The following is a 286,099-nucleotide window of genomic DNA, read 5'->3' as shown; positions in this document are numbered from 1 at the left end:
ATGAGAATCTTTGTAAGACAAGAAGAGGCTGTTTTCAGGCCTCCAAGGCCCTCTGAATCAGTTACATACAAAGCTATGCATAAAGTAAAACACATAGCACACTGTTTCTGCACCCGGAACACACTATTAGACATGTAATACCTCCAAATATCTTCTTCTGGATCAGTATTAAGGATCTGAGTGTACTTCAGGGTTGAGTAATAACAAACACATGCTGCTTCTCTAAGCTTTAAAATGAAATGACTCAGGGTTGGGAGTAATCAGTTATATAGTAAGTGGACTCAGTGCTGTAGTTAAGGTTCCTGCAGTCAGTGATTGCCTTCACTTAAGCAGAAAATATGAGCCATTCATGGGTTTTCTATGTAAAATCAAAAAGGGTCAGGGTAACCGAGCAACGTTGCCATGGTTAACTAAAACCAAACTAGAAAAAATAAAATAAAATTATGAGTGGAAAAATCTTTGTTAACAGAAATAAAATCAAAAAAAAAAAAAGACAAAACCTTTGCTGCAAGGAATAAAAAACTGAAACAATAACTAAAATAAAATAAAAGTAAACAGACTGCTGTAGTTTCAGTCTGATGAGGCTTTGTTTACTGAGACTTGAGATGTCTGCATGACTGTGAGTGAGCTGCCAAACAAAGTATTGTGCTTGTGTTTTTGATAAAAAGAAATCTTATTATAACAGCAAAACCAGTGAAAACTAAACAAAAGCAAGAAAACAATCTCTGAAATGTAGCCTAATTTGGAAATAGTCAAATAGATTACATTCATTTTACAGCAGTTATCTCAAGGCACTTTATTTAAGTAAAGACTTGGCCATGGTGGGAATGAAGAAGTCCCTCTTAACAGGAAGAGAGAGCAGCACCACTTTACAGGTGAGGGAAAAGACAGAGAAAAGAGACACATGGGAAGACTTTCATGGAAGCTTGTTTCTGCTGCTTACAAAAGAAAAAAGATAAATATGTCCATATGTCAAAATTCTAGTTTAGTTATCTTAACATTTTTGACTTGCTTAGAAGTTTCAGTCAGTAAGTCAAAATCTTGAGGTAATAACTCAAAATTTCAACTTAGGTCTGGCTTTCAAAAATAATTAAAGATATTTTAACTTGTGGAAACAAGCTTCCATAGCTCTGGGCCTCAGTTTATTTCCTGTTCATTATTTAAAACTCAGCCATCGACCTGATACAAGGTTTGTTTCAAACAACACCTAAGCACACATCCTGTTTGTGGGCGTGTGATTTACTTTGGCAGAAAAACTCCTTCAAATATTGAGATCACTGAAATATCTGAAAGTTGTAACAATCAAAAAGTTATGACAACAAATGTTTAAAAAAACACATACATACATACAACTTTCTATCATTTCTCAACACACCAATTTGCCAGTTCTTATAAAAGTTATGTAAAAGTAGAAGTAGAATTCATGACATGAAACATTTTTTTCCAATTGTACAACTTAGTCATTTGAAGGTTAAATAGCTTTGCGTAGTTATATTAAAACTACTGGGTGGAGGTGAAAGACTGCAGTGTCATACAACTGTTTATCGCTCACGTCTGTAACAGTTAAGTGCTCTCAAGTTAAACAGGGGCCTTTGTGGGTGGATGAGGTGTATTTGTTTCCTGATATTTGTCACTACAGCTCGGGGGAGAAGATTCAACGGTTCCTCAAGCACAGCCCCGGGACATGAGGCACTTACCCAGACCGGTGGATGCAGCACCACCTGCCTGAAACCTGACAACCTGTCAGGATTTGATTTGACACTGCAACTGTTATTGTTGTAATACATATTCACAAGAACGACATGATTTTGTGACACAATATTTTGTAACACAGGAAGCCATTGATCCTCTCCAGGCAGTACTGTCTGGTTTTCACCAGTAGTACCTGGAGTAACACAGGCATGCATCATCAGTGATGACTTATAAATGATTAGACATTTATAAGTCATTTGTACAAGTCAGCAGTGGAAGTAGTTTTCCAGATGTATCACGATGGTATCTTACAGCTGTCATTCTGCATTTTAGGACAGGCTGAGCCTGTAGCATCTCGGAAAAGAACATTCAGTTGTGGTCAGTATTTGCATACGCTCATCATGAGCATGATGTCATGGTAATTTTGAGGTTTTAATTATTTCTTTGAACTATTCTTTTTCCAGGTTATAATGATTATACAGCATGCATATTTAATGCCTTTAAAAACCCCAATTTAGTTAACAAGGTTGAAATTATTTTGGATTTTTTAATCTACACAGCATCAAATACAAGCTCAAATATATACATATACTGATTTAAATATTTTAATAAGGTGCTGAAGCTTCTATTTACTTCCTACTAGTGATCACGACTGACTATAACAGTCAGTTTCCTCTTTGGTAGCATAAAAGTTATTTATTTTTCAACACTCACTGGAACACCAGTGTCAGTGTCCACAGTGAAACGGCCATATACTACCATGCACTGAGAGGGTGCTGACCAATAAAGAAGCTCCTGTTCCAAAATTGACATGCGTGAGTGAAATTTCAGCTGCCTACTTGGACAAGCCAAATGGCTTCTGGACAAAAGTTTTATGGCCAGACACAAAGATTGAGCTATTTGGCCACAGTGTTTGGAAGATTACATTTTTTTTAACTTCAGGTCAAATCAGCAGCTTAGATGGTTCAAATGTCAAACACAATTGTGTTCCAACAGGACAATGATCCCAAACACATATCAAAAGTGGTTTGGAATTGGATGAAGCAAGCTAATAGTATGCTTCTGGTAGGGATTTTGCAAAGCCCTGATCCTCAACCCTATTGAAAATTTATGCTTAAGCCGGGTTTGTACCAGGAAGCCAACCAATTCCACCAACTCTGCAAAGAACAGCGGTCAAATATCCAACTGGAATTATGCCTGAAGGTTGTTGACCCTGAACTGGATAAGCGGAAGAGAGTCGATTCAAACTTATAAACCCAATTTTTGCTTTTAGAATCATTAAAGTTGTATGCCGTACAGTCATTCCATTCTGTAAAAAGAGCAGTTCAAAGAAATCACTCAACGCCTAAAATTACCATGACATTCATGAGTGCATAAAAATTTCTTACCACAACTGTAGATATTTTGAAAACACAAGCACATGTTTTTTTCCATGTCATAGGTTGAACTACTGTAGCTTTATCATTCATTAGGTCACAGGCAGAGCTCTATGTGGGTGAGGGTGCATTTTAGCTGCATGCTAAACAAGCATGGTTTCTAAAACTAGAAGGTGTTAGCTTTCAGATCAGTTCCTTTACACATGCATCTTAGCTCTTGAGTACATCAGTTATAACATTTCCACTTGTATGTGCTGTGTGCACTAGGTGAAACGTGCACATAAAGGAGTTAAAAAATAAACCTAAACCTTACCCCTAATTTTAAACAGGTTAAGATTTTATTTCAAGAAACAAGAAGTTAAATTTACCTTTATTCATTTTTTTTTAGCTGTAATCATAATTACAGACAAGTTCACTGATTTTCAAACAGGTTGGTGGATGTGTCAAATCTTTAATGTTATATTATCCTTCACACTTTGACCTTGTACACCTATGCAAGTGCAACATTTATGATTTTATGTTAATGATTACATCAATGTTTCACATTGCATTCATCTCTAATTCCTATTTAACAGAAAACAACTTTAAGTTTAAGTTTGATGTTTTTCAAGTTGGGCCTTCCAAATTGCTTTTCTACTGCACATCGGCTGTTATATATTAAGCAAAGAGTTTGAAAATACCTTCAGGAGACCTCTGAGTTTTTAGTTAATAATATGGAATTTCAAGAAAATCTAGAAGGAATATTTCATTAAACATCATTTAAAGCTCACCTATTCAACATTAACATGGTTTTAATTGTTTGAATAAATAGAATTTCAGATTTTGGATTTAATTCATGCAAAATTGGACTATATTAGAAACAAATCGTGGCTAGAACATGATCCCAGTATTAAAATATAGATAGAAATCAGACCTTTATAATATGCTAAACCTTGTTTTAGCCGTCACTGACCACACATGCTGATATAACCCCTGCAAGTTTACCCAATATATACTTTTTGAACTTTTCCAGTGAATTAACAGAAAACAGAGAAAACATCCTGGGTGCCAGAGCTTGTTTCTATTACTCTACATCCCAGACATTAAAGTGGTCCAGTTTTGATACTGAAGCTGTCATATATCCCATGATACTGATGCTCAAGTTTCCCCATAGAACAAAAATGAACAAAAATGAGATCGTGACACATGGGGAACGTGTAAAACTGGTTTGGTTGCTGTTTTTCAGTAAATGTGTCTTTCAGCCCTGGAAATTTCATGTGGATATCTTTTGTATTTAAAAAATTAGGACAGCTCAAATATGCTAGAAGACATAAGGCAACTCGAAAAGCAGAACACTTATAGCAATGCCTATATAATTCAAGGGCTGGTAGTTCAGAAGGAAATCCCAGAAGAAAGGTAAAACTTTGCATGGGTCATTAAATGTACTAAACTTACTTAACAATCAGCTCATCCTGAAAGGTTCTGTAGGCATTTTTACAGATTTGTTTGATTTTATATTGTCATGACTCTCAACACAAACACTAAATGAAGGCAGTTGACTCACACTCATGCACACTGTCTCAGTGAACACTTTCCCCCCCCATAAAAGTCTAGTTATTTCTATTTTGGTTAACTAAAATCTTTGCTTTTTCCACACCTATTATCTCACTGTATAATAATCTTGTGTGACGCAGGCTTATACCAGCACACAAGAGGGACAAATGTGTGCTGCAGTTCCATACAAGTAGGGTATCGTACTGCTAGATCAAATCCACAATTTGATAGTGAAAACAATGCTCTGCGCCCCACCCATCAGCTCCCACAGCGGCCTCTCCACAGAGGGTGGTTGTTGTCATTAAGCACACGACTCCACCTGCTTATGTGACCAAGTCTTCAGTATCCAAGTATGTTACTGCATGCAGAAACTAAATAAATGTAAGACTTGTGAAACATTTTTCTCGTGTTTTTATTCACATACAGTATCTTCAGCTCTGAACAGATTACATTCAAGAATATCAAAAGGAGCGAATTACCTGCACATAGAAATGCACTGGGACATACAGTACCTATTCCTCTGTTCCAGATCTGCTAGCATACATTAGATATGCAAACATTATAGACTACAGCAGGGTAACAAATACTCTATAACATGTGCATAACGTAACATATGAACACAGAGCTGAGCTATTTACAGTTGATCGAAAAATGTCCTTAACCATTTAATTTCGGCCTCCTTTTTACATATTAACATGTAGAGTATTATTTTATCTGTAGTGGGGAGAGTTGGACTGTTTCTCAAACATCCTTGAAACCACACGCACACACACACACACACACACACACACGCACACACGTGCGCACACACGCACACACTCCGCATGAGCTGTTGTTTAAAAGCGCTCTACACTCTACTTCACCATAAATAAGACAATTACAAAAATATACGTCACTTCGAACAGAGCCATAGCAGGAAAAGCGCGTTACAGCCTTTTGTGGAATGAAGAAGAACCAAAAGCAACAAAAACTGTCACGACATAGGGGTGAGATGGAGGGAGGAGGGGTGGTTTCCAGGACAGCGTGTGAAAGAGCTTAAAGAACATGTTGGAATTCCAGTGAAAGACAGCAGTTTAATGGGAATGTTTGAGGCTGTGACAGGCTGCGCATGGGTGGCTGAGGTTGGACAGAGATGGTGACGTGGGTGGACGGCGGAGGGGTGGAAGGGGTCGATATGCTGGTCTGGGTTCCCTTTTGAAGGCAAACGCCCCTCCTCGTTGTAGAGGCCAGCACAGAAAGCTGTGCTGAGATTAGTAAACATCAGCGATGCGGGAATGCAGAGGGGTTAAAAACTCCAAGTCCATGTTGGATTAGTAGTGTGTGTACATTCACAGGTATATCCCTTGTACTAAGGCTCAGGAGGGTGCAATGTGTGTCAGTGTATGCGTGTGTGCTGCTGCTGTTGCTGCTGCTGCTGGTCCTCCTGATTAGCAGAAGACTACAAGCAAAGCTATTTTTTCTTAGAGTTGACGCTCTTGCAGACCCAGTTCATGCCCTCCTGTATTAAATTTAGGGGAAGCAGTGGGGTGAGAAGGAAAATATAGATATATGTATATTTTTTAAATGCAACAAAGGTGAAGCACAGTTCATCTGCTCACCTGAATCCCCTCGCCAGTGAGGGCGGAGCAGGACTGGATCTGCCACATGCGATCCCGGATGGTGTGCAGATTGAGACCCTCTGCGATCTCGGAGGCTGGGGCGGCCGTCAGGAGGTCCTGTTTGTTTGCAAAGATCAGCACAGGAACACCGCTCAGCTTCTCCTCATCCAGCAGCTCAGCCAGCTCCTGCAGCACACACACATCTGTCAGCTACACATCATGACAGACACACACTTACACAACCAGAAGGGACTTCAACTATACTGTAATGTAAAACAGCTCTAGGGTTCAGATCCTTAAGAAGAAGAAGACCTTTAAGCTGCTACTTTATTTCCCAGGAGTTTGCCACATGGATATATTTGATATTTGATTTGGGTCAGATTTTATGATTTTATGCCTTATGGCCTTCCTGACACAACCTTTCAATTTATCCGGGTTTGGGGCTTGCACTAGCTTGTACATCCTGAGGCTGGTTTGGGTCTCCTCCCGGAATCAAACCAGTATGTTTCGTGTGTAAGGTGAACGCATTAGCCACATTTAAAGTCAGAAGCAAAACATGGAATTATCCATGTTTTCTCTATTTCTAACATAAAATATATATTATATAGCCTAACACCTTAAACACTATATCCTCAGCTTCTGTAATTATTAAAAAACTATAAATAAAATGTATTTCTTGCTTATTAATTTAAAAGTTTTAGGATTGGTTTGGTATCATTTACAAATGATTTGGGGGAAATAATCAGCTGTTTAATAAAAAATAAATAAAATAATTGGCTTTCTTGCCATAAAATGAACCAGTATGTATAATCTGGGACAGATACATTAAAAAAATGTCTGAGTACTGGGTAATTAAAATATTAAAAACAAAATTCAAATAGTCGTGTAAAGTCCCATATTTGAACACACACCAGTAAAAAAAAATGGGAAAGAAAACTAGTGACATTTACTATAGAATTGAGTTTCACAATACTGTAAAATAAAGCATGTAGAATCCTTTTTGACATTTTTAACATTGTTTTTTAACACCTCTTAGTACATTAAAAATTAAAGTTGATTTATAAGACTCCTCCAGGGCAGTACTTCTCAAAATGGTAGGTAAAGGAAGGTTCAAAAATTTTAAATATGCATATATTTAACTATTTTTTTCAGTCATAATTAGAGAACCATCTGGAATCTCCAAAACTTGGTTTTATTTTTCATTTCTGTTACAAAGAATGGTACTAGGTTGAGCAGAAGACCTACAAAGATCTGAAATGGAATAACCCTAATTACTTATAATTCATTTATAACTATATATAGTCCAATTCTTTTTCTTTCTTTTTTTTTTATCACCGTTCATTTGGTAGGAAACTGAAACTTTTTTGGTGAGGAGCCAAAACCCTTATACACAGTTACATACCTGACCTGTTTCCTCAAACCTCTTTCTGTCAGCGCTGTCAATGACATAAATCTGAAACAAAAAGTTTTCTTTGTTAGTGTGTGAAAGAGTTGCATGTTACTGAAATTAAGGTCATATTGCTTCATTTGCTGCATCATCTCCTCACCAGAACATCTGTGTTTTCAAAGTAGTTCCTCCAGTACGGCCTGATCTTCCTCTGGCCTCCAATGTCCCAGACATTTAGTTTAAACCCCTGAGACTGCACGCTCTTAATGTTGAATCCCTGCAGGAAGAAGATAAAATAAGTAAGAGGAGGTGAAACGCATGAAAGTTCCTCGACCACGCTTTGTATACAAACATCCTTTGTGTCTTACCTGCGTGGGCGTGATGTGGCTGATGTCCTCAGATGCCAACTGTTTAAGGAGTGTGGTCTTCCCACCGTTGTCCAGACCCAGCAGCAGTATCCTCACCTCCTGGTCTGGTGTGCTCTTTAGCTTGCGCAGGATGGACAGCAATCCCTACAACAAGCAGTTAAAAACAACAGCGTGGTGTTACTGTTCCGGGGGGACAGGGGGAGCACTGCTGCAGCTAACCACCATTGCAAAAACACATCTCTTCTTTCCATCCACCAACAGGCCATTTCTAGCACCCTCTATGGATTTTGATGATGTACAAACACTCGTCTAACGGTAACAGATCCTCTGAGCAGCAAGTCAGATCTTGTGCTTTGACTTTCTTGATCCTTACGGCTAATTTGTTTCCCAGGCAGGGCTAGATAACGGCACGCAAATGGGAGCTAAACACAGCTAACGTGCTAAGCTAATCTCCCCTGATAACTGAACGAAGCAACAAGGCAGTCGATTTTTTTCTTTGTCAACCTGGTGGTGACGGAATTTATTACAATTGATATAACTAAAAATGGACGATAAGGTGTAGAAGTATGAGCACTCGAGGAAGTTTGTGTTAGGTTATGAGCTAAATGTTTGCAATAAATTAAAACTCACCATCTTGTTACCTTCTCTCCTGGAGACGCCGCCGAGGGTTACTAAGGGGAGTGACGTCAGACGTAGAGATACGCACGGATTCTGCGTCGTGTTGCATTCACGAAACAGTTTTTTAAATGGGTAAAGTAAAATAATGCCGACTCTGATACTGTTTTGAGGGGATATGCTTTTCTTTTGTAATCGAAGTGTATACATTTTGTTCATTAACATTTATTTCCCTGTGTTATTCGTTCTTGTAGCGGCTCGTTACTAAGTGGTCATTATCGCAGCAGACCAGGGTAAACAGGTGTTCCTTATTTACATTTTGTTTTAAACAAAGTACCATGAAGGCATCGCTAAACCCAAAACTAAGGTGGACGAGTTTAGTTAGCTACCTGCTAAACGTTTAATTGTCTTTAGGCAGTACACTTTGAAATCTCATTTTGTGCACTCTTCTTGTCCATAATGTTAGTCAACGGACATACATTTCTACTACTTTTTACCATAACAAACCGGATATAATGTCACCAAAGTAATTAGCTAGCTACTAACAGTAGCTGTAAACTGGAGGGGGGTTGATTCAACATCTGGAACCGCTCCCACAGTTTCTGATTTAATTTTAGTCTTCAGTCAAATATCAGGTTCGGTTTCCACCGGTTTAAACGCAAGGATCTGCCCCATCTGCTCCAGCCTTTGATTGGAAGACAACGTGCCACGTGTGCATTTTTCTTTTCTTTTACTATGCCTTCACGGGAGTTGAGCTGACCACCTGGCAAGTTCGTGCTCTGCTGGTCCGTTGGAGGTGTATACACAGGTATATTTTCGGTTTCAAAGGGCGGTGTTAGCAGCCGGTGTGTCGATGTTTTGGCTCGTGTTTTGCTGGGGGTCCCCCCCCCCCAGTCAGACCCAGCTGGTAACGCGAGGACTGAGTTGCATCAGTCCCCCAACTGACATGTTTTCACTCTTTTCACAGCACTCTGGTCGGTTGTCTTCACACAGGTCTCCACACATTTCTCTTCTCCACAAACTGCATGTAAGTAATTTAACATTTCAACCATTAGCAGCCACGTGCTACTACTTATCCAGATGTTACTAGGGCTCTGGCCTACAGATCCAGTTTGGCAACCTTCTGCTAGTCAGCAGTAGTAACTACCTGTACTGCAGTACTCTGCACGTGACATCTCTTATTTCGTTTACTCCACCATATGGATGAAGAAATAGTAATCATTGGTTGATCGATCAGTTGACTCTACTACTTCACTAATAATCACTGATTTTTTATTCAAAATATACAAACAAAACAACAACAACAACAAAAAACCCCACACAGTTCCAGGCCCTTAAATGTGAATATTTCGCAATTTGCTCTTCATTTGTTTCAATAGTTGGTCCACTTTAACCAAGCCTCATCTTAGCCAACTAAAGCAGTGAAATGTTGTTTTACATCAAAACATTGCTTATTATCATTTTATTACATAATCATATCTGTCAGGGATTATTTAGCTTCGTTTAGTACTTTTAGTGATTTATCTATGGGAGTTGAACTTGTAATTGAGCATTACTAAAGTGCAATACTTGCAGTTTTACCCAAGTAACTGCTCCTCCTATCAATAATTTATGGGATCTGTGCTGTGCTGTTGCCCTGCAGCAAACATTTAGGTCTTCTTGCAATGTTGTGTCTTATTCGTGGCTCAAAGAGTTGGCAGTTCGTCTTGTAACCGGAAGGTTGCCGGTTCGAGCCCCGGCTCGGACAGTCTCGGTCGTTGTGTCTTTGGGCAAGACACTTCACCTGGCCAGAGGGGCCGATGGCGCAATATGGCAGCCCCGCTCCTGTCAGTCTGCCTCAGGGCAGCTGTGGCTACAACTGTAGCTTGCCTCCACCAGTGTGTGAATGTGAGAGTGAATGAATAGTGGAATTGTAAAAAAAGCGCTATATAAATGCAATCCATTATTATTATTCACATTATAATCAATCAGCCTCCCTATTGATTTATCAATAAACAAATCAATCATGTTCTTCGTGACCGTGGCCAAATTGATTAGCACCCTGCTGACCTTCACTACAGGTGACAGTTTCATTATTTGATAAAGGCTTGATAAGTTGTTTAAAAATGTAGTTAAATCAGTGAGTGTGAATGGTTGTCTGTCCCTGCATTTTTGTGAACAAAACACTACATTAAGAGTTTCGGGATACGTGCTCTGCTGCTAAGGCTTTTTGTCCTCATCACCTTTTTTTTAAGTGTTTAATAATTTGTCATAAAAAAAAGTTCAGTCTTTTCTAGTTTTAGCTTTTAAATGTGAAGGCAGCACGGTGGCACGGAGTTAGCACTGTTGCCGCACAGCAAGAAGGTCCTGAGTTCAATTCCACCATCAGGCTGGGGGTCTTTCTGTGTGGAGTTTACATGTTCTCCCCGTGTTTGCGTGGGTTCCCTCCGGGTACTCCGGCTTCCTCCCACCGTCCAAAGACATGCAGCTTGTGGGGATAGGTTAATTGGATAATCCAAATTGCCACTAGGTGTGAATGTGCAAATGAATGTGAGTGTGAATGGTTGTCTGTCCCTATGTGTTAGCCCTGCGACAGACTGGCGACCTGTCCAGGGTGTACCCCGCCTCTCGCCCTATGACAGCTGGGATAGGCTCCAGCGCCCCCCGCGACCCTGAAAAGGATAAGCGGAAGTGAATGGATGTATGGATTTGTTGTTCTCTCTGTTTTAAATTAACTGTAAACTGAAGCTTTAATCAAACGAAGTAAAGAGTTACGAAGGTGTAATAATTTTTTTCAGATGCAGTCCTACATATCTTTATATCTTTAATATTATTATTTATATGTCCTGGTAATAGGATCTATGTTGACTTATTCACGACCATGTTCCACAGACCTTTGACCTATTTTGTAAACAAACAGCTTCAGAAATAATCCCGTTCCAACCAGGCTGAACCTTCAGAGACCGCCGATATCCTCTTCCCCTCGCCCTTACATTTCACCTGTTTCAAAACTTACCTAAAACTTACAGTAAGTGCCTAATGGAGATGAACTGTGGGACATTTGGATAGGCTGAGCTGTAGTCAGCACGTTTTGGATCCCCCAGTTGCTTCAAAGCAAGCACAATGGTGCAGTTGCAAAAAACTCAAAATCACTACCCGAGGACACATTAACAGGAGGTGGTTGATGATTTCTAGTAGAGGTTTGGGCTTTGAGGGTTTTTAGGCAGTTTGTGTTTGGTTTAAACCCAAGAGCAGATGTTTCCAACAGCCTAACTTTAGAGAGCCTGATCTGCAAAGCTACAGGATAGTCAGAGCAACGATATCGCAGCAGGGGTTGGAGGAATGATGCTGAACAGACGAAAGTTAGTATGTTTACCAGTGTTTAATGCCAACATGGGCACCGTTTCCTCTAGGAGATGTGGAGCAAAGTATTTAAATATGTTACTTTTGTGGCTATAACCACCATAATTTTATGAGGAAGGCAAGTTGCTGAGCTCCCTTTGTACAATACAAGCCACATTTATATCACAGGTTTTATTCTTTGCACTTAAAGCATTTTATACTGTCAGTTCAGTAATTTGTTGGATAAAGATACAATTTTCGTAGTTTAGCTCTGACTGAAGTGCAGACTTTCAGCTTGAATTCAAGGATCTTTTCTGGGTCTTTGTACCTTTCTGGTTTAATAAATGAAAAGCCTGCTCTGGTAAAGCTGTTAAAGAATATCTCATTTCTTTGCTTTGAGAAACTCAAGGCAAAGGAATGTTGTTGCAGTTCTTTGGGTGATTATCTATTTGCAAGCCCGTTCCAATAGTTTGGCTGAATCCGAGCAGAGAGTAAATACCCTTGCATGCTTCAGAGTTCATCCTGCTACTTTTATCAGCAGTCACTTCATCAATAAACACCAGTGACCCGGTTGCACTGGCAGCCATGCCATAACATGGCTTCCACCATTTACACTTCAGATCATGAGCCGTTTCTCTTCTTCTTCATACTTTTCTCTTCCCATCATTCTTGTCTATCTTGATTAATATTTTCAGTTTTTTAATTTTTTTTTTCATAACTATGCAGGCTCTTTTAGATGCTTTCTGGCACAGTCTATTCTGGACTTCTAGACCAGTGTAACCAGTGGCTTGCACCTTCAAGGTGATCTAGGTAGACTTTGACGTCTTTAGGCCTTTTGGTGTTGGTGAGCTGGCCGTCTCATTCCTTCTTATAAATATACCAGATTCTTGATTTGGCCACTCCTGAAGTTTTTGCTGTCTCTCGGATGGGTTTATTATTATTATTTTTTTTAGTTTAATGAAGTCTCTCTCACTTGCACTTGCATTCCTTTGGACCTTATATTTAAAATTACAGTTAAAAGCTATAAAATACAAACTCAAGGCTTTGAATTAACTCCAGATGTGTGATCTGCTTCATTTGTTGTAAGAAATGATGGCTTGTAAGACTTATCAATGAATCAATCAATGATATTAAAATAGCTGTTTTTGTATCCTGCACATTTGCTCAGTTTTCTCCTCTTAAACATCACCGTCATGAGCATCAAATTCAGCATGTACGCTGATATAACAAACAGCTGTCTGGGTTCACTCTGCTGTTGTAGGTTTGGTGCTCTAGACACTGACATCACTGTCAAAGCTCTCGCAAATTTAATTAAGTGACCCCATGAGTCCAGTCAATCCTTCATTATGGAAGCAGAAAGGCTAAAAGGGTGATTACGTGTTCGCATGGACTCCTTACATCCAGAACCACAATGGAATGAAGCGTTGGACTGGTAATAGAAACTAAACTAACGCTCACAGCTTTTCAGATTTGTTATGGATACATGTATTTTCAAACCCAAGGGAGTGTTATGAAATTCTTAGATTAGGGAAACCGAAGAGACTGTTTGGATGTTAATTATCCAAATAAGTTTTGTGTTGTGTCTCAGCTTTATAAACATTCACCTCTGCATGTGGGACGTTGAGTCCAAAGTTAGAGAAAACTAGTGTCTCTGAGCCGCTGAGCTAAAAAACCAAAAATTTGTTAATGTTACATCAGCTCAAAGGAGGACAAGAGCATGCATTAACTATTCAACAACTCTTTGGTTGTCCTGTAATAATGTCTTTCTTCCTCTTTTCCTCAGGATCTGACTGCAGCTGCTGAGTGACGTCCCGCAGAGCGAACACAGGCTGCGAGGCTTTTTGATGCATTATTCTGCACTTGGATTTTAACAGACGCAATGGCTCTGAGCTCGTTTGACATCGACGCACCACGATGGGATCAGTCTACGTTCATGGGGAGACTAAAACATTTCTTCAACATCACCGACTGCCGAACAGCGCTTCTGCCTGACTCGCGATTAGATGAGGCCAAAGCTTTAGTAGAAAGCTGCAGGTGAGAAAATGAATGCACAAGCTCTAAAATGTCTCGTGTCATGTGACCGTCCTCAAGTTTCCTTTGATAAAAGACATTCAGGGCACAGTGGCTCATTGGCTTGCTCTACCCTGGGTTCAAACCTGGAAATGGAAAGCTTGTTTGCAGTTTGCATGTTCTCCCAGTGGGTTTCCTTTTAGGAGCTCTGGTTTCCCCCTCTATTGGAAACCATCCTGGGTTAATGCTGCCTATGATGGCCCAGGACACCCTCACAAAAAGAGTTTCACTCCATTGTTAAAGAAACAAAACTCTGGAGAAAGAAAATATAACCTTAAACTTGATATTCTTGTGTTATACTGTTGAACTTGTGTGCAGACTGCTTTAGACAGTTTTAGCTACTCTGTATGATAAGTACAAGTAAGAGTGGTCATCTCAGGCACACAGCTCTGGCTGCAACCACAGAAACCCTGAACCCCCCCGCAGACAGCCACAGTAGGACAGTCCTAATACTCACCCTGAAAAAAAGAGCATTCTGCAATCAAATAAGAGCTGCATTTCACATGCAGAACACAAAACTAACGGCAGAAGAGTAGTTTAAGTAAAGAAGGAAACCACCTGTCATGTCTTTGGCAAAATCGTAGAAATTCCCATTTTACCTTCAACGTTTTGCTTCATACCCTGTTCTCTGTGATGTAACCGTGCTTCTGCAGATTTTATTATGAATCTGTGTTGTAGTTACGAAAGGCTCCGCCAGCACCATTCAGTGTGTTTTTGGTTTTTTGCTGCTTTGCAGAGCGGGATCCATCCCTCCCGGCACCACAGCAGAGCAGCTCTATTACGCTAAGAAGCTCTACGACTCAGCTTTTCACCCAGACACAGGAGACCGCATGAACCTCATCGGCCGCATGTCATTCCAGGTACCCGGAGGCATGGCCATCACCGGCTTCATGCTGCAGTTCTACAGGTAGAGAAGAGCGAACAGGCAGAGCTGCATTTTACCACATCCTACTTTCTTGCAGAGGAAGTTCTACAGGTTTCATAATTCATGTCTGTTTCTAGGACAGTTCCTGCTGTGGTGTTCTGGCAGTGGGTAAATCAGTCCTTCAACGCTTTAGTCAACTACACCAACCGCAACGCTGCCTCCCCCATCACTCCCAAGTAAGCGCTCTTAAGACTTTAAGTTTGTCATTTCACATCCTCCAGATAAGAATGCAGTGAACTCTCACAGCATCAGCGAGCAACTAGAAATTTTTGAGGGCATCAGTAGAGGTAAAAAGAGCAGTAGCAAGTTTCACTGCCACTTTCCATTCCCCCATGGTAACTAGGTCACCACGGGGAAAGACTTCTCGTCAGATACTTTTACCTTATCGCTAATAATTGTTTCAAACTTCCTTCCAAAGTGGTCTGCACAACAAACTGATTTGATCCTGTCTTCTTGGATTGATTTACAGGTAGCTTTCTTCATATCCAGCCATCAGGTGCATGGTGTGTACTGGTGGATATCATGCCATGCACCTGTAAAGCAGTTTTCACACATGAACTTTGGACAATTATGGGAAATATTTTCTAGAGTTATCCTTTCTCACCTGTAGCACAAAGCAGGAAATGATCCCTTTCACAGTGTATCATAAAAATGGCATGTAGTAGAAGCTTAACCAAATGCACACTTGCAGTATTTGGATAAATGTAAACATGGGTGCATTTAAACACACCTTAATTTTATCTGGATGCAAAACAAAACGTGTGAGAGCTCCACATACTGAATGCTGGCTATTTTATATGCCTATTTATGTAAACATTAAAAAAAAAAAACAGTTTTCTAATAGCAGCTGCTGTTCGATGCCTTTGTTGTGTCTCTCAGACAGATTGGAGTAGCCTACGTTACAGCGACCAGCACAGCTTTAGCAACAGCGGTCGGACTGAACCTCTACACAAAGGTACAAATGCTGCACGCAGGAACTCATACAGCGCTGACTGTTTTTAAGAAGTGTTTTGTCGTCAAACTTATCTGGATGCGATCACCTTTATGCCCTATGTTTAAAATTATGGCCAAACCAACTTATAAATAATAGTTTGGGTCACATCTGTTATGCTTTTTCTTGGTTTCTGTCATATATATCCTGTTGCTGTTGGTGAAGAAAAACCAACAGGAACAAAAGCTGAAAATGTCCCTTTAACCCACTCACAGCTGCACAGATCTTTACAGGTATTACACTGATATTCATGATGACTTTTCTCTGCTTTTTCCCCACAGAAAGCTCCTCCTCTCGTGGCTCGCTGGGTCCCTTTTGTAGCTGTGGCAGCTGCCAACTGTGTTAACATTCCCATGATGAGGCAGCAGTGAGTCCTCCTGCATTTTTCTTTGAACTGCAGGGTTTTTTTGCCCATGTCTGCTGAAACCACAGCAACTCTGTAAGGGCAGGCTTCCTGAGGATACTCAACCACAGAGCAGTGTTTGCTGTGTTAGATCCTGAGAGAAGGTGTTCTGGAGAATTACTGATCTTAAAATAGTGGCGTGATGTGTAAATCTCTTTTAGCTATGGCTCAGGGGATGGTAATGTAGGTCAGTTGGTACATGCTGAAATATTTCAACAGCTATTGGATGATTTGCCGTGAAATTTTGCACAGATGTTCATGGTTTCCAGATGATGAAGCCTTCGGTCTTTGCATGTTTTCCTTTAGCTCCACCAGCATGGTTTTCAAATAAACTTCTACTTTATATTTCAACATCTTCTCGATGGAAGGTTAAGTGCACCAATACTCAACCAGAATCCTAATTATCTCAGGGATCTCAACAACTATTGCACTGAATCTCATTAAATTTGGTTCACATGTCCATGCTTCCAGCCAGTTTGGTAGACCTTTTTATCTACCAAGGGTCCCTGGGAAGTCAGAAATTTAGCTGTCTCCACCCTTTTGTTTTATATCACAGCATATTTGGGCCATTGAAGTTAAAATAAGAAGGAAAGAACAGATTTAGTAGAAAGCCTTGGCACTAATGACACAGATTTAAAAAAAAGTAGAAGAAAAATAGGGTTTAAAGTAACAAATAGTAAATGGTAAATGGCCTGTATTTTTACAGCGCTTTTACTAGTCCCGCCTAGGGACCCCAAAGCGCTTTACACATCCAGTCATCCACCCATTCACACACACATTCACACACTGGTGGAGGCAAGCTACAGTTGTAGCCACAGCTGCCCTGGGGCAGACTGACAGAAGCGAGGCTGCCATATCGCGCCATCGGTCCTTCTGGCCATCACCAGTAGGCGGTAGGTGAAGTATCTTGCCCAAGGACACAACGACCGAGACTGTCCGAGCCGGGGCTCGAACCGGAAACCTTCTGATTACAAGGCGAACTCCCAACTCTTGAGCCACGGTCGCCCTTACAACAACTAGCAGATCTTATAGCCATTGTGTAATTAAATAATTATTTGTGCCGGAACTAAAGCAATAAGGAAATACTTGTTATTTGAGTTTTGAATCACCAGATTATCAGAAGAAAGGTTTTCCAGCGTACCGATGGTGTCATTTACTGTCGCACCTTCTTACTAATGTGTGCTGTCATTGTTTACCGTCTGCCTGCAGTCGTTATGCAGGCAGACAAAGTGATATGACTTCACTTTGTGATCCACCCTCACAAAGTGAAGTCATATCATTTGTTGAATTAAATTTAAAGCAGATTTGGCTTTTTCTCCATAAATTTGTGGTTTAAATTTCAGAGATTTTGAGTTTTTAGGATTAATTAAGGCTCGTAAACGCAAAGAAAATTCCAGCTTTAACTTCAGTAAATGTGTTTGTTTCTTGGAACATCACACCTCCTTAAAGCTTATTTTTAACTTTTACTTTGAATGGCCATTATGCAATAATTAAATACCTACCAAACCAGTTGCACTAATTATTTAAAGTTGGCATATTTACTTGCTAAACTGGGATGGTTAGGACTTCTGTATGTGTTTGTGTAGAGTTGGTACAACAGACGCAGCAGTCGTAGTTCAAGATATTAGCATTTTGCTGAAATATCATAAAGTTAACATCTTTAACTAGCTTGCCTTGATTTCTGTGTGCATCTGTGTAATCTCTGAGCTGCTTATAAGTTTCTGTGTTTGCAAAAACAAGAAATCTATACTTTTAATGTTACTCTACACACTCTTAATGTTTTTTGTTTAGTTTTTTTTCTGGAAATCTCAGCAGAGATCGTTGCTTTCCACGGGTAGGAAAACAGGAGCTGGCTCATTTTCACAATTTTGTTCTCCAGTTTGATGCTTGTGACATTTGTGATTTGGAGAGAGCACTTTTCATCCTTTTAAAGCTTAATTTTGGTGCTTTGGGGCATTTATTAAGAAAGTGGGGAGAGACTGAAGGTGAATGAGACACAGGGAAGGGTCTGGGGCCTTTAGTACAGATCCTCTCTCGTTACAGATTATTACACTTCTTTTTGGGTTTTTTTGTTTTCAGTATTGAAGGTTTAAGATGAAGTGAAGTCAGAATAGCGACCCAATAAAAGAGTGTTTACTGTGAACTGTGCAGTACTTGATACTGTATATTGTTAAAGTACAGAGCAAGACATAAAACGATAAAGCTATAAAATAAATCCAAAATAAATGAGTAAAACAACACAATAAACACATTCCCCTCTTAGAGAAACACTTATTCATGTTCAGTTTCCTTTTTCTTTGTTTTTAGTCTTTTCATCTTCATTTTCTCTGTTTTTTAGGGAAATTCTGAATGGCATCGCCGTCACAGATGAAAATGGCAACAAACTGGGCCACTCTACGGTCCGGACACACTTTAAGGCACTTTAAGGCACTTTGTAATGTGTTCATTTTTTCTTAAATTGTCTCCATTTTTTCTGTTTGCAGAAAGCAGCAGTAAAAGGCATCGCTCAGGTGGTCATTTCTCGAGTTACCATGGCCGCACCAGGAATGAGTACGCAACAAAGTGTTTAAGAGAAAGTTATGTCATGAAGTTATGATAAATCCTCTCTCTCTTCTTCACTTAATGTTCTTGTTCTTCTCCTTTTGTCAGTTATCCTCCCCATCATCATGCAAAGGCTGGAAAAATACAAGTTCATGCAGGTAAGATGTTCGTCTTCATTACCGTCCTCCTGCTAAATGTGTGCATTTGTCCTCATTGTGCTTTTCTCGCTTTTTACAGAGAATCACGTTTCTCCATGGACCAATTCAAGTGATGCTGGTGGGAGGGTTGTAAGTACAGAGCGTTTACAGGGTCAGGTGTACTATAATGTCCTCTGGAGTATTTCAGTGGTAACTTTTGTCCTTTTCTCCCAAAGTTTGATCTTCATGGTGCCGGCTGCCTGCTCCCTGTTCCCTCAGAGATGGTAATGAAACTGTTTCTTTACTTTCACACAAGTTTGTGGACTTTAAGGAGCATCAAGAAATAATTAGCTTTAGTCAGCCTGGTTTCTTGACATGCGTATTTATGTACATTTTCTCTGTGCTTTGTTGGTCTCTCACATCATTGTGGAGGAATTTTGACACACCCTTCTTTACAGTTTGTTGAAGTTTGCGAGCATTCATTTATTCTCTTAAATGAGGTTGAGGTCTGGACTTTGGGCCATGGCAACACCTCAATTCTTTTCTTTATCCGCCTGTTGCGCTTAAGTTGTCCTGTGACGTGACAGAGCACGACAAGCTTTAGCCTCAGACCTCACATTTGACTTGAGGATACTTCGGTATACAGAGGCATTCACAGTTAACTTAATGACTACAAGATGTAGAGCTCATGTGGCTCCAAAATAAACCCACATCATCAGCCTTCCACCGCCGTGCTCACAGTAAGCTGTGCTGTCACGTTCCTTTTGGAGAGAAAGGACTTTCTCCTGGCAACCTTTAGAAACAAGCCCTTCATGTTCAGTCTTTTTCTTTGTACTGAGGCCTGCAGAGTCAGTGATGTAGCTCTTGGGTTTTTTGCAGATTGTTTGAGCACAAACTGACTTTGGGATGAATTTGCTGGGACTGTGGCAAATGTTCCAGAACAGCAAACTGCCAAAACCTCTGTTTTTATAGAGGTTCCCACACCTGCTGACGATTAGCAGCTCCTGGCCGTTACGTACTCTCTTAATTTCTGTGGAAACAGTAAGGGTGTATTTAGTTTTCATAGGACTGCACACAATTACATTAATAGGGAAAAAGAAAGTCCTTTGTTTAAATAAACATCGACTGTATATAAAAGATGGAGGATTACAGCGCAGTTGCTCATTGGTTGGTTCTGTTTTTGAAGCTCAACTCAAATTTTTGATCTTCAACTCATCAGAAAAGTGTTCAGAGAAGTTCTAGATGAAGGGAGGAGTGGAGTTGGTTTCCGTACTATAGAAATATAGTATTTGTAATCAAAAGAGTTCATTAAAGTTGCCTCAGAATAGCCCTTAAAACACTTTAAGACACGTTGTCTTCGGCTTCAGATGGTATGCTCTCTCTCACATATGTTTGAATTGACAAAAATCAAAGTAATACAGTGTACTGTTTGACAAAACTTAGGAATAAATCATAAATATAAGAGTTTTTGTAGAACCTTCTCTATAGGAGAAGGTTCTGTGTCTAAGTTAAGTTGTAGCTGTTTCACACAATCATCTTCTGCTACAGAAACTAGTCCACACTAATTGACTAGATTTTAAAAATCCAAAGCAGAAAGCTCAGGTTTTCAAGTCTTGTGGCTTTGGTCCGAAAAAAGACGTGTTAGTGCAGCTGGTGGATTAATTTGCGATGCTGGAATTCCTGGAGTTACAATAAATCCTGCTGCAGTGTCTTGGCCTCTAATCAGCTTTCAAACGTGTTGTTCGCTCAAGCTCGCTCAGACATATTTCGTCATCTCAGTCTTCAGATCCAGTTTAAAACTCACAGAGAAAATTAACTTTTGGGGAACAATTTCAACTGAAGTTAGATTTTCAAATAAGGATGCAGCTTATCTGTATGTTAGTTTGTTTTGAAAGACTAAGATAAAATGTGGCAAATCATATTTTAAGTTTATTTCCATCTTACCAGCAAATTATAAATATAAATTATAATGTAAGCCTGCTTGGGAACTTATGGTCGTTGATTTAAATGTTGGTTTAGTCTGATTGTGCAGCCCAGGCCTGGACTAACCGCCTTAAATTTTAGGTTTGGGAGTGACCTGATAGTAAAATGGTGAGGATGCATACCACATGCCGTTCCCTTTGTTTAATTCTCATCTCTCTCCGCTGCTCTTGTTTCATAAAAATATAAAATGCTTATAAAAGAAAAAAATGATTGATGAGTGTGCGGTTAACAGGTGCTTCTAATGGTCTGCAATCAGATCAGTAGTCCATAACTCATTGTTCTCTGAAGGCAAAGCTAAAAAATGAAATGTCAGTGAGGTGAGTGGAATTAAAACGCAGCACCAGCGAGCGTGGAATGAAGACGCTGAACAACTGCTTTCCAGATGTTCACTGTGACTTATGGTTTAGCTGGTGTTTAGGGTAAAAACACAAAACTTTCTCATGGATTTTCAGTTTGGAGATGCTTTTTTTTCCCCATTGGAAGTATTTCAACTTTAAAGAGTATCTATTCTCTACTCAATTCTATATTTTCTACTGGAGCAGCTGTGCATGGTTCACAGTCATGTTAAACTGGGCCTTAGCTCATAAACTGGCTTCCACCTTTACGTTCACTCTCTTTTTAAGCTTTTGCACGAGTAAAAGCACGCACACTGCTATTTATATGAAATGTTGTCCATGTTTAATGTAAGTTTACACTAAAGAAAATAAAGTAAAATGCAGTTGTTATTTTAAAAATTTTGGGGGGATAAGACTCACTTTTCTTTATTTAAGCCAGAACTTGAACGATTCAGCGAGAGAATAAACCTAAAATCGCCTGTTCTTTCGTCCTTAAGGTTCAGGAAGTAAAGTGTTCACACACGGTGCTAAAGACCGGCACATGTCTAGTTATCTTTAATAAAACCTGCCAAGATTTTATAAACTTACAGTAGAATAGTGCAACTTTTTAACCTCAATATGTTGCTCATTTTAAAATGTGATTTTATTTACTTATATTTTCCATCCTGTGTTGTAAAACTCATTTATAACTCTTTACCTTGAAGAGCTGTAATAACAATGTTATAACAATGAGTATTAAGTACATGTCAAATAATAATTTGCTTTCCTAATTACCCGAGTAGATTTTATTATTTTTTTGCTGACAAAAATGTGTTTTGTCCTCTACACTTGAGCATTGACTACACCACTTTGTTTGCCTTGATATGCAAACAAACCTTTGACTGTGCTCCTCTTTTCCTTTCTGTCCTCTCTTCCTCCTCCTGCAGCTCTATGGCTGTTTCGAAGCTGGAGCCCGAGCTGAGAGACTCCATCAGGTCTCAATATGGGGACAGCATACGACACGTCTACTTCAACAAAGGCCTCTGAGGTCAAGAGGGTTGATTAGAGTTTTCTATTCGACGCACAAGACTCAATTCATGTGTTTCGATATCGTGACCTAAGTCTGTGATTATTAGTCACAATGAAATGCTTCTTTGTTCCTTTTTTTTTCATTACATTTTCAAACTGGTGCTTGTCTTTGGATGTTTGCTGTGGGACTTTTGATCAATGCTGTCACTTAATTCTTACTCTAATCACAACAGTCTGGATTCCTGCTGAGAAACCAAATGATCTACTCTTAGGAACAGCACGTCAGAATAAATCTGTTCGCTTTTTTTTCGTAGTGTGGCTCTCCTGTAGCTGCTTCCATTGTTTCTGTCTCAATGTTGGAAAATGGGGTCTCCCAAACCTTCTTACAGTCTGTGCCTTTTTACAAAGTGGTAGGAGAGAAGCAACACTGAAGGCATTAATGGCTTAACTGTGAAACCTTAAAAAAAGAGAAAAGGTTCCTCTATGCATGAGTCAAGTCTAGTGAGGTTGTTCAGTGGAGGCTGCTGCCCTCTTCTGCCAGAAAAGAGGTAAATGTGTGATCTGTCTCTGTGATTTATCTGAGATGTTTGACAGCTGGATCCTTTCGCCGTGTCAACTCTGACCTCTGTAAGCTGGAATAAAACCACACACAATTGAAGCACATCTCCTCACAGTGGTGTTTATTTAATCCAGTGATCATTCATCGTATGGAAGATGCTCAAACTTTAACAAACTTTATGGAGAAAGACTTCAGCTGAGCACGAGGAAAAACAGCAAACTCAATGGCTTCTGTGACACATTTATGGGAGTCATGTGAATGCCAGAACTCACTGCATGTCTCAGCAGTATCAGTGCTGCTTTAATAAAAAATGTTCTTCTGCAGCTACATGATAGAAAAGAAGTCCTGCAGTGGGCTGAACCCACAGAACTCCCATCCTGGGAGTTTGTGCCATAGTAGAAAAGCCTGATAGCTGAAGGCTCTGCCTCCCATTCTGCTTTTAGCCTGCAGTCTGACAGTGAAGTGCTTTGTTAGAATAATAAGGTACTATGGGGTCTTTAACATATGACTGGCCCAAATTTAAGATTTTATATGTGAGAGTAATGTAAAGTAATTCTGAATTTAACATGGAAAAAGTGTGAGACCTCTGACAGAGCCAATCCCAGTCAGGCCTTTACACAGTCTACAAGCTCTCTTAATTAACCATTTATCACCCAAGTTTCTACAGCTCTAAAGGACCCCTTTTATTATATAATTTTGGCTCTAAAATGACAAAATAATCTCATCTTTCAGGAATCATTTGCATTTTCTCTCAAACACAAATTTCAATGGAGCGCTGATAAATAAAGAGTTAGGCAACTGAATAGAAAAGCACCAATCCTCACCCTTCAGCATCTGCAGTGACTGATACTGCTGCCACATAGAGCTAAGGCCATGTCCATCCCTTTTTTGAATATCTACCTGTTTTACTTCATTTTCATTCAGGCACTTATAGTAAAACTTCCAAAATGCTCCCACATCTCAAAATCGTTTTTTGCTCTCTTGCTCTGTAACATTAAAAATTAAACATTAACAGCTCCATTGTGACAGTCCTGAAATAATCACTTGGGACTTCTTTCTGTGAGCCTGCAGCTTTTCCTCCATATCAGACGAAAAACAGATTCTGCACCTTTACGTGTTTTATTTAAGGAAGGCTTAATAATCCACTTTCACTTAAGACTAGCTTGTTTAAAACAGCTGGTTTAAAGCACTTAATGTGGCAGGCAGATTGAAAGTGGGGAGGAAGAGGGTGTAGATTTGGGCCTCAGGGAAGGGAGCCGATTGAGTTGGTGGGAAAGCAACGAGAGGATCAAGGAGTGCAAAGATAAACAGACTTCTTCTTGCGGCTGCTCCCTTTAGGTGTCGCTGCAGTGGATTGTAAGCCTCCATCTCACCCTGTCACTCGTCTGTAACACTGTGCACGTCCTTCTTCACTACATCCATAAATCTTCTCTGTGGTTTTCCCCTTTTCTCCTGCCTGACTCCTCCATAGCTCCTTAGTTTACAGAATCAGTGTATTTGTTTCAGTTTAGTTTGTGTTTGAAAATCACAAAGACTAAAATTATCTTTGTGACTAAAGAGTAAAATTATTACAAAAATTATTATTACAAAAATTTAGGATGCTCAGTAAAATGTAAATAAAAACAAAATACCGTTTGTAAAAACTCATAAGTCCATATTTTATTCACAACAGAACAAAGAAAACATATCACACGTTTAAAATGAGACAGTAAAGTTCAGCTCTCTGACTCTTCTACTATGAAGTTGTGCTGTTGTTATGGCTGAAGTATGAATTTTAGCGTTGTCACACTGAAAGATGGAAAGCTTTCCCTGGAACAGACATCTGGATATGTTACTCTTAAATCTGTATAAGCCTTTCAGCACTGATGATGCCTTTCCAGATGTGTAATATGCCAGTTCCATGGGCACTAATGCACCCCATACCATCAGAGATGCAGGTTTTTGATCTGAGCATTATTAACAAACCAGAAATAATATTAACAGTTTTCTACTTCACTTTAGTCCATTTAAAATGAGCTTTGTGAGGACTCCAACCTGCATCTGTTCCCGAGCCCATCAGGAGATATTTAAAGTCTTCACAATTTTGCACTGAGGAGCATTATTCTGAACGTGCTCCACATTTTGTTTTTTGAAGAACAGTGAACATCTGTCCACCTCTAATTCTGAGAAACTCTCTGTAAAGCTTTTTTTTTTTAATACCCAGTCATGTTATAGACCTGTTGCCAACAACCCTAATTAGTTGCAAAGCATTCCTCCAACAGTTTCCTCTTAATCCCACTTAGTTTTTAAGCCTTTTATTGGCAACTGCCAACGGAATCAAAATGAGCTACTACTTTCCATGAGACATTTGATATGTTTTCTGTAATCCTATGTGCATAAAATATGAGTTTGTGAGATTAGATTAGATGAAACTTTATTAATCCCTCGGGTGGGTTCCAGTAGCATAGCACCGATTATACATATTTTCCACAGCACGCAAACTTTGTTTTTATTTTATCTTTTTGGAATTGATAAGCTTTTTTTCCATGTCACTTTTAGATTTTTAGATTAGTTTGTGTGAACTATCACAACCTTGTATCCAGTAATTTTTTTTATATATTTTTCTTTCTGTCTAAATACTTGTTGCAACAAATTTTCAGCTTTACACTCGAGTGCAGGCCCACTTTTAAACCAATACCGTGTATTATGAGGGCGCAGGGGCAATATTTTTCAAATTTCCTTTGGGACCCTCTTTAAGAAAAAAATCCAAATGTCCGGTGGGTCCGACTGAGCACTCAGCGCCCTCTGCAGGACCACCATGCACTGGGGGAGGAGTCGCACGGCCAGCTTTATAAAACGCCTTGAAACAAAAACAGTCCAGACAGACAGACAGCTGCAGAAAACGGAAAGTCGGGGGAAATCCGGAGGGCTCCAAACGCACCGTGTAACTTCACCTTTTTACCTGGAGCTGAGCGCGCGCCCGTGCGTTGTCGTTGACGTGTGTGTCGTTAGGAAAACGACGGAGAGGGGACGCTGCCGCTGGAGCCACACTGCAACGCATCTGCGCAGAGCACAACATCCACGCAGGAGCTGAAAAACATCGCCATCAGTGTTTACCACGATGCCGTTTTCCGTTAACGGCATCCTTTGCACGCTCGCGCTGCTGGTCCTGTGGCGGGCGGAGGAGCTCGCGGAAGCGTGCAGCTGCGCTCCGGTACATCCGCAACAGGCGTTCTGCAACGCCGACGTAGGTGAGTCCAGCCGCGGGGTCTGCTGCTGCTGCTGCTGCTGTTGTTGTTGTTGTTTATGTTGTTGTTGTTTATGTTTACCCGGCCTCTCGTGCAGTGAGCCAAGCTCCTGCACAGCTAACTAGCCCATCCTCTGGCTACGGCTGAATGGACTCAACTAAGCTGCTGGAAACCCTGGAAAGCCTGAAGGTGCTGCTGCTGGTGGTGGTAGGGGTGTTGCTCCTCAAGGCCATGGCCCAGACAGTTTGCACTACATTCGGCTCTACACTTACAGATCACATTGTCATATTTTTTGCCATGCCATGTTGATAATGTTAGACCTCCAAAATGTCTTCTTTCAGAATTATTATTTTTAAAAATAGAAACACACTCAGGTCAGATCCCCATAATGTTCTGCTCTGCAACACTGTGAGGAGTTAGGAGTGCATTTGTGACACTTATTGATAAGTTAATGATGACCTTAATGAACTTTGTGGTTTAAATCTCCCCCAAAATCCACTTTATACAAACTCAAAGGGTGTACCTCCACTCTGTTAGCGTGAGAGCTAAGAGACTGGAAGCAGTTTGAGATCATCTGTGTGAACCCAAAGCCTCGGCTCTGGGAGTGTTTGCTTACCGAGCTTCACCCTCAGCAGCCTCGGGACGAAGCGGCGTCGCCTGCATTTTGCAGGGCAACGTGGCACCAGAGAGGGAAAAGAGACAAGGAGGGAGCGAGCTGAAGAGAGGACAAGGGATGGGGAAAGTGAGGGAGAAATTTAACGGGTTTGTGTGTGTGTGTGTGTGTGGGGGGATTGAATCTCAACCGCAGAATATGTCACACCACGAGCTTTCCTCCCTCACTTTTTTTTTTTTTTCCTTTTAAAATTTCCATTCCTGTCCAGTTTCTTCCTGCATGGGGTGGTGCTGAGAGGAATTACAGGAATGTTTCTGGGGTTTTCCCAACTTTGCTCCGATGCAGTGTACGGACACACACTTGTACACACTCTTTCACACCCCAGATAGACACCGTGCAAGGCCTGCCGCCATGCACGGTAGACTGACACACACAGACACACTGGCTCGGATGACATCTGGCTGTCAGTTCAGGGTGTGTTTAGAGGGGAAAAACAATAAAAGTCACAGTGCAAGTTAAAATATGCATGGTATGAATGAGAACGAGAAAGCTGAAGATGTTTTGTTTTTTTTCATCCTGCATTTTACTTTTGAGTCTGTGCTGGTAAGATGTGCATCCTTGTAATTCCTTATTGCAAAATGACAGCTCTATTTTGAGGTGTGACTCAATCTCTTGCTGAGTTGGCAGGTCTTGCAGACAGGATGTCTCAGAGGCAAGGTGTTCCAATTGTTTGTCTTTTTTAAAGCATCTGTGAGTCAGGAAAGCTTTTGTCGCAGCTGGGGGAGGATGCACGCAAACGGCAACAATGGTCGATGTCACTGTCCAGCCCAGAAACATCTAGATGAAACACTGCAGAGGAAGAGGTGAAGAAGGGGGTGGAATGGGTTTTGAGGGCTTGTGAAGGGCGGGGAGTGTCGGATGAGAGTTGGCTGAAATGTGCATGTAGGCAGTCACAAAGTGACATTGTCAAAAGTTGCGCGGTCTGACAATTGGGATTTGTTTTGGTGGAATGGGATCCCACTCCTTGCTTGTTGATACACAAACCACATAGGCGGGAACCAGCTGTGTGTTTGTGTGTGTCATCTTCTGTTTTCCAGTCAAAGTGATACTCTAGGTCAGACCACAAGCCATAAAAATCGTGCAGTGTCATGCACCCACGGTACAATCACACACACACAAACGCGACAAACATCCTCTTTTCATATAAATCCGTTGCCCATAAAGGGGAACTTCCCTCACCCTTTCCCAGTTTAGCTCACTCTGGTCAGCGGTCTGAGAGATCAGAGTCACCGATCTCAGCAGTGGACATGGCGTGGATGACAGCACGTGTACACGTCCTTTCATGGAAATACAGAAACGTCCCCAACACATGTCACTAAAAAAAATATAATGGCACTCCTTTGGAGGATAGTTAATAAGAAACTTGGGCTAAAAAATTAAATGACAAAAGTCCTATAATATGGTTGTTTATACAGCCTTGATAACAATTATTAACACTCCAAAAATGTAAAAGACAAAAAAAATGCATAAAGTATAGCATAAAAACTTTACAGTTAAACTATCAATACAGACGTAATAATGTCAAAAATTTCAAATGAAATAAAAATGGGCACCGATTGTGGAAAACAAGTGATGTGTAAAATAAAGCTGGTACAGATGGTTTGTTTTTCCTGACGTCTTTTGCCTGTAGCGACAGGGAAACAAAGAAATATTTGCTGTAAAGTGACTAAGTTGGTTTATCTTCACCACACCTATTCTAAATATGTAGCTAATGTGACATCGATGTGCACGAAAGATGAACTCCAGCCAGAGCCTTTCATAAATATCTTCTGATTTACTGATTAGCTGATAATCGCTAAAACAAGGCAGATGTCAGCCTGAACCACATTTTGCTGCTATGATTGCAAACCTAATAAAAAAAAAAAAGTCAAATGTCTCATTTTTGGAGTGTTCACAGTACCTGATTGAACTGTTTCTGTATTAGGTGCTTTTGCTGGACAAAAAGGTGTAATTGTTCTAACTGTATTTCTTCATTTTTCACGATAGCAACGGAGCTGTCTGAGCTGTGCAAGATGCTTTTACCAAACACATCAGTTGCCAAAGAAAAATGGAAAGCTCATGACCCAAAAACTGAATAAAACATCCAAATCCAGGTACTGGAGATCAGCTCGGAAAAGTAAAGGCCTTTTATGAGTTTTCCAAACCAACCTTAAGTACCTGGATTTGGATGGTTTATACTGTTTTTTCCCATAAGCTTTCCATTCTTCTTTGTCCCTTTCATGAACAAAAAGTGTTCTGAGGGACAACAGTAGTATTTCTGTTATTTACTTTTTCTTCTAAAAGCATGTTTGGATTATCTTTAAAACCCTGTTTCAACAGTGTGATGTTAAGCAGAGGCTTCATCGTCACAAAACTATAGAGCTAAGAAGAAAATCAAGAGGAGGATTTTGCAAAGGCTTCTGCAGCCTGTGGGGGAGGAAACACTAATAAATAGCTTAAGGCTCACCTGGAGAGGTGTACAGTGTTGGTTCAGCACATATATCATATGTTGCATGCTGAAACAATTAGGATTTAATGGCAAAAGAGCTGAGGAGTTCACCACGTTTCAATGTGTTTGCAAATTGTTACTTCAGGCAGGTCAAGTCAAGCTTGGCTCTCTGATTTCATCTTCAGCTGATCCACTTCTATGCATTTTAATGGCAAATCCAATATAAGGTGGGGTGTTTGGACGAACAATTACTTCTTTCCCTGCAAGCTGCTTTGCAACCCACCTCCACCCCAGCTCATCCTTTTCTTGCTGACTCGATCACCGTCATGTCAGCTCCGGTAACTGTGTCAGGGTAAACCAGAGCCTTCAGGTCATCATGCAGGTGTAACCAGAGGTGCCGGCTGAATTGTGTTTGAGGGCGGTTTGTCTCTGTTCAAATGACAGGTTAAACAGAAGGCTCACATACGCCTGGAGCTGAACAAACCACACCAAGAGAGTCAGGGATGATTTGGTGGTCACTGGCTTATGAAAAAAGAAATGGACAGTCATGCAGTGGAACGAATCGGGGGGCACTTAGGATGTGGTGTGTGCGTTCATATGGGGGTTTGCATGGAAAACATTGCGTAGTGCAACTAATATGTATGTAGAAGTCATTATGTGTCGTCCCGCTCTGACGGTAGGGGACCGCTTGAAATGTGGGTCAGTTGGTGGTTTATGGCTGCTGATTGAGTGCTGCTGATCGGATGACTTTTGGATCAACCTGCGGTGAAACTACTGCCTGCAGGCTCGTGGTAGTCATGCTGTTTTAGCATCGTGCTGAGTAGTCTGCCGCCTCTGCAACACACTGTTTAGACTGCACAGGATGATCCGCTCTGGCTTTATTGAAGGGGAGAAACTAACTGAGAAGTAAACATGTCTGCAACACTGAGGGAGACAGATAAGCTCCCATAACAGCAATCTGTTGTGAATAACAGGGTAATTTCCTCTCAGTATTGTGTCCTGCTGCTGATTCTTTGCTCATTAGTTTGTGGCTCAGAATGAGGTCAGGAAATGAGAGCGGAAAAACTGGGAGGAATGCAGGAGCGAGTGCCAAACAGGTATACTGCTGTGTGTGTGTGTGTGTGTGTGTGTGTGTGTGTGTGTTTATGTGTGCTCTGGCTGCTGCAGCTGAACATTTGCATAACCATCAAAGTGCAACCAAAATGTGGGGGTTTGATTCTGGGGAACTTGGTTTCTCTACAAAAAAAAAAAAAAAAAAAAGAAACCTTAAAAAGCAGAATGTTTGTGCTCATGGTGCTGATTAAAAAACCAGATTCATTCTTCTGAAGAAGATTTGTTCTTAAACCTTTCATCTTCTTCTTTGTTAATCCTGGTAAATTAAAACCTGTTCTGTAATTTAGCCTTTAGGTTTTTCTTTTTACTTTGTTACTAAAACCTTTTATTGCCACATAGAGACAATATAAAAACATGTAAACACAACAATAGCCGTAATAATAACAGCAATTAGTTTATATCACCCTTTAAATCTAATATTCAGATCAAATCTGGTCCTCATTAAGAGGGGTAATATGAAGATAACAGCCTACATTTTCAGGCTATATACCAAGCAAGGTGATCATATTATCTTCATATCAATCTAAGTGTGCTTTAAGAACAGCCTCACATTGCGAAGTAATACACTGCTTTCATGTAAACATGGTGTCAGTTCAAAATTAGCAGTCAGGTCCAATTAAAGTGTTGTTGAGATTAAGAAAATGGTCCAAATGTGCATCTGTAAGCTGAGGAGGCTGTTTTGCAACGATTTCTTCATCATCTTCTTCAGGATTTTTACCAATGTACTGCAAGCCCAACGGCCATCTGAGCCTAAATCGACTCGCTCTGAGGACTAAATATGGATGAATGTTGGACATTTGAGATCTTAACTACATCTTAACTATGATGGTTAAATTGGCAGATGTATTTTGTCAGCCTAGTGTTACATTTACACATTAACAAACAGCCTGAAATAGTTAGTCAAACGGTACAGTGCAGCCTTAACCATACAGACACACTGCATGATCTGAATGATATGTAGTAGGTGAGGAAAAAAAGCTGCATTACGTGCAGGCAGTTCTCATGGTGTGAGGACTAAATGTATTTAAATCCAATCCAATTTTAAAACAGTGTAATACTTTTTTATTAGTAGAGGTATAGATCAAATATTTTAAAATTTTATAATGATTCACAGACACCCAAAAAACAAACAGCCCACATGTGTTGTTGCCACGACTTTTTCATACGAGAAACCATTGTAAAGGCTCCTTAACTCTACTTTTAGTCTCTGTCTTTACCAGTGAACCTTTTATATATGTAGTTTTTTTCAGTATGAATTATTTCAACACCAGTCACAAAAGGCTAAAGATTGGTTGACAACCACCGGTTGCTATGGGGAGAAGTGTTTATAGGAAACGCAGTATTATTTTGGACATGTGTACATGTTTATTTAAAGAGGGCAGGTATTATTTTGGCTGGCCGCTGAATTACTAACTGAATTAATAATGAGATGGATTTAACAATAATTTACATCACGTGTTATCATTGTATCATTTTCACTTTCTGGACATTTTTTAGACTAAATGATCTGTACAGAGTTTAGTAGCATGTTTAGTAAGACTAAAAAAGAAGGAGAAAGAAAGAGAGACACTATTAACTCTGGGAGCTGTGAACCTCCATATTTGTATCTGCTCTAAGCCATAAACTGAACCTGAGGGTGTAAGAGCAGCAGCAGTCGACTGTATGTGTGTTTATAGATGTGTGTGTGTGTGTCCTATGTTCCTGCTTACTTTATGTTTTTTTCCCCTGTATTGCTCATATTTTCCATTCTGAATAAATGCCCTAAGCATAGTTGAAGCTTGAAGTCAGTCAGGCCGTTAAAATACACACACGCGCGCACAAACACACACGCATGGTGAGAAACAAACCTCTGGCCAAGTCCTTCTCAGTATATCAGCTTTCAAGTTGTATTCTTAATCCTCAGCTCTTGTTCTGTGATGGTTTCCCTGGTCATGTTTTGAAGCAGGAAGGTTTGTGCTGCACGCCAAGTCATGTGTCTGGCCCTCCTCTAATGTTGGCTGATGGCGACTTCTGGTTGGGGTTTCATTGACTGGACCACTTTAGATGCTAAAATTCATTTTGTTGTGGTATTTGGATGAGACTTTAAGGCAGCTCGATGGGTGGTTTGGGCTTTTTTTAAGCCTGTGATGTGGAGTCATAAGCAGTGTTTTCCACACATAGACCCTACTTAGGCGGGTAACAGAGGTATAATAATGACCACCAATGTACCAGAGTTATTTCAATTCTTTTTTTTTTTTTTCTGTCTGAGAGAACACCATCCAAAAATGATTTGCTAGCAACTGTTATTTTGAAAGTCTAGTCGCTCCTAACCTACCTAACAGTATTTTATCACCAGCAAGCTGACAAGGTCATCGATGTCTTCACTCTGAATGCTTTTTTCTTCAACTGCATCATTTGTCACTGCAGTAGGTGGAAAAGTAAGATTCCCTGCTGCAGAGCAAAACAGTGAAGTTCATCCACAGGATGAGACACTCTCTGGAGAGACAGCTGATTGTGTTGCTCAGTTATTTATTAGTCAAAGTCCTTGGCAGGTACAAACAAAAGTACCTGCCCAAAGTACCTGCCCTTTATTTTCTGTATCCAGAAAGTAAAGGGCAAAAAAATAAATAAAATACATTTAAAAAATACGATGAAATACTGCATACTGCAGTATGTTCAGGAATGCTTTTAACTCGTTAATTTCTCCGAATATAGTGGCTACCCATTACTAAACGTCAGTCATCATCGTCAATGATGATGGTGGGGTGATCGTGGCTTAAGAGTTGGCAGTTCGTCTTGTAATCGGAAGGTTGCCGGTTCGAGCCCCGGCTCGGACAGTCTCTGTCGTTGTGTCCTTGGGCAAGACACTTCACCCGTTGCCTATTGGCAGTGGTCAGAGGCCATCACCAGTGTGTGAATGGGTGGATGACTGAACGTGTAAAGCACTTTGGAGTCCTTAGGGACTAAGTAAAGAGCTATACAAATACAGGCCATTTACTGTTTACCATTATCAGAGCTGTGCAATGCTGATTTTGGCCTCTAATTTTGTAAGCGGTAAACATTTCCAGCTGCTTTGTTTTGTTTTGTTTTTGAGACCAGTGACTAATTTTTATGACTCAAGTAAAATGACTGTCATGTATCTGGACTTATTTATTATAAATGTAGTGCATTTTATAATAAATAGGGCCAGATTTTGAACATAGCCATTATGCAGTGTTACATTGTATGGGAGTTAACGTAATTATGGGTTTCACTTTTGTTCATTTTTAATAACAAGCAGAAAAATCGGATGAAATGCTGCGGAAAAAAACAAAAGACTAGGGCTGTTCGATATAACGATATATATCGGATTATGATATAAAAACGTCTATCGTTTCATTTTATGTTATCGTTTGTTTCGTGGTGTCGCAAAATAAACTGTTTACGGCAATACTTTTTCATCGTTTTGATGGTCACTGTAGTGGCTATATTAATTTCTTAAAGTTCTCTCTTTCGCTTATATTTAATATAACCACACTACAGACGGACAAGCGGCTGTTTTTATGCGTTGTGGTTAGCAACAACGACGGTAACACCATCTCGTGTCCGCTTGTTTATGTTCCACATAAACCTTTCACAATAAAGCTCAAGATCCTGTTGAGACTTTTCAAAATAAACTGAATCATGTGAAAGAGCAGATTATTTACGGATGATATTAAAAAAGAGCCGCCAGGTGCTAAAAAATAAACCTTAGACTCAAACGTTAGAACAGGCTTTTCCCCGCAGCACGCCGTGTAACAAATACTCACAAAGAAAACGGCGGCTGTTACAACTTATGTCTGTTAAAACACTCGACTCCAGCTACATGACGCGCAGCAGGAAACACTTCCCGCAAGTCGAGCTGCCGAGATTCATAGAATTGACAGAAAATGTTACATTTTTGTGACTTATATCGTTATCGGGATGATAGAATTCTTATATCGGGATATGAGATTTTGGTCATATCGCACAGCCCTACAAAAGACATAATAAATTTATGATGGATTAGCCAATTTATAATGTGTACTGTACTATTAAGGTTGAGATATCAGTATTCATAAGCCTCACATTTATAACTCTGGAAACAAATGTATTTATTATAGGGTTCATTATTTCCTGTGTACTGGGTACACTCTCACTCTCACCAGCTGCACACTGATAAGGTGTTGGGATTGTTGGCGTTTTCTCTGTATTACTGTAGTCTTTACCTTACAGCATAAAGTACTATGAGGAAACCGTTGTTGCGATTTGACGCTGTATATACTACAACTGAATTTAATCGTGTCCTTTAGGGTCACCCCTTTACGCCTCCCTTTAAGCCTCTTTGTCCAGGCGGCTATTCCTCACAAGTAGAAGATTTGATCAACACACCTCAGCACATCAGCATATTAGGGATGTCTGCTCTCAGTGACATCACACAGAACTACAAGTAGAAAAAACTATGCTAAACTGTGTGTTTAGAGCAGGCTGACGTGTGAACATTGATCACAGACATTATTTGTAATGAACTGTTCTCGTTATTCGAAACTTTGGCCATGTTTAACGCCATGTAACAGTGTATGTAAAACTGAAAATAAGTAGAAGCATAGTAGGTCCCTTTTAAGTTACAGATGGTTTACAGTTGCTAAATCAGTGATGGGGTGATTCCTGTCGAAATGCATTTGTTTGTATACAAACTCGTAAATTTCAGCTTTGATTAAAGGAAACTGATATTTTGTAACATAGTTGTTAACCTTTTGTTTAACCTTTTGCTTCATTTGTGAGTTACTTTAACTTAATTAGGGGGGTGTTAGTTTCATTCATTTACTTTTTGACCTAATTGGTGGACATGCAGACCAACACCAATTACAGTATGGGGCTTATGGGGCCTGCATCCAAAGTTTTAGCCGTTACCCAACAAACATTAGCAGGTTTCCCTTTTTATCCTTTTTAGTGGGAATCATTTTGACTTTTTTTGTTTCTACTCTTTTGTTCATTGGTATGAAAGACAATAATGAAAGCTTCAGTGAGTAAATACGATGAATTCCTGCAGCCTCTGACGCCGTGTTTCTGTGTTTTCCAACCAGTGATTCGAGCAAAGGTGGTGGGAGAGAGAGAAGTGGATTCTGGGAACGACATCTATGGGAACCCCATCAAGAGGATCCAGTATGAGGTCAAACAGATCAAGGTAAGAATATCCTCACTGTTTTAGCCAAAAAGGTTTGACATTGAGTCCGCTATTAATACCCTGTGCATTGTGTTTAATTTTCAGATGTTCAAGGGACCTACCCAGGACATCGAATCTGTCTTCACTGCTCCTGTGTCCGCCGTTTGCGGCGTCACCCTTGATGCCACCGGCAAGAAGGAGTATCTGATCTCAGGTTTGTGTGAATATCCCCTGTCTCCCGGAAATAATACTGCAAATGAAATTTGATAATCTCAACTAACTTGTGGAAAAGAAGCTGCTGTTGTCGGAGGGATAGGTATAATGATGTATGCAAACTATACGTCATTATATAAAACAAAAAGTGAAAGAATGCACAGAGAGAAGCACAGCACAGAACATGCAAACAGATAATCAGATATGGTCCTGCAGGTGCAAACAGCCGGGCAGACAAACCTGAGATCGGATAAAGAGTAGTGGGCAATTTTGCATGTTGGTGGAGCAGCTGTTTATGTTATTATAGGTAATGATACTCTGCTGGCTAAATCCCGTGGAGACTGGGAGGGACCTTGTCTGTTGTGGTACAGCTTAAGCTCCTGAGGTATTTTATGCCTTAGTGACTGTTTACATCTGCATAACATCTGCGTCATTTTTCAAAATTTGTAAACTGAAACCAGCTGTAGTCATTATTTAACACTAACAGCACATCACGTGACTGCCCTAAAGTCAACAGAGTAACTTGAAGTGGTGAACAAACCTTCTAAACTCAGAGCAACAAATTTCAGCCAATTGTTTACCTTTCTGACCACAGCTTTACAGTTTGGCTTTGGCGTCAGTGTCTCAATAGCACCGTTGTCAGCCACAGCAGGCAGCTGCTTGTCTTTAGAGGAAAAGCTGTGAAACCCACTGCCCAAACAACAGACAAACAGTGTTAGCGACAAGTTGATAAACTGCTTATTCTGCTGCTAAAGGGTCAGAAGTTAGAGGCTTCTGACCTCTAACTTCTGTAAAGATAGTAGAAATCCAAAACATAGCTGGGCATTAGATGACAATATTTAGCGTTAACCCATCCACAGTGGGGCCACAAGCCAGTGTACTCCCAGTTCCAGATAAAAATTGGTTTCCATACCTAGTCTCCTCCTGCTCCAGCAAGAGGGTGCTCCACCACAACGACCCTTGTGATTGCTTTTGTTGCTGGGAGATTAGTACAGTTGTTCCCAGTTTGCATGGAATAAAATCTGCCTAAATATTTTACCCAACACATTTCAAAAGGTGCAACTTTTACTTTAAAGAGTCACAGTTTCTGGTTTGTAACCACTCAGAAACTGGTTGGGAAATGCATACTTTTCCCTAGTGGATCAATGACCAGTCTCTAGGCCTGTCTGACAGAGGCCTTAGTTGGTTTAGCTTAGTATGATTCTCACTTTGGGACTGGCCAACCCCTTGCTTAGATATAGAGTGAGAAGTTCAGTCATTCGGGAGGGGCTCAGAGTTGAACCGCTACTCCTCCACATCGAAAGGAGTCAGCTGAGGTGGGTCTGGATGACAAGGATCCCTCCTGGGTGAAGTGTATACCGGGGACGTCCCAACAAAGGAAGAGCCCAGGTTAGACCCCAGCCCTGGATAAGCAGAATAAAATTGGAAATATTTAAAGAGTTAATATTTAAATAGTTAATGATACTGGACAAAAAAGGACGCATATGGGAATATGAGCTGCTGATTTCCAGTTTTGATTAGATTAGCTCATTACCCGCGTTATCTACGAAGTTGTCTGTTAGTTACTAGTAGATCTTTGGTCCGTTGCAGTACTCAGAACACAGAAGCAAAAAAAATCTTAGTAGATGAGTCACGAAGATTATCTTATTTCTTTTTTTTTAATTTTTCATTTCTTTGTATATTTCTTATGACACATGAGAGTATCCTTTATAATGTGCTGTTTTTCATAAAGCACTTAACATCTTTTTGACCTGTTTGGGTTTTATGTTTTTACGGTTGGTGCCCTCTGTGGGTTATATACCATGCGGCCACCCACAGCTCCACCGACAGCCTTTCCTCAGCTCCTCACCTCTTTGGTACGCTGTGGACAGGTCACCAGTCTGTCATAAGGCAGTGACAGCCAATCATTCACATCTACAGCCGCTTTAATATCACCAGTACCCTGATGTGCATGTCTCTGGACTGTGGAAGGAAATGAGGAGAACATGCAACCCTCAACAGAAAAGGCCCAGCCAGCTGCAGACCTTCTTGTTGTGAGGCACACCAATGTGTTGCCCATCAAATATAATTATACCTGGACACAGCTTCCTTCCTGTGGTGGTTGTTTCGATTTTTAAAGCAAGATAGGCGGTCGCAGCGTCAGAATGAGACTCAGTTTGCTGAGTAGCGGAGACACAGAGGATCGTGATGTCATTCGTGCTCTGGTTTCTCCATCACAGTCAGAGATGCGCCCGCAAACACTGGCCCGTAATTACAGAGAGTTGTAAGAGGAGGAACTGCTGAAGCCAGCATTTTCTTCCCGACTCTCTTTTCTCAAGATGTAGGGACTTTGTGCAGTGGGAAAGAAAGTTTGATTTCTGCTGACCGGGGCATCTTTCAGAATGATTCATCGTTTCTTTAGTGCGAAGGGTTAACGAGTAGAGGAGTTGCATTGAAATGAGAGTCAGTCCCGTCTGCGAGGACATACGTGTTGAGAGCTGCTATGCAGACAGATAGTGGCAAAGTGGAGGGGGTGCAGCCTTCATAGATTTGTAATCTCATCTCGAAATATCAGCTTGTTTTGACTGGTGCCCCTTTATGCACGAAACATAAACACAAGCTCTTGACAAGGACAGGTGGCCTGTGTTGATGCCTGCAGGCACCAGTCTGGAAAGTAACAGATTTCATCAGTGGTTTTCCACGAATCTGTCATCTGATGTTTACAAGTTCAGATTTTTTTCCAGAACATTTATACTGATGCACCCTGGCCTTGGTGATGGTGGTGTTTACCATGCATATTGTTATGTCTGAAGTTTGTCTGTCACACGTGTACTTTTTCTTTTTTTTTTATATACAGGCAAGGCCGAGGCCAGCGGCAGCATGCATGTGACTTTGTGTGATTACATCATGCCCTGGGACTCCTTGAGCACCACCCAGAAGAAGAGCCTCAGCCAGCGCTACCAGATGGGCTGTGACTGCAAGGTAAGGCAGCAGAGGGCCGCCTTTGCATGTACAGTTTATCTCGTGGCGTGGAGAAAAAAAAAGACAGCTATTCACTTCCTCCACTACACATCCAGACATAGCAGAGCAAACAAGACGAGGCACGATTCAGGGGAACAAACAAAAGAGCAGTAAATGTAACTTGAATACTCTTGTTTTCTTTATTAATTGTTCTAGAGATTAAAAGGAACGTCTTACACGTTTTCAACCTCGTATTTTTTTATACTGATTGTATTCTTTCAAAATAATCGGTGATCTTATAGCTCATCCACAAGCCATTGTAAGCCCTCTTCCTTCTTTTTGGCTGCCTCGCAAACATAAGGTTTGAAGCTCGGGTGGGCAGGATTTCTGTGCTTCTGCGCTGAGATGACCATATTATGATTATCTCTTCTCTATGAAGTCATACACCGGCAAGAGTATAAAGAACTGAAGCGTGAGCTTTCACCTCACAGGGATTGCTTGTACACACTCTGATCTCTGATTTTTGGATGTTTAATAGGAACAAAGTAATATATTGATTAACGACCCTTAAAGGTGCTTTTGGGCAGATTTACAGTCTTTATGGTGCACATGGGCAAAACCTAGCTTAACCAGTACCTCAAAAACCAACAGAAGGCAATCTTATGCTAATAAATCTCATAGCAAATGATTTTTATAGGTGTGCATTTTCATTTTACTAAATTCCTACAGAGGGCGCTCTACTTTTACGACAGGCAAACTTTTTCTGCGAACTACAAAATGTTACAGGACACAGACACAGAAAACTTTGAGGGTCTCAAATGATTCATTATTGATGTAATGATGATTTAGGCAATTATCTATTAGATCTATTTTATTAAAAGTTAAAAATGGCAATAATCTGTTCTAAATGTTTTTGGGTGTTTCACAATAAAAGCCCCTCTAGGTTTCACAAGTTGAACACTTTGAATTTGAAGCACAAATAGTGGCTTGTTCTGTTTGCTTAAGTTCTCTAAATGGAGAGATAAATCCGTAAACTCTGGCTATGGTCATATAGGTACAATTTAAGTACACTCTTACTTCGGTCATAGGAATTTTGGCAGTTTGTTGGTCTGGAGCATTCAGGTGTGTTTTAACACAATGCCACATACTTCACAGGAGTGGCTGTATCATGTTGAAGTAACTTTGGACACATACACTTGTGCTTTTTCCAAAAATAGCAGCTTCCAAGCTCAGCTGACCCTGGGCAGAGAGTTTGTTTGTATTAAAACTCTAAAGAGTTAAAACCGTCATAATGGAGACACTGAGCAGGTGATGGCTATCCATCTTCAGGGACATGCCAAAAAGAAAGCATATCTACTGATACATGGCTGCCTAAACACCAAACGGCGTGACGGTCAAATCTTATGTAAACAGTTGCCCTGATATCTTAAATCTACGTGAGTTCAGTCAAGAGGAAAAAATGTGTGCGTGTAACCACAGCTACTCAGGCTGATAAAATGACTCCAGATTTGCATGCTGTAACATTTCCAGTAAATTCCTGGTAGATGTTGGGTAATATGAGCACGCTGGCACTGAAAGTTATCCATCAGAAGCAATACTGAGGCTTGATTTAATGAAAATCTGGAGGATTAGACCTTAAGGCATATTTGATATGGTCTTCTAACAGCAGTGGTATTTCAGGTGACACCCATCTCTGATAGTTTGATGTCATAAAGAGCGGATTGTGCTGTGTTTCTGCAGATTGTGCGCTGTCCCTCTCTGCCCTGTGAAATCTCGGCTCCTGAGGAGTGCCTGTGGACAGACCTGATGATCGAGAAGCAGGTGCACGGCCGCCAAGCCAACCATTACGCCTGCGTCAAGAGGGCAGACGGCTCCTGCTCCTGGTACCGCGGCGTCGCACCACCCAAAAAGGAGTTCCTGGATGCCGAGGACCCCTAAGCACATGCGACTGCACGCCGCAGAGCCTGACGGAGATAAATGTACACAATTCCAATGAAATAAAGTAATTTTTTTTTTTATAATTAAGAAAAAGGCAAAGCTAATGTGACAGAAATGACCTGCTGGTCTGAAAACAACCCTTTGTCACTCTTTATGTTTGGAGAGGCTCAGGGGTTGTTCTCAGACACAGCAGCTCTGTAAAAACAACAAAACAGCATCATGAGACATAGACTGGTCAAGTGATGTAACTTCCTCCTGAGGCTGGCGTCAGGAGGATAAAAATTCTCAGTGAGACAGAGCACTTCCTGCCCCTTCAAAGCAATTTTTAACAGCTCTGATCTCCACCAATCAATTCCCAGTATTCAGACAGCCATTGGTTATCCATCATCTTCCTGCTTTTATTACCTCATCCTCTAGTTTTCTTTATTCCAAAGCCAAATTCCAAGTTGCCTTTATTATTATTTTTTTCATTTCATTTTGTTTAAAATGATTGTCTCCCCCTCTCCCTCTCTCTCCGAGCACTCTTAATTCACAGTTTTCTCATCGTCTCCGCCGGGAACTTTTTTTCACGCCCACACGACGACACGCTTTCTTTAAAAAGATCGTGAATCATCTTGCAATCTTCTCTGGTTTCTTTGGGTGGGGATTTTTGCGTCCGTCACCGGCCTCACTGGACCAGTCTATGCTGCGTGAAGATGAGCGCTCTAAATTTAAACACCACCTCTCCACTGCCCCAGAGTCCAATCAGAAATATCTCAAATTTCTCACACTTCCTCCTCCTTTCTTCCTCTTCACGTCCTCCCCTTTTCTTTGTTATGTAGCTGTAGGGAACCTATGCATATACTTTTGTTGTTACTTGATAATAATAATAATTATTATTTACTGCTTTAGAACTAGATTTGCACTTTTTGAGGATGAGTTCCAGTAAAGACAAGAGCCTGAACACTCTGATGTGACAGATATTATCGTTCGCCCCGACCGACCGACAGATCCACCTCAGGTGCAGAATTTTTCGCCCATTTTGAGTGCTTTGGTGATTCATATTCAGAAAAAAGCGCGAGCATATCCCTTGCTATCTTTGTCATAACATATAAAGTAGTACTTGCAGTGAACAAAAAAGTGGATGTGTGAAAGGTTTGGATAAAAGGGATCTTTTTGCAGATTTTATGTGTGAAAGAGAAACAAAAAAAGCGCTCCGGGGATGTTATTTCAGTGTCTTTGTATTATCTGTTGATTGTAAATGCAAACAGCAGTTTTCATGATATATTCTTGCAGACGGTTCATTTCACGAGTAATAAAAAAATAAGGTCTTTATACGCTTAATATTAGCTTTGACTTTCTTGCTCCTTCCAGTTATTAATGAAAGCTTTATCGCTGTCCTAGAAAGCAGTTACTTAATGTTTACAGTGCTGTTTTATAAACCTCAAGCTACATTAACAAAAAATATATATATGATGGAGTATTAGAGGCATAATTTAAAAGTAAACTCTTTCCAGTTTCCATTACTTTGTATTTTTTTCAGTGTTATTATTATACCTGTCTTTTTTTTGTTTGGTTGGGTTTTTTTTTGTGAGTGTGTGTGCGCGTGTTTTCGCTGTCTTTGTCTACGATGTCTTTAGCTGTAGTGTCGAAGGTCCTCTTGCGCTGGAGTAACGTGAGAGTGAGAGCGATTAACCAGAGAAAGGTACAGAGAAATGGGAAATGGGTTCCTTGTGTGAATAGAGGACTGTGCATGTGTTTGATGCTTTGTGTAAGTCCGGGCGAAGGACAAAGTATTCAGTATTATCAAATAAAAAAAACCACAAGTTTCAAAGAGTACACGCTGCCTGTGTGTTGTCATTTCTTCTCAAGTGGGAGATCAAGTCATTGTCACCTTAACCACATCCTGCTTGTGTCTGTGTGGGTTTCTTTCGACCTCTTCCCACAGTCCAATGACATACATGTTAACTCAGCTGGTGATTATAAATGGCCGTGGATGTGAGGCCGATAAACTTTAGAGAATCAAGCGCCGTATGAAAGGCTTATATATACACTCACGGCCACTTTATTATTTACACTTTGCTAGTGCTGGGTCGGCCCTTTTGCTTTCAGAATTGCTATAATTCTTCATGCCATAGATTTAACAAGATGCTGGAAACATTTCTCAGAATTTCGCACAGCGGCTGCAGATTTGTACATCCCAAAGGTGCTCTATTGGATAGAGAGCTGGTGGCTGTTTGAGTACAGTTAACTCATACTTATGTTCAAGAAGCCAGTTTGATATGATTTCTGTTTTGTGACATGGTGTGTTATCCTGCTGGAAGCAGCCATTGGAAGACAGGTATGCTGTGGTCATAGGAGGATGGACATGGTCAGTGTTTAGTGTTTAAATCATGCTCAGTTGATACTAAGGGGTCCTAAGTGTGTCAAGAAAATTACGTCTACACCATTACACCACCAGCAGAAGCTTGAACCACTGATACAGTTCCATCTTTGCTGATGGAGTCAGTTTCTGACCCTTTTTGTTGCCTTCCTATCAGCTCACAGCAGTCTGTCCTCTACCCTCTGCCTGCTGGCATCAAATGGGGATTTTCACTGAAGGCCTGCTACAGACATCCTGTCCGGGATTTGCCTCAACTGTCAACCTTTGACAGCTGAAACAGACTTCCGTCCCCAGAAACACTGAAGACGGACGAATGGACTGACCTGCTGCTTACTGGATATTTTCTCTTTATCAGAATATTCTCTGTAAACTCCCAAACTTGTCCCAGCTTGGGAAACTGGTTGTGTGCGAAAAACCTAGTAGATTAGCAGTTTCTGAAATACTCAAATGAGTCTGACGTTTAAAGTTACTTAGATTACCTTTTTTCATGGATAGGCCCAAATGCCTGAATGCATTAAGTTGCTGCCACATGATATTTGTGTGAATGAGCAGGTATAGCTAACAGAGGGTCAGTGAGTGTAAATGGCAGTGTTAGAATGCCCCAAAGCGGCTGGATTACCAATGAACCAGAGGTTTCTTCACTAAATCTAAAGATACACAAAGCATAACCAAAAAAGAAAAGACCACAGCTGGCACTTGGTTTCAGCAGCTGCCTCTGAAATTAACTAGAAGCTACAAGCTTGTACCTCAGAATGGGCTAACCTTGTCAACTAAACTTGGACTTAAGTCAAAAGGCAAAAAGACACAATAGACTTTTTTGACATAAGATTAATACTATAAAAACAAATAACTATTTAAAATGTTTAACCTCCTGACATGCAAACTATAATCTAAAATAAAGGTTCAGCCTCCTCTCAATCATATTTGGTGCCACCTGAAACCTTCAGAAGGTCCTCAGGATGCCTGGGGACGTTTGGGGGTCAAAACAAAGGTAAACAATGCACTTCTCACATTCTTACAAATTCCTTCAGATATAAATTAAAATGGTTGCTTTGTTGCCGCACCTAATGTATATTTTAATTCTAGTACTGGTGATATCCAAAGATTTTTAAAACTGGTGTTAAGGAGTCAGTCTCTGCCTTCATTTGGCTTCTGCTGATTTCCCACCGAGGTACTCTGTGTGTGAGGGACGTCGTCCAAATGTGAGAGTGGAGTGAGTAGCGAGGCTGGACAGAGAAGGGCGAGTAGATGCGGTGGTCGACTCAGCTAGGAAACTATTTGAGAAATGTGCAGGCAGAGCCCAGATTGGGCGGTTTTGTCATCTCTGTTCATTCTCTTCTTGGTAATTTCAACAGGATTGTATAAATCATCCCGTGCCAGAGAGGATTTCACTTCTTCCTACTCTGAGCTTTCTCTCTAAGGTCAACTTGGTATATATTTAAGGGAATGTTTATGTATATGAACGTTCATGTCATTTCTCTTCAATACATTTGCTGTTCCTCTTTGTGTCGGAACCTGTTGAGTAAGTCTGGAGTGTGTGAGGTTGGCGTGTTATTGCGGCACCCTCTGCTTTGCAATCTTGGTCAACTCGGTGAAGATACAAGGAAGAACTAAACCATTCGAAGTGTACACATGAAATATCAAATCAAAGATTAAACCTTCTGTTACATGTTGCTTTCTTCAGAGATAAAATACGTTTTCATCCTCAAATGCAAAATAAAATTATTATTTTACATATTATAATCTTTTTTTTTTTCCTGATGGATCAAATGAGGAGACAAGGTGGCAATGAAGTTGCGTCACCGAGTGTTGACATCTTTTCATGAAGCAAATCCAGAGCTTACAGGAAAACAACAAGAAGTTTGACTGTGTAACATTTTTAGAGCAACAACAGCTCACAAGTAAAGTTTCATAAGTGCAACTTTGTGGTGATTTCAAATCAGTGTTGCGAAAGCAGCGTGTTTGATGAAAAATGGAGATGTGTTATTATGTGATTTTGCTAATATACTCAGTGACAATAAAGATGATGATAGAAGATCCCGCCTTTAACCGCGTGAAGGCTCATCAGTGTGATGATCCCAGTTGTAGTCCAGATGCATCTCAGGGTTTAGCATCTTCCTCGAGGATACATGAACATGCAGACTGGAGCCGGGGATCAACTGTCTGGCCTTTCACTTCTTAGGAGGTAGACAACCTGCTCTACCTTCTGAGCCACAACCTCTGCAGTCACATGATGTCACACTCTCGTAGCAAACTCTTACAGCTGATGTCTTTTTGCCCAGTGAAATAAAAGTCGTATCAGTTTGGTCCATCATCATTAAATTTTTGATCACATAGGTGCACTGCACGTTTGTGTTTCCACACAGGCTGCTGTAATTGTGTAGTTATAATGCCACCCAGTGGCCATCAGGAGACATAGCATCTGTGTAGGTTCTCATCCATCCAGGTCATGATGGTGTTTAAGTGCTCGAGCTGAAGGCAAGAAGATGAAACAAACCTTAAAAATAAATCCAGGTGCCTTCAGTTCAAGCACAGCTGCCTCTTCAAAACATATAGGACTGAGAATATCTATGAGATTTAATACCAGGATTTTATACTAAGATGTACACAGTAGAGTGTAGGTCATTCAGAGGAAGACAACAGAAAATGGAACTAGTTCTTACCTCCTTTCTTTGGCACCAGGTCCCTACATACATACATCAGACTGCCAGCAGTTATCTGTTATCTTTAACTGTTCCCTGTTCTTATTTTAAATCTGAAGGTAACCACACTTTTGAGGTTGTAACACGTTCCCAATTTGATCAGGTTCATTTTTAAAATGTACAAGCCGGCATTTTCTTTCAGCATTTCTCATTTTCGTTTCCCCGAGGCCTATGTGAATAATGCTACGCTATACGTTTTCTTGAGATTTCATCATAAACAAAAGTGTTGGAGAAAGTCTGGGAAAAAAGGTTTTACAAGTCATCCTCTGGAGACCACGAGCCAAATATCACAGTAATGTATCACAGTAAAGTTCAGTGAGATATTCCAGTTAAAAAACAAAAAAACAAAACAAAACAAATAAAAAAGTGAGAGGACTATCAAAGTGTTACACCAAGCAGGAAAGAGAAAGCTTTATTCATCCCAAAGGAAATTCTCTCGTTGCAACAGAAACTGCGAGTTTTACTCTACGTGTTGACAAATTTGAGAAATCTCTGGAGGCTCTTGGGGAAAAGTGAGGCAGACTAAAGTCATTACAAGATAAATTGTAATCAGAACCATGACTGTCTGTTCTAATTTCACAGTGACTGTCTAACAGCTGTTGACATACTTTAATTTAGCTGTGTGACAGTACAAATGTGAATGATAACAGCAGCTGACAAAGGAGGAGGGAAAAAAAAGGCTTCACATAGTTCATCATTTCCAGATAACTGTTGAGCTCACTGAAACTTGTTTCTGTGCAACTGTCGTTCGGTGTTGCATCAGTGCACTTCTGCTCAGAGCATCGTCTATGCTTCAGCAAACCAGCGTTTCCATGATAACAACTCGCAAATGAAATAAATTCATCTCCGTCTCTGCACTACAACAACAATCAACCCGAGAGTGTCTTAAAAGGTCTAGAAGCTAGCCTGATGTGTCATCTTCTTAGTGCTGAGGCGTACAGCCTTTTTAACCTTTCTGAATACAACTGCCTGCTCCATTCAGAAGCAACATGACGACAGTGATAGAAGTTGGGGAAAAACACAAAACAGAAGTCAGACTTTAATAATAGTTGAAATAGAGGGAACATAGAAAGCACTACAACATAAACAAGGCAGAAAGAAACTAGAAAGCAAAAAAATACAACAGGAACCAAAAACTCAATAAATAGATCAACAATAACGAATCCAGTCTTTCCTACTTTCCGTGAGAAGGATGGTGCTTGAATCACTATGTTACTATCCTTGATGTAAATATGTAAAAATTGTGTATGTTTCTGTTCTGTGTCTTGTGTACTGTTTGTTTGTATATGTCTCTTTCTTGCTGCTGTTACACCCAAATTTCCCCTCGAGGGACAATTAAAGGATTATTCTATTCTATTCTATTCTATTCTTCTATCAAAGCTGGAGATCCAGAGGCTACAACGCCATGGGAGCAGTAGAGACCAGTACGGACATACTAAGCCGACCCTTGTAGGAAAGAGCAGTTTAAGCCAACCAGATGATGCCCAGTCCCTTTTCAGTGATCTACTGAGCTGAGGATGAAGGCTGTGGCCAAACTCGACTCAGACACCCAATCAAGGGTACGACTCCCCCGGCTCACTGATGAAGTTGTTGTGTTTGAGATGCCCTGAAAAGGTGAAGATGAGAGATGCATTCACAGTAACAAAGTCATCATGTCTCCATTTGAGACATAAAAGAAGCCAGTAAGAGTCTGACCTATTGGCCTGAAGGATATGGTGGATAATTTGCACATAGTATCCATTGTTACTTCTAATTAAATATAACTTTTACTTCTCACTACTTCTTTGATTTTGCTTTAATGAACTTTAATGTCATGTCTGTCACGTGAACAATGTTGTTTTAATATTTTTGCATAAACTCGTGTGTGCAAAGCAAAGAAACGGGGGAAAGATGTGCAGTGAGCCCCGATGCATCACCCACCTATCAGACTCTGTTTATTGTTTTTATATTTGAAATAGTTTGAATGATGAGCAGAAGAAGTTTTAACAGAATAGGATTTATCATCTGAAATGCTGATTAATATGCAGACTGTGGTTCACTGACCAACAAAGCCTGATGCTGTGTTGTATTTTTTAATTTGATATGCAAATCACCTAAAGGTTCACTGCAGCTGCTTACATTACACCGCCCACTCTTTTTCTGCTTTAAGTGCCACCTCTGGTGCCTGGTTTCTAAGAGTTAGTTGCATATATATATATGTATGTATATGCATATACATGCATTCATAAGTATGGTTAACAATGTTGAACAGAGAAACTAATTCCGGTTGTTCATCTGCACAGAGAGGACAGAAGCTCTGGGAGAGAAAAAGAGGCACACATCGTGGAGCGATAAGTGGCACAAAAAGTTCAAGAGTGGATGAGGTCAAGTGCAACACAAAGAGGTCGGCTCTACAGGGAGACAAACGGGAGAGAACAGGATCGAACAAATTTAATGAGTGAAGGGGGTGAAAGAAAGAAATAGAGGTATAGGAAATGGTGTGAGAGAAAATCAAAGAAAGAGCAGAGATGCTGTGAATTAAAAGACTCGCCAGCTCAGCCATTGTTTGTCTAAGTGGTGGCACTGGGCCTCTATGGCAGATGCAGTTTATATTTAGCTTTAAGTATTTGGTCTATACAGGAACCTCATGCAAGGAGTGCTACAACAACTGCTGACATTTTTCACACGTCTTGCACAATGTTGTTTTGTCTGGCTTTTTCACTCTGCTAGGAAGTGGTTTTGATTCAGCCTGGTGCTTCTATTACTGCCGACACTGCTATTCAAATGCTGCTGACGTTAATGCTGTGAATTTCAGTGTCACTACCTTTCTACTGATACTACACTTATTAAAACTTATCCTTCAGACCTTCATTGACAAAAACAAAACATTCTTTTTTTGTCCATTAGTCATTCTTTTCTAAAGGGCTCTATTATGTGATACAAAATAAAACATCTCTGACCCTTAATCCAGAGGATTAATGGTGTAATAAACACTCCACAATATCCCATAACCAAAAGCTTACTCATTTGACAGTTACCAGCTTCAGACACCACCCTTAGAGCTGAATAATTTGCTGCTAAAAAAAACCCTCATACACTGAAGCTATGGCTGAATGAATCTGATAGGGGGCCCAAGGGCAAAAATGATTAGTACACAGTAATAAGCATTATTCTGCACAAATGACTTTGTGATAATTTTTTCCACCATAAGTCAATGAGAACTATGTCACGAGACCTCCAAATGGGTTAGTCAAGGTTATCTAAATGAGACTCAAATACTTTTTGGATGCTCACATACCCCCCACCCCCCACTGCTAGACACATAGGACTTCATACAATAGTGCAATCTTTCTTGCAGCTCTATCTTTATATGTGTACGTTCACTCAGCTCTGACGAAACTAAACTGGGCTCTGATGTGTGTGTGGGGGAGTAACGCAGGATGATATGAGGCTGTTTGCATGTGTGTGTACATTTGTCATCAGCTCCAAGAATACTTCAACAACTGTTTATAGGGACACCGCCTGCTTCAGTTTTCATAATCAGTATAGGTATCCTTTTGTACTTCTTCAAAACCCTAAAGTGCGAGATTCCTTTGTGTGTGTGCAGTGGTAGACGTGGATGGGTTTTGATACACGAGCGAGGTCAAGTGTGTGATCAAAAGCGAGGAGAGAGCGTGAGAGAGGGAGAGAGAGAGGGGGAGAGCGAGTGGAGAGTATTTTTCTGAGAGTTCGTCAGAGTCTGGTAGCCATCAGGAGCGAAAACCGCCTTTTTTTTTTCCCAAGGAGTCCAGAGTTGCTTTTAGTAAAACATGACGCAGGCTTAAGGACGAGTAAAAAGAAGATGCTGCAAAGAGGATACTGAAACACTGAAACTCCTGACTGGTGTGATGGGGACAGTAAGTGAGCTGTGTGCGTCCAGTTTCCAGGCATTTCTCTGCCCTACAGTCCGCCCGGGGCCACCTGCTGCAGGTGAGAGCTTTTAAGGAACCCCGTCTTCTTGGTTTGGATAGAAAATTTGTTGTCGGGTATTTGTGAGCAGATTTCAAGGATTACAAGGTGTTCATGAGTTTGAAAAAAAGTGCTTAAAAATGAAACATTATTGTTGTTATCGCAGCTTTTTGTTGGTTTTATGTTGCTCAGAGCGACGTGGAGCGCAAGACTGGCACAAAGTGCTATCAGTGTTCAGTTGCCTTGGTGATTTTCAGTTAGGCTATCAAGACACAGAGCACTCTGTAGTGTGCGCGCGTGTGTGTGTGACATTTCTGTGTACATACGTGAGTCAGTGTGTATGTGTTTGTGTGAGATGGTGGGCTTGATTCGAGAACATGACGCACACCCATCACGGTCTGGTCCAGGATCCTCCTCTCCAGTGGGTGCTGCACAGAGTGACATAATCTCCATCGCTGCCCACTGCTCTCCCTCTGTGCAGGTGCTTTCGTGTTGTGTCAGGGTGCTCATTCAGAAGCCGTTATAACGCCATGAAAGCAGCACACAGATTACATCCATTTACCTTGAGCTTTTATGACTTTCCAGCAGCTTCTTATAGCTTCTCTTTCTTTCTTTTGTTCCTAAACCCTTTAGTCGATCAGGTTAACTGTAGCCTGCTTTGACATTACGATTTTAGCGCCCTCCTCTTTAAATGTTTTCATGTTTTCTAGTTTGCTGTTACATTAAGAGAGCTGTTCTTCGTTTAAAGTTACTTGATGTGCAGAAAAAAGAGGAATGAGGCTGATAAAGACAAACATTGTAACAGCACAAATCTATAATATTAACAGAAACTGATGTGATTTTGCTGACAAACTTCACAAACCTGTTGATATTTATGATTTATGAAGTTCAAATGAGAAGTGGACTTTTTTTAAGGCCTGCTTTGTCAGCCCTGATTGAAGACTTACTGGTTCAGTTACCTCAACTTGTGCAGACAGTTTAGTTCAGTGCATCCAAGCTTTTAAATATGCTAGCCCTCTATCTCAGTGTGAAAATCAGCAGCAGCTTCTCTAAAAGTCCTTTTTTTCACTCTTGATAATGGACTGACCTCACTGTGAGCTGTTTGTATCATAACCAGAAAAAGTCCCCCTTAAAGCAAACTGTTTTTAATGTTTTCCGAGCTGACCCTTTAAGCTGTTGAACAGCGGCAGCTCTTCCTTACCCCACCCCAACATATCCTGTTTTGACGTGTCCGAACTCTGAATAAAGCACCGATTCAGGCGCACAGCTGCAATCCTTTTCCCTCCTTTCCTCCGTCCTTCACTACACCCTCTCCTCTCCCTTCCTTTTTCACACAGGCAGGCTATCTCTGATATCAAACCCAGCTTCCTCTGGCTTCACACCCTCGTTGTTAAATATGTTTCTCTTTTCCAGTGGGTGGGTACTATTATTCTAACATTAAATGTAGAGACAATTATGTCACTTTGTCAAAATCCCCAGCCCAAAAGCCATTAAAGGTGATTTTAGCTCACACATTAATCAGTATAGACATAAATACATAGAAATCTGAAGTTGCAAACATATAATGTTGCTGTAATTTTCAGTTTTTTACTACACAAAATTAACTATCTATCTCTCTGTACATAGTTGGAGTGAGATATGCTGGTCTGCATAATTCAGAAACATTTCATCTGCTGGGATTTTCTTTTTATCCTGTGAACCACAGTTCTCTGGAGAAAAAATGGGCAAAAATTTTGCTGAGGTCTGAGGTTTGGGGGGGAAACCTTAAACCATTGCTCTGATAGGAGGGCAACGGTATAACTTACTTAAAAAGTTGTTACAACCAAGGTATACACAAGACCATCTCTGAACACACAGCACCGGAAACCTTGAAGCAGATGGGCTACGTCAGTAGAAGATACCACCATTTGCCAGTGCTGTCAGCTAATAACAGGAAACTGAGGCTACAATTCACACAGAATCACCACATTTTGACAGCAGAAGATTGCAAAAATGTTGCCTGGTCTAATGAGTAATGATTTCTGCTCGGACATTTGGATGGCAGGGTCAAAATGTCCCTTAAGCAAAATGTAATGATGTGAGAGATATTTTCTTTGCACACTTTGGGCCCCTTAGTACCAACTCACAATCAATGAAACACAACAATCTATCCGAGTACCTTTATGACCACAATGACCAATCTTCTGATGGCTGCTTCCAACGGGATAACGTAACTCATCAAAAAAGCTTAGTTAGGTTTTTTGAACGTGACAATGTGGTCACTGTACCCAAATGACCTCCACATTCACCAGATCTCAGTCGAATAGAGCACATTTAGGATGTTATGGAACTGGAGTCACATGATGGACATAGAACCAACAAATCTGATGCTATCATGTCACTATGGACCAAAGTCTCTGGCCAACATTCCCAGTACTAGCAAGGTGTACCTAATAAAGTTCATAAGTGTGTATATACTATGCATATAGTATATGCATATGCATATATACTATGCAGTACACACACAAACATATATATATCCTATTCTATACACTGTATACTATAGTTGAGGCCTCTATAGTTGTATACCTAAATGAAATAAAGAAATTGTCTGCTTGTGAATTTATATTTTCACAGTATAGTATAGTGTGGTGGTTTATACATTTACCTGATAACCAGCAGCTCCACGAAGTGATCCCGGAGGAGACACAGATCCTTTGAGTTTGCGTAAGAAAAGACATCCGGTGTAAAAACTCCCTTGGCGACCCCTTCTGCGTAAGTGAGCACCAGAAAGTAAAGGATATGAAGTATAAAGGATGTGAATACCATAACCCATACCTATTTTTATTTTTAATTTCTGAAGACAGACAGACAGATAGACACATAGATAGGTCTTTGATTGGCTGTTGCCGCTTAAGCCACGCCCCCATCATCCTGCCAGACACCGGCTGTCTCTTCGCAGTCAGTTGTCATCAACTGCCAGTCTAACGGTAACTGACTGAAAAACTAGACACACTATAGCCACTCATTTGGGCTTTAAAGTTACTTAAAAAGTGTCACCTTTAGCGTGGTTTCCTGGGGACAGCGCTGACCAACAGTAGGAACATGGTTCTGGAAATGGAAGACGAAGTTGGTAAGTTACCTGACGCGGTTTAGTTAAACAGCGTTAACCTAGAGGCTAACACGGATAGCTAGCGAACTAGCATAACTTTGTGCATAGTTACGGATAGGTAAACGAGGCGAGCTCGCTCCAGTAGCAGGTACTTTTTTAATATGTGTTTTGGCATTTAATATCCTGTACTCAGAGCGAAAGCAACAAGTCCTCATGTGTCTGACTTATTAATGCTCTTTGGGAGTCTTTATTAACTGGCACAAGAGATCTATTATTATTAATCTGGGTCGGTGCCAGACCTCCTGGGGGGCTGTACGTATTGTGCAGCACCAGATGAGTCTATAAATACAATCAATGCAACCATTTATTGGTTCGGAAGTGAATGAACTGCACTCAAAACAGCAAAGAGTTGTCAACAACACAGGAGGCTGTAAACACACACACACACACACGTATAGTTATGAATTTGGATTATAAGTCAGCGTCTTCGCAGCACCGCTGCTGTTTCCTGTGAAAATGACATACAGGATACATACAGAATCTCATACAGGATGGTGCCCCACCTTATTCTGAAAAATAGATGGCTTAATGTTCATAAGAGCAAGGGAAAGCTATCAAAATGAACTTCCGGTAATATGAACTGCATTAAAACTTTATTTCACCTTACTTTGGAGCATCATTTTAGTAGTGTGTTTCTTCCACTTTCTGTGCACTGCAGCTGACATGTTATAATGCCCGCACTTTATTTCTCTGTAATTTAAGTATTTCTTCTCCGGGGCACATCGTGTTCCCCCTCATGTTCTTTTCTCATTTTATCGGTTTTAGCCTCATTGATTATTGGACTTAGCCTTAAGGCTGTACAAATGCAACCAGGGCGGATTATATCCTTACTGTTGAGCCAGTTATCCTTGAAATGGACAATTATGGGCTTGTGAACACTGAAACAGACAATTACTGACTTGTGCGTTAGGAGATGCTGAGATCTCAAAATACAGATATTTTTCTTGTTGTAACCAAACTGCTTTGCCTTAGGTCCTGGGTCATGGTACTTTCTAGTTGCAAACACATGTGATGAGCAGAGAAAGAAGAATAAACTGTTGTTTTTGATATTGGCTGCATTTTCCATCCCCAGGAGAAGTGAGTCAGCTTTCTCATTGCTTTACCATATATTTTGGTATGGCTTTGTTTTGGAGACGCACAAGAGTTATTTCCAGCTCTGAACAGGCCTTTGGTTCATGGCTACACGTGGTATTAACTGCATGGAGCCTGAGTTGCATCACTTAACAAAGATCTATGCATTTCCGTGTTAACCATTAAAACACAGTATATTTATAGATTCTGTCATCCTCTTTGCCTCCCACACTTTTTTAGACATTTTTGACAGAGTGAAACAAGAAGTCTTTCTCTCTCGGGTTTATTTCAGGAGGGGTCTTTGTTTCGAAGGTGCCTTTGTAACATTAGCTAACATCTCCCAACAGATTATGCTGTCCAGGTTCCCTTTGCAGTGGTACCTTTTGACATTTTCTCTTATTTTCTTTAAGCAGTGGAGCCGTGGTTAGTTGTGATTAGATTTTGTCTAGTCTTCCTGCTTGTCAAGCTGTCATGAGCCCCACCATCCAGCAACCTTTTCCTTTTTTTAAGGAATATATTAGGGATTTTAATTTGCCTCTGTATGGGAATCACTCATTCATCACTTTTGTGCAAGTTAAAGCAAGAATGTTGCAGCTCAGTCAGCCAATTCAGTGGCTGTGGATGAAAGGAAAACTGCTTTCTGGAGGTCAAAGACACTAAATAAACAGCAAATAAACTTAATACAGTCTTTGAAAGAGAGTTTGAATTGCTTGCTTGTTTGTTTTTAACTGTCTAAAACTGCTTCATTGGGCTGGAAGGAAAACAATGTCCTTGCTCATGTGAAGCTGTACCCCCCCATCCTTTTTTAAAAATTTCCTCCTGGTCCCCAGTCTCCACATGGGGGAGTCCGTTCATTGATGGAGTAAATGAGCAAGGGAGGAGTCAAGATGGACAGAAGGAGGAGGAGGGGGAGAGAGATGAGAGTTCAAGGGTTTCCCCCCCTCTTAAACACACATTTGTCCTTATCCTCATTTGCTGCCCTCCCTCCTTTGCTGGAATGAGGTTATAAGGACTACAGAGGTTAGACTGGAGGACCGCAGGATTTGGGTTAGGGATTGGAAAGTTTGGTCAAAGCTGGTTTATTTGAAAGAAACACGCTTTTTCTTTTACTGGAAGTGATGATAAACCTAAAGCTGTGTGGACTTCAGAGCTATAAACTGGGCTGAGCTGGTTGTACTGGGACCATTCTTGCTGCCGGTGGCGTCTCTCGGCAGACAGAAGCTTTCTTGGGTATGAGTATTAGAATTATGACGCAAATGTGTAGGTGTTCAGTTATCCTGAATGAGTGCATGTCCTCTTGTGAAACTTTTTGAGAACGGAAACCAGAACAGATGCTAACTGTAGCTTGACTGATGCGTTTTTTTTGTCTCTCTGCTTCAGGAGGATGTGATGTGGTGCAGACAGTGGAAGCAGGTTATAGAGCAAACTTTAGGCCTAGGTTTGATGGTTGGATATGCCAAGCAGCTGGTCCTAGCAGAGACACTAATACATACTCAGTGCCCTTGAGACTATGCAGAGCAGCTGGTTTGCAGAGTGAGATGAGGTGTCTTGGTATTTATGCCAGAATGTGTGTGTGTGTGTGTGTGCCAGTTTGAGAAAAGGACGATATTTTCTTTCACAAGCTGTTATAAATCGTTTGTTTTATTTCCTCTCTTAGCATAGAGGGGAAGTCAGTGTGTATGCCAGTTTCACTGACTCGATACTCACATAGTTTGTTGTTTATGCCCTCAGGTTTATAATAAGAGCTGCTGCAGCCTACTTAAACCTCCTTTTGTGGGTCAGGGGTGTGCGTGACTAGCCAGTTCATCACTGTTTATAAGTCTGACAAATACAAATTATATTAAATCCTTCGGTGCCATTTTTGGATTTTGACAGTCACAGATGTCTGGAGGTCCCAAGTCTTTTAAATGGTTTGACAAAAACGTACTGTAATTACAAGTTTGCTTAGATTGTCATACTTTTGTTTTCTATGAGAACTTTTGGTGGGAATTTACTTACATTTCATAGTCCAGTCTGGTATTAACTGATAATATAGAAATGATCTGTAAGATTTGTCCTCAGCTAGATTACATCTTGTATAAAGTTGTTAAGCTTTACTCATTAAGATAGTCAAAGGAGCGTCTGGACTTCTTTAAAGAAGTCCAGACGCTTTTCTTTGCAAGCTCCTTTGACTAAGATGACCTGGATGACTGAGAACCTTCACAGATACTCATTAAGATGTTAAGCGAAAAAAATATTTTCCCTTAATTTACCAGTGTCTGTTAGTAATGTGCATCTACCACCTGAAAGAGGCAGTGCACCTACAAGCTGTTTATCAACCGCTAAAAAATAATACAGTGTGCTACTGACTAGCAGGTTTGAGACCAGCAAACTATGTGTGCCACTGTGAAGTTGAACGATACTGTAAAAGAAGCGAAGAAACCCAAAGTAAACATTACTCCAGTACAGCCATCACAAAGCCATGTAAAACACCCCCCCCCCCCCCCACTCTCTAAGCCATCTCACTGCAGATTGGCTGCCCCTCACAAATAGAAGGGTTGAATACAGGATGGGTCTATGCTTTGAGTCAAAACTGTGTGTCTGATGTTATGTCATGATGTCCTACGCACAGCCTACCGTATATAAAACAGCTACATGTTGTAGCTATGTAAAACATACCAACACGAGCCTAGAGTACCTTATGTGTTAAACATTTGATAAATGTTTCTGCAGAGGTTGACACTCAGTAACATGGTCACAATGGCAAAGTGAAGTGAACAGTTGACTTGAATCTCTCAGCAGGACTTCTCTAATGAGGCCGACAGACAGCAGCAGCACAGCGTGATTTGTCCTCTCTGGCTGCTTGTTATTCAACGTCAATTGTGACCTTTCTTCCACTTTTTCTTAGGTTAGAGCATTTCATACAGTAGTTTTATTGTGAAGCACAGACAAGAGGAAGATTCACTGTTGACAATGCAGAGGTGAGCTGTGTGCAAATATGTATGTGTGAAACAAGAAATATTCCACATCAGCACAATGGTGCTGTGGTCCCTGAGCCTGAGTCCCAGAGGAAAATCATGAACATTTTCAACCAGGTTTCTTATCTGGGGATTCATTTGTTCAATCAAAATGGAAGTTTTTGTTTAAACAATGCTCAAAATTAACAGGAAATTGAGATTTCTGTCAAAAAAAGATAACATTATAATCATAGCGAACCTACAAAATCCTGTTCTGAGCCAACCCAATGTGTTGTTTTTACATTTTTTTGTCTTTCCTTTTCTTCCCACTCAAGCTTTCTTAAGAAAAACCACAAGTATGTGTATCAGCAGCTCTCGTCTGTTCCTGTGTTATCGTTGTTCTGCAGATATATTGGGTGTCTGTGGGTACATGAACCTCCCTTCTATCAGCGTACACATTCGTTCATGTACGGTTGGGGTGTTTCTCATAAGGAGCAACACCATTCAACTTTGATAGGTACACTAATATATCAAGTCTAATGTGCCAACTGTTAGTCATCAGATGTTTTCTTTGAGGTTTCTATGTGAGGTCTGACTGTTATTTTTTTTCCTTTTCTTTATAGACCAAAAACAAACATCCTGTTTCAGTAACAAAACCTTCAGCTCATGTTATAAAGTTCATGATAGTACATGAAATCTGATCTGATAGATCTATTGTTTTACTTTATTTTGTCTTCTATTAGTTTCAGTTTTTATTATTATGATATGGATTGTATGTGTCAGATTATAAAATTTAGGAAGTACACATACATCATACAGACTCATCACAGTGTCATAAAGGCTCCTTGGGAAAGGTGTGATCACAGAATTAATCAAACTAGACCAACATTAAAATTATTTCCTCTAGTTGTGTATAATTGTGTTTTCATAATTACATTATTAATCCACACTTGGTTTTTGTTTTGTTTTGGGTTTTTTTTTCTGTTTTAATTTGCTGTTATACCTGTCAGTGCAGAGTTTTCTCTTAAGTTCACCAAGGCCTTCCTTAAAAGCAAGAATCATCAAAGTTATTAAGATTAATTATCCAGGAGCTGTGAGTGTTTTTGTAATTTAAATACATGCTGAGATTTAAGTACTGAGCTCATGTGGATAGATTATTCACACTATAGTCTCTTATTATTTTGTAGTAAATAGCAAATAGTATTGTTGTTTTTTATTTTTTTGTCTTTACTTGTGTGGAGGACCAGAGGAAGAATATGGTTTGGGACAAAGTTACTACCGATGTTATCATGTTGATCTTAATTTCACTTTTTATTCCCTTTTCCTGGTAACAACTATGGTGCTTGGGCTTTTTTGACCTCTGAAAGGGACATGCCAGAAAAAGTTTGTCAACCACTGCAGTAATATAACCTCACCAAGAGAGTGTGTGTGTGTGTGTGAGTGCATGTGTATACATGTGAGGACAGAAGATTGGCATGCTACTATACTTATGGTGACAAATTGCCTGTCCCATGAGTCTGAAGGCATTTTTGAGGCTCAAAATGCGGTTTTAGTGTCAAAGTTAAAGTTAGGTTATGGTTAAGTTTTGCGTTAGAGTTAGGCATTCATTTTTGATGGTTAGGGTCAGCAGCTAGGTAAAGCATTATGGCACTGAGATGTCGTCACTAAGATATGAAAATGATTGTGTGTGTGTGTGTTTGTGTTTGTGTGTTTATATAAGACCGAGAGGTTTGCTTTCTTCCTCTAGTTCAGGACTGAATTTTGGGTGGTGGTGGGGTGGGGTGGTGGGTATATGATGGATCAAAGTTTGTATTGCCATAGTGACCCTGAGCAGTGGGAATTTCAGATCTCTGTTCTTCATTTGTGTGTATGGTTTTCTTGTAGTTTTTGTTTAATTTCAGTTTGATTCCAGAGGGGATTTTCACATTTGTATTTCTTCTCTATCTGAGGGAGAGTATTTGATCTCTTATTTAGTGCTGCGTATACTTCTATCCTCAGTGCCTGATGACCTGAGTCCAGAGGAGCGTCAGGAGCTGGAGAGCATCCGGCGCAGAAAACAAGAGCTGCTGCAGGACATACAGGTAAGAGTACACTCACATTCTTTGTCCGAGCCAGTTGATGTCCTTTCCAAGCTGAGCTCATCTGGGGTTTAAAGCATGAAAGTCTGAAATATGTCTTGTTTTATAATTATCTAATCTAATTTATTGTGGAACGGATGTAAATAAAGTCACTTGTTTGTGCATCAGAAACTCAACCACTCTTTGTCCCAATACAATTTCATTTACTAAGCATCCATCCATAATATTTCAATCATTATTATTAAAGTTGGAAGAGTAATCTTCCAGCAGAACCAGATCTTTTGTTGGCACCTGTCCACCTCCACTGGTTGGGCCAATTCTGGTGCAAAAAGATGTGATCAAAAGGTTTCAGGAATTGGCCCATGGAACCCCCTCCGCCCCTGAAAAACACTTAACCCAGATTTAAATTTGACTGACCTTTAAAGTCATCTCCTTGTGTTCTGATAGCTTGACAGTTATCTTTCAGCTTGCTTTGTATTTAATCAGAGTCGAGAAACTCTTAACTCTCATGATGAGTAGAGCAGGCGGTGCTAGTGTGACTTTAAAATTCAGTCAACCTGATAAAAGTCCCTGCCTGACCTCCTCCGAATCAGCTGCTTTCTTTCTCTAATAACTTTAAAAAGTTGTGCAAAATTCTACCTTCACATAATGAAAACCGACTGAATTACTGACCCTTGAAGTACATAGGGTTGGTTTGAAATTAAGTTCTCTTATTTCTTTCAGCATTTCAGCATCCCTTAAAGATCTGATCCCTTGAGGTCTGCTAAAAAACAAATCTATTTTGCACCACTTTAAATGTCATGGTCTAAAGTCAAACATTTGTTTTTGTTTGGCACAGTTTCTCCTTGTAGACCTGGTCTACCAGGAGAGTTTGCTCTTGGTTCTATATGATGTTAGTGATCTTAAGTCTGTTGTTCAAACGATCTGTTTCCCACATTTACCTGTTGGGAAATCTAGATTTAATGTAATGATAATTTCCTTAATTATGGATATATATGTGTTTTTCCCAACACAGTATTTTGGAAAACTGGTTAAGTTTTAATAGTAATGTGAACCAGTTATCAGTCATGTTACACTGCATTAAGAGTATTTCTTTTAGCTCTCTACCATTCATTGCTCTGGCAGCTATCACTGAATTAATTAACAGTCTTTTAAAAATCATGATGAAAGTTAGTTTGGTAAAGTGTTTGAGTTCCTGCCCCACTAGTCCCTGTACGTCATTTCATAATTATAGGGGTTATCACATTCCCATTCTTCTGTGAAAGTACTAGTGGATGTTTACTCTTTTATCCTGTCTCTGTTTTCTGTCTTAATTACTGCCTGGATAAAATGCTTTCTTAACTGAGCAGCAGTGAAACAGGATTTTGTTTTTGTCCTTGCTCTGCACCCTGTGGTTGTCTGGAACATTTTATTTTTTTAAATTTTTTTTCCAGAGTAGAGACACACAGGAATTACAAACCCTGCTTTGTGTTGTTTTGTCTTTGTCTTTAATTATTTTCTCTCTGTGTGTCCTTGAGAAGATTTTTCACCTCCAAGTCTAGACCACTGTGTCTGGGGAGGTGTGTGTGTGTTTGGAGGGTAGGGTGTATACGGGTATGACCACCAGAGCGTTACTGTATACACTGAAGACAGATGATCGTCTTTGTCTGAGGGGGATGTACCTCTAATATGCATGTGTCCTCTGGCTCTCTCAGCCTGGAGAGACACATTAACCCCCTGCTTTAGTTCCCTCTACAAGCTTAAATAAATTAGCAGGACTGCCTGTGTCAGCTCTTAATGTGGAGAAATTTGTTATGTGAGATAGAGGATAAAGCTGGCCTTGTGACTTTAATGTAAATTCAACCTACTTGAAGGATAAAATTCAATCAGAAAATTACACAACACACAACAAGGACTCACCGTCCATTTCCATATGTCAGATTGTTTGTTAAAACAGTGTTTTTATAAAGTTTTATATGCTTGTTTGCATAAAGTTGGACATGCAAATGTCATTGCAACTCATTTAGAACTGAAACAAATTAATCTCCAATGAATTTTAACTTGTTGGTTTCAGTTTGTGTCTCTTGTAAGGTTTAGATTATCGTGCGTTGTTGGGGAAATGACATAAAGATCAGCTTTATTGGCAAGAAGTCACTATCGTCGACCACCGACATCAGAATCCATCACCATAACCCTAATGGACTGTATATAAAAGATGGACATAGCCAGTGCAATGTAATGTACTTTATTGGTTTGTGTAGTTCCATTTGGAAGTCTGAGCATTTTGACGATCACCATCTTTTCAAACCAGACATATAGAGTTTTGATTGGACTGAGAAACCATGCCCTGCTTTATTGTCTGTTTACTCATTTATAAAAATTAGCAACATATTTTTTAACAAAGACTTTGAGGGATGAGAGACAAGGACAAAACACAAACTGTATACAGAGTTCTGAAATATATAAACACGTGGGATGTGAAAAGAAGTCAAGAAATTCCCAGTACATCATGGGATGTCCCCTCTAGAGCCTGCGCCTCCAGCAGCCCAACCAAAAGATGGTTCAGGGTCAGCTGATCCAACCCTAACCTCTTTGCATATCTCATGTCTTTATCAAAAGGCCAAATCTGAAAACAAACCCTTAAAGTAGCAAGTGTGTCTCTGTTCTTAACCCAAACTGGGACCTGGTTGCTGAGGGCTCAGCCCTCCCATTCTACTTTTGAGAGGGAAGTGATCCGCTGGAAGAATTTGATACTTTAAGGTTTTTGATGAGGCCTGCTCAAGCACACAGAATAATGAGAAATGTATCTGCTGGTAGTTGCTGAATGATATCAGCAGCAAGAGATGACTCAAACAAAAGTGACATTAGGCACTTTTTTTTTTTTAACTGAGATTTAATAAGGTAAGCCAAAATATATTTTGAGCCTGATCTATAGCAGAGAGCTGTCAGTGTGGTGGGCATCCACAACACACACAAAGAAACACTCAAACACACAGCCTCCAGGCAACAGCGCTGTGTAAACTGATGGATGGAGTTTATTATTATCATTAAATTTGAATAAATCTAAACTTATGTTATTTGGAAATAGTAGTTTAAATACAAATGCAAAGATTCAAATAAATGGTGTTGATATTGAAAGAGTCAGTGAAAATAAATTTCTGGGGGTAATAATAGATGAAAAACTTAACTGGAGAGCTCACTTAAGATATATTCATTCCAAAGTATCACGTAGCATTGCAATACTAAACAAGGCAAAACAGGTATTCGACAGAACATCACTTCATATTCTCTACTGTTCACTGGTTTCACCATACTTAAGCTATTGTGCAGAGGTCTGGGGCAATAACTATAAAACCACATTAAACTCACTTTTTACTCTTCAAAAAAAAGCAATTCGATTCATCCACAATGCAGGTTATAGGGAACATACAAACTCACTATTTTTGCAGTCTGAAATATTGAAAATTGACGATCTAGTGAAATTCCAAACAGCACAAATTCTATTCAAAGCAAAAAATAAAGAACTGCCAGGTAATATTCAGAGTATGTTTTTTTTGAAAGAAGGAAGTTATAATTTAAGGGGTTTTTGTAACTTCAAAACAATGAAGGTACGTACCACAAGAAAAGGCTTTTGTGTTTCTGTTCATGGAGTGAAACTATGGAACAGTCTGAATATAGAATTAAAGCAATGTCCAAACATAAAACTGTTCAAAAAGAGTTATAAAAATATGATCTTCTCAAACTATAAAGAAAAGGAAAATATTGAAATTAAGTGAATGTCTCTATTTAAAAAAACCAAAAAAAAACCCCCAAAACAACTCATGATGTGATATTATAGTATATAGTATATCAGAAATCTGTTCACTGTTTTTATTACAAATTATATCAGTAAGGAAGCTGACTAAATATTAACTGATAATTTATGGCAAAGGGGTGGGATTAAATAAGTGTTTACTTCTTCCCACTCCCTTTCAACATGTAAATTAATAATTTTATTGTATGTAATTTGTACAGTATTTTTTTTTCTTATTTTCTTTTCTAAATGTACTTGTATATTGTTCACATGTTGAAATAAATTTAAAAAAAAAAAAAAAAAAAAAAAAAAAAAAAAATTATCAAGGTCAACTCGCTTAGCGTCTCTCTTCACTAAGCCCCGCCCTGTCTTTCCCTCAGGGCCTGATGGGTAATGAGCCATGAAATATTCCAGTAGTGGAGACAGAGGACACAGTCCTTATTTACCTTAGCTGATGGTGATGTAGCATTGTTTTCACACCCTCATATGTCTAAGAACCGATTCATCTGCTTCTGTCCATTTTCTGTAATTATCTTAGCCTTTTATTGTTATTATTGTGTCTTTATTTCTTTCTCTTCTCAGGACCCTTGGCAATCAAAAGTCTTTGATCCTGCATATTCCTGTCTCCCAATGTTGACATTGGGTGTGGGGGTATAGTCTAGTAAATTTGGGTCAGCAGCAGGGAGGGGAGTGGTATGAAGGGGGAAAGAGGGGACAGGAGGGGTTGTAGGCTCTGACCCCAGAACAGGTGTTACAGATCCCAGAGAGGTTTCTTTTAAAGGGTGGCTGTTGCATGTAACCCAGCAGAGAAAAAGAATGAGTCTGTCTGCGAGTGTGTGAGTCATATCTGCATTTTTAGGGGTTTAGTGGGTCATCGCTTTAGTGGGAAGTGCTTGTATGGATGTTGGTCAGTGAGATGTAGGTGGAACAGACCACCATGTGTAATTCATTGTGACAGCAAGATCAAAGCATCTCCAGAGGGCTCCTCTGAAGGGTTAGATATCACACAAATGGCACATGTAGATATGTGCTGTTTCCCTTCAGCTTCTGTACTCAAAAAACAATCAAAATAATGATCCCTTCTCCTTCCCCCTTCTGTTTCATCACTTCTTTCCCTCCTCTTTCTGTCTGCACTCAGAGGCTGAAGGATGAGATAGCAGAGGTGACCAGCGAGATTGAAAACCTGGGCCTGACTGAAGAGAGGTAAAGTATCTCTCAACTACCATTTGTGTGCTTGTGCGTAGGCAGCAGCACTCTTCTCAGCCTTTGTTTTGGAGGATTTCTAGTCAGAGAAAAGACCAGAAAAATCTGTCCAACCATTAGAGCACTGCCTTATGGGATTATTGATTAATCCATCAGATAATTAGCAGAATATAAACCCAATTAAGGTTGCCAGTGGGACATGAAAAGTGTTCAGACTGCTTATTTTGACATTCAAGGCAGATATTCACTGAGGATATGAATCACAAACTGGTTTCAGTCGACTGTTGTCAAAATAGTTTGACATGTTTATTGAGAGATGCATATTGCATAATAATGGCATAAAGACCATAAGACCACTAGAAACTTAGAAGATAAAGAAATCATGGTGAAAGAACATCCCGAAGTTTGGCTTTATTTCACAAAGAAACATGACAACACTGGCAGTTATGTTATGTCTTTCTTTTCTATATTTATCATATAATTCCCCTCTCATCCTTTATCCTTCAAGCTTGTCAGGTCCTCAACCAGAGGTCTGGGAGCTTGAGGCTCCTGCGCAGTATCTTAGCTGTTCCTAGGACTGCACTCTTCTGGACAGAGATCTTGGATATTGTTCCTGGGATCTGCCGGAGCCACTCGCCTAGCTTGGGAGCCACTGCACCTAGTGCTCCGAGTACTACTTGGACCACTGTTACCCTCACCCTCTACATCTTCTCCAGCTCTTCTTTGAGCCCTGGATACTTCTCCAACTTCTCGTGTTCCTTCTTCCTGATGTTGCTGTCATTCAGTATCGCTACATCTATCACTACGGCCGTCTTCTTCTGTTTGTCTACCACCACTATGCCGCCTGTATCTGGAAGTCCCACAGGATCTATGCCAGCTACTTGGTTATGGTGTTCCATGTATGCCCTGCCTGCTAGCATCTTCCACCCTGCTGTTATGTGCTGGATTGTCTCAGGGGCGTCTTTACACAGCCTGCACCTGGGGTCTTGCCTGGTGTGATAAGCCCCAGCCTTCATGGATCTTGTGCTCAGAGCTTGTTCCTGTACTGCCATGATTAGTGCCGCAGGGTCATGGGCAGGGCATCACCTGATCTTACCATTCAGCTGACTCCTCAGGACCTTCTACAAGTAGTTGCAGCTTTCCTAGCAGCCTCTTCGTGGTTCCCATTTGCCTGGGATCCCCAGGTACTTGTAGCTGTCCTCGATGTCTGCAATGTTCATTTTGTTCTTTTCTACTGCCAGACGCAGACCACAAGGCTGTGAGTTTTTGCTTGGCAGTTTCCAAGAGCAAGGCTTAGGCACCTCCCTTGATCTTGTATCTGAGAGTACTTCATGTACTCTCATGGAGGATCCGGGTTTTAAGCTTCACCATGATCCTGTCTTTCAGGCCAGTTCCTCTCACACTCAATTTCTATCACACTTGGGGCCAATCTCAGATGGAGATGATGATATCTCCCCCCTGACCTGTCGTCCTGGCTCCCCCTTGCTGTAGCATGTATGTTGTACCTCGTCAGTCTCTAGCTATGAGAGCAGTCCCTTCTTCCGAATGTTGGAACTCTGAACTACTAGTTGTTTCGCCATCAATATCGAAGATATTCGATATCGAAGATCCCATAGGTCCCTAGCATGGGGAGTCTAGCCTACGACCGTTACTGAATGCAGACGCCCCCAGGCGGGAAGTGAACTTGCATATATGCTGAAATAACTTTCTGCACAACATGGGCAGCATGACTGTTACTCAGGTTGTTATTAGAACATCGGTGCTACGCAGGCAGGTCTAACAGACATTTCCTTTGACTAAAAATAAACAAAAAAAAAATCCATCCAATATTTTCCATTCTAGGTGATAAAAGCCAGGCTGTTGTAACAGAGAGCTGGGCTGGCATTGAAAATTAAAATTCACAGGTGATGAATAAATATGATTTACACACTAATGGTTTATGTTTTTTAAAATGTTATTTTAGGAAAAACATGCAAAGGAATAGACAGATGGCCATGGGCCGAAAAAAGTTCAACATGGATCCTGCGAAGGTAAATACATTTATGCAGCAGTGCTTTCTTCTTTCATGTGAGTTCAGCTACTGATTATCAGTCTGTTTTAGTTTAGTTTAGGAAAAGTGTCCTCTTTCGGCTGACAATGATATAAAATACACAAAACCTTGTTTTTTGCATTTGTATCATGTATTAAAATTTAACTCCAGCCTTTTCCTGAAACACCATTAGTGTGCTTGGTCTTTGAATTTGACACCCTGACTCTGTTTTTTTTTTGTTTTTATTAAAGCCATGTACTCTGTGTACTTTTTTTTACTTCTGGTTGTTCGCACCCACAGTTTGACGCTACCCATGAACAACCAGGTGATAATGTAACAGGTGTTTTTCTAAAAGGAGATATTTTATGGATTATTGGTCTTGAATGGGTAGAAAGAAGAAAAAAACAACCAAAACTCCCCCATACAAAATTACTAAAATGAACTACAAACTTCTCTGAACTGCTTGTTTTCATTCAGTGTGTGATGTTCATTCTGGGGTGTGTGTTTTGATTTTCTTCCTCAGGGCATTCGCTTCTTGATCGACTGTTCGCTGCTGAAAAACACCAGTGAAGACATTGCCCAGTTTCTGTATAAGGGGGAGGGGCTTAACAAAACCGCCATCGGTGACTATCTGGGCGAGAGGTAAGCAGTATTAATGATGCCCTTTCCAGTAGACAGTTTTGACATGTCCTATCAAAAAAAAGGACAAAGTCTTGAGCCTATATGGACAATAGCAGGAGTTCAGACCATCTCACATTTTATTCTTCACTCCTCTTTAAAAAGTTTATTCCTTATAAGTAATAAAAGGCCAGTTAAAAAAAAAACCACATCTTCTGTGTGTTACAGGAGAAATTGTGCTGTATACTGGATATAGATTTTGGTGCATAAGCAGTTCAACAAGAGCATCCTTTAATTTGATTCTCTTGAGTTGAACAGAGCTGACACAGTTTCTCTTCTGTTTACTCCTGTGTGCGTGCACACGTGGGTGTGTGTTTGTGTGTGGGATTTCGTGCGTCGTGCAGAGATGAATTCAACATCAAGGTCCTGCACGCCTTCCTGGAGCTGCACGAGTTCACAGACTTGAACCTGGTTCAGGCTCTCAGGCAGTTTCTGTGGAGCTTTAGGCTGCCCGGCGAGGCCCAGAAAATCGACCGCATGATGGAGGCGTTTGCTCGGCGATACTGTCACTGCAACCCCGGAGTGTTTCAGAGCATCGGTACGTGAGGAAGAAACGGTTTATGGTCACAGTTTTTACATATTACAGAGTGAAAATAAAGAAGTTGTTCAATAATAAAACCATTTTTCTTCCATCTTTTTTTTCATTTTTACAGCATTTATTCCATTCACACACTGTATGTAGGGCTCTGCAATTTGCCACTGAGCAGGAAAACACACCAGTAATGATTTATATTTAGTTTAATGCACATTTCCGTTTTTCGTTTAAATCAAGTCACCTTTATTTATTCAGCACATTTTAAACGACGGAGTTGATCCAAATGTATTATCTAATACTCACAGAAACATAACTAAAATATGAAGCAAAGCAAAAGTTAATAATAATTAATAACAATAATTTTAATGTCATTGTTTTAGGCCAGGACCTGCATATTAAACTAACTTTAATATAAAGATTTACCTGTTTTTTGTTGTGTTGGTAACGTATGTTTGCTTCTCTTTAGCTCAGGAACTTCTAGAGTTCTTGCTTTCTTACTCTTAGTGAGCACTCAGCCACATTCACCTACTCACCACACAGTTTTTACACATCACACACAAAGTCTCATACTGATGCACTGGGGGAAATTTGTAATTCACCATCTTGTTCAAAGATATTTTGACTTGCAGACACGAGGATCTTCCCTTCTGCTTCCTGACATGGGTAATATGAGGAATGTGCAAATAGGTGAAGGTTGTGCTGCTTACTGGACAGAGCACACAGGTTTATGGAAAAGTATAGCATGCGGTTTGTACGTAAGGTGTTATTTGATAATTAGCACACTGTTCTATGTCTGCACTGGATGGACCTGATAGTGAACAAATACAACCAACTATGACTGTAGTTGTCTGGGAATGTAATTTCTTTTAACTAACACTCTACACAAAGGTATAGCAGCACCTCAGTGGTTTTCAGTTAATCGTTTAAACTCACTGTGGTCTTTCTAACAGCCTGACTCTGAAAACGTACAAACACACACTGTGTCTGTTTGCAGATACCTGTTACGTGTTGTCGTTCGCCGTGATCATGTTGAACACCAGTCTACACAACCCCAACGTGAAGGACAAACCCTCTGTTCAGAAATTCACAGCAATGAACAGAGGAATCAATGATGGAGGAGACCTACCGGAGGACCTGCTCAGGGTGAGTGAAGTTTAGGAAGTTCACAGTGCCCTGTGTGATATACTCACCATGTGTTCAGGCCCTGTGAATTCAGACAGAACAGCACATCTGATGGTCCATTTGTGGGGAAATATGAATGCGCTGTGGAGTTTCTGGTGGACATTTAAACAACTTGGAAAGCACCGGCTGTCTGATGACTGTAGCTGTGATTGTTATGATTATAGCTGTGAGACATTATACGATAATAGGTACACTGCAGCTGTTGTTTGTGACCTTGTGGTTTTGCAAGCCAAGCGTCATATTGAAGTTACATTCCTGATCAGTGTAACATTAGCACCTTACATTCAACCACAAATGGAGCCAAAAGTCTGAGCAGAAACCACAAACGAGGAATGAGCTAGAGATGCATCATTTTTCTGTCCTGTGGTCGAGACGAGAAGAGGCTTTCTCAAAGATGTCAGTGTATTCAAACTGAACGGTCCAGACAGCACGTAAAAGTCCCTCATTACAACACATTCCACCAAATAATGCAGAAAAGCTAAATTCCAATTATTTTTTAAAAACATCTCAGGCTGTTAATCATAAATGGGTGTCTCAATGACTTAAAATTATTTACCAAGAAACTGCTTTTTTAAAGGAGTAAAGTGGGGGTTCAGCTTGTGGTTTCAGCTTTTTGAAATTCCTGGCAAAGGCTCAAGTGAACATGTCTAAAATGTATAAATGATACACTTTGAAAATGTTCCTGTGTTTGAGTTTTTTTAATAAGTTATTATGCAACCCGTGTAAACACCATTTCTATTTATTTCATAGCTGGCTGAAGTAGCCAACACATTATTCTGTTGTATTCTCTGAGTGTATTTGTTGTTTTTACTTAAGTTTATTTTGATAAATCATAACCCCAGAGTTGAAATTTGCTGATAAATGTTTGTGTTGTAAATAAGTAGAAGTTAAGATAAAGGTAAGGATAAATAGTAGCTACCCGCATGATCTAAATGATGTCACCATCTATGCAGAACCTGTACGACAGCATCAAGAACGAACCTTTTAAGATCCCAGAGGATGATGGGAATGACCTCACACACACCTTCTTCAACCCCGACAGAGAAGGGTGGCTGCTCAAACTCGGTATGTGAACTCTGATTTGTTCAGTTTCTACAAACAGGTCGTCCCTCTAGTGGACCAGATGTGTAACAGCGGCTTTAACGAGACGACGAGAGATCTTTTTATTGAAACATTAATCAAAGTTGAGTGAAATGTTGGACATGTTTTACTCTCCTGTTGACGCTCTTCTTGTCTGTTTGTGTTTCATGGTTTTGACTTCAGGAGGTATGTATCCTCACACTCGCCAGCTTTAATGCACCGCTTTGCTTTCTGAGCTGCCCCTGCCCACCACCCCGTCATTTTTGTCCTGCCACTGCCTGTGTGCATTCACCTACCCATCACAGTTTTACTGTGATAATTAGTTTTCACATCCGGTTCACCTGCTGCTTTTCGCTATCATGTCCTGATGTGAAGGTATTAGCGCTTCACATCTGCCTCTAACTGCTGGACTCCTTGAACTGCCCACTGACTCACGTTTTAACCTCAGCTGTTGCAGTCAGTAGGCTTTACTTAACCTGCTGAATTGTGTCGTCAGTGTGCTTCAGAGTGTCGCCGTCAACATCAGCATTCAGTTTACTGATGTCATAACTCACCTTTAATCCATCCTCAGGTGGAAGAGTGAAGACCTGGAAGCGGCGCTGGTTTATTCTCACTGATAACTGTCTCTACTACTTTGAATACACCACTGTGAGTACTTCTTGTTTCACTGTGAAAATAAATGATTACTGGATGTAACTGTGGACAGCCTTATTAATAAATAAACTAATTTTTTTCCTTTCTGCTGTTTAAAAGGACAAAGAACCCAGAGGGATTATTCCACTGGAAAATCTAAGCATCAGAGAAGTCGAGGACTCAAAGAAGCCGGTAAACCGCTGCTCTCTTTGTTTTTGTCCTGTGATTGAAGAGATCAAAGTCTCAGAGTTCAGAAAAAGATGGCAAAAACAGGAGGGGACACAAATCTCTTTGGGTTTGCATCAGGAACAGCATCCCACATAAATCTGCCAAATCAAACATGCAGAGCTAACCGCTGTGGCGACCCTCTGTTAATAAGGGAGCTGCTGAAAGCAGCTTACAAAGGATTTCAAAAAGCAAAGCAAAAATAAACCGTGTAACCATGTCTCCAAAGTAATGATGACTTTGATTTTCTTGTGATACTAGTCCTTATTTTGCATGTTTTCCTTAGTTACTCCCATGATTATTATGGACACATAATTAAAAACTAAAGGTAATAATCTTCAGCATGGACAGCCAAGTTTGTGAATGTGACAACCTGAGAACGAGGCAACATAGGATTTTGAAATTCATACCGTGCAGCTAATAAAAAGTTAGGACGAGCTTCAATCTGAGTGACCTCGACCTCAAGGTCAGACGCTAAGTTCTATAAAAATCTTGTGAACACAGTAAATCAAGAACGATGTCACATAGGAGTTTCAAAATGGTAACATACGTGCATCTGCTCACAAGCTGTGGGGTAGCTCTTGTGGTCGTCAAGTATTTTTAATTTTGGAGGAAGCCTAAAGTCGTACCTGGAGGAGCCAGAGATTTAGCCACTTTTTCCACTGGCTTCAAATATTTGATGACTTTATCCAAAAATAGGGTTTTAAAAAAAGTACATATACTACACAGGTGCAAGCCTGAAAAAGCATTAAAAAAACCACAATGTACCCAGCGATAACTCCAGCAAATGAACAATGAACACGTGACCGTCCACCTAGAATCAGTGCACCCTCAACCTGCTGATGGATCAACAGTTTATATAAAGTTTATATAAGTTTTTATTACAGCGTTGAACACGTTCAGTACAGAGTGAAAACAACCGATCACACATGTAACTTGTTTATTCGCCTTCCTGCCTCAACCATGATCTCTCTCAGAACTGCTTCGAGCTGTTCATCCCCAACCACAAAGATCAGGTGATCAAGGCCTGCAAGACAGAGGCAGACGGCCGCGTCGTCGAGGGAAACCACACTTTCTACAGAATCTCCGCCCCAACTGCGGAGGAGAAGGACGAATGGATCAAAAGCATCAAGTGAGTTTCAGTTTTGTTTTCTCTCCCTGCAGAGGGTCAAACTAATGATGACGATGAAGAAAAAGTGGAACTGCTGTCCTTCTCTCTGCAGGGCTGCAATCAGCAAAGACCCGTTCTATGAGATGTTAGCTGCTCGGAAGAAGAAGGTCTCCTCCCTGAAGGGGCTGTAGAGCTGCTGAGGATAAAACAACCGCAAGCCTGTTTCAGGTGGACCTGACATTCCCGCTGCAGACCTGAACCTGGCGGAGGATTCACCTCTTAAAGCGGCTTGTCTTTTGTCCCCTTTTCAACAGACACACCTTCAGAACCAGCGCTCCCTTCTTTACAGGTCTGACCTCCTGCCGACACTTTATTTCCCATCTGCAGATAATGTTATTCAGACAGAGACTCTTTTGTTTGCTGAAACGTCACCTTTTTAAAGACCTGCTGCTGCGGTGCCCTCCGGTTAGCTCTCCCGCTCATCGTGAAACCTGCTGTAAGGACTGTTGACAAGCATTTGAATGACCTCTGAGCCTTTTCGCACAATCAGTGTTTGGTCTGCTTGAGTACAGCAAGTCCCTACAGCTGCTGAAAACAGAGAGAGCGCTGGAAATGTTGTCAGTTCACGTCTCCAGAGGAGTGAACTACGAAGCGAGGTTAATGAGTTAGCTAGGTAGCGAGCCTGAAGTTGTTTTGTTGTTGTTGTTGTTCAGAGTTTTGGTTTAAAATCAACAGCAAAAAGCAGCCCAGTGACAAACTAACAACACATAAGGCGGTACACGAAAACCTGCTCAAAAAAAGCTGTGTGTTTACAGTGACTTAAATCAAATTCAATTCAATTCAATTTTATTTACATAGCGGCAAATCACAACAACAGTCGCTTCAAGGCGCTCAAATCAACGATGCCGACAATACGTTTCAGTGCTCCTGCTTGTCTCTGCAGATCTTAATTCTCCATCGGATTAAGGTCTGCAGTTTTCCTAGCTGCAAATCCAAAACGTAAATCTGATCTGGAAACCAGCAAGAAGTTATCACTTCTGTCCTGTGGTGTGGTCCACCATCAAGCTGGAAATGGACTGTCACCAGATTGCTCCTAAATCATTGTAAGGAGTTGTTTGTTTGTTTTTTAGTATTAGTATATTTTTTAGTATTTAGTATTGTTAATACAGTACCTATTGACCCTTGGTAAGTATATTAAAATTATGCCAATAAAAATAACAGAAATAGAAAACTTGCGATTGTTCTTCACCATCAAAGAAAAATACACATCACCATTCTAATTACACTCACAGTCACACCTACAGACACCTGTTAACCTAACACGCACACCTGGAGAAAACCCAAGACATTCATGCTGCAAGACAGCAGTCCTGACCCTCATAAAATAAGAATTCATATGATGAAGTGGCAAAGGAAATAAACAGTGAGTAATACTATTAATATAAATAAGTAAAGTTAATCACAGCTGTAGCAGACTGGAGTTTGGGTTATGTTGAAATGTGCCTGCTTCATAGTGCACTCCTCTGGACGGAAAAGTTTGAGATAAAATAAACGACTCCTCGTGAAAGCTGCACAGCAGCAGAATCTGAGATTCGGACTTTTCTGAAGCTGACGAAGATTCAGTTCAGGACTCAGTCGAGACTCTGAGCAGCATTTAGTTGCCATACATTTCCCCCCCCCCTGCCCCGTTTTGTTACTGCTGTTGATCTTCTGTCCATGAAAAGGAAAGTAAAACAGAAATAGTCAAATATTTATTTATCCACATTTCTTGTAATTTATTGTTTTTGTCTCAATAAAAGTTTGCAAAGAATCTTCTGCTCCTGTTTGAGTTCATTATTTTACTGAAGTTGTTTTATTGTACATTTGTAATGAATAAGTGATTTAAAATGAAGTGAGACTGGTTCCGATTAGTTTACTCTAAGCACCTTCTTAGAGTAAACTAATCTGAGGTTGTTCGACCGCATTTCCTCTGTAGTGTAAACACTAACGTGTCCTCATGCAACCTAAACAGTCATTAATGCAGGACATGGTGGCCTCTGCAGTCACCTGGAACCTCATCCTGCCAAACAGCTGCAATAAACTATATCTTGTATAACCTTTTTTTTTTTAAAAGAACTTTTTTATGGGTTTAATTCCAGCGTTCCCCTGTCCCACTTGACCTCAATCTAAAGCATGCCGCCAGCTACCGAACACAGGTTTCAATACTCTGTTCTCATTCATTTAAGCACTTATCTCACCTTTATCTAATGTAACTCATGAAGCAGCCAGTCATTCTAGCAGAGCTGTCAGTAAACTACGTTATCTGCTGTAAAAAGTTTCCCCACATCCTGCTAATGTTTATGTGACCTGATTACTCTGGAAAACCACAGCGCATATCAAGGAGATGAAAGCACGAGCACTGAAGCAGACCTGGGAAATTCCCCTTCCAGCGAAAGGTACGGCTGAAGTAGTACGTGTTAGAGCTGTGACAGAAGGCAGACTAATCAGACATCGGCTTATATGTCGCACTCCGCAAAATATTAGTACAAGTCGATCTCGCTGTGTTCTTCTCAACTGGCAAGAGTGGCACACGCAGTGTTCACTAGTCACTATTAGTCAACATTTGAATCACACTTGATGGCCGATTTGTGGTCAAACACCCACATAATTCCAAAATTCATGATAGGTTTTTTTCAGGGCTCCAAGTGGTTACAAACAAATTTTTATGACAGCTGTTAGAGCTTTACAGTCCACTGTGTGAGCTGTCGTCAAAGCAAAACAAAGGGACATCATAAAAAGGAAGGAAACTCGAGACTGTAGAAAGTGATTGATCTGAATGCAGTGGAAAACACAACACAGGGTTCAGGTACCTGAAGCTGCAAGAGGCTGAAATGGTTCCAAACTGAAGCCAGATCTTAGTGGAGGCACCAGGAAAGATGGAGGCTTATTGCTTAAACCTTTTTAACTTTATTGGGATTATTTTACGAAAATAGCTTCATGTTGTGTAATGACTTGAAACTAAGATCAAAAACACATCAAGGAAAGTATTCAAGTGAGAATTTGAATTAAGCATATTTGTTTTTGCAACCAGAGAAGTCTGCCCCTGGTGGCCATTAGAAAGAATGCACTTGTAAGGCATTTCTGCATTGGCATCACTGAAGCTGTCAAGGTCTGTCATTCCCAAAATAATTTGACTTTAAAGTCAAATAGATTTCTATTTTCTATTCAGTTTTTCTTTTAGAATCACAAAGGTTGGTTTTGTTTTTTGTTATTTAGACTAAAATCTTTACATTTAAAAAGAAACTGAACTAATTAAACGAGGCTGAATTGTTAATTTAATAAAGTGATGAATAGGATTCAACAAATAAAACAAAAGATTAAAAAAAAGAATGAAAACACACAAAGAATAAGAAACACAACAAAAGCAAACAGAGCAACTTCAGAAAACATTTTCTTTTATATTTAACATGTAAAAAACCAGCAGGAGTGGTCGTCAAGCAGAAAAACCAAAACAAAGAGCTAAAAGACACCAAACCTCAGGAAACCTTTCACATCTTCTATCTGATCCGTGGTTCGTAACAGCTTTGTTTCATCTCTCGTTTAAAGCTTTTCCACATGAATCGCTGAACTCAGAAAAATCAAACACTTGAGGACACTTTAAAAACTCACCACACATTCACTCTTTAATTTACAACAATAACACAGACTGTACAGTCATCTTTACTGCAGGCAGAGCTGTAAACACAGCGTCAAAGGCTCATTGAGGGGTCGTCACCAAACAACCTTCATCTGATCAGAGACGTTCACACATGAAGTGTCTGCTTTTTTTTCTCCATGCATGCAACACATACCTGTGGACGTGTATGTATGTTAACAGAAGTAGTTTTTTTTTAATGCTTGTAGTTAATAACACTACAAAACCAGAGTCCCACAGTGCTATGACGTCATGTGTTGATACATAAAGAGTGTAACGGTGTAAAGGTGGATCCAGAGCTTTAACAAAGAAGATTTACCTCCCGAGTCCGCCACATACATGTGCTGCTGTGTGCGTGCATGTGTTTCAGTCACTTCCTATGACACACAGAGGACGCCGGCTCCCAGCGTGCTGAAGATCATCCAGAGTGTGCTTCTTCCACAGGAGCTGGCCGACCTCCACCTTCAATTCATGTCCAGAATGGACTGTCTGCCACCTGCGAAAAAAAAAGAAGAAGCTCAATCTGCTGTTTCCTGAGTGATTTTTAGTTGTGGTTTGTGGTTATCATAAAGGACATGATGTGAAGGCTGAGAGTCTGGCAGCACTGCCGAGGTCTTCCTCATTATCACCCTTTTTGTTTGTTTTCTAAATGATTTCTGTCCTTGAAGACAACCTGAAGGTTTTTCTAAAATCCTAAAAGACTCTTATTAAACTGGAATAAAACATTAGAAAATATGGAGCATTAATACCACCTGCTAGCTAGTATCAATACATGTTAACAGCAGCATTAACATAGGCTAAATGAGCCTGTGTTAATTTACTCCTTACGGTTTAAGCCCAAACTCACGCTGACAGTTTTCTACGCCAGCATTTCTTTATCGTGTAGAAAAGCCGAGACAAACTGGTTAAATTGCGCTTCTTTATCTTATATTAAGATATCTCAGAGATTAAATGTGTAGTTAAACTTGTACACAGTAACAGAAACTGGAGTCCAGCCCACATAAGCTCAGAGTGGGCTGTTTGTGGCCTGTGATGTAAAATTAGTTTGACATCCCCGCGATGAACTGTTTTATCACAGGGACGTCAAACTTTTACTCTGAAGGCTCAGTTTCTGCTTTGAAACACACTTTTTTCAGTTTCTCTCTTTCATGCAGGAAGTGAGGATTTGTAAACAAGTTGGCATCTTGAAAGCAAACTAGGGGCAACCTGCCAGCATGCAAAGCAACCACAAGAAGGTTTTTGGTGCAGCATCCTCTGCACTTGATTTCACGCAGCAACTACTCACAAACCAAGTGCATGTTTCCAGGGGACTGCTGACTGGTCTTTAGTAATGATCTACTGTTAGACATTTTTTTTATATTGACTGTTTTATATTTTTAAGCGCTTTGACTTACAAAAGCAGCATTACGGTACTAAAATGATAATTATTATTATTAGTATCTGTTTGACTGCATGAGGACTGAGTAACCAAATGGCTCACAGGTACATTACTTATCTATATCATATGGTATTATGTGGCCACGCTGCCTGGCAACCAACTATCAAAGGGTTAATATGACCCATGTTTAGCATTTCAGAACCTATATTACCTTTAAAAAAATGACATTGTTTTAATTCCATGATAATAAAACCTGATCCGCAGAAAGAGCAGAGCCTCCACTTTTATCCATCTTAAACTCACCTTTGTTTTAATATTTACATCATTTACAACAAAACAACAAGACCTTTGGCATTTTCAGCATTTTAGTAACAGGAATATGAGGTTTGGTTACATAACCTCACATTTATAAACTGTTATAATAAATTAGATTTATATATTTGATTTGCATTCATCAGCTGCTTAAAAAAAACATGTTTTTTGCTTTTCCTTTAAGGCACAAAGAGACCTGTTGCTTCTACTTTTATGTCTGATAATTATGGTGAAATTAATTCACGTATGCATCTTCTCAGTGCTTACATGAGTCGGTTAATGTCCATCACAAAGCACAAACTTTGGAGCCCTTGTGCAGCGTTACATTTCATATGTTCAGGGTGGAAGCTTTGCTGTGTCCTTCCCTGGACTCTTCCATAGATTTTTTTCCATATAATTTTGTCAGTGCAATTTCAAATGTTAAATTTAATAGAATCTGATCACTATACATTTATATGTTGTTTGGTTTTTTTAATCTTAACAAGCTGGTGTGATTACATGAATTTAAGACGATTACCTGGCAGAAGTTCAGGTTCAAACTGATTTTGATGGTTTACATTTCCTTAGCTTTAAAGTTCATATTTCTGGTTGTTTTTCTGTCATATTTCTCTGACTAAATAAAATTAACTTGGAAAATGTCTTGTAGTGTCTTGGCTGTAAAAACGGTCTGGGACTACTTTATATAAAAAGGTCACGGTGGGGCAAGTTCACTGCATTGGGGAAATCTCAGTTTCACCACTAGAGGGCAGAGGAGACCTTCTCAATCCACCACGGCTGGGTTAGAGTGGGTGATGCTGTGTGGACATCAGCTGCGTTTTAACCCCATGTGGTTTGGAGAGGCTCCAGCCTGTTGTCACTAGTTTCCAACAATAGACAGCCTGCACTGCTGATAAGAACTTTTTAACCGGCACAGCCATTGTTGGAGGCTGCGTTTTGTTTTTTCCTCTGTCAGGAAAAAAAGGAGGCGATAAGCAGTACAAGTACACAGATCACAATGCCAGATGGATACAAAACAGGAGCGAGCACAAACAAACTGATCTAAACAGGTTATTTATTGTCTGCCTGAAAGTCAAAGAAAAAAAAAATTAAAAACCCAAAATTTATTTTTAAAGAAAACATTTTAAAAAACAGCACTTTTATATTTCAAATAAGTAAATATGATGAATCTGGTTTTCTGGACCTGAAGGTGAATGTGTAGCTGGGGTCACTGAGGCTGCTTTGCTTCGGGAACAGAGCCGTGTGATGAAAAAAGGTTCTGACACAGGAGCTTCACATATGCCAGCTGCCCGTATGCTCAGCACGTGCTTCACCTTTAATAATCATGATATAGAGCACTCGTGCGTAAATATATTTCTCAAATATGACTCACACATGCTTTCTTAGAAATGTAAACATAAAATAAATCATCACAGCCTTCCTGTTGATTGAAGTCGCATATCATGGCCTATAAATGATGAGGTAGAGAAACAGCTTTCAACAAATGCCTGACAGCACACAGTTTTCACCACATGCAGAGTCGCCCTGAGCTTCCTGAGCTCAGGGACCTACACGTCATAGGTGCACACAAGGACAGGACGCGGTCTTTAACCCGTCGGCGGCCTAATCTGTGAAAACTAAGCGTTTTCAGCTGTGTGAACAGATCTGATCCTTCTTCGTGCAACTTGTTTAGAAAAGGAAGAGTGTGGAAAACAGCCTGCCTGATTCTCCTGAATCTGGAGGAGTAAATAGTGAACATGTTGGAGACTATTTCCAGCAGCAGTTTAATAAACATTTGTAGCTGTGATGATTTCTAACAAAGAAGTTGTACACATGTTATCACGAAGAATGCAGTGGGGTTGTGTAGAGTGTCTTCCAAACGCCTGACTTTCTGCTTTTATTTCAGCCACATGTTAATTCTGTAATAATTACAGATACACGATCACAAGGTCAAACATTACCAGACTTCCAGATCCAGCCCCCCCAGCTATGCTTTCAAATTGTGAAACAAAGGTTTGACAAAAGGTGGGCCTGCTGGAATATTTCACATATGTATTCCCTTCATGTAGGGTTAGTTAACCTATTAACCCTGTTACACACTTTTTTCCTCAACATCATCAGTGGGATTGGTTTTGTTTTTTTCCAGAAAAATCTGATGTATGTAAAATAATACACAAACTGATATTTAAGCTTTTTTATTTTGTTTACTTATTATTAATTTAACATCCCAGTTTTTAAAAATGAGCAATTAATTTAAAAATTTACAGGATTAAAAACATGCAAGGCGGTGTATTTTCATGGTATTTATGTTTAACAGATTTTTTTAAAATTTATTTCTATTTTAATATTTTTACATAATGGTCACTCTGCAATGCCATCTATTGTTTTTAATACTTAAATGTTTTTAATACTGGTTGTTTGAGGTCTAAATGCAGCATTACTGCACTTAAATAATAATTATTACTAATATCTTACTAGAAAGCATGAATCTCTGATGGCAGCCTTAGCACACAGTTACATCTTAGGCTCCTGAAGGTTCTTATCTATATCAAACATTATTGTGTAATCACGTTGCCAGGCAACACCTGTCGAATGGCTAATACTGTATGAGCCATTTTTAGCATTTATGAACCTATATGACCATATAAACCATTAAATCGTTGCAATTTCACAACAATAAAACCTGATTTAGATCCAGAAAAAGAAAACTGTGATATAAATGACGGCGTATGACGCCATCACGTTGCCTGCCAACTACCTTTCGAAACCACTGCAATGGCACTGACCCGTACCAGCTTGTATAAATGTATAGATTAAATGATTAATCTCAAATTTAAACACCTAAAAAAAAGCAACTACGTTAAATTTGACTCCATTATTTTACTTTCAGGGTCTGCTGTGTATATTTTAGTCAGAAATCCTGTAATTTTCTGGTTTAAGTGCTTTACTTTTTCTCTTTTTTTTTGCAACTACAGAGGAATGAGATTCACGGGACACAGGCTGAAACGCAAAACTACTAATATCAGGATCCATTCATTGCTTACTTTTACTGACAAATAAAAGTAAAGAGTACGACCAGCCTCACTGTTTGATTTTTGGTGACGCTCAATCAGAACTCATTCTTAGATGTTTATTTTGTTTTAAAGGAAGTTTCTTCAAGGCGGCATTCACAGTGTTGGGCCTTCACAGGAAAAGAGGCTGATGTTTGAAACAGCTGACATATAGCAGATGTCAAATCTGTAAAAAGTGTGAGTTTTAATGTGCGTGTGAGAGCTTTTTCTTTCTTGAAGTGGGTCAGACTTATTCACAGAGATTAGGATCAAATCGCACAGCTGTTTGCATTTTTAGCTCACAGACACCAGTGAGTCTTTTCTCTTATCTAAATATGATGTAAGAGTTGAGGCCAACTTTGAGCCTGGAGTCATTGATGAGTCTCGCAGACCTGAGCGTGCGTCACGGAGTCGGTAACTCGAGGACTTACAACTTTTTTTTCTATTTTTTTCCCTCTCCACTGTTTCTCCAACAATAGGCCTGAATACATTCTCACACACATCATTGTTTGAGAATGAAAGACGACCTATTTTAGTCCATTTCCCTCTGGCGGCACATCAATCAGCATTTTTTTTTTTCACCACTCTATTCAGGTAGTGATAAGACACCACCCATTTACCGTCAGTATCCAGTCTGCAACACTTCCTGTTCTCAGAAAAGAGAAAAGAAAAAAATGCTGACCGTCTTTCCATCAATCTTTAGCTGCAATCTTGACAGGCTTCCCTCCTGGCTGATCTTCAGTTTATGATGCGACCACAACTTGAACCGTCCCCCTGAATGTTTCTGCTAAGCAGAAGCAGCCTGTTCACTCAGGGATTTTTGAGCTGCTGAACCTTAAGCGAGTTCACCTCTCGCCAAGTCCTGACAGGATTCACGGTTACCCAGACCTCAGTATCAAATCATCACCATAACACCACGATGACTCACTCAGCGGTGAATCAGCCGACACGCTGTCCCTGCTCTCACTTTGGTGATTTGGGCTGCTGGGAAGGCGAGGACGGGACCTGCGATTTGGGAGTCACCGCAATGACTGCAGGCATTTCGAAGAAGCCGCAGCCTGTTTTACTCTGTGCGTGTGTGTCTGTAAATAATGTTTGGGGCTATATTTTGTCTACTCTTTATTTGCAGACAAACTAAATAAAAATACTGGAGATGGTGTAGAAAGTAAATCAGCTACGAGGAAATATTCTGTTGTCTTTAATAACCCGATAAAACTGATGTTGAATTTTTACACATGTTCCAAAAGTTGGTATATTTTAGTACTTAACTGTCATTTTTCCAGGCAAACAAAGTCAACCTTTCTGCTTCCCCATTCCTCAAATGCAAACACCTCCTTTGTTCTGTTAGAAAAGACGGTGAGCTAAATACCTTTGAGTTTGTCACTTAAAACAATTACTGTGGGCAAAAAAAGTAAAAACGTTTTATGAAACTAGATGCATCGCCCAAAAACATCATCATATTTAATACTTGCATTTGCCAGTGTGCAAATGTATTATAACTGACGCCATATGGATTATGTAAGACTGTTTAGTCTGCGTGCAGAAAAATATATGAGGCTCAAAATGAGCTTTGGTAATCGCTGTTATTGCAGATGACAGCATGAAGTCAAACCAAGGTGCGCTGCTAGTTAACGAGGCACACAGATCTAATAACCTCTGTTAACTCATCAAAACAACAACAAAAAGCAGTTAGCCAACCAGACAGGTTGTAAGCATGACCGTTTAGATAACACTCAACTTGTTTTGCCTGAGGACTTTTTTTGAAAATGAAAGTTTGCGGAGGTTTTTTTCCCAGCGAGTCTTCAAGAAGAATGCGTTTGAAGTCGTTCAGGAACAGGAAGTTACATTAGAGCCCGTCTCAGCTGCTGCAGCTTTCCTCTGCAGGCTCAGTGAGAGGTCTCAGGCCTGACATTACAGGTCTGTGGTCAGGGATCAGGAAGCAACCTGTGACATTAACCTGTGACAGGGTTAATTTGTCACGCAGGCCAGAAGTGGAGCATCACGCATCAAGTGATCAGCTTGAAGCTCTAACATTTACAGAGGTTTATTTCCAAGTCTTCGACATCATCTTCCTTCCTTCTGTGTATCCATGTCACAGAGGAATCAATCCAAGCAGAGACATGCAGACCTCCTTCTCCCTGGTTACCTTGGGGGACACAACGGCGTTCCCAAGCCAGGAGAGATATACTCTCTCCAGCATGTTGTGGGTCTGCCCCGGGGCCTCCTCATGGTAGGACATGCTGTAAGCACATCATCTAGGAGGCTCCCTAAAGCCATCTTAGTCTTTGCTCTTCAACCTCTAAGGCTCACCAACCCTTCAGAGCAGTTTCACTCTTTCAGTCACTGCCCAGAGCTCGGGGCCACAGGCGAGGGGCAGGAGCGTAGATCACCCAGTAAATCGACAGCTTTGCTTACCTTTTTCACCACTACAGATTGTGGTTTCGATCAATATACTAGATTGCCCACTTTAATGTTTAAGGTTTGTATAAAATTATCAGCTTCTACAAGCTTTTATTTGACAATCTGAACTTTCAGATGAGTCATTCGGAGCCAACTTCCTCTATAAATGCTGAATTTAAGTCCAGTATTCCTTCTCTTTTAGCTCCCTTTTCGGCCTCCACCAGCAAAAAACAGCAAACAAGTTTATAGAGAGTAGTGAGAAACCCCAAAATAATTAGCCGTATGACTCTAATAAAGCAGATTTTTGTGACATATTACATAAACCTTTTGGAGAGGCCTAAAAATAGTCAATCCTAAAAGAGTGTTTTGGAGCACAATAGCCCCTTTTCTTACTTTCTTTTGGCCCACAAAGGGCTTCAAGGACAGCAACATGTGTTTTCATCAGTACTCTCCTTGATATTGACTAACACCCACAATAAATTTTTATTATTTATATTTTACTCTACCCTGTTTTCTCACAGCCACATTGGACTCTTTTTTTGTCTCCCACAAAAATGAAAATTAAGCTGCAATAAAGTGAAATCATCCTTTTAATGAACTCAAAACTAAATTTTAATGAGTTTTCATGTGTAGTGAGTTGTGCACGTGTGTGGCTGCACCTCAGAAGAAGTTCTTGATGAGTGGCGTGACCAGTTTCACCCACAGTTTAACGTGGCGGTCGGGCCGCTCGAACGTAGAGGTGGACACTTCGGTGGAGCGCCGGTACAACATCTCCTGCTCCTGGGAGTTTAAAACGCAGGTGTTCGTTCAGTTACGCAGACTTACACATTCATTCATCATCATGTCTGGCTGTGGTTTGCGGAAAATAAAGAGCCGACCTCCTGCAGCTGGCTCTGCAGCTCCTCATTCTCCGTTACTATGGCAATCTGGGCCTCCAGGTCACGGTGAACCGAGCGGTAACCGAAATTAGGGGAGCCAATTAGAGTGAGGCAAGGCCGATCCTGCCCCTGGAGGTAATACCACAGACCTGTGAGAGAGGAGAAAAGGAGTGAGCCAGCGAGGAGGTAATGCTTCAGAGAGCCGTTTCCAGCAGAGATTTCTGCCGGCCTAAACCACAACTAAAAGGAAGCACATGCAGAAATCCCCAGAGCAGATCCAAAACCCCAAAATATGAGAGAGAGTGAGTGTGCATCCTCGTCCCGAGGCTACAACACAGTGACTGTACAAGCCCTCGTCTCTCACGCTACATACCGCTGCGACCACAAGAAGAACAGCAGAGGAGGCAGAACAGCGAGAGTAATGTGTTTTATTATTTTCACTGAGACAAATACAGCTCATCTACACGTCCAGTCCTGGCTTAACTCGCAAAATCTCAAAATCTCATCAGATGTTGATTCGCGGGTATTTTTTTGCATGTGAGAGGGAGAGAGAGGGGGAGAGGGGGGGGGGGGGGGGGGAATTGCAATCATACTGAACAGTTCTTTCCATTTGTCAAAGGATAAATACATTTATTTTGGACATATTAGTGGAAAATAAAATGAGAAAAACAGGCTGAATGTAGTCCAAACTCTGGCATGTTCTCATAATGCAATCAAACATTTGAGATGCACTTGATCTGTCCTTTTATAACAATGAAAAAAAGTGGAAGGATCTCTTCAGGATGTTAAGTTTGCTCCTTTTTCGGGACTAATAAAAGTCTGCACTTCCTTCAATGAACACTTGAACAAGGAGTCTGTCCAATTTCAGCACCGGAGTGAACCAGGTTTCATGGATTTAACAGATAAATAGGGCCTGCATTGACGTACAGCCCATCTAAAAAAAATAATAATAATTTGAAATTCTAATATTGCGTCACTCAAGCACTAATTAGCAGATGTGTGTGTGTGAATGGCTGGATCATCAACAAATGGCACAGCTGAGTTTGGGGGAAGCTACATTACTGTCCACAAATCTCGATCCACCCTCATTTCTTGAAATGTTTCTTCCAAGACTTCCAGACTTTCTTGGGATTTTTAAAGTGCTCTTGAGCAACAGTTCTCCAGGCTTCTGAAAGCCTTTTGTTATCCCAGGAATTAAGTTAAGTCACTTAATACTGACTTATGAATCATTCAAACATAAAAAGGCAACCAAGAACAAACTATTTGGCAAGGAACCAATTAGGTTCTTTGGCTTAAGACTTTCGCACATTACTGCATAAAGTATATGTAGTTTAGTGTCGCTCACCTTTAGCGTGGAAGGTCCACTCTGGTCGGTGGTACTCATGCAGGTGTACCCTCTCCTGCTGGCCCCCCTGGCACACCCGTTTGTAAAACTGCCTGGCGATGTGAGTGTACGCTGCAGGGATTGCTCCAGCGATGCCCTTGGCCCCAAAGAACCCGTTGACCTCGGGGGAGGCGGTGAGGATACGGTAACTGGCTCCAGCCTTGAGCACCAGCCGCATGTACGCCCGGGTCAGATTGAAGTAACCCGATGTGAGAAACACAGTAGACTCGGGTCCGGCATCGGTCAGCAGACGCTGGAGGGATGACGAGAGAAAGGAAGTGAAGAAAAACCCCAATTTTCCATTATTTTATTCAGCTGACTACATAGACAGTCTGTTAATGAGACGAAAACCTGGTTATCATTTCATTTCCTTTGTTTACTCTACAAACAATAATAATACAATAGTTAACTAACAGATTCAATTCTTCAGGGAAGGCTTTCCACAAAGTTTAGGAGTTTAAGAGGTCTGACACTGACGTTGCCTCGCAGTCCCTGAAAGGAGTTCTGCCAGGGTGAGATCAGGACTCTGGTGTGGAAGAAGTTGACTGGCCTGCACAAACTCACTGATCCATTTCTTTAATGACCTTTGGTTGGTGCACTGGTGCGCAGTCATGTGATTTGATTTGGATGGATGAGTGAATATTTCTGGCAATATAGATATCACGACATGAGGAGTGGCTCGAGACTTTTGCACAGTAGTGCATATTTTATTTTATAACCTACCATAAAAACTTTGTACTGAAAATATGCAAACCGCTCATCCAAACAACCTCAAATTCAACACTGCACTTTCTCAGCTTTCCATCAATACACCCATTACGCCTGAAGTGTATCGGGCTGACAGACAATGATTTCTCTAATTATTCGTAGAATGAAATTCATTTTTATTGCTGGTAATGGATTCATAATGTCAGGAACCTGATAAGAGTTTCCTTATTGTTCAGCTCTGACTTTATTATTACTTACATTTATTGGTGGCTGAATTACAGTATATTGCGCTAGCAATCATTTTATTATATTTATTCCCAGAATATGTGACTATGAAACAAATAATTATCCTTGATTTATGGTTTAGTAGTCATGTATCATTTTATTAGTCATCTGCACAAAACATGTAATGAGTGGAGGGTTCATCCACGCTCACAATGGCCCTTTGGGTGGTGTCTAAATATATCACCGTTTACAGAAACAAGCAATGAGTCGGGTAATTACAATGACAGAAATCTGCATTTATTTCTTTTATTTCAGACCACGCGATAACCAAAAATGGCTTCAATCCCTGAAGAATTGAAACCGTAAAAAGCAAAAAGTTCATTTTAACTACAGATGTACAGATCAGATGAGGTGTTGAGGCTCACCTGTGTGACCTGCTCGTCCACTCTGATGCCAAGAGGTTTCATCTGCACCAGGGGGAACACCCAGGTGTCCTCCTCCACCTCGCTCATCCCCTCATCCTCAGAGTCCTCCGACTGGTTCAGAAGCCGCTGCCTAATATGGGCCGAGTTTACAACCTCCATAATCCGCTTCCTCGCCACTGCCGAGAACTCTTGCCGGTTGCCTAGTTGCCATAGAGATACAGTAGGAGTGAGTGTGGAGCTAGAGGACTGCAAGTGGGAGACGGGTCAGCCTGATCTCTGGGTCACAGTGTTCTCGGTCGTGTGGTCGTGGTACTCATGTTGTAGGGGAATAGAGTCAGTTATACAGTCACACTGTGATACACCAACAACCTTTCTGAATGACAATTTTTCACGAATAACATTTAAAAAATGCTTAAGGTGTGATCGGGGATGTCAAACTCACTTTACATCATGGGTCACATACAGCTTTGTCTTAAAGTGGGCCAGAAAGGTGAAAATCCCTTTTCTGTCAATGTAAAGTAGTTTAACTGCACATTTAATCCCTGCAAATCCTCAATGCAAGAAAAAGAAGTGCGATATCATGAGTAAGTCTGTGTAGGATCTCAGTTATCCAGGTCATGGCAGTCTAAGAAGCTTAGAAAGAAAGCGAATGGACTTTTTAAAAGTTTTGTGAAGATGTTTCACCTCACATCCGAGAAGCTTCTTTGTATTTAAGCCCGAGTGGGAGTTGTCCCGTAAGATTACAGATGGATTAAAGAAAGGAGTAAAAGAAGCCATCTATGTCCACTGTGAACGACCATCTTTGAACAGATGAGGTTGCTTACGACAACAACTCTCTGCCACATACTTTTAAGATCCCTTCCCAGACGCCTCAACCCCCACTCACGTCAGGTGATCTCAATAGGTCACTTGATAGGGTGAAGCAAGGCCTCACAATGGTTTCAGCTGAAACCTCTGCTCATAACGGCCCACGCCTTTTGTCACACCTTGGCTCATGTCGTGAGGCACATGATTAATAGAGGGTCAACAACTCCCTTAAGGGACAACTCCCACTAGGGATTAAATACCTGGGATTCTCCCGCATTTGGTTTTAGAACTGAAGAAGCTTCTCAAAGGATAGGTGAAATGTCCAGTCACTTTCTTTCCAAGCTCCTTAAATTTCAGGAGTGCATCTCAGTTTTTCTGCACGATAAAGAAGTGCTGCTGTAATTAATGAAAGAAATCTGTCAGCACGACTCTTTAGGCTTAAATTGTAAATAATAAATATTTAAAATTACAGAAAAGGTTCTGTCAGCTCATTGCCCAGACTGAATTATAAATTTAGAAACTTTTTGTTAACTCAGAGAAAAGCTGCTATTTTATTTATTTATATATTTTACTGTGGACACTAGGGCTGTGCGATATGACCAAAATCTCATATCCCGATATAAGAATTCTATCATCCCGATAACGATATAAATCACAAAAATGTAACATTTTCTGTAAATTCTGTGAATTTCGGGCAGCTCAACTTGCGGGAAGTTTTTCCAGCTGCGCAGCTGTAGCTGAAGTCGAGTGTTTTAACCGATGCATGAAACAATACATTTTTAGGCATAAGTTGTAAAGGCCGTCGTTTTCTTTGTGAGTATTTATTACATGGCGTGCTGCGGGGAAAAGCCTGTTCTAATGTTTGAGTCTAAGGTTTATTTTTTAGCACCTGGCGGCTCTTTTTTAATTCTCATCCGTAAATAATCTGCTATTTCACGTGATTCAGTTTATTTTGAAAAGTCTCAACAGGATCTTGAGCTTTATTGTGAAAGGTTTATGTGGAACATAAACAAGCGGACACGGGATGCTATTACCGTTGTTGTTGCTAACCACAACACATAAAAACAGGCGCTTGTCCGTCAGTAGTGTGGTTATATTAAATATAAGAGAAAGAGAGAACTTTAAGAAATTAATATAGCCACTACAGTGACCATCAGAACGATGAAAAAATATTGCCGTAAACAGTTTATTTTGCGACACCACGAAAAAAACGATAGCATAAAATGAAACGATAGACGTTTTTATATCGTCATCCGATATATATCGTTATATTGAACAACCCTAGTGGACACAATCTAAAAAACACATCTGTTGTTTTTGCCAGGCCAATTCTGGCCCCTGGTTTAAATAAACAGCGCGGAAGGAGTTAAAAATGATGGCTATATTCATGCTAAGTATTCAAAATTGAGTAGACAGAGCTTTCAGCTACGCCACATTATCAGCAATCCCAGCCTTTTAAAATGGATTCACAGTCATGAACGGCACAAAACATTGGAGACATCACCCATCGGTTTGTGACGATCTCTGTTTGCCAAGACCGGGGCTGAGGGTTGTTTTCCTGTAAAACCTTTCTGCAACCAAAATGATCGCCACCCAGTGATCATTTAAAAAAAAATTCAAATTTAAGTCACTTCACTTTTCGCACTCGAAAGTCCATCTTTTATACCATTTAGGTTTCCTGCATTAAACTTACAGCACAGGCATGGAGCTCCAAACCGACTTCCACCTAAAAGAACATTTAAACTCGCCTACATCTTTCCAGCTCTCCGATATGAGACACTGAAATAGATTTCATTAAAACTGAGTTAAATCACAGCACTCATTTCAGTCTCTTGCCTACGGAGTCGTTAGCTTAACGCTGACACTTTTTTAATTTTGAGGGCTGCATTCCATTTTAGGACATCAAGGGACGACTGAGATCGTGGGCCAGTTCACAGAGCAAAATGACACAACGTGTCCAAACACTGAAGCTTTGCACTTCCTCTCTAAAAGCTTGCACTGCAACCATAACACTGCAAAACCTGAGCTTTTTTAATTATCCATTTAGACCATGTTCACATTGTTCTTACGGTTTTATACTATTTTTTTTTTATTGTACTATTTGTATGATCATTTTTATTATTTTACAGGGAGATTGTTTATATCAGAGAATTTGCAGATTTAATTTAGTTTATAAATTTATTTATTTATTTATGTATATATTTGGGAGGTAAAAGGAGTAAAGGAGCCATTTAAGGAGGCTTGAGGATCTGACTGAGATGCCTCTTGGACAAGGTGTCCTAAGCATGTCCCCGGAAGGCCCCAGGTAGACCTGGGACATATTGGAGAGGTTATGCCTGTCGGCTGGCCTGGGAACTCCTCTGAGTCCCCTGGATGAGCTGGAGGAGGTCTCAAGGTCTTTGCTTAGGCTGCTACTCCCCTGACGCGGGTAGAAAAAGGATGGATGTATGGCTGCACCTCGCAGAAAAAGTAGCTAAAAGTCACAGGCACACAGCTGGCACTGAAGAAGAGCCTGCTATTTAAAACCATTTATGCACAGCCAATCAGAAGAGAGCTGGCTTAAAGTGAGGAGAACTTGTTTCAGATAGAGGATGAACTGAGGGGCAGCACTCAGTGTGAGTATTTTGAACTGTGAATCATGCAAAGTTACTCTAGTACAAGGATAAAATTATGGAGCAGGAAATTAATGTAATAAAAGCTCCTTTTTGGAGTTCCTTATATCAACAACCACACTCGTGTGAACACATTAGCTGGAAAGCTCCTGCAGTCTGTTTGTGCCATTCCTCTGATAACACCAAATGCATGTTGCTCATCCTTGTGTTAGGACAGATGACCCTACAGGTGAGCAACCTGCATGACGTGAGCCTTTAAACAGTCTTTAAATCATCAGTTATCACCTTCTGCCTGCAGACAAACGCACTTTTTCTTTTAACGCCATTCTTACAATCAATAACAAATCTCATCAGTCATCTTCACAAATGTCTTTCACTAGAATTTCTCCAGTGTCTGTGTGTGTGCGAGCGCGCCCACGTGCGTGTTTGTGAATTAATTATGTGTGTGTATCAGTTCCCATTTCATATCTTCTTCCAGCAACACTGTGACATCACAACTCTATTCCTGGTGTTCGTTTCCATGGCGGTCCAGTCCTGCAGACATGATGTCATTCATCCCTCAAACGAACATCCTGGCAGCCTGCACTCCAGTTACGGACACACTGTACAAATATGTGTGCGTGTGCATGTGCGTGTGGACAAAACCCTGACAGTTTCACATCCGGCTCCATGGCTAGCCAACCGCAAGAGCTCGCTCTACATCTTCCTCGCTGTACTCTCACAGAGCTCTCCTCCCTGGCCTGCATCTGGCTTGTCTAAGCTTTCAAGCTCCATTAGCAAACTCCTGGAGTTGAAAACTGGCTGCAAGTGAGCATGGAGTGTCACATGCTGTCAAAACATGCTGAGGGTAAACATCTGTCTTTGTGCACAGGCCAGGGATAGAGGAGTGTTCGGTTTCTACCTTTGTACGGGTGCACCATGCCCTCGAGCATGGTGACCGAGTCGTCGGGCTGGAGCTGCAGGGAGACGTCTCCCACGGCCTCCACCAGGTCGGAGAAGAAGTCGGCGACCTCCCTGCAGTTCTCCAGCAGCACGTACCGGTCCTGTCTGTTGGTGAAATACGAGTCGCTCAGGTTGGCCCTGAAACACAAGATCCGGGAAAAGTAAGAGTAGAGAAGGAGGAATAAGGAAGCTAGTGCAGGGGTGGGGGATCTTATCTTATTGAAATTTGGTCATATGAATATTTTTCTGAAACTGTATTTATTCAAGAGGAAGGGTGGTGCCATTCAAGTGAAATCAACACATCAATTATCATGTACTCACGAAAGGAAACTGAGACAAAAGCCTCTAAAGCTGCGTATTCTTTTTAGCTTTAGCTTTTTTAAAAAGAGGTGGCAGACACAGCCTTAACGGGGGGATCCAATTCATTTCATATGATACCCAGTTCAAAATAATCCTCGATTATTCTGTACCAGGCTTTGGAGCAGCCAATCACAAAGCCATTTTAGCATTCTCCACCCATGCTTTTAGCCAACGGTTTGTAAGTTGAGCTGAGTCACACAGCTGCTTATTCACAACATCTCCCAGTTCTGATTAAAGGATGCAACATTACCGGTGCGGCTTTATGAGTTATTAACACAGGATTAATTGTGACAGCCCAACATGTCGTTAATCGTCAGTAAAAGTTTTTCGTGGGCCCAACTTAACCTACAGGAGCGTCTTGTGAAACGTGCTTTGCTGCCAAGGAGGAAATGAACCGATCGCTTGTTAGAATGAACACAAAGAATGTCACGACTTCTTTAATGCACCGACACTGGCACAGTGCCAACGTCCTCCATACTTTTATTGGAAATTTTCTGCATATTTATTGTGAAATGGGAAACGCATCTTCCTATTTCCAGTAAAACTTTAGGGACTCTGAACAAGATCACACACGACAGACAGGAGATAGGAGAAGGGCGGGTTCAAATATATGAAACTGCCAAAACATCTTATATCACATCAATATGAGGTGCCTAGAAAGAGTCAGGCCCTCGGGGTCAAGACTCGTCAACAGAGACTAATACTTGGAAACATTCCTCAGGATTTAAGTGGAAATATCTTCAAAGGGGCAAGGATTCTTGTTTTAAAGAAGTGAGAAACTTCTATCAAATAAATGCCAAACACCTCGAAATGTGTCTGAAATCAACAGGTTATAACGACTTAAATTATTTTAAAAAAGACCTGCATTAATTAACATGAAACACAAGATTCACCTGCGTGGTAACAAAACGCAACAGTCGCAGCTGTAAATATGTTTTAGTCGGTTTACATGGTGGAAGTAAAGAACGGCGCTTCACGTATCCTTTGTTTGTTTTAATGTTATGTTTCCAAAATCCCAGCGATGTTGATTCTCCATTTCACAGCCGTAAGTTGAATCTGCATGTACTGAAATATGACTACATTACAAACTTATCCTGACAGAGTGCATCCCAGACAAAAGATGAGCCTTGGTAACAAAACGTAGCTATAAAGGAGCCCTGTCATATGCGGCTACTTGTCTTGTTTACCCAACGTTAAACTGGTGCAGCAGATTATAAAGCTAAGACATCTGTGTTAACCCACACACATGATTCATTTTTGTACTTAACAACAACAAAAAATGAGTGCACTGTACATATAGCACTGTGCAAAGGCTTTAGGCCACCACCCATTTCTTTATATTTTAATAGGAAAACAGCAGAGTGATCTAGTAGAACATACATGGAGGTATAATATATAAGGCAACAATTCAGTTTGTACCATTGTAACGAGCTTAAAAGTCAGTACCTGTCACCCTCTGTTTATCTTTGGCTTTTTCCTTGATTCAGCTTAAAAAATAAAAAATAAAAATTGAGCAATTATGGGTTTTTTGAGGGGTTTTTTGCAAACAGGCTGGTAGTAACCAAGTGCTTAAATATACAATTTAAAATTTGTTCTTTGCTGTGGTTATGTTTATACAAAACTGGTTCCTCTCTGTTGAGCTAGGGCCCTGTTTATCCTTGAAAGACTAACAGGATCGGTGTGAGATGTCTTAACAAACAAAAACAAAGTTCGGTTATTGTTATTCTATCTGTCTAAAGTATGTAACTGACTTCATTTTCCTGGAATGACCTAAGTGAAGGTAGTAAGGCACTGACAGGCAGTGCACCAAACCAACATGTCTTGCTTTCCAGTCATAATTGGCACACAGCCACGGTTGCTGTTAAACTGGTAAACTAAAAATTAAACTGGGGTTAAAAAAATGACTCAGCTGAAACAAAAACATGTTTTTTTAAATTAAATTGTCTGCTTTTAACATATGCTCGTAATTACACGTTTAGTGTGAGGAGGCTTTGGCGCAGACACTGGGAGGTCATGACTGTGAGTCACCTCCCAGCAAGTATGTTCTCTAGCACTGATTCTGATATTATTATTATTGACCTCACCAAATGCATATTAAAACCCCGACTTTAGTTTTTTAATCTAGTTTTTACTTACTAAGAAAAACTAAACTAAAGGAAAGAAAAATAATAGTGAAAAAAATTCCAAAGTATTGCAACCCTGCATATTAATACATTAGTTAACATTATACGGCGGTGTTTACAATGATGCACAAAGGAGGACGACATTGGATGGGCATCAGGACCCCTTGCTCTCCCTGTTCCTCCTGCACACTAATGCATTACAGTTTTGAGGGTACCATCAAAGTACTGAATAACTGTAATACTTTCACCAATTTGGCAGAATATGTCTATGCTAAACTCCTTTCCTTACTTTCCCCTTAAGCCACAGACTAAGGTCAGCGTGCCATTTTATGTTCTGAAGAGAAATGGACTGGAAACCACAGCACTGTGCCCACTGGCCATGGAGCAGCTCCCACTGAGCTCCGTTTTCCCCGAATACTGCACGTCAAAACAAGCACTGAAAACATTTTTAAGCTAATCCAGTAAGCACCTGCAGCTTGTGAAAACAGGCAGTTGCCTGGAGGTGGGACAACTTTATTTTAAACTTCACTCTGAATTCAAACAAACACACAGGGAGTGTGGAAAAAGGTCATACTGACACCAACATACCCACTGATGATGATGCTATCATCAAACAGGTAGACTTTGATGTGCTGGACTCCGATGGTCTCGTTGAAGCGCTGGGGGACTAGCAAGCGCAGCAGCCCCCTCAAATCTGGAGTGTGGTACAGAGATACCCTCATCTGAGATGTGAAGCGCTGCAGCAGAGGTAGCAGCATGGTCCTTGAGTTAATCTTTCCTGCACGTGAAACACAAGTCACACAAATACAATCAGGATGATGAGTGGGGAGTTCTGTGCTAACCAAATGCAGGAAACCGCTAACAACCTCGTGATCCGCGTGTGTAGTCAAGCAATACGGAGACTTTCAGGTTTGGAGACTGGCTGTTGTCCTGGGAACGTTGGAGGGCTTCCTCCATACAGTCCACCTTTAAAAAAAACAAAACACACACACACCACAGTTAAAAGAATTCTGCATCAACTTAGCATGTAATTCCTTTAAGAAAGAGTTTAACATGTGATCAAGGGCTGCACAAAAAAACAGACTTCCCTAGGGACTGCCATCTGTCAGTTGCATGCTGTAGTTGATTCTGATTACTGTTATTTTTAGTGGTGGTTCACAGTTTCTAATCTTTAGTGAGTGTGCATTTCTCAACACTTGCTACATTTGTCTGTGTCAGGAAAGTTTTGACTACAACAGAAGCGTTGTGCTGTGACCCACACTTTTAGAACAGATGCTGTAAGGCACAGAAAATAGTTCTCCAGGGTGACTTGGTTATTGTGGCAGACACTTCAGTCAGAGACTTGAGTAATGTGTGTTTCAGTAATTCGCTGACGAAGCCTCGAGCTACTACCCTTAAAGTGTGGGATTAAGAGAGATAAGCTCATTTCCATCTAACTCAACACCTACAGAATTTTGCAAGCTTCCCATCTGCCGCTGTATTCACACAAATTACGGGAATTGTGGGAAAGTCCTCCCTGAGAAGATGTGATGATAATAAACGGGTTCACCACAGTGTGTCTTTTGTCCCGTTTCCCTCCCCTCACCCCCAACCATCACAGCAGATGGTTGTTCCTCCCTGAGCCTGGTCTTGCTGCAGACTTCTTCCTGTTCAAAGGGAGTTTTTCCTTCCCACTGTTGCCAAGTGCTTGCTCATAGGGGGCTGTTCGATTCTTGGGGTTTACTCTGTATTATTGTAGTGTCTTTACCGTACAATATAAATAAAACTGAATCCCATTTTGATTGTAAATGGATTATCTTTTGATTTGCAGCTGTTTGACAGATGAAATAAGGTATTTAAGGTGTGCCTTCTTACCCAGATCTCCCATGAAAAAGATTTTAATTTAACCTCCTAGGACCTGGCGTCGACATATGTGGACATCACATTTTGGGTTGTCTTGACCACAATATAAAATTTTGCTCTACAAGGGCCTGATATCCTCTTCGCAGAAACTACATCAGGTAAAAAGATAATCCTTTGTTTTTACATTCATCAGGTCCCAATCAACCCAAATAGCAAAGAGAAATTAAAAATGCATGCCATGAAAGCGTTTGGGTCTCAGGAGGTTAAGGAAATTTTCTGGTTACATATATAAAACAGCCATTTTATGCAGTTCTCGAAACATCAGAGAATATTTTAACCTACTGTAAAGTCACAGAAAAAAAAGGCATTCGTTATGTGCCATTTACAACATTATTTTTTCCCTGGTTCAAGTTAACACTACAGGACAGGGACTAATCGAAAGTTTGACTTTTATCTAAACAATGTTAAGAAATGAGGGAAGCTTTAATGTGGCTCAAAACAGCGTAACCTCTCATCATCTCTCTCATGCTGAGAGTATTTGATATGGGAAAAACCAGCTACCACAAAGAAAGGGAAATACAGCCACAATACCGACAGATTACTTACAGAGTGAGGACATTGGAAGGTGATTCTAAACACCTTTGCTGTGCAAAAAAGAAAAAAAACAACAACAAAAAAACCACTATGAGCAAGCACTTAGTGAGAGTGGGAAGGAAAAACTCCCTGTTAACAGGAAGTAACCTCCGGCACAACCAGGCTCAGAGAGGGGCGGACATCTGGCATGATAGGTTAGAGTGAGTGTAAGAAAACTGCACAGAAAAGCGTTTAATCATTAGTAAAGATTAAAGTTTATTTCTCTATATTTTTTTCTAGGATAACGGGAAAAGTGCAAAATGAAAATGAAATGTCCAAATATACATGGAAGCATATAAGCCAAAAATAAATAAAGGTTTGTACAATATTTGGTATGACCACCTTTATTCTTCAAAACAATCTGAACTCTATTAGTTAAGCTTTCCTTTAATTTCTTTAAGTATTCTTCTGGAATATTTTTCTAGTCTTCTTGAAGGGCATTTAAAGCTCTTATTTTTTCTCCTCCCTGTGTTCTCATCCTTTTTTTAATGTCATTTCCAGTGAAAGTTCCAAGATGGAGACATAATACAAGGAAACGGGTTAATGGCAATTGATTAATTCTCAGTATTTATCAAACATCAGCTCCATTTATTGTCCGCTTACTGAGCGTGGGAAAAAATGACTCACCCCTGCACACAAAGAGGAAACGGCTGCTCGACAGAGGACGCCACTGGTGGCAAGCGAAGTCTTTTTTGTGGCCTGCTTGGTATTTGGATCCCTACTGATATGAAACAAGCGCTGTTTTACTTCTGCTAAATTGTGCATCTGGTGCCCAAATACATTCACAATGCGTCACCCCGCAGTGTCTGTTTACATGCCAGTAAAACATTTCGCCTTTCCAGTAGAGAGCTCTTTAGGGACCACCAACACTTCCAGCTCTGGAAGTTCCTTGAGGCGTAAATCTGACAATGAGTGGGAGCTCTGAGGAAAAAACGGTTTATTTCTGTGAAGCTGAGAACCAGCATTTTGTTATCATTCTCTGCAAGACTGCTTCAAACGCCTAATACTATTAAATGTAGATTTTTTTTTTAAAAACGGAGTCCTCTATTGCGGTCAATCTTAAGCAGACACACTTAGCCCACACTTGGAGATGTTGCTTTTATGTTTTTTAAGTTAATCTTAAGTTTTGTGCATGTTTCGCACAGTAAACAACTCCACCTGACAGATAAAGGAGGAGCAGCAGAAAGATTGGGGGGGGGCTAATGAGGAAATTAAAAACATAGAAGCTTTACTGCATTTAATGACACCTGGAAAAATTTAATCTTTATGATTTGAAAACGTTTAAGAGCTAGAGGCCCTCAAGGTTCCTTAAGCCTAATCCAAAATGTGCATTTTTAACATCGACTTCTGTCACAGAGGAAACCATGGCCAGGAAATAAAATAAAAAAGGAGAGTTTTTATATGTTAACAGTTGTGTTGACCAACCAGCTATCCCTTATAGTGTTATTCAGTGACCCAAAATGCACTTTTTCAAGTTTTCTCTTGTGAAAACAGATAAAATATTCAGGGCAGTAAAGCTTGCTTCTGTTACTCTACTTCATAGACATTAAATTGCTCTATTTCTGCTGTTTAAACCTTGATATATGCCATGAAACTGATGCTTAAAGTTGGCTGCAAAAAACGTAAAAACCTGTGTTGAACAGAAACTTCTGGCTTTAGGTTGCGACACCTGGATTTGCTGTCCTTTGACGGGCTTATAACTCGCATTGCTTCATTAAACATAATAAAATTACTGCATATTACATAAATCTGCAGATTCTGATGGGCGTCAGGTGGGGCACGCATTGATTTTTGATGGAGTAATCTATCTGTAGGCTACCGTAGCTCTATATTCGGACAAATAACCAAGATTCGTCTTTATCGATTTGTTTGCTGTCGGTTTCCAAACCACTAGATGCGATTTTCTGCATTAAAACTGTACTAATTCATATTCTATGGGATCTGGGGGATACTGGGCTAATTTTACTAGTAGGTTAAAGCTACTTGAGCACAACCAAACCACTGGGAAACAAGTTCTCTGTAGTGATGAATCATGCTTCTCCATGTGGGAGTTCTGGCAGCTTGGCCAATGGTACTTGTCTGACTGCTTTGTGCACAATGTAACGTTTGGTGGAGCGGGGATCATACTGAAGACCAGCACTGGTCTGGCTTTTAGCATTGTCGCCTCACTGTAAGAGGGTTCTGGATTCAAACCTGCCTGTGTGGCACTATGTTCTTTGCTTGTGTGTGTGTGTGTGTGTGTGTGGTTGTCGTCTGCCTAAGTCGTGCCCCGTTTTTTCCCCTATGACAGCTGGGATCGGCTATAGCGCCTAGCATGCAACGATAGATAAGTCGTCAGGAAGATGAACACTTGACAGCCATGTACTCAAAACTACAAACCATAGCTAATTAGTTTTTATTGTAACCTTGTACAGGTACAGATTCCCTCTCTCTCCACCTCCACCTGAATGACTGTGTTCTACCTCATTTTTATTACTCTTTATTTTTGACACTGCACTTAATTTCGTTGTACTTGTTCCATTGACAATAAAGATTCTGATTCCAAGCAAGTGATTTTAAAAATGTTGCCAAAAAAATAACCCTACACAAAAGCCAAAATTATAGAATTATTTGCCCGGTAGCATTGTTGCACGTTCTTTAGCTCTCTTGTAGATATCTAAATAATATCATTATCACTTTTTTTAACCCTTAAGCAAATATGTGACATTGTGACCACATTTATTATATTTTTTATTTCATTTTTAATGTTTTTCCTTTTCAGTTCCTTTAGTTTCCAGGGTTTATCCTTTATTTCCGGAAAAGATTTTGTTTATTTTTCATTTTTTGAACTGGGACCCTGTATTATGTATATCTATGTTTACTAGTTTGCCATCCTCTTGTCCAATGCTTGACTCTTTAATGCCTCCTATAAACCAAAGGAATAACGGAAAAGCTTATCTGCAAGTGCAAATGCAGGAAACAAAATACTCTAGCCTAAAATCTACAACTATAAGCACGCTGCATAACTTTTTCAAGATAAACATGCCTTGCCCTCAAATATCAGATTGTTCCCATTGGCTGCACCACAACTTAAGTAAATATGCTCTCCAGGCGTGACCGAATACCATCTAGTCTGTGCCGAGCCTGGGATCAGGGTTGCGTTGGTGTATCCAGGCTTTACGTTGAAACTGCACCTGATATTTGCATTCCTTTGTCTAAACCAAAGAACAGACTCATATTTTTGCACTGCATGCACTTCAGTTCATCGAGTCCAATTTCAAGCAAACCCAGGCTTGAAAATAAAAACGTATTGACTCACATTTCTAGTAATCCATCATCCTGTGAGGTTACAGAGTTTGGCAGCACTCACAGCTGATCCCAATGCTTTTAACTGTAATTAAGCATGCTGGCTTGTCTGTGCCTTTTTGCTGTATTTCACCCTCTCCACTGCTGCTTGTACCAGTTTGAAAAAACATGAAGCATGAGCATCATTCCAGACTGTGGTTTGTTTTGGGTTAATGTTGTTATGCTAGGCTTTTCAAGCATAAAGCACAGCAGGCTGTCACATGCCAATGCTGGTCTCCTTATACCCATAAACCCTTGCATTTTGGGGTCATTCCTTGTAGTTGATCTGGAGTACATTTTCATTCTGAACAAACCACGCAGTGGGCGTCCTGGAAGAGAAGTCTGACTCATACTTTCTGGCATCTCTGGCCAGTAATGGTATTGTTCTCACCTGCCTAGAACTAAATTCTCTAGTGTTGTGAAAACATAGAGACACACACGCACATGCTTGTGTAAATGCCACTTTTCTCACCAGCTCCTGCTCCAGCTGACCGGTTCCCAGATAGAGGGAGGCCATCACCACCCGCCTCTGTGCAGTCTTGATGCGAGCCTACGGTAAAAGGAGAGGAAAAAAATACAAATAAGGAATCCCAACAGTGAATGTGAGTGCAAGTCTATGTGGGCGGGAGCTGATACTAGGAAATGATAACGTATTCACAGGAGTTACATTTCCCGTAGCCACATGCAGGCACCTGGCCTAGGGCACAAGGAAAGAAAGCAGTTGTAGTGCAATCATGGGACTGACAAATAAGGAAAGGAAACAGTGTTTATGGTGAAAAAAAATAATCTCCCAACTCTCAGTAATTTTAAAAAACAAGAAAAGAAAGAAAAAAAAACAAAATATAAGGAATTTCATGTTTTACATTTTAGTGACATTATGAAATCATTTATAGTGCTGATGGATTGGTGTGTATATATATATATATATATATATATATATATACATATATACACACACACACACACACACACACACATAGATATACAGACAGACAGATCTATCTATCTATATATCTCTCTCTATATATATATATATATATATATATATATATATAGATATATATCTATATCTCTATCTATCTATCTATATATATATATATATATATATATATATATATATATATATATATATATATATATATATCTATATCTATATATTTATATATATATAAATATATATATATATATATATCTATATCTATATATTTATATATCTATCTATATCTATATCTATATATATCTATATATATATATATATATATATATATATATATATATATATATATATATATATATATATATCTATATCTATATATATCTATCTATCTATCTATCTATCTATCTATATATCTATATATATCTCTATATATCGATCGATAGATCGATAGATAGATAGAGATAGATAGATAGAGATATATAGATATATAGATATACACACACACACACACACACACAGATATGGAAGAATATCTAATGTCTTTGCTTTTTTGAGCACAGAATTTAGTCCAATACACCTCATTCATCCTGGTAAGTGGCCTGGTTCTACTGGAAGTCACTGGAAACATGACTATGGCAAAGTATGAATACCTTTTCCTTTCGTACTTTACTCTTCTCATCTTTCTACTATAAGTTTATCTGGGCCTCATCTGTCCAAAGGATGTCTTTCCCAGAACAGGGCAGGCTCCTTCTGATGATTTCTGGTAAAGCCTAATCTGGGCTTCCTGTTCTTGAATGCAATCAGTGGTGCGCATCTTTTTTGTAAGCCCTTTGTATTTACATTCACAAAACATCTCTTGACTCTGGCCACCTCCACAACTTGACTGACTTGAGAAGATGTTGTGAGGGAAAAACTACTTTCATTTCTTAACAATAAAAACAACCCTTGAGGTAAAGCTAAAAGCCTGTGCTTGAATCTCATCTTGACTGTCTCTTTTAAAATCAGCTGTGGTGGTGTACGGAGGCAAAAACTACAAAAACTGTATCATTGTTCAAAAACCAAAGGAGCCATCTGTGTATAAACTACCTGTTCATCACTAAATGGCAGACTCACACACTTAGTGACTACCTGCTGAACGCAGTGAGCCACTAGACAGCTACAGGATCAACTTTTTCCCCCTCAGAGGCTGTTAATAGACCAAAACCAGTGAGAATATTGGGAATCTAAACATCAGCTGTCCAGAAAAACCAACCCAAAATGGAAATGCAGTAGCATTTATACAGCAGTCTTCTAGTCTTACTGACCACTCAGAGCACTTTAACTTAACCATACAGTCATACAGTGCTATACCCCTTATCCTTTACCACCATTTTTCTAACTCCAAGCACCAAATAACCTAATATTCATCTCTCTGCACTGAAGGAGGAAGCCAGAAAACCCCTGAGAACCCAAGAAGGCAGAACATACAGACTCCACACAGACTCCTACCTGCCATGAGGCAACAGGGCTAACTGGGCTGCACCAACACGCTGCCTGAAATGGGTAATTATGCTGCTCTATAACTCCTGGTTAAGTAAACAAATAATATCACATAAGATAAGGAGTCACAAATCATTTATCCTTTCCCTGAATGGGAATAACGTTTTTAGGGCATTCAAAGAACTCCTTCAAGTTATCATCTAGTTAGATTCCCATATAAAAGGGTTATGAGAAGATTTTTTTAAAAAACAATGATAAATGCTTAGTGTGATTTTCTCAAACCCAGAATGATACCCTAAAATTCAAAAATTCTAATGAATCATTTAAATTTTTGTAAGACACAAAAATTGTAAAACTAACATTTATTTGGTTTTGCTTAAAAAAATATTTTTTTTAAATGTCAGATTTTAAAACAGGTATGATTTCTTTAAAAGGTAGACTAAACCGTAATTAAAAACAAAATTCCTTTTACCGTCAGTGGAGATCATTAATAACACTCAGGGCAGAAGAAATACAATGATGTTTTACAATTTGTGGGAAGTGTGCCTTTAAAGCACGCACATCTTAGTGAATAACAAAAAAAATCCTTAAATATTTCTGCACCTTAATGCAGCAAGATCTTCTTGCTTGTTTAAATACCAGTTAGACAACCACAAAAGTTCCTCTTTCTTTTGGCTTCTCATGCCACAAATGTTGCGACTTGATCATTCAACTACAAGTGATGAAAACAGTCTTCTGACCGTAAGTGACGAAACCGGAAAGAGTAGATTTTGTGCCAGAGGTGATCTAAAAATACTTTCAGGTGAAACCTTCCCAGCAATGAGGAAAAGTCAACACAATCACACCCATTCAACACATTCCGGTAACATCCTTTTAACATCAATAGTTTTTCTTATGCAAATATGACACGTTTGAAAATGCTTTATATTTCATGCACCGTTTTCAAACCTTCTAATATACATTTATATTTATAGAAGCACTGTGATTGCATCTGAGCTCCAAGTGATAATAAAATGAAGCAAAAATTCTTCCTAAGTAGAATTAAGAGCCAATTTCTTGCATATAACAAATCCCTTATTGTTCAAGTCTAACTGTGGATTTGCATGAAGGAGGATCCTGCCTGAAAGTCACATGGGTGACGTGTAACTTGGAAGAAAATCATGTGTCTTTGTTCTTTGAAGCTTTAAATGCCCCCTTGTTGTAAGAAATATGAAAAGACTTCAATGTGGTGACGTAGTTATTTCATTAAAAAAAAACATCTTTTTAGTAGTTGAGCTTTATTTTGATGTTTACTCACTGTGACTCTGCACACAGTGTTTCAGTTTTGGTTTATCTATTTACTACACTGTAAAAGTCAGACTTTCTTTCAGGATTATCTTATCAGAAATTTCAGCATTTTAAAAGGTGTTTCAGTTATTTTATTTCATCATTTAAGAGACTGAGGCATTTAAATTTATCATTCCTCATCCACCATCGGGTAAATAATAGTCTGCAACTATCATCGAAATCTCTGCACATTTTCTTCAAAGCAGTTCCCCCTCTAAACTGTCTCAACTAAGAGCAAAGTAAACTATGCTTAGTGGGATGTTACCAAATACTATATAGTACAGACTGTAGCCACTGTGATGTCACCCATCGATTTGTAAAATCCTGTTTTGAAACTACAACTTCGCCATTATGGTTGTCGCCGACTTTGATTTTACAAGATGGAACTGAACATCTGGAACACGAGTACCAAGTTATCAGTTAACGTGCAAGAACCGCCACCAATGCTGTTTGCTTAAGCAAACGGGATCCATAAACTGAATAGTTACACATAACAAATACATAAACCTGATAATCAGTGCTAAGTAACAAGAACAAAAACAGAATCTGACTCACTAAAACTGAAGTACAGACTTTGAAAGTGCTGTTAGTAAACTTCTCTGCACAGTAATCTATATTTCTTAGGAGTGCAACGATACTCGTATCGATATTGAACCGTTCGATACAGTGCTTTTGGTTCGGTATGCATATGTACCGAACAATACAAAATTTTAAATTTATTTTATCAACTTTTCTTCTGACGATGCTGTCTGTGTTGACAGCTCAGTGGATCTGCGTTCGACTACTCCGCCTAGGCTGCACTGTTGAGCGCAGATCCACTGAGCGCAGCGCAAGCTAGCAAGACAGAAGCTAAACTCGTTGCAACATGGCAAATTGAACCTCCCCCACCCTCATTCAGATCTGGCGTTTGGAACTATTTTGGTCTTCATGTGAAGTATGACCCTGAAGGTAAGCGTGTCATGGACAAAAGTAAAACAGTATGTCAGATGTGCCACACAATGCTCAGCTACATGGGTGGGAACTAGTGCGTTAGCGCAGTTTGCTCGTTAACGTGTTGACGCCCCACGCACAGGGCGATCTGCGGTAGCTCGTTAACGAAGATTTGCCGTGTTGTGGCGTTAACGTCATTTCAGATTAACGCTGACAGCACTAGTGGAAACAACGAATATGACTGCACATTTACTCTGACATCATCCTAGTGCAAAGACAAGTGGAAGCAGACAAAAACAACAAGCACGCATGCTACAAACTTTACCCGAGTCATTTAGACAGCTGTTAGCACATGATTCTCCTTATGGGGACCTGATATGCTGCTGAGAGTATACCCCAGAAGAAGCGTATAGTATAGCTTTTATTTTGGAAAGAGCCATTTCTCTGTAATAAACTCTCTTTTCCAAAGATGAGTGATTTCTCGATCAGATAGATTTATTTTTTTATTACTTTGTTGTTTCAGCAACATTAAATTTAAAAACTGTACGTTTGAGTTAAAATATATATTTATAATTTTAATAAATGACAAATTAAAAGAGCATGAACATTTTTTTGTATCGAAAAAATATCGAACCGTGACACCAAAGTATCAAACCGAACCGAACCGTGAATTTTGTGTATCGTTGCACCCCTAATATTTCTATCTTCAATTATGTTAAAATGCTTCAAAAAGGCACCAACACCACAAACACAGTGGAGAGTTCCTAATTAAGCTGACAATTCACTCGCAATACAAACTTTAATCTTAACAAAATGTAAAGTGACAACAAGTTATTTAAAATAAAGTAATCAAGTGTTTATGGACGGGTAAATTAGTTATAAAAGATAGAACATTTTTGTACCAGATTGTAAACCGTTTGTTTTAGTTACAGCTGTATTCGGGATATTCTAAGATGAGAATCGGTGGGGATCGGTTTGCTTTTGGAAACCAATTCCAGAAACCGCTTTTTGGCAATTCTATGTTAGCTTCATTTTTCAGCCCCAAAGCCTGCAACTGTGGATTTTATGTGTGAAATATATTTCCTGGACGAGTCTCAACTTCCCAGAAGGAAATAAAGTTTGGGCACAGAGCCTACTTACAGCCGTAAATAAAAAAACTCAACTCACATATCTCGTCTTTCTCACACTATAACTGAATGGCACCATTTTCTCCAGCATGTAATCCTTCATTTAACACTGAAAAAACAACCTGGTTCAGTATACAGTGGTCCTTGGTTTGTCGCAGGAGTTACATTCTAAAAACAACCCGCGACAGGTGAAACCCGCAAAGTAGCCAACTAGGGCTGTTCGATATAACAACATATATCGGATGACGATATAAAACGTCTATCGTTTCATTTTACGCTATCGTTTGTTTCGTGGTGTCGCAAAATAAACTGTTTACGGCAATATCTTTTCATCGTTTTGATGGTCACTGTAGTGGCTATATTAATTTCTTAAAGTTCTCTCTTTCTCTTATATTTTATATAACCACACTACTGACGGACAAGCGCCTGTTTTTATCGTTAGCAACAATGACAGTAACACCATCGCGTGTCCGCTTGTTTATGTTCCACATAAACCTTTCACAATAAAGCTCAGGATCCTTTTGAGACTTTTCAAAATAAACTGAATCACGTGAAAGAGCAGATTATTTACGGATGAGAAGTAAAAAAAGAGTCGTCAGGTGCTAAAAAATAAACCTTAGACTCAAACGTTAGAACAGGCTTTTCCCCGCAGCACGCCGTGTAATAAATAGTTACTTATAAAAAGTTACACACGGCAGCAGAAGGAAAGATGTCAACATCTACATTTAAAACTACAGAAACTAAAAGAACCCATTTGTAGAGGGTTAAAACCAGAATAAAAAATGAACAATGTGAGCAATGTTCCCTCTAAGCTGCGCGCATGCGCAATTGCGCACTGCTGGCACGGTCTCTGCGCACAGAAAATCTGCGTTGCGCACAAAAAAAAAAATCTAACCTGAATTGAAAGGCAAGCTACGGTTGTAGCCACAGCTGCCCTCGGGCAGACTGACAGAGGCGAGGCTGCCATATTGCGCCATCGGCCCAACTGGCCAACACCAGGTGGGGTAAAGTGTCTTGCCCGAGGACACAACGACCAGGACAGAGAGCCCGGGGATCGAACCGGCAACCTTCTGGTTACAGATACGCTTCCCAACCCCCCTACCTTGTTTTTCCAGATTGTTTTTACCAGAGAAATTATGTCTGGATGCCAGTTTCCTCCTCAAGTTCTCGTCAGCATCAACTAAAACATGTTTGAACAATTAATCATTGTCACCTGCAATGTGGACACTGCAGCAGAGTACACAGAGAAGAGTCTACTGTGATAATAACGCTTCCTTGGTTACCTTGTGGAATTTCATAGTGATACATGTATTAAAAGTCAACACAAGTGTCAGTCTATCAAGTTTCATATTGAACAGACTAGAGCTTTGTTCTCATTTTTAAAATAACTCCTGTGTAGTCAAACCAGCTAACATGCTCTGAGACAGACCTTCATTGCCTGGTAGAATTTGTCAGGTGACGTCAGAATGTGGATGTGGGAGCCTGGCACCCGGAAGGCTGGTACATGCTCTGCCATCCATCGGAAGTGGCTGCAAAGACCTTCTGTTTGCTGGGCTCCGTCTGAGCCAGTGGGCCTGGAGACGCGATGAGGGGCTGGGTCGGTTTCAGCCAGAAGAGGGGCAAGAAGGAGCATGGAGGACCTGCAGGAAACACGGAAAGTAGAGCAGGAAACTCATTTTATGTTGATAATGATCTAATTAAAGCAACTAGAAAATAGTCTGATCAATTTTCTTTCATCCCCAGAGGGGCGGGTTAAAACTGAAAAATAAAAAAGGCATAAAAATCAAGTTATCAAAGAACAGACGCTCCATAACAGCTTAGAGCTCTTGTATGATTTCAATTGGTGCCTCGATCAGCTGGCAGTTCAAGGCAATCCATATGACTCGAATAATAACTTATCAATAATTAATAACTAATCTCCCATTTACACTCCACCATATTCCATTACATTTATGTATTACAGGTGATCATCAATAGCAGAATCCCTCGAGCAAAGATTTGTAATTAGGCGGCTGCATTTGCGGTAATGTTTTTACCATAACTAAATAGATGACGTCATAATGACAGCTGTAGTGACATAGGGAACCTAAATCACACACAAAGTTTGTAAAGAAGTTTTAAAAAGAACAGTTTTCCACATCCAAGGATTTATCATTTCCTCTTGATAACCTGTAACAAACCTACTGAATATTATTTGCAGGGGTAGGTGAGCTCCTCACCTCTTAAGTTCACTACCAAGAGCTTGTGACCTTAACTGAGGTTGGGAAAGGATCAACCAGTAAAGCAAAATTAATATTTACTCTTAATATATCTGTGTTTTAATAAGTATTTAAATTGAATACTATTCACTTGGGTTGTACAAAATTTTAGAAACACCTTCACCACTGTGAAGATAAATTCTGCTTGCCAAAATTACAGAGGAAGTTATATTTCAAAATGAGTTAAAGATTGTTCTTCTGTTAAGTGGCTGACGCAACAATCTCATCCAGCAGCTTCTCTGAAACGTTCAATCATTTATCAAACTCTTCCTCTGAAGGTGGACCTTATGGTGACTTTGTTATGTAAGCTGCTGCTTCCAGGAATGACGGTAAACTTTGAAATCATCATGATAGTTACACAGCATGTATTTTCCATCAAGCTACAGAACAGTGTCAACATCGAGGTTATAAAATGATTTAACCCAATCTGTATTAAAAGCTTTAAAACTGCTAATCTCAGTGTAATGTTTTGTAGTCTAAAGCAAGTGACTAGTCAGCAACACTAGAAACGTTTTGCCAATCCATTTGCATTCTTCCCTTTAAAAGTGTGTATGAAAATCGAGCTTTACATGTGGATTTCAAGGAAAATCTACTTGTTGTGGCCCAGATTACTTGTGGAGACGATCACAGGAAGAGAATCATTTTGGAGGTATTGGCTGTATCCCAATTCAGGGTGTGCAGCCTTAAAGGCCGCATTTTAAGGCCGATTACATCACCGCGACGCGACGAAGGCTGTCCCAATTCGAAGGCTGCTCGAAATGCGGCCCTCAAATGAGTCCTTCATTTCCCTGAATTTTAAGGACGTGGCGGTGTAGACTTCGTGGCCCAACATATCCCAGAATGCATAGCGCGGCGGTGGGTGTGGATAATTTTGCCGAAAAAAACGGTGGATGAGGGGCGCCCAAAGAGTAAACTAAGTACTGAATATCATGTCACTTATTTATGTGCAAATGTTTAATAACGAAGAACATTAAAACATTACTGTTGGCCACATGTCGGCAAAGTTATGTGACATTAGTGACGTTTGTACTAACTTGGTTTTACAGCCTTTACTTTAAAATATACGCCGTTCAATAGCTGACCTTAATCTTACAGAGAATGATCAAAGCTCATGTAGAAACAAACAAACAAATGAACAAAAAGATTTTCTCCTTCATTTCTGTCAAACAAAGCTGTATGAAACGTTTCTAGCTGTTAGTATCATGGTTGCTAGGCAACCTGGGCAGCGCAACGGAGGCTAGACCGTCCCATTTCACAAGCCTCTCACTTCCGGCCTTAGCGGTCTTTAAGTACGCGGCCCTTGAGGATCGTTGAGGCTGCGTACTTTAAGGCTGCAGACCCTGAATTGGGATACAGCCATTGTCTTTTTGTGCCGTCTTTCAGCATCTCAAGTGTCAATGACGTCACACAAACACACTACAGTAAAACTTCCTATGAATTAGGAATAACCAGGATGTTACACTGGAGACAAGAGAGGACATGGCACTCGATAAATGATTAATTGAAATCTAGCAGAGAATTCTGCAGCAGCACAGATGGTGGTACAAGTATAAGATCCAGGGGAGCAAAAGTTTAACAAAAAATCTTATTTTAAGCCAAAATCAGCAAATTTCTTTTTTTTTTTTTCAAATCAGGTTTAACTCATGATATTATACATGGAGTTATTATGTCCCAGTGGCCTTTGAAATAAAGATAATTTACATAATGCTTCAAAATAATTCCTCAGTAAGTGCATCAAGTTGTTATGAAGGTGGCTGCTGAGTGGTAAGACTCACTTCTACAAGTACTCAGAGTACGCCCAAGTCCCCATTTATTAGGTACACCAGGTCAAGTCTAATTAAAAAGCACAAGAAGTTAAATTTTTAATCCATTTCAGAAGTGCTGAAATCACTTTTCACTGATTTCATCACTTTTGTGAAAGGGTCTTTGGGTTCTGTCACGTTATACAGACAGTTATTTCTGTTAGCCTTTTTCACGGCCATAAAATAGGGAGAGGAGATCATAGAAACACCTGTCAGTAAGAAGGACTGCTACTTCATTAGTTAAACTGGGTCACCAATCAGCATTTTATTTTCCAGTGGACACCTCCCACAATTCTAAGACCAAAACTTATTTTTTTAAACAATTATAAGTTTTTAAAACATTCTCAGGGCCAAGAAAATATTTTTTTTGTAGTGATGGCATCAAAATGTGGAATATATGAACAGAGTATATACTTAAGTATAACTTGCAGCTTGCCAAAATAAACGTTTTGGCTCAAATTCACTTCAGTTGCAGAATCATTTGAAACTGGCACAAAAGGAAACGTATCAGTGTCGGTGTTTTTTGGAAACTAGAGCTCATTTTGAAGTTGAAGCCAGCAGCTTGTTTCAAGAAGGTTGGAACAACACACAGGAAAATTTGTGTAATGTCAAAACACACCTGGTGGATCCAGGACTGCCATACATACTGGTTTGCATTTCATCTCAGCAAAATCCCTTTTCTATACTTTTGCTACTTCATTAGAGTCCGGATTTGCTTCCAGCCAGGCTGGGGAATGACGAGTTCATTTCACATTTGTTTATTCTATTTAATCAGCTGAGTGCAAATTCCAGTTCAAGGAAATCTGCTTCACCCTCTGAAGTCTTAGGCTATGTTCACACTGCAGGTCTTAATGCTCAATTCCGATTTTTTGATCAAATCCGATTTTTTTGTCTGCTTGTTCACACTACAAATAAAATGCGACAGCAAACGTGCTCTAGTGTGAACGCTCAAAGCGGCCCGCATGCGCAAAAGAAGACGTCACACACAACGCGCTCTGTTTAGACCCAGACCAAACAATATTGTTTGACTGATGGCCCTTAATATAAAAACTTCGGACTTTACGTTTCCCAATTTTTGCTTTAAGTTATTTTGTTATTTACATAATAATGTAAATAACCTAATAATGCTCCTTATCGCTGTTTTAGAGGAGCGGTGCTTCAAAGGATAGTTGCAGATTTCTGTCAGAATCTGCAGATTATGCAGTACAAATAAAATGTTCACGTTGTCTTCCCAACAGTTTCACTGACATCTACACGGGATGGCCAGGAAGCGTTTGCGATGTCTTCTCCGGCGCTGATAATTGGCATCTGTCTTGTGTCAGTGACGTAAAAGACGGATTTAATGCGACATGACCATTCAAACAGCAGTCACTTTCTAAAACATCGGATATGTATCGGATTCAGTACCACATACGAAAGTGACCCAGATCGGATTTGAAAATATCAGATTTGTGCCGTTCACACTGTCATACCATGATCGGATATGGGTCGCATAGGGTCAAAAAAATCGGATTTGATGCGCTTTCGCCTGCAGTGTGAACATAGCCTTAAACAGGTGCTATAGTTTTCATTTGGGTCCACTTGGGTCTCAGTGCTGTAAAATTCATCATCGGACTTTGTGGACTTCAAATAAGTGCAGCAGGAATGACTACTCATGTGTGGCATCTTCTGCATCTGCAATAGTTTATAATTTATCATTGGTTATGAGTCAAACCCTCAGCTATCATGATCTGCTTTTTTTTTTAATTGTTTTCAAAGATTTTTCAATAAAACAAATGCTTTCTTGAGCAGAGGAACCTTGCAGGCACTGCTTTACCAACTCTTTTCTAGGTGACTACAGTCTCAGCTGCCTTTAGATCATTCACAAGTTCCTCCCGAGTTGTTCTCCTTCTGGTTTGACACTGTTCTCATTATCATTGAAACTCCATGAGGTGAGATCTTGCGTGGAGCTCCAGACCTAGGGAGCTTGGCAGTTATTCTATGGTTCTTCCATTTGCCAATAATCACACTAACTGTTGTCACCATCTCACCCAGCTGCTTGGCGATGGTCTTCTAGCCCATTCCAGCCTTGTGCACAATCTTGTCCCGGACATCCTTGGAAAGCTCTTTGGTCTTGGCCATGGTAGTTTTAAATCTGGAGAAATTAGTTTCTTCTATGCACTGTTGTCTTTTACACAGGTAACAAGCTGAGAAGGCTCCCAGCTCGTTACCTGTATAAAATACACATGGGAGCCAGAAATCTTCCTCATTGATAGGGGAGCAAATGCTTATTTCCTTCATGGAAATACAAATTCATTTATAACTTTTTTGAAATGCATTTTTATGGATTTTTTGTTTTTGTTCTGTGTCTCACTGTTCAATAAACCTACCATTGAAATTATAGACTGAACTTTCTTTTGTTAGTGGGCAAACTTACAAAATCAGCAGGGGTTCAAATAAGTTTTTTGACTGTACACTTTGCACTTATTTACATTTGGTAATATATTTTATGGATGAATAAAAGTAAGTTAAAAAAAGTTATTGTTATGATGTTTGGCATAACTGAAAGTACATGCAATATCCACCATCTAATCTGGTAAATTAGTAACACGAGGAGGCAGAGTCTTTGAGAGGTACTCAAAAGCCACTCTGTGAACGACTGTGTCTAAGAATAGCTCAATTTAAGAACAAATCAGTCAAACATGACTAATCAAAGCTAAATTTCAGGATTGACTGTAAAGCCCTTTACAACCCTTAGCAGTCTGATTTTTTGTAAATGAAAAACAAGATTGTTTTTTTCCTAATGAATCACTGACTGTTGATAAAAATCTGAGAAAACCCGTAAAACATGTGCAACATGTCGGATGCTTATCTGATGAAAATATTGAGTATGATGGGAAATAATTCATGGCTGCTCAAATAAGAGTTGTATTCCGGATCACAGATCTGTGGGAAGATGTAACCCTTCCTGTGCTTTTTTTTGTCTGCAGCCTACATTCATCCCAAAGATGCGGCTCTTTTGTGCTTCTCACACAAGCATGCAGTCTGACAATGCAAACACGTTAAAATAATTACAGGGTGGAGTGTTAACCTCAGGCATGCTTGCAACACTTATCGGCTAATTGTCAGAAGTCCTGGCATTCCTTTACATTGTTTACAACCTTAAATTAACCAGAATACAAATACACGGTTTTGCTTCTGGAATTTAACATATATAGATATTTAGATATAGATACATATTTAGATATGTAAATAAATAACAATCAATAAAAGCTTACAGAGTCATATTAAAGTAGCTCAGGTCTTCCTTCTGCTCAGCTGAACTTATTGGGCAAACACAGAGGAGGGATTTCCCCATTAATTGTGATTGGAGTCTAATCATAAACACACAAGAGTGATAAAAACATCAAGAAAGATAACTTCCTCATTTCTACTCATCTTACTCCAAATTATCTCCCTCCTTTTACAGCGGTGCAAATTACGAACGTTATCAAACGGAGCACATCAAGCTCAGTGATTCAGCTCTGTTGTGTGACTCAGCTGACAGAAAGCCTTGACAGTTTTCTGTAAGTTGTAAAAAGACAGAATGGTGTGACAGAGGAAATAAAGATCACACTTTACAATTAATGTTCCAACAGAGCCATATAAAAATATCAACTTTCAACTCATGTTAGGGGGACATAAAAGTCTACAAAAATAAAATAAAACAAAGTCAAAGTCGATTTATTTTAAAGGGCAGACATAGGAGGGGCATATAATCACCACGTGTCTTCTAAATAAAAGAATTACATAAGCCATCTGATGACTATAGCAACGATGGAGTTAACTCCCTTTGATTTAACAGAATTAGAGGCTATGCTAGCAATGCAAGGCTTTAGCTGTTGACTTCAATGAACAGAGGAGCTGTTCAGTTCGCCGTGTGTATCCACCGCATCTGATTTGCTTTAAAGCATGTGACTTAAAAGTCTTTGTAATTTTAAAGGACTTACATCCTCATTCTTGTCAACTGATCCACAGCCTATTCATTCAGCAAACAGGAAATGCTACTTGTTATATTTTAGACCTCGTAAGATGTAAATCCAGAACTTGCAGAAGAATCATTAAGAGAGTCCTACTGTTAGGCTTCAAATACTACAAGAATCAGCCAAAACACTAAACGTACTGAAAGGTGAAGAGGTGAGTAAGACGAAGAGCTCCGAGAACTGATGCCACAGATACTAATCCAACTTAGCGTAAATGGGACGTGGTGGAATGACCAACCACAGTAGACAGTATAAGAGATGGACACAGCCACTATGATGTCACTCGTGGGTTTTGGGCTCCATATCTTAAAGTCATAGCCACTGCTATGTTGGTCTAGAGCAGGGGTGTCAAACTCATTTCACATCATGGGCCACATACAGCCCACTTCTTAAGTGGGTCGGACCAGTGAAAATCCCCTTTCTGTCAGTGTAAAGACATTTAACTACACACATTCGATATAAGAAAAAGAAGAGCGATGTCAATAGCACAGCTCTTTTTTTTCTACATGATAAAGAAATGCTGCTGTGGTTAATGAAGATTTGTAAAATTAGAGAAAAGGTCCTGGTAGATCATTTTCCAGATTCTCCTATAATTACAAAACTGATTTATTCACAGATATATTTTTATGTGGACCCTTTAAAAAAAACAAACAAACAAAACCCCCAGACATTTCTATAGTCAATAGTCAAAAAATGAACTTTTTGGTCATTTAAATGTTTATCTATTACATAATTACTTTGTTGTAGTATTAACGGCCGTGGGTGATGTGTTTATCAGTAGAAAAAGCTGTAAAACTTATGAAAATGCAGTAAAAACTTCAAAATCTATGCTCTACTTGACATTTTCTAAAGCCGTCCAGTGGGGCAGATAGAAGTCTTTACTGGCCCCCAGGTCTTATGTTTGACACCACTGGTCGAGAGGTTGTAAGATACCAGCAAGATGAATTCAACAACTTTGACAGTATAGAAGACAGACACAAATTCCACATCACAACACTGAAGCCAACACTGAAGTGCTTTGATAAATGCTTAGCCAATGAGTACGCGGTTTCACAGCCAGATCCACCCATCGCTCGTCACATCCAAGTGAAACTGAAGCACAAATTTATTAACAAAATGCACCAACACCATAAACTTGGTGGAGGTCCAGTTGATGCATGGGTAAAGCTTCTTACTAAAGATGCAAGCAGACAGCTGCCACTGTTGGCACACCTGTCAAAGTCAGTAACATCGCCAGCTTTAACGCTTGCGATTATCAAAATTGATAAGTCCTGAAAAAAAGAAAAGAATTCAAATTTAAATGAAATCACTCACAGTGCAGTATCGGGACATAAAAATGCTATTTCATGTTGTATAATTAGGCATGTTAACATAGGAAAATGCCTAATTTGGGGAATGACTCACTTTCGTAAGCACTCTTACCCAGCCATTAGAGGAACTGCAGTTTTTGCCACTTGACTCCCACATAACCTGTAGGTCCCCAAGAATCCCTAAAAATGTTGAACATGCCAAACATTTCAAATAATGAAGTCAGAGTATCCCTGTGAATGAAAAAGTCTCAAGAAGGCTTCAGAATGCCCTAAGCACTTGTTATTTTCTACTTTTAACGCTGTATTGCACCACAGTGAGAAACATCTCTCAGGTACACAACTCTGTGTGAATACAGAGCTCCACCCCTCTTGTCAAACCTTGTGTTTGTGAAGGGCAGCCAATCAGAAGAAAGGCACTGACCCTAAAAGTATACGTGCTGAAATGGCTCGTTTTAAACAGAGGATAAACTGAGATTCAGCACCCAGACCCAGATAGGATAAATAGAGATTTTTTTAATTTATTTATTTTTTTAAACTGTAAATCAAGTAAAGCCACTCCAGTAGAAGAATAAAAAATGAGCCCATCTATGTTTTGGTTATAATACTAGGGACTTGTTACAGCATGTGTGCACAAAGTCCAAAGTTCTAGCATTCATAAAAGAGCCATTCCCAAACTGCTGCCAAGAAAGCATGAAAGCAATATACTATGGAATGTTCGTTTTTAAATTCCACAAACTATTTCCTTCTGGGAAGCAGACTCGACCCAGGAACTACAGTTCACACAAAAAAAAAAAAAAAAAAGTAATGAGTGTCTACACTATGTTGTAAACCTTCGGGGTTAAAAAAATGAAACCAGCAGAGAAGTTGCTCTAATTTTCTAACTTCAGTCACAACAATAAGTTTAAAGCCTGGCACAAAAGATGATTTGGGGGTTGTAGTTACTCCTTCATATCACTGTACAGCTGTATCATTTTAAGGCTTAAAGTTAAAGGCATGGCTTTGATAGACAGGTGCCCTGTAGCACTTAGTTGTTTGCTGGGTACCTGTATCTGTAAGTTGTGGAGTTTAAGCATGCCAAGCAAGCAGCATCTATAAGTGCACTTATAGATCTGGTGTTTAAATGCACTTACACATTTAATCGAACAGTATAATGTACACAAGAGTGACAAAGGGCCTGCACTTGTGAAATTTATGTTTTTGGGCAGGGATAGCTCAGTAGGTAGAGTGGTGGCCCCATGATCGGAAGGTCGGGGATTCCCCTGAACACCTACCCTGAGGTACCCCTGAGCAAGGTACCGTCCCTACACACTGCTCCCTGGGCGCCCAATGGCTGCCCACTGCTTCACTGAGTGAATGGGTTAAATGCAGAGAGGAATTTCCCCACGGGGATCAATAAAGTACACTTTCTTCTTTCTTTCTTAAATACGCCACGCAATCGTCTTCCCCATGAGAATCCTGCAGATCCAGAGATTTATTCTAAAAACTGTACACAGGCAAGCTGCTCATCATAGCAAGATGGAAAGAAGAATGTCCCCAACTTTTTCAGTCAATGTCTTAAGTCACGAAGATGACAGCCAAGTAATCAGGCTGAATTCTTCACATGGTACAATTTTCTTTTTTAACCATCCCTCAAAGACTATTTATAATAGAGCCACTAAGTCAACATGAATGACTGCTGGGACACCCTAAAACCTGTTTACGTCCCCTACAGGGAATACAGTTGTTTTTAATTTCTCAGCTTTTCCTGTTCTGTCAAGTGAAAAATGACTGAAGTGAAAAGGTCTATTTTCTGAAGTCTAAAGACGACTCAGGCGTGTCACTCCACGTGTTGATTTGAATAGACCCCAACAGCTGCTTGAGTTTAGTTGCAGCTGTGTGCTAGCTGTCACACAACAAGACTGGAGTGAAGGTGGGTGTCAGAAAGGTGTAGTAGTTTAGTATTAGTCACACGCAACGTCACAAAACAACCACAGCACCGCCAAGACTTGTCTTAGTTGACCTAACACCACAGGTGAAAACAGTGCTTCACCCTCTGTACTAGCGTGTGACGCAGAAGGGCGTGTGAGCCGTGGGTTGCCGACCTCTGATCTAGATAGTAACGGCTGCATGGTTACTATCTAGACGGATTTCTCAAGTCCATTTAACATGATCCATCTACTGCAGCTGAGAGAGAAGCTACGGGAAATGTAAGTAATCATGTCCACCATCTCATGGATTGCATACTACCTGACACACAGTCTGCAGCATCTGAGACTTTATGATTTGTTGAGGTGCCATACTGGAGCTCCACAGGGAATTGTGCTGTTTCACATTGCCTTGTACACCTCAGGCTTTTCAGTAAAACTCAATGTACTATGTTATTAATAATGGGAGAGAGGAGGAGCACAGAACACTAGGAGATTTTGTGGAGTATTCTGGGAGGAATCATCTGCTTCTGAATGTGAATAAAATCACATAGACTACTGAAGGATGAGTACGGCTATATAACTCCTGTCTATCCTGTTGACGTGGTGGAGGAGTACCTGTGCGCCCGGGTTTCCACATCAATAACAAGCTGAACTGGAAGCCCAACACAGAGGCTCTAAACAAGACGGAGAAGAGCAGCAGTGGTGGGTGCCAAAAAGAAAAAGAAAAAAGAAAAAGACAACATAATATTGCAATATTCCATGTGGAAATATTGTGTCAGTACAGGCACACTAGATATACTTATTTCATTAGAGGGCTAACCATTCTGCAATAACGTTAGCCAAGGAAACTTAAATGAACTGAACCGAAAAACTATCCAGCAATCGACTGATTGCAACTTGTGGCAGGGCTGTGCAATGACCAAAGTCTCATATCCCGATATAAGAATTCTATCGTCCAGATAACAATATAAATCACAAAAAAAATTAACATTTTCTGTAAATTCTGTGAATCGGGCAGCTCGACTTGCGTGAAGTGTTTCCAGCTGCGCGTCATGTAGCTGGAGTCGAGTGTTTTAACCGATGCATGAAACTATACATTTTTAGACATAAGTTGTAACAGCCACCGTTTTCTTTGTATTTATTACACAGCGTGCTGCGGGTTGCCTGTTCTAACGTTTGAGTTTAAAGTTTATTTTTTAGCACCTGACGGCTCTTTTTTACTTCTCATCCGTAAATAATCTGCTCTTTCACGTGATTCAGTTTATTCTGAAAAGTCTCAACAGGATCTTGAGCTTTATTGTGAAAGGTTTATGTGGAACATAAACAAGCGGACACGCGAAGGTGTTGCCGTTGTTGTTGCTAACAACAACGCATAAAAACAGGCGCTTGTCCGTCAGTAGTGTGGTTATATTACATATAAGAGAAAGAGAGAACTTTAAGAAATTAATATAGCCACTACAGTGACCATCAGAACGATGAAAAAATATTGCCGTAAACAGTTTATTTTGCGACACCACGAAACAAGCGATAGCGTAAAATGAAACGATAGATGTTTTTATATCGTCATCTGATATATATCGTTATATCGAACAGCCCTAACTTGTGGTGACTAATGGTTGCCCAGAGCTTGAGGACGTTGTGCACTCATGATCACTTGCACGGGTCGCCCGATTGGACGCAACTGTCTGCAAACAGTTGCAGTGTGACTTAGGCTAACTGCAGTTTTTCTGACAGATTATTGAAGGTTTATAAACAACTACCATCTATTTTTCTATTATCAAAAACAGACTGCATGTAATTACCAAGTAGACCCCATTCAATTGCTCACTGACAGCAGACTCTCTCATGCCAACATTTATGACAGGTTTTAGTGACAGTGTTCGTATGCTTTACAAGCTTATTTTACAGCAAAAATAACTGAAGCGAGATAACTTTATCTTACTGGATTTTGAGGACATAATTTCCTGTTGAAAATTACAATATATGTTAGTTACAATATACTCAGCATATCGCAAAAAGTTAAAATCAGAATAATATTGTATCATTAGTGAATTATCGTGTTTGTAGCGTATCGTGGGGTGTCTTGTTACTCCCAAATCTAACTAGCTAGTTCTACTTCATCACAAAGCTGAGAGCCTTTAAAGCTGGGGTCCCCAATCCCAGTCCACGAGGGCCTGTGTCCCTGCAGGTTTAAAATCTCATCTAAAACCTGCAGGGACACCGGCCCTCGTGGACTGGGATTGGAGACCCCTGCTTTAAAGTGTGCTGCTAAATAATGGGCAAGCCACATGTCAGAAGCCAATCTTATAACACGTGTTATAAACCTTCTATAATATACTATATCCATCTGAGAGAGAATCACCTGTCAGATATTAATAACAGTGTATTATTGTTATTATTATTATTATGTTCACACAAAATATTGTGATCTGGAGGGAGAGCAGGGAACAGCTGGAGGACAGAGTGTCTCGAGAGTTGGAGACAGATGGAAAGGTGAAGATACAAGGAGTAGAGGTGGTAAAGGTGGATGAGTTGGTCAACAGTCAGTGCATGAGACAGGTGCAGCAGGTGGAGACGATTGCCTGGGGTGATTTTTGAGGAGGATAGCAGTACGAGTGAAAGGGAAGGATTAGAAGGTGGTAGTGAGACCTGCTGTGATGTGTGGTTTGGAGACGGTGGCACTGACCAAAAAGAAGAAGAAGACAAGAGGCCGAGCTGGCACTGACCATGATGGACAAGATTAGAAATGAGTATATCTAACAGACAGCTCGGATTGAGCAGTGTGAAGACAGGGAGACAAAGCTGGGCTGGAGGTCGATGCTAAAGATAGGGTGAGATGAAGAGAAATGATCCGCTGTGGCAACCCCTAAGGCCGAAAGACTATTATTATTACATCATAAGTTCAACTGCTAGTTCCAAAATAAAAAAACAAATAAAACGTAGCTGGTTTCTAATTCGTTCTCATGGTGCACTGCGTGTCAGTTATGAAAACTTCCCCATATGGTTAGCTGCTGTTTGCTGAGTCTCGTGAAGTTCATTACTGGATATTAATGCGCTAAATGTGACTCTAACTATGGTTATCATTTGCTGTAAACGCGTTATTTTCACTCGAAATAAGTCGGGGTTGGTGGCCAGACATGTTCACGTATAAAGGATTTTAAGACTTCGTGAAAACAGAGGGTCAAAATATTCGTGTGCATGGGTGCATTAGCAAGAGCTACACTAGCAAGGCATGCTAGAGGTGAGAAAGGCGCTAAGAGAAGTGACACTACAGCGGCAGAAAAAGCGCACTTTTGTCCTCGTGTGTCTTACCCTCCTCGCCGGTCCCGTGCACGGAACACCCGGTCAGATATCCGGGTAAAAACCCCAGCTATGGCCGGTGAGTACACGGAGTACACCAGCCTCCTCCAGGACATGGGAGCCGCCATTGCTGCAGCACTGCGAGTTTGAAAAAACTTTATAGACACGCCTCTCAGTTCACAGACACAGACGCTTTCTACACTGTGCAGTACACAAGATTGTAGTGACAGCTCAAACCGTGCCAAGCAACTTCAATTCAGTTCAATTCAGTTTTATTTGTATTGCTTCAAAGCACAACAACATTTGCCTGAAGGCGCTTTAAACTGAAAGGTAAAGACCTTACAATAATAAGACCCTACTGTAATAGGTAAGGTGCTTTACTTTTAATTAAATAAATTAAATATCGCTGGTTTGGGATCTGTTTTTCTGTGATTTTGGGGGTGATTTTAAGTGTCTTTTAATGACCTGCAAATTATTTATGCTCCATTGTTAAATTAACCACCAAGGCACTCTTTAAAAAAGACATATGTGACCACAGAAAAGCTTAAAGATATATTTTTGGTAAGACATCTTCCTGTTCAGTTACCTGTTAAAGGTGTGCCTTGAAGATTTTCAGTCATGCAATGCATAACGTGCATTGTATGCAATGCATAACGTGCATCGGCTGAAACAAACACTTGTATGCAATGCACGTTATGCATTGCATACAAGTGTTTGTTTCAGCCGACTGATAAATGTGTGTGTATGTGTTTATATTTCGAAGGCTCATAGCACGTGAGAATCTTTATTACTGCTGTGTTATAACAACAATACTCGCAGCAGTATGTTTCAGTAGAATGATATGGAGAACAATCAGGACTACTATCTAACTTTACTGCTTTATTGATTTCAAAACACTTTAAATATGAGTTGATATCTTTCATAGCCTTACAGCCTATGTTTGTTCTTGGATTGTTAATGAAAATATTAGCAAGAAAGACCAGTAATCATAGCATTTGTAATTGATTCTCACTATTTTTCAGAGTAAATTTAAACCCTTTTCTCCTCTAAAGTTACAGATTTGGCTCTTAACTTAAAACGAGTCACTCTTTCAACCTTTCATTACATTTGCATGGCTCAAGCAACACTGTAGGCTGTTGCTCAAGAGCATTTGCAGTAAGTCAGATGTTTCCTGACACGGACACGACACAGCGGACTGAGGGACCCCTATCTTTAAACATAAGCCAGTTTGTTGTAGGTCAGACGCTATTTATCCTTCATGCTGTTAAGAAAAAGAAGGGAGAATGCAATGACAGCCCATGTTGATGCTGAATAGCTTGAAAATATCTGACCTTAAGGTAAGGCTTTGTTTATGGAAACTCAGCAGAGAGATTTGTAACAGCAAAGGGAAATAGACATAAACCTTGAAAGTAGGCTACTTGATTATTTCAGTGAAACACCTAAAAAAACTTCTACCAGTGCTTTTTTTCTTAATTTGTGCACATGTGCTTTTGTATTCTGTGTTTGTCCAAACAAACTACAGCAAATTTAATAAATAGTAGAGTAACATTCACTGTGGTAAAGTTTTAAAATACTTGAGTCTTTACTCAACCTCAGCAGACTAAATATTGAATAGATACTCAAGAGTACTTTAATTCACAGCATTATGACAACTTTTCACCGAGATACAAATTTAGGGGTGCTTTTTTAAAAATAAAAGAAAAAATTCTCCTACCTATCTGGGATTACTGAGACCTGATATGTATTAAAACTAAGAATAATATTTGCATACATTAAGATATTTTTTGTTTAAGACTTTAACAGAAGTCTGTGCATTTTCCTGGTAATCCTGGCAATCTTCTGCATCAGTAAAAGGAACCCTGATAAAAAGAAAAAAAGTAAATAAGATTTTTATTACAATCCTGCTGATTTTCCTTTAGGGAGAAAGAACAAAATGTCTTCTACGGGTGTGAACCCGTATATATAACCCATATTTTCGGGGGAAATGCTGATTTTTACATAGATATCAACACTTGGATGCATTATTTTACATAGAGCTGAGTATTTTTAATGCTTTAACGGCAGATCTGAGTGTTAGATGAATGCAGAAGAAAAGAAGGGTCCTGCAGTGCATGCAGAAGCATATTATGGTTAGTTATTATAGCGAGAATATGTGGAGTATGTCTCTAAAACATGAGCCATAGCTGCGGTTTTATATTGTGCCATATGTGGAGCTTTTAACTTTTTCACCTTGTCGAGAAGGGAATCCAGCAGCAGTACCAGGAAACAGCCCGGTAAAGGTCACGCTGATTATTTATTGGCGATTCGCCAAGAGCGGGCGCGAGCCCGCGCGTGTGTTCTTTTGCGTGCGTGAGCGTGCGTTCGTGTGTTTACTGGAAGAACCTCTGAACGGAGGGGGGCGGAGCTTTACGAACATCGGCTTTACTCACTGGAAACAACCTCCAGTAAACCTCCTCCCCTCCCCTCCTCCCCCAACACACACACGGGGAGTTCTCCGGCAGATACCGCTGCCGACACATTCCTCTGCTCGGTAAGGAAACCCACACGCTCTTTTGGATACTTTTCTATGGATTTTAATGCCTGAGTTAATATTTTTTCAAGCACTACTTTCGGGTAGTTTGCGTATCTTTTCTTTTGGCGACGAGCGGCTGCGGCGCTGGGCTGAGTGTATCCACAAGGTAAGTTAAAACATTTAAAAGCGGTTCGCTGGTCATCGTCTTAAAGTAGGCAAAATGACAGAAAACTGGGGTATGGGGCACTTTAAAGCGCTGTGGTTTTATTTAGCAGCTCGGGCTCTCGCTGAAGACGGTCCTAAAAATGTTAATGCTCGGGGGGGTTCGCAGTATCATCAGTAGTGGACCGAGTTTAACGCCAGTGGCTCCGTAGCAGTTCTGAGTCGCTATGGCGCCTGCACTGTCCGGTGAAGCCGACTTCCAATTCCCGTAGTGCCTGCAGGGTATCTCGGGAAACCAGAACCAGACGGGACACCTTTTCAGTCATCGTGAAACCGGAGAACGGGGCCTCCGAGCAGGAATACAGCTATTTAGCAAAGAGAAAGGGAGGGGGTTAATAAAAGAAAAAAATTGCGCTGGCTGGACTCTTTCACAGTGACCCCGATTCAGAAATCCCTTGTTGCGGTGCGCCCGATCGAAGACAATTGAAAGCAATCAGGATCCAGTTGCTGTCTGGCTGCACGGTGCAGCAGCACGAGTAAGCAGTGCATTCATTTAAACTAAATATAACCTGCCTGCTCGCTGCCCGCTCCTGCCTTATGCATTTGTTACAGTCGCCATAACTGCATTTTTATGGGGGTAAACTGAGAGCTCCAGTGTGGCACAGTGGCCATTTATTTCTCACTGCCTATGCAGGAGTGAAATTCAAATGAGGCTCTATGGCTCTATATTTGCATGCCAAGATTAGGTTATATATAGCTGGAAGTGCTTAATCTTTGCTCACTGTCTCCCTCCAGCTGTGTATAGGTGCTCTCTACCAGCCCCTCTCTGGATGCATCAGACTCCTCTTCCCCGGGGCCCTGGACCCGGTGTGTGACCCCGCCATCCTCACCCCACTCCCCCCCTCGTCTCCCCTCTCGCTCTGCTGCCGACTCTCTTCCACCTGTCCAATCCAGCGCTACTTTTCTGGGCCCCCTGCCTCTCAATCAGCAGGGAGAGGCAGGGGGCCATGGCATGGCCATGGTAACCTTTGCAGGACACAACCCCCTTGCCATGAGCAGCGTCACCTCTCCAGAGGGCAGGGTTCAGGGGTCGAACTTTACCCCGCATCATTTCAAGCCCTTCAGCTCGCATGAACACTACCAGCAGGTCAGTCACATCTGAGGAGTTAGCTAAACTATTACGTTTTGTGTGTGTGGTTTCTTTGGCATTCTTGGAAATTCACCATGGCTTTTTTTTTTTTTTACCCGTTTCAGGTGATGCGTGCACTGCATAAGCTTCAGCAGAGTGGCTTTTACTGGGGAGCTGTCGGAGGCCGGGAAGCCAGTTCCCTGCTACGCTCTCAACCCCCTGGCACTTTCCTGGTCCGTGACTCCTCAGACCACCACCACTTCTTCACACTCTCTGTCCAGACAACTAAGGGAACCAAGAATCTGCGAATCCACAGTGAGGGAGGAGGCTTCTTCCTACAGCCAGACCCCCAAAATACCCAGGAGCTCCCGCAATTTGACTGTGTGCTGAAACTCATAGCGCACTACATGGGGAAGGGGCAAGATACTGAAGGGACCAAGGAACGGGCGAGTGGGGACAATCCAGGACAGACAAAATCAAAGGCACACAATGTTTATCTGATCCACACCGGTGGGGAGAAAATCCCCCTGGAATTGCGTCGACCCCTCTCGACTTGTCTCTCCAGCCTGCAGCACATGTGCAGGAGGACGCTGAACAATCAGGGCCTGGGGGCGTCTGAGCGGACTGAGCAGCTCCCGGACACACTTAGAGACTACCTGGATGAGTATGATGCTCCTATATGACTGACAGAAACTGCGACAGGTTCTACTGCATGGACCAAGTGCCAGGATTACAGCACGGACCAGCTCTCGGTGAATGCGAGATTGTCTGTGTGGACATAAACTGACCAGACTGAGCCTTCAGTGCTAACATGAGGTCAGTTTTCCAGAATCAGCTGATCACTGATCTACTCTGGGTCACCCGCTGACCTTCTGGGGATGAGGAGTGTGATTTGGGTAACCGACGATTACCTCGTCCGTCCTGCCTTGCAAAAACACAAAAACAAAAACACTGACCACTCAAGGGAGTGGCAGATGAAGCCTGAGGTCAAAGGTCAACGTTTCCTATGACTGACTGAGACGCAGAGCAGTGCCTCGTAGAAGATTAACCTGACTGGTCGATATTAACGATGGCAGCGAAGGCATGATCAATGCACCACCAGTGATATTTTGGTGGGTTTAATGTGCTTCAAAAGAAAGCTGCTGCTGTCTGCGTGACATTTACAACTGGACAGACAAACGGCAGTGGGTAGAGAGAGTGGATGGAGTGGGTGGTGGGGGTTTCAGAGAAAAGGCAAAGTCCAAACGGGGGGGGGGGGGGGCTGTACAGAGAACGCACAGGATTTGTTTGTCTGAGTGTGAGCATGAGTGTGTGTGTTTGTGTTGTGGTGGTGCACACATTTCCATTGCTGCTTCCCGCAAGTGTTGCCTCATAGAGGGGGAGTGGGACGGTCATGCACTCTAGCTCCACATATGCAAACACACACCCACACCCTCAAACACACGCACAGGTATAGACCACATGAAGGTTTTGTTAGCATGGGAGTTTTGGGGGATGGGGGGAGGTTAAAAAAATAATTACTAAGCATTTTTTTCTCCTATGTGTTCCTTGTTCCTGATCCATAACCATTTGACTGCCCAGCCCCCCCTCCCCCTGCCTTTTTGTTTCAGAGATGCATGTATGCTTTGACAGTGACAGAAAACAGGCCGCTCTTGCCGAGACAAAAGCTTTTTTTACCGGGACAAAAGACCTGGCATGGGACCAAACAAAACAGCAGACCTTATTTTTATCCCGACTGGCTGGAAAAATGTCAGCGACACTGTAAAGCTCCTTGGGCGAATGATGATAATGGTGATGATCCCAAAGATGCGGAGAGGGCAAGGATTTTAAAGCAGAGGGAGGAGTGGGATTGGGAGAAGGAAACTGAAAAGGAGGGGTATATTTGCGGGAGAAAGGTGGGAGGAGACATACTGGTATACAGCTAAACAAAAACTCCGATAAGAGGAAATGATAGAGCACAACAGGACGCCGCTCCTGTAAATATAACTGCCCCGTGTGAGGGAAAAAAAGATTTTAGCTGAGTCTTATTTCTGTCTTAGATTATCATCTCCGGCTCATTTCTATTTGTTAAAATGCCCCAGTGTGTTTGAATATCTGTCTGCCTTCTCCTGTAACTTCAGAAAGGATTTGTATTTTTTACTTTTTTGTCTACTTTTCCATCATAACCTCTGGAGGAGGAGAAGTGAACAGTTGGACTTGTCTGAATGTTAAGGATACACTACACTTTTCCCTCAACTGATTCTTAAAAAAGAAGCCTTTTGTAAACCAGAATTCAAAACTTAGATTTGATCAAAAAAAGAAAAAAAAGGAAGTGCTTTTGCTGTTTTACCCGTACCTGTGATCCATATTGGAGTGGCAGCCTTTTATGTTTTTGTCTGTTTGAGCTCACATGGCCACTCGAGGCGAGGGCGGCACACTTTTTTTTGGTCAAATCTGGGTCACATCAACACCAACTCTTTTTCTTTTTTTCTTTTTTTTTTTACATGTGTTGCACCGGTGGACCACGTGTATGTGAATCATATTGTCTTTTATAAAGACTCTCTCGCAACAGGCTGGCCACTAGTCTGGCAATACAAGCTGTAATACCTGAAATGACAAAGCATTACAGAAATAAATGAAAAGGAACGTTGCACATATTTATATTTCTAAAATATTTCAATAATTTATATTAAAAAGCACTATTTTTACAAAAGTCAATGCATTTGCCTTGTGTCTTAATTTACTGTTTTGTTTTGTTTTTCTTCTTTTGAACTTCCACTAATTCAATATTGACTGCACACACTTTTAACTTACTCTAATAAATTGTAAAATGGTTTGTATTCCAGCAATTCCTGGCCTCGCAGCAAGACTATTTACTTACAATTGGGATTTCCTAGTTAAACAAAGCAGTGTTTATTCAGTCGGCACACTTTGAAAAAGTGCAGCAGCAGCACGAGGAGGACACACATTCATCGCCGGGTTAAAATTGCTCCGATCCACGCTTCTCCGTTTCTTTGCCAGAGGATTGTGGATAAATTCCACAGGGATTGGAGAACATATAGGGAAGGATGGAAGGAAAGGATGGAGGGAGGGCACAGCTGATGTGCACATGGCACAGTAACAAAGGGTTTCCCAGAAGGAGAGGGTTTAGGTCAACGTCATGCATGCACACTCTGACACAGCAGTCACTGTGTGGAGAGCTCACTTTGGGCTGGACCTAACTGGAAAGGAATGCAGTGGGATTTTATACATCCTGCCTGAGGGGCTGAAAGAGGATGGTGTCCTCCAGGGAGTGTGTATGGATATGTGTGTGTGTGTGTGTGTGTGTTTGAGGTCAAATAGGTGAAAGGGTCCACGTGGAGGAGATTTATGACGGTCTGTGGTTTTAGTTTTGTTGTTTTTTAGTGCGCAGCCAAAGCAGAGTGTGTGTGTAAGTGGTTGGTCAAGCTAGATTGCGCCTGTTGGTAAAATTAAGCAGGAGGTGAGTTTCTTCATTTCTATCCCCCCCCCCCACACACACACACATTTCCCCGAACACACACACATAGATATGGTTCCCATTCCCTGCATACCTTGTGCTCTGTCTGAGGCTGGCTTCCAGGAAAGAGGCACTTTAATTGAGTTGAGTTTTTACGGCTCTTGCCTGGTGTTAATGTGTGTTTCAGAAGGAGGGAGTGTGTGAGGTAGGGGAGTCCTGAAGAGGAAATAATTGCTTAAAACAAGAAATAAAAGATGCTGAGAGAATATTAAAATCAGATAAGGAGGACCTGGGAGATTTTCCTGATATTTTTTTATGTCATACATGTGCTGTAAAAATGGTGGATACTCATTTTAATATGGCCAAAGTTTCTACATTTAAACCTTGTGAGCTAAAATTGAAGGCTTCAGGCTCTTTTCGGCTCTCCTGTTCAAACCTTTTGTTTGAAAGGTGGCTTAAAGGAACTGCACCACAGCCCAGTGTAAGATAAACGAGGATTATTTTGAACTATGAGTCATGCAAAGCGACTCTGGTCAAGTCCAAAAGGTTAAAACCAACATTATTTTTTCTCTACTTATCTCCTCTCTCCTATGTTCAAGATGAGATTAAGCAGTTATATTTTGATCTCCCTCATATCCCTTAAAAAAATAGAGAAGGAGTAACCTCGTCTACCTCACTGGGCCAGCCGCCAGTGCTACACACATCTCTCTGGACTCGAGCCAACCTAAGACCTCTGTGGGAATCACAGGCTAATGTTTAATAACTGTTTTTACAGCTCACCTCAGTACAGGTAATTACAATGATTCAAAAACTCGGTTCCTCATTTTTTTGCCTTGACACTTCCAGGAAAAAACGCATCCAGGGTTGCTGTTTGGACGCTGGTGTGCGTCTGTGCGCGAGTGCAGATGACACTATTTGTTTATGAGAGGAAAACTGAGTGGGCACTTGGAGAGAAGGATGACGTAGGTTAGGAGACAAACAGAAAATGAGTGAGCCTTCTTCCCAAAATCCAACCAGAACAATCCAGTTTTACACACAACACATTGTTTAAATAAGCCAGCTCAGCTCGCTGTGACTCATCTTATGTTCCCCATAGTTGCCTAGTGAGTGGCGCTGGAATATTTTGCCTGTGCGTCGTGAATCTCACACACTCACAGAAAGTCTTTCCACCGTGATTCATTTTTTTCGGGTTATGACTTGCTGTGTCCAGCTCAACAGTTGTCAACAGTGTCCCCGCCAAACACAACACCCGGGTCTCAAACAACTGAGCTCCATTTGGAAACCCCCCCCCCCCCCCCCCCAACAACCCAGCAATCAAAACACTCGCACCAACGTTTCGGGCACCGCATCTCATAACTTTAATGCTGTGTTTTAATGCAGCAAAAGGAAGTGAGAAGCAAGTTGAGCAATAAGAGGAATACTTTTCAAAATGTAAGCCAGTTTTCACTCCTGGAGCTTGATCAAAATTGAAGTGTGCTATCTGCAGCTCCTTTTGTGTTTTATGTCATTTTTGCGCTCTTGCCAACGTCAGCCACAACACACACAGAAGGAGGAAAGAATATTAAAAGGTTAGGACTGTACTCTACAACTAGCAAGTCACAACCAGCTTCCAGGAAAGGCCCCTTGGACTGCTGATTATTTCTTCCAGTAAGGCTTTTTCATGCCTGATCGGTGCTTATAGGAAAGGCGTTGGGGTTGGCCCATCAGTTCGAGTATTGTCACAGCCGCTTCTGATAAAGCCAGACCAGCTTCCAGGAAACCAGAGATTTACCCTCCAGCATTCCATCATTCCTTCACCATCAGTGCACACAGACAGAGACGGAGAGAAGCAGAGGGAGCAGAAGGGGTATAACAGCGATGGGGATCAATAAAAACCATATGGGGAAGAATACATGCAGTTAAATGCACGAGTGCATGTATGTGTTTTGTTTGTGTGTGCACAAAGCGCCTTCACTTGTACTCACTGACAGTGACGCATCACAAACACATCCAAACAAACACAATATTCCTCCAAGCCTACTACCAATCATCCGTGCTGTACAGTTACGCTCTCTGCAGCACTCAAAACCTCTAGTGATGATCTTTACTTTACATAAATCATCTCTTATCACCCTGGAAAGCCTGGGTGTGTCTCTGACTGACTGGAAATACTCATATGGCTAACTGAGATTGCCCCAAAGTAACTAAACTGTTTGTAAAAGGCACGTTGTATTAGGCACATTGTTTAACTTGTACTCCCCCCCCCCCCCTTTCTTCATTCACAGCTGCACAAGCGTACCGGCAGAGAAGCTCAGATGCCAAATGGCTTACTGTAACAGCGTGGACTTGGACCAAACCCTCTAACACTCTCAGGTGTCACCGTGTCCCTTCAGCCAGCAAACAGGACTGCACAGTATTTGAACTTCAGACTGTAGCAGACACGCACATGAGTTCAAACATTACCATATGCACATACATATGTGGTGAGTAAGGGGTTTTTTAGGCCACGAATGAATGGCAACGCCTGTAAAACTACCTACAAACTCGCTGCAGTGCTGCAATAAAATATAAGTCCAGCATTTGCAGTTTAACTGGAAGTAAAATGTTAAAGGGAAGAGCGGAATTCTTTTTTGTGTGTGTGTCATTTAAAAGCCTCGTGTTTTCATTAAGATCTGCCGACACAAGAAAGCCAAAGACACAAACGTCAAAAGGAAATGCAAACAAAGAAAAGCAACCAGGCAAGAAGGAAGGAAGATTTTAAGAAATGATTAAGAAGAAGGAAACATTTCTGACAAAAACAAAACTCTAACTATGAGGCTTTTCTAAGCAATCTATCAAAGCCTTCTTCTGCAGTGGAACATGTGACAGACTTGTTAGCCAGCAGTTCCTTATTTACACATCGGTTATCAAGCAACATTATCAGTAATTTGTTGTAGTTAAGGCCACTTTTAGCTTGTGTTTTTGGTCTTTACAAAATCCAGAAAGAAGTGATGCAGCTCTTTCTTTTTCCTCCTAACAATCATTTTTATTTAAAGAAATACTTTAAAAAAAACTTTAATAAAAAGTCCAAGTTTAAGGACAATGATGTATTTGTTTTCCTATTAGTGTAGTAGAGCCTCTGTACATGGTCACAATGGATTTTAAATCAAATAGCTAAGGTGTAATTGAAGATTTTAGCTTTTTATAAATAGCCCCCCATTTTCAGAGGCTCAAAATTAACTGAATATCTGCCTGACAACCAGTTTCATGGTCAGGTAAGTCCTGTTTGCTTTATTTCCATAAAATAAGTGTTGAACAACGTCTCTCAATATAAGGTCCAAATACATGTCAAAAAAAGCTGAAAAAACTAAATGAACATATCAGAAAGGTATTAAAAAACGTTAGGAGTGGTTAAATCAGTAATTTAACCATTTACTTTCGTAGATCTTTAAAACGAATGAATGCACTGACCAGCTCAGTGACATCAAAAGGCCTGAAAAGACCAAAGAAACTACAGTGGATGATCACAGAATTATTTCCATGGTTAACAAAAATACCTTCACAACACAGAGTCAAGAACACTCTGGAGGTTCCTGGTTCTTCTCGAGGAACTAGGCATTGAAATCTACAATCAGAAGAAGCTTTTCTGAATGTAAATACAAAAGGGTTTACAACAAGGTGCAAACCACTGGGTACATTTAAAAACCAGAAGGTCAGATTTGACTTTTCCAGAAAACATCTAAAAGAGGCTGCACTGCTCTGAAAACAATTCTGTGAAAGCAAGATGAACTTGTTATATATTGATGGGAAGAGAAAATTGTGAAAAGGAAACAGATTATGATCTGAAGCATACCACATCGTCAGTCAAACATGGTGGAGGCAATGTTATAGTACAGGTGTGTATGGCTGGAATTAATGGAATCAGGAATCAAGTCATACAGGGCGTAAAGTTTCATCTACATGTTTATCTCCTGTCTTGGTTAGTTTTCCTTTCTTTGTGATTGTACACCTCCCCCTCACCCGTGTTGTTCCTTAAACTTGTTTACAATTACCCAATAACCTTCGCCTGTACCGATACGTCCTGCCATGCACTCCTCAGTTACCAGTTTGTTTTGTATTTCTTGCATTTCAAGCATTAAATGTGAGCATTGCAGTTTGTGGGATTCCTCATGTTCTCTCATGGTGTTATTATTGATCTCCTTGTACGTGTGACTTTTTTTGGGTTGTACTTGGATTTTTGCCTTACGCCTGCCCCTTACCGGATTTGTTTGCTCCACTGACTGATCACTCTGTCAATGACCTTGTGTTGTTTTCTGATTAGATTTGGATTCACTTTGCCTCTCTGTGTCACGTTGTGAAATTCCCCCCCTCAAAAAATAAGTGACATTCATTAAAATTTCATTTTTTTAAGCGTTTCCTTCTGGACGCGAACAAAAAATAAATGTCTTTGGCTCTATTTTGATCTCTTCCCAAACATTTTTCATTACATCGATTTTAACGTGGCTAAAGTTTCACATGTTTGCACCAGCTGTCAGTCTGAGCCACGTGTTCACATACTGAGTCTCAATCATCTGCCTAGAGTTAGATCTTCCTATGCTTTTAGCTTATGGCACAAAAACCTTTTAATGAGCAGGACTGAACAGGTTTTACAAATTCTATTATGTCCTTTGTCCTGGTTATTTCAAAAAGTGTCTATGGTGATGTGTTTTGATAAAAACCTCTCTGCTGCAGACAAAACGTGATGCGGCTCTTGAGCAGCCAAATGCTTCACTTCCTTCGACTGACTCTCTTCTGTGTGGAACAGGATTTTTTTCCCCCACTGAAAACAGCCCACTGCTGTGGCCAACAACACCAATATAAGAGCAAACTAAAAGAGTACACTTGGCGGCTAAACAATGAGTTGTTTTCACATTCCCATTTAATTCACTGTTGCTGTAAAATATTGATTATAGTTGCTTTTATGGTGCTAAAGTAGAGATGCAGCTGAAGGCTGTAAAAAAAAGCTAGCTGGGCTTGAGTTCAGAGTTTTTCTTTTTTGGGGGGGGGGGGGGGGGGGGGAACAAATGACTCATATTTTCTTATGTTTATGTCAAGTTGAATATTTAATCTCAGTGTCTGCTAGTAACAGTCAGTTAAATAAGGCTGTTTTGCTTATTGGATGCACCCTTTGTGTCCAATAACTCCTGAGACCTTTGCACCATTGCTTTCAATCTCAACTTCCTGTTGACAATGCTATTGTGCCTCTTAAAATGTCTAATGTTTAGTTTGTAAAGGTTGAGGCGTTCCCCACGCAGTGGCACAGTATTTATAATGCTGTATATTTGTATCTGTATAGTGTATAGAGGTCGTTCTTTGTCTAGGGCGTTTGGTCCATCTCCTTTATGAACTTCAGTCTTACCTAAGGCATACAAACCAATCTATTATACTCCCAGATGCTCTCCAAGAAGAGAGTTTTTGTTGTTAGTTGTGGCAAACATCCATCCATCCATTTTCTTCTGCTCATCTAACTTGGGGGGGCCCAGGGGGCTGGAGCCTATCCCAGTTGTCATAGGGTGAGAGGCAGGGTGCATCCTGGACAGGTCGCCAGTCTGTCGCAGGATTATTACATAAAGACAGAACACCATTTACTCTCCCATTTACGCCTACAGGGAATTTAGGAAGCACACACCAAAAGATACATATAAAGGTAGGAAAAGCTGACAGGAATACTTGAGTATTTACCTGGGGCTTCTGCCTCCCAGAATACTTGTGAATACTAGCAATACTTTACCAGCCATTAATGGAGTGAGTGATAAAGACAACTGTAGGAAATGTTTAAGTAGGCACTGACACACATTCAAAATGCCAACAGTGAACAGCATGCATGACTGGCTTAGGCTTTAGATGTGATAAAGAAACTATCAGCGGTATTTGAAGTAAAGCAGTAGCAGCAGGCAGCCATCATGAAATGCAGAAGGACTGATGCCTTGCAGTCATGGTAAAAAAAAAAAAAGAAGAAGAAGAAGAAGAAGAAAAAACTACACCCTTTTTAAATTTTAAGGTTTTACATATCAAGACATAATAATTATAATCTGTAATTTTTACAAACAAGGTTTTATAAACAAGTAAAATCCGCCTCAGATGAACAGCAATGTTTGACACAGTGTCATCATTTATTTAACAAAAATAACCCAAAATGAAGGAATGTGTGGAGAAACTAAGTACACACATTCTTCCAGTCTTCCTAGAAGCGGACATCCTAGCAATTCACCCTAAGATCACTGTAGTGCTCAAAGAACTGCAAAACAAACCCCAAGAGCTGCATCTCAGTTAAATATTAAAGTTCATGAAAATACAATTAGAAAATGACCGAACAGGTATGGCTTACTTAGAAGGGTTCCCAGATATGCAAAACACATCTGAACAAAGTCTCTTAGATGGATGACACCAAAGTATAGATGTCTGGCCATCATACACAGACACAGTCACATTTGGTGAAAAGCAAGCAGAGCATATCAGCACAAACAGCTCAACCAGCTGTGAAGCACAATAATGGGGTGGGGATAATTTGGGTTTGTTTTGCAGCTGCAGGATCTGGGTACCCTGCAGTCACTGACACGAATACTAGAGTCAGAGTGAAGCCATCTATCCAACAGCTAATGCTTGAGCTAAAATGGGTCATGCAACAGGAGAATGACCCCAAGAACACCAGAAATAATACAACAGCATGGCTGAAAAAAAGAAAAGAATAAAGGTGTTGCAACGTCCTGGTGGGACGTTAAGATAGCTGTGCATAAACAAATGCCTGCAAACCTCAATGAACTGAAGCAGCGCTGTAAAGAAGATCTCCACAATGATTTGAGAGACTGATAAAGCTGTAAAGAAAAACATTTTCAAGTTATTGCTGATAAAAACAAGTTTTGCATGCTAATGAATCATGGGGTGAATATTTTTGTTTCCACGCACTGCTTCTACATTGTGGCTTTGTTTTTGCTTAATACATAATGACATGGAGTAGTAATGCCATGCATCGTTGTGACTTGGTTAGGACTAGATCTTTTTGTTAAATTTCTTGACATGTAAAACCTTAGAAGGGACAAAAACTGTATCAAAAGTCTCCGAGCAAACCTGTGCAACGGAACAGAAGGTGTTGCACTCATCTCGCCCCAAACTCGGGACCCTGTTGCTGTCGAGCAACACTGCTAACCACTGATCCACATTCCTGCGTTGACATGCACAATGACTTTGTGAACCACAGATAAATATACATAGATACTACAGTAGTTACTGCTGTTTGCACAAATATGCATCAGTGCAGTTGGTACGGGAAAACCATGGGTGTTGTGCAAATGGTTATTTACCTAGGTGGTGCGCTAGCGTGTGAATATTTGAATGATAATACGGCAAACAAATCATTACTATACCTGAAAATTTCATCCCTAGCCATTCTAGTGCTTCGTAGCCTCTGCAGTCTCTCAAACTTGGCATCACAATTTGCATATAGTGAATTATGCTTCTTTTTAGACATGACACATAACCAATATAAACAAGGCATGAAGAGATAGGTGTGGTTTCCCAGTTATGCATTGCTTTCTAGATTCGAATTTGCCAAAACCGGAGCGCAAAGTTTTTGCAAGCAATATTGATTATCAGCTAATATTATTAAAATGCAACAGGAGCACAGTCAGTCATTCACTACAGCTGCTGCAGGACACTTGTCGATCAAATTTTAAACTTCAGTAGTTTTCTTTATGGGGAGTCTGAGGGGATTCCTTTTGGGGTCGCCTCAAGTGGCCATACCAGGAACTGCAGTTTTTAAGTGGGCTTTGTTTTACAGACAACCTCCTGGACTTGGCCTTTCCTCATCTTTCATGGAAGTGTGCTCTCTATATTAAATGGGGATAAAGTTAAAAACAGACCACTTGTCCCTGGCGAAAAACTTGGGAGATTAAAAAGACCAAAATTAAGGCGGAACAAAGACGTAATTCTGATATCAAACAAAAATATTGAATTCTTTATGGGACTTTTCAAAGAAAATAATGAAAATGTAATGCACATTATAGTTTTCATTCTTCTGTCACTCAAAGCGGCAAGCAGTAGATGAAATATGGGAAAATAGCAAGGGACTTTTAAATGCAGCACCGGAGCCAAAAATATGTCATTGCTAAAGCTCTCTCAGAAAAGCGGGATCACCAAAGTGATTAGGATCGATCCTCTAAGGCATATGAACATCTGTACAAAAATGCATGCCAACTCATTTTGTAAATGCAGATATTGCGCTTCACGGGATAAATGACTCATTCAGTGGTACAGAGGGAAAGGCAGGGGGATCACCACAGCAGTTGTTATTGATCCTCCAGTGATTGTGAATTTCTCGATGAAGATTTCAAAGGAATCCATCCAATAGCTGTTGAGATTTAAGTCTGAACCAAAAGAGGTGGACCAACCAGCACTTACCTGCCAGCACACACACACACACTGCAGAGAATGAACTGACAGCAGAAGGAAATGTGTGCAAAAAGTTGTCAGCCTCTGGCTGTCAGTCAGTTACATAATAAGGCGTTAAACCATCAACGGCATTTCCTTTGTTTCTTTATCAGCTTTCTTTAGTGTTGTTTCAACACTGAATCAAATCATTAACCATTCATGTCACTTCCTGAAACTACACCAGCCGTGCCAGATGGAATATCAGAGCGGGATAAAAACATGGGATCTTGAAAAGCCCAAAACAACTCTCTGTGGCTCGTTTCAAAGTATACATTAGATTTTACAGGCTCTCACTGCAAATTAAACTCGACAGGAGCCTTCAATCCAAACCGGGGAGTTTGAATATGAACAGTGGCACTTTTCTGCCAATAGCTGACAGGCTCTTCTGTTTTGTCTCAACAAGGATCCAATTGGATTAAAAAAGCCCCAATGCCGAGCCCTCTGAATCGACTCCATTCAGCCACTGGCCTGCTGCAGCACGCACACCCCCAACATAAAACAAATGGCACTGCTCGGGCTTATGTGTGTGCATACTTAATTTCACCTTGTGAGAAGTTCCCACTCATTAAACACTAAAAATCAAAAGGGAACGTTGCACACACACAAACACAGATGCACGGCAGCACCCCCACTCCTTAATGTGAAGGATCACATTTGTTCCTGAAAGAGGTACACAGGGGGTCTGCAGTGTGTATGTGTGTGTGAACAGCGTGTGAATGCAAGAGCCAATCACAGAGCGGTATAGACACTGAGCCCCCCAAGTACTGCTGGTTTATAGGGCTCAGCTTCAGAGAAGTCACATGACTTCCCAGCGAGCGAGGTGGAGAGCGAGGAGTGGGTAATGTGGGAAAGGAGATTGAGGAGAAGGAGGAGTGAAAAGAGGGTCAGGAGGGTGACAGGATCGCTGCGAGGGGTGAGCTGAAGGTCTGGTAAATGAATAAAGCAGAAGGAAAAAAAGAGAGCGACGCAACAGTTCTCGGAAGCGAGACTGTGCAGGCTGGTCGGGGTCTGTAATTACAGCTGAATGAACAAAGTGAGAAATGACTGACTGAAATGAGAAGCCGGCGAGCAGCTGAATGAAGGATCAGATGAATGAGAACACACAGGCGATAGTGGTTGCAGCTGATTACTACAGTGGGTAATCTTGATGGTCTGGTTAACCCCGTCTCACACTGTCAAACTATCCTCACCACAATGCATGAAGTGACTGTTCACCCAAAACAAAACGCAGAAAATCTAAGATATCTTCTTCTTTACATCATCATTTCTGGGTAAGATATGTCAATTTTAAGCTACGGTGGAAACAATCCAATCAATGGGCTTCACTTTTAAGGGTTTTCTTTGGTACTCATTGGGTCACGAAAACATTCCCAATGAAAACTGTTCACAGCGAGTTCTCTGGAAATAAACTGTGATGCACTTTGAGTTTTTAAGATGTCATTTTTCAGCCGCAAACTAAATTCCATTTCTCTCAGTAGAACCAGGGTGGAGACAGGACATCTCAAAACTTTGCAAATACAACCAAAAGTAAACAGTATGGGACTAAAGCATGCAGACACCCCTGTACAGTGTTTGGGTTAGGCCCCTCAGACCCAGTGACTTGCTCTTATTGCTTCAGACTGCCGTAATATTTTATATTGTTCTCCCAGCTTTGTGGGAAGGTTTCAACACATCATTGCCCACATAGGATGCAGGCCTCCTAAAAGAAAGAGTTTCCCAAGTTTAGCGGGGCAGGCCTGCACAGAGAGCACTGACCTCAAGTCCATTTGACACCTACAAGTCGGACCTTACCACATAACAATCAGTGCCTGAACCCGCAAATCCAACCCTTCTAAGTAAACCAGATATAGTAGCAGATTAATGCCCACAGTTCAGGAATGAGATGTTCAGCTGTCACATATAGCTGTAATATTCAGCTGTCTGTGTATTTTTGGGCACGGAGTGGAACTGTGTGGTAATAAATCACCAGGGAGAGGGGAGAAGAGAAGAAATGGGAGAACCTACGCTTTAAGAAAAGAAACAAGAACAGAGGACTCCCCAATGAAATGCTTAGAAAAAAAACAAAAAGGAAAGAAAGAATTTACACCATCACGCTTCCCCTGCTTCCTAAGAGCAACATGTTCTTTTTTAAATTGCGTAGTGGGGACAAGAGGTTGTTTACACAGTCCCCCTGTGGGGACAGAAAGAAAGTCCCACGATGGAAAGCATTAGATTTAAGGGTTAAGCCTTGGTTAGTGTTTCGGTAATAAGGGTTAGGAAAGTGCTGGTTACGGTAAGTCTCCAGGAAATGAATGCAAGTCAATGTAATGTCCTCTAAAGTCAAGGAAACAGGAGTGTGTGTGTGTGTGTGTGTGTGTGTGTGTGTGTGTGTGTGTGTGTGTGTGTGTGTGTGTGTGTGTGTGTGTGTGTGTGTGAAGCAAAGCATGTCCACATGGCCCGTGACATATGAAGTGGGGGGGAGTAGTGTGAAATGTGAAACAGATGTTACTCTTGTTTCACAGGCACTGATGTCGACACCTTTACAGAAAGAGGTATGTGTTGAGTGAGAGTGTGTCTGTGTGTGTTTGAAAGACATCATTCAAGTGACGGCTTCCCATAAACACCTGTTTGGTTCCAGTTAATATCTCTCGTCATGGTGAATAAATGAAAGAGGAGAGATATAGATAGATAGTTAGAGAGGGAAGGAGGTTGTTGTGGTGGCGGTTGTTGTGGTGTCGGGGAGGGGGGTTGGGGTCACCTCCATTCCTCTGCCGTCCGTGAAAGAGAAGAGCTCATGTGGGATGAACACATTCGTTTATTCATTCGGCCCATCTATTTTCAGCCCAGTGGGTTTATGGTTATTGGAAAGGCGTTGCCGTCTCGCTCCTTCCCAGAAGGAGTCAATATTTCTCCCTCTCCTTCATTTCTCCCTCTCTGCCTCTTTTTCTCTAATTCAATATTTTATCCAAAACACCACTCTCTCCCCTTCATGCACAGGCAAGGAATGCTGGAAGGCACTCGCAGGGAAACAAAACACGAGAGAAAGGCACGCAGCTCTGCGCACACGCAGAGAAGAATGCGAGAGCGCGGTGCCAACAAGGATCCCGTAAAAACTCGGGACATTTCCCACTTCCTTTGTCTTATCACACTTATCCATCACTGCTTGCTTGTCTTGCTTACTGATGCATCTTTATCTCTCTCTCTTCATGGCTCTTGTGGGGCTCTCGAGACCGACTGCGGCCTTTTTACAAGGCTGATGTTTGCTAATGACTTTTAATGATGACTGGTTATGGCTCATAAAACCTGGCTGTGTTACTGGCATTATCAAGTTTGACTACAGCACAGTGCCGTGCTGATGGCACACACTGGGGTCCTTATCAGGTGATTAAAATCAGAAAAGACAGTAAGGCCATCCTTGTGAGTGGGAAATGTGCGTGAGGGTGGGGGTAGGGAGGGCGCTGGTGCCTGTAATGCAAATGTGGCCCTAATAATTGCAGCACACAGAGCAAAAATCAGTGTCAAATGGAGGAGAGAGGTGTTTTGTAATAGACGCGCCTCACTCCCAGCCAGTTTTGATCAGCGGTGGAGAAATTCCCACAAACCTTCACCTCCAAATATTGACTTAGTCTCAGGGACGTGACGGAACTGGGGCTTTGTTACAGATAAAAACAGAGGATAGTGCCAGTTTAGTTTGGGCCCGAGCCTCATCAGAGCACCAGTGTGGAAATGTACCGGAGCTTCAACGCTCAAGCCACCGAGTTAGTTTCGAAAGTGAAGCGAAGACGGGATCGTTTTCAATACTTTTTTATCCAATAAGGAACATTTTTTAAAAGGTTATATGAGTAAAATTACATTTATTTAGCCAATCCTTGTATGTCGCTTCTTACAAACCTATTTTCGTTGTGTTAATTTTAAACTTCAGGCAGGTGTATTTAGAATATCTGCTGACTCTCTAACCACAGATTACGATGAAATAATCCAAGAGTGCAAACCTCCACTCTGTGGGGAGTATTTACTTTAATAGGAATAGTATTTTATTTTGTAAAGATTCATTTTTTTTCTTTTTAACCCTACTTGTAGAAGTTTGTAGTGCAGTAAAAATCCATTAATGGTAGCATGACAGAGGTTTACTTTGATTACACAAACAGTATGTAGATAATGGATAATAGCTATTGATTTGTAAATAGGTGGTCATGAATAACTTGAGCTCATTATTTAATATTATACTGCGGGCAGCTCATTCTCTTTCTTTTGATGATACTTTCTTTTTAAAGATAAAACACATTTTGGGGTCAACTTGAAAGAAAAATAGATGTAAAATGTAAAAGTGAGGTCAGAGGTCACATGACATGATATTTCTCTTGTGGATGCAAGCCCAGTCTACACCCCCCCTTTAAAGTCTTGCCAGAATTAGCTCAAAACCTTGCGAACTATCGCATTTACAGACAGAATGACACGCAAACGCCACCAATCTTACTTGTAAATGTGGGATATCTAAAATATTTTATTCAGAAACATTTCAAATCTTTTAGATTGCTGAAATATCTGAAAATATCACTCAGAATAAGATGCCTGATGGTGGAATAATTACTACTAAATTACAAATTACTTGTAAATTAAAGCCTATAATGTTAAAAACATACATTTCTTTCAGGGTCCTCACAATCCACCACACCAGTGGACTGTAAATGTCACGCCAGTCAGACTCAGCCTTTCAGCTCAGCATGGGGATAAATGTCAGGTCCAAAGTGGATGTGTGACCCTTGAAGAATCTTGAGGTGTCATAGTTATTTCAGAGTATTCGTGGCTACAACACGGCATAAACAAATCGTGCAAAGTGGCACAGGAGCAGACAGATAAACGCGCACAGGTGCACGGACACATTTATGAAACACATGCCGGACAAACTGCGGTCCGTGCTGAGAGTTACAAGGCAAATGTGTTCAAATTCAACATGTGTGCTACACAGGACACGACTGATCTGCTTTTAGATTATTATTAGAAACTCACTCACAGACCAGGTGAAATAACTTTAATTTTCACCCATTCATCTAGATTTTGGTGTTTAAATGATACTAGTGTACAGTGTTTTCTGTTTTTTCAGTATTAGATAACAGACATTTTAGATGTCTGTCATAGATAAAGCAGCATTATGTGTGTAGAGCTGTTAAAAAGTTATTTCTGTGTAAATTATAGTAAATAGAAGATATAAACAAGCCTTAAAAGTTCTGAATAAGAAATCCCAGCAGTATCATTGCAGTGAGATTTGTATTAAACACAAAATATTCCATTTTGAGAACATAATTTTGCACTCAAATGCACATTCTTGGCTTTAAAGTCATTCGTTATGCCTCCAACTTTACTTAGAGACGATGACGACAGCTGAAAGGGGCCGACTGTTCCTAAAAGAAGCGTTGCCTTTGCACAATCCCCAAATCCAGAACGAGTTGAAAATGTGTAGATTTTCATATCTTTCCATGTCGTGCAAAATATAAACTGATGGGATAGGTTGCTTGTTAAATGAGGTGTGTTATAGATGAAAGAATTAACATCTGTGTGTGGGACTGTGTGTTACCTTCCAAGGAACTGCAGATTGAAATGATCTAGTAGCCAAATGTGGTTCAAAGACTTTTTTTTAATGTTATTAAATCAGTGTTTTTGTGTGTGGGGCCTGAAAAATAAAGAACAAAACTAAACTAAACATACAAGGGACAAATAACCTCCCAATTAATGTCATTTTTTGAAGCCTGTAAAGCTCCGTTTATTGTGTAGTTTAGGACAATATATGCACCACAAGCTACAGCCTCATAAGTCTTTTACAAACAATATAAACACTGTTTTAAAAAAAGTTTTTTTTAGGCTGCTGATTCACCCTGTGAACGCTTTTGAACATACATGCAGATTTCTTAGGAGAAGAAGGTGTGGGCGTAGGTTTTTGGGTAATAGCAAGACTCATAAGCAGGGATCAGGTCTTTCCCTGGGCATTTTTGTAATTTCCTTGACTTCTGGGGAATTCTGTAGCTTTATGGTGTAAATTAATGATAAAAATGTATCAACTGCCCCGATGGTTTCCTAAATACATTCTCTGTTTGGTTCATGTTTTTATTGGGAGTAAAAATGCATTTGTTGCAGGCGATACGTTTCCTGTGTTCCATGAAATCTAGATCTATGAGCATAAAGGAAACACACCACCCCGACTATTTGAAACACATGCAATTTTCCCCCTCAGTGAGAACATGAAAGAAGCAGTAATGTTACTTATGAAAACAAACAGGCAAGTATAGTTGAATTGCCACCTGGTGTTGGATTTTTTTGTTTTCTTTCACTTAAAAACGACATTTGCATCTTAAACCACTGTGGAAAAAAGTAATGCATCAGAAATCAAGGAAATTAAGTCAAGTCAGACCCATGAATGTAGGTTTTCCAGATCACGATAGTCCTATTAACTTGGAAAGAAAATGACTGGACTTCTTTAAGCGTCATGAAGATGTTTCGCCTCTCATCCTCTTCAGACAACCTCACACATGTTTTAAGCAAGGAAGGCAATCATCACGGGTCAAGTGCAGTTTAACATGGCACCTGTCAATATCTTTTCTCTGCACACATTATAAAAAATAATTCAAAAACTGAAAAAAGACAAAAAATGCAGTTACTTAAAGTAGATGTGCATATGTGACCCTTGTTTTTCACATGAAGTGAGACAGCGCAATGTGCAGACGCATCCCTGCAGAAATAATGTTGAGAACCTGACAGAACAGTGGCTAAAATGACAGCTCACGGTTTGAAAAAGTGCTTTGAAAAGAAAAGGGCCGAGTCTGAAAAGACCATCAAACAAACTTCAGTTTTTTTTTGTGCTTAACAAGCACAAAGTGTCAGCAGAGCTGCTTCAGATAAAATGCAGTTTATATGTCTTTCACGCGCCCTTCATCCTCACCAGGACTAACCTAACGAGTGTACACGTGTGCAATAATAATAATAATAATAATAATAATAATAATAATAATAATAATCTTTGCTGGAATTTTAGCGCCATCTTGAGGTCCAGGCCGCTTTGCGCACTTGGATGCGCCTATAGGTCATCCATTAACTTCCCTTGCAGTCAATGATTATCGATTACAACTCCACCGATACAAAGTTCGGTAATAACAGTGAAAATGATTGAGAAGGGACCATCATGGCGTTAAAAACATCTTCCTGCAGGCTTTTATTTAAATTCATCCATCAAGGTGTCGTGGCACCGCTCGCTGCCCAAAACGCCCTCCGCTCCGTGCTGGGATGCAGCTCCACGAGGGGATACTACAACTCTGGAAAGCCTAGCTACGCTGGACCCGGAAGGGCGGCCCACGTCCGGGTGGTGGACCTCCGTAGCGACACGGTGACCAAGCCGGGTCCGGCCATGCGCCAGGCAATGGCGGAGGCCGAGGTGGGAGACGATGTGATGGGAGAAGACCCGACAGTTAACGGTTAGAGTCGAAGAAAGAGTTAAATGCTGCTTTAAAATGTTTTTCTGTTCTCGTTAAATTATAACTGACCCCTTGTCTGGTCTGTGTGTATTTTTATATTTGCACCAGGCTAGTTTAGTACCTCTTAGTTACTTATATATACCCATACCAGAGTTTCCACATTCAAGCACTGATCATTTGGATTATCCAATACAGGATGACCCAGTTTTCTTCTCTTCTATAAGGTGGTCACATCCCAAACGTGTGCTATTCCCGAGAAAAGTACTGTATGGCTTACTTTTACATTAATTTTTTTAAATGATCAGATTATTGACAGAAAATTCCTTTTACAAATGGAAAATTTATTGAACCATCTAAAAATTGTAAAATAAATAAATAAATAAAATAAAATAAATTACATTAAAAATTTCCATATATGACTTTTAATTTGTGTCGTATTTGCTATTTTGCGACATTTTTAACAGCTTAAAAATTGATTGTGGTGTGAAAAAAAAACTTTAGTTAAAATAATTTTTTTTTTTTTTTTTTTTAAATAATGGTTTGTGAACTTGGAAAATGAACTAAAATAAAATGTAAATATAGACAAAATATCCTTCATTTTAGTCTTTGTCAGTTCGGTGCCTGCCTGAACGTTTGGATCATTTTCCTAAAACCTGCCTTTAATATAAGCCTTCCATACAGTAATACTTAAAATGAAGAATTTGCATAATTATGGTTAAGGAACTGACCTCACAGCTCATTGTTCCTTCAGTGGGCTGGTTTCAGTCATTATGCAAATGTACTGTTTATGAGATTGGGGAAACCTGCAGTCAGCTGAGACTGAAAAAGTCACTTGGATGAGTGGCGAAACGTTTCTCCCAGAAAAAGCTACGTCCAGATGAACAGAATCAACTTTTGGAAAAAGAAGAAAAGTATCACTGAAACTGATAAGAACTAAACTAAAACGAAACATTTCCAAACAATAAAACCTCCTCTGACATCAACAATGCATTTTCAGTCAGAGAACCGCTGCTCACTGGACATTTTCTCTTTTTCAGACAACTCTCTGTAAACTCTAGAGATCATTGTGTAAGAAAATCTCACCAGGTCAGCAGTTTCAGCCTGTCTGCCACCAACAGCTGTGCCACGTTCAAAGTCACTTAAATCAACTATCATGCAGACAAAACTCTCTCCAAGTAAAACAAAGGTCTTTATGCTGACTCTGCAGTCTATATGACAAAATCCTCTCTGTCCTTTGAACCATGCCTAGAGAAATGGTTTACTGCACTGCAGTCTTCTAAAGTCTTTGCATTTTTGTATGTGAAATGCTGCTCAAACCTAAAGCGTGATGTCTGCAGAGTTACAGAAAATTGCAGCGGATATGTTCGGGATGGAGGCCGCCCTGTTCGTCCCCTCTGGAACGATGAGTAATCTCATTGCAGGTCAGTTTTGCTTTCACCTGGCAGTGTGTGAATTAGTCTTAACTAGTCCTGGATGGTCGCAAACATGCCTGCATTTCATCCAACAGTGATGGTGCACTGCAGGGAGCGGGGCGACGAGGTAATCGTGGGGGACTTGTCCCATTTACACATCTACGAGCAAGGAGGTAGCGCTCAGGTGAGTGTGCCGCAGCAGCTTCATCCATGATGGGTTTTTTTTGTAACTAGACAAGAGTGTGTGTGTGTGTATTTGTTGTGTTGATACAGCTGGCTGGCGTGCACTCCACCACGGTGACCACGCTCCCCGATGGGACGTTTGACCTGGAGCAGCTGGAGTCAAAGATACGCCACGGTTACCCAGACCCCCATTACCCACGATCACGGCTCGTATGTGTGGAAAACACGCACAACATTCAAGGGGGACGTGTGCTACCTCTGGCTTTTCTGCAGGAGGTGTGTGTGCATGGCTTTCACTTTGATTAGTCTGACCCCAGATCCACTTTGCATCAGTCCAATTTAAGCAAACTTTGTCTCAGAGAAGATGTCAGTATTTCTGGATTATGTGTCCATATGGCTTCTTCTTTGATAGAGTTTTGACCTGCATTTGTGGACGGCACAATGTTCATAGGCAGTGATTTCTAGAAATGTTCCTGAGCCCATGCAGTGCTTTCGGTGACTCATGCCTGATTTTAACACAGTGCTGCCTGAGATCACAAGGAAAGTAGCTCCTTAACTGATGGTTCAGGGTCACCTGATCCAGACCCAACTATAAGCCTTTTCAAAAAGGAAAGTTTTAAGTTTAATCTTAAAAACAGAAAGGGTGTCTGTCACCTGAACCCAAAGCAGGAGCTGGTTCCTCAGGAGAGGCTTTTACAGCCTCCAAGAACTTCAAGAAACCCTGTAGGTCGAAACTAAAGTGCTCCACTGGGATGATAAGATACTGTGAGGTCTTAAGGCTATGATGGGGTGAACTTTGTGTTTAAAGGGAAAGATTTTGAATGAAATTCTGTATTTAACAGAACAGAAAAGCTAATATTTGAGAAATATGTTCTCTCCTTGTGCTCCCTGTTCAGTACAGCGTGTTAGCCAAAGTAGTACGGACGTACGGTGGCGTGAATCATTTCACTGCTCGCAGCAGAGACCACAGTTTGGGTCATATACATTTGGTTATCATTTGAAATACATTGTTAATTAAATTTCTTCAATTATTATTAAAGATAGCTTTTCTTGGTTGCCATGGGGATGTATCCCCGGAGACTTTGTTGTAGACTCGTAGTCTCCGGCAGGAAGACTTCCCATTGAAATGTATTATTTACAGAGTCATGCTGATTGCCACATTTTGATGCAAAAGCAATAGTGATTCGTGCCTTATTAAAATTTAATGATGTGATGCGATCATGTTTGGATGGTTTGTTTCCATGTTTAAGGTGCGTGCTTTAGCAGATCGAAATGGTCTGTCCGTTCACATGGACGGAGCCCGGGTAATGAACGCCGCTGTAGCTCAGGGAGTGCCTCCATCTGCCATACTGCAGCACACAGACACTGTTAGTGTGTGCCTCTCCAAGGTGGGTTTGAGGGATATAAACACACACACACACAAAGAAGTCAAGATTCATCTTAACCAAAGGTGAAACTGGATTAATGTAACAATCAAAATCCTGGGTGTGTATCAGGGTTTGGGCGCCCCAGTTGGTACCGTGCTGGCTGGACCCAAGGACTTCATATCCAGAGCGGTGCGGTGTCGCAAAGCACTCGGTGGGGGAATGCGGCAGGCTGGCATACTGGCAGCAGCTGGAAAACTCTCCTTACAGAATATGATTGGAAGACTGGAGGAGGATCACGGCAATGCAAAAATCTTTGCTCAAGGTGAGTAACTACCTGGTTATTCCATGAAAATTCAATCCACGTGACTTCCTCAGGATCTGCTGTTTTTTTATGCAATAACTTTAGCATGTTTAATGAAGCCATGCAAAATCTTACCTTTATATAGTGAATGTTTTCTGAGTTCTAGAGGCTTGAATTACTGGAATTTGACTGATTTTACATGAATACCTTTCAATGAAAATTAAATACTTTACTGGCTCCCGCTTTATTCCTTTGTGTAATTAGCTTGTTTCTTCTCCACGCTCAGCTCTTCTTGACTGCAATCCTAACTTGTTCGCTGTTGACTTGGCTGCCGTGGAGACAAATATCCTGCGTTTCGGCCTGCAGGATCTCAGTTTGAGTCCCAGCGAGTTCTGTGACCGCATGGCTCAGGTTAGCGAGAGTGAGGAGGCTGCACTCGGGCAGGGGATACAGGTTCTCATGTACCCTCATTTTGGGAACTCTGTCAGGGCCGTGTGGCATCTTGGGATTTCTCCTGAAGACACTCAGCTGGCCATCCAGAAAATGCAGTTTGTGGTTTCTCAGCATGTGATGGAAAATAGCAGGGCCCAGTGAAACCCAAGTCAGGATGAAACCTAATCTTAGAATGATTACAGAGTAATGTAGACTGTGAAAAATGGGACAAACACTACTACAAGCATGTGAATCTGTTAAATGTAATTAAGCACAGTGTCTTGAATTTTATTTTGCGCCCTTATGATTTATCTTTTATTAAAGAGATGTGTGCAAATACAACAAAGGGCACAGATGATGAAGACCTTCGTCCATTTTACCTGTGCAGCTCTCTGTAAGAATTTATATTAATCATTAATATACGTTCTTTATATTATTTTAATGAATATAATATTGAGGACTCTGTTGGAAAATGGCCCATATTTCTGTACCCTGCTTAAACTTTAGCAAACTTTAGAAATCTGTCAACAGTTTTGGCAACTTTTATTACCGCTGACTTTCTTTATTTTTTCAAATGTAAATAAAAGCAATAATAAAAACATGAAAGAAGCTTCTAAGAAGCATTTGTCACCTCATTTGTATGTTCTTATTTACTCACAGGTGTTTCCATCATCATAAAGTGGTGCAGAAAAGGCCCCAAATCATCAGAAATTAAAGAAATAATAATAAAAAAAACCCTTCAAATGTCCTGGTGGTGGGTGACTGTCTGTTTTAAGGTGTCCTCCAAAATTCTCAAAGCTTGTTTTTGGCCACAAGATGGCACTACAATATCAGACCTCGAGTTTTTATGACTATAAGCAACAACAAAAAAGTGGAAATCAATTCTGGTATCTGGTTTTTATAACCAAAAAAGAAAAAGCATATTCGATATGTCAATACTTGTCGTGGTGAAGAAGGCAAGAAAAAGTTCTGGCAGCGGTGGGATTCGAACCCACGCCATCGAAATGACTGGAGCCTAAATCCAGCGCCTTAGACCACTCGGCCACGCTACCGTGATACCACACGTCAGACACATATCTATTTATATGACGGGAAACACCATGTTCTTATTCACGTTATACCATTGATGATGTAGTTTCACTACTACTAATACTAATAACTTTCTTCGAGCACATAATTATATTTGTAGTTATCACTGAAGCCCTGGACGGATAAGGCACTGCTAATATTTTTAATAAGAGCTAAAGAATGGTAAATGGTCTCTATTTCTATAGCCTCTTTACTTGGTCCTAAGGACCCCAAAGCGCTTTACACTATACACAATCATCCACCCATTCACACACAGGTGATGGCAAGCTACGTAAAGAACGTACTCCCAACCCAGTGTTAAGGTAGCTAAAGCCATTTTGGAGCCCTGTTATACAAGTAAATATTTGCAAGGATGTTTGGCTTGTCACCTGCACGATAGCTATTAAATGGCATGTAAGTGCGGTCGTAAAGTTTCCGATGAACCTCCGTGTTGCCCCACGTGGCCTGTTTAGCTAGGCAACAATTGCTTGGACTGCCACTTTGGAGGACGGACGGTACAAACGATTCTGCTCGTGGTACTGTCAAATGCTCCTGTGAAAGTACACAATTTTGCTTTTTTGCGGCCTGGCTGTACGATAATAATTTTAACTATTGCTACTTACGCTGTTTTTATTTGTTTGCCAGATCTAATTGAGACCTGTCAGAAGTCTTTTCTTCCTTACCGCTAAACACTCATTTCCGATTTATTTTTCTATTTCCGACCGTCCTGAACGCAGCAGGACGCAGGGGCGTGGCCAACAGAGAACACAGTGATACGTGCGGAGGGAAGCCTTCGCCGTGGTGGACGGAACAAGAACAAAACCCCTGTGCCAGGCACGTCCCGGACCTTGAGGATACCGCGGAGAACTAGGAGGCATCCACTCTTGCTTTGGTCTCAGAGGAGGGGTGAACTCCTGCTCCTGGAGCCCTGACTATTGCAAGTGCAAAACAATACCGAGAGACGGAAGAAGACCGAGGTGACTGGATTTGCTGTCACAGTCTGTCAAGATTGAGGGATTAGAGGTGTGTCTTTACATCCGATTATACATTGGCTGGTCATTTAATACTTTTACTATAACATATCTAACAGCAGGTCGCGATAGATTAAATTAGAAGATGATTCGTTGTAGGAAACTCCACTGCTGCATGCTGTAGTTGTACAACAGGAATGGCTGCTGCTAGATGTTTTACAGCGGGGGGGACATTGAACCTGCAGAAGCATGTTCTTGAGTGTGCATTCCTATGCTCCTACTTTAAAAATCTCAGCGCACAGTAACCTGTGATTACAGAAGGACCGACTGACTTGCTAGATAACACAGATAAAATGAATGGAAATGCTTTTGATTGCTGGTGGCCTTACTGATAACTTAGAGCTCCCATGATGTGTGTTGTTGAATGAAATCTTTGGCTGTAACTTAAATGTGAAGGTCTGGCCCCCTTTGAAGTCCTCACATTTGGTGTAAGAGTTATGCAGCCATCATCCATGCTTGTTTTGGACATACACTAACATGGCTGCCACCTGGTTCCCTGACTGTGCACTCTGCATGTGACTGTTTTTTCCCTACTTCCAGTCCATTCTCACACTCTGTTGTCAAAACAGCAACAGAAACCATGGAGGACGAACTCATGTTCAGCATGGAGGAGGATGGCAGCGCCAAGAGACCCTCTGCCCAGCGGAGTGCCCTCAAACACAGAGCATCCTCCCTCAGCGAGTCCAACGCCAGCGAGGATGATGACGAAGACCACTTCATCTGCCCCATCCTGGACGATTCGGCCAAAGAAGTGTGCAGCCACCTTAAAAACCTGGTTTATGCACGGCAGCTGTCAAACTCGCTCCCTAAATCCCACTTCATGTACAGGGTGAGATATAAGACGTGGGGATATGACAGTTTGTTGTGCTGATGCATCATCCCCACCTCAATTCTGCAATGTTTCTGTTTGCCTTTTAAGGTGTGACGATACGCGCATGCCTGCACACACGTTCTGTGTGGCTCGTCTGGTATTTCAACACGTGTGTTTATGTGTTTGCTCGAGTGAAGCGCTGGTCAACCCACCTTTTATTTAAATGTACTTTCTGACAGGAAGCAGCAGAGAGCGGTTTCACCTTGTGATTATGATGTGTGTAAACACAGCTCTCTCTCGCTCCACATCAGCAGGGAGCTGCAACAAAAGCTCAATTCAGTGCGCGCGGCTCTTTAAATTTTTGTGTGGTGGTGTTGCTGTTTCAGAGCCTTCGGGCTGTTAATGTTATCTAAAGTGATGTTGCATACATTTCCTGTTGATGATAAAGGATCCGTTTTCTTGTTGTTGTTTTTTTTTGCATAGAACGAAAAAGAAACAGATACAGTGGCAGGACATCGATCGTACAAGGTTTTGTCTGAGAGTGCACGGGTATGTTTGGATCTAAATCTTGGTTTTTCCTTCTCTCCCTTTTATACCACTGACCATCCACGCCTCCAGCTCCTCACTCTGCCCTTCAATTTGCCTCTCCCTGCTTTTACTTTTAACCACTTCATCCCTCCCGGATCTTGTTCTTTTCTTTTCTTTTTTCTTTTTTCTTTTATTGATAAACATGTGTCGCCTGCTCCTCTTCAACATAAGTGCTGCTCCTTCCTCACTCTGAATAGAAAGACATCTGCTGGACTGTGAGCAGTGGCGCACGAGGAGGACGTGCTGCTGAGCAGCGTAGGTTGGGCCAAGGCTTGGGTTACTTGCTAACAGATTTAGCTTACTCGTGACATCTGATTCAAGTTTTTTTTTTTGCACATGTTCACTTTAAGGTAGCTGTAAGTTATTTTATTTACGGCGACCTTACAGCCCAGAAATCCACTCATAATTTTACCATGTATCCATTCTCCTGTGGTATTTGTTTTCAGTGTCTGCTTCATGTTTGTGTGCTTTGTTGTGAGCCACGTGGTTGTTTTGACTCCCTAAATCGAGAGGGAGAGCCCTCTAATGCAGAAATCATGACATTATAGATTTCAATTGGAGAGCTGATTATAATTGCAGAAAAAACAATGCATGCATTGTTGAGTAAAGAGAACAGACTGGCTTAGAACTGCATTTATTGTGCAGATTAAACGGCTTTGCATGGAAGGGCTTCCCCTCTTTCTTCTGTGTTCAAGCAATCCTGATGTGGGCAACTGACTTTTATTCTGCTCCCGAGCTCATAAGATCTATATAAATTTCTCTATCTTGTTTTTCTACCAGGCAGCATGGCTGCACGCTATCGAAAAGGCGAAAGCGATGCCCGACCCCTGGGCGCAGTTTCACCTGGAGGAGACAGCGACTGAACCCTGCATTCGTTACAGGTCTGACTTTGACTTTGTGGCAAAGATGAAACTCTTTCACAGCAGATTTGACCTCTTCTGTTTGACCCTTTGAGTGTTTACACTGTGCTTCAACAAGTGTTCAGTTAAGTAGAGCTTGTTCCAGCATGTACAGTACCAGAACAAGATCATCAATTTCAGCAGTGTTTTTCCTGTTGTGTGAGAATATTGCTGTGTGCGGCTTATTTTTCTGAATGGGGTTATTTTGGGCCCTCCAACCAAGAGGTTTTGGCCTGAATACAAGAAAATTAAACAGAACTGATACAAAATCATGTTTTTAACGTAATCTCTGTTGATTTAGATTCCATTTACAGAGACAAACAGACATTTGGTCAGAAATCATACGTGAATAAATCTGCTTTTACAGATTGTGCATGCAAGTGTAATTTCTCCCAAAAAACAAGTTCTGTGCCAGGGAAAATAGCCAAATCTTAACCTAATAAATATAAAATGTAGCCAGTATCTAATCATAACATTGTTTGTCAATCGGGAAATTCAAATTAAATCTGCATTAACTGATGTTTTAACCACTCAGGAGCCAGTGCAACAAGCTTTAAATGAAGTTGAAATGACTGAAATGTTTGCATACTGTTGCTTATCGACGTATACAGCAAAAATGTGACAGTCATGTGAGTAATATTTGCCCTCCTTTGGCTCAGTTTGTGGTCTGCAGTAACTGCAGAAGAAGATATCCAACCCTTTAGCGCTTTATGTTCTTTTCCTAGTCGTTAAGTTTGGTGGTGAGCTGGAGGTGTGCAGTGTTTTCTTCTTTTTAGTTTTTCCACCGAAAATAACCGCCTATTATGCAAATGAAAAGCATTAGAGCATCAGTTTTTATAGATATGAGGAAAAAGTGATCTCGGCCTTTGTGTATATCTGTAAAAGTATAAAAAAGTAGTTTTAAATCATTTCGATGAGTTGTTTGGGCTCGTCTTGAACCGACAGCAGACCTCATTTAATCTCTGTTGCTCATATCTCGGTCAGTAGTGCTCTGCTATTATTAACTGTACACAAACATCTCTGGCGTCTGTTGGCCCCATGCACTTGGGTGTGATGCTGAATGTGCATCCAGATATTATGACCACAGAATCCTGTGGCTGCTGCATGAACAGCTCTCACAGTCCAAACTGCAGAAGCACACATGAGTTCACTGGGTGCGGACAAAAAGCAGGAGGAAAAATCCCGTTTCGTAAACAGAAGGAGAGCTTGTATTTGACTGCGGGGGCGGAGGGATCGTCCGGGGTGGGATTTGCCCTCATGCTCCCATTACATGTGCTAATTTTACTCTCGTGTAACCTCACTCCTCTTTGCCCCCCTGCAGGAGGAACTCAGTTGGATGAAAGTCATAGTACGTTGCGTTCCTAAAGCAGAGATTAGATGTTGGAAAGGGAACAGGGCTCGTTTTTCCGTGGGCGGAAAAATAGAGTTTAGAGTTTTAGGACGTGCAGCTGCACTTTTAGTACATCCAGCACACATTTATATCACTATAGTCAACTCCCTTCACTCCAAAATAACGTCAGTCCTAAACAAAATGAATAAGAGAGGTCAAAATGACCTTTAATGAAAAGTCGTTCCCTCCCGGCTACATTCTTCTCTCCTTGTTTTCTTTGTGTGCAAAGGAAACTTGATGCTTGCATGTGCTTCCTTGATAAGAATAATTAATGTGCTGCTGATGGAGAGACTGCACTGGGCAAACATGAACAGAAGTAAGAAGCTTAAATAACTTCTGTGATGAATAGTTTTATCTCTGTTTTCTCGGTGTGCTGGGTTATTGATCGAGGGAGGGGAATGGCTTCAAAAAGGCAGGTCAGCGAGGCGATGGGCCTGTGAATGATTAACAAAGTAATAGGTGGAAAACAGTCTGAGAAAATAAACACGGACATCTTCTCCCCGGCACAGCCGGGTTAGAGGTGCTGCTCTGTGGCTTAAAAAGAAACATGAGCCACAGATGTGTCACAGCAAGAAGACAAGGTTGTAGAGCTGAAGTACACTCGGGTGGGGATCATACACGGGCAGCTGCAGATACATGAGCGTGTATTCATTGCTTTTGGAGTCCTTTAAAGCTGCTCAGTGAAATTTACACCAGTTGGAGACGAGCAGTAGCTAATAGATTAGGCTACACCTAAAATGTATTCTACTTTCACTTTTTTTCCTCAATTCATTCTTCATTTAATTATTAAAAAGAAATGTCCACCTCCCTTTTTTTTTCTAATCTCTAGTTAATGACCTTTATGTCTGTCCAGTCTGCCAGTGTGATGAATAGTTATATTTACAGGGAGGTGCACATCGGGTTACAGCAGAGGTTACAGAAGCTAAATGTCAGTGTTCCTGTTTTACATTATCACCAAACCCACTTCTTCACAGAAGTGCTGTGCACGTTGTTAAGTCAGCTGAACAACGTGTTAGTAGCTGCTAATGCTTTAAACGTTAAAAATCATTAAACCTAAATGTTGTTAACTCATATTATTAGCATGTAAAACAACAAAAAACACAAGTTTATAGTTGATTTTTGTTTTGCAAAACAAAGATGCAAGATGCAATCCTCACATCATCTTTTTTTTTTTTTTTTTTGGGGGGGGGGGGTAATTACTGTATTTGCTATACATTATACAACATTTCTACTATGGCCTCTTAAAACCTTACAAAATGATCTACAACTGTCAAAATAATGTAAAGAAACAAATGGTATGCCTTTATATCCAAAAGATGTGCTGTGTGGAAGTGATGTCAACAGAAGTTGAACTAGGCCTGGGTTGTACTTTCATGTTATACCAGTTCAGACCAGCAGATGGCGTAGTGAACCTTTATTTAACCACTAAAATCTTAAATAGCACATTTGTCTGGAAGCTCGACTCTGCAACTTATTTTATTTTGTTTTTATTTGTTTTTCTGTGGTGGAGACAAACTTCTGTAAATTTCAAAATGCTGAGTGGTAAAATCGTGATGCTGAAAGTTTAAGAAAAATTTGCAGAAAGAAGTATCTTTAATGTTTTGTTTTGTTTTGTTTTTTTTAATGGGTCATATCTCCCTGAAAAATTTGGGTACTGTTTTTTATTCTGTCCTATTCTCAAAAACCTCTCAGAATTACACCCGTTCTATATACACTATTTTGGAGTCGCCCACTCATAAAATCCCGCTGCCTCTTTCAAATGCAGACATTCTGATTGGGTTAGATTGAAGTATTTGAGTTTTAAAAAATACATTGACGTCACCTCCTCTTTTAAATTTTTAATAGTATGTAATTAAATAGATAATTAATATAGCTGTTCATCTTCACAGGTACAATGCCGTTACAGGGGAATGGGTTCAAGACCAGATCCACATGAAGATGGGTACACAGGTACTACACCTCACTTTACTTTAGGAACTCACAGTGTCTTTCTCTCTCATCTAATTTATGTCCCTTTGTCTTGTTTCTCACAGCCTTTTGGGAGAGGGGCCATGAGGGAGTGCTTCAGAGCGTGAGTCTATATTCATCGCTTCATATCTAATGACTGTTGTCCTCATGACGTTCTGGTCTCTTTGTAAACAAAACAGAGGACTATGTCTCTCTTAGATTAGAAAGCAGCGCAGGTCCACATTCCTCACATTTCTCAGTCAGGATAGCAGCAGCTAGCATGTTCATTATTTTCTGAGAAAAACACTAAACAGGCTCTGTGAAGTCTCTTGTGGCGGGACATGGAGCTCATTTTTAACTCTTTCTCATAGTATTGGTTCCCTGGATGTTAATTGGTTAAAATCGCAGTGGGCGGCGCCATCACGGCTGCACTGGCTTTTGCATGGCACTGCAGAATCCCAGAGAAAAGGCCTAACACTCTAATTGTTAAAGGTTAATCATCTGTTATGTTGGGAATGTAAGAGAGGCATCCATCAACCCCCCCCCCCCCCCCCCACCACCACTACTTTAGTTATTTTCCATTTTAAAAAAAAAATCTCCCAGCATCCACCAGCGCAAACATTAAAGGTCCTAAAGAAGTATGTTTTTCCTCTTGGATTTATACACATGTGGATTTAAATCAGTTTTTCTTCTGTGACCCGAGATCACTTGGGGCACATCTGATATCTATTATTTATGAAGAAGGCTTTATTTCTGTATTTTTATCAAGATTGAAACCAGCGAGGGAGTTTCTTTATCTTCAAAGTTATGTAGATTTACTGTGATCCCTTTATCCTGCAGGAAGAAGTTGTCGAATTTCTCACACAGCAGCAACTGGAAGTCGGCGTCCAACTATGTGGCCAAGCGTTACATGGAGACGGTGGATAGAAATGTTTACTTTGAGGACGTCAGGCTGCAGATGGAGGCCAAACTTTGGGGCGAGGAGTACAATCGCCACCGACCTCCCAAACAGGTACGGGAGAAATGAGGTGGTATCGATAAAATCAGGGGAAGTCAACAGAAAGAGTTCGGGAAGACGTACTGGCCTCTGATTGGTGCTTCTTTTTTTTCCAAATATTTATATACTACTCGGATAAGCGGTTGAGAAAAGACTCAAATGTGATTTCCAATTAAATGAAAATTATTTTCCTTTTATTATCTTATACTGACCCTTTAGCTGCTCCCACTTTGAGTTAACTTTCTTATGATTGGCTGCCCCTCACAAACAGAAGACTTGAACAGCAGGTGGGTGGGGCTTCAGAGATGACCATATTAGGGATATCGGCTCTCAGTGACACCATACAGAGCCAAGACCAGAAAAAACTGTCTGTAACGGAGCATTTAGTGAACTCTGGAGCCTTCAGTTTTCGCTTGCAGGTATATATTTGTACATTTACCAATATTTTTAAAAGATCCGGGTCTTATCTTAAGTTGCCTCCTGTCATCTCTTATCACCCTCACCCCCCAGTATCAGAATCAGGTGATGCCTCGTAATCCTCGTTCCGTTTTAAATCCTCAGGTGGACATCATGCAGATGTGTGTGGTGGAGATGACAAACCGACCCAGTAAACCTCTCTTCCACCTGGAGCATTACATCGAGGGCAAGTACATCAAATACAACTCCAATTCCGGCTTTGTGAGGGACGACAACATCCGCCTCACTCCACAGGTGAGTGGTCACCTGTGGAGTGGTATGAATACATGCTAAAGACGCAAGCTGAAGACACAGTCAAATATAATTTCCCTCTTTTCTCCGTCAGGCCTTCAGTCACTTCAGCTTTGAGCGGTCGGGCCACCAGCTGATCGTGGTGGACATCCAGGGAGTCGGCGATCTCTACACCGACCCTCAGATCCACACAGCGAAGGGGACCGACTTTGGAGACGGAAATCTAGGTATGCTTACCTTTCAGCAAACTGCTGCTACAAACTTAGATCAGTAAGTGTTTAAAAAGCTTCAACCTCATCACACCTGTGTTTCAGGTGTGCGAGGCATGGCCCTATTCTTCCACTCGCATCTGTGTAACAAGATCTGCAAAAGCATGGGTCTGACACCTTTCGACCTTTCCCCTGCGGAGATGTCCCAGCTGGACGGCACCAACAAGCTGCTCGTAATTATGTTTTAATCATGCTTTAAATATTAGGGACTGAAATCAGCAGCCTTTAAAGTAGAAGTAGCAGCAGTAGGAATAGTTTGGGGGGGGGGGTTATATTTATTACCTATACTTATTGGCTGGTTTATTACCTGGAAACAAACAACCATCAGTAGCAAAGTGGTGTGAGAGCGAATCACTTCCTGTGTGGACCAGTTTGGGGTTTTTGTTTTTCTTTCTTTTGGAAAGCCAAACTCACAAAAGCTTCCTCTTGCACTTATCCTGCTGAGCTGTTTGGCTTCCTCATTGCTGCTTGCAGCTGTATCTCACTTTGCTCACAGTTTCCATATTTAGGCATGAATGTCTGCTGAAAGTTTATATCCTGGTAGAAGATGTTGGTCTGTGGCTTAAAAGAGCAGACAACAAAAAGAAAGAGAAATTCTGAGTTCTTCCTCTTTTAATTTTCATCTTTCTTCCTTTTTTTTCTCATTGTAGAAGTCAGCCCAGACTGTGCTGAGAGGCTCAGAGGAGCACTGCGGTTCTCCTCGTGTTCGCACCATGTCGGCCAGCCGGGCACCTCCGCTCCTATCCCGCCTGTCTGAGACCTCGTCTGCAGATGAGAGCATGAGCGACATGGAATCGATCCCCTGCTCCCCTCTTATCCTCGCCTGCTCCCCCCCAATTGCAGCTGGCTCTATAGGCAAGTTAGCAATCAGTAAATGCAAGCAAGACCCATTTACTGCAATACTGCACAAAGAAAATGTTACTGCATATATAAAAATGCACATAGTAGTTAGCAAAGTCCAGTCACGAAGCTCTTGGTATTTTAAAAAGGGATGTAACGAGCGAGGTGCGAATCAATTGCCGCATCGCTCTATTTGATTCTAACTAGAACCACGTTTTATTTGATTTATTAAATGAAGCTTAAAAGTAGTGATCTAATCCTTAAACCCATCAGACTTCTATGTAACTGGAAAGTTTTTTACAACCAGAGGAATCCCCCTTGCTGGCTAGTACAAAGAATGGCAGGTTAAGGCAGTAACATGTCCATCTTTCATATACAGTCTATGTTGTGATTCATTCTCAGATCTGGTATTTTCCCATTTTCTCGCTAATTTGAATGAATAAAAGCATTCACACAGACGACTACGTGTAAATAAAGTGCACTAAGAGTACTTGGACAAAGTATTGACAGTGACACGGTCACATGTGCAAAACAAGAGGAACCAATAATCCATTTTTAGCCAGAAGGAGGATTTCAGCGTTGACAGTACTCATGTCGAGTTAGTAGACAGATTAGTGTAGACATTTGTGTCATTGTATGTTACTGGAAATTTGCTAGCAGAGGTATCTAGAGATATCTTGAGATACACAAGTATTCAGACATAGCTTACATGCTGAGGAGCTAAAGTGGTGAGTGGTTTTGCATTTTATTTCCATTTTACAGGCTCGTCTTTTACCGGAATGTATGAACACGACAGAATGAGCAACACAAGCGAACACAGGGTAAGTAAAAACTGATGGTGAGAGTGGCTCTAAACAGCACAAGCAATTAAAGAAAACACGTTTAAAAACACAGCGCTGCATCACCACACCCCCAACCCCAAGCTTCACATTGATTAACAGCATTACTTACATTATTTAAAACTTTATTTAAAACTATATCTGTGTAGCTGACTTGTTGACAAAGATTTACCACCAGGAATCAGAATTTCTTGTCTTAATTTTTGTCTTTAGGAATCAGAAAACGGCGGGGACAGCGGCTACCCGAGCGAGAGGAGGAGTGAAGGAGATCCAAATGACCACATAGATGGGGTAAAGATTTTTGTCTCTGATCAAAAGAAATGGACAGAAGAAGCTTTTAGCTAATCATTAAATGTATTTTTGCTGTGATCCAAATCCCGTTTTTTGGATCCAGTTTGTGAACGTCCTCTTGCATATTACCTGAAATAAGCTTCATCATGCCCCGTCGATGCACTTATTCAACACTTGTTAGATTTCGTGACAGCTGGTTTTACAGTCCGTGTCATATTGTCACATAGATCCATCATCGCTACAACAGACAATATTCAGAGTCGGACGAGGAAAGTGTCAGACGGGTAAAGAAACATAAATATCCCTAAATCCCCTCCTCACCTCGTTCTTAATCATCATCATCACCACTTTAATCAAATAACCCTACTTTAATTTCCCTTTTAACATCATCTTTACTTTTGTTTTCCCATCACTTGTTTAACCATGAAAGCCCCTCCTTACCTCTCCTCTAATTCCACTCCTCCTACTCTTTGTTTCCCCTCACTAGAGGAAGATGGTAGCTCCTCCAAGAGTCTCTGCGAGCTTAAACTCAAACACTCCTGACAACGAATGGGTGATTATTTGCATGGAAGCTCCTGAGCCAGGTGTTTCCCTGTGCAGCGCTTTGCAGTCTTTTTTTGGCCGTAAAGCATAATCTTTGCCTCCAGCATGACGGCTCTGCTTTTCAAACGGTTCCGATTTGTGTGGATTGAACTCGCTGTCGCTATTTTCCTGTTGACGCCTGCTTTATTTATTTAGTGAACGAAAACGATCGGAAAATACAAATGGAGATAAAAAGTGTTACTTGGAACTGAAACACCATCTACCTCCTTTACCTTCGCCTGCTCTGCCATCCCGCTCATTCTCACTTCTATAACTGTGTTTGTGTCTGTATGTGCGCTCCTTTTGCATTAACAGGGATGTACTCCTCCATCTCTGAGCTCAAAGCATACTTTCCTGGATGGGTACACCTCTGAGACTGCAGTGTGACTTTTCAACCATAATATATTTCATGCAGTGAATATCAGATGGTAACTTTTTCTTTTCTTCTTTCTTGGATCTTTGGTGCCTGCTTCTGTTCAGTTGACCGAGGAGAAGTGGACCTTCTATCACTCATCCCGCGCTCACGTCCACCGACCTTCCTGTGTGGCCACCGAGGTGGAACGACTCAACAATCTGCTGCAGAAGAAGATCGGCCAGTCGATTCTTGGAAAAGTAAGAGGAGGAAACATTAGTTCATTTAATGTTTCCGTGCCACTATTTAACTCTGGTCCCATCAACACTAAAAACACTTACATTGTTACAATTTTTGAAATCTTTCTTCGATTCTAAGCATTCAGTTCAGTCCAAACTCCTCCTATCGCAAATCAAACACAATGAGGCAGCTCGGCATGCTTCAAGCGCTTATATTCTTTATCTCCCACCCAGGTCCACCTGGCTATGGTGCGGTACCACGAAGCGGGTCGTTTCTGCGAGAAGGACGAACAATGGGACCAGGAGTCGGCCATGTACCACCTGGAGAGAGCTGCCATGTGTGGAGAACTGGAGGCCATTGTAGCTTTGGGACAGTGCTGTCTGCAGCTACCTCATCATATACTGCCAGACATGGAGCTGGAGGTACTGTGCGCCATCTATTTTCCTTTCTTTTGTTGAGCTTATTTCACAGGGTGGCTTTATATTCTGATGTGTGTGTGTGTGTGTTGTTGGCAGGATAATGCAGGAAACAGGATGAGAGGTTTCAAGTATCTGCTGCAGGCTGCTGAGGCTGGCGACAGATCTTCTATGATCATAGTGGCCAGAGCCTTTGATACTGGAGTCGGTCTGTCTGCTGACAGGTGAGTGAAGGTTCATTCAAAGCAGATGTTTCAGGTGAAACGTAGGAATCCTGCCTTTGCTTGATAGTACTTCCCTCTTGTGGCCGGTTGGATTTTTACAGTTTCTTTTTTTAAGTGGTGGTGATTTGTGAGTTACAGCATTTTATCCTTTTGCCTTCACAGAAAGCAGGACTGGGCCGAGGCCGTTCACTGGTACGACAGTGCGCTGAACATGATGGACTACGACGAAGGAGGAGAGTTCGATGGGACCCAGGACGAGCCTCGCCACCTTCTGCTGGCCAGAGAGGCAGAGATGTACCAGGAGGGAGGCCACAACCTCGCCGCAGACCCACAGAGAGCAGGTTCAACCCGATGCCGAGTGCAGAATTTTAACTTCAAGAAATCGTACACCAGTTTCTGTCTGACCGTTTTCCCAGTGAAGCAGTAGGGCTTGTGATTTTGATCTGTGGCACGGAGAAGCTTTAGTCTCATATGATGGTCGTGGGGTTGGGGTTCATTTCTGTTTGGTGGAGCGACTGCCTGTAACATCTCATTCTGTCTGTCTCCTGCAGGTGACCTTTTTACTGAAGCTGCAGAAGCCGCCATGGCGGCCATGAAGGGTCGACTGGCTAACCAGTACTACATGAAAGCTGAAGAAGCCTGGGCACAAATGGAGGAGTAACCCTCCATTTTTCTTTTTTTTACACATTCTGGGTAAAACCTGAATGACTTCAGTTTACATTACTGTTTTTATGACAGATTTTTTTGGTGTTGGTGGTTTGTTTGTGTGCGCGTTTGGTGTGTGTTGAGCCATTCAGCATCAGACTTTTATCTCCAGAATTCTTTCTGTATGGTTGTAAACCTAGATTTTACTCCTCATTTCTTTCATTTCATGTCTATATTAACCTTTAGAGTTAAGTTAATGTGATTCTATGAATGAAAAGGTCTGACCTATCAAAAAAAGAAGATTGTTTACTTATTTTGACCCAGATGTTAACATGTTTATGTTTAAGAGAATATGTGTGATAAAGAAAAGTGCTTGGAATATGAATCTGTAAAATAAAATTTTGCCTTTCTTTATACCAATCATGATCCTGTTGTGATTTTTCTAACTAGTGGAAGGACTCTTGTAACCTAAAATGAGGGTGTATTGTGAGTGTCATAACAGAAACATTTTACCTTAGTTTTTTTGCACCATTAACTAAAATAAGTTAATTTGCAGTCAGATTGGTTATGGGACAAAAGAAAACAGGTAAATGCTTCAGCTCACTAGTCTTGTTTTTCTTTGCAGTTTTCTCTGATCCCGGAGCTCAGAGATATGTCACCACTTTGCCAAGTTCTGGAAGAAGACCCATACTATTATCCTCAGATAAGAGGAAGTTTCAAGCCTGTGATGAACTGTAAACTGCTGTAGTGCAAGTTTTACATCATGAACTGAGAGGGTCCGACAAAGAAAGAAGCCCCCAAAATCCGCTTACAAGAAATATGCAGTGGCCCACATGGGCAAAGCAAATCCCTTGAAAAAAAATCTTGATGGTCAACTAAGAAAAAGATTAAGTTGTAGTATATCTTAATTGACCACGATGGCAAGAGTAATTTTTTCAGAATAAACATGAGGTTTTCAAACAGATGACGTACGTACGACGTACACTTTTTTGTTGTAGCTATCTGTCTTAACAGCAGATCCACTCACACTACGAAGCTGATTAGGAAGGTTGACTCTGTGCTGCAGACATGATTTGAAGTTAAAGTCTGTAACGACTCCTCTCTGTCTATTGAGGACACGTTTATTCTGTATTTGCTGCTGCAGTCTCAATAAACGAGCTTAATAGAAGTGCAATAATTAAAAAACATTATTTTTAATTGCCCAGGAGACTTCAGGGTATATTTTGCATGTCCTTGGATTTCATATTACATCATTTTTGTCTGAAGTCCATTTAAAACGGGTACAACCCAAACTTTGTAGTCGGGAGGCTTTATATTTGCTATTAGTCTCTGTTTCAATGTCTCGTATCACAACGGTAGCGTGGCCGAGCGGTCTAAGGCGCTGGATTAAGGCTCCAGTCTCTTCGGGGGCGTGGGTTCGAATCCCACCGCTGCCAGAATTTGTTTTTCCCGTTCTATTCACGAAACAATTTTATCTGAAAACTTAAATTGTCCACAAGTAATACCTAGGAGTATTTGGTTATGAATGAAGAACGTACTAAAATAATGACACAAGCGGACTCGCTGTGCATTATGGGCGCGGGCTCCTCCCCACGTGTCTGTGTGGAACAGAGTCAACATGGTATCACAGCAGCAGTAGACTACAGCTGTCTTGAGTTAAACTCCACTTCAGCAGCAGCTCTCCGCACCACGTTCCTGGGCTAGCTACACCCGGATGAGATAGCTAAAGCTGAACGGTGAAGTGTGCAGGTGAGGGAGGAATCTGCTATTCTTACATAAAGAAGAGTTAAAATCAGGCCTGCTGATTGAATCTGTGTTATTTTAACTAAGCACGCCATGCTAAGCTAGCTCACGCTAGGCTACATTTGCTAGCTACCACCTTGGTAGCTAATATTGTTGCTTGTACGTTTGTTTACAGGAAACAGACATCTTCAGCTTAGTGCTGTGTATCCTATCTTCTTTATATTGGTGTTGTTTTTACATAGGAATATAAAAAAAATCACCCGCTGTGTTGTGTAGGGCCTGTGATAAATGCTCGCAGGGTTTGCTGCTAATGGAGCTAACTTAACCATAAACATTCTATATAGGCAGCCAGTAAATTGGCGTCATACTTTTTTTTTTATTAGCTTGACACAGTGTTTGATAGGGTTATGTTTCCACGAGGAGGAGTCTTTTACTGCTGTGTTGCATCATGTGGATTTTACCTGTGTGTCCGTGAAAGCATCACATGACAGGCGGCACAATTACCATAGGAAGTTGACTACTTTAGCATCTTATGGTTTACTTGTTGAGTTAATTGAAGAGTATCGGCTATTACCAATACTGACACCTCCTGACTGAACTGTGATGTAACTGTGATGTACAGGATCACTAAGTTCCTGTCATCTGGTGCCTTTGTTGCCTGCTTGGGTGTAGCCACTCCATAACAGTAACAGGAGTGTGCAGCCGGACATTTAGCTCCTGTGACCCAGTTTGTCTTTTATTTTTCCAGGTTGCACCCCCTTCCCCTCTCCCCCAAGATTTTCCCCTCTCACCTTCTTGCTCTGATCACATCAACATGGCCAGCGGTGATGATGATGACCCCATTATAGAGGAGGTATGTTTACAGGCTTAAGTGAAAGGATATTACACGTCTCACTGACCTAATCAAGTATGATACAGCATTTTTTCTGCGCTGTGCACCTTTTATTGCTGTTCTGCATTTATCAGTGTGAACAGCCTCACGGGAAGTAAACAATTCCCAGGTGTTTCCCATGCATAGTTTCTGTTAGGTTAGGTGTATTAACAGGTAATGAAATCACCTGGCAGCAAATATCAGTGTTTATACTCATAGTTGTAGTGTGAATTTTGCATATAGTCGTCATTGCCATGACTGTCGTGGCAATTTTTGGCTTTTAATTATTTCTTTGAAGTGATCATTTTCCAGGGAGGAATGATTGTACAGCATACATATTTAATGACTTTAAATATGTACTTTAGTAATTGGTGCTGAAGGTTCTACAGTGCCTTTTAACTTGACAGGGACACAGTTCATTAACTGATTAGTGATCATGGCTTGACTACTTCTGGCAGCTAATTTTTCAGCAGGAAAAGTTTGTTTGAACTAAGTGGAGACACGGCTTATTTTAATAATCTATTATTTACTTGGTGGCACGGTGGTTAGTTGTGAGTCACTCCTGCCTCTCAGCAAGAAGGTCATGGGTTTGAATTTAGTATCTTTCTGTGGGTTTTGCATGTTCTCTCAGAGTGCTCGACCCACAGCCCAAAGACACGCTGTCTCTGTCTACATAAATGCACCACAAAGAGGCTACAGGCGTTACATTAAATTATGCGGATTAACTGCTAACTAAGTCTGATATGATGTTTAAATCAGGCAACTTACTGAAGACAACTTTAATACTTGGTATTGCAGTGATACCTGCAGCACGCAGAGGTGAATCTAAAGAGGGCATGGGGTGTACTAAGCCATATTTATTTAAAGGCTATCCTAACAAAACTTTTAGAATCAAAGAAAAAACAGGGCTCGCAAAATCGCTAGCCCGACGTCCCAGGGCTAGCGATTTTTCCAGTCGGGCTACCAAAATCTATCTCAGCCCTGCCCGTCGGGCTATCATAGGACGGAAAAATATATGTCAATGCTTTTGCATTCTTTCGAAAATGTAGCTGAGTAATTATGTCATTGACATCGATGAGCCACTGTCAATATGTGACATATTGAAATCGCGTTTGAATTTGCGCTTGTTTTTTGCTTTCACTTTACTTTGCAATCGCGCGAACGGTGTGTAGAGAGCAGCAGCACTGATTGGTGAGTGACGATTAATTGCGCACCAATTCCTCTGACATCGTCTTATCACTCATTAGCTTACTATTCAAACATGACAAGTGAAATCTCTCGCAGCAAGCTTAAACATGTGAGAGGTTGATCGCGCAGAGAATTGCTGACCGTTATGTAAGTACGTGTGTAAAAGCAGCAGGATTTACGCCGGTATTTTAGTTCTGCTCAGCCAAATAAGACAGGTCAGGGTGAAGAAGGGGCAGCCAAAGAAAAGCCTGCCACAAAACAGAAAAGTTATGACAAATCAGACAATGAGGCAAAAAGAAAGCGCAGCTTTTTTGGTTTCATGGACAAAAGAATTTCTGTGGCTGGAATATGACGAGCTAAATAACATGATGTTCTGACAAGTGTTGTGAGTTTCATTTGATTTCTGAGTCGACAGGCGCCTTTGTTACTGTGACCAGTAATTTTAAGAAAGACCCCATCAGAACCCATGAGAAATGCAAGAAATGCATTATTGCCCAGTCTGCAATATCTTTCCCAGAACAAACACCAATTGCAAAAAACATACTAAAAATAAACCTGAAAAATCTGTTTAGAGCAGCTTACTATGTTGCAAAGAGTGAACTACCATTGGCAAAATTTAGCAGTCTTTGCAAACTTCAAAAAGCAAATGGCCTAGATCTTGGTTCCACTTGCCTCTTACCCGTGACTTCAGTGGAAATGTCAGATTCGGGATCTGACACAGACTGATTCATGTTCTACACAGTTCTTACAAGTTCATAGAAATTTCTGTTCACTTAGAACCAAGTATTTGAGTTGATGATTGTAATTTTTATACAGTTGTTGTGATTTGTATTTTAACAATTTTTTTTAATTAATTTTTGTTTCCGTTACAATATTATACTTTAATGTATAATATTGTAAAGGAAACAAAACGGGAAACAAAACATAAAAAATTGCTCTTTTTTATTCGGGCTACTTAAATTTATTTTGGGCTACCAAAAACTGAAGAGTGCCTGCCCGAAGGGCTACCAGAGATTTTGAAACTTTGCGAGCCTTGAAAAAAATTGCATTAATTAAATTTTATGAGTATTTAAGATATAAAAATAAAAGCTTTTTTATAACAGTCAATGGCCAGGAAAACTTTGGTTGGACACTGAATTATAATTAACATAAATTATTAACATCTACATCATCATAAAGTCAGCACAAACACTTTGGATCAATGCAAACTGAATTACTTAAATATTCAAATGCTGCAGCCCTACTTGTCTGTCTCTTTGTGTTAGCCCTGCGACAGACTGGCGACCTGTCCAGGGTGTACCCAACCTCTCACCCTGCTATGACCCTGAGTTCGGGAACTTTGGAGGAAAGTCTGGTTTGGCTGTTGGCTCCTGACGTCAGCCTGTTTGACTTTGATCTATGTTTGTGTTTTTTCTAGATCGACGTGTACCTCGCCAAAAGCCTCGCAGATAAGCTGTATCTTTTCCAGGTGAGCTTTTCCCTTTGTAGTACCCGTGCACTGATGAGCACGACCTCACGAGCCCACATGTGAGCAGTTTCTCTAACTTATCTGGACTGTCTGGGGTGTGATTGATGTTTAATGTTCTAAGAGTCACTAATTGAGTTCACCGCTTTCCCCTGATGCAGTACCCTGTGCGACCAGCCACCATGACCTATGATGATGTCACCCACTTGGCGGCTAAGATCAAACCCAAGCAACAAAGGGTAACCAGAAACCTGATGTTGATGTATTTTGTTGAAAATGTGTTTCAGTTTCAGGGGAGATGTGTGAATTGGAGAAAATGTTAAAGTATTGGATATCACCAATTTCTCAAGTTAATTGGTTACATCAGGTTAAATTATAAGATAAGATTTTTTTGTATTACAAGTTTTCAGAAATGTTGAAAGTCATTAAATCGGGTGTTTGTATCATTTATGTACGGCTCCTTATACAGGTGGAGCTGGAAATATCCATGGACACAGTGAGTCCAAACTACTGTCGCAGTAAAGGAGAGCAAATTGCCCTAAATGTGGACGGCACTGGTTATGACGAAACCAACACCTACTCTGCGTATGTTCTTTTATTTATACATTCTTCTTTGATTCAGGTCCTGCTTCTGGTCTGACTGTTCAGTTTTTTCCCCCTTTCTAGTAAAATGATGGACAAGCAGACCTTCTCCTCCATCCAGGCCACCACCAACACCTCCAGATACGCAGCTGCTGTGTTTCGCAAAGGTCTGACCTGATTAACAGGTTCAGCAGCCCGTGTAGTACATTGTGGCACCATGTTTGTGTTTTGGCTTTGTGACCTCGCACCAAAAGATAAAAACAATCAGCCATTGAACCACACATATTATGATGAGTCCACTCCAATCAGAGTAGGATTTATGATCTGGTTGTTTTATTGATGGCGTTAACAGGTGAGCTTCACGTCACACCTCTGACTGGAATTCTTCAGATGAGGCCCAGCTTCTCTTACCTGGACAAGGCCGACAACAAAACCAGAGAGAGGGAGGCGGCCAATGAAGGTGTGCCTGCTTTTCCTGTTTTCCAGATTAAATTCTGAGAAGGATTATTTAGTATACACAGTTTATCTTTTGTTTGAAAACCTTAATTGTTTACTCCTAGAAAACCTTGATCTTTCCTGAACTGAGTGGTTTTTGTCGTATTCCATGCCTGCTTACAGAACAAAATGACTGTGTGTGTGCATCAGATGTTAGTGAGGATAGTTTCTGCCTATGCAGCTAGCCTTGGGGAAAACCAAGAAACTCTTCACTGAGGTTTTAAACTTTTCTATTAGGGTACAAGGGAGGCTGCCAAATGTCATCCTTACTGAAGTTAGGATGTTCTAAAATGAGTTTGTAGCTCTTCTTTACATTTTTCAAAGGGGCAGTTATAAGAAACTGGGACTGTTGTGGAGGGTTTATTGGTGTGGACCTCCACAACAGTCCCAGTTTTAATATTTTCCCCTTGGAGAAATTAATTCCTCATCCCTGCTTTAAAGTATGTTATATGTTTATTTTTAGATGTTTCTTCAAACATCATGGTAGGAGCAGGTATGATTACAGTTATTTGACCAGAGTCTTGTGTGTACAGGTGGAGACTCCTCCCAGGATGAAGCTGAGGAGGAAGCCAAGGCTATTACGGTAAATGCTTAGACACAAACACTTATGATCAAGCTCAGGCGACCGTGGCTCAGGGGGTTGGGAAGCGTATCTGTAACTGGAAGGTTGCCAGTTCAATCCCTGTCCTGGTCGTTGTGTCCTTGGGCAAGACACTTTACCCTACCGCCTACTGGTGTTGGTCAGAGGGGTGCAATATGGCAGCCTCGCTTCTGTCAGTCTGCCCCAGGGCAGCTGTGGCTACAACTGTAACTTGCCTCCACCAGTGTGTGAATGTGAGAGTGAATGAATTATCATAATTACACTGATTTAAGTTCTCCTGCTCGTGCTCCAGGTGAGGTTTGCTCGTCCTGAGTCGGAGCAGGCCCGACAGAGGAGGATCCAGTCATACGAGTTCCTTCAGAAGAAGCAGGCGGAGGAGCCCTGGGTTCACCTGACCTATCACGGAGTCAAGGTAGCGGGAGTACTCACCATTAAGGATGAATTTGTCTCCTTTCATGAGCGCTGACGTTATGAGATTTGTGCTGGTTATGCATCATCATGAAGCAGTTTGTGTTTGCAACATCGAATTCAGGACGGGCGCTCGGAGCATGAAAGGCAGTACCTGTTCTGTCAGTCGGGGGATGCCTCGGAGAACTCTGAACTGGTCAAAACTCCAAAGTGAGTACAAATAAATAACTTCTTGATACTTGTGCTTTTTTATTATCTGAATTAAATTGCATGTGTAGTTTATTTCTTAGGCACTGATGAGCTGTATGTTGATGCAGTTTTAGTTCTGCTGCTGTTCTGTTCTCCTCTCTCACTCCTCTCTCATTTTCTCAGGGAGTATCTGGCGATGCTGATGCCGCCTCTTGCAGAGGAGAAAGTGTAAGTGTGCCCCTCTCTTCTGGCACGTACATCTGCATGTCAACTCAGTGACAGTCTGTGAATCGTATCATTTACTTGCTTTCCTCTCTGTGTGTCAGGGTGAAGCCTGTGGGTCCCAGTAATGTGCTCTCTATGGCCCAGCTCCGCACTCTGCCACTCGGAGAGCAAGTCAAGACTCTGATGAAGAATGGTAGGATAACATGATAAAGAACAGCTTTTTATTTTATTTTATTTTTTACAATGTATTGTTATTATTATTTTTTACCACACATGCAAACATCCATGGCAGTCAACATTTCCTGTGCAGTTTTTCTTTGTACCACGTGGGGGCACTAAAGCCTAAACAGCAACATCATCATCATACCATTCATTTCACTGTCTCTCCTCTCCAGTTAAGGTAATGCCATTTGCTAATTTGATGGGCCTGCTCGCGTCTGGCACAGACTCGACCTCAGTGCTGCGCTGCATCCAACAGGTGGCGCTGCTGGTTCAGGGGAACTGGGTTGTCAAGAGGTAAGACCAGGAATCTTTTATCTAACTGAAACGTTAAAATGAAGCACAGGTCAAGCAGGTCTTGTCTAATTCCATGTTTTTATATTGAGTGGGAAATGACTGATGTGGGTTTTAATTTTTCCTCCACAGTGATGTTCTGTATCCCAAAAACACCTTCAGTGCTCACAGTGGTGTTCCTGCTGAGGTGCTCTGTCGTGGCAGAGACTTTGTGGTGAGCTTCTCTCAGTTGTTCCTCCTTTAATGAAGCTACAGCATAATGCTTGACAGGCACAGTTTAAGTCATCTTTTCATTTCGTAGATGTGGAGGTTCACTCTGGAGCACTCTGTGATGAGAAAGGAGATTGCATCAATCATCAAAGTAAGGACGAGACCAAAATGAGATGCTTGATTGAATGTTTCTGTTTGTTAGTAACCGAAATGGCTCAGGAGAAGTAGCTGTGCAAAGTTAATTGCTTAGGGTGCGTTTTTTATTTATTTATTCATTTATTTTTAATTAGACGTTCATTGCACTTTGAATTAGTCCTTTAAGTTGTGTTGCATCCTCGACAATCAAGATGTGGAAGGATGCTGTTGTTGGGTCTTTAATGTCCCCCAGTGTATTGCTCTCTTTTGCATTTGTGACCTGGAAGCTGAAGTTGTTCGGTACATTCAAGTAAAGAGAGCTAACACCTTCCCTCTTCTTCCTTCAGCTTCCCCCAGAAGACGTGAAAGAGTTCCTGGAACATGTGGCGGCTCCTCGGGCAAACCGGGGCTGGGAGTTCCTGTTGCCTACTGATGTAGACTTTATTAAGAAACACCCAGATGTTGCCCACAGGCAGAACATGCTGTGGCTTGGCATCCAGAGCAAGTAAGCGATACGTTGAAAGGGCAGCACATCAGCAGTTTAGCACTATTAAATGTTTTTGCTGCAGTGGAATAATCTGGCTTGTTTATTTTCCTGAAGGCTGGAAAAGGTGTTTAATTTCTCTAAAGAAGACTTTGTGCCAAAGAAGTCTGCTCAGCCTGGTTTGTACTGAGTTACATTTTGTCAAACACCCCTCAAATGATATCGGTATACTCTGCTGAGCTTATGCAAGTGATCTATTCGGTGTTTTCTAGATGTCCACATCAGCGGGGAACAACGTCTGAAGATGGCTCAGGAGCGAGCGCAAGAAAACCAGTCGACTCTGCAGAAGGACCTGGAGGACAGACGCGCGGGAAGCAGCATCCACATCAAACAGGAGCCCGTCAGCAACAGGGAAGACGAGCCAATGGACACATCCTGCTCCTCCTCAATCCCCAACGGTTCTCTCAATGGTTACCCCAGTGCCACCTCTCCCGACTTTGATCACACCAACGGAGGGAGTCCCGCCAACACTGCGTCCCCGGAGCTGCAGGACTTTGTGATAAAGACTTTCCGGAAGCATTTTGTGATCACGTTGAATGAGCTGAAGAGGTTGTTTAACCTCCACGTAGCGTCCATCCCGGTCGGCCGGAGCGTCTTCCACTCCATCTCAGATCACATGCTACAGGACGCCATACTGCTCAGCCAACAGTGCAAACAGATAATGGTGCCTGTGAGTCTTTTTTGTATGTTGTATATTGGAATGAAATGCACAAAATTATCACAGAAATGTTTTGGCTGTTGCTGTGCAAGAGTAGAAATGGCGAATCCGAACATCTGGTTTAGTGGACATCTTATCTAAACATCTACGTAATAACTTCTAACCATCATCTTCCTCTTAAACACAGTTAGGTTGTGCTGGAGGCAGACTAAGCAGGATATCCCACACATCCTTCTCCCCATCAGTGCTTCTCAGCTCCTCCTAGAGCAGGGGTGTCGAACTCCAGGCCTCGAGGGCCGGTGTCCTGCAGGTTTTAGATCTCACCCTGGGTCAGCACACCTGAATCACATGACAAGTTCATTACCAGGCCTCTGGAGAACTTCAAGACATGTTGAGGAGGTCATTTAGCCTTTAAATCAGCTGTGTTGGATCAAGGACACATCTAAAACCTGCAGGACACCGGCCCTCGAGGCCTGGAGTTCGACACATGTGTCCTAGAGGATCCCAAGGTATTCTCAGGCCACATGATATATAAGAGAGGCAGTTATCTTGCAAAGTGCAATTGCAGAATAGTGCCACTAGATGGCGCCTCACCCTTTTTTGTTTTTGAGCTACTATGAAGAGGTTTTTTCTTTATTATTATTTTTAGGTGTTTGGGTCTTTAGTAGTTAGTGCAGTGAAGAGGAGACAGGACAGCGGAGCGAGCAAGTAGGAGAACATACTGCAAAGGGCCTCGGACCTGACTTGAGCCCAACCACTGAATTTAGTCTTTCAGCATATCATCAATCTGTGGGAACATCTGCACCGCAGAGAGAAGAGTTTATATAAACTCAGCAAACAACATGTGACTAAACCATGCTGCTAAAATGGTTTTTAATGGGACATTTGGCTATTAACTAGAGACTTTGTTTAAAGCTGCAACAATCTGTAAACCAGTGTCTAGCTACAGTTGAACTGATCAGCTCGTCTCACCTATTATTGACCCACAGAAAATCTAGACTTAGACTCTGAGGGTGATGACAGCATTTTCAGGGGTTTATGAGCAGCAAGAGTAGTTTATGAGTAATCTGGGCCAAGACTTTGTTTGTTTAAAAATGCAGATAAGAATAAGAAAAAAAGAGTAGTTAGAGCAGTTAGTAGCAGATGGTTTTATGATGCTATTCGGCAATTGCAGCTCTTCCTTTGCCCTCCACACAAAGTGCTCACTTGCATACAACCAAAGCCTGGTCCAACATGATTCGTTAGTACTCTGCAAAGAAACCAGGAAACTTCTCATAACAGAAGTGTTGCCCCTTTGGCTACATATTCATCATATTCAAATTAGTTTGTTTAAATATGTCAAAGAGTGATGTGAGAATTTTCAAAGTTCAAACCAAAATGATGAGAAAAACAACACTGTTTCATAACACGGTACTCAGATCTAGATGCATGGCTAAAACATAGACTGTACATAAAGATGGACACAGCCACCCGCTGGTCTCTGCAGTTTGCACTTTGAAGCTTCTGTATTTGTGTTTTGCTAGTTTGTGAAGCCAGACTCAGATGATCATTAGAGGAACTGTTGTTTCATTTTTCAGCTACAGAGTGTAGCACTCCACACAGTCCAGATAATCTCAGAAGACTCAGTCTGAGCAGGCAGTTGAGCTAAGAGCAGGTTTAAGGATCAAATCCTCCTGCCTAACATTTCTGTTTCCCTCTAACTTCAGTTTCCTGCTCAGACCAAAGCAGCCCCAGATGAACAAAAGGTGTTTGGCTTGTGGGAGACCGGAGAGGACTTTGACAAGGTAAACACTGAACTTCACAAGAATTTAAAAAATAATTTATTATTATTATTTATTTATTTATTTTTTAATGAATCAGTGATGTTTCAGTGTGGGCCACGATTGCGTCTGACTGCAACACTAAAGTAAGATGCAGTTCTGTGAAGTGTTTTCTTCAATTTCTGACATAGACTTGCTTTGGTCAATCAGTGTGTGGCATTGCTAATTTATTTAAAACGCTAGTGCAGAATTAAAAAGGGACCAATAAATATAATACAGCCACTACTTGGTTAGCTCAGCACAGCATTTGGAAACAAGGAGAAATAAAACAAGCCACCGAATTTAGCCGATTACATCAAACAAGTTGTGCTTTTATGTTGTTACATGTGAAAGCATTTTTCCTTTTGCCAGGAGTTACAAAAACAAGCTGCTACTGACCTAGTCTTGCAATTTATCCATATTTCCTAACGTGCTGATTTAGTGATATTAAGATTTAACTACAAACTGTATATAAAAGATGGGTGAAGCCACTGTGTCACCCATTGGTTTGTAAAATCCTGTTTTGGGGGATCAGTTTTAGCATTTTGGCCACCGTATCTTGTTTGTTTTCTGCCATCCCCATCTTGGCTCACGGTCTCATTGGCTCACGTCTTGTCAGTCACAAGTGATTAGCTAATCTCAAGGATAAGCCTCCTCTCTGAGACATAGTATGACCAAAATTTCTCAAAGTGAACCATATTTTTCTTTTATGCAAGATGACCTCAGATGGGTGACTGAGCCCATTAAACTAAAAACATGATTACATGGGGCAGAGGGGTGTTTTCCTTGAAACTTGTATAGGATTGGAAGTCAGTGCCCATTTGAATGAAGGTTTAAGGCACTTCTGTGCAGTTTCACACTTTAGACCCAGAAGCTCTGTACGTCTTTTATACCACCAGTGCGCCCAAGCAACCCTCTGATGTATTTACCACCTTGTTATATGTTGATAGTCTGCTTACTTCAGGTGTTTCAGCTGCGGTCTGCAGAGTTGAATTCATACTTCTGTGTGGTTTTGTTCTCCCTGCAGCACCGCCGGCTGCTCTATGATGTGTTCACCAAGAACTACCGGGTCAGGAGGAACATAATCCAGGCCAGACTGGCTCAGGAGCTTGGAGACGTGTCTAAAGCCGACATCGACCGGCTGCTTAATGTGAGCCCAGTTCTGAGTCTCAACATCTGCCTTTCAACCAGATGTTGTCCACTGATCTAACCTGTTGTCTGGTTTTCAGGAGTGCTGCAGCAGCCACGCAGGGATGTGGTACCTAAAGGGAACAATTCAGTCCTGACCCCGGGAGCTTCCCCCCATGCAGTCACCCCCAGCCAATCATATCCACTCTCAGGTGTCCCGCAGGAGGGCAGTGGAAAGATGAGAGCCAATCACAGCAGCTCGCCCCGCTCTGAGAGTGGGCGACTAGAGGACAAAGCTGTGCTCAGAACAAGAAGCTTTTCTCATTTCAGCTGAAGCATTTCTGATCTTCGTGTGAGCGCCCCGACTCAGTGGGAGGACTGAAGCTCCCCACGCACTCTGACAGCTCGAAAGCCTGAGAGAGAGGAAATAAATGAAGAACTAGAAAGATGAATATTTGCGGTTTATTGGTAGTTTTTTGTTTGTTTTATTGCATTTGTGACCTGAAATCGGATTATTCTTTAGCTAAACCTTTTCCACATCAGTTTGCTGTTTACAATTGAAAGCAGCTGTGGCTCCGAGTGCTTTCACTTCACCCCTCCTTGTAAATCTCCTCAGAGAAAAAACACATTTTACTTTATTGCTTCACCAACAAGGCAAATGTTGTTTAAGGCCTTTTAGGCACCAAAATTCTCCCTTAGTTTTTACACTTTCACCAATCTGACTTTAAGGAGTATCAGCTGAGTATGATATTTTCATTTATTACATAAAAGAGGAAGGGTGGGTTTAAAGGCTTCAATGCTTAGATAAAATATGGCCGAATACTGTAAGAAAAAAACCAAACCAAGCTAAAGTGTTAATGAACTGAAATCTCTGATGACTTTGGCAATCGTGGACCTGAAAGCTGCTTCATCAAATATGGTTTCCTACATTTCTGTTATTCAGTCACACGTACTGATTTCTAAACTTTTTAATGAATGTCGAGGTTTTTGTTGGCTAAATGTAGAGTTTCAGATTTTCCTTTCTTTGAGAGGAACTTTGAGTGACCGATTTCTTGATGAGAACCAATAAAGATGTGATTTGGAATAAAATGTAGATCTGTCTCTGTGCAAACACCAGTCCAGCACACAAACACTGGACCTTCCTAAGTGGCGATGCGGCTGATACGCCCATGCTATTGCCACGTGCTGCTATCTTGAGCCTCCGTCTAAAGTGCCTCTGCCTCACAAGGCATTCAGGACAAACTCCAACCCTTCATATGAGGTAACGCTTTGATTTCCAACACATTGCATTTGTGGACATATGAGCTGAAATTCAAGCCAAATCTGATTTCCTCCATCATCAAATATTCCAAGTAATATTTTTTTTATTGGTTTGTTATTTTGCTCAATAAATACTTTAAATGTTTGATGCCTTTTGTCATTATTGCTGTAGTTTTTTGTGAAATGTGGAACAGGCATTGCTGTATATGGATTTCTTCCAGGTACCAAATCCAAATCTTTAATATGTTTGGTTCATTTATTTGAAAAAACAGAAAATTTACATTTATTTAACACAACTTACAGACCTGGTGGGAACACTTTAATGCAGTTGATGGATTTAATTTGATTTTTCACTCACTTTTTTTTTTTTTACAACACTAAGTCTTTAAAGGAGGCAGTTTTTGGTCATTTCTAGCTCCATTTATTATCCCTCAAAACTCTTCCAAAATATGCAGAAGCTCATGTTTTTTTTTCTCTTTATTATGTCCAGCAGGATACTAAAATAGTATTTTTTATAGTTTACAAAAACAATCACTGAGGTACATACTGTCTCCCACACCTGTCACTTCGACCTTGCTGAGGTCCAGTGTGGGTGCCACGCCCACGTTGAAAGGGCTCTTGGGAATGATCTCCACCATAGGACACAGGAAATTCACAGGAAAGGGAAGCGATCCTATTTAATATGACGCACATGTAACCAACTATAAAGATCTAAAAGTGAATTACAGCACAATAACTACTTGGGATAGTAATAAGACCCTGGCCAGAATCAGAGGAAACCAAATTTGTGAGGAGCCAAAGTGTTGAGCAGCAATAATGACTCTTCCGATGTTTTACATAGGTTTACCGGCACCATAACGTTTTTCCAAGGGATGGAAGCCATGTTCACGGTTAATCACGTGACCTTTTGAATGCGCCTCAAGTGTGTCTCGCTGTTCCCCGTGTACAAGCCTTGAAGCAGGCAGTGTTGGCAACTTAGCGACTTTGTCGCTATGTTTAGTGAGTTTTCAGACCTCCCCCAGCTGCTATCAGGGCAGGAGACGTGCACACCTATGCGTCCAAGCTGCAAATGGATCGCGCATGAACGAAGCCGCTGCTCCCGCACTGACTGTAACGCAGTCAGTTCTTCTTTTACTGTTATGTTGTTTTGTAGATCACAACTACTACTACTACTTATAAACACACACACAAACACACACACACACACACACACACACACACACACACACACAAAGTAACCAGAGTGCCTATTTCGGGTCACTTTTGCCGGTCCAAGCCCGGATAAAGGAGTAGGGTTGGGATTGTGACATTAAAAAAGCCAATAATTGGTAAAAGAAATGTAATTTGTAGCTGTAAATAAATTGGAAATGCATTTAGAATGTTTTTTCACTCACTTTCTGTCTCTTCCACGATGTTATTTTTGTCTCCTAGGTTCCAATGACATTAGCATTCGCAATTGTGCAAATGAGGCGATGACGTCATTTAGCGAGTTGGACTATGTGCACGTTAGCATATGCTACTTCCGGTGCGGAAACTCCTGTGGGGACGTTTGTTTCCGGTGTCCTATTCGCGCGCTGTTTACGGTCCAAAACAAGTTAAGCAAATAAATAAATAAAGCGGCGATTCACATTTCTATAGATGTCTCGGGCATTTACCCAATATATCTGTAAATGATGTTCATCGACTTGTCGATATTTTCCCCCCACGCCTCAGGGGAAAAGAGAAAATGGATTCAAACGTTATATTTCTCAGCTGTCCGTCGTTTATCGCGGGTGTTATGTTCTAAAAATAACCAGCAATATGTGAAATCAAGTAGCCAATTTTATTTTTTGACGGTGCAAAACGTTTCGTGTACATCGTGGACATACAGCACTGCACTTCAGAGTCACACTGCTAGCGATAGATGCAGCGATTCTGTACTGTACAGGAGAGACGGAGGAGATCGTCTGCAGCGATCAGGACGCAGGACGTAAATAAGCATGCAAACTTGCACTAAAAATCTGCGAAACAGCGAGGTGAAAGGTGAACCGCGTTATAGCGAGGGACCGCTGTAATTTTGAAGGTAAGTCACAACATACCCTTCGTAAATACTAATGTATAGAAACCGTTACCAGCAATCATTAATTTTTTGTGTGGCTTTTTTTCACGGTTTGTTAACATGCTGTGTAGGTGTGTACTTGACTAGCTGATATCGACATAACGGGGAAAACACCTGGTTTGACTATTGTTCACCTGTAGTTTGAATGCTGAACATTTGCCTGTTTAAATCATAAGACCAGTCACTATACAGAGATGTGCTTCTGAATGTGGACGATGTGTCTTCTGCTGCAGTTCTGCTTGTGTTTAGTGATGTAAACAACCGATCGATCTAAACTCTTTAAACGTCAAAATTGATCATTAGATTTTTATGACACAACAGTGGTGAGTGTTCCCACCTTCTGCTCTTTGTAACTTAACGCGATCGTTCCGTTTTCGAGTTTTGGACATCAATTTTGGAGTATATCTTCGCAGTAGCGATTGACCGCAAAGTAAAGCTACCGGAAATGTACAACCCCACATCCGGTCTCAAACCAGGAAGTTAGCATTTTCTCGTGCACAGGGTCCATACTCGCTGACTTACTGGGGAGTTGTGAACACCGGAAGAAGGCACACATTAAAGATAGACACTAAACAAACTGTGAATAAAAACTGAATGCAATGATGTGGAGATGGCAAATGTCAATATTTTATTCAGAATACAACGTAGATGACAGATCAAAAGTTGAAACTGAGAAAATTTATCATTTTAAGGGAAAAATATGGTGATTCAAAAATGTCATGGTGTCAACAAATCCCAGCATATATATAAATATATAAATATATTTGAATATAAATATATTTTATTTTAATTTTGCTGTTTTGTTTACTCTATTGTTTTTAACTTATTTACTGTGCTGGCTATTTTAAAGTGCTATCCCTCTGGGCACTATGGTGGCCATTTGTGCCCACTTCACTTTTCTTTTTTCTCTTAATGCAAATGGAATGAAACTTCCCAAAGGCGTATATTTTTTTCAGATTTTTTTTAAAATTTTCAACATCAGCTCCTTAATAATGTCAATAATATACACTATACACCAAATTGTTCCTCTTGCCTCTATCGTGGCCATTTTTGACCAATTGAAACCCATTATAACCACCTTTTTTGATTCCTTGCTATTGACAGTACTAAATCATGCAATTTAGGTAAAATTGGTTTCATTCTAAGCTCAACACATGAAAATTGTAGTTTTTAATGTTGTTGTTATTTTTTTCCATACAATTCAACACAGCGTAAACCATCCGGATGGGGAGACATGCATGCAGAGGGTCACAGCAAGTGACTCAACCTCTTATAGCCTCTGTTGGCCCCCACCTAGTCGTAAAAACCTAAACATTCACATTCTTTCTCTCTTACGGCGCCTAAGTTATGACCTTGGCCTTCAATTTTTTGAGCCTCTGACATGAAGGGAGTGTGCTAAAAAAACTAAGTCCGTTCTGAGGTGCCTTTTGACCTCAGTTGCAACTTCTCTCTCGGTCACGCCCGTTTTTTCTGCCGCCCGATCATGCGTGTTGGTCCAACACTGCCCTGCACAGAGTTAATGCCGAGTGATCAAGGTCAGCCTTCTGTTGCTCGGCCTCACTTTTCATCCGGGCTTAATGGGCGTCTCGTCACAGCTCTGTCAGCTGAAGCTGTCTGGGATTTCCCCCCGTGTAGTGAAACGGGTCTTAGGTTTAGCGCTCTCCGTCTCCGCTGCATGAGATCCTTTTTGGCGGGGGCAGTGTGACATCTGTACAATGACCCAAAATATATATAATTCTTTCTGGCCGATGTATTCAGTTCTCTGCTTTAGCTGGAAGCCAAAGTTTTGACAGTATGGTAGGTTATATTTTGTGGATTTTTCCCACTTGTATTACAGGTTTAGTCATACATGAATGTATGATGGATAAATAATGTCCATATACAGTGACACTCTTCAGCTAGTGTAGGTTGGTCATGACTCAGTGAAAAACATATTGTCCAGAAGTTTTCCAAGCTGTGCTCTAAATTAATGGCTACAGCTTTTGGGTAATCAAAAATTAAAAGATACACATGCGCATTTAAGGAAAAAAACAATATATACATCATATTACCAATGCAGTATTTACGATCTTTTAAAAAATGAACTATAAATACTGAATCAATTAAAGCCAAATGCATCTTCCAGGGAATACATGGAAAGACTGGATTAACAGTGAGGTATAAAAATAAAACGTGATTACACAAGAAAAAAAAATACCTTACTGCAATTTAAATCGTCCAACTGTGGCAAACGCGCTCCCCCTAGCGGACACATGTGAACATTACACAAGATATCACAAGACAAGTGTTTTAAAGAAAGTAATTTCTCCAGATGTTACAGACTAGTATTTGTGATGCTTCGGCATTTTTGGGGGGAGTTTTGAGGGATACTAACTGGAGCTAGAAATGACCACAAAGTGTTGTAAAAAGATTGAAAAATCAAATGCAAAGCCATCAACTGCATTCTTTTTCTCTTCCAACGTGGCTGTGGTTTGTGGCTGAGCTGCAGGAGAGGGTAGAGGTGTCAGCGGAGGCTGACTCACACACCTGACCCCTTCATCTAATCATGTCTTCCCTGCTAAAGACGTTGCCGGGACCGGAGGAGAGGGTGGTGTGTGTGCTACAGGAGCAGTTGGAAAGCTGTTAAACTGCAAAGCTGCTGGTGTTGATTGAATTACTAAATTGATTGCATTTTTATTGTTTCAGTTTAGCCATCTGATCAGAATGTTTATAGTAATGTAGTCTTCAGATCCAGAAGTGATGGAGGAGTTACTTTACTGTAGTGTTTGTGCTGCCATCTTAGAGGCTTTGCATAAAGTTAGTCACAAGTTTGGGCCATAATTTGCAATAATCTACACTATTGGACAGATAACCCAAAATATCAGCTCACCTCCTATGGATAAGGCTATGGTGATAGTGGGGAGGAAGAAGCAAGCACCAGGACAAGCACTATTTGTGGCTAATCTTGCAGTGTAAGGTGTGGGGGTGAAGGGGGATCCAGGGATTGGCACTCCATCTTAAGTCAGTTCAGCCTGGTATGGTCCTGCTTCCCGGGGGATAAATTTCACCTGACTAGTCTCTTAACATGATTTTACCAGAGCCACGATGAAGGCTGGGGTACAAGTTAGTAGTTAATGTGAATTACTTTGTACGTAGATGTCAACAGACGCAAAGAAGACCCCCTTTTAAAAATTAAAACCTAATAAACATTTACGCAATTAATGCCAAAACGTTCAGAATATTTGACCATAATAAAACTTCCATAGTTTCTCTGCTTATGCAAAACAAACAAACACAGGATTTCCTTCCTGATCCCGCCACTAATGTACACCTGCACCTTCAGCCTAAGCACAGACTTCTTGGATGGTCTGTTATTAAAATTAAGCATTTAGAAAAATCCCACTGTGTCTCTGGTACTGTGCTGCTGGTTAAACATGTTTACATAACCCATAAACTGTTTGCTTTTATATGACTTCTGATTCTTTCTTGCTACAGCACCATTATTTTCCCACAAGGCTCAGGGCAGTTATCTAATTTGAATTTGTAATGACTCTTGTTTTATTTTTAGACTGGGCTGGGCCTTAGCACTGTGTCTGTGTGGCTGACTTCAAAGTTTTTATCTGATTGTTAAAGCGGATCAGTGACGTTTTTCTCGATAGATAAGATTTAATTGTATTTTAGAGCAAAAACACACATCCACAGTTGTGTTTTCATACCCTTGTGGGGACATCTAATTGACAATGCTTTGCCTAGCCGCTTACCCTAACCATCAGAAATGAATGCCTAACCCTAACTCTGACACTAAACCCTCATTTTGAGTCTCAAAAATGCCTTCAGACATGTCTGGATGGTGATTTTGTCCTCATAACGGCTGTTGGCCCCACAAGTACAGTAAACTTCAAACTTTTGGACCCCACAAAGATGTAAACATGGTAAACACACACACACACACGCTTCCATCTCAGCTTGCTTCATGTTTTAATGGCTCAGAGAAGTAACATTAACCATGAAACAGCGAAAAACACAGCAGATTATTCAGGTCTCTGGAGGAGACGGTAGCACATCACATGTAGCATTAGCTAGCTACATTTACAACACACGCGCAAAGAGTCAGAAGAGCATTGAAAACGCCTGTGCAATTCTAAAGTGCATCTCATTGAGATTTTACAGACATCTACAGATACAGCAGTGCACAGTTATTAAGCTGAACAAGGACTCGTGAACATCGGGCAGCAGAAGCAACAGAAGTGCTGCTAAGAAAAAGCTTCTAATCATACTTCAAGACACCGTCACAGGTTATATTATCAAGTACACAGTTAATATTTTGGTAAACTTTATTATAAGATTCGCTTACAGCCATCTAAACTACCATAAGACAATCAAGTATAAATTCAGGAGGATAATGCATCAGTTACAAAAACCCTAATATATTAGAGCACCTAAAATCACCTCTGAACTTCATCACAAATACATCATTCATTGTATACCCAGACTTAGTCAACCTTGCAATGGTGACTCTTAACAAGTGCAGGAAAACTACCATCGAGAAATTCACTTTTTTGCTACAGCGGTGAAGAAAACCATAAATTATAAAGTATTTCAGCTCACATGAGCTCTGTTAAAAACAAAAACAATCCCAAAACAGACATGGTCTTCTGTTTCACAGGTCCATAATTTCCTAATAATGATGTTGGAAATTTCCCAGAAAGAGCAACGCCATTTGGAGTTAATATATAAAAGCGATTGTGATCATGTGATCCAAAGAGTTGAGACGAGACGCAGTCATTGTTTAGCTTTTATTGCTTTTGTTCCCTTTCTGGTCTCAGCACAATACCTGCTCAGCACCTCTGAGACGCACCGTTAACAAGAGGCTGGTGGAGCGCCGATAGGCTAAAGGGCGGAGATTTCCATCAGCGGCGGGTTGTAACCATAAACGGAGCAGAATAAGAAAACAGCGGACCACTGCTGTTTTTTTCAATAAAGAAGCTAAAAGTCCCAGCTCTAGCTTCTTGAATGTGTACTTTTTTGGGATATTTGTCTTCTCCGACAGTAAAATTAAAACACTTAATGTTTCAGACTACTTGTTGGGTGTTACCTTAGTCTAGAACAAATTTCACAGAGCCTAAGTTGAAGCTTTGATGTGGTTTGATTTCCAGGAAGTATTCACTCTAAGGAAGAAGGAAGACGTACACTTTCTATATTTTCTAGAATTTTGTATCTTTACTGGGAACTTGATGATTTTACTTTAGAATGCTGCTTCTCTAAAAGGAAACTGTGTGACTCAAACTAAAGAGTAGTCGGCTTAAAGGAAGACAATTTTCCCCCAGAAATTTTCACCCGGGAGGTTGTTTGTGAACACGTTTTCGCAAATTGAGGTAAAGCGATTGCACAGTAGAGACGGTGGCGTCAGGCACTGGTGTTTCTGTGCAAAAGGAGCCACGTCTGCGACGTGAGCTGGTGGTGTTAGCCTTTGTGTTCCTGTGTTGCCCTTATCTGTTAAGCTGTTTGTGCGGTGATCACAGTTTCTGGGCAGATAAAAATCTTTCGAAAAGTTGTTCCAAAACAGGAAGACGGTTATTTTGTACTTGTTTTTTTTCCCCCTTTTAACTTTTTACAAGTGTTTAATTAGGCAGAGCTTTCCCAGCTGCGTGTTTCCCCCGGCTTTCAATCAGGTCTTCTTTGGTTTTCTGGATGCGGGAGAAAATTTCCCTGAAGAGTTCCTTGTACTCCGGCTGGTGAAAATCATCCTCAAAGTCCTCCCTGTCTGTCAGAGGGAATGTGGTGGCGATGAAGGATGCAGTCTGCACTGACTTGTGGCTCAGTTTGTCCTGCTCGTCTTCCTCAGAGTGGCATCGCTGAAGCAGCTCGTCGTACTTCACCTGCAAGGCGCTGTACTGGGCGTCAACCTCGTTGAGCAGCGAGATCCCGCGATATTTCACTACCTCGGCCCGGCGCACGCAGGAGCACTCGTGGTCATAGACCCTGTCGGGAGAGTCTGGCATCTGCGTCGCCTTCATCAGCCGCTCACTTCTCCAGCGCTTCAGGACCGCGGGGCTTTTAACCAAAGATGCCTCTCCGTCATTCTCCTCCTCTGGGTTGAGGAACAGTGTGTGCGGCAGCAGGCCGTGGAGGACGTCCGGCCTGTTGCATCTTGTAGAGGATTCTGATTTCCAGAGCTGACGAAGCTCCTCCGCCTCGCGCTCCAGCTCAGACAGTCTGGCCTGATGAAGATAGACAGTTGGACAAACTGTTAGACTGGCGACCTGTCCAGGGTGCTACCCGCCACCTGTGACCCTAAATTGGATTAGTGATCAAGAAAGTGGATGGATACAAGTCGGAAACAAATTTAAGGACAGAGAGATACTGGTGTCAGTCTTACCTGACATCCTGCCATCCCGGCCAGCTGCTGCTCCAGCTCTGCATTTTCTCTGGCGAGCAGCTCAGCCTCTCGCTCTGCTTCTTCCCTCCGAGCACGCTCAGTGGCAAACTGTGTCTGAAGAGCATGGAGGGACTGTCGCAGCGAGTCCTGCTCCTCTTCCTGCCATGATGTGGTAGACGACTCGATATCCTTTGAGGGTTTGTCGTGATCGTAGTCGTACCTGCACAAACAGGTGCATTTTAGACCCTGATTTCCATATACAGTATTTAAATAAAAGAACTGATGTCTGGATACTAAATATGAAGCTACAGCCAGCAGATGGTTGGCTACAGTCCTGACCAAAGCAGTGACTCCCAGGAGAGCACCCTGTTGGCTGATAGAAACCATGTGATATGGCTAAAAGCTCCACAGGAACCCGGCGAAAGAATCTCTAATGGAGATTATTTCCTCAGCTAATCTTATCCATTATCACTTATTTATAAATGTTGCTTAACAGCTTAAAAGGTGGCAATAAATGCAATTGGGAGAAGGGTCAAAGGTCAGCAGCCAGGCTGTTCAATCTGGCATTTAAATCTTATGTTTTTTGTGACCGTTTAAGCTTTTTGACAATTTAAACCAAATCTGCAGCTTCATCCGTTTGTCTTGATGTGTGGGTGAAAATTTATATGTATCCAAGATAATGAAGAGCTGAAAACAATAAATAAATAAGCACACTAAGCAAGGAATCAAGGGCTTATCAGTAGCACCGGGCAGCCTGTGTAAGAGTTCATCAACTTCAGACAGATATTGAGACACATTTGTTCTCTCAGCTCGAGACTTTGACCTCCTTTCTTCCAACCTCAACCACCGCACTGCACTCTGACTTTATCACTGAGACTTCCTGCATGTTGTGAAGAAGCCCGGCTAACAGGATTACACACCACAGAGACTAAACTGAGGCTGTGAATGAACGCGTCACACTACAGATCAAGAACAAGTGACGGGGGCACGAAGCACGCAGGCCTCTGCGACGTAGACACGAGCCGCTGCCAGGAAGAGCAGGATCAGTGCAGATAGGTTAAAGCTAAAGCTGAGAGGATCGGCTTAGATCTCCTCCTGAGACCTACAAAGAGCAATTAAGGCGATTTTACCAGAGTAAAATACAAAAACACAGCAAGGAGCTGACAAATTACCGTCCACAGTCTCCAGAATGTATAAAATTTCACCTGTTATAGAGTTTGAAACTACAGGTGTTTATCCATTATTAGCAGGTTTTGGATGTCCACCTGCAAGAACAGGACTGACAGCACATTTTTCAGGCTCAGATAATAATTATGCAAGGTGTATCTGTGGAAAATGAACTAAAATATCAGTTGAAGGGGAAATTATCTCATATCAGGAACTGAAGACTACAGTATCTCCCTGCACTGTTGGGCATTTGTACCCCTGAGTAGATCGAGTGCCTAAATACGACTTCCTACAGATGTTTTTCAGAGAATATGTTCATACAGTCATCATGGAACATGTTGTGCCTGCAGCAGATGACCGTGTAATGAAATCAGTGCAGAGATATCGTTATATCAGTCAATTTTGTCCCACAGTGTTTACTTTTACTTACATTTACGTCATAATTGGAGGTTTTGGCCCCTTTTACTGTGAGCGTGTAACATTAGGCAGGGAAGATGGAAAACGACATCATCATAAATGGTTCCCAGAACCATTCATGATGATATAAACACATGCAAGCTTCAGATCTGCCCGTCTGAAGTCAGCTCTCTCGACTCCTTATTTAAGCTCCACTGGTGTGTGATAATTTGTGTTTGCGCGTTACCCACCTGAGTGTGTTTTGCAGCTCCTGCAGGCAGGACACGCTGTGAGTGCTGCGAGGCCAGCTCTCTCTGTGCAAAGGTTTCTGAGGTGGAAAGGGACTCAGCTTCAGCTCCTCCACCTGATGCTGCAGCTCCTCCACCTGCATCTGCAGTAGCTCCACTGTTTCTGTAAGCCTGCACAGAAAAAAATAAAAACCAGTGAATACAAAGTTAGTAAAAAAAAAACAAAAACAAAGAAAAAAAACGTTTTTAATAAGAAACTGGTGATAAATGTCTCACCCTTGGATCTTCTGCTGGGCTGCCCGGTTGTCCAGAACAAGTTTGTGGTTGCTCTGCTCCAGCTCTCGGGCCGACAGGTCGAGCTGCTCGTACACTTTTGCGTGCTGGTCGTTAACCTGTCTGAGGAGGTCCACCTGCTTTGTCAAGTACTGGAGGCGAGAGAAAAAGGTGATAAGGAGAAAAACATCTATTATTGTTAACAATTACACTATCAGTCATTAGCAGGTCAAATGAGCAGCTATTTTTAATGATTAAATCATTACAAAAATCACTGATAACTCATCTTTTTATGTCCGCCGTCTTCTACGGTAGCTTTGCATGATTCAGTGTTTAAAATAATTCATTATCCAGCTGACAGATATTTTAGCTCCTCTCCCTTTAAAGCCTAGCTTGAATTTCTTTTCCAAGCTCCCCTCATTGTAAGCCCACTTTCATCTGATTGGCTGCCCCTCACAAACAAAAGGTTTGAACAGCTTGTAGGTGAAGCTTCTGCACCTTTAAGGAATCTTCTCTCACTGACTCGAACAGAGTCGAGAGTAGATTTACAAAAAAAAATAAAAAAAAATAAAAAAAATTCTTAAATAAGCCTTTTGAGCAGATACTCAATATTTAAACTTTGGTCATGTTTGATGTGAGGACCAACAGTAAGACAGTGTAAACATAAACCTACTATTATTATCCACATGCTGCTATTTGAGCATTTTTCTGGCAGGTTAACATCCCGACAATTTTATTTCCCAGTAACACCTAAATGCCTCCCAGATTAATTGAGGACGTATTATCTAACAGGGCGCCACAGCCAGGAAACTTTCGTCATGTAATCAGTTGGCGTAAAATCAAAAGAAAGAAAAAAAACCCAGCTGATAAGTAACTTCACTCTGCCCGGACACGCTAACATAAACAGTCCAAAGTCAACAAGGCAAGCTGTACATTTAAAATGAGGTGTTCGTGGTGCTTCTTTTTATTAGTCGCCTTTCAATCCAGCAAAGAGCGAGCGTAAATCAGCGAATCGATCCTAGCACTGGTCAACATTGATGTCACGTGTGTCTGCTGCAGGTATTAAGAGATTAATTGTGTATGTCAGCAGTTTAATGCAGGGATGGATTTAGAGCCAGACACCCCCCCCCACCCACCCACCCCTCCTGGGCTGAGCCTATTTACTTAAATTTAGCAGGAAGTCAGAAGTCTCTTAAAAAAGGTTTTGACTCTGAGCTTCTACTGTTTTGGACCACAGTTCAGTGAGCCTTCGGGGAGTTTGAAGGTAAAGGGACACATGTCTGTCCATCCCCAGAAGAAATGGCTGTGTACAGCAAAATGTTTCGTGTTAACGTTTAGTAACACCCTGAAAGCATTAAAGAGGAAATCAGAGCTGTGTGAGAGAAGCTGGTTCATCTCTTGATGTTTTCAGCACAGCCTGGCCTAATGAGAGCTCTGTTTAGGACTATACTTTGTGAGAGAAGGGAGGTATTTACCTCGATCTCCTGCAGTTGTTCCTGGTTGTTGGAGTACATCTGCTTGAGCCCCTGCTCCAGCTCCCTGTTCCTCTCCAGAAGGGTCTTCCCCAGCTCGGCTGCCAGCTGCAGGTCTGCAGGAGACACGGAGAGAGGTGAAACTGCAAGTCCTTCAGCATTCATGGCTCTGTGCTAATGGTGAAGGAGACCTGACAAGCAGCTTTCAGAGGTGCTGTTGGTGTTGGCAGCAATCCAGTAACACAAAGTGTCTCTTTAGAAACTCAATTAAGGAAAGGAATAAAGGCATGCACTTTTACATTTACAGGCGAAGCTCTTTTCCACTCTACCTGGACAAAAACATGATAAAATGTGAAGGTGATTTTTGCACACACAGGAACAACCCACGGCCACTAGCGTAAAAGCAGCCCATGCAGGTAGGAAGGATGAATAAAGTCAGGGGCACATTCAGGCAGAGCGGTTCTGTTTTTGCCGCATATGTGAGTGTGCTGCTGACTCCTGGATTTTCTCGCACCCTTCCAGGACTCGCAAAATTTCCACTAAATCCGACTTCAGACTAAAACCACCCCGACTTAAAACCCACAGAAATTTATGCAAATATTGCCCGTGCATATTTTTAAAATTACTTATAATGCCATTCATATATTAAACACCGCGCATCATTATCAGCTGTAACAGCCCTGTAATTCTCTGCCTGCAGGGTAAATAAAGACTAAGTGCGAATCTTTATCTTTAAGCACAGAGACACAAAGAATGAAAGGAAACTGTACCATGTTCAAGGTCTTGCTTGTCGTACCACGGTTCCTCCTCCTTTATCTCAAATTCTTCCTCCACAATCATGTCTGTAAGCATCCTCGGGATTTTATTTTAATTTATTTAATCAGTCAAACTCTTTAAAGATTTATCTATATTAAAAACATGAAACACTTTGAAAAAGGACTTTGATATACGAAGATAACCAGTTCAGTCAGCGTCCTCTCCCCCCCGCAGCCGGCACCGGTGCGCGCTCATCATAGGACAGTCTTACTTCCAGCTCACCGCTCATGAAATCGTTTGCGCGCAGGATCGCTTTCCGGTTTGGTTTTTCAGAATAAGTGTTGCACCAAGACACCCGAAAAAGAAGACGACAGCGCATAAAGATTTTAAAAATACAAATACAAAAAAGAAACAGATAAACAGCAAGAGAACAAAAGATACAAAGTAAAACTTGAAGTACACTAATTAAAAAGCTGGGCACATGATCAGCAGGTATGACCTTTAGCAGAAACATATTAATTTGGGTTCAAAAACGAAATCTTGTTATTGTGGAATCTGTGAATAACAGATGGAAAAACAACAGGAACGTGTGCGGACTGGATGTTAACTAATTTGAGAAAAAAACGATTCCACTATATTTAAACGTCAGTGGCGTAGTAATGTCTGGTTAACAAAGGTAAAACAAAATTGTGGTTTTATTGTGAAGATTAGCACCCGTGATTTCCGGCATCAGGTCGCCACACCTGCTCCTCCGAGTTTGGTCCGCCAAAGATGAACAGCCACCACACGGGGGCGCTGCAGAAACATGACAGCACGAAGGTAGAACCACAGAAATACCGTAGGCTAATGATCTGCGGTCATCAATGAACAGCAGAAAATCTATCTTCTTCGATAGTATATTATTTTAGTTAACCAGTTATTGGATTCAAATGGTATGCTTTTCTTCTATGAAGAATTTTGTTTACATTTCAATTTAGCTATCAGTCGTGATGATTATACTAACGTACTTGGCTCTATACCTTCAGGGGTTTGTATGCTTTTTAAGAATAAACCTAATATCCCATCAGACCACAGACCATTGGCATCTCCAATACAAACTGTTGGTAAGATATGCTTTTCTAAGCATTCAAAAAACAACAATAAACCTATCAGATCTTTATTTCAGAATAGTATAACCACGCTACCATATGTAATTTTTTTCTGGAACCGGTTGACTGATGACATTATGTGGAACGAATAAAAATAAAATAAATTAATACACAGAATTTACCCATCTAAAGATTATCTTCAAAGCAAATTCAAATTAGACATTGATGCAAACTGTAGTTTTTGTAAGACTTGCAAGGAATCCACTATACGTCTTCTTTGGTTTTGTCCTCTTGTACAAGACTTCTGGCAGAGATTATGTGTTTTTATCTCAGAAAATGTATTTAAAGGATTTGCTCTGTTTTGGAAATATGTATTATTTGGTCATCACAAAAAACAAAGACAATTCAACAATGATAATATGATTAACTTATTAATCTTAATGGCTAAATTTCATATTCACAAATACAAATGTTTAGGAAGACATCCCTCCTTTTATGTGAGCTTTTGCAATATCTAAATTCAATTAAGAATTCTTCTAACCCTAAAGCTATAAAAACAATGGCTGTATGTGAAAAAATGAAGATCCTTCAATCTCTTCGCTTTTTGTCTTAATCAGCTAAAACTTCTCCCCCTGTAGGTCCTGAATAATGTTTGTTTGTTTGTTTGCTCATGGTTTACAATTTCTGTTAGTACAACACCTTTAATGTAATACTGTTTAATTCTACTTTTAAATAAAGGTTGGAAAAAAACCCCAGGAGATCTGCTTCTGCGCCTGCGCTGTTTTGACCGACAGCTACGCATTTCCATAGCAACCAGAACCGACCGTACCATTGTGGTTTAACTGAAGTGGTTGAAAAACGGTTCTTATTATTTTATTTTATGTCTTTTTATTTTAATTTTATTCATTGTATTTATTAATTTCTTTAGTTACTTATGTTTATATTATTTTCATTATCTGTCTTTTATATATTGAAATACAGCCTGTATTGGTATTTTCTCAAGTTGGAAAAAGTCTTTGAAAATGTTGCCATATTTGTTATACTTGTTACATTTGTTTAATTAATTAAAAAACGGATCTTCTTGTAAGTCGAAGGTTATTATTATTTATTTATTTTAATGGATGATTTTTTTGACACAAAAATATTTCATTACTAACAAAGTGAAAGAAGTTTCATTTAAATTAATTTATAGATTTTATCCAATAAATAGTTCCTACAAAAATATAAGAGTGACATTATCTTCTCAGAAACTTTTATTATTATAATTTATTTTGGTGTTGTTGTTTTTTAAACAATGTTATCAGCATACATTAAACAGCTTGTGTAAATGTCTACTTTAATTAAATTTTAAATATCTTATTCCATTATAGTGACTCTAAATAATTCACTTCATCAATTTAAATTTAGTTAAAAAAATATCACATAAAACTAATCCATTACAAGTGAAAGTGCTGCAATTAAAAATCCATTTCTGTTAGTCAGTGATATTTAAAAAAAATCTTGATAATGATGAAAAATATGCAGTATTTAACATTTAAGCTCCACCAAGTGTAGGAGTGTTTATCCTCACCATTTCTTTAATTCGTCATATTTAATAAGCTGATTGTGTGTGCTGTAGAAAATCCCAATTTACAACTGCCAACAAACAAACAAACAAACAAAAACTTTCCTGTAAAACCGCAGAAAACTAAATAAATTGGTCTTAAGCCTAGCTATCATAAAACACAAGTTCACTATGAGTAAATGTAAGTTTTTAAACTGTTCATTTCAAATAAAAGCATCTGGCTTTTTTACTCTACATCTCACTGAGTGTCCTGTTTCTTACCATCAGAGGGTGGCAGTGTAGTTTCATAATTTGCTTGACAAGCATGACATATACCAGACATGAAAGTCTTCATTTAAACCAGACAAAGATGATACATGCACACTGATTTGTAATAAATTGCTTATTTGAAAGCATCAAATGAACTAACCAAGCTCTAATAAATGAACACGCCACAAAGAGCTGATCCACAGTGTACACAAAAACAAGCATTTGATCAGCGCTGAAGTCAAAAATCAGTTTTGTTATTGGATGCAGAGGATGAAACACTCTCCGTGATTTCTTTTGGGAACCATCCAGCCAGCTGGTTATAAATAATAGTTTGATGTGAGATGATGATGACGAGTACAGCTTCAGCCCCTTCACCTATATATCCTCCTATCCAAACAGGAGTTCCCTTTATTTAGTAAAATAATGGGAATCTTTCATCTGTTTAATCACTGTTTCTACTAAAACAGATGAAACAACAGTATACACGGAATGACTTCGAGACCTCAGATGGATTCTTTTTTATGGCTGTATAGCAATATTATGCACATTGCCTATGTTGTAACAAGCCAATAACAGCAGACAGCTAAACAATATATTATAATGTAGTTAAAAAATCCGAAATACACCTTAAGCCCAAAAGTATAAGCACAGACAAATAAAATATGTAGACACTTATTATGTAATCATGAAAATAGCTCCAAACCAAAGTACATAGCAGTAGGAACAGATATGTTTTTAGTGTCTAGTTTACATTAAATAAGATCCAATTTGCGTGACAGAAACAGCTAACAGTAATCCAGAGATTTGCTCTGCAGCTTCCTCGATACAAAGCTCTTTGAACTTAGATATAACCAAACAAACCTGGGTTCTGTATTTCTGTGTCGGTGAGGGGACCCTTGGTCACTGTACAAGGAACAATATATGGATTATATTGTATTATAATATTATATCTATACATACACCCACAGGTCACTTTGTCAGGAATTTTTTTTTGCTAAACTAAATATTTAATCAGCCAATCCCATGGATGCACTGAATCCAGACAGGGGGTATTCAGAAACTGCTTATCGGTTGGGTTTTTCTGACACTACCATCTCCAGGCTTTACAGAAAGTGATCTAAAAAATACAAAAAATATCCAGTGAGCAGCAGTGAGCAAAAATGCCTTGTTAATGTCAAAGGTCAGAGGAGAATGGCTAAACTGCTAATTAGAGCTAATAGGAAAGCAAAAGTAAATCATTACAACCCAAGTACAACAAGTCCAACCTTAAAGCAGACGGGCTATTACAGCAGCACTGCATGCCACAGAAGATTGGAAAAATGTTGGTCTGATGCGTCTCAGTTTCTCCTGCAACATTTCGGAAGGTGGTGTCAGAAGAAGCACAAGGATCCATCATTGCTTGTATAAATTGTTCAGCCTTTTGCTGATTTATAATGGTGCGGGGGATATTTTCTTTGAACACTTTGGACCCTTTAATACCCTTTAAACGCCACAGGCAGTCTGAGTGTTGTTGCTGCCCATGTCCATCCCTTTATGATCACAATGTATCAGCACCTGCTTCTGTTGAGGCAAAGATTGTGAGTGAGATGTTAGGCTGTCAACGCTAAGGGTAATTAGCACATGGGTGTAACTGAGAAAAATTCCAATAAAACTCTCATGTTGACAGTGCAATTCATTCATCAGCCATCTGCACAATACTATCCATGAGTAAACATCCTAATTACTACGTGTCATTTTAGCCAGGCAGCTGAGTCAGAGGAAGTTTTATTCCAAGACTGTGTGAGCAGTCGTGAGGCCGGAGCGCTCACTGATTGTGCTAGCCGTCATAGCTGAAGTCACACGTCTCAGTGCCTCCTCAACCCCAGGCAAGATTACTCATGCAGGTTGAAGATTAGTTGCAGTAACATCATAAGCTTTTTCCTTTAAGGCCTCTTAGCTCCAGCCCTTTCATCTTCAACGTGCTCTCACATTTTTGCGCTCCACCCTCAGCATGTTCCCTCTCTCCCCATCCAGCCTCCACCATCCTCCTGATTTCTGCGTCTCTGTTCTGTGACTGTCAGCGAGATGAGAGCAACGGTAGAGCAGGGGCTCTCCACGGGGCTTTGGATGCTCAGAGTGATACAAAAGCTGTGATCTCCTTTCTGCAAAATCAACACGGCTTGTGTTTCTCCTATCTGCACTTACACCCATGTTTTTTATTTTTTACTTTTATGTTGATGCCGTGCTGCCTTTTAGATTTTATGGGGTGTGAAATATCAGAACAGCAGAATGGGACCCCATGCGCTCGTTCAGCCTGGCCTGTTGTCTTATCTCCCTGGCAGAAAATGATTAGACGAGCATCTCAGACTAGATTTCCACTCATGTTTTCTGTGTTTCAGTAAAGTGAAGCACAATAATAGCCCCGCAAATAAACGGAAGCCAGATAAACTAATAGGGTTGAGGGGTGGGAATGAAATATTACAGTCAAGAGTGAAGGCAAACAAGATGATTGCCACTGTGCTCACCACCCAATTCACATATTCCTCCTCATCCCTGCAGCGATCTGGATTAGTAATGATGTTTCTTGCTGCCACAGCGTGGAAGTAGTGACATTAATGGGCGACAGCAAACAGTAATGAGTCGTTAAAACAGAGATTTGGAGCTTTACTGATCCGTTTCCATACCAACTGTCTTGGCTGTGGTGATTGGATCCTTTCAGTGTTTGGGAGCGGGGGGTGTAATGGGATTTGAGGAAGTGCTCGTGGGGAAGAACCTCAACACAAAAACACACATATAATACATACTGTATGTTGACTGTGTGCATGTGTGTGTGCGCGCGCGTGCTTGTTTTAAGGTAATCTTCAAAGCTCTGTCTTTCAGCAGAAATCCTCCCTGACAGGCGGAGAGAGCAGAGAGCCTGCAGCGATTTTAATTTGTTGTGATTTCTTATTTTCTTTTCCGCTTCCTCTTTCTTCTTGTCTTTTGTTCTGGACACATGCACAAACAGCCAAGGATGGGGAGATATACTGGTGCTGAGAGGAGTGTTGCCGTGACAACCAGGCGTTTGCAAAAAAAAAAAAAAAAAATATCAGCATGATGCCAACTCTCATGCAGGATCGCATATGGGGAGACAAAGACGGTGGCAGAAGCCATCCGCGCGTGTGTTTAAAGAAGATATTACTTTTATATTACACTGGTTCCTCCATGTTGTTTACACGGACAGGATGCAATAAACAGAAAATGATAAATGAGAGAAATGAGGGGGGAAAGAGAAGGAGAGATAACATGGGGAGAGACAGATGACGATTACGATAAGAGAAATTGGATTTGGCTGAAAGATAGCAAAGTGTTATCACTGAACAGCAACATCAAAGCAATCGTTGACTGGGAACACTAAACTTTAAAGAAAAAAAAGTTAATTTCATAAGTAATCTCCCAGCCTGGGGCTCGTGGGTAAAACAAAACTCTATGAAGTAGATGAATTTAGCTAATCTCTTTCCCACAGCTTCAGGGGGATCACAGAGGCACAGGGATAGAAAATTGCCCAAGTGCCTGATTTGGTGCTGAAATTTTATGAAAAAGAGACATCTTATGGCTTGGGTTCAGTTTTGCCCTGCTTTTGAATCAAGATCCAAGAGAAACTATAGAGTCTGAGGATGAGAAGAAAGGTTGAAAATAATGACTGGCAGCTGTCTCATGTTCAGATGTTTTCTGGTGTTTGCAGATGAAAAGCGACATGGCTGATGTTGCATCAATGCGCAGCGCTGACGCAGCAGACTGGAGCGATGATGGATGGTGTGTGTGAGGCCAGACGCTAAATGTTGGTTTGAGAAAAGGCCTTCAGTTTAGAGCTGAAACGATGAGTCAATGAATAATATCCCATCAGAATAACAGATGGATGGCCAAGAAATTTTGTTGAGGTCTGCAGCGCTACCTCATAGACTGTACAAGAAAAATGGATGTAGCGACCTGTGGGACCATGATTTAGAAAACTAGCACCATGTTGTATTCAGTACATGTGAACCTAGAATTTTAGACCATAGTGTTATTGTAACAATTGATAAGATTATTCATAAAACGAAGGGAGGATGTTTTTTCTATGGACCTCTATACTGCTTTTTAAAAAACTAATCGCCCCCTGCTGGCAATTAAACTTGAACTTGATCTGATCTCCTTCCACACCAGCTAACAGGTCAGGTGCACACTGCAAGCTTAAGCTAAAAGCCTTCCAACATCCAGCTACGTTTTGCATTTCTGTGATGTAGCACAGTACAACAGAACTAAAGAGTGCACAAGCTGTAGCAAGCAGCTACCAGCTTCTTTGAAGCACATGAGGCAGTGTACTAACTTCAAGACATCTCCACAAAATCCATTCCACATATCCACTAGACCTTCCTGTACGATGTTCCTGCCCCATAGTCGACTTACCATGAAACATTTTGAACAATTTTATGCAGTTTGTAGGGATTTCTCTATGTGACAAGATACCAAACCACCGTGCCAAGCAACACATTTGCAACTGATTTACATCAACTGATTCAGGCCAGAGTAAACGAACCATAAGCATGAAAATGCCCTTAGATTGTTTTAAGTTTATCTGTTATTTAGATTTATTTATTTATTTACTTTTTTTTTTTTTTTGGGGGGGGGGGGGGGGGGGGGGTGTTCTGTTTCACCAGTATAAACAACAAACTTCATCTCATTCTGCATGTGTCAGTAGCTTACAGGGTGTAGATTTCTTGCATTGTTAAAAGGTGGGAACCAAGAATTTTATTATTAGATTACATATTTAACTAACAAGAAAAAGACCCTGGTTTGATCCTGGGAAGAGACGCTAATCCCTTTGGGGTTGTGTCACAAAGGGCATTAAATATTTGCCAAAGGAAACATTTTCGTGACCCTCTGTAAATAAGGGAGCAAAAGTAGCCTTTTCTTCTTCTTCTTGTACACACAAAATTTATGTATGTAGTCTTGATAGGACTCCTTCAGATTGTAGAAGCTTGAAACCCAAATGATAGTATTCCTCTTAATTTAGAGCGATCATCGGGCTACATTTTAAACACTGTTTTATAACCAAATACCTTCACTGATGATGTCCCCATCAAACCTACTTGTTTACATGCAAAAGTGAGATTGTGGACACGATAAACACAATCAGCATTTTGCATCATAACATTTTATTGCAGAATATTTTGTTATGGCATTGATGTGTTCTACCCACAGATTTGAAGTCATGCATGCTTCACAGACCACCTACCCTTACTGCTGTTGTAGATAAAATCAGGTTTACAGAACAGATCTGGCACATGTGCTTTGTCCCTGATATCATTTGATCATTTAGATTTCCCTTTTCTCAAAGCCTAAAGATTGGTCAAATCTAGCATCAGAGTCCTTATAGAAGCAAGGTTCAGCTCTTCTTTAAGCCGAGCCTTGTTGTGACTGCATTTCTGTGCATCTGATAAGTTTAAGGCTCACAAACTGGAAAAAGCTGAGCAGATCACTTCTGCCCAGCAGTGCGGTGCAGTCCAACTGCTGAGTGAAGACAAACCGGCCTGGCAGCTCGCTCTGTTTTATCCCTTCTGATGTGCAATGCTTCTTCCTGGATCAGCTTCAAATGCAGCATTCTGAAGCAACACACTCAGACAATTTTACCGACAACAAATCAAAACGTGTATTTTTTTTTTGGAACACTTTTTGCCACCATCAGCCAAAACCTGCTGCTGTGCTGAATTTATTTTGCAGCCAGTTTCTGTTTGGGATGTTTCCTGTTACAAAGCTGATAATGTTTTATTAGCTTTAGTGGAGCTGCAGCAATAAAAAGGAAATAGTAGAAAAACGTATTTTCCAGCAGCAGTTTAAATAATTGAAGAAGAGCACCTTTCATGCACAAACAGGGAAAGGGCAGTTTCTTTATTGAAACTGTATATTTATAGATGAATGACTCATGAGTGTCTGGGTAAGGGTTTTGTCTAAAACCAGCTTTGAAAAAACTGCTTTAGTGCTTACACTCATAGATTCTCCAAATCACTGGATCAGTTTTGCAAATACGTTTTATATTTTACCATTGTTTTCAGCATCATGATGATGGTAGAGCTCTAACGGGGTGGCTGTAGCTCAGGTGGTAGAGCAGGTCATCTACTGATCGGAAGGTTGGTGGTTCGATTCCTGGCTTCCCCAGTCTGCATGCCAAATATCCTTGGGCAAGATACTAACCCCAAATTGCTCTCTGATGCATCCATCGGAGTATGAATGTGTGTGAATGTTACTTAGAAAGCACTTAGAAAAATGTGCTTGTGCGAATGGGTGTGAATGGGTTAATGTACAAGTTGTGTACAGCGCTTTGAGTGCTCAGAAAGAGTAGAAAAGCGCTATATAAGAACCAGTCCATAACATCTTGGTCCAAGTTCACAGCAGATAATCAGTGACTCCTTGATTTGTGCTTAAATGTCTTTGCTCATTTATTGATTAAAAAAAAAGTCACAATTCTGTATATATTTAAAGATATTTATGGTTATGAACTCCTGGGTCGTTTTCAACCAAATACAGGTTGAAAACTAGTGTTTAGAGTCCAAAAATAACCTTAATGTTTCTATCCACAAAGCTTAATTCCATTATATGTTTTAGTGTTAATCTTTATTCCTTTAATATTTAAAAGCAGAAAGATTTCGGGTCCCGGTTTTTTCTCAAACTCCTGTGATCTCTAACTGCAAATTTTATATAATTTAGTGAAAAGATTATTATCTTTTTAAGCCAAAGACACAGCAACTTAATGAAGTAATGAAGTAATTTAAAACTAATTTAAAACATCAAACATAGCAAGGTCTATTCATGTAATCCAAACGAAGCTTTAAGGTCAGCTAAAGCCATTACAACCAGGAATATCTGGATAAACGGATCTTCTCCACTTGGGAAAATTACTTGAGCAAACAGTAAATACAAACGCAAAACACACACTTATCTGCATCTGCAATAAATAATATGGATTTGTAGAAATGCTTATGGACAGTGGTTTAAATGTTGTGTATTTTCTATCATAAAAAGCGATTCTGTGTTTGTTCCATGAAGGTCAGTTTCTCAGTTTGTGTTTTTAACTCATCTGGCCTTAGGACTGATGAGCTTGTGCCATGAGGAGGTGTTGGTCTTCCCTCTGTCCATCTAAATTCACAAGAGTCACTGCTCTTCCTAGAGCATTGATCAGAATTTTATCAAACTTGCGGACAGTGGTCACCTAATGGGTCTCCATCCAAATTGTGCCCCAGATCAAGGTCACATGTATCGCTTTATGGGCTGATCTTCATGGACACTAATAATTTCCCCACATTCTCTCTCATGATGTACTGAACAATATTCAATTCAAACCCTTTACCATTTATTAACATAAGATTCTCAATGCACAAATTGATAAAGACCTTGAACTGAAATGAGGAACTAAATGAGGTGATAGCTTTAATCCTGTTCCATATTGCATCCTGTTAAATGAATCTTTTTTCTCATAATCATATAAGGAATGGTCCTGTTGGTTGACTCCAACATTAAGACGGTGCAGATGGGACCTTCCAGTGGAATTCTCATTAGTTTGCGCAATGGAGGTAATCCCTTTTTTCTGTACTTCACACATTACAATAATCTGTGATTTATGTGCAATATTAAGCTGGATGAGCTTCCACGTCGCCGATGTTCAGGTTTTATCTTCATGATAGATGAGTGAAGCTGTGACACGATGAGTGCAGTGGGTTACTCGACCGATGGCAGTCCCTGGCTTAAAAATTCTGATTAAAACACATTACTGACTGAGTGCTGTGAAGCAAAACACCACTGTTCTGCTGACCTGAGAAGAACCATGCTCCTAATAAAAACTAATAAATGAGTTAAGTCCCATCTAAGCAATTTGCTCCGTGTGCTTTACTTTGTAGCTGCTAGTGAACATCCCAGGCTCTGCTTTGTAGGTAATCCTCGACTGTGTTTACCACCCCATCATAAGTCAATCTGCTTTGTTTTCAGTGGCATCTCAAAATTGAGACAGTTTTAACTCAAGTTGCTGAATTTCCTTGACATACAAGGGTCTCTGGTTGCCATATCACTACTAATATTTTTATGTGTCCATTTGCCCCCTATTAGATGTTAAAAAGCCATCATCAATCATGCCTAAGTGACATGTCTTACTCAGAAATGTATTCATTTTCATACATTTTAAAGGTCACTTGGAGAGTATTTGAGGAAAATTTTCTGCATAGTCTTAAACCTGCTACAGCTCGAGACCAACGACATAAAATGAAGTTAAATTCAGTTAAGTAATTCACCCTGACAAAAAATGTGTCCGCGCGCGGGCGTGTGAGCGCGACATGCTCGTGGCATCAAGTTTTTGCAGAGCTCAACATTATTTCACCCAAGATTGGTTCAGCGTGTGTGTGTGTGTGTGTGTGTGTGTGCATGCATCACTGTGTGTTTCATCCCGTTTATAGTGCCGCACCCTGCCTTCTGTGCGTAAAAGCCACCACGTAGCCGACATCATCATCATCATCACCGCACACCACGTTTCTTCCAGCAGCGGGACGAGCCGGAGGATAACGGTTCACCTCACGGGCAGGTTGGACACAGAGATGGGAGAGGAGCGGCGGCTTTTCTGGCTATGACACAGACACAGCGGGCGGGAAGGATGGCTCTCACCAGCCGGGAAATGTTGTGCTTGATCGGAACCGCCTGTCTCTGGCTGCCACTGTTAGCTGAGGTATGTACTGTATCCTGCCTGCTGCTGCTGAGGATGTGTTTTTTCTTTATAGTGCAATGTGCCCTGATTTATTTCTTTTCTTTTGTGTGTCTCTCTGTGTGTGCTTTCCTTTTTTTTTTGAAGCCATGTCCCGTGACGGTCACGCTTTGCTGACCTCTGCTGCATTTCATAAAAAAACCAAAAAACCAAAAACCTAATGAGTCCGACAGCCTGATTAAACTGACAGTTGTATTGATAAGCCTGTAGAAGAATTCAGGGCTGTGCCGCCACGTTGTAAGGTCTATATCACAGAAAGGATGCTTTCGTTTTTTTTTCTCTCTGGGCTGCATTTCCAACAATGCAAGTGCAGGTCAGAAATTTAAAGAGCACCACATTTTAGCCAATTAATGGTGGCATGAAGGTACACTGCCCAATTAAGCGGAGTCTACATTGTCGCACACACCCATTCGTGCTGGGTGACAAACACAACCCCTCCACCTTCCTCTCTTTTCTCCTGCTCCTCATCCTCTTCCTCCACCCCCCGCGGCAGGATATCATGAGAAGAACCCGTCGGTGCCTCCTCTGCCCCCGCGGTCTTTGGGGAACGGACCCAGCACGGGCTGTTAAAGCTGTCACTGCATGTCAGGGCAGATATGTTAAATTCGAAACGCGAGGAAGCAGGTGTTTCTGTCATGCGTGGGTCAAAACACGCGTTTCTGTAGCAGCTGGAAGTCAGGTTCACTCATTTGTTCTGTGTCTTGCAGAAGCAACGCAATCAATTAATGATCAACCAATCAATTATTCGTCACATTCGTCCAGTTTTCCTCTCACTGCAGTTGGAGTGTGTTGCGTTAATATGCAGCATATGAGCCGAGTAGCCAGTGTAGAAGTCATTAGTGGAGTACAGCAGTGTGCGGGATTTAATTAGACCCACTTACACTGAAAGCAGCCGTGCACATCGAGCACACCGAGCACGCTGCAGATGAATTCCTAATTTTTCATCTTTATTAGACAGTTTGTTTTTTTCCCCCCTGGCAGGAATTCTTGGAATTCAGAAGCTCTTCATTTTGTTGGAAACATGTGAACAAAACAGAAAATTAATCTGGAGATCTGTATACCCTGCAAACTGCTTCCCCGTGGCTCAGTCTGTGGAGACTAAAATGCTTGTATGTAAACAATAGGCAGAAACCAGCCTCCAATTTACATCACAGAATACATTTTTTTGTCAGCTTCACTTAATAAAGAGCCAATATACAGAAGTTTAAAATATAAATTATATTATTAATAATACAGTAGCATAATGTTAAATAAAGAGATTATGAACCCTTATTAGAGGCTACAACATCAAAGTTAATGGGATTTGTGATAAAATTGCTTTATGATTTACCTCTGCCAAGGAGGTTATTTGATGTATCGGATGGTTGAACAATATTTTATCACAAAAACTGAAACATCCAACTAAGAATCATATTCACAAATCTACAGGATACTAGTAACAGCAGAGGGTGGCAGAAAACACCCTCACTGTGAAATAAAACAGGGAGCTTAAATTGAATTGGCCAGTGAGGACATGTGCATGAACAAAGCTGTTTGTAGTCATCTATGGAATCTAAGGAATTTGATTGTAAGATTGGAATGAGGTCTTTTTTTAGGTCCTGTGTTTGCATCACTTTTGTGTTGGAGGAACTGCAGATTCATGAATGATCATTCGCATGTCTTCAGGGACTGCAGTCCTCCAGGGATATTGGTTGGATAAAAGAGTGGAGCAAAAACAGTTGAGTGTTGAGTATAGATGGTGTTTTCAGTTGGAGGACCTCTTCAGAACACTTTAGGACAAGACCCCATTCCCGTGTTCATTGCCAAGAAGATCATGTCTGTTAATTGGAGTAAAACATCACCACTACCACAAATCCTGTAGACACATGCATAATGGCGTTAGAGAAGCTGTGAATTAGTATGGATACATTCATAATGTATAGAGTCACAATGGCCTTGAACCCTTTAAATCTTAATTGTCAAGGAATGTTCATCCATCCTATGTTTAGTGCTCTGTGCAAGATTTATGAGTTATTAATAAAAAGTTGCAGACTGTTTTACTTGTTTTAGTTTTTTACCAAAGGTGTGGCTTGACCCACAAGTGATTAACTTTTGAATTTAAATGTGGATCTGAAGCCTGTTTTTCACTATAGTCATAATGAAAGAAGAAAAACAGTGAGACATTGTCATAAACTAATCTGGATCCAAAGACTCAATGAATGTGTGGTGTGAGAGGACCTTTCGGCCTTGGTGGAAGCATGCTCATGTATTATAATCAACTGATTTACTTTACTTTACTTCAGCTTTGATTGGTAATTTATTTCAACATGGACGTGCAACTGCAAAGCATTTAGAAAATCCCAAACGTAGAGGTCACCAAGAGATGTGCAGGGCAAAAACAAATGATCTTATAAAACTATTATCATCTCATAAGTCAGCTAGGACAGCGGTCCCCAACCCCCGGGCCTCGGACCGGTACCGGTCCGTGAGTCGTTTGGTACCGGACCGCAAGAGTTGAGGCTCGGGTGTGAAATGTATAGTTTTCAGGGTTTTTATCGGTTTTCAGCGTTATTTTGTTATTGTTTTTATCATTTACTCGGTTTTCCTTGGTCTTTTCATGTGTGTTATGAATAAATTTTCCTTTTTCGGTACTGGTACTAGTTTTATTTTGTTGTATTTATCCGCGACACCTTAAAGGCTGGTCCATGAAAATATTGTCGGGCATAAACCGGTCCGTGGCGCAAAAAAGGTTGGGGACCGCTGAGCTAGGATATCTGTTTATATCAGCTGAACCTCCGTATAAATCGATGCTTAGATAGATTTTGCACTGGCTAAACATTGAGGTTATTGTAGCGAGGAACTTTTTATAATCAAGATTTCTTTGTGTCACTTGCATAAAGGGGGGAATAAAAAAATCATCACCTGTTTTGCAAAATTTTCATATTAAACATCAGGATTCAACCTCAATTTAACAGTGAGGTAGTTAGTGGAGGAGAATCCTCCTAATCCTGCTCTGCTGGTTATAAACTACAACTCTCTGCAGCTGGTTTGCTGTCAGACCTGATAAATACTTTCACTTTTCTTATCTGTGCCTGACAATCATTGTGTCACTATGCTTTCAACACCACTGTGAAGTCTTCTGCAGGTCTCCAGGCTCCCTTGTAATAACACATGATAGGAAATGCCAAGTAAAATCACTCTACCCTTTAAAGGTTTTGACCCTTTTAAGGTTTCGCATCATAAAAGTGACAAAAATCATCATTAATATCCCGAAACCTTACCAGCAACAGTCATCTAGGTGGCACGCACGAGTGTGATCATTTATGACTAAAAGCATCACTTTGGAGCAACTTCCTATCTCAGTGCTGCAGCGGTCTCGATTATTGCTTATTTATTTGTTGCCCATCCATCTGGTGTGGTGCGTCTGTTTGCATGGCCAAACACTGGACGCAGGTGCAAGAGCGTCGAAGCAGATTAGTGCCGTAATTGAGCCATGTGATTGACATGAGCAGAGATATCGGCACCCGTGTCTGCTATCACAGGTCGCCTGTTCCTGATGTAATACCATTAAGCTGAGTCTTCTGGGAGGCTTTTGCGTGTTGGTTTCACGCGTGCGTGTGCAGTGGCCAGAAACAGTGACAGGAAGCTGAGAGCAGAACTCACCTGTGTGACGGTGAAATGCGCTGTATATCGCTGCCCTCTCAGCAGAGCAGATGGGCTGTGTGTTGTGTAAATGTGTATCTGATATCGAAAATGAAATAAACACTGCAATATAAACTCTGATGCTGTCTAGTACTGTGTGTGTTTGCAGTTACTGTGCTGTACTCTCGTCCCTGGGTTGCTTATACTTATACTTATACTTCAAGTGGTGAGAATTAGGGAGTAAACTAATTAATACATCAAAAGTACATCGAGACGACTTCATGTTCAAGGATAAATACCAACAAATCATAATACTTTAGGGGGAAATGCTTGAACCTGCATGTAAAGTTGTACAAAAACTAAATATACGCAGTACTCAAGGGATTACCCGTGTGCGGTAAACCATTAAAGAGGACCTCTTCTGCTCGTCTCCAGCTCCATGTTTTTTATTCCATGACTCAAGAGTAGCTTTGCATGATTCACAGATCAAAATAATCCTTATTTATCTTATTCTGGGCCTTGGTGCACCCCCTCAGTTCATCCTTTGTCTGAAATAGAGAGTTTCAGCTTCTCTCTTCAGTTAACTTTTATTCTGAGTGGCTGTCCCTCACAAGTATTAGGCTGGAACAGCAGGTGAGCAGGGCACCTGTGCTTCAGATATATCCGCTCCTTATGACATCTTACAGAGCCATGTTTAACACGAGCATCTGTGTATGAGGCATGAAATGAAACGAAATTATCTAAAATATACACCTTATAGATAGAAAATTACCTGTCTTATTTCATAACAATGGCCACAGTTGCTTTTGTGCTCAGTGAAGGTAATTGTAGAGATAATCTCGAGACCTTATGACTCTCTGTCCATTAAATTTTTTTTCTAATTAGACTCAATGAAAGAATTATTCTCCTTTTTTGGGGGTGCTAAGGCGTTATTATCGAGCTGCAGTCCAGCTGCTTTGGTGCTTTCACATTTGCTTTTTGCAATTCATAATTATGAGAAGTTTGATACGGCCTGTAACTAATCATCATGCATATTTTAGAATGTTGTTCATGAGTCACGACTCACTAAAGTTCAGACTTTGTGGTGGAAAATGAATCATGTGCTGGTGGCCTAATTTCCACCAGTTTTCAACCAAATCTGCTTAGAAGATCTTTGCCTTTTTATATTTGCTTTTAAATGAATTTCATGTTTTTTTTCTTGTTCTTTGTTTACTATTATACCAAGATGAAATTCTGGTCCTTTGTCTCACTCTCTGTCTTTCTCTTGTGCATGCAGGTGGTGGCTGAAGACAGCTACTTAAATGAGGTGCAGAACTCAGGTAGGCGAGAGGTGACACTCTCATCCTCTTTCTGTGCATTTACTTTCTCCTCCCATCTGTCCTCCCCTCCTACACCATCTCTCTCCTTTCTGCTGTTTTCTCCGTTCCCTCCAGTTTAACCCACATTCTGACTCAGACTCTCACAAAGCCCCTCCCACTCTTTCCTACCTCTCCTCTCCCCCTCATCCTGGCCTGCGCCCCACTGTCTTTCATTTTCCTCTTCTTTCTTTCTCCGCATCCCTGAGAGGAGTGAAGGGCATGATGAAGATAGGAGGGGGGGTTGGGGCAAAGAACTCCTCCCTCTCGGCTCATTTCCAGTGCGGTGAAACATCTCCGCCTTAACACTCGCTACACACTGACAGACAAGCGCCCATGCAGTCAGAAACACATCATCCATCACTGGGAATCCAAATTGTGGCTTTTTAACAATACTGAACACCTGCATAAATTCACATACTGCTAAAATTGCCTCTTTTTATTGGGTGGAAATGAGGATAAATGGTGTAAAACCAAATTTCCTCAGGTTTCCAGATTTATTAGTGTGTTTTGTGTAGAGGATGTTGTTGCTACACACCCACCCCCCATACAGCCAGCCTCCGACTGTGAACCGTGTCAAATACTCATTGTGGCTGGGAAACGGATTATGGGAGAAGGGAGACTGAGTGTTCCCATGGCGATGGGCAGAGTGTGGTTGTCGTGGCAATGAGGAGGGTGTCGAGTATTGTGTGAAATGCATTAAAGAGTGTAGTGAAATATTAAAATGGTGAAAAAAATAAACAAGGGGAGAATTTAGGGATCATATTGAGACATGAAAAATCATAATAAATGTTAGTTTTGAGCGATACTGAAAATGTTGCTTTTGTTTAGTTACGTAACGCTTTTTTACTTTATTAAAATTTTATGAAGCTGAAGATAAAAGTTTGATTAGTGCTACTGTGCAGCTTTTAAGCATGTTTTTGCCATTCAGCACAACAAATGCAAAATATATATGTGAAAATATTACATGATTTATATGGTAAGATTACGAATTACAAAGCAGTAAGGGAACATGGCAGTGTATCCTGTGTTTTTTTAAATATTTGATGATTGTTTGTTTGTATTTGTGCCTAAGTGCTTAAAAAGAAGTAAAAATGGCTCAAAGATAAAGTTGTGCATTTATTTTTCATCAGCACCGACACAAAACGTCAGTGTTAACTCTCCAGCGACCCAACTAGTAACTACAATGACCTTGAGGTGTAATTCCTATCTCTAATTGCGTTTATCTTATCTATATTGTTTATTTTCTCTTGCCGATATTCTAAAATGCTCCACTTTTTAGCTCATCCGGCCAAACGTCTGATGTTTTTATGCCAAGTATAAGTGTCAGATGGACAAGAATTGCAGGTGTAGTACTTGAGCACAGTGATCATATAGTGGATTTTCACCCAAATTCTGCTCAAGGCCAAAGTCATGTTTGTCACTTAATTGGAAATTTTACCATCTTTCAACTTCAGGTATTTATGGAAGAGGATTAGGGCGACTGAAAAACAAAAGTGGGCACGTCTTTTTTTCCCCTGCTTTTCCAGAATTCTGAGAAAAAGGTCATAAGTTTGACTTTAATCTCAGAATTTTGACTATTTTCTCAGAATTCTGGAAAAGAAGAAAAAAAAATACGTGCCCACTTTTTTTTTCTTCCTGTGGCTCTAATCCTCTTCTGTAGGTACTGGCCAGATTTTAGTGCAACAACATTAATTTGCCTTGGACATGACTGTTTGGCTCCTCCTTGACTTCTCAGTGTATTTTAAGCCTCATTTGTTTGTGGAGTACTGCCAACTAACCAATAACACAAAAACCTATCACTTTCTTTCTGTACACATTATATTAACTTCTAAACTGTGCTGGATATGAGAGAGGTGAAAAAAGGAGCTACAAAATCCACAAATTGTAGGCAAAAAATGTCATTTATTTTGACTTTCATTCCTCACAAATATTATTTATTTGGATATTGCAAAAAATACAAAAACCATTGCAATGAGTCAGGGAATTATGACTCCAGTTTGACACTTGAAAATTAAATCAGATCGATCTTCAATCAGGTATATATGTAATATTAAATATATCAAAATTAAAGGGACAGTGTTTTTCTCTGACTTGCTATGTGGATATATCTGTTGTTGTTTAATATACTGGAATCTACTTTAGCAGTGCTCACAGTGCCCAAAAACACATACAAAAGAATACACTACTCCGCAGCAACATTTCTTTCTACAAATCCGTAAACGTGTGCAAAATGTGCATCTATTCGTGACTTACAGAAGCACATCCTTTTAGTCCTTTCACCACTTTACAGACTCCACTCGCACCTCCATGTCGGCTATATAAGTAAGAACACCTGGTGAATTCATATTTTGTCTTGAAATCACAGGTGTTGCTCCCATTTACAGCACCACTTTCTTTTCAGTTAAATCCTCAATTTTATTATTTCCACCCATTCTTCTCCCTCGTTAACATGCTGTTCGATCTTCTGTGCACGAAGTGCCGAACTCGTTACAAGCTCGAAGCTTTCACACTTAAACTGACGTCACCATATGTAGCAGTAAACCCCCCTCTATAGTTTAGTCTTTTTTTGTAGTGTAATGAATTAGTCTGCCTGTTTATAAGATGAAGCCACCGTCCTACATTCATAAGACAATTATGAAGCTGCCTGGCAATGTGTCAAAACGTGATAGACTAAATAATTGAATTATTATACGAAAAACTGTGATAATAAATAACTCATTAGTCATTAAATGCACATCTAAACTTTCTGAAGGTTTGAATATTATTTTCCTCCTTAAAACAAACATTGAGAGACTTTCATATTGAGATTCACATTCACTGTTTTTATCAGTTTGCTTTTCCTTTTTACTTGTCAAAACTGGATTTATTCTACCGTCATTTCTTTATATTTTTTTTCCAAGGAGCCAGTCTTTCTTGTCATTTTAACCTCCTAGGACCTGGCTTCCACATATGTGGACATCCCATTTTGGGTTATTTAGACCATCAGGCCCATGTTATTTAGACCATCAGGCCCATGCTCTACATGGCAAAAAGAAACTAAACAAAACTGAAAAAAATCTGTACTTGGATAGGCGATTAGCAAATTTAGCAAGAAAACCTCATATATTCACATTATCTCACTGATAAATATCTATTAAAGACATTAAATATCCAAAACGTCCTTCATATTGGATATATGTCTTTAAATGTAAGGCACTTGGCTTTTACCCCACAAAGACTCAAACAGAATAATATATTTGATTCAAAGGGTGAGTCTCTGAAGCCCCGCTGACTCGTTTTCACCAACAGGAACTATTATCATGGGATCTAAGTTGGAGCCAAATTCATTGTCACAGGGATTAAAGTACGGATAGAGCTCCTCGGTAAAGAAACACTCAGTGAAAGAGTAAATAAGTGTTGCAGCCTCCGTGTCCCAAAATGATATTTGACCTCGTTCGTAATCCACAAAAACCCCGATCCGCTCCACTTTCCCAAAGTGTACCGGCTCATCCGGAGAGTTGAAGGTTTCAAACTTATTTTCCAGGAACCACATGGCCCACAGCCCACTACGCGAATCCCGACTGAGTGACCCTCTCCTCTGGACCGACGCAGCAGCCATGCCCAGACACCACTCGGTCTTCTGACCCACGTGAACCTCAAAGTAAAACTTGCGGGATGAGAAGCTTCTGTTTCCCAGAACTGCAAGATGCTCAGTGAACATGCTTGGGTTCGAGATTTGGTTTGCCCACCATCCTGAGCGCATGCTGTATCTTACTTGTTTCAAGTCGTCCGATATCATGAGCAGAGGATGAGCCGTGTCCGGATCCAGCAAGACGTTCACTTCGTACTGCTGCATATATCTGAGCGTGGCTTTATTTGACACGTCTGATCTGTCGCACAGTTTTTGTATGTCTGTGTTAATTTTGTTGAGCAGTGTTCGCAGCTGGGAGACGGAGTTTTTCAAAGATTCGCCTATGTGTTGTATCTCCAGGTGTCGGTTAAAGCTGAGATTGGAAGGATCCATTGTTTGAGGCAGGACAGAGGAGCTTGGGTAGTGCCGGAGAAAATGGAGCTGATCTTTAGTCTGCTTTAGCTCAATCAGCTTCACACTCGTCACCTGCAGCTCTGTGATCTCCTTCTCCATATCACTAATTACCCCTCGTGCTTCTTGTTCTACAGTTTTTTGCTTCTCCTCGATGACCGCGATGAGCTCTGTCTGACTCTTCTGAATCTCAGACACCAGGTCTGTTAGGTCCTGCACGCCGCTGGCAGTCACCTTTTCAGTTTCTGTCTTGCTTAGCTTTACTGATTCCTTCACTTTCACAACGTTCTGGAGCCTTTCCTGGATCATCCGCTGCACTTTACCCTCAGTGTGCTCCAGCAGGTTCTTCTTCTCGTCGTACGCCCGCTCCACAGGAACAACAGAGTGCTCCTTGTGGCGGGAGCTGGAGCAGACGTCACACAGCAGAGCGCTGTCGTCTCTGCAGAACCACATCAGCAGCTTGTTATGTTCCTCACAGATCCGCCCCTCCAGGCTCGCCACAGGTTCAATCAGCATGTGCTTCTTCAGTCCAGGGGCAAGGTGATGAGGCGCCAGATGAACATTGCAGTATGAAGTCTGACACTCCACACATGATTTAATTGCTTCTTGCGGCGTGTCGGTACAGATGCCACATAGCACCACAGCTCCAGGGCTGGCCTGCAGTGAATGAGCACTCCAGGTGTCAAAGTCTTTAGCTTTAAGCGACAAGACGTTTGACGTGAGCTCTGAAATGAAAGTGTTGACCTTGAGATCCGGTCTTCTTTCAAAAGCGTGATTACAGACAGGACACCGACAGACTTGCGCATCTTTCCAGTAGGTTTCGATACACAACATGCAGAAGTTGTGTCCACATGGAGTGGAAACTGGGCGAGTGAAGACATCCAGGCAGATGGGACACAGAAACTGGTCCTCAGAGAAGAGACTGCTGCCAGATGCCATTTCTAAGAAAACAGACAAACACTATTAAATCTAGGCCAACATTCAGATTAGCTGCTTTAGCTAAAATAAGTTCATGAGCTATTCTGGAGCTTTTAACAGCAGCTGTCACTACATTTTTAGTGGAAGTTACATTTTTGCCAAACTCTTTAAAACAACCCCCGAGAGTTGCTTATATAAGCAAAAGGCTTATCTTTGCATTTAGTGCTGTAATTATTTAACGCTGACTTTAACCATTAAAGTTAAAACTCGAATGGCAGGTTTCGCTCTGTTGTTTTCAGGCTGCAGAACAGGACGCGACCTGTGCAATCACCTTAATGAGCCTCAGTATTGCCCGGGGACAGATTTTTCCTGTTTCAGCAGGCATTGTCCTGATAACATTCAAATCAGTTCATAACCCGATAGTCTGCACTTAAACCACAGAGCAAATGTACTAAACTGCACCATCATCGAGACTCAGGATTAAATGGACCCATGCTTATAGACTGGGTTTTTAATAAACGCAGTTCTTTCATTTTCATTTCATTTTCAAATTATGTATTTCCATTTTTTTGACCTGTTGCTATTTAGTAAGTAGACATTTTCCTGTATAAATAAAGATGATTTTATTGCTAACTTCATGAATCTTTATTAACAGGCAGCACGGTGGCACGGTGGTTAGCACTGTTGCCACCGTGCATTGGAGATGTGGGGTAACACATACCCACAGAGCAGACAGGTCTGGCCCGAACCTGGTGTCAAGCCGGCACTGCTGGGTGACTTCCGGCATGGGTAAGTGGTATGTCATCCAGATATGGGCCAGGCCTGGCGTAGATGGCACTGTTTATGTGATGGCATGCCACATCTGGCCTGATTGTGGTTTGGTTTATGTGGCCCAGGCTCATAGAAAACGGGTCTTCCCTGGATCCGGCATCAAGCTGGCCCTTCTGACTGACTGGTGTCATGGCAGAGTGTATGTCAACCAGACGTGGGCCAGGTCTGGCAATGATGGCACTATCTATGTTCCTATTTTCCTATTTTAGTTAGAAGACCCAAATGCCATGTTGCAATACTATACTGCTATGGTAGCCAACGTTTCAAATGCAGGTTTGACAGGTTTGTGAGTGTACACTTTATCCTAAACCTAGTGAGGGTTTACTCATGTTTACCACTGGGTGGCTGTAGCGCAGGAGATAGAGCAGGTCACCTACTGATTGGAAGGTTAGTGGTTTGATCCCTGGCTCCTCCAGTATGCATGTCAAGAGTTTGAACGTAGTTATGAAGCACTCAATTTGGGTGAATGTGGAATGTTGTATAGAGCACTTTGTGTAATCTGGGAGAGTAGAAAAGTGCTATATAAGAATCATCCCATTCACTGTCTGAACAGAGTTTTCTCATGTTACTTTTGCACTATTATGTTCCGGCACATGTTGTTATTACATGGCTTGATTAAGGTACACATTAGGCTGACATCTAGGGGCAGAGCTGAAACTGTTCTGGGCCAGCAGTGTGTCTGCAACTGGCCTTGTGCGGGCCACCAAAGGGTCGTCATTCTTTGCGGTATGTGGGCCAGGTGTAAGCACATTGTGTGGGCCAGATCCGGGCCATACCAATTTTGCTATGTGGGTATAAAAGCACAGTACAGTCACTATGCACAAAAAGTGCAGTAAGGACAGTTAATAAGATCGGATATATTTTTAAATTCAAAAATGTGAAAATTCACAGATCTGGTCAGATTTAAAACTGGTCAAATAATATTCAGAAGAAGAAATCATGTGTTACCAAAAATTTTAAATGTGAAAAGTTTTCACAGACAGAGAGGGGAGCTACATTTGAAAAAACACAAAGCGAGGACAACAACGAGGAGCATGCAGTTAACAGTCTGGAGTAATGTGGAGGAGGCCATACAAATATAAATCAGACCGTGGCTCAGGGGGTTGGGAAGCGCATCTGTAACCGGAAGGTCGCTGGTTCGTTCCCTGGGCTCTCTGTCCTGGTCGTTGTGTCCTTGGGTAAGACACTTTACCCTACCGCCTATTGGTGGGTTTGGCAGAGGGGCCAATGGCGCGGTATGGCAGCCTTGCTTCTGTCAGTCTGCCCCAGCTACAACTTTAGCTTGCCTCCACCAGTGTGTGAATGTGAGAGTGAATGAATAGTGGAATTGTAAAGCGCTTTGGGTGCCTTAAAAAGTGCTGTATAAATGCAATCCATTGTTGTTATTATTATTAACAAATTATATAAAACACAACACAACAAAATAGAGCACTATATGGAAGCGGTGGGGTGTTAAATCTTTATATTAAGAATGACGTATTATACAAAGCAATACTTTTGGATAGGTGTAGTTAAATAACTATAGATCAGTGTATAAAGGTGTATATGTTAATATAACACAGGACTGTGCATTTGATATTTATGTAAGTATATTTATAGCATATATGTATATTTTAGACTGTATAATTAAAACAGATATATACGATGAATTAATAAGTGTGGGAATTAATACTAATTGAACTGGATAAGGCCAACATTTTTTTTCCATGTGAATGTGATGACTTTTACTGATTTATACTGACTTATATTGATTGATTGATTAATATTGAGTCTTACTAAAAGGAGTTAGTAGCTATCAAAGATGATCGTAGTTGTGCATTAAGAGGAACTGCTCGTTTGATATCTTGAACGTCATTATTTATATATTTATTTATTCATTTTTAAATCACATGTGATCATATTTGGAAGTTAGTTAATGCTTGCACTAGTTAGGGTGGATGGTTACCGAGCTCCCACTGTGATATTAAATAGGATGCTGAGTTTGGCAACCAAACAACAGACTTGAAACAAAATGTACCTACTGGGGAAAATAAACAGCTGATTCCTTTTCTTCTTATATCTCAGTGCTGAATAGGGCACCACCTGTCAATCAAAGGGCTTACACCCCTTATAATCAGGCTGGTCTACGAGTCCCTGCCTCTGCTAAAATTTTAAGAAATTCCCAGTGGGGTTAAAGTGTAAGTACAATTGGCTTTCACTTTCAGTCTGAGAAGACTAGCTGGAAGCATGATCTTAGCTGTTTCAGAGCTACTCCTAATCAAATAAAAGAGGATTCAAAAGGATTCAGAGTGACAGATTTTGCAGGAGTATCATGAAAAAGACAGAAACATTTCTACTGAATATGAAATACTCACCTGGTTGTTGGCATCACACTGGTGAAGTCTTCTTATATCGCTGAACCAGGGCGGCTGTCTCACATTCTGCACTTAGAAACCGTTGTTTTCAGGATGTCTGTGAAGAAAAGTTACGTACACGGATTGTTGGCTTTGCAGTTGATGATGGAATTGCGGTGATGGGCTGATGGGGAGGTTGCAACCACATTTCTGCGTTACATCATCCCTAATCTAACCGTCATTTAGTGCATTGTTCACATTTAGAGCTTGTGGTCCATGATGCTGTAAAACACATTAGAGAGCTGAGTCATTTTCACACATTTATTAGTTCGTTGGTCTCAGCAAACGAACAAGTTTGCCTCCTTCTCAGTCTGAAGATTCGCAGATATGGGTAAAAGAGGGTTTACAGATGACAGATTTCCTCTATGGGAAAAAAATATGTCATTAAAGCAGAGAAAGAAAAAATCTGCTGGGACAGAATATCATATTTTGTGTTGTTTTGTAATTGGGACAGCTGGCCAAATAGCACAAAGTGAAAGAAGTCACAAACTAAACAGTCTGTATTGCCTTGTTTTATTGGCAATAAAATATTACACATTTTAGTTTCACTACACAGCAGAGTATACGCTATTGTCATATGTTTAAGTTCTGAACTTTCAAAATTCATAATTATTCTATAAACATTACATTGAGAATAGAATACATTTAAAAAAAATTCTAATAGGCTTAAAAATATACAGGACCTAAATTATTTCTAAATTATTTTCATGGAAAAAGAAAAGCACATATCACACTCTGCTTATGATCCATATGTTTAAGCCTTTGAACAAGTAGAAAAAAAAGATGATTTATAAAATCTCCACGCCTTGTACAGCTGCCATGAATGGGGGAAATCATCTATAAGAACCAAATCTGTTTTTTGTACAAATGCTTTTTCTCCTGCTGTAAGTTTAGGCATCTTAACATGCTCCTCTTTTAAAGCTAGCATCAAGTGGCCACTAGAGAAACTGTAGTTTCTAGCATTTCTATTAATGGATTCGGTTTTATCAACCTTTCCAGACTTGTTTTGACACAGTGAGGCAATGAATGAGAGAAACCACTTAAACTATTACGCATTTGGCCAACTATGTGTGGTACACAGGTATCATCCCACTCTGTCAGTAACCTTCAAATAGACTGGCAACTTCCTTGAACTTTATGCTATTGTTGGAGTCATAATCAGATAAACTAAAAAAAAAAAAGGAAATTATAAAATTAGTCCCATGTGGCCTTTGTATCCTTGGCATATGCAGCTGGACAGTATGTTGTTAGTGTTACTTTCACTTCTCGTGCTTTGTGCCCTAAAAGCTGCAGTTCAGAGTTCACTACTGACACCGGAAACATAGTGAAACGTGGGAAATTCGACTCAGACATTTAGACAACAAATATCTTTAATCGGGAATATCACTAAAGAGATCATATGATCATATTTTTGAGACAACAGCTGTGGCAACATTTCTCAGCTAAAAAGCTTCACCAGCAAAGAGGTTTATGACCGTACAGCACATAAATAATACTAATGGCAGTAGCTATGTGTTATTAAGAAAGCCTAGGTTACTAGTGACTACTTACTTGTTGCTCCTCGTTGGTGTGGGAGTGAGAATAATGAGTATGGCTCAGTTCCCTTTCTCCAGAAGTATTTTGCTTTTGGTTTCCTCGGTGTCAAATTTCCTTAAAGGGACAGGCACCCTTTTTCTTGCTGCTTGCTCCGCATTTAGGTTTTGAGTCCAGTATGAGGGTGATTTAGATTTTTTAATTCTTAAGGATACATTTGTGCTTTACTTCAGAATTGCTTTTCCTCTTATCTGCCTCCAGTCTGTCTGTGTGTGTTTGTGTGTTGCAGTGTTGGTCACTCTGCAGTGAAATCTATGGATGTGCGTTAGTGTGTGAGGTGAGCTTCAGGGTTGCAGGGCGGTGTGTGCTGAAGAGATAAGGGTTGGGGGTTGCTGATACACTGCTACCATTAATCATGGTTTAGTAGCCGCTTGGCCTCCGAAACCCCCGAAGCTTTGGTGCGGGAAAAGTACTGAAGTTCTTCAGAGGAAGATGCAACGACTCAAGAGGAAAACACTCCTGTATCTGTAGAAAACAACATTCAGTCGAGCTCTTTCTTTGGTTTAGGGGGTTTTCATACTTATAGATCAGCCAAAGTGAAACTTGAAAAGACTTTATTGGATGCAACTGCTGTTCAACTACCTAATCAGCCAATCGCATAGCAGTAACTGCATTTAGGTTGACATGGTTAAGATGACCTGCTGAAGTTCAATTCAGTATCAGAATTGAACAGAAAGGTGATTTAAGTGACATAAATGTGCAGTGGTTGTTGGTGCCAGAAGGGCTTATCTGATTATTTCAGAAACTGCTGATGTACTCACAACTATTTCTAAGGTTGACAGAGAATTGTGTTACTGATGCAGGAGGAAAATGGCATAAACAGCAGTTCAGGATCCTGTTGTATCTAATATAAGTTAGATGGTAGGCTGATGTAAGCGCATTAGTGCTAAAAACTGCTCATTTCAGTCTGTTGCTAGGTGGTTGTTAGGCAACAAAAGGCGATATAGATAAGAACCTGCACGTAGCCCGAGTTGGCAGACAAAGAAACAAACAAACAGACAGACATGTTGTGTATTATAGTTAACATTTTGTTGATATTTGTAATGAACTTGGCATAATTTTCACCGGGATTGTTTTATTTTTTCCTCTTAACTGTCTTCGGCTTGTTTGCTGTTGTGCTGTGAATAAAAAATGTAGTGACTGATTGTTTGTGCCACATTAAGCAGATGTTGATCTTTCACAGGAACGAGTTTGAGGTGCTGCTGCTGTGACAGAGTGGAAGAAAAAACAGAAAAATCATTAGCAAACATCCTGGATATCTGTACCAAAGTTCAGCCACCCTTCCCACATTTGTCACAGAAGCAAACGACAAATGCAATCAGCATAGGTTCATCCTCTGTTTAACATGTTATAGTTCAGTGTGGCCCTGCAGACCAACATTCCAACAAATATGCAAATACAATAAAAAGATCAAGCAACTAAAGTCAGAGAGATCCTATTTTCCACTCTACTTGTATAAATCATTTACCTTTTTAAGTGACTTTGCACCTCTGAGTGTGCTGTGCAGTGCCTGTATGTGCACCACTCTGCCCATTATATTTTTTAGCATGATTTCTTTTCATTAGCGCATTCTGTGTGCGTTTTAATCAGCTGCAGCACAAAACCTGCTCTACATTTTGTGGCCTAATTTTGCTACACTTTGATGTCAGCAGTTTCCCTCTCAGACTGTCGAAGCTTCACTCACCCATTCCTCCCTCTCAGAGAAGATTACTGGCAGTATCTGGCCACCACCGTGTTAAATAAGGAGGTTCAGGGTCATGGAAATTTCCCCAGTTCACCATGGATCAGTGTGGTTGAATGCCTTAGAGGGGATCCTGCTGCAGTACTGGAGAATCATCCATGTAGGGTTTTATGTTAAGATATAATAAAGACACGGGGATAATGTGATTTGAATAAGACCCGTTTTACTCCCATTTCACCTCTCTTTTCCCAAACTATCTCTTTTATTCTCATTGTCCTCGCTGACCCAAATACCCGTCCTTTCATCCAAAACATCTCATTCTCTCATCTTCCTCAACATATACTTACTCTCCTCTCCCTTTGGTGTGCAGTGCCTCTGTCATGCTCTGAGGGATTCACAGAACTGGGATACTACAACGGCACCGTGTCGCAGACGGACTCTGGTGCCCCCTGTCTGAAATGGACTGAGTTTCCAGACTATGTCATGCAGTACCCGGGCCGCGGCCTGGGTGACCACAACTACTGCAGGAACCCGGATCGCGAGTCCAACCCGTGGTGTTTCTTCCGACAGAACTCAGGAGCAATTGGCTGGGCCTACTGCGACTGCCACCAGGGTATATCCACAGACACTCTGAACAGTTCATGCATGATTAAAAACAAGTTGACCTTTAAATGATTTCATTCCACGTTTAGTGCTGTACTCATTCCCCCCCACAAGGTTTTCACACCAAAAAGAAGGGAAGATACTCTTTTATGTAAAAGACAATATCTGCAAAACAACTGCAACAATTCAAAATCCAAAGAAATTTGGTGTGTAAAGATAAAATTCTATTGATACTTGGCATTCATGACTGATTAATGACTGAACTGCAATAACGTGTCGACCCTTTATGCACAAGTTCCTTAAACTGCATTATTTTAAATGTCCAAAAGGGGAATATGACGCTGTTTTTCATTTTATTTATTATAGTAAACATTTTCCTGATGAGTTTATATTCTGAATACAAGTTTGAAGAGTTCTTTAAATCAGCAGGATGTTCATTTTGTAAATTGTGGCTCCAGTTACAGTAAAACAGTCACAAACCGAACCCCAGTTCCTCTTGTAATGGAGAATAATTTCTAAATCTGGTTTCTGGCATGTAAAATCTAAACTTTCTATATCAGTATTACTCAATTTAAAAATAAGCCTCTGACTGGCTCAACAACCAATTTCTAAACTGATTAGAGTTCCAGGTATAAACTATTTCAAATGTTACCAACATGGTCTTTCTATCAACTTAATGTATTTAATAGAATAACTGCTTTCAAACCCATGTGATTATTTACATTCACCTGACACTGAGGGTCCCACTTTTTTCCTTCACAACTGCTTCAGTGGTTTGTGGCTCAAATTCATCTAGATGTTGGAAACAATCCTCAGAGATGTTGGTACCTATTGACATGATAGCATCACATTAGTGATGTGAATCTCCTGTTCCACCACATTCCACAGGTGCTCAGTTGGACTGAGATCTGGTGACTGTGGACTCACTCAGTCAGTTCAAGAAACCTGTTTGAGAATTCCTGATCTTTGTGACTCAGCACGTTATCCTGCTGGAATGCTTTCATGTTGTTTACAAAATGTTCTCACACTAACATGTGTGTGTTGCAGCAGAAATCAAGACTCAATAGACCAGGCAACGTATTTCCAATCAAATGCAAACTGTAGCCTCTGTTTCCTGTTCTTAGCTGACAGGAAGGACACGCGGTGTTTTCTTCTTCTGCTGTAGTCCATCTGCTTCAAGGTTCTACATGTAGTATGTTCAGAGATACTCTTCTGCATACCTTGGTTGTAATGAGTAGTAGCAGGACAGAGGTACACGCTTCTGCTCACTACATATTTTTTCTTTTTTAGACCAGTCTCTGTAAACCAGAGATGGTCGTGTGGGACAATCCAAGTAGGTCAGCAGTTCCTCAAATATCAGCCTGTCTAGTACCAACAACCATGCCACATTCAAAGTCACATTTTATCCACTTTCTGTTGCTCAGTTTTTACTTCAACAGTATTTTGATTAAATGTACTGAGTTGTTTCCACATGGTAACAAAGTGTCTGTTGAGTTAATTTTATCTGATAAATGTAAATGCTTTTAAAAACAAAACAAAACAAAACAGGCCACTGGTTTTGTGTCATCTTGTAAAACTGGCCTGCTGGGAAAACAAGTTTAGTTTTGTATAGCTATATATTTGCTATGAAACAACAGACAGCCACAGATGATTACGAGCTGTTGGATGTATTGGAGGGATTAGCATTTGAAGAGACAGATATTCCCCTCTGGACAAACGAGTTTAAAGGATGACTGTTGGTTTTAGATACACCTGAAACCAAACTTCAAAGGAATGCTAATGTTTGTCTGCAGGATGTGTCAACAGACAAGTGCTTGATAAAGTGATGTAGAGGTGTTCAGTGCTGAATATTGAATCAAACAGTGGAGGTCTGCCAGAGATACGATCACAATCTAATAACTGAATCATAACAAACACCTTGATGAGCGGTTAACCTCACAGTATGTGTGATGCCTGTGAAGACGAGTTTGTACTGAACTTATTTGGGTTATTATGTCAAAATTATGTTTATTATCTACTTGCCATTGTAAAATTTTGAGTTTTCTGATCATTAAAATTTGCGTGTTTGTGATTTTAGGTGCTACACGTCTGGTTGGCAGCTCGATCTCTGGCAGCGGTCGAGTTGAGGTTTACCTGAACGGCCAGTGGGGAGCAGTGTGCGACTCTCACTGGACGGACCGGGATGCCAGTGTGATCTGCAGACAGCTGGGTCTGGGGTAGGTCGGATGAAACATCTGCTAAGAGTTACAGTGACGTGTGACTGATGTAAAAAGTTCATTCTCACCGGTGACGTTTCTATTTTCAGCGATATCGGCACAGCGTTGCAGCACTCTCAGTTCGGCTCGGGCTCTGGCCTATTTCACTACGAACGTCTGGGTTGCCGCGGTGATGAGAACACCCTGAGTAAGTGCCGGAGCAGGATGTTCGTCACTGGTGACTGTAGCCATGGAAACGAAGCAGCAGTGGTGTGCGCACCACCAGAAGGTCAGTGTGACTTCCACAATGTCGTGGCAAACGCACCTGAATGTTTCGGCCCATACATAAGAGGCACAGAGCGATTCGGTTCCAATAAAATGTGTGTGAGAGCATTCAAGGTGGATGCTGCTGGATCTCATGCCATCTTTTAAACTCCTCTCAGGCAGTGGCCCTCCTCTGCGACTGGTTGGAGGTGAGGAAGACTTTGAAGGTCGTGTGGAGGTGTTTCATGCAGGAAGGTGGGGCTCTATCTGCGATGACCAGTGGGACGACAGGGATGCAGAGGTGGTGTGCAGACAGCTCAGTTTTGGGTACGTTCACACCTCCACCACAACTAGATAAGAGATGTATGGTAACATTTTGATCTTTGCCTAGTTCAAAGGTTACGTTGTGAGCCTCAGGCCACAGAGACACCTACTGTAGTAGGAGAGCCACAAATGTACAAATGAAGAAAGCAAACACAATGCCTGTTTTAAATTGGCTTTCTATCCCCTTTAAGGTCTTCTCCTTGTGCACCTCTGGACCAGGTCCAGAACTGCTGCTATTTCTAGATCACTCCCCGTATGTCCTGTTCTCACCACCTGGCAAGTTGACCCGACTTTCATTTCAAGGATCGTCACAGGCTCGGTCTCTGCTCACGAATAAGAGGCCAAACAGTTTTCAGGGGATAAGTGTACTCCTAAAGTAGCAGGCAGCATAATGTGTACTGCGGTACCTGCAGACTCTTTTATGTCTGTCACATGTTCTCAGCATGAACCTGGTCTCATTGGTAAAGAGAACTGGGTGCCACTGGCATGCATGAGTGCTCATGCATCCCTCAAAGTCTGTTTGCAACAGTTAGGTTAGAAGAATGAACTTGAGTATCCCGCTGCAGGTCCCTGTGTCGGTCTGACAGTGATCCTCCTGATTGTACAATCGTACTCAAACAAAGAAGTAGATAACGGTTCAGCTGCTGGCTTGTCCTTCTATAGCCTTGCCCAGCTCTCCTCTTGTAACAGCCCGGAGACACAGCAAACCTTCCTGTGACGGGACATATGGATACCCCAGCCTGAAGGAACTGGAGCATCTGTACAACACTCAGAGTGTAGTATTCTGTGGCCACCACCTGCAAAACCATTCTGTCATGAACCAAGGTTCATACACACAGAGTGGGGATCAAAAAGCAGACTCAATACAAAATTCACAGGAACTATGTACAGATTTATTTCTCTAACAGAAATGATCAGGAACAACCAAGGGAACGAGAATAAAACTCAAGCCGAGGAACTAAAATTCCCTGGGAAGCTGTGATCTGAACCGTGGGAAGCTGCAACAGAAAGGGGAACAATTACTTGTGTGCAGGCAAGGAGAGAGTCAAAACTAAACCAGAATTAGAACGCTGTGGCTTACAATCAGAGTCAGACCGTGGGGCTCGGATGGGAGGGTGTCCGTGGGAGAAAATAAAAGGAGGGAGAGACGGAGACTGAGGGAGTTCTCTTGCGCGCAAAACAGGCAGGAGATGTCTTCAATTGGCCGATGGCGCAATATGGCAGCCTCGCTTCTGTCAGTCTGCCCCAGGGCAGCTGTGGCTACAACCGTAGCTTGCCTCCACCAGTGTGTGAATGCGAGAGTGAATGAATAATGGCATTGTTAAGCGCTTTGGGTGCCTTGAAAAGCGCTATATAAATGCAATCCATCACCATCATCATCATCAATTGCCAGACGGTGACCACTAAGAGTGACTAACAGACTGGCGTGGAGCAGTGAAATAGTTCTCTGGTAATTGCCTCGGATGGAATCCAGGTGCGATGCTGACGACCCAACCCGAGGGCGTGGCCACTGAGTCAACACGAACACTACCTGTTCCCATGGACCATGACACATTCCCTTTTTGGGACAGTTGTTGCTGCCTCTCCAGTGCACCTGTTGTCAATTTTATTTGCGCTAAAGCAGATGAAATGGATTCACAGTGGTTTATGGTTCCAAATCGGAAAGATTGATATCCCTGAAGTTTAATTAACGTTGTGTATACTGTGATGTTTGTGTGTTCCCTTAATTTTTTGAGCATGATATATAAACATGGGATTGTGTGCTGTGTATTGAACTCCCCCAGGGTCTCTGACTGCATTTACATTACTGTAACTTCTTGATGCATCTGATGGAGAAAGAGCAAACGGCAGGATTTTTATTAGCCAAAGCAAATGTATCACACCACCTGCCCTAGATGCCCGATTTGGCTCCCTGTGACTTTGTCCTTAAAGTGTCGCCTTTTTGACTCAGTGGAGTAGATCCAGCACATATCCCAAGTGTGCAGGTTGTTGCAGGGCTGCTCAAGGAGACGACCTTCAGGGGGATAGCAGCCAAATGTAAATCCGGTCCAGCTTGTGGTGTTTATGTGTGGAGTTGCATAACTTTTTGACTGCACCTTTTGCTTGTGCTGGTGTTTATTTGTCTCACTCTCAGTGGAAAGACTAATGGCACCACAATTACACAAGATTTACAGGTTTGCAGTGTGGCAGCTGAAAATGACTGAATTGATGGGGCATTGTGGATGACACAAATACAGGGAACATTCAGCTCATACAGAAGATGCCAGTATCTTTAAAATCCAAAAAATGAGTTAAAACTGAATTATTTATCAGATGCCGTTGAGTAAGCTGGAGATGTTCAGGATTCTCCAGCAGAGCAGATTACAGTTTGTCTCATCTTGAAAATACCTCCTCACACACAGAATGTAAACCCTACGGAGAAGAAAGTGAACTTGTAGCTGCAAAGAGAAAGATCTTCCTCCATGTTTAACACGAGGTTGCATTTCATCTCCCGAAACACCGGGGGACACCTCACCATCTGTGTTTGTGCGTGTGAATAATAGATGTCCTGACACTGATGCACAGGTTCCCACACAGCTGTGTACAGCTGTGCGCTGATGTGTTTTGACACGCAAAACAAAACGAAGCAAACTCGATTAGTTTTTCCCCACATGGATTGTATTCGTTTTTTGTTTCGCTCTGCAATAGATAGAGAATACGTATCAAACATGTAGACACTTTGCATGCTGGCACTAGCTAACACTCCTCCTCCCTGTGAACAAACAGCAGAGGAAGAAAAACTCAAATCTGTGACAATAATCAATTACAAGTAAGAGTTCTGCATTTAGTGCTTTTGGAAGTGCAAGTTTTTAAATATAATGAGGAAAATGGAGAAGTAACAACATTAAATGTAAGTAATGAATGAAAAACACAAGGTTTTACTTTTTTTTAACTGATTAAAAAAGTAAATTATTACACTAATAAATAATTCACTAATGAATTGATGATTTATATGAAAGAAAATAAGATTTTTTTAAAATTATATCAGAGAGGCTGTAATTACAAATGTTCAGTATACATTAACCACCTGTATTTGTATTTTATTTATACAATGTTTATTTGTAAAATTTAAACAACACATGTTAACACGAGTGCATTTAAGCAGAATGCAACTATACAGTGCATATAAAACGTTTAGCCACAGCTACCTTGCAGACCGTGTCCCTGGTTGGGCTTTTTAAAGACACAACATATCAATGCTAATATCAGATCAAACAGAAAACAGCAACAAAGACCACACAAGCCATAATTTTGCCTGTTAATTAAAATTTTTAAGATTTGATGGCAAAGTGTTCAGAATCTGTGCGCCTTTTAAAATTTAAGAAGCTGTACTGAATACATTTCACTGTATAAAATCATTTTTAGATCACTTCCAGCCCTTCCCTGCTTCCCGTACTCTGATTCCTTCTATTTTTCCATATTTATAAATAACAAATAATTAGTTGATGGTTTTCCTGCAACATTTTGTACAGGGTGGGCCATTTATATGGATACACCGTAATAAAATGGGAATGGTTGGTGATATTAAAGTCCTGTTTGTGTGAGGGGGGCAAACTCAAGATGGGTGGTGACCATGATGGCCATTTAGAAGTCGGCCATCTTGGATACAACTTTTGTTTTTTCAATAGGAAGAGGGCCATGTGACACATCAAACTTGTTGGTGATGTCACAAGAAAAACTATGGTGTGCTTGGTTTCAACATAACTTTATTCTTTCATGAGTTATTTACAAGTTTCTGACCACTTATAACATGTGTTCAATGTGCTGCCCATTGTGTTGGATTGTCAATGCAACCCTCTTCTTTAATATCACCAACCATTCCCATTTTATTTCAGTGTATCCATATAAATGGCCCACCCTGTAGTTTGATATGTTTTACATTTCTTTTTAACAAACCTGCTGCATGCTATTTTTAGGTTAAACATCACTTTTCGCACAAGCAGAAACACAAAAGGGCTTTTTATAGCAAGCTGGGATTAAGAAGACATCACAAAAAAGCAGTTTATTATTTTGGATGATTTTATTTATTCAAAGAGTATCTTTAGAGTATTTTTTTGTCGTAGTTGTGTTTTTCAGAGTTATATCCAGCAGACTGGCAGATTTTGTGTCAATGAATCGTCCTCCTGGGAAAGCTGATCGTTTTGTGCGACACTGTGTAGCTTTATCAATGCCAAATTGTTGGGTCTAAACATGCAACGCTGCTGGAATCAGACCACGAGAGACTGCGAACAGAACACAAGATCCACTCGTACGTTTTACTTCCAAGGGGAGACTGCGCTCACAGAGCTAACACAAGCACACCTGTAGCCAACTCCAAAGCTCCAGTCTCCCCTCACAGCTTTTACTCCGTTACACAACCTCTCACCGTAAAACCCCTGTGGTGTATCGTAAAACCCAAGGCACTGTGTGTGTGCATGCATGTGCAAGCACGTGAGTGCATGTGCATGTGTCTCTGTAGATGTGACTTCCTGCCACACAATATATGCTTACAACTGTTCAACCACATTTCCTAGTTATCCAAAGGTCATCTCCCCTCACCTGTATATGGCTTAACCCCTTTAATGGTTTGCCATACACAAGCACAGGCGAGCCCCTAAATGGCCGGGAGTAACCATCCCTTACCAGATAAGGAAACCAGAAGCTTTAGATGGAATGTGCCTGCAGTTAAACACTATACCCTTCTCTACCATCCTGCATGTGGGGGAGGAGAACAGAAGAATATCTAAACATGCAGTTTAAGTCAAGGTTTACAAATTTAAGCACAACAATGGCAACATTTAACAAATCACCCCAACACAAATGTTGTGGGACGACAGTTTTGTACTATTCACTGTTTGGCTGCCTGACAGCATTTTATCTGATCCCTTTGTTTAAGTAAAACTGCCATCAATTTAGATGTTTGACTCTGCCAGTTAACCTGATAAATAAACTGAGGTTGTGAGGTAATTGGTTTTTAATTATTTATTAATGGCCTATTTATTCTCAGGTCTACCCTCTCTGCTCCTTTAGACAATATACTTATCTTATCTTAAGTAACCTTCTGGAAAAACCTTCTGTGTGTGTGTGTTTGTGTTGTAGCGGTGTGGCAAAAGCCTGGTCCTGGGCTCACTTCGGTCAGGGTTCAGGTCCCATCCTGCTGGATGCGATGAAATGCACAGGAAACGAGCTGTTCCTGGATCAGTGTCCTCATGGCAACTGGGAGCAGCACAACTGTGACCACATGGAGGACGCTGGGGTCTCCTGCAGCCCTTATACAGGTACACGCACCCAAACACACACGCATATACACAGTCACACATAGCAATTGTACACACTGATGAGCTTAAAGCTGCTATTTATAGCCGCCGGGCTCCGAACATCAATAAATCATTACTGCATAGAGCAGCAACATCCTGTTTGTGACAAGTAGGAACAGGATTTATGTGAGCTGAGCAGTAACATATCAATACATGTGATATGTTCTCTGATCAATAATTAAGCCAAAAAAAACACATTTTAATATTAATTTCAGATGTAGCATCTATGAAAAAGAATCTTCCCTTTGAGAAAAGAGGATCTGATTTTTGCTTATAACCACAAAATGTTTCAGATGGTGTGGTGCGTCTGGTTGGAGGAGACAGTCCCTGGGAGGGCCGAGTCGAAGTGTTTCATAACGGTGACTGGGGGACGGTGTGTGACGACCACTGGACCCAGCAGCATGCAGAGGTGGTCTGCAGGCAGCTGGGTTACAGGTATGAACACAGTTTTAGTCTTTTTGCATGCAGCTTTTTTCAGTGAAAATTGCAGCTGCACTCTTTGCACCCCAAGTTTGCCATAGTTACAACTAAGAAGACTGCTGTTTGCATTTTGAACACTTTATAAGTAGATAAACTCTTCTCCATCTCCAGGGGTCACGCTAAGGTCGTATCTGATGGGACGTTTGGCGAGGGCGTGGGCCTGATCCTCCTGGACGATGTCCAGTGCGAGGGATCTGAAACCTCGCTGCTTGATTGCCAACATGGGATCTGGGGACGGACCGACTGCTCCCACAGCGAGGACGTCGGTGTTCGCTGCAGAGGAAGGTCCGACGAGGAGACTAATGAGGTGCCGGTCATCGCACCTTCCACAGGCGAGTGATGGGGATGATTTCATGCGGTAGTTTAGGATGAATCAGCCGATTAGTTTTTTCAATTCTGAAACATTTTTAACTTTCGGGATAATTTTCCTCAGGATCCGCCCTTTACACACCTCCAATACATTGTGGTAGTGTCACATAATACAAAATTTCCGTTGCTGGATCCCTGCTTTGTGTTATGAGCATCTTTTTATGAGTCCATCACATCCTTCCTGATAGTTTTGGCAGTGTCCCACCAGGAATTGACAGATTCTGACATCTGTGAGACCTTATATTGAGGCGATGGCTGTTATTCTCTCAATAATACTGATATACGCTAAAAAAAACTGCAAAGAAAACGTAGTCAGAAATGCATAGGAGGAATCTGCGGTACTGAACAGGCCAATCGGAGTAGTCACAGCTGTGACTCAGGGGACTCAGGGGAGTTATTGCACACATACGACGCAGATTGAATGCAGAAGTTTAAACCAACTGTAAGTCATCATTTATATACAGCCTTTGTTGTGAACAACTTGAGGCTACCGCCTTGCCAAAGGACATTACAGCAGCAGCACTCACCACTTAGATTTATTTCCCCAAACTGGCAAACCTCCAGAGCTCTCCTCCTCACCCTTTAAGCCACTCATGCCCAGTGTTTGTATTTACAAAAATAAAGATCAGGTTTTAAAAATAATAACTTGAATTAAATTTACAAAGATATATTTCCTGTCTCAGAACATAATCACAATTTTAAAGAGTTTATTTTCTTTTTCACATAGTGGAAGAAATAAACCAGTTAAACCAGGAGTATCACTGCAGAAATTTGGTGGTGCTGAAATTTATTTTGCCACAAAAGGGCAAGATGTTGCTGCAGACCGCTGCTCGCATGCTGCCGGCCTTCCTTGTTTACACCGGTGTTTTTCTGTCCAAATGGTTTACATGTCATATGATGACAGCTGTGAAAATAAAGCGGTGTTACTGGCTCTGTTCTCCAGAGGTCCTGCTTCTCCGCTCGACACACACAGTCCATTAGAATGAGAACAGCGGCCGGATAAAGAGACACTGGATGACATTTAACACCGTCAGTGGGCATACAGCTACCTCCGTCTCTGTAGATGCGCAGGCATGAATATGAATGAGCGTTGTTTTTCTTCTTTTTTTTGGTTAGGTCCCCTGGTGCGTCTTGTGGGTGGCAGCAGCAGGAAGGAAGGTCGAGTCGAAGTGTATCTCCATGGTGACTGGGGAAGTATTTGCGACTCAGGCTGGAACGATCTGAACGCAGCCGTGGTGTGCAGACAGCTTGGACACAGGTTAATGTTTGTGTGGGTGAATGAGAGATGACAGTTTTAGTGTTAACAAAAACATACCATAAAGTCACATCTTCTTGAATGTGTGTCATCCCCAGCGGTCGAGCGGTTGCAGCTGGAGGGTTTGGTCAGGGGAAAGGACCCGTCCACCTGGACCAGGTGAGGTGCACAGGGAAAGAGGAGTTCCTAGGCGAGTGTCCCTCTCTGGGCCAGAGCATCCAGGGCTGCAGACGAAGGGAGGATGCAGGGGTACGGTGTGACATCACGCCACGAGAATCAACGGCACAGATTAAGCCTGAAGAGCCAAGCTGTGGGCTGAGGAAGATGGCCGAGGAAGATGGCAAGAGGAGGAATCAGGGAGAGGAAAACATACTCAGGTAGGGGAAAAAAAATCAGGTAAAACAGAATTAATGAAAATTTAAACCTGTTTTGCTTCACTTCTCAGACCATTTTCTCTAAAATATTCTCATTGGTGGCTTAACTGGATAGACAAATATATATATAAATATTTGGCTCACCTCCCAGCCCCGCTGGATTGTTCATGCAACCTGTGGCTTTCACAGAAATCACAGCATACAGCACATGCAGGACTTACAGGATTAATACTATTAAAAACTGGTTTTTAATAGTTTATAATAATTTGTATGCAATTTATAAAAAGTAGAAAAAAGCTGATGGCTGAGTTGATCTCTTTCTACACATCCAGTAAATTTCATATAAGACACACTATTTAAATTGCTTTTGCCTGCCTGCAAGCTGCTTTGCAACCCACCTCCACCCCGGCTCCTCTTTTCTGTGGTGTGTCTGACTTGGACCTGCTGACCTGCTGCTCCCAGAGCAGACATATGAAACGTTTGGCTAGCTGGTGAATCTTGCACAACTTTTGCTTCCGAGTTGGAAAACATCACATATTTTGTGGTTATTTTGGTTTGACTGACATTTATATGTTGAACAAAAGTTAATTTGAAAGAGCAACAAGATCAAAAAGAGAAGCAGGAAGTCGTTTTGATCTGTTCGTTCTTCTTGCTCAGGACCACATGGCCATGGCAGGTGTCTGTGTGGCTTCGGTCTCAAGAAGAAGACAGCAGTCCTCTCTGCAGTGGCACTCTGATCAGCCCCTGCTGGGCCCTGACGTCTGCATACTGTGTCACCAGGTAAATCCAAAGCAATATTAATAAATCAGTTTCTACACTGCAGTGGAACCACTCAGCGCAGTAATACACAAGTGTAAATCACCCTTAAGTTGCTTCTGTCTCTCTCCTGAAGGTTTGGCGGCGATCCCTCCCGGTATGTGGTGATAGTTGGGGGGTCCGAGCGGCGCCTCACACCGGAGCAGGTGGTGGTTCACAGGAAGTTTAAGGGTCAGAGCGGTGGACACGATCTGGCTTTGCTTAAGCTACCTAGCTCAAAGAATCACTGTCTGACCTTTGATCCCAACACCAATGCAGCATGCCTTCCTGCCACTGACACAGACTCAGGGGGAAGTACTCCGTCTTCTTGTGTGGTCACGGTTACAGCTGGCTGGACGGGTCCAGGTAGGCAGTTATATAAAGATAAAGTCTGAAAATATGTTTTAGATGAAACATCTGGGTGGAGGAGATCACCAGTTTGTGAGTAGTGTGTCTCAACACAGGTGCACAAATTTGCAGAAGTACAAGAATAACCTGGAATTGTGGAATTTTTGAGGTTTACTTTGACCAGTAAGTCATATAGAGGGTGCTGGGCTACAAATCAGAAACACTTTGATTCTGAACAAACAAACGTATAGAACAGTGAAAATCAGCAAATCTTCACATCAGTGTTTTATAGAGGACAGGATATAAATGAGAGAGCAGAGGAGCTGGACTAGTGTCTGGAGCAGGATCCCAACAATATGTGGCCGGATTGCTATGAAATTACTATGAAATTTAATACAGGTTTCCCTTTTCCACTGCAAACAAATCACAATGACATCGATGAGTTCCTAACTTTTCCTCTTGCGCCACCATGTGGTTAATATGTGCAGTGTTTGATGAAACTAGCCCTCAGTGGTACATGGATTAACAGGAAACTGCATTTCCTTTCATTCCCTGTGATTTGATTTTGTTTAATTAACAGTGAAAGTGCTAATTGACCAATAGGAAAATAACTGTAAATGAGCCATGACTCTAAAGGTTCATTTGTATCTGTTGTCTGGTGAAACCAGTTACAGCAGCTGCTTGAAAATGAAAAAGAATTGTCTCAGTTATCACATGCAGTAGAGCTAATTCATACTGACAAAAAAATTAGCAAAATGCACATCAATCATCAGGCTACGTAACACAAAAGGCAATGAAAAAACAGAAAACATGACACACGCACATCTAAGCCCTCCCACAAGATGAATTTTAATAACTCTGGAGATCCCATCACATTTCATCGTCTTTGTTCAAATACTTGTACAACAATGGCATTTCCATCAGCTGCTTCTGTACTGTCGGGTGCTAATTAGCAAAAGTTAGGGCTTACATTAGAATACTAACAAGGTAATCTCCCCCCCCCCCGCATAATCACGGCTTCACAGAGCTGCTGTAATCTTTCTAAAAATGCTCTAATTTGCAGACTTTTTCCAAAGCAGAAATATAAATGTTGGATAAAGCCATATTCCAAATTGGTGTTTCATTTTGTTGCGACACCTCGAACTGAAGGCCTTCACAAAGTGATTACATTTTTATGATAACATGCAAAGAGGAAAATGTAACAATAATCTCGAATAACTGAAAAATTAAGGTACTGATCACAGAACAACATCAATTTTCAAGACTTTGTTTAAACAGATTGTCAGATTCTTACTATAATGATCAGTAGTTCATACAATGAATGCCAACAACACCTTTATCCAACCGTAGTTAAAGCAGATGGGCTACAGCAGCAAAACCCAAAATTAGTAAAGTATTAGTATAATATTGTTATTATTAATTAGTGAATTAGTGATATGTTGATGATTTTAAATACTTCTATATATTCCTCAGTAGCTTGATCTAAAATAATGCAAATAATATGAGAAGTTATAAGTAACTAAAACGTTAAGTAAATGAAGTATGAAGTTGAATATTCACATTCAGAATGTGATGGAGTAAAATCAGAGCGCAGCATAGTACAAGTACTTGAATAAATATACTCTGTAACATTCCTGCTGGCTCTATCCATGCTCTCATCCAGTGGTTTTGGCGACTATAAGATTAATGGTACTCTACTCCAGTGGCTTTGGTGGGGTGGGGGTTCAAGAAGGGTTGGTGCCACTCTATGCGATTCTTCTAGACACACCCCTGAAAGATGGTTGGACATGGATGAACATGAGACCAGCCGGGCAGAAAGATGACTTTATAGTCTGTTTCTAAAATCAGTTTATAAGTTATTGATTGCAGATGTGAGCGTGCTCAGTTAGTACTCTCTTATGTGCTAAAACACAGCACCAATGAGTCCTTTGGCCTAACATGTTATACACCACGGTCCAAAATGAGCATAGAAACATGTTTATACCTGTAGCATTGCCTTAATCAGCTGTTTGCTTTAGTATTTGTAATCCTGTTGTCTTCTCTCTCTTCTTCTAGACTCTGTTCTTGCTTCCTGGGTCCCTCTGATGTCATCATGGCAATGTAAGAAGCGCTATGGCAACAGTTTCTCCAGTCACGGCACCCTGTGTGCTGGCAGTCCTCCAGACACCAGCCTCCTCCATGACAACAGTTGCCAGGGCAACTCTGGAGGCGGGTTAGTGTGTCAGGCGGAGACAGGTCGATGGATCCTCACTGGCGTTGTCGCCGGGGGTTACGGCTGCGCTGATCCCTCCTCACCTGCGCTCTACACGCGAGTCAGCCGCTTCAGGAGCTGGATCGATGAGGTCATCAATGTTCAAGCACGCCCGGAGGCGCCAAACGCACATATACAAGAAGATCTGCCACACAATGACATAACACACACGCACAGCGAGGGCAAAGATGTGTCCTTCCACACGCACGGCAAACACGCACACGATCAGCAGCCATCAAATGAAATCAATGAGATTAAACACACACACTCTCATCATTCACACACCAAAAACACACACACACGCCGGGCGGAGGACGCAAGCACACAAATTCTGGTCTGATTGAGGCCGTGCCGTTGGCTTACCACCTGTGCCATGTGACCGCCTGAGGAGGGTTAAAGGATGAGGAAAAGAAAAGAAAGATGCTCCCAAACTTCAGTCAGTGCAAATGGCCGTCTGTCAAATCTAAACTCAGTCTTCGTGAATCGCGGGTGTGTGCTGTGGGCAGGCTTTCCTGAGCTGTACGGGTCATTTGCGGTGCTCAACGTGTGAGTTTCAGCCCGTTTAGACCGAAACAGGTCGACAGATTTATCAGCACGCCGATCAGGCCCTTTTACTGAAAAAAAAAAAAAAATCCCAATTGCATGTACTTTAAGGAATCTACTGCTCGCGTAAAATATTCCGGGGGGAAAATTTTGAGACGGTCACACAAGAATCTATGCTAATTTCACCTATTTAAATTGTGTGAGCTTAAGAAAAAGAGCAAAACATCAAGTACAAAGGCTGACTGACCATCACTGATGTCCCTTTGAGATGATTAATGTAGATAAACTCCAAACTCCTCGCAGAAGGTGAGGCTCGTCCCACATTAGGTTTTTATAAAAATCCAGATGTGGCTTTCTTTTTCAAACAGGGCTTCTCTCTTCAGGCTGTTGTCTTATACCTTTACTGGTGAAAGTGCAGTTGTTCATTTGGACCCATGACTAAGCTACTTAACTCAGGACCATACCACTGATTTAGCAAGTTTTAGTGCATTTATTACAAATGAGGTCACTTTAGCTTGTTTCTTATTTGGATAGATTAACCTTATTTGCCCCTTTTAAAGCGCTTATTAATGCCTTACTGAGCCAATCTCCTTGTAATCTCCTTTATCTTCCTTCCTTTCACGTCACCTATCAACCAATCACGGTCTCTCCCTGATCCTGGTTTACCCGGAGGTCTCTTCCTGGTAAAATTGAGTTCTTCCTTCCCACTGTTGCCAACATTGTACTTACAGGGGACTGTCTGATCATTGTAGTAAAAAAGGCTATTGCATCAACTGTTTGGGAATTATTAATACAAAGTTGTTGTACGATTGAATAAATTAAACAGATAAAAGATCCAAAGTTGATTATAAGTGTTGACCTTGCATTTGGTAGCTGATTACTGAAACACTTAAGGCACAAAGCAATGAAAGTGAAGGTGACCATCATTGGGCTGAAGAACCAAAATAATCCCATCAGAGAGATAGCAAAAACTTTAGGAATGGCCAAATCAGCAATCTGGGACATTCTGATTACACTCAAGAACAACAAGGCCAGATTAGACTTTGCCAGAAAACAGAGCGACAGATGAAACCAAGATTAACTTGTGGCAGCATGATGGGAAGACAAATGTATGAAGAAGGAGAGAAACAACTCATCAAGTTCTGTCAGAGCTTTGCAAGGGAGGAAGCCGAGCATTTGGTGTTGTCCATAGGTTTTAGACTTCAGGCGGGGGTTTTGATCCAAGAATTAAAAACAACCGCTATATTGAAAATAATGCTAGTTTGTCCAGTTAATATGTTTTAAAATGGCTGTAATTCCCACACAGTTAATGGAATACTTTAGTAAAACCTTGAATTGAAGCTGAGACTCTGCACTTTAATCACATATTGATTGCGTGATTGAAAATCCACTGCGATGGTGTGCAGAGGCTAAATTTAAAAAAAAATCTTATTGTCCAAATATTTATGGACAGACCTCTACCTAAACAAACTGATGTAGTGATAAAGTACAATCATGCAAAGTAAGGGATCATTATGTGCTTTGTCTTGATCATTGATATTTGCAGTAAGCCGCAAATATCACACAAGCTTAGACTAACCCAATACAACCAAAAGGAAATAAGACAAATTGAAATACATATGAGAAATTTAATCATTGTGTGTTACATTATATGACAGAAATATATTAATTTTTCTATTATGCCAGAACCTTTAATAACATCAAAATGCATATTATTCTTGGTTAAATGAAATAAATTTTAAAAAATGGTTAAAATACAATTTTATAATAATGCCAATGATTTTCTTTTGGCTGTGGTTAAAAAGAAGAATCCCTGCTAGTGTGATTAATGTGTTATTAATTAATGTGATTTTTGTGCAATACAAAATCAAAATCCCTCACACTAAATGTCTTATCTGTAGATATTTTCTCAGAGTAGTCTAGGGGTAAACCAGGCCGCTCATCCTATGATAACAGCATAGAACAAACAGCTGCAGGAGTCTGCTCATTGATTTCTGATGTCTGAGCAGAGAAACAAAGGAAACGGTGGCTGAATGACAACAACCTTGTTTAGAAATAAGTCCACGGTTGCATTAAGTGTATTGGTTAAAGAGCTAAAATGTGCAAAAACATTGGTATGGTCCTTTAAAATTGTACAGGACTCTCCTTTTAAAGCCATTGGAAGCTGACTGTTGGGTCATAAATATCTTTTTGTACTGGCTCTAGATAGATAAATAGACAGGTCCTCAGATAGACAGATAGCTAGCTGCTACTTCTGCATTTAGATAGTATGTGTTCTGCATTCATTCTTGACTGAATTAGATAGCCGAGCTGGTGAAGTTAAACGTTGTCTGATCTGTTGTTCTCTGAGCAGATGTGTGATCTGACCAGAAGATGGCGACATTGCTCTATTTTAACAGGGTCCATCAGGCACCCTGGTGGTTCTTTTTATACTGTTTATGCTGTAAGTGTATGGACTTGTGCTTAATATACTGTGAACCATTGTGTCGTGAAGCATCCTGTAACCTTCAACTCCAACATTTCTCCAAGCCTGTTGTTATAATCCTGTACATAAACTCAAGCCCTGATACCACAGACTTGATGTTTGACCATGCAGATCCTGTTGGTTCATGTAAATACTGTATGTCTCTGGCTGGGCGATGAGGGCGCAGACAGGCTAAAGGGTTTCAGATGTACTCTTGCTTTACCTGTGTTAAACCCATCAGCTGCTCCTCAGTGTAATGTGCTGAATCATGGTTGAGTATTAAAAATGTGTACCTGCTGATAACAAGTGAGTGTTGCTGTCGTCTCTGTTTTAGCACCAGATATTTATTAATTAGCTTTCCTGAACTCTGTTTTCCCCATGTGGCAAGAAAACAAGAAAAGAGCTAAAAAAAATGCAGTTCCTCTAATGACCACTTGAGGCTCTGAAAGGGAGTGAATTAATATGTTTAGAACCTGAAACGGTGGTTTGGTTACTTTTATTGACTGTACTTTATTCTACACATGGGCACTTCTCACACCAAGAAGAAAAGAAAAATGTGGCCAAAATGCTAAAATTCAAATTGTAAATAATCTAAACTAGTGGTTCTGTCCATCTTTTATTTACAGTCTATGCTTTCATGTCCATTAGATCATCGATCCCCAACCTTGTCTGACAATATTTTCACGGACTGACCTTTTAAGGTGTCGCGGATAAATACAACAAAATAAAAGCAGTAACGGTACCAAAACAAAGAAGATTTATTCATAACACACAAAGACCCAGGGAAACCGAGCTAACGATAAAAAAAAATAACGATTAAAAACCCTGAAAACCATCAATTTTACACCCGAGCCTCAACTTTGCGGCCCTGTACCAAATGACTGGTGGACCGGTACCGGTCTGTGGCCCGCTGATGGGGACCGCTGAATTAGATTATATTGTCTCAACACTTTCCACTTAGAAATATTAAACTACAAAAAAATCTTTCTGGTTTTCATAATCTTGGTTGGTTTCCATACTAGAAACATGGATTTTATAAACTGTGGGGGGAAAAAAGTGTGAGATTGCTTACAAAACGTTTCTACCGTCCAAGTAATTGAAAAGTAAATCTGCTTAGCTGCTGCTCTCAGTCACCCATGAGCGCTGTTAATCTCTTCTTTTGTTGGAATGGGCTCCCCTCTGAAATAAAAGGGGATCAGAGAATACCCTTGCTGGACTGGATTGACCAGACTATTGAAAACTGTAGAACGAGTGATTTATAACGAGTATAATTGAGATGGTTTTGTTGGGACAAGGCTAATTATTTATAAATTTGACTAATGATGCTAATGATTTGAACAAGATGGGATGCGATTATTGGGATACAAATTTGAATTTGGGCTGGGAATATCGGATTAACACTTAATTTAAAAGTGTATAAAAAATCTTTGCTTTTTATCTTTCTCACTGTTTGTCTTCTTGTAACCTTTCCTTAATTTTCCCTTTATTCCTTTTATTTCAGACGTGGATGAAATAGTACAATTTATTCTCATTTAAGGGTACTTATACCACAATGCAAAAAAAAACCTAGAAAAAAAAAGTTAGTTTTATCTGAGCTACAGTTCAAAATAATCCTTATTTAACTTGTACTGGGTCCTCTGCCTTAGCTCCACTCCCTTTAAACTGCCTTTCTTCTGATTGGCTGCCCCTCACAAACAGCAGATGACCATATTAGGGAAATCCCCTCCCTCTGATGTCATAGAAAGCCAAGAATAGAAAAAAAGTGTGAAATTGAGCATCTGAGCAGTCACATGTTTGATCCCATTCCACCAATCAGTCGATAATGTGTCAGATGAGTGTATATATGATCACAATGAAGGAAAATTGTGATAAAACCCCTTCAGATAATGCAAAAAAAAAAAAAAGAATTTTCCAAGTAACACAACTTAAATTGTCTGATAAATCTGTCAAATGTAAGAAATAAATGGTAAATATAAAAACATAAATAAATGATATAAATTTTCATCAACACTTTTGTATTCATACAGCCCTTTTTCATCCTCCGGGAGTTTCAACATTCAACGTCTGCCTAAAACAGGTTACTGACACAAACACCAGAGCAAAAGTTCAGACAGATAATGATGAGCTATGGAGAAACAGCACACAGTGGTGCGTGCACACAGATAATTGCTGTGTCATTTTCTAATTTAAGCTTGCAGAGCACGTGTATGGGCTGCATTCATACCCTCAGGTGAGTGGATGCATCTGTGTGAGCCAGTGAATAGTGTTATGTGGGCCTTCAGTAGGATACAAGATAATATGTTAGTTCACCTTTAACTGAAAGATTAGAGCCAAGTTAATCTGGCTTATTCAGTATGTTTGAGTATCAGGGCAAAGAAAACACGAGCTCGGAGATGAAAAACAAAAGCTGATATTGTTTTCCAGGAAGTAACATTGTGGTTTACGTAAGCTTGCCGCCATGGCTTCCTGCAGCAGTCTCTGGTGTGAAGAACAGTTTCAGTTTCTCTGAGGTCTTCACTGAGCCCATGTCTGTTGCAATGTTTCCTCAACTTCTGTGAGGCCTGCTGGGACAATAATGACCACTGCTAGTTTGCAAACTGCAAGCAGGTCTCAGATCAGTTTAAAGGAATAAAAGAAAGAGGCACAGACAAACCTGCCACAGTGGATGGAGGTGAAGCCTGCGAGAGCTGCACTTTTACAGAATTTCTCCATGAACGCCTGACATCTTTGTATGAGAGTCACCTGGAGCCTCCACAGGGTTGAAGGCCTGAAGAGAAAGACATGCTGTGCAATCTTAAGGTCACTGTGGACTACAGGATGCACTTCTTCTGGACTTGCTTAGCAGGACGGAGCGTGTTTGCACTCATTCAAGACTTTGAATGAAGAACTCGACCCATATTTCCCCTGTAGCACAGATCCTATGGCTATAATCCTTGTAAAAGCTTATCAAGATATGTATTCTACACATTAACAGGATTAAGGTTCAAAAGTGGGCATTTCAGTCCTGTCAGACCTAAGGTAATATGTTCAGATGTTCAAACACTTTATGTTTTAGTAAACTTACATTGTGGTGTGGCTCATCTACACAAGAATAAACACCTGAGAGGATATACAGTATCGGGGTGCTGTGTGCAGGAATAACACAAAATAAACTGCAATGCTGATGCTGATGGTTGCATGATGCAATGGTCTGATGCGTTGTTAACAGTTTTTGGGCTTCAAGGACTTTTGTAAAAGCTTTATGAGACAAAAGATTTGAAGTGAATAGTGTGAAGATACCAAATTTATTCTAACACACATACACCCTCCCCCCTTAGCTGTGCTGTTTCCTGTGATAGCCTTTGAAACGTTGCTTTTTTGTACTGCCAGAGACACTGAAATGTAAAAGAGAACTCTGCAACAGCAAAGGTAGTGGAACAAGTTTAACTTTTAGGGGTTAAAAAGAGTTTAAAACATTATTTTGGGGTGAAGTCAGCAAACCTTTAAGTGGTTTTTGTCAAATTTCAGTTTTTATGTCCCTGTAACTGTCCCCAGTAAATGCTCCGAGGTGTTATAAGACGGCTGGATTTTGGGCACAAAACATCGATGGACTTTAAAAGCATTTTGAACTCTTTGATGTGCTGACTTTTGGGACTTGCAGTCAGTGAGCACACATATTTCACCTGGACACTTGATGTTGAAAGCTGGGACATTTGCTCTTTTCTCACTAATATTTTTAAAACTTATATTTTAAAACGTTTCCAGTTTTGCAAACTAACCAAATAAACTCACAGTGGATAGAATCTGTGGGCTGTATCTATGAGTCACTGGTGAGTTTCTAGTAGTAGTGACATCAGTGGTTACCACCTTAGGCTGAGGGATTTTGTTTGTGCGAGGCTGACAACAACCGAAATGGGTGGAGCGGGTTTGTGGACTGGATACCGGCACGCCTTGGCGGAAAATGTGTGATTTTATATGATGTTTTTTAAGTAGTTACAAGCATTTTGCAGGATCACCTTGCCACAAAAGCTGAGCATGATTGAAAAGACTTTTACAAACTCTGAGATGAAAGAATGAAAGACGGGGAAAAGTCCTTTAAGACCTCAGCAAAGTCAAAAATAATTTACATTCGGGAGACTTGTTCTGGCTTTTCTCCCAATTTCATAGGCACTAAAAAGTCAGAGGTCAGAGAGAGCTAACAAGACACATTCCCTCCAGAGTTCCTCCCTTTCTGTGTCTTTGATAAAGTAAGTATAAGTGTGGAAGTTAACCAACTGCAGAGCTCTTCTCATTAATCACACAGAAAGCAAAGGAACCAGGGGGAGCTGTCCTACATCCCAGATTCACACACACACACACACACACACACAAGCCAGACCCTTAAAATAACCGGGACCATCATAAATAACAGCACAAAACCTTTTTAAATGAAGCTGAATCATTACTCAACACTTCAGTGTTCGGCTCAAATAAGACCACTGTAAAATGTTAAAGGCTGAAGTGGTGAGAAGGGAAGCTGCACTATCTGTTGAGCAGCGATTGCTTTAGTCTGTATGTATGTTAATGGCCTGCAGGCTTTGCAGTGTTACTCGGGGCTTAATCTGAATTCGTGATGCGATGACAGTCCTGCACAGAGGGCAAATATTATGCCAGCTGTTGTTGCTCAGTGCATCCTGCCAACCAGTGACACACAACCTACTGCCAGTTTGTTTAACTCTGCTCTAATCAAAATCTTCCTCCTGCAGCAAGCCAGTGTCTCCTTGCTTAACATCGCCTGGGACAAACTAGTATCCTTCCTAAAATTCCCCAAAAGCGAGTATGGGAGCAGAGATTTTCAGCATAACTAATCAATGTTGCAGTGTTACATAATCTGCAAAGTGTGTTACATCTCTATTAGCGCCAAATTTGGTGATTTCAGGACAAGCATGAGCGACCATGGTGACAGAAAGCACACTGGGTAAACACAAAGGGTTTTTGGCAGGTTCCTCTGTCTGGGAATGGATGGAGTGCAAGCGATGGATACCTTTCTACTAAGATTTTTTTTCTTTTTAAGAGAAAGGACAAAAATGTTTCCATATGACAGTGGCTTTTATGAGGTTAAAAAAAATAGCAACAAAAAAGAATCTAAGTTGAATTGAATGAAAAACAGGTCAACAGTGTAGCATTATTATCCTCTGGGACCCACTGGGGCATTTTAGCACATTACACCTGGTCAAGACAACCTGCTGAAGTCCAAACTGACCATCAGAAAGGAAAAGAAAGGATTTAAGTAGTCCACCCTGATCTGCTTTTTTGTCATTTTCTCACACAACCATCTTTAGGTTTACAAATAACAGTCTGATTAAAAAAAGAAACTATTCAGTGTGTGGCAACTCTCTTGGTGAAAATGCCTGTTGATCTCAGAGGAGAATGGCCAGATTAGACACAAACCGCTCATTTCAACCAAGGTACGCAGGAGTGTCTCTGGACGTACAACATATCAAACGTTTATTAAAGCACATGGGCTACAGCAGCAATGATCACACTGGCTGCCAGTCGTGTCAGCTAAAACAAAACAGGAAGCTGAGGCTACAAGTTGCACTGAATTGCCAAAATTGGGCAATATAAGACTGATCTGTGCAGTCTGTTCGGCTGTAATACTTGAATGGTAGGGTCAGAATTTGGTGTAAAAATTGGATCCATCTTAATTTGTACTTATAGTTCAGGCTGGTGTTGGTGTAGTGTGCACTGTTTGGCACACTTTTGGGGGCTTTAATACCAATTAAGCATTGTTTAAATACGGAAGAACATCCCACGTCCATCCCTTTGACCTCAGTGTTGCCTTCTTCTGATGGCTGCTTCCAGCAGGATAACATGTCATGTCAGAAAGCTTTGATCATATCAAACTGACTTCTTGAACATGACAGCGATTTCACTGTACTCAAAAAGCCTCCAGTCACCAGAATCATCATAGATGTGCAGCAGCTGTGTGATGCTGTCATGTCAATATGGACAAAAATCTAAGAGGAATGTTTGCCACAGAGGACAGAAATCCAACTGTGCTAACGTGGTGTACTTAATAAAGCGACAGATGAGTGCATCATATTGACATCGGCTTGTGTTGAAGCACTCGGTGAAAATCCTTGCGACAATAAATGACTCTAAAGACAAACCAGTGCTGAAATAGTATTTTTATTAAATACTTTCAAGATCCAAGTTTGAAGAATAACAAAGCTATGATGAAGACCAACTAACACTCAGACAAACACTTGATAGTCGTCAATTCATGGTTGTATTTCATTGTACATCATGATCATGCAAAAAAACTCCAGCATCCATGTGAAGGCTGGGGAGAAAGCGCAGCCCAATATTATATCATTACAACGCAGGGAAAACATCGAGGGCCTCATACCAAGCTACGGCTCCTGAATCTATTTTTTTTTCTTTAAATTTTGCTTTTTTTTCAAATATTTTTCATGTCACCTATTAAACATTCTGGATGGAGGAAATTCATATTTCAAAAGATGCAAATATCATATATTAACACTAGCTCCATCCGTATTCCGGTAGGTACATGGTAGAAATGTGTAACTGAAACATGCATATAACTAGGTCTTCCCGCTCTGCTTCGTGACATGTGTAGGTCCCAAAAACCTGCACGCCCACACCAGAACTTTCTCAAAACTCCTCCCAACTGAGCAGGCACGATTTAAAACCACCAAGGGTAGATTAGATTAAATAAATAATTTAGTCCTGATCAATATCTATCATTTCATTTTGTCTTTACTGCTTCCCTCTTTTCCCTTTTTTTTCTTTTTTTTAATTCCTGTGTGCGAGGGACAGTGCAGAACTCCAGCTTGGCAGATCGGCAAATTACCAAAACGACAAAGTTAACAGCAACAACAACGAAAGAACTCAAACCAGTAACACGGAAACAACAGAGAGAGAGAGAGAGAGAGGTACAAATAAACATCTCAAGAGCAGAGTCTGAACACAGAGGGAGGGGGAGGCAGACACCTTGCAGGTTGGGGGGCGGGGACGGTTTCGGATACAACTGTCGCACATGGATGGAGACGATTAAGCAGCACGGCGAGGGCGGCGCCGATGGTTGCAGCAGCGGTGTGGATATGTTACACAGCTTAAAAACACCACCAGGCGTGCGCGTGTGCATAATATGATATGAAAAGATGGCTCACAGCATTGTGGGATCAGGACTAACGACACTATTATGAAGGTCTTCATATCTAAATATGCATCTATTAGACTGAATTTGGGGGGAGGGGTGCTCAAACTACTTTTCAACCTGTTATTTTTCTTTTATTCTTATTCCCCGTCTCAAAGAAAAAACCCAAACATAAAACAGTCGTACGGCCATGGATCTAGAGCTGGTAGCCTACACAAGCGTGTGTATTCATGTTTGTCGTGATCGGTTGGAGAATTTAAATTACAGGGGAAAAAAAACCCAACAACAAATGTTGCTCCTAATCTACTTGGGGAGGTCACAGAGGTCATGGGGTGATTCCCACTGCCCAAGTGCACAGGATGAGTGTCTCTTAGATACATGTACATATATTACACTTTTCTACATATATCTATACATACACTGTATTTACACAGTGATTATAAACAAACCAGGGCCTTGCAGAAAGCAGAGAAACAGCGTGGGAGGGAAGGTTAAAAAAGAAACTGGTTAAAAGAGAGAAGAGAGGCGGGAAGGGATTAATGAGGGAGAGGCGGCAGCAGCAGCCCACTCTCTCCCTCCACTGCATATAGACATAACAGAACCTGCTAGCAGCTAAGGTTAGCTTTAAATTTCGCACAATAAAAATCCCTCATTTTTAAAAACCAAAAAACAACAAAAACTCAGCTGCTTTAAAAAGGAGCCAGAAAACATAATGAAGGAACGCAAAAGGGATTAGGACGCTAAAAATGCAACAGAACACATACCACCCCCCCACCCCCCCCCACCCCCACAATAACACAGTTTCCGTTCTGGTGAAAAAACAAACAAACAAACAAAATAATAATTAAACAAGCACACAAACACGTAAAAAGCCTAAAGTTCTACACTTTGGTGCGTCATGTTTTTGATATCAAGTTTCTCTGGTCATCGACTGTCTGACTGAGCCAACCTGATTTGTTTTTCCCTCTTTAATTCAGTGGGGGAAATAACAAACTAAAAATCTCCCTACATCTTAACAGCAACAGTCCAGGTAGTGAGCAGTTTCTACCCAGTAATCTCTAATGTGACCAAAATCTCAGCTGCTAACTTGACACTCCTCCCTGTTCCTCCGTTATTAGATAGTGAATATAAATGCTTGGTTGGGTTTTGGTGGTTTTTCTGGTACATCTAGTCATAATTTACACAGTATATTCATAACTCATACTCATAAACTGTCACAAGTTCAACTGTAAATCCTCTGCTCCCCCAGGACGTCTCATCTCGCGCGGGCAGAAAAAAGATGGCTGCCAGGGGAGGGACAGAGGGCAAAGACGCGCCCTCCAATCAGGCGCCAGATGCATGCATCATCCCATGGGGGCGGAGTCTTGTGTTCAGCCAGCCCCCAGCAGGTCAAAGGAGGGACAGGATTGGTTGGTATCGTGGAGAGGGATGCGATCTCGCCCGGCCGGGCTCCTGGCACTAGCCAATCCACGCAGAGGACGGACCTCTTAAACACGCTCGCTGAAAAAACACTGCCCCCCAAAACACACACTCCAGTAGACTGGAGGCTCAGGACCACTGGGAGGGGAGAGGAGAGAGGATAGGTTGGTACCACAGCTGGAATCATCAGAATGTAAACAGTTCCAAGAATAGTTTGAGTTCATTGCTGGTTCTTGTTTTTGTTGTTTCACTAAGTTTGTGTTGGTGTTTTTCTTAAAACATCACAGTCAGTGCTGCTTCAGGACTATCACTGAAATGAACCAATCACATTTTTGCAACCTAGGGATGGCAGGTGTGTCTTCAAGGCTTTCTGCCAGAAAGGCTTTTCTTTAATTTAAGTTCTTACTCCTGTCAAAGCATCTGATTTACTGATAACCATCTTCGCCTAAATCTAACCCAGATTTCTCTTCTTTTTGCTTAAATTTGATCAGATTTGCCATTTTGGTGGCGCAGCAGTTATCACTGTTGCCTCACAGCAGACAGTCCTGTGTTTGGACCTTGGTATGGCCCTTTAGCGTGGAGTTAGACTGGAGGCTTGTGCTAGTTTGTGCTAGTTTTCTCCAGGAGCTTCAGCTGTGGCCAAACTCTTGAGATCAAGAATCTGGCCACAGATGGGCAGGAAAACGGCCACAGATAACGGTTGATGATTAAAAAAATAATAATAATAATAATTGAATAATAGTCCAACAAGTCCTTCCATCATCATCACTTCCTTTTTTCCTATCTTTCTTCCCAATTCATCCCAAAACTTAATTTCTACCTTCTTTTCATCTTTCATCCCTACCAGTTTTCCTTCTTTCCTTCCCTTCTAACCTTTTCTCCTTTCCTTCCATCCCATGACACCAAACCAAGCCTTATTTAAGCCAGTTGAAATAGTCCATAAAGCACCATTAATTTGAAGTTGAGGAAACAACACCAACCCGGTGATTAGGGATGGGTACCGGTATCCGGTGCCATGATGGCACCGGTTCTGACATAAACGGTAGTAACCAGACCGAAAAGCAGCGCACATTTCGGTGCTTTTTTTCCTGAGATGTCACACACTTTGAATTCTAGCCAATCATTTTACGTTTCCGAGGATAGTAGGCAGGCTCTAAAAGAACATACGTAGTTCTTTTAGAGCAGAGCTACAGATTAAAAATGCCCAAGGCGAAAAGTCTGGCTGTACTTCACAGCAAAAGATGCAAACTCAGCAGCCTGCAACAAGTGCTTTAAGGTGATACTGTGATACTGTCAAAGGAAGTAACACCTCAAGTCCGATGAAACACCTGGCGACGCATAGCGTTTTTTTTAAAGCCGAGAAATGCGCTGTATTTGATAGCTTGCTGCGAGACCGAGCACATCTACTGCGGGTGTGGTGCCTGTTATCGACCCGGAGTTAGCAACATCCCCCAAAAACCCGAAGAGGAGAGTCCTGGCCCCTAGCCCTGCCAGTGTAGCAGAAATGATGACGGATGATGATGTCAGCAGCAGCCGTTCTTCTCTGCGTGAGTAGCTTAATGTTGTTCGTGTGTAATTTACGTTGAGTAGGCTAACCACATTATTACATTAATGCATGTAAGGTGAACTAGCAAACATCATCATAGCTACATGCGGCTGTCTTCTTGTTTGATGGCAGATACTCCCTTCACCCTGGCCAAAAAGGCTAAAATGACCAAAGAAAAAGTGCGAAACAGTTAAAAATGAGAGGTTTTTGGACAAAGTTTGTGTTTTTTCCATTGTTTAAGCACTGCTTCCAGCCAAGAGTGATACCATATATGCCCCATAGCTGCAGAAAAGGCTAACATTGTTATCTTTTTACAAAAAAACAGCTAAAAATAAGAGGTTTTTGGACCAATTTTGTGTTCTCCATTCTTTAAGCACCGGTTTGAGCACCGGCACCGTTTCAAAAGTACCGGTTTGGCACCGGTATCGGATAAAACCTAAACGATACCCATCCCTACCGGTGATATCAGATATACTAAATAAAGTCACATTAGGGAAAAAAATACAAGATTAAAATGATCAAGGGTCCAGGGGTAGTTTAAGGGCCATTTTTGGTCTTCCTGCAGCAGAGATTCCCAGCTGGGTGTGGCTACTTGGATGTCTCAACATTATTAAAAATATTTAAAAAAAATTTTTTTTTAATATTTAAAACTGTCTCCTGTGGACTATTTAGACTTTTCTGTAACCAATCATGTTTAACCCAGTAATGCAGAAACAAAAAAAACTCCTGTACCTGATCACTGTAGTGGTGCAGCAGGTGCTCCCGAGCAGTGGAAGTGGACGTTAAGCCACTTGCCATCGCGGCGATGCCACACTCTGGTCTCCTCTGATTGGCTGGAACGGGGGCGGCCGGTGGAATCCACAAACTGTGTGAGCCGGATGTAGGCGATGCACGCGGCGTCCTCGCCGATCAGGTGCACGTGTGGGTTGAGCAGGGTGGTATGCACGGGCTTGCTGTTTTTGCTCAACACTGCACAAAGCAGAAGATATGTCCATGGTCAGCAGCTACCTCCAAGCATGACAAATGAGCTGCAGTTCCTTCAATCCATAATCGGGTCGTACCTGAAGTTTCCTCACGTTAAAAGGTGAAACAACCATATTTAAGCCTGGCATAAATTGCTGTGTATGGCTGATTTCCCCTTCATTTTTTAATGTAAACAGTGAAATCACCCATTAGTATTTATTAAGATGTAAACTGTAAATATTAAGGGCTTGGCTCACTGAAACTATTCAAGTCACTGAGGTGGACCTCTCGTCTTTTATGTTACAGTATGCCATTTACGTGTATGTCACAGTTTTCTGTGTCGATGTGACGCAACAGTCCATGAATGCACCATACTAACAAAGCTTAGCCCTTCACCTTCTCATGCATACATGATTTCAGTGTGGCTGTATTCATATTTCACTTACAGTCTATGGATCACAGTCGTCACTGGATACAGAGAAACCACAAGATTAACTCACAGTGACGGCCAAGCAAAAATACTCTTTGACTCTTTGACATTCACTGGGAACAATTCAGCTATTACTGGAAGAACATCTCGTCCCATAAACTGTGCAGTTAGCAGACTTGCCAGCTTTACCTATAGGAGCCTACAGTGTACCTCACTACATGCTTTAATGCCTAGTACTAATACTGTATTCTTCTGTTATTTGTTTGTTTGCTTGATTAAAAAAAAGGCTGAAATGTGTTGGTCAAGTAATACTACAAGAGTTGTTGTAGCTTTGAATTCTTGAGACCACTGTTCTTTTTTTATGCACTTTTATTTAGAATTTATTTTTTCATATTTAAATCCCTAAAATAATTATTTTAAAAACACAATCACAACCATTTTTGACAGATAATCGTCTTAACTAAGGGCCGAACACTAGTTCAGGCTGTGGATTGACAGAAAAATGAGGGACTGGATGTGTACCATCATCATGGTTACATTTTCCTGGCTAAATCAGGAATCTTGACCTTCCAAATTCAACAATTTCCCTTTTATTTATTGGACATAATTGGGTTTACAACTAATTTGAAAGAGCCACCAAAGCTGTATGAGTTGAGCTTATTTTCTTTAAATAATGAAATAATGATGAGTTGCAGTTATAAATAGTCCAATAGTGGAGTTTATCCACACTGCCAACTATTCTTGCTATTTCCTAACTTGCCTGGTATTTCAAACCCCTTAAAATAAACGGTATATTATGCAAGTAAAGAAGAAGACTCACAGTTTTCAAAGTAGAATTTGTGAAAGTCCATGCCCTCCACCAGGTTTCCCAGAGCCTCTGGTTCGAAAGAGGTGAGTCCAGGATCACAAATCCTCCTGAACATGAAAAAAAAACAAAAACAAAAACAAAAAAAACAAAAACAAGATGAGCCTGTTACTAAATTGCACTCGTTTCCACTCACAGAAAGCATCTGCTGCTTTTCACTTTTGCACACAGTTGTACTCACGTGTAGGCATCGAAATCTCCATTGTTGATTGCTTCAATCAGCTGCTCCGTAATCTTGATGATCTCCTGTTTACGAGCTGCAGACAGAACAAGAGACAGAAAGAGGCAAACAGATGGCAGCTTGTGAGATGCCAGTTGGAAGGTGAGACAATAACAGTGTGGTGGGTTTCTGCACAATGACATTTTGTCTCATCGCTTCAGCTCCTGCCTTCCTTCACGCGCTCTTCCTCTGTGGCTACGGCTCAAGCCCCCTCTTTAACCTGGTCGCCCGGATCCAAAAGCTGCCTCGTCACCGGAGCTCGACCCCCATCACCGTCTCTCGCTCAGCTTCTCGCCTTTGCTACGACACAACAACTGACTGAACACGACTCTCCGCTGTGAGCACACACTGGCAACTAAACAGAAGCAACAACTCTGCTAGTAGAGATCACAGCCTTCCTCACTCGAGGCCCACTTAGCTTTCGCCTGCTATGACCAACTGTTAGATACACAAGTGAGCAAACTTGCCAGACTTTGACGGTTTTATTCCCTCAGCTATTCCATGAACTGATTAACAGTAACAGACTGATAAACTTCAATCCCTTTCCTCTTTAAGTTTCTTTATATGTTCTTAGTTAACATCTGTTCCACACCAAACAAGCCATAAACCTACAAGTTTACCATTTATTTATGCTAGTTGTTATTCAGTGTAAAGTGCCTCACACACTTTTAAAGTAACAGTAAAACCAAATGAAGAGATTACACGTGGTACAACCCTCCTCTCCACAAAATCAATCAATCTTGTAGTCAACAAACTCTATGAAAAAAACTAAAACCAGCAATAAACCGAGAGCACTGCATTTTATTCTGTGCTACTACTACTGATTTCTAAACACATCAGTGAACCACACTGATGGGCCAGACGACATGCTTGGTTATTAAAATCAGCATGAGCGCTGCAGCTTATCTTGACTCGTGTAGTTGTTAAGTTGTTCCTTCTACTTTTAAGATGAAAAGCAGAAACAATACAGATACTCCAACGATGTTTTATTTCATTACTCGGAGCACTTAAACAAATATCAACGGTTTCTAGTAAATAATCACTAAACATCCTTTCACCTGCATTGTCAGGATTACTGCTACTATACAGTATTACAGTATTATCTAGGTCATTTTATGTTAGTAGTTCATAAAAACTTTGTTGCATGCCCCACTTTAGGAAAAAAAAAAATTCACACCTCAAAAACCACAATTTCTGTTACTAATGATGTAAAAAGTGAAATAAAGATCAGCATGACAGACACTTGAGAAATTCACATTTATTTTTGCTGTGAAAAATAAAATCATATTCATTCATTCATCTTATTCATTTTCCATGTTTTTCTCAAATATGTTGCACCCACATAATTTGAAAATCACTGCCATATCTAATGGCTGCCTATTCAGAGATTATTACTAAGAAATTGTAGTTTAATAATACAATTTGCTATAAAAGTTCTTGCCATCTACTACTGGTGTAAATGATCTGGCATGTTTCTATGCATGTGACGTTAAAGACAGCTTTCTGACGCGATTCACTGAATTAAGGGGGCATTAATGTCATTTTTTTCCCCCACCTGACAAGTTGTATCATTACTTCAATAATAAGGCATGAACACACCTTTAATCACACACACCATCTGGCTGCCTGAAATACTCAGAAGGGCAACAAAACCAGAATAACCTCTTTTTCTTTCCGCTGCTCCCTTTAGGCATCGCCACAGCAGATTAACTGCCTCCATCTCACACTATGGTTAAACGTTAAACCAGCTCTCTGCATGTATTCCTTCACTACATCCATGAAACCCCCCTGCAGCTTCCTCTTTACCTTCTTCCTTCCATTCTCCAATATAGCCACCATCACTCTTCTGCACATGTCCAATCCATTTCAGGCTCGCCTCTCTAACTTCATTTCCAAACAGCTCATCCCGAGCCGTCCCTCTGACGTCCTCATTTCTAATCTTGTCCATTCTAGTCACTCGCAATGAAAATCTTAGCATCTTCAGCTCTGCCTCCTCTCTTTTTGTTAGCGTCACCCTCTCCAAGCCACACATTATAGCAGGTCTCACTATCAACTTTGGAAATCTTCGCTTTTACTCTTGCTGTCATCGTTTTGTTGCAAATCAGGCTTTACTTCGGATTTTTGACCCGGGTGTTTAAGCTCATCGGCCTTCACTACTTCAATATGATACTTAAATCAAGACAAGTCAACTGTAAAGAAGCAAAACTGGTGACCAGACGACTTATTTAGAACCAGCTTTTTAAAAAATAATAAAAAATCCCACTAACACACTCAAGGAATGCAGAGTTTCAGCGAGCAGCAGGTAACAGTGAGGCGATGGCAGGGAAAACCGAGTTAGTCAGTTAGTGCGGATGTGTTCTTACTCTGCTTAGTGTTGCTTTTAGCAGCGACAGTGTTGCTCCCTAGTGGAGCGGCAGGTATGGATGACTGTGAGAGTTCAGACTCGGGGCAGGAGCTGTTGCCTGTGCTGTTCCATGCAATGCGCTTTACGTCATGCGGTGGAACTGAAACACACAAGGGGTGGTCAACAAACAAAAACATGTGGATGGACAACAGACAAAAATGACAGAAATATGATCATTTACACATAACGCGCGCACACTTAGCTCATGCAGGGGAAAAAAAAAAGGTTGATGAAGGTGATGTGGGTTAGTACATTTGGTAGAATAAGAAAGAAACAGCTAACACTGCGTTTATGACAGACATGCAGATGGGTGACATGAGGACAGGGGTGGTAGCTGGAAGCCAGATCAGTGCCGCTCTGATCGTGATGCTGTGCGATGTGGAAGTCAGTTAAATGCCTGCTCTGCTCACATCTACTCTACTCATAACGCTAATACACATTAACATTAAGCCTCCTCTGATGAACTGGAGCACTGAGCAAAGAGACGATCGAAGCCATTGTTTGTTATTTGCTCAAGTTATGCCTGTGGGGAAACTTAGCATGTTCAGGAAGGAAGGCAGGAGTGGAAAATGCACACAGGAAAGAAGTTAGAAGAGGAGGAGGAGGAGGAAGGGAGAGGGGGAGAGATTAGATTGTACTTTAGTGCAAGTTTGCCTTGCAAGAGCAGGAGGATGAAGACAAGAGGTCAACAGACTAGAGGAAAGATGACAGAGAAAATTTGATTGGTGAGGAATGGTGTATTAAGAGAAATGGAAAAGAAATTAGAAGATGAAAATACACACACATACACACACACACACACAAAAAAAAAAAAGAGTACAGGAAGACTGAGAAAGTGTGAGGACGTGACGCTCTATGGCGTGCAAGGTCAGACAGACAGGCTGCAAGGTCTGTGAGACTGGGCGACTACTTTAGGGCGATCAGCCGCAAGGTAAGCAAGACTTCCTCCAGATGGAGCTGTCACATTAGGAGGACAAGGGGATAGATGTAGCCATCACCAAAAAACAAACGCACGCACGCACGCACGCACGCACGCACGCACGCACGCACGCACGCACGCAGGTTTCAGGGTTCCCACAGTGGCCCCGATGACAATAAAAATCTGTGTTTTTGAAATGACTTTCCACTATTAGAGCTAACATGAGAAGAAAAGAAACATAAGACAGGGTCTGTTATTTTTTAAAAGTTTGATCAGAGCACAGTGATGTTAAAGGGGACCCGTTATGTTACAATAGTGGATGCTCATGTTAAACAAAGTGTCATATAGCCAGAATAAATTATAAGTTTTTTCCTACTCTTGGTTCTAAATGATATCAAAAACATAATTAAAACGGTTGTTTGATGCACCCGTCCCCACAGTCCGCTGTTCAAAACCTTCCGTTTGCAAGGGGCAGCCAATCAGAAAGAAGTTAGTGTAAAGAAGGGGGGATGAAATGAACTATTGATCACACAAAACAACTTTAGTAGAGTCAAAGCATTAAAAACAAGATGGTGTTAAAGAAGCATAACAGGTTCCCCTTAAAGTGTCCATTAGAAGAAGTTACACAAGATCTGTGTTGCCTTGCTCTCACACAGCGAGCAAGAATGGAGAGCAGGAAGTGTGTCAGCAGTCAGTGTGCTTAAAAACAAACAAACAAACAGCATGTTTGTCATAACTGCTGAAAGATTATTCCAGTTTATTACAACCTAATTTCAATAAGACTGCATATAAAGTAACTGCTCATATCTGGAAATGCAGTGGCACTGTTGAGGTGAAATCCAATAGGCCAAAAACACAATTGACCGATTACCCAAGATGTAAAGCAGTGACTTAGTGATTTGGTGGTTTTCAAAGAGAACATGATGCTGATCGTGTGGTCACAGACAGAAGACTTCCCTTGAAGCACTTAAAATCTGCCTGTTTACTGTTTTTAAAATTATTGAAGCAGTTTGGGATCATCTTGACAGAGTAGAGCAAAAGGGAGGAAAATTTTTTTGTGCATTTGTGGGTACGGTGAATGAAATATTAATTATCTGAATACTGAAACGTCTCAATGGAAACCTGGGTCCAAGAAATAGTTTTGCTACTGGGGAAATAAAGATTTGTCATTTAATTCAATGACTTGTTTCTACTGGAATCTGTCATTTGTCAATGTGCAGCAAATGCTACTGAAAATAATAGTTTTCAGAGCAAGCTAGTGCTGTCGTGTCCCCATGATCCTGTTGAAAAACTGATTATTTAAGCCGTGTTACACAGCATTAATTGGAAAGCCGTTGCTACAAGATGGCCAAATGGTGTCGTTATGCTAAAACTACCAAACTAAGATCAAAAATGCAATAAACTGGAATTAACCTACAGAAATTTGTAAAAGCCAAACATAAAGGTGAATCATTTCAAAAATCTAAAACCAGTGGGAACCCTAAAAGAAAAAAAAAGCTTGGTGGATCAGAGTGAGGGTGGGGGCTCAGAGATGTAAGACATTATTGCCGGTGACTACAGAAAGCCAGGGTGGGAGTGAGGGGGGGGCAGGTGGTGGTGGGGTTGGGGGGTGTTATGTCCTGGCCAGAGGCGCCCGTATAGCTTTCCGGTTGCCATGGATAAACTTACTGGCAGGTGAGCTTTGAGGTGAGGGCAGAAGTGGGGGCATCTCCTCTGTGGCGCTGCCCTGACTCAGCGCCGTACTGTCCGCTAGAACACACATACGAAACGCAGCCAGACACACAATAAATACACACATACACACACACGACAGACACAGTCAAAAGTGTGACAGACACGCGTATCTCAGCACACCTGCCAGTCAGTACAGTCCAAAAATAAATAAATAAAAAAACTCACTAAATGGGAGACAGAAAGAGAGAACAGGATAAAGGGAATAAAACACTGGAGTACCTTTCCTACCTTTCATTTCCTCCTCGTCGTTGGTGGCATTGCTTTCTGTTGATCCCTGAGATGCAGAGGAAAGAGACAGACACATGCTGAAATCAAACGCTGCCAGGATCCGGCAGGATCGAGCCCATCAGGTGCGTGTGATGCTCTGCGTCGGGCTTTCAGACAGAAATAAAAACAACAAAACACAAAACATACATCTCACCTTGACGCCATCGGGAGCATTGTGCACCACTGTGCTCTGAGATTCCTGCGATACAGAACAAAACAGTTAGTCCAAAATATTGTCCTTAAACAGTGCCTCTCAACTGGATTTAAAGTGGGCCCCTTTATTTTTTTTTTTACCTCAGCCAAAACTTAAACATCTTCACAACAGCTAGTGGATCCAAAACTTTCAAGAGTGCCCGTGGCAATGGAGAGGAGACACTTATTTTGGGCTGTAACTAATGAATGTCTCGTCTATAAAACACCAGAAAAGAGTTTGTAATTTCCCCAAACGCTGGTCACACACTAAAATGCATCTTCAGATGTTTGTTTGGTCTAAACACAGAGATGCTCTCAGAGAAAACGAAACACAGGGGAATCATTTGCTGAGAGCTCACTCAATCAATTAATAGCCTCATCATTTCTGGTCTGTTATCATTTATCAGATTTTACTGGAACTACACCGAGATAATGAGAGCATACAGCGTTATTGTTTTACAAAACACAGTTAGGAGAATTAAATGCATTAGCTGCAGTTTTCTGTTTTATGCGTGAAAGTATCATAAATATTACTTTGAAAAAAAAAAAGAAGAAGCAGATTCTGTTAGCTTTTAAATAACCTCAAAACAGACACCTGATACTTGACCCGAGACTTCACAGAGCAAAGAAAATGTGGCCACAGTCCCACAAGCACTGGGTCAAAGAGTTAACGTCCCATTTTAAACTGGAACAGTTTAAATACAACGCCCAAGGCTGCACCCAGAAGTACCACGAGATCTGGCAACTGTTTCTGTCCCATTTCAGGACGGAGCTTCTTTCCTTTCACCATACAGTCTGTCCTTCTGTTTGTTTTCAATTCTGCTCATATAACCAATAAATGCATAAATTACTTTATGGAAGGAGTTTTGTACTTTTGAGTCCTGAGTGCTAATCCATAAATAAAAAGCTTAATAACTATTATTACTCAGTTTAAAATATTTAAAAAATACTAAATAACAAACCCTTGAGAATGAGAAGCTGCTCAGATTTTGCTCAGTTAAACGGGTAATATTTCATGATAATTGCTGCAGGTTAACAGTAGGTTGATTGGCTCTGTGCAGTTTTACCGTGTATGCATTACATAACTGGGGAACTGCTCTTTGAGCTGATCATCAGTTTCTCTATTAGACGTTTTTTTAAACATAATATCTGTGTCTTTGGGGACCTGTACCTCCAGTTGAGAAGCACTACCAAACCAACCCGACAGTGTTATCCAACCACAACACTACAAGATGTAATTTAATGCATGCTAGTAAAAGCTTCTCAAAACCACAGCATGCTAGTGCTGGATTGGAGCACAATGGTCAAGTTTTTCACTACAATGAGGATGTCAATGGGGATGTTATGGATGGTGTGAGGTTAGAATGACAAAGAACAGCTGGCTAAAATATGTAGATGACAAAGAAAGATGTTAGGATGGGAAAAAGATAAGAAAGTAGCCGATTGAGGATTATATAGAGATATAAACATGGGGGCCATTACATAAGACTGAATTGTACTCTGACATTAACAGGTGGAGGTCTCCAAACGGGGTCTCGACAGCTTTACGAGCTGCCACTTTAGGTGCACACAGTCCTGCAAACAAGGTCATGCTCCTGTGGCTGACAGGGTGCACATGTGCACCTGTTTAGATTTTTTTTTTTAACTAAATTTAAATAATTTCCAAAAGTGTTTCACCTAAATCAGGAGCACACGTGCACCACGGTTGGTAAGCTTATTGGGACAGGGGATGTTACAGAGCAAGACCTCCTGGGTGGTAGATGAAGGATGACAAGCAGATGATGGAGGATGAGGCCCAATGGGTTACTATGCAACTACTGAGGGGACAGGGGGGATTAAGAGGCAGGAACTGACACTGCGGCGGCCTACTGTACCATCTGTGCGTTCGTTGCCATGTTGGTGTCTTTCAGGGCATTGATGGCGCTCACTATACTGTTCTTACTGTTGTTGGTAGAAGGCTGGGACGAGAACGCAAACACTCAAAGTGAACACATACGTCACACACACAGAGAAAGATGCATTAGAATTGAAACACGCCTTTCAGGAAACGGGGCTAATGTTGGTGGAAGCTCCCGGGCTATTGAGAGTTAACAGGGTAAATGAGAGGGTGAGTGCCATAGAATGGCCTCTAGATCATCCCTTTTACTGCCTCACTAACTCTCTATGCCGCTCCCACTTAACTACACAGAGTGACCCCTGGGGCAGAAAAGAAAAAGAGGAGTGGGGAGCGAGATGCTTAATAGCAGCAGAGGCTGATGGAGATTGCCGGGAAACAGAGCAGCAGACATTTGACTGAAACTGACTAAAGGTGAAAGAATAAAACCAGCATTAGGGAACTAATATTTATAAATTATGAGTGAAAACGTTGGTTTAAAAAACAAAATGTTAAAAACTTGTGGAAAGGACTGCAGGATTATGGGATCTAAAAACACGCCATAGAAAGAAACTCCTCTGCAGATATAAAACAAGGTCAATGTGAAAATGAAAAAAAAAAACCAAAACCTTAAAATGAATAATAACTACTGCACAACAAAAGATATTCATTGAAATAATAGGAGGAAAAGTGTGCAAAAGAAAGACTGTGAAAGACAGAAAAAGAACAGAAGGCAGAAAATCGAGGTCAGCTGACAGAGGAGAGATAGGACACCATGTAGCAGAACAAAAGAGGGCAAAGAGGTGATGAAGAGAACCTTACCTTAGCAGAATCTGACTTCTTGTTGAGTAAACTTTTGCATGCTGTGGAAAAAAGGAGGATAGAAGGGGAGAGAAACAGGTAGAAAAGTTAAGATTTACTGATGATGATAGTTTGTTCGTACCTCTAACCTACGGTACATCTATGAATCCCCAACACCTCAGTCACTGTGACAAAGTAAGCTTAGATGTTTCCAAAGCACAACATGCATTTAATGGATTTCTCTGGCATTTTTCGCCCCTTGGCTGTACAGGCTGCTACACTCTGCAAAACCCATTCACATCATAATCCATTCATTGCCATCTGGGGATATAAGAGAAACCTGAGAGCAAAGTAAACTTCCTCAATCCATTTCCTGCCTGGAAGACCCTAGCAGATCTAGAAAGAGAATGATGGCCAGACTCAAACTGCCGCCAGGACTGACAGTGATGAGCTAGGTTAATGTAAATCATTGATTTCCTTTAAGGGCTCCAGTCACTTTTCCTCTCAGTCTAACGCTCTCAACTCTCTCTTGCTTGCTTTTCTCTTGTTTTTCTACCAACACACACAGGTTCCAAAAATCTTATCTTGAGTTTCTTACCTTCCAATAGGAAATTGGAGAGGGATAGAGGGGGAGGGAAGAGGGGGGAGGGTTGTAAGAGAGGGCTTAGTATTTCAATACATGAGAGGAGAGATAAGGGGCACAGCATTTACAGCAGCAAACAATATCAAGTGAAAACTCATGCTCCCTAATCTTGGCTGTTGCATTGATAGCAGCTTATACTTTGGCCTGGCCATGCAGCATCCAAAGGAAAAAAAAACATAAAAAAATTTAAGTTTAATTTTCAGTTTTCATTTTCATTCAAAAACTAGAGAAAGGAGAGCTGATTGTTCACAGTGCAAACATCTGCTCTTCATTTGGCTACATCTTCTATCAAGCAGTCACCAGGGTGCTAATGTGACAGCATGGGACTGCCACGTTCACATGCTCTCTAGCACAAATTTAACATGGCAAGATGGGTAAAGGTCAAGGTGACCCACAGGAGGAGGGCTTCACCACTCGAGCAAGATTCTAGCTCGGTGATGAGAAAGGAAAAATGTGTTAGAAAGCATCTGAAGGTGTGTCTCCCGAGAACATTTTGTAGGAATTAACCACACAGGACACCCACATGCGAAAGGCAGCAAGGCAAAAACCGAATTAGAAACACAGAGAGATGCTTCAAACTCACACTTCTGTCACATTCTGCTATAATGCCATTAAAAGGAAACATCATGAGCAAACGGCCAAGCCTTGCCTCAGAGAAGTGCAAGGAAGCAGTTATAGGTTTGCAGTGATGAGTGACATCATCAGAGGACCAAAAGCCAAAAGCCAAGAAAAAGAAAAGAAAAAACAAAAATCTTGATTATGGATGACTTAAAAGGAGGAGAGATGAGGAATCCAATCTGGAGTGATGATGTCACACATATTTACAGAAACTTACAAAACAGGCAACTTGGTCCAGTCTCAGTGAAGGAGCCCGCATTTGGAGGGCTTTAGCTGACAATTAAAGCACCACAGGCACCCCGAATCTCAGCGCACCAATCACACATCCTAGGATTAACACCCGCCTCCCCTTAGGTGTCTCAGGTGAAGTTATCTCCCCATAAACATTTTACCTTTATCCTGCCTACAAACAGATCCTATGGAGAAGTGTATAGACACTGCAGAGCAAAAAAGATCCTCCGTTCTAAAAAGGGAGACAGAGAATCAAGTCTGCTCTACATTGCTTCTAATGTACTCAATCCATGGAGCCACCATTGGAATCGCCGACCTTCACCACCCATCTCCACCGGGCAGGATGAGAGGAAAATCTGATTTTAATACTTTCAAAACAATCCCTCCATCTAATGTGGCAGACTTGCTGCCACATTAGCTTGTGGGGTTCCTGTCTCAAAGGGGAACTTTGCTTTGAAAGTACTAAAACAGACCTTCAGAGGGGGAGTTGAGACGTGGGATGCCTTTAACCTAAGTGATTCATCGGGAAGAAACGGTGATATTTTCAACAGTAGCGGCACTGAAGTCAGCACTCCCATCCTTCGTCTCAGTTATTCTCCCCTCTAGCTCCTCAACATCCAACTTTCTTCCTTTGTCCCATCAAACCCAGGTCCGACGATGGCAGCACGCCAACCCAGCTCTTGCCGGCCCCCTGCAATGTGAGTTCCCGCCCCCAGGATACATGCCCCTCCTCATCCCCTGCCCCAGACCGCCCTGTGCGAGCACAGAGACGTAAGGGGTCAGCTGGAGGTCAGGATGGAGCTTGCTGGAAGTGACGCCATAACTAAGTGAAGATGAAATGTGGGTTACGAGGTCACGATTGAATGGCGCTGATGTGTGAATGTAAAAAGCACTTTTTAGTGCAGGCTGACGTAAACTCAAGTGAAGCTTATTTACATGATTGCTACACAAAACCCCTAAATGAGCAAAATCTGTGAGGGGATGCATGCTTGTGGGTGTGTATGTTGATGAGGATGCTTGCTAAGGCTGCATGCAGGATTTGGGGGATGGTGATGAGGGCCAACCCTGTCCCATGAAAGAAAGTAGCTGTGTATGTAAAGAGGAAGTGGATGGGCGTGTCTCTGGGACGTACCTTCCTGAGCCAGTGAGGCCGTGGAGGAGGCGGCAGCAGCAGAGTTGGTATGCTGCCGGCCCACTATTGGATAGAAATGCTACAGTTGGGAGGGGCTATGGAAATTATGCAGGTCGATCTCATGCTGTTCAGTCATGGGCCGAGAAAGCTACAGGGGGTGCTGGCTACAGCCCAGATGCATCTTAGACTTTGATACAAACAGGCCAAAGCAAAGACGTGCACCCCTGTGGATTCCTAGGCCCAGGGTTGAAATCATTAGCCATCGACTGACCAATTACTTAAAGGCTGAGAACAAGGCTTCAACGAAAACAAGTCACTCTCAGCAGGCTGAGATAAAAAACACAGAATCTTAATAGTCACCTGGTTTTATAACACCACACTTTCCCCCAAACATTAAAAAAGAAAAATCTCATTAAAGTCTAGGCTTTGTTCTCTCAAACATGCTCCATGGGCAGCAGAAAAGAGGGACACATACGCGCGCGCACACACATACACACAGGGAGAGATACATTAGCACAGACAAGGACATAACTGGCACCCACATATAATCTGGAACAGATTATGACAGAATATCAGATTTTAGGCTGCTAACATACATGATAATGCACTCATAATAATTCAGTAATACAATATTTCTATCATATCACAAAGAAGCTTCGTGTTTCAGTTCAGTTTAATGTTGTAAGCAAGCAAACTCCTGGGCGCACACAAAAACATTGTTATTTTGAGAATGAGTGGGTGAGTGTGCGTGTGTGGTGAGGGGGTTAAAAAAGGTGCAGAGGACTCTATCCACTTTCCTTCCTCCACTCCCTCTGCATGTGCTGCGTGGGAGGCTGAGGGCGAAGGGCACACCCACCTGAGAAGTTTCTGGACACCAGCATGGTGGTGAGAATGGCTCCCTGGAGGAGGAGGAGGAGAGGAAGGAGAAGAGAAAAGTGAGGGGAGGTATAATGAGAGCATGGCGTTTTTCTTTATTTACTTAATGTTGTCTGTAAAACTCTGCCTAATGTTTAAAAAAAAAAAAAAAAACCAAACTTGTATGCTGTCTGAGGAGATGCACCTTTAACTGTACATTCTCGCATCTCAAAGCCCTACATTCCTCTATGCAAATTAATTTAAATGATGCGGCAAAACGAAATAGCTGATACTTGAGGCATGAGTTTGCATTAGTGGCAGTGAATGCAAACTACAGTAACTGGAGCTGGTTGACATTTAAAATGTTTCCAATAGAGGAAAAAAAGCAGAGGTTCTCAAAAGTAAAATGTTCATATGCAGCAATTTAGAAGATCAAAGACTTTGGCAGACATTTGATCTCAGGGTTTGGCTGATAGTTTCGATGGTTGATATCAACCCCTCAAAGCAGCATAATTTACAAACCTTAACATTTTAAACCTCACAACCCAAAATATATGTCAAACTGATATAATAGACAAGGCAGGTCTCAACAGCTTCACAGCAAATGACAATGAATAAGATGCACAGCACAGCAAGTTAAAATATTTTCAATAGTCTCCAAAAACAGACGCATAGAGTGAACTCGAGCTTTCCAACACTATTGCATTGTTACAACTCAGAAGTAATCGTCCAAACACATGTTTCCTTATTTTTGTGCTATATTTCAATGCTAACACAATAACTAACTCATGAAATGTCACGCACAATAACACCCATATCACAACTACATTGCACAATTATCTAAGATACACAACAATATCTGTGTAGCTTAACATATAATACACCAAACAAGGGATTAGTTACTTATTCACTGCACTGTTGTATTGTTGTGTCTTGTTATTATTATTCAATTCAGTTCAGTTATATCATCTTTCTCTGCCATGTGCCCCATTCGAGCCATGAAATGCTGACAGATCAAAGTGGAATGATGAATATTTTAAGAGCACCTACATCTTTTAATAAAAGTGTTGACTGATAGATCACATCTCCCAAGAGGAAGATGGTATACTTCCACACTGATATTTGTCCCAGCCCTTTAAAACCACAGGATAAAAAAAAGTAACCAATCAAGGCTGGTTTAAAGCTTCAGAAGCCTACCTTGAGTTTTCGACGAGCATTGAACTTGCGGAGACATTCGACTGTTTCCTGTCTGTGCATCATGGACGCCACTGTAGAACGGTGCTGTAAGGGGACAAAAATGGAACAAAATAAGTCAACAGATTCTCAGGGCAAGTATGAATCCGAGTTATAGTTATGTGACAGCTTTAATATGGTAAATCCCTAGGTTTCTCCATAATGTGGTGATTTAGGTGAATACTTACGCAGATCCATGGGTGTTTGAGAGCCTGTTCGGCAGTGATTCTTTTGGCTGGGTTAATTGTCAACATCTGGTTAATCAGGTTCTTTGCCTCTGGGGTCACCGTGTCCCACTCTGGAGACGGGAACTGAGGAAATAGGAGAAATAAGTGATACGTCAGTTGTGAGAGATTTCTGGTGAGCTGATCAAGTGGGTTTCTAGCAGATCCATGCCATATGGAAACCAGTGCTTGAGTTAACTCGTTAAAATAGGGAAGATTATGGAAGGGGGGGAAAAGGGTTTTGGATTCACAGAAAACATGCTGCAGTTTTAAAACTCAAATCCCTGCAAACAGGCTGAAAAGTGACTTCATTATTCATCGACTGAGAGAGGAGAATACCCCTTCTCTGACTCTCACACACTCTCTCTCACACACACCCCTCTGCAATGCGTCAGGAAGGCCCTGATAGGATCAATAGCTTTGGACCACATCTCAATTGGACACTATTAAATGTTCAAAAACTGCTTAGCAAACCCCTGCACTGCACCCATCACACCTAACACACACACACTTACATCGTATGCCCCAGCTTTGATCTGCTGATAGAGTTTATGTTGATCTTCATCCCAGAATGGTGGATATCCCACTAACAAGATATAGAGAATAACACCTGACAGGAAACAAAGAGGGGAGAAGTGATTCAGAAAGATCATGTTACAATACCATTTACCGTGGGCAGCAAAGAATAAAATCAAGACAAGGAAATGCAACAGTAAGAAAGGGAAAACTTAGTTATTGCAACACTTTATAAGCACAATGAAGTCACCTCTCTGAGAGAGGCTGCAAGATCATCATGCTTTTTTTTATGATTCCCATTAACCCCTACGAAAACAGTTTTACTTTTAAATGATACTTAAAAGCTGTTGAATAGGTTCATTCGACCCGAGGCACACACAGGTGTCAAAACTCACCACAGGCCCATATGTCCACAGGCTTGCCGTAAGGGTCCTTCCGCAGGACCTCAGGGGAGAGATAGCCAGGAGTGCCTGCAAACCCTGCCCAACAGATAAATCAGAAGATACAATTAACTTTTATTAAACTCCCGGTAAAGGCTACTTTCAGGCCGTTATATAAACAGCTTAAATTATAGCGACCCGTACGCAGGGCCAGATTATGATAGTGTAGAGTCACTAGCAAATACCCATTAATCATTTCATCCCCGCCACAGAGTCAGCCAAGTGCTGGCAGCTTGGCTGTTAGCCAAGACACAATGACCTAAGCATGACCTGGAAAGTGGCAGTGAGCCTCTTAATCAATGCTCCTGGAAATATTCTGTGGCTTCAAAGCAGCAGCAGATGTGAATCTATGTGGCTTGCTGTATGAAAGAGGGCCTGTTCAGCAGTGATTTATGCCCGGTGTAGGAACTATCAAGTGCTAAACACCCAGATAGAATAACAGATCAGGTAAAGAACCTGCTCATTTGATATGCGTGTTTGTGTCACTGTTTTTGTTTTCTTACCAAACCAAGCCTGCTGGTCCCCCTGCACTTCAATAGCAAGTCCAAAATCTGCCAGCTTCACTGCGGCTCCCTTCATCTTACTAGCCAACAACAAGTTCTCAGGCTGAGACACACACACACACACACACACACACACACACACACACACACACACACACACACACACACACACACACACACACACACACACACACACACACACACACACACACACACACACACACACACACACACACACACACACACACACACACAGAGAGCAAAGCAGAGATCAAGACAGTGAGAGACAGGTAGTTAAAGGCACTCTTCAGTAAAGCTTTTCCTCAGAAATATTTATATTTGATGTGTTCGACACAGCATGTGGGGGTGGGATAAAGGTGTGAGAGCGTGATGGAGAGACAGAGGAGGTAGGGAGAGGATAAGTAGTTGAGAATCTCCCCAACACCTTATATGGGCATGGGTCCGTAGCCATGGAAACCACTCGGGAGTCATTTAGGTAGAGCTGCAGACTGCATGCTAAATGGAAAGTGTACTTAGCGCGAGGCGGCGTGTGTGGCAGTGTTGTAAATGGCCGTTGTTTGGGCAGCGGGACATAAAGGGCCGCAGTAAAAAGCCCACTCAGGATAAAAGGCCAACAAATCAGACAGGCAGTGCTCGAGGTTATTCTCTGACATAGTGTGCACACGTACAAAAGCCGCCCACATGTGTCTCAGACATCCCTTGAGATAGCGGGTTTTTTCCCTACCCCCCTGCCCCTCACTTCGTAGTTTCAAATTCAGTACATATATTATTAACATCTCATCAACTTAAACTGGGTTAAACGTAAAACTGCAGGCAACAGAGAAGCCATCCTCATCCTCTACTCTTTACATCTCAACCCATCAGCAATTTGGGACAAATCAAATCTCCTGACGCTTGAAGGGTGGTGTGATGTCACGCTCGTCTATGCCTCCGCCCAAACACAGCCCCCTCACGAGTGAGCTTGTGCACGTATGAGCTCTTGAGTCCTTGCCATAGGTGAGACGAACCCTTCCACGTGATCATGACTCACAGTCTCTCTGCTCAACATGAACATACATCATGTGATTATGCACGCACAGACACAAAAAAAAAAAAAAAACCACACACAGTCCCGGTCAAGGACAGGCAGGATGACAGATCTGACGACAGACAGAGGAGGGCGGGGGCAGTAGACGGCAGTAGAGCAAAAATTGCGGAGAGGGAGAGGAAGAGGAAGAGAGATGGAACAACTGAGAGCCATCTGTATGTTGCCATGGCCACGAGCAGAGGTGTGTGTGTGTGCGTGTACATGTGTAAGAGTGTGGTTGTCATGGAAACGGGCAGCCACTCACCTTGAGGTCTCTGTGCACAATATCATGCTGGTGGATATGATTGACACTCTCCAAGATCTGACTAATGCAGTGACTACGGAGAGAGAAGAGGGGACAGAGAGAGAGAGTGAGACGTGTCAGTCACCACCCTTCATTGCAAAAAAAAAAAAAAAAAAAAAACACCACACATTTACCCCACATGACTCGTCTGCCAGGCAGAAAAAAAAAAGGATGCATGGTATAGCCATCATTAGAAATAAAAAAAGAAAAAAAAAAACCAACAACGAGACATCGTACTTGATCACTGTGACAACTGGCAACATGAAACTGGAGCTGTCGCACAAACGGATTACATATTTTCCAGAGATAGACAAAAAAAATAAGTTCAGACAACCTGCAGCGTTTCCCACAGAAATAGATTCTATTTGTGGCATGTAGTGTGTGTGCTCCACTGCAAATATTTTAATTGCCCAGTCCCTTGTGACAAATACGAAACAGCATTCAGCGTTGTATTCATTGCCTCTTCAGTTAACCTCTTGTCCCAAGAACCAACTCCACTGCATCAGACAGCATTGGAAACTGTGCTCCTTGCTTTGCTGCACAGCTCTAGTCACATCTGCGTAACAGCAGAGCCAGCTCTCCACCTGCTGCAGGTTCTGGTTGAAGTGGCTCTCTAGCTTGCGACTGATCTCCAGAGCAGAATAAGGACTACAGTCAGCTGAAGTCCATTTGACCATTGGGCAGCTGAATGATTCAGCCTGGTGGCAGTCCTATTTTACATGCACGTTTGTGAGGCAAAAATCATACAGTTTGAGAAAGAAGAGAAAACGAGCTTTACAGAGTTATTTGGTGTATCACAGTAGCAGAAAGCATTCAAAAGGTACTACTGTCTGAACACAGACAGAAAAATCTGTCCCTGGCTAGATTTGACCATGTGTGTTTCACGTTAGCGTAACTCCTCGACCAGTTTGGGCCAGAGAGAAAATGCGAATGTTTTCTGAAAGATGAGAATTATTCTATAAGACAGCCAAATTACATAATTCTTCCAAGTAGCTTATATGATCCTTGGGTTAAGGACCATATCGTCCTAGTATGGAAAACTGGTTGAGGAAAACAAGAAAACCTCTAACTAGCTAGCAGCTAGTTAGGAGTGATTTAAGTTTCAGTATAAGAGTGAGGCAAAAATGTCCCCCAGTAAATCAATCACGGACAACCTCACGTTCTTGGACAACTGGAAAAGAAAATAATGCTGGCAAGGCTGCAGTTATCATACCTGGGCAGCCTGCCAAGTAAAGTCTATGTGTGGGAAACACTGGCTTTTGAGTGATGAATTAAACATTTCAAAAAGCGAGATGTAGTGATGGAATGATAGCCAAAAGACCCAGCTATAAGCGTTTTCCAGGCAAAACACTAATACTGCATTGCTACAACTTTTGGAAAAAAGTGCACCTTTTTGACTTTTAGCTGTATTTTAAAAAGCAGTATGAACACGTCACTGTGGATATAAAGCTTATGTAATACATGCTTGACGGCCAAGAAAGTTAACCAGTTAAAACAGTTAACTCGATTAATTAATGAGCACACTAGCTGTTAATTGCATCTCTACCGTGATCCCTAAAAGCAATCAATTTTACGTTTCAAACCCATTATCCAGGTACAGTAGCTTAAAGAACAAATACTACGTATCTGATGTGGGAAGGCTTGAACCATCCAGTCAATAAATCTGTATAATCGGTAGCAATTCTAATAATGGGGGCGTCAATTCAGCTGCCACCGATATCGTTGCCATTATTTCTCAACACTGGCTCATAAGCATGTTTCACACAATCCTGTGGAGTGTGTTGGCACATTACGCGTCTTCTGAAATTTTCTTACATGCCCATACAAGACCATCCTCTTACTGTCTTACACACTGTGGCACCGGGTGATGATTTCATTCTCTAATGCTCATGTTCAGGTTAATGGGTCAGATGTCACCTGCCTACATAGAGTGAAGCCCAGGCTTAAATCATATGGCTTGGTTTCTGTGGGTCTGTTCACCCCTTATGTGGGAACAAAGACCCCTACGCTAACTGCAGACAGAATTCATAATCTGCCCACCACACAGCCACAGGAGGATAGCGCAAACAAAGACAGAAAGATTACACGAGACAACACCAACAAAATCAAAGAAAATCATGTAAAATGCCAAATAAAATTCACAAGTTGCCAAGGTGAGGTCCCCTAAACACATTCAGTGAACAGTAATACAAGTCTTCAGATCCGAGCGGACCGAACTGGCGTTTTTTGCCTCATAAAAAGGCAATGATAGTCAGAACTGTTGGTTGACTGTGCAATTGTTTCAGTATTATTTGAATGGTCCTATACAACTCCTATTTTAAGACAAGTTAATCTAAACTTCACATGTCTGAATGAGTCTTTCAAGGTCACTAAGATGCACAGATTATTCAATCTTATCCACAGTAGGTTATTATACACAGACTACAGACAATATAAACGCATACCTATATTTGCTCTTGCAGCCAACGACGCAACATTTGCTGTGCTCTGCTAGCTGAGACATTTTGGAGAGTGCTACTCTCTACCCCTTTGCACTCACTTCTAAATAATATAGCAGTGACAAGGCTGGATTACACACTTTCTAGCTGATTGATTATCACTTGCTAACAGAGCCGGGAGGGTGCTCGATATGACAGTATATTTTTAACAAAGTTTCATTTAAACGTCACAGTTTATTAAATCAAAACAAAAACAAATAAATAAACAAAACAAAAAGAACAGAACTGCATTTTTACTATAATGGGGGGAAAAAAACAGAGTGAGACATGTGATTAAAGAGAGAAGGGGGAGAGTGGGGAACCAATGAACTTGTTGACAAGTAAATGCATTTCCTGATAAGAATACCAGCAAGCCAATTACATGCACTGCTGTGTGCTTGTGTGTTCATAAAATGAGAGTATTTATATATTTAATGGGATTATGCTGTTTGTCTGCAGTACCGTGTGTCTGCATGCAAAAAACCCATATACCAAAAAAGATTGGGCTATTAGTAAGTCATTTAAAACTCAAATGACTAAAAAACAGTACACAAACAACACAATGTTGAGAATGAGGACGATTTTTACATATATAAACACATTCATAGCACAGCATGTGAAAACCAGGATAAAGTTGAAAATTCATTTTGTTTTCCTTAAATTTCCAAATTTGAAAAAATAAAATAAATCAATCTATGTATCTTTCTTAACCTTGAAAATGCCACATTGTCCCAGTCTTTAAATTATTGTGGTTTAACACCAATGTAAATAGATAAAGACTTCAGTCATGTCAGCAGCTTCATAAAGGGGGCATATTTTGCCGTGCACTGGTCTGGTTCTACCTTTAGGCATGTGTGTGGTTGTGTTCCAGTTTTGCTGGACTTTTTTTTTTTGGACTACATTACAGTTTTGAGAGATTCCTCAGACAGAGAACTTCACCTAAACCACAGAAATACAGGAAAGTCTGGTTGCATCATGTACACAGCCAGATTCTCAGTCTGCATCTCTGACCAGCCTTTCCTGTGCTGCGTCACATATTCAGATTATAAAAGCCAGAAACAAAACAAAAGCTAGGTTCGGTTTGAGGGTGCTTTAGTGCACGCAGCATCAATAACTTGCACATCTGTGAAGGCACCATAAATGCCAAATAATGTATATATTTAGGTTTTGAAGCAACAAATGTTGACATCCAGTCAATGTCTTCTCTTTGTAAGACCTTGCTTATTTTCAGAATGACAATAACTGAATTTAAATGAGCATAATGGTGCAACAAACCTGGAATCCATTGAAAACATTCCAAACTGTTGAGCAGCTGAAAATCCTTTATCGAGCAAGGATTTTACGTCACATTTTTGTTTTTTGAAGAGGTGATAAAACACAACTATGAACATGCCAGTCAATATGTTTTCATTGCACCATTTTCAAATTAATATAGAATTCAAATCAGTTGCAAATCATCACATTTTGTATTTCTTTATATTTTACAAAGTGTCTGGGAAGAGCAGCTTCATTAAGGGGTGTTTACCTGGCGTCAGCCTCACTGTAGTACTCCCTGGCTACAATGTCTTCAAAAAGCTCTCCTCCTGTCACCCTGTAAGGGGAAGGGAAGGAAGAAGGGTCCGAAGAAAGAGACGGAGAGAGACAGGGAGTTAAATAACAGAGAAGTTGTTAGCATACACAAACTAACCGCAGTCACACGCATGGATAAAATGTCATTGTTTGTGTGTGTGTGTGTGTGTGTGTGTGTGTGCGCGCACAGAAGATACTCACAGGTCAAAGACTAGGTAATGAAAGCCTTCCTCTGAAATGCTGTCATGGAGTCTCACTGCAAGAGAGAGGGTGGGAAATGAGACTGACAGCTAAGTGAAAGACATAAAAAAAATAAAAATACTGTTCTGTTTGGCTGTAAAGCTTCACGTAAACGTGAAAGCTCAAATATAAATATGTGAAGAGAAGAGAGGCAGACATGGAGAAAAATAAATGTCATTTATGATTGTGATGTATTGATTCTCCTTTCTTAACCACAGCAATATGAGCACACCCAATGATTAGGCAATTAGTGAGCACTTAATTCAACCATACTCTCCCTGCAATTACTGCAACTGAGTGATGGTTTCTGGAATGGACTTTGTTTGGGGCAAAATTACTGGTGGTTTAGAATACATCTTTATAATGGACACAGTAGGGTTAGCATGCAGGAGCGACTATAAGCAACTGTAATTGTAGGTTGTGATAGCATTGCTTAAAGCTATGTCTGACCAAATCAGTAAAGAACTATCAAAAGCCCACTTTTATCCAAATTAAGTGATTATTATTTCAGGTTTAACATTACTTCAAACATATTTGGTGATAGAGAAAGGACTTAAAAGAGTACATGTATTTAGACAATCTGGGGGAGTCTATGATAGTTGGTGGTGACTAAATAGGAACCATGTGGAGCAATAACAAACCAGGGTATATGCTAAACCATTAGACTACTTGGACACCTCTAAACAGGGGTATTTTGTCCCAAGCAGAGAGCAGTCACTCATGCACCCTTTCCTTCTTTTTACATGTCCAGTTACAGCATTTTGTTTTTCTGTTTTGCTGCCAGTTTCAGGTACACAACATCATCATTCTTAACAAGAAAGCACAAAACAAGACCCAACGTAAATCTCTAAAATAATTAATTGCAAACAAAGACCTACAAAGACCAGAACCAGTCTAGGAAATGTTATTTTTTGTGTTTCCTGATTGCTGAGCTATCCAAACCCCTGGTCTGAAACAGAAGTAGCGAACGCACTAATGAGTTCATTCTGCGGTTATGCAGTAACCACCGTGGCTCTCAGCTTGTCAACTTAACTAAACAGCAGCAGAATGACGAAGCAGGATCCAGGCTGCACAATCCACGAGTTACAGGATGGGCCTGAGACACAGCTTAGGTTTAATGTCAAGAAAGAAACTTATTGTTATGTAAAGCGAATATCAGTTGTATAATAAGATGAAGTAGGATGGCCCCTGCAGCAAGAAACAAGAGCGACTGTTCTTTACTCCTCCTCCCATCTTCTCGCTCTCCCTCCATCTGTCTCCTACTCCTGCTTTCGTCTCTCCATCTGTCTCATTTTTGTGCCCTCTTTTGTCTAAAGTTTGAACATATACGATGCCAAAATATGCCAAAAAGGGGAAAGGACATGAGAGCGAAATGTATATAGAAAGGGAAAGAACAGGAAAAGTAGGTGAGGGACAAATGAGTGCCGGGGGGGGGGGGGGGGGGGGGGGGGGGGCTTTTCAGAAAACTAGGACATGAGGAAAATAGAAATGAGCAGTGCAGTGAGAAAGGTGTCATTGATTTTGACATTTTCCCCTTTGTGCCCTTTACCGATCTCTCCTGAACATCTCTATGAGGAGATGTATAATTCATGTCACTGCGATATGGGTTTCCATCAGAAAGGTAAAAAAATAAATAAATAAATATCACTATGTAAAGAAGGCAGAGAGCATTTCTCACAAGTCAGCTTTGATTATCTTAATTTTTCCACACACACACACACAGCAAAAGTCAGCTTCAAGGCATCTTCACACATGTACCATAGGTCTAAACCTTCTAGCACCCAAGCACAAACTCCGTGTGATGTCGGATTGAGCTGAAGTGTGAATATCGCAGTTAATAATCTGGTGCATTCATTGTTAGCGAGTGGGCGTCACACGTGCTGTGTGACGCCCACTCGACGCTATGTTCTCGACGCTATGTTCTATCTATGCAGCTCCCTCGCCTGTGAGTATTTCCAGTAGTGCGAAAGCGTTTGAAGCAGCCTATTTCCTGCTGTGTGCTACATACAAGGCAAAAAAAGAAAGGACTGTGGAAAATATCCTGACCTGATTTTCCCAAAAACTGACCAAAGTTCACGCACAACTGATTCTGTGACCTCTTATTCTGAACGGCACTGTTCATATCGTTTGTTTTTAAATCAGCGACGGCGATGTCATCAGCAAATGTTTCTGTTATCATTTATAATACGCCATAACTTCCATGATTGCTACAAAGGGTAGTTTTTCGCTAGCAGAAAGTGGTGCAAACGAGCCTGATCGGTGTGTCGTTAGTAATCTAACAGCCAAACATTGGTACAGGCAAAAAGTTGTTATCAACCCAACAACTCAACCGCTGCCTACCGCAGAGACATTAGAGGAATGGGTGATGAGATCTCCAGAGATTATTTCAAAAAATGAACAAAATGAAACCCTGCTGCTGCAAATAAGATACGACAGCAATGCTCCAGGAAACGATTAATCTTGTGATTTGATCATCACAAGCACAAGCTGGAAAATAAATACATTAACTCAATTGATGTATTTATTTTACCATTCAGTGCGTTCTTTGTGATTCTGTTTATTTCTAATGTGACAGCGGCACGTACAGTTACACATTACAGCGTGTTCAAAGAGTCTGTCCTATAGATTAGTAATGGAGATGGTCACCAGATTAAAATTAAAGGGATTTTATTGATTTACAGGTATTACTGGTGGGTAAAGAGGCCTACGGTCAAACCTTCAAGATTAGTATCTCCAGTTTCCTTGAATTGCTTCATATCTGTTCAGATAAGATCAATCCTGGATGTAATCAGCATGCTGACTCTCAAATGATCCATCATCGTATAGTTGACGTGTCTGAGTAAAACATTATGCCAGTGTTACTGGAGTGTTTATTCTGTTTTCTATAAACAGATTATGAAGACTTTAAGTGCATTAATTAAATATTCCAGAAATCCTAGCAGAACCACAGTATGTGGTATGTGTAACACGCCAAATGATCTATTACATAAGAGTCACCCACTTGCAGCTCTGCTTTGAAATACCACAATAATATTATAACAAAAATATCTTAATTCAAGGTCAAATCACTCGCTTTTCTTTCCTCTTATTTCTTTGTATTTTAACAACCATTTCTATTTACAAAGACATCTTAAGCCTCACAAACAATATCTCTGAAATTCTCTGCTGCAGATAACTACTACAAGGATTGCATTAATTGGTCAGATACTCACCAATGTTGGGGTGTTTCAGGAGACGGCAGATACGAGCCTCTCTCTCAAGCTTCTGATGATCTGTGTGGACAAAACAAAAAAGGTTTATTCAAATTCAGCCACAGTAATAAAGTATTTAATAACATAATATAATTTCCACTTGAGGAACTTTAGCAAAACACATGTTCAGCTGTACAAGATGGATAAAAATAACTAAACACATATTAAGTGAGCTGAACATTAGCATTGAGATGGGATTTACTGAGGTTAGCAGCTGATGATCATCTAGTCTGCCACATTAATTTTGCACTTCCTCCATGTTCCAAAAAGTGATGTGAAATATTATTAACATTTCAGATGTTTTATGATTAAGGGAGGTAAAAGAACTGGCTCTGGTAAAATAACAGACAATATATTATCATAAATAGGTATTTAAAGATCCTGACATAAAAAGCTAGAGCCAGTATTTGTGACAATGAGCCGATCTGTTTAAGTCAGCTATGCTGTTCTGGGTTTACTGTCCCAGTGCATCAGTGTACCGTTGCTCACTGATGCACTGTCAAATCTGACATTGCTTTATACATAAAATAATAATTTCCTATACCTTGCTCATAGTGATTATTAGAGCTTTAATTTAATTTAATTTAACTTAACTGGTGCATATGTAACTAATTCTATATTGCTTAAGTATACATATCAGTAAATTAGTTAATCCCTAAAACAGTTATGTAAATCTTCATAATTCAGTTATTTTTAGAAATACATACATGAAAGGTAAGGGGAGTCTAAGCCATGTGACATGCAATGCTTCCTTGGTGGAAATGAATGGGGGACAATGTGGTTTTATGGTGTGGGCCTTCACCTGCTAGGTGCTACATTATCACCAAATGTTTGGAACAATAATGTTTGGTTTTTACACACTGGTGTTGCCAACAATATACCCATTAATGTCCTGCGAGAGAAGAGAAGGGCCACCTTTTACAAAGCCCCAAGTATAGCACACACCTTCATTATTTATGTTCTCTCCATCCCAAATAAAAATTTCAGTGCCTGAGACTAGAGCACAAGAAAACCAAGGCACTCGTGTTCCTTTTAAAAACTGAGCTACAGATGTTTAGTATTAAAAATCTACTGAGTCATCGGGCGATGTACGGCAGCTGTCAGTCATAAAAGTGTCTCTGTATGCAAATATTTAAATGAAGATGTGTTTTATGTGCAGAAAGAATAAACTAAGCCAACACTCATAAGCAGTAGCAATACAGTCATTTGCATGTAGAGACAGTCTCCACCTCTGAAATCTAACAATATGAATTAAAACTGAGCTCCAGTGCTAGCATTTCTGCACATGTGGTTTTAAAAAACACACAAAATCAAACGAAGAAGTCTGTCTGTAGCAACAGGTGCAGCGGTTTGCATGCACGTGTGAGTGTATGTGCTACAGGGTTTAGTGTGAAGCTCAGTTATGGACAGTGCAGTATTTGCACTTTAGACAAAGATTACACACCCGCCTCATCTCCAAACCAACATCCTTGTTTGAGGATTTGTCCAAGTCATGTAGCAACGTGCGTTTACACGAGTGCGTTTGTGCACGGTTTGCAGGTCTAAACCACACTACTTTTAAACTACTCCATCTAATTACCATGGGAAGAGGCCATGCAACTGCTGAGGTCAGAGGTCACATGGGGTAACTGTAATGAAGAATGACTGAGTCTGTGTGCTTTATCACTGTGGTGAAGCCAACTCAACTCCACAGCTCCATGGCGATGACACCACAGAGACACAGACTCAGTAAGATTTGCATTCATTTCCCCAGCGCAGCAACTACCTCAGATAAAATTCACATGCTGTTGCTGAGTAATCAACTATCACCTTACCCAGCTGTTCTTCTATATTGCAGTATAGCATTCACAGGCATTACAGCATGTTACTATAAAAGGCAACGTTATTGTACTGCAGTTTTCTAGATGGTCTCTGGCTGGCATTTCTACCAACACTGACAGATAAATTATATTTACAAACATGTTATAAACGCATTATAAATAGCTGCCTGAAAAACAATTAGAACAAAAACTTTATGAACATGCACCATATGACCCTTGGCTTTTGAGTCAAGATACATCATACCTAAGATTTAAGAGGTTTGTTTTCTTTTTAATAAAAAATGGAGGTTAAAAAAAAAACCCAAAACAACAATGACGGGCATTATCTAGTATGACTTTTGGTTTCTGGAGCTGCAGCCAACACAGAGGCAAAAGAAATACTCCAAACCAGGAAAAAAGTGAAAGGTAACCAGAATTGTTAATTTAGCTCGTCCTCAAGTTCAACAAAAACCTTCCTGAGTAATAGCCCAATAGTGCAAAGGCTTCTCTCTCAAACCTGCTGGACAGGAGGCGTAAATTTGCAGAAAAATGTGAAATCTTCCGTTTCTATCTGCTTGTTTGAACAGTGTGTTATGCTACCCGTTCTGTTCCATTTTAACATGACACATCTTTTCAGATTGTTGTAAACTTGGCTCTAGGAAGACAGCATTTTTAATCCACCTATGCATATTTAGTTAATTGAGGTTTTTATAGAAAGATATTTGCTGCTGTAGATATTACTGTTGCTGCTCTAGAAACTCAGTTTAGTTACTTATGAATATAAACATATCCTATTATATTTAAAGCCAAAGCTAGCCAATAATTTAATATACACGATGATTAGAAAACCCCCAACCACCTCGGTGCTCTAACCCCAGCACCTACGCTCTCCATAAACCTGGGAAAAATTATGAATTTAAGTGTAGAATTTGTTTGTTTATTGTACTTAATATTGTCATAATGAAAAGCTGCAGACTTCACATCGTGAAAGCCTACTTTCTTTGCTTTATTCAGCTCTATTTTTTTAACTTGCTGAAGATTTGTTTGTCCGTCCTCCTGCACCGTGCTACAATCTCTTTTCCACAAAACTCCCTGTTGTCTCGCTACAGGTGTAGATTTCCCTCATCTAAGAGAAAGCGAGTGAATAAGGGAGAGACCTGAACCACCTCCTAATTACACCAGTGACGCAGGACAGAGACAGACAGACAGAGAAGGAGGGAGGATTATATGAAACGTCCATTTGCTAGAGGATCACAGCTCCCCTGTGTGTGTCTGTGTGCATGCGCACACAAGCTTCTGTGTGTGCGTTTGTGTACAGCCGTCTACCCTGGTGCAGTGTCACTGCAGTGCTCACTAATTCATTCAATCTCCTTATTTGTTGGTGCGAGAGTATGTGGTAGAGGAAGACAGGAAAGAGAGGGCTGGAGGGTAATTACTGGCACTTCCTGCTGCTCTCTAATTGGCCATCTGCTTTGCCATGGGGCGGGCCCACAGCCATCTTACATCAGCTGAGAAGGATGGAGAGGACCTGACACACATACGCACACCCCCCTCTTTCTGCCACACAAAGCTGACAATCTGACTGAAGGCTTGAGGATCCAGTTCAATCTGTTTCAGGCAAGTTTACATCCAAAATGTTAGGACGGGAAATACTGACAAAACGATGGAAACGGTGTCAGTACTGGTTACAAAACCCTATTTTAGGGGTCCATTATTTCAGATAAGTTTTTACTAGAGGTGGTTCTGTGCTGCTTATTTTTCCTAAACTTGTGGTTTAAGAATGAAAATAATATACGATACAATTAAAATGTAAAACTATTTTTCCTGTTCCTTGAAAAGTATGGCAAAACTTGTCCTATAAAGTAGAAATGTTCTCAAACAAAAAGCACACATCAAGTAAAACACATGTACTATTTCAATAAGAGACACACGCACAAAAAAGTCATCATCAAATAAGCCGTGCTACACACAAGCAACATGTTGCTCAATATGCTGCTTCTGAGAAATTATTTTAAAGCCACTATCAAAAAGAACGAGAAGGGAGACATAACATTGATTCGAATGTCACTGAGATATATATAAAACCAGTTCCCCCAACAAAAGGTTTAAAAAGCTTTTGTCTGATAATACTTACCTACTATGCATGTGAGGTTTTACCTCCATCTCTAATAAGCATGGTATTGTATGATAATAATTAGAAACGTCTGCCACCACACAGCTGAAACAGTCTCGAACCTCAACTGTGTGCACGTGTCAACGCAACATGATTGGCTCATTTTTCCCCCCAATCTGACCATTTACTGCCTCCTTAAGTAAAAGCATAAAAGGTGCTCAAGGGAGTCTAAACTGTCATTTAATTTCCCTACGTCATTCAGTCAGAAAACATCGCTAATATGCAATCACCAGCCACTTTATTTGTTACACCTTGCTAGTACTGGGTCGGACCTCCTTTTGCTTTCAGAACTGCTTTAATTCTCTGTGGCATAGATTTAACAAGGCCCTGGAAACATGCCTCAGACATTTTGTTCCATATTGACACAACACCTGTTGCACTACATCAAATAGCTGCTCTATCAGATTGAGATAAGGTGACTGTGGAGACCTTTCGAATATAGTGAACTCATTGTTTAAAAACAAAAATGTAAAAAAAACTCAGATGATTTGAGCCTTGTGACATGGTGTACTTTCCTGCTTGGAGGCAGCCATGACAAGATTGGCACACTGAGGTCATAAAAGGTAGGACGCTGTCAGCAGCAAGACTTAGAGAGGCTGTGGTGTTTAGACCAACCTTTTAAAATGGTTTAGTACTAAGGGCCCCCAAGTGTAAGAATAGCCCCCTAAACCATTACACCAGCAGCCTAAACCGCTGTTATAAGGTAGGAAGGATCCATGCTTTCATGTCGTTTACATCAAACTCTAACCCTACCAGCTGAATGTTGCAGCAGACTCAGACCAGCGAACACTTCTCTAATCTTCTTTTGCCCAATTTTAGAGAGCCAGTGTTAATTGTAGACTCAGTTTCCTGTTCTTAGCTGATATGGAGGACACTCAGTATGTTCTTCTGCTTCTGTAACTGCTTTAAGCTTCCATGTGTTGTGCATTTAGAGATGCTCTTCTGCATACCATGGTTATAACAACTGTTTATTTGACTTTATGCGTCTTTCTATCAGCTTGATGCAATCTGGCTATGCTCCTCTGACCTGTGGCATTTTCACACCAGTCTCTGTAAACCCTAGAGATGGTTTTCTGGGAAATTCCCAGTAGATTTGTGAAATGCTCAGACCAGCCTATCTGGAACCACAACAATTCTACGTTCAAACTCCCTTGAATCAGCTTTCTTCCTCATTCTTATGCTCACTTTCAGCAGGTTGTCTACATGTCTAAATGTGTTGGTTTGCTGCCATGTGATTGGCTGATAAGAGATTTGTGCCAATAATTGGTTTAACAGGTATACATATCGTTCTGTAGGCAATTTCAGTGATTTAATACCTTTCATATTTAAATAAATTTACAGATTGGTGAATTTTTTTAATATATATTTATGCATCGTTTACTTGAAAACCATTTTTTTGCTCAATTTCTGTAAAAAAAAAAAAGAAGAAGAAGAAGAAGAAGAAGAGAAAACTCATGGAACAAAGAGATGTTATGAAAAGTAATTCAGAGTTCTAAGCCTCCTTCAGAGAGAAAACAGATGAATCTCACTAGTTTTCTGTTAACAACAACAGTAATAAGTGACTCTGGCAACAGGAGATGAGCCATGAACCAGCGATGAAATTGCTGAGCAATAAGTGCAATTTGTAAAATAGAGCAAGAGAAATCATTTTACTGGAACAATAATATCGCCCCAGGCCACTAACTGTAGGAGGAGAAGAAAAAATATTAAAGTAGTATTAAAGCAGACCATTTGTGTCTCTCTCTCCGACACACACACACACACTGTTGCTGGAGACAATGCAGCAGCCATCAACCTTCCAGTCACTCCAATCAACAAAATAAAACAGAGCATTCATACTGCGCAGATAGACTCATGCTACGCCAGTGCAGATTTAATACTTTGCATCACTTTGTTACATTTTTCACAATTTACCTCACAGTCTGTCATTTTAATTAATTACACGCACAAATCTTTGGCAGCCAAACAAACCCCTACCCCACTTAGCTAAAGCTGCCAAAATGAAAACCTCCATTTCTTTACAGTGAGAAGCAGGTGGGTGTCACTGCCTACTGCGCATGCTGCTGCCCACTTGCATCCATCCCAAAGGGCCTGTGGACAAAACTATACCACAGCCAACTCCCTACATTTATCTATTCCCCCCACTTCCTTCCTTCCTGTTTTTTTGGTTTCCTTCCTTCCTTGTCTCCCCCCCCCCCCCTCAGATTACTGCAGTGTTTACCAGAGCTTTGGGAGACTTGCCCACCAGGCCATGCAAGAGGTCAGACTTACCCTATTGGGCTTAAAAAAAAAAAAAAAAAAAAAAAGACAGACAAAAAAAAAAAGAAGCCCCACCCAAATCCTACTGGGCAAGATGCCTGCTAACGCACCGGCCTCCTGGTGTGGACGCTGTTGTGTTTGTGTGTAGGTGCATCTTGCGTCAGCAAGTCAAGACAGCCTACTGCAATACTTCTATTAGCACCAAATTCTCTAATTCATTCCTTTGTTCAGTCTATTGCATCTCCTCCTCAGTCTCATTTTATCTCCCTCCCCTGGTGTGGAGTGTCACCAAGTTTCTTGCAAGACTACACTGTTGAAAATCTCCTCCTCCTCTCCTGGCCAGCTTTCTTCTCCCCTGGCAAAAACACACATACGCACAGACCTACATTGTACTCCATGCCTCTGCAAAGAGCCAACAGTTTTCTGCTGAGCCTGTACTTTTCCTTGGTGGGACATTAATACTGGTAGCTGCCCTATGTGTACGCTTGATGGCAGGGATAGAACAATAACAGCATTACAACACACTCACACAAAACAGACATACTCCATTAGTATAACTCCCGCTCTCTGTCTCCCTTTTCACACAGACACACAAATGCCATAAGACACAGACAACAACAGGGAGGCGCCTAAGGAATCCGTGGGGTCTTAGTGGTTGATGAGATACATTTAGCGTAAGTGGATTAGCCTCAATACAAACCAATCCCCCATTGCAGCAAGACGAGAGAAAGGCAATGAGAGAAAGGCTGGCTGAGAAAGAAAGAAAGGCAAAGGTGTAACAAAAGAGTACAGGAAAGGAGAACAAAGGAAGCTAGGTGTGTGTGTCAATACTAGAAAGGAATCTGCAGCACTAATTTGGCCCATACAAAACTGAGAAAACTTGAAGTCAGGGGAGGTCTTGACATAGTGACATAAGCTCCCGTCATCATTGCAACATTACACGCCACACCATGCATGAGCATGTGGGTGTGAACGTCTGCAGGGAGGCACACAAGTGAAGCAACTCATAAAATTCAGGTGTGGACTGTGCAGCAGCAGCAGCAGCGCCAATCAATTAATTGTACAGCGGCCGTCTGCTCGCACCACAGAGGAGCGATTGAGAGTTATTTAATACCGAGTTTCTAAAGAGCGTTAGAGAAGATTCTGATAAGAACTCCCCACGGACATAACGACCCAATAAAAGATTTCCTCTGCAACTGGAATCATGGGACTTCTGTTTCTGCACAATTTCCAATAAGCAGGATTTTTCTAGACAATATTGGAATATTTTATAACTTCAATATCTGTGGTAAGCCACAGCAGGAGGTGATGAAAAAACAAATCAGTGACAGAACTGATTTTCAACAACACTGAATTTATGGGATTTATACAACGATAAGGTGAAGTACCTTGATTTGTTAAGCATTAGTGCATTGGATTAGCCACAAGCATGAATTTAAACCTGTTATTTCAACTACAAACTGCTTCTGAATATGGTTTTCCGTGGCATCAGTGCGTACAAAGAAAATAAGCTATACTGCTCAATATTTATCACAAACAAAGCAAACGCACATCGGTGTCTGTGTCAGTGAGTGTGGTGTTAGCATACCTCTTGCAGACAGCTTCTTAGTGTTGATGATTTTTGCAGCATATTCCTGTCCTGATGATTTCTTTACACACCTACGCACCACTGAAAAAGCTCCCCTAAGAAGAAAGAACATAAACAACCAAAAATCAGTTCCATTTCAGACGCTGCCTCTCTGGCACACACACACACACACACAAAGTGTGACATTTGAAGCTGCATCTACATGTGGCAGTGGTTTGTTGTGAATACTAACAATCTCACCCTTTCCCCCCTTCTCTGCCCGTCTCTCTGTCTCAGACTCACAGGTTTTTTTTTGTTTTACAGCCATCATATACTACATCACTATAACAGGGGCAGTAAACCTGAAAAGGTGAGACAATCAAGCAAACCAGCAGTCATAACAAGCTTCTCAAGCAGCTATGAATATGAACGACCGAGTACTTTCTCTAATCTCTGATATGCACACAACACAATGCAACCTACTCCCCCCGAGGAGGAAATTCAATTTGCAACAGGCAGTACAGAGACTGGGCTGCGTTTCACACAACAATCGTCAACATTTAATACATTCACACTCACAAATGCACTCAAACATAAAAGGAAGTGCACACTACAAGACGCCTGCCACTCTGAGGAGTTTCATATTGACCTAGATGAATGCTCGCACAGTGGCTCTGGTGATTCTATGAGTCTGAGCAGTTACACAAGATGTAATTACACATGGTTTTCATAGCATCTGGACAACCTGCAGTTTCGGGCCCTCGAGAGTTTCCCTAAAAGAGAAGAAGGGCTCCTTTTTTTGTTTTGTTTTTTTCTAATGCGGTGGATGATATATGGAGGGCTGCTCCTTTCTGCTGCACACTGCTCCTGGTCTCGATGATTAACCAGTAAATGAGAAGCGACAGGTGACACAAGTACAAGTCCGTGACTTGACATTAATAAGCTATGACGGAGCAAAATTCATTATCAAACAGGTGCAGAAAGATAAGCCAGGGTAAGTGGTCGGTCTGGAGGAAGATCAGGGGCAGTAGAGAGAAGATCTGTAGATGTGTGTGTGTGTGTGCCAGTGGACTGGCTATGTAATCAGTGCCATCGATTACTGTCAATTACAAAGGACAGAGTGGAAGTGGCAGTTGAAATTAAGGGCAGTGTATCTTTATACGGCCAGCGTCGCCCTGCTGTTGATTTGAGGGATAAAAGCCTTAGCCGGCCAAGAACAGCAGATGCTGTCGCTGCTGCTGGAGCAGAGGAGGTAGCAGTCTGATTTTTCTGCCGTCATCAAAATACCGAGAAAACACGTCATGCCTCTTACACAGTAAACGCCAAATTGCCCTTGTAACCACCCAGAAATCACAGATCGGCTCTCTTACGGAGCCTTAACAGCGATTCATTTATTGATAACATGATGGAGGGGACAGCTGGTGCGCGGAGCTTATAGGTATTACAGTGCAAACATAAAAGCGGCAGAGGTTGGACCGAATAACTTCCTCATTAACTGATCCAGGGGTACGTAGCGTTACTCAACACAGTAACACAAATCATCTGCAGCTGCTTGGAGAAGAAGAAAAAAAGAAAAAAAGGGAGGGGGGGTCGGCCTAGTTAGCTAGCGACCACAGCCTTAGGTCGAGCCCGCACAGAGCTGCCAGCCCCGTGGGCTGGTGAAATGTCACAGGGCTACGTCTCCGGCGTCTCTCGGGGCCCGGCTGACGGGTCAAGCAGACCAGAGAACACCGGCTACCAGACGCGGAAAGGCCAGCAGCTGCTCATACACCAACATCTGCGCCTTCTGCTCATCCCTACCAGCGATTAAAAGACGCAACGCTAGTCGGCTAACTCGGCCAGTTTATCAATATCAGCGTGGTAGCTCCCTGGCTAGTAACTGAACGTTAGTGCGCTCTTCCCGTTACTGCCCGAGCAGCTGTTAGCCTATAGCAGCGGTTATTTAGCCTGACTGCACTACGACAATAGTACACGCCTGCTAGCATGCACTGACAGACCACTAAAAGCAGGCAGCAGAATTAAGTCTACAAGCAATTTTGGCTAACTATCACTGCTAGCTGGCTAACCAGAAATAATATGAGGCGAGGTTGCGGGGGTGGGGGACAAAACGACAAGACAAACACGATGCACACTGTAACGTTGAGGCTGCTTACTTCCCGAGCTCCTCGTATAGCTGGTACTCATCAGTAAACCGGGTGGAAGTAGCGGTGGTTGCCATGGTTGGAGCCGTGAGAGGGGAGCCCGAGCCTTGGGGTACGACGGCGGCAGCTGCGGCGGCAGGCTCTCGTACAGGGTCCGAGAGGAGGGTAGCCTAGCCTCCAATACTAAAGCACCTTTCTGACAGGCAGGCAAGACTGAAGAGAGGAGAGAGGCGAGCAGAGACGGAAAGGGAGGGGCTGGCTACAAGAGGAGGAGGAGGAGTGATGATGGTGGTGTGTGTGTGTGTGTGCGTGTACGTGTAGTAAAGAGGTGCAATCCTCGCGAGAATAGGCTCGTGCAGCAATGAGAGCGGGGCCTCCAATTCAATGAAGTCACTGAAAAAAGTGGGGAGATGATGGTGAAATGTTCTCTCAGTCATTTAGATTAAATAATTCATCTTTTGTCATGCAGTGGATCTCACAATGAGATGCCACTAAAGTGTACAAGAGCCACGTGACGGTCCAGAGAAACAGAGTTGGCATCCAAGATCCGTCTCTTCTCATTTCTTTCAAAAAAAAATATTGCAGGCAACAAGCAGCAGCGTTTTTACTGCACCGGTCGGGATACACCCATCACTGGGTCACACCTTACTGCAGCAGAGTCAGACTGTGACACACACACACACACACATTCATACACACACAAGGCATAAGTTCACACTCAAGGAATCAATATTGATTAATGCAGGTCTTGCTCTCAACACAGGAGGTCGGCCTTCCTGAACAACTGAATTGACTTTGCATTTGAGGGGAGTGCATGTGCATAAGAGAGATAGGGATGGTTAATGGGAACAGTGTGACTGCTGTATCAGGTTTCCACTGACGAGCATCCACAGTGTGAGGGCTGTTGGCTTGGCGGCGCTAAAAGACAGTGTCACAAAGATCCAGAGTGCCTCTCTAAATGTTTAATGTGGCATGAGTGGGAGGCCATCAGAGGACAGGCAAGGTGGGGCTGGAGAGTTACAGTTAGAGGGCCTCTGCATGTGAGCAGTTCAGCTCAGAGAAGGGACAGCAAACAGCACACAGACACAGTCATAAGAAAAAGAGAGCAAAATGGTGATTTCACTTGAAAGTCTTTATGCGTGGTTGTCAGCGTGGGAACGCAAAAGCTGAAAACGCTGAAAAGTTCAAATATTACGAGTGGAGCCAGCTGAATCGGCGATGGAGAGCATGAAAAGGAGGCCGGCATTTATGTGCGAGCGTGTGCATGTTTGTGTGTTATGTGGAAGACAAACGAGCGCTGCATTGTAGGCTACTGGCCCTATGCTGCCCTCCTTTTCCTACGTGCTAACCCCGCTGCCTCTCCTCCTCTTCCTCCACCTCCTCAGCCTCCACAAAAGTTATATAATGGTGAACTCCTCAGCCTTTGTTATCTCACACCAACCACACACTACGCCTTGCCCGCTTCATGAGAGACAGAGGAGTGAGGAGAGAGAGAGAGAGCGAGGAGAAAGTGGGATGATTTCTCATGAAGAAAAGAAACATAATCTGTGATTTTTCACGTTTTATTTTCAGATTGTAACAGTCACGCATATGCACACACTGTGCACTTTATATGCGTGTGTTACCTACTGTAACGCTGACACCGACTGACTGTGACGTCTCTCTTGGTTTTGCAATGAAAATGCTGCATGAAGGTGGCAGCTATTTATGCTGACATCTCTTATTACTCCCATGCCGCCCTGCAGGGAAAAACAAAGCACTCAATGTCTATGAAATTGCACTCAATCTCAAAGGAAATGCTGAATTATCATCATATTATAACATGTTTCACTATACGCATTAAAGGCACTTCAAAGGTTTCCCTTAGTTAATGTATAGCTGCAGAAATGTATTTAGTAGTTCTTTGTTAAAAGCACCAGTTGAGGTTCTGCGGTAGTCAGAGACAAAATATCATATTTCTGTTTGTAGCAGACTCTCATTGCTAACTGAAGCTGTGTTTATACCCAGAAAAGACTAACTGTGTAATCAAAGCTTGAGTAGCTGCGATACATTTAGGAATGAATTTTCCTCTGTTGTGACTAATGAGGGTGAATATGCCATCTGTTACATCATCACAACTGAGAGGGTGGATGTGGCCAGAAGCTGAGTCATGACACTCCCATTCTCCACTGCTTTTGGAGAAATAATCCGACTGGGGGAAGTGAATGAGTAACACTCTTCCTTCCTTCAGCAGATACTGTAGTGATGCCCGCGAGCAATAAGCTACCGACCCCCAACCGCTCAGCAAATCTGTCGTTGATGGTCGTGGCTGGGCTGTGCAGCGCCTGGGTGTCAGTGTGAGAAGCTGCATGGGCGAAAAGCAGGGTGTTGCTGATGAAACGCCAGTGTGCTCTGTCAGCTCGGACAGGATAAATAAATAATGGTAAGTTTGTGAAGATCACAGCAAAAATCAGGGGCGACATGTACTCGGCTCCTGTTCTTGATGATTACAGAGTTTAGTCATTCTGTGTTTCCTTCATTTCAGGGAGCGCTGCTAGAAATTCAAGCTCTGCTGACTCAGCCTGGGATTACTTCATGTGGACTATATCACTACCTATTAAAAAATGAGCCATGAGCTGCAGTATCGGTCAGATGTTTACACACACTCATCACAGGCATGAATGTCATGGTAATTTGGGGCTTTTAATGGTTTCTTGGAACTGCTCTTTTTTACAAAATGGAATGATTGTACAGCATACATCTGTAGTGCAAAAGGTTGAATATATTTTGCATTTTCTCCACACAGTATCAAAAGTATAAATACAGGTTCAGATTTATACATACACTCACTAAGTGGGGCTGACAGTTCTACAGTGTCTTCTAACTTAACAAGGCCAAGGCCTCTTAATTCCTACCACAACTGGTAGTTTCTCTTTGCCAGTATAAAAAGTATTTGTTTGACAGCTCTCTTTGGATTGACCAATACTCAGAATGATGGGGAAGTCCAAGGTACTCAGAAGAACTGTAGATTTACACAAGCTGGGAAGGTCTGTTCTAAACAACCGCGGATTCCAACATCAGTTCAGTTATGTACAATTGCGGCTGTACATACAATCGGGGTGGCTGTAGCTCAGGAGGTACAGAAGGTCATCTACTGATCTGCATCTTGGTGGTTGGATCTTGCTGCTCCAGTCTGCATGCCAAATATCCTTTGGCAAGACATTAACCTCAAACTGCTCTCAGATGCATTCATGGGAGTATGAGTGTGTGCAAATGTTAGATAGAACGTACTTACGTAGAAAAAAAGCATAGAAAAACCATAGCTTGTACAAATGGGTGAATAAGGCAAGCTGACGTTTTCAGCTTGGAGTGCTCAGGTAGAGTAGAAAAGCGCTACACAAGAAATTTACATTTATGTAAGTAGAATTTATTTGGATGTACCACCACTTTGCCAGAGATCTGGAAGAAGACCCAGATAAGAGGAAATTGGCTAGGATGTTCAGGAACCGCCAAGGCTTAAGCCTGCCATGAACTGAAAACTGCTTGAAGAACAGCATCACTGTCCACAGTGAAGCAAGTCTCATGACTGAGAGGTGCCCCTGGTCCAGAATTGACATCTTCAAGCTGATCTGATAAGACAAAGATTGAGCTATTTGGCCGCAATGGCAAGATGTATGTTTGGAGGAGTAACGGGGAAGCCTTTAAACCTAAGAACACTGCACAAACTGTCAAGCATGGCGGTGGTGGCATCATGCTCTGGGGCTGTTTTGCCGCTAGTGCTACTGGTATGTTGCACAAAATGGATGGAATAATAAAGAAGGAGGACTACCTCTAAATTCTTTAACTTCACCTCAAATCAACAGCTAGACAGTTGAAACAAGGGAACAGTTTTGTGTTCCAACAGGACAATGATCCCAAACACACATGAGACCTGGTTTTTGAATGGATAAAGGAGGCTAACAATGAGCTTCTGAAGTGGACTTCCCAAAGCCCTTTGGAAAATTTGTGGACTACACTTAAAATTGGTGTTCATTCCAGGAAACCAGTACATTTAAAGAACTACACCAATTCTGCTGAGACGAGTGGTTGAATTCTAATTAGAATTATTCCACAAGCTTGTTTATGGCTACCTCTGCTCTGGTTGAGGTGCAACTTGCTAAGGGACATTAACCCAAATATTAGAGTAATGATAGAAAATCCAAAATAGCCATATTATACAGTATTTATACTCCATTTTTTAATAATTTTATTTTCTGCATGGTCAGTATTTTCATTGTTACCTCCCTCACACTTTTATTTAAACATAAATCTGGATTGGTTACAAAAGTTATTCATTTGTAAATGTCGACAAAGTTGATAAGATTAAAGGTGATAAAACAGAAGAAGATACTGGATGTAACCCCATTGTGCAGCCCAAAGACAAATAGACATTGTGACATCACCTGCTGGTTTTGGACTTTGTATTTTGAAGCCTCAATTTTGTGGAGCCAGAAGTGATGAAATCTGGATGAGAGGCAGGAATGCTAAGTTATTGGGTAATGCCTGCAAGCTTTTTTAACAAGCAACATGCACAAACATATGTACATATGTGCTAATTAGTCCCAAGTAACATGCAAGTACACTCACCAGCTTTGTAGATGTTAAGCACCCCACAGCATTCGGTATTACTTGCCAGATAACTCCATTAAAAATGCTCCAAAATACACAAATACCACAAACACTGTGGAGAGGTCCAGTTCACTGACTCTAATTAGCTAAGCTTTTCAAGTGTAACTCAAGGATAAGTTATACAAACATTTCCCGCTGTGCAGCTATTATGAAAAGGGAACACTAACCATAGAGGCTCAAACCATTTTTTATTCCACTCTGTTAACAGGCTTTTTAAATGCAGTGTATCTGGACATCTTAACATGGGAATCTATGGGAATTAACTCATATTTAGAGCCCTCAAGTGGCCATCGGTGGAAGTGCTGTTTGTGTGTTCGGCATAGCTCCTTAACAGCTCCTTAACAGACCATTAGGTTGTTTTCCACTTCAGGGAAAAGGATCTAATGGTCGTTTTGTGTGGCCTGCAACTTCATGTGTGTTTCCACGATGGTACACTGTCCTGTAGGACTGTGTGTGTACGTGTGTACAGATCATCATAGAGTAGTACCTTTAATATTGAGAGAGAAGAGAAAATGGAGACAGCTGAGATAGGCCTGGAGTCTATGTTTTTATAAATGGGGAGCACAAAAGAGAAATGTTTTTAAATCTCTCCTGTTTTAAAGCAGCTGCCGCGACATTAGCAGGCTAATTTGAATAACCTTTGCGTGTCTTTGTCGTAACGGAAACACAGACAAACAATGACCTGAAGGGATATTTAAGTGCTGCGAAAAGGGTTCCTGAGGGAAAAGGTTCCAGGTACTTTAAATGGAAAAATAACTACTGGTTGTCCTAGAAAGTTTATTCTCGTCTTCTGGATGTTGAATTTTTTAGTGCAATGTTTTTGGATGATAGAGAATGCATAAAGACTGTAGGTTGTGAGAGGTGGGCCCATTTTATTTTATGGTGGCCAAGCCCATTATTTGGTTATGCTAATGTACATTTAAGCAGAGAGCCAAAAAATTTCAAGTCAGCTGCTTTGAGATACAGGGCACTGAAGCAGTATCCTTGTCACACTGTACTTCCAGTGTAAATTATAGGGGAAGGAAAAGAATAATGCAAAAACACATTGAAAACTTTGATTTTTAATTCCTGCTTTTGTTGGTCTTCCTCAAGCTCTGCTTAGAAACACTGTGGACAAACAAAGAGGGACAGTATTTGATGATTGAGATATCAACTCAGATAAACATTGCACATGTATTTTATATATATATATATATATACACACACACAGCAGCTCTCGACAGCAAAATACTTGCGAGTAGATGAGTAGCCTACAGTTTTTGCATTTTAAGATCATCAAAAAAACTTTTAATGTTAGACAAAGTTAGTTAAAGTTAAAGTTAGACAAAATGCATTTTTTAAAAAATATGATGTCATTTGTGATCAGAAACGAGCTATCCAAACCATCCTGGCTGAACAAAGGAGAGATGGTAGCTGACCAAAAAGAAAATCAAAATAAATAGCTTAAAATTCCTAATCAGTAATTGTGATTTCAAGTATTTCCTTGTTCTTTAAAAAACAGCCTTTGACAATGATAATGATAATGATAGTTTTTCTCTGGGGGTTCTTGTTTCTTTGGCCTGCATGAAACAACATGGTAAGAACACTTTAGAGTGAAGCAAGATGCACATTTTGTAATCTATCAGAACATTGTATGTAAACGCAGCAAACACCTACCATCACATTCTTAAAGTGTCAAATGTAAGTGTAAATAAGTCTTTATTTGTTCTCCTTCACACCTTTCTTTGACCACATGACGTCTTCCATCGAGGGCTGGGAAATGTGGTTATAAAAAGAATGTAGGAGGTACATTTTTGACAAGTCAACTGCACCCCAGAGTTTTTGTAAATTAGCAGAAGTTGGCCCCAAAAAGAGGTTCTGTAGGGTCTTGACATCACTATATATAAAATGATCTAAGATGAAAAGTGTACAGAACTGAAACAGTTTAGGCTTGTGTTCTACATGCTTTTAAACCAACAGTACACCACTTGGACTTTACTTCCATCTTGTGTTCAACAGAGAAAACTGCAGCATGAAGGAGGGGAATAAAACATCTGCAAAATGCAGCTTTTCACAGCACTGGTGACTTACTGTACACCACACTAGTTAAACACACACACACAAGCATGCCTGAGAGAAAGAAAAGCCAAAATAAATTCATGCTTGTGTCCCCAGTTCTTGTTTTTTTCTTTTGACTTTTTTTAAGTCATTAAAGATGAATGCTGGACAATCAGTCCAACCATCAATGACGAGTGTATGTAAACGTGACCACAACTTTATATTGTTCTAAACTTTCAAGAACTAGAAAATAAGCAAACATCAAAACAGTACATTTGCAGCCATAGATCTTATACAGTCAACGTCATTTATCTACTTATTTTCTGCACTGTCAGTGCATTCTTTGTTCATATGTAAATGTCACAAAGTTGATAAGATTAAAATTGAAAAAACAGAAGAAGATACTGGATGTAAACCCATTGCAACCCCTCTGTGACATCACCTGCTGGTTTTGGACTTTGTATTTTGAAGCCTCAGTTTTGTGGAGCCAGAAGTGACGGGATTTAGACGACAGGGTGGCGGCTGATATCAGCTACTGCCTTTTTGTTTGTGTAGTTGCAACTAGTTGTAACTAATAAGTGTCTCGCCAAGTGACACTATAAACTATATAATTCAAAACACTCATGCCATTTAGTTCATTTTCAGCAAAACTAGACCAACCTCAGTTTCAACAAAGACATAAATGAAGAGTCACACATCAACACTTATGAAGAGTCTTGTGATAAAGAGTCCTTCATCACACGGAGTAGTAAAAACATAACTTGCTTATGTATTTTTACTACACGTGTGATGCTGCAGTGTGACCATAGCATCTGTAAGGACAGTGCACAAATACGGGGTGTGTAGGAAAGAAGTGTAGGAAATGATCATCTCATGGATGTCAATCAATCCCAAGCCTCTGATTAATTTTGTTCTGAACATCTTGAATAAATGCTATAGAAAGAGGTGCTCCATCCATCAGAGTCATAATAGGTCAAGAAACTTTAGTTGCTAAATGCCAAATGCTGAATGTTAAAAAACGTTACATTTACTCTAGCAGATAAAAATATTTGGAGTTTGTTTTTCATGCTGTTGCTTATAAAACTAAAAACGATCCTCTGAGTTTTAATTTAGATCCGTGAAGGTTTTTGGTTCATTGACTTTAATGCAAACCATTGCGCTCGTTTCCGGGTTCATATATTTTTTAAAAGAAAGAAAACAGAAAGAAAAACACCCCCAAAAAATCTTTTACTGGGTTTTAGTGCAGACTTTAGTTCATCCCCCGTTTGGAACAAGCTATTTTAGCATCTCCTTTCAGTCAGTTTCCTTTTTATATTTCTGTGTTCACACCCAGACCTGTGTGTTTGTGGTGACTGTA

General features: G+C 41.0%; 13 protein-coding genes and 2 non-coding genes across 39 annotated transcripts; 9 read left to right on the top strand and 6 right to left on the bottom strand.

The window, feature by feature from the left end:
• Positions 1–4,997: 4,997 nt before the first annotated feature.
• arl3b (ARF like GTPase 3b) lies at positions 4,998–8,794 on the bottom strand. The gene is made up of 6 exons (XM_006790983.3): positions 8,585–8,794; positions 7,955–8,098; positions 7,747–7,863; positions 7,602–7,652; positions 6,200–6,385; positions 4,998–6,099 (listed from the first exon to the last, which is right to left on the bottom strand). Exons 1-6 carry the CDS (start codon positions 8,792–8,794, stop codon positions 6,052–6,054), a joined length of 756 nt encoding a protein of 251 aa, XP_006791046.1. The 3' UTR covers positions 4,998–6,051.
• sfxn2 (sideroflexin 2) lies at positions 8,194–22,946 on the top strand. Of its 2 annotated transcripts, none has more exons than XM_087844768.1 (13): positions 8,194–8,269; positions 9,537–9,596; positions 13,674–13,924; positions 14,697–14,867; positions 14,963–15,061; positions 15,765–15,840; positions 16,158–16,243; positions 18,618–18,678; positions 18,763–18,829; positions 18,929–18,978; positions 19,058–19,107; positions 19,194–19,241; positions 22,202–22,946. In XM_087844768.1, the coding sequence occupies exons 3-13, from the start codon at positions 13,770–13,772 to the stop codon at positions 22,299–22,301; spliced, it is 963 nt and encodes a 320-aa protein (XP_087700894.1). In that variant the 5' UTR covers positions 8,194–8,269; positions 9,537–9,596; positions 13,674–13,769; the 3' UTR covers positions 22,302–22,946. The 2 variants fall into 2 exon arrangements, with proteins under 2 accessions (XP_087700894.1, XP_006791045.1); XM_006790982.3 differs by lacking the exon at positions 8,194–8,269 and adding an exon at positions 8,920–9,377.
• Positions 22,947–25,636: 2,690 nt separating this feature from the next.
• timp2a (TIMP metallopeptidase inhibitor 2a) lies at positions 25,637–42,335 on the top strand. Its single transcript, XM_087844767.1, has 5 exons — positions 25,637–26,072; positions 35,347–35,447; positions 35,532–35,640; positions 38,476–38,600; positions 40,320–42,335. The coding sequence occupies exons 1-5, from the start codon at positions 25,943–25,945 to the stop codon at positions 40,515–40,517; spliced, it is 663 nt and encodes a 220-aa protein (XP_087700893.1). The 5' UTR covers positions 25,637–25,942; the 3' UTR covers positions 40,518–42,335.
• Positions 42,336–49,325: 6,990 nt separating this feature from the next.
• LOC102778505 (cytohesin-1-like) lies at positions 49,326–72,951 on the top strand. Of its 3 annotated transcripts, none has more exons than XM_006790985.3 (12): positions 49,326–49,529; positions 58,665–58,747; positions 63,655–63,719; positions 65,683–65,749; positions 66,272–66,390; positions 66,771–66,964; positions 67,956–68,104; positions 69,097–69,208; positions 69,795–69,871; positions 69,977–70,048; positions 71,059–71,213; positions 71,305–72,951. In XM_006790985.3, the coding sequence occupies exons 1-12, from the start codon at positions 49,448–49,450 to the stop codon at positions 71,381–71,383; spliced, it is 1,254 nt and encodes a 417-aa protein (XP_006791048.2). In that variant the 5' UTR covers positions 49,326–49,447; the 3' UTR covers positions 71,384–72,951. The 3 variants fall into 3 exon arrangements, with proteins under 3 accessions (XP_006791048.2, XP_006791049.2, XP_006791050.2); XM_006790986.3 differs by lacking the exon at positions 49,326–49,529 and adding an exon at positions 52,433–52,620; XM_006790987.3 differs by lacking the exons at positions 49,326–49,529; positions 58,665–58,747 and having other exon boundaries at positions 63,331–63,719; positions 69,097–69,209; positions 69,793–69,871.
• A 1,170-nt stretch (positions 72,952–74,121) lies between these two features.
• pgs1 (phosphatidylglycerophosphate synthase 1) lies at positions 74,122–118,751 on the bottom strand. The gene is made up of 11 exons (XM_087844766.1): positions 118,634–118,751; positions 105,473–105,683; positions 98,717–98,794; positions 93,312–93,411; positions 93,034–93,223; positions 89,922–90,100; positions 85,602–85,801; positions 84,205–84,496; positions 82,860–83,008; positions 82,641–82,761; positions 74,122–75,361 (listed from the first exon to the last, which is right to left on the bottom strand). The coding sequence occupies exons 1-10, from the start codon at positions 118,747–118,749 to the stop codon at positions 82,642–82,644; spliced, it is 1,635 nt and encodes a 544-aa protein (XP_087700892.1). The 5' UTR covers positions 118,750–118,751; the 3' UTR covers positions 74,122–75,361; position 82,641.
• A 1,138-nt stretch (positions 118,752–119,889) lies between these two features.
• socs3b (suppressor of cytokine signaling 3b) lies at positions 119,890–123,672 on the top strand. 3 transcript variants are annotated; one of them, XM_087844765.1, is made up of 3 exons: positions 119,890–119,958; positions 122,091–122,442; positions 122,550–123,672. In XM_087844765.1, exons 2-3 carry the CDS (start codon positions 122,308–122,310, stop codon positions 123,105–123,107), a joined length of 693 nt encoding a protein of 230 aa, XP_087700891.1. In that variant the 5' UTR covers positions 119,890–119,958; positions 122,091–122,307; the 3' UTR covers positions 123,108–123,672. The 3 variants fall into 3 exon arrangements, with proteins under 3 accessions (XP_087700891.1, XP_006791052.2, XP_035763776.2); XM_006790989.3 differs by lacking the exon at positions 119,890–119,958 and adding an exon at positions 121,069–121,299; XM_035907883.2 differs by lacking the exon at positions 119,890–119,958 and adding an exon at positions 121,074–121,151.
• Positions 123,673–141,390: 17,718 nt separating this feature from the next.
• tha1 (threonine aldolase 1) lies at positions 141,391–146,047 on the top strand. Its single transcript, XM_087844764.1, has 7 exons — positions 141,391–141,747; positions 143,085–143,168; positions 143,255–143,343; positions 143,433–143,618; positions 144,593–144,730; positions 144,839–145,031; positions 145,297–146,047. The coding sequence occupies exons 1-7, from the start codon at positions 141,459–141,461 to the stop codon at positions 145,602–145,604; spliced, it is 1,287 nt and encodes a 428-aa protein (XP_087700890.1). The 5' UTR covers positions 141,391–141,458; the 3' UTR covers positions 145,605–146,047.
• A 365-nt stretch (positions 146,048–146,412) lies between these two features.
• trnal-uag (transfer RNA leucine (anticodon UAG)) lies at positions 146,413–146,494 on the bottom strand. The gene has a single exon. It is a non-coding gene; the product is annotated as a tRNA-Leu (tRNA).
• Positions 146,495–147,278: 784 nt separating this feature from the next.
• Positions 147,279–159,999, top strand: eef2k (eukaryotic elongation factor 2 kinase). 7 transcript variants are annotated; one of them, XM_087844757.1, is made up of 20 exons: positions 147,279–147,533; positions 148,111–148,370; positions 148,836–148,901; positions 149,721–149,821; positions 153,119–153,179; positions 153,263–153,300; positions 154,017–154,188; positions 154,735–154,884; positions 154,976–155,108; positions 155,196–155,323; positions 155,801–156,005; positions 156,753–156,811; positions 157,043–157,120; positions 157,348–157,404; positions 157,608–157,673; positions 158,183–158,314; positions 158,528–158,716; positions 158,810–158,934; positions 159,097–159,275; positions 159,486–159,999. In XM_087844757.1, the coding sequence occupies exons 2-20, from the start codon at positions 148,122–148,124 to the stop codon at positions 159,593–159,595; spliced, it is 2,298 nt and encodes a 765-aa protein (XP_087700883.1). In that variant the 5' UTR covers positions 147,279–147,533; positions 148,111–148,121; the 3' UTR covers positions 159,596–159,999. The 7 variants fall into 7 exon arrangements, with proteins under 7 accessions (XP_087700883.1, XP_087700885.1, XP_087700884.1 ...); XM_087844759.1 differs by lacking the exon at positions 148,836–148,901; XM_087844758.1 differs by lacking the exon at positions 157,348–157,404.
• A 934-nt stretch (positions 160,000–160,933) lies between these two features.
• trnal-aag (transfer RNA leucine (anticodon AAG)) lies at positions 160,934–161,015 on the top strand. The gene has a single exon. It is a non-coding gene; the product is annotated as a tRNA-Leu (tRNA).
• Positions 161,016–161,187: 172 nt separating this feature from the next.
• Positions 161,188–173,738, top strand: polr3e (polymerase (RNA) III (DNA directed) polypeptide E). Its single transcript, XM_087844756.1, has 21 exons — positions 161,188–161,328; positions 162,071–162,175; positions 164,799–164,849; positions 165,008–165,085; positions 165,316–165,431; positions 165,513–165,595; positions 165,781–165,888; positions 166,457–166,506; positions 166,817–166,936; positions 167,057–167,142; positions 167,305–167,349; positions 167,448–167,539; positions 167,742–167,862; positions 167,992–168,073; positions 168,161–168,220; positions 168,552–168,709; positions 168,806–168,867; positions 168,961–169,418; positions 171,113–171,190; positions 172,233–172,355; positions 172,435–173,738. The coding sequence occupies exons 2-21, from the start codon at positions 162,137–162,139 to the stop codon at positions 172,489–172,491; spliced, it is 2,067 nt and encodes a 688-aa protein (XP_087700882.1). The 5' UTR covers positions 161,188–161,328; positions 162,071–162,136; the 3' UTR covers positions 172,492–173,738.
• A 5,893-nt stretch (positions 173,739–179,631) lies between these two features.
• LOC102780218 (cerebellar degeneration-related protein 2-like) lies at positions 179,632–186,605 on the bottom strand. The gene is made up of 6 exons (XM_006790992.3): positions 186,376–186,605; positions 185,609–185,721; positions 184,137–184,285; positions 183,864–184,031; positions 182,050–182,269; positions 179,632–181,891 (listed from the first exon to the last, which is right to left on the bottom strand). Exons 1-6 carry the CDS (start codon positions 186,455–186,457, stop codon positions 181,292–181,294), a joined length of 1,332 nt encoding a protein of 443 aa, XP_006791055.2. The 5' UTR covers positions 186,458–186,605; the 3' UTR covers positions 179,632–181,291.
• An 11,042-nt stretch (positions 186,606–197,647) lies between these two features.
• LOC102780776 (neurotrypsin-like) lies at positions 197,648–232,332 on the top strand. The gene is made up of 14 exons (XM_006790994.3): positions 197,648–197,969; positions 202,903–202,945; positions 214,792–215,034; positions 217,102–217,240; positions 217,330–217,508; positions 217,663–217,810; positions 222,926–223,104; positions 223,437–223,578; positions 223,735–223,955; positions 225,109–225,250; positions 225,346–225,624; positions 226,279–226,401; positions 226,514–226,782; positions 228,820–232,332. The coding sequence occupies exons 1-14, from the start codon at positions 197,871–197,873 to the stop codon at positions 229,353–229,355; spliced, it is 2,742 nt and encodes a 913-aa protein (XP_006791057.2). The 5' UTR covers positions 197,648–197,870; the 3' UTR covers positions 229,356–232,332.
• LOC102780503 (E3 ubiquitin-protein ligase TRIM21-like) lies at positions 204,873–212,943 on the bottom strand. Of its 2 annotated transcripts, XM_006790993.2 has the most exons (3): positions 212,699–212,943; positions 211,109–211,205; positions 204,873–207,946 (listed from the first exon to the last, which is right to left on the bottom strand). In XM_006790993.2, the coding sequence occupies exon 3, from the start codon at positions 207,942–207,944 to the stop codon at positions 206,226–206,228; it is 1,719 nt and encodes a 572-aa protein (XP_006791056.2). In that variant the 5' UTR covers positions 207,945–207,946; positions 211,109–211,205; positions 212,699–212,943; the 3' UTR covers positions 204,873–206,225. The 2 variants fall into 2 exon arrangements, with proteins under 2 accessions (XP_006791056.2, XP_087700881.1); XM_087844755.1 differs by lacking the exon at positions 212,699–212,943 and having other exon boundaries at positions 211,109–211,645.
• Positions 232,333–238,156: 5,824 nt separating the features above from the next.
• camk2g1 (calcium/calmodulin-dependent protein kinase (CaM kinase) II gamma 1) lies at positions 238,157–278,340 on the bottom strand. Of its 13 annotated transcripts, none has more exons than XM_006790995.3 (23): positions 278,071–278,338; positions 275,939–276,033; positions 268,081–268,140; positions 264,830–264,884; positions 264,585–264,650; positions 260,544–260,616; positions 259,192–259,294; positions 258,644–258,727; positions 258,248–258,342; positions 257,697–257,819; positions 257,473–257,556; positions 256,277–256,319; positions 255,421–255,483; positions 252,818–252,858; positions 251,997–252,080; positions 250,085–250,129; positions 249,883–249,937; positions 249,598–249,678; positions 246,970–247,110; positions 244,568–244,643; positions 244,342–244,436; positions 242,861–243,097; positions 238,157–240,720 (listed from the first exon to the last, which is right to left on the bottom strand). In XM_006790995.3, the coding sequence occupies exons 1-22, from the start codon at positions 278,133–278,135 to the stop codon at positions 242,865–242,867; spliced, it is 1,860 nt and encodes a 619-aa protein (XP_006791058.1). In that variant the 5' UTR covers positions 278,136–278,338; the 3' UTR covers positions 238,157–240,720; positions 242,861–242,864. The 13 variants fall into 13 exon arrangements, with proteins under 13 accessions (XP_006791058.1, XP_006791059.1, XP_006791061.1 ...); XM_006790996.3 differs by having other exon boundaries at positions 249,892–249,937; XM_006790998.3 differs by lacking the exon at positions 251,997–252,080 and having other exon boundaries at positions 278,071–278,340.
• Between the last annotated feature and the right edge of the window lie 7,759 nt (positions 278,341–286,099).

The sequence above is a fragment of the Neolamprologus brichardi genome, chromosome 8, assembly GCF_056152115.1.
Source record: "Neolamprologus brichardi isolate AB-2024 chromosome 8, ASM5615211v1, whole genome shotgun sequence".
Taxonomy (NCBI): Eukaryota; Metazoa; Chordata; class Actinopteri; order Cichliformes; family Cichlidae; genus Neolamprologus; species Neolamprologus brichardi.
The sequence above is the reverse complement of the archived record's forward strand: the minus strand, read 5'-3'. Positions and strand labels throughout refer to the sequence as shown.

What these genes read in the sequence shown, in the direction of transcription:
- socs3b (XM_087844765.1), top strand. Translation starts at nt 122,308, where the DNA reads ATGGCCATGGTAACCTTTGCAGGACACAACCCCCTTGCCATGAGCAGC. An exon ending in CGCATGAACACTACCAGCAG is followed by an intron (nt 122,443 to 122,549) that starts GTCAGTCACATC and finishes TACCCGTTTCAG; the next exon opens with GTGATGCGTGCACTGCATAA.
- timp2a (XM_087844767.1), top strand. Translation starts at nt 25,943, where the DNA reads ATGCCGTTTTCCGTTAACGGCATCCTTTGCACGCTCGCGCTGCTGGTC. An exon ending in GTTCTGCAACGCCGACGTAG is followed by an intron (nt 26,073 to 35,346) that starts GTGAGTCCAGCC and finishes TTTTCCAACCAG; the next exon opens with TGATTCGAGCAAAGGTGGTG. An exon ending in GAAGGAGTATCTGATCTCAG is followed by an intron (nt 35,641 to 38,475) that starts GTTTGTGTGAAT and finishes TTTTATATACAG; the next exon opens with GCAAGGCCGAGGCCAGCGGC.
- sfxn2 (XM_087844768.1), top strand. Translation starts at nt 13,770, where the DNA reads ATGGCTCTGAGCTCGTTTGACATCGACGCACCACGATGGGATCAGTCT. An exon ending in TTCATGCTGCAGTTCTACAG is followed by an intron (nt 14,868 to 14,962) that starts GTAGAGAAGAGC and finishes GTCTGTTTCTAG; the next exon opens with GACAGTTCCTGCTGTGGTGT. An exon ending in ATTCCCATGATGAGGCAGCA is followed by an intron (nt 16,244 to 18,617) that starts GTGAGTCCTCCT and finishes TCTGTTTTTTAG; the next exon opens with GGAAATTCTGAATGGCATCG.
- LOC102780503 (XM_006790993.2), bottom strand. Translation starts at nt 207,944, where the DNA reads ATGGCATCTGGCAGCAGTCTCTTCTCTGAGGACCAGTTTCTGTGTCCC.
- LOC102780776 (XM_006790994.3), top strand. Translation starts at nt 197,871, where the DNA reads ATGACACAGACACAGCGGGCGGGAAGGATGGCTCTCACCAGCCGGGAA. An exon ending in TGCAGACAGCTCAGTTTTGG is followed by an intron (nt 217,811 to 222,925) that starts GTACGTTCACAC and finishes TTTGTGTTGTAG; the next exon opens with CGGTGTGGCAAAAGCCTGGT. An exon ending in TGCAGACAGCTTGGACACAG is followed by an intron (nt 225,251 to 225,345) that starts GTTAATGTTTGT and finishes TGTCATCCCCAG; the next exon opens with CGGTCGAGCGGTTGCAGCTG.
- eef2k (XM_087844757.1), top strand. Translation starts at nt 148,122, where the DNA reads ATGGAGGACGAACTCATGTTCAGCATGGAGGAGGATGGCAGCGCCAAG. An exon ending in ATGAGGGAGTGCTTCAGAGC is followed by an intron (nt 153,301 to 154,016) that starts GTGAGTCTATAT and finishes TTTATCCTGCAG; the next exon opens with GAAGAAGTTGTCGAATTTCT. An exon ending in ACGAGGAAAGTGTCAGACGG is followed by an intron (nt 157,405 to 157,607) that starts GTAAAGAAACAT and finishes TCCCCTCACTAG; the next exon opens with AGGAAGATGGTAGCTCCTCC.
- arl3b (XM_006790983.3), bottom strand. Translation starts at nt 8,794, where the DNA reads ATGTTAATGAACAAAATGTATACACTTCGATTACAAAAGAAAAGCATA. An exon ending in GGAGAGAAGGTAACAAGATG is followed by an intron (nt 8,099 to 8,584) that starts GTGAGTTTTAAT and finishes TGCTTGTTGTAG; the next exon opens with GGATTGCTGTCCATCCTGCG. An exon ending in GCCACATCACGCCCACGCAG is followed by an intron (nt 7,864 to 7,954) that starts GTAAGACACAAA and finishes TTCTTCCTGCAG; the next exon opens with GGATTCAACATTAAGAGCGT.
- LOC102780218 (XM_006790992.3), bottom strand. Translation starts at nt 186,457, where the DNA reads ATGCTTACAGACATGATTGTGGAGGAAGAATTTGAGATAAAGGAGGAG. An exon ending in CAAGCAAGACCTTGAACATG is followed by an intron (nt 185,722 to 186,375) that starts GTACAGTTTCCT and finishes TGTCTCCTGCAG; the next exon opens with ACCTGCAGCTGGCAGCCGAG. An exon ending in AACAACTGCAGGAGATCGAG is followed by an intron (nt 184,286 to 185,608) that starts GTAAATACCTCC and finishes TCTCGCCTCCAG; the next exon opens with TACTTGACAAAGCAGGTGGA.
- tha1 (XM_087844764.1), top strand. Translation starts at nt 141,459, where the DNA reads ATGGCGTTAAAAACATCTTCCTGCAGGCTTTTATTTAAATTCATCCAT. An exon ending in AGCAAGGAGGTAGCGCTCAG is followed by an intron (nt 143,344 to 143,432) that starts GTGAGTGTGCCG and finishes GTGTTGATACAG; the next exon opens with CTGGCTGGCGTGCACTCCAC. An exon ending in TTAGTGTGTGCCTCTCCAAG is followed by an intron (nt 144,731 to 144,838) that starts GTGGGTTTGAGG and finishes GGTGTGTATCAG; the next exon opens with GGTTTGGGCGCCCCAGTTGG.
- LOC102778505 (XM_006790985.3), top strand. Translation starts at nt 49,448, where the DNA reads ATGGGGACAGTAAGTGAGCTGTGTGCGTCCAGTTTCCAGGCATTTCTC. An exon ending in AGGGTGGCTGCTCAAACTCG is followed by an intron (nt 69,209 to 69,794) that starts GTATGTGAACTC and finishes ATCCATCCTCAG; the next exon opens with GTGGAAGAGTGAAGACCTGG. An exon ending in TCGAGGACTCAAAGAAGCCG is followed by an intron (nt 70,049 to 71,058) that starts GTAAACCGCTGC and finishes GATCTCTCTCAG; the next exon opens with AACTGCTTCGAGCTGTTCAT.
- pgs1 (XM_087844766.1), bottom strand. Translation starts at nt 118,749, where the DNA reads ATGGCGGCTCCCATGTCCTGGAGGAGGCTGGTGTACTCCGTGTACTCA. An exon ending in AATTCTACCAGGCAATGAAG is followed by an intron (nt 98,795 to 105,472) that starts GTCTGTCTCAGA and finishes CTTTTACCGTAG; the next exon opens with GCTCGCATCAAGACTGCACA. An exon ending in CATGGTGCACCCGTACAAAG is followed by an intron (nt 85,802 to 89,921) that starts GTAGAAACCGAA and finishes TATGGCAACTAG; the next exon opens with GCAACCGGCAAGAGTTCTCG.
- polr3e (XM_087844756.1), top strand. Translation starts at nt 162,137, where the DNA reads ATGGCCAGCGGTGATGATGATGACCCCATTATAGAGGAG. An exon ending in AGGAAGCCAAGGCTATTACG is followed by an intron (nt 166,507 to 166,816) that starts GTAAATGCTTAG and finishes CTCGTGCTCCAG; the next exon opens with GTGAGGTTTGCTCGTCCTGA. An exon ending in GGGAACTGGGTTGTCAAGAG is followed by an intron (nt 167,863 to 167,991) that starts GTAAGACCAGGA and finishes TTTCCTCCACAG; the next exon opens with TGATGTTCTGTATCCCAAAA.
- camk2g1 (XM_006790995.3), bottom strand. Translation starts at nt 278,135, where the DNA reads ATGGCAACCACCGCTACTTCCACCCGGTTTACTGATGAGTACCAGCTA. An exon ending in ATGCTCCCGATGGCGTCAAG is followed by an intron (nt 249,938 to 250,084) that starts GTGAGATGTATG and finishes TCTGCATCTCAG; the next exon opens with GGATCAACAGAAAGCAATGC. An exon ending in GGAAATGAAAGGTAGGAAAG is followed by an intron (nt 249,679 to 249,882) that starts GTACTCCAGTGT and finishes TGTGTGTTCTAG; the next exon opens with CGGACAGTACGGCGCTGAGT.